Raw genomic sequence first — 210,652 nt, 5'->3', positions numbered from 1 at the left:
TCGGCTCACTGCAACCTCTGCCTCCCTGGTTCAAGTGATTCTTCTGCCTCGGCCTCCCAAGTAGCTGGGATTATAGGCGCCCTCCACCACAACCAGCTAATTTTCATCTTTTTTTAGTGGAGATGGGGTTTCATCATGTTGGCTAGGCTGGTCTTGAACTCCTGACCTCAAGTGATCCTCCCACCTCGAACTCCCTAAGTGCTGGGGATTACAGGTGTAAGCCACCGTGCCTGGCCAAGGTGCTGTCCTTTATAATGTGGTTGGGGCTGTTAAATTAATTAATTGAGTAATAATGCAGAAAGCCCATTCCCATCATCTTAAATGCAGCACTATCCACCGATATTTGCAAAATAAGTGGATATCGCAGTTATTTCCATGTTTCTTGTATGAGATCTAGTTGTTTAAAAATGCATGTCATGGCCAGTCACCATGGCTCACGCCTGTAATCCTAGCCCTTTGGGAGGCCAAGGCGGGTGGATCACTTGAGGTCAGGAGTTCCAGACCAGCCTGGCCAATATGGTGAAACCCCATCTCTACTAAAAATACAAAAATTAGCCGAGCGTGGTGTCGGGCACCTGTAATCCCAACTACTTGGGAGGCTCAGATAGGAGAATTGCTTGAACCGGGAGGTGGAGGTTACAGTGAGCCGAGATCACACCACTGCACTTCAGCCTGGGCGATAGAGCGAGACTCAGCCTCAAAAAAAAAAAAAAAATAAAAAGTATTATATTCTTCATACTAACTGATAAATAACATCTAAGAAGAACAAGATATTATTGCTACCACAATAAGTAATAATTATAGTAAGCCAAGGTAGAGAGAGAAAACACTTTCCTTCTTCCTGCAGTATTATATCAAAATCTAGATAGATTGCTCATGAATAGTTGCATTTTTATTATAGCAAAGGATATTCAAGTGTTTGCTTAAGTAAAGTCCTGAAAATTTTAAGAACATCTTGCTTTGTTTTGCCCTGTTTATAACCTTACTAGACACTTTTCTTTGTTGAGGTAGGGACAGGGGCTCTGTTGCATTTTTTTCAGTGGATAATTATTTTTAACATAATTAAAATAATAGAGAAGCTCTGAAGACAGTTCTTGAAAATCAGCAGCCTGAAGAAATTACATTTGGCTTACAAGATTTGTATTACTTCTGCCCATGTTTACTATTGCTGTATTCCATCTTCTGAGCCATTGGTGTCTCTGTTGTTCACCATATACAGGCCAAGAACACCTGCCTGAAATAAACACATTCCACATTCATCTGAGGTAGTAGGGTAGAGCTGATTATTCTGATGATTGTAGGGGGTGACAAGGAGATACATTCTCAGTAGCACCGTATTAGTTTGTTCTTGCATTGCTATAAAGGAATACATGAGATTGGGTAATTTACAATGATAAGAGGTTTAATTGGCTCATGGTTCTGCAGGCTGTACAGGAAGCATGGTGCTGGCATCTGTTCCTGGGGAGGACCTCAGCAAGCTTACACTCATGGTGGAAGGCGAAAGGGAAGCCAGGATGTTACATGGAAGAAGCGGGTAAAGGAGAAAGAGAGAGAGACAGAAGAAGTGCCATACTCTTCAATAATCAGCTCTTGTGTGAACTCAGAGCAGGAACTCACTCATCACCAATGGGATAGCATTCAGCTATTTATGAGGGATCCACCCCCATGATCCAAACACCTCCTACCAGGTTCCACCTCCCAACCTTGGGGGTTACATTTCAACATGAGATTTGGAGGGGACAAATACCAACCCATATCAAATACTATTCAGATATACAGGCAAGAATGCCTTTTCAGCCCAGGTTCAGTCTATGGTTTAATTCTTCAGTTGATTCTTTACTTCCCCTGAAACTCCATCTCACTTGATAAATGAAACAGAAAGTAAATTAGGAAAGTCCAAAATGCTTTGATGAATTTAGGTCATTGAAGGCCTAAGAATTTTTTTCTTCTCATTAGAAGACTGAATTCATTCATTTGCGTGTTCATTTGTTCCGTCGGTCAATCAGCAAGTATACCTAGAAAGAGCATATACTCCCAGACCCTCGGGAATGTGACAGTGATAAGGACACAGTCTCTGACTTTGAGGAATGTGGAGGAATCCCGACATCCCCTCCTGCCTTGCCCCATGTCCTTTTTCTCCCCATTTGCCCAGTACACACATACTCAGGAATGGGCCCATTTATCTATTTCCTTCCTCAAGCTCCACTCTGCATCATTTTAGTAAGATCATCTTATGGCATTAAGCAGCAATTGTTTAAGGGTCCTAAAAAGTGTTTTTGAGAAAGCAAATATTCCTTTGCTAATACATATTGCTGGATTTTATGTTACCTCACAGTCAATTGTAGTCAATTTGTAAATGAAGAACCAGTTTTCTTTGCATTCTCAGAGCAACATGAGATGTGCCAGTCCTGTTATCATGTAGTGATTAGTATGTAGGTAAATTACATCTCTGTTGACAGTGTGGGAGATAATAAATAGGCAGTTTCATGTAGAATTTGGGAGTATGAATTTGGGAGTCACAAAGACCTGGATTTGAAACCAGGCTTTATCACTTAGAAGCTGTGTGGCCTTGGACAAGTTATTTATCTTCTCTGAATCTTGATTTCCTACTCTACAAAAGAGTGATACTACCTGGCTTAAATATATATGGTGAGAGTTACAAATGGGGTTAGCCCAAGTTGCCCTCACCGTGCCTTCATGCCCAGGCCTCACCAGCCTCAGAGCATGAAACAGATCTTCTTAGGGATAGTATATTAGTTTGCTAGGGCTGCCATCACAAAAGATCACAGTCTGGGTGACTGAAACAACAAAAATTAACTTTCTCACAGTTCTGGAGGCTGGAAATCCAAGATCAAGGGTTTGGCAGTTTTGTTTTCTCCTGAGGCTTCTCTCCTTGACTTGCACAGGCTGTGTTCTCACTGTGTTTTTTCTATGTGTGCACACATTCCTGGTGTCTTGCTCTTTTCTTATAAGGACACCAGTCATATTAGATCACGGCTCCACCATAATGGCCTCATTTTACCTTAATCACCTTTGTTAAAGCCTTAGCTTCAAATTTCGAAGTATTGGGAGTTGGAACTTCAACCTATGTTCCGGACATATCACCCTGAACACGCCCAATCTTGTCTGATCCCAGAAGCTAAGTAAGGTCGGGCCTGCTTAGTACTTGGATGGCAACTTCAACATATGAATTGAAGGGGTGAACACAATTCAGCCCATGACAGATAGTAACCCAGATTTCACCATCTTGCATTCATCTGCATAACTCAGGGCTCAATATCAATCCCAGGAAGTATCTTTCAGGTGCTCAAGACTTTCAAGGTTTTCCACTCTTGATCTGCCAGGAAACCACTTTGGGATCGGTCTCCACCACCAGCCGTACCTGAGACCCCAGTGGGCACCTGAGTGTCTGAGCCCAGGGTGCTCTGCCTAGTGCCTAGGATGTCCCTTTTGCAGCCTGCACTGCAGCATAGCCAGGCCCCTCCAGTGGGGAGAACACCACTCATTCTACAACATGTCTCATCCAGTCACCGGGCCTCCAGCCAGGCTGCCTACACCTCTGTGCCTCCGCGGCCCTCGTGAAAACGGCTGCTTCATCATCTGTCTACAGCCCCTTTCCCTACAGGGTATGGACAGTGTAGAACCAAATGACATGCTCTGTTCCTTCCCCTTATCTCTCAGCATCAAGGACTAGGGCATGTTATTCCTCCCCACTCCGGGTTCAGCCAAAAACCTCATTGATTCTGACTTCTGGCCATGACCTTCTTTTAGGTCATTCACATGCTCAGACAAATCTGAATCCCAATTCCAGTTTGGGGTGGGTGGGATTCTTTTGCATATAAACCCTTGTACTCTCTTGACATATTTGTTCAATGTGCACCTTGAAGGGAACAATGACATTAGTTCCTGATACTACTCTTTAAAATTTCTTGGCATCCTGCGCTGGTTAAGGAAATAGGCTTTGAAGTCAGATTTCCTGGGTTTAAATCCTGTTCTGTGACCTTGGACTGCATACTTACCTACCTTATTTTTATTTTTTCAGACCGAGTCTTACCCTGTCACCCAGGCTTGAGTGCAATGGCACAATCTTGGCTCACCGCAACCTCTGCCTCCGGGGTTCAAGCAATTTCCCTGCCTCAGCCTCCCGAGTAGCTGGGATTACAGGCATGCACCACCACATCCAGCTAATTTTGTATTTTTAGTAGAGATGGGGTTTTGCTATGTTGGTCAGGCTGGTCTCGAACTCCTGATCTCAGGTGATCTGCCTGCCTTGGCCTCTCAAAGTGCTGGGATTACAGGCATGATTGGTTTTTCTATCTATAAAATAGGTATAATAATACTTTTTACCTTGTAGGAATGAGTTAAATCATTAATACAGTAGGCTCCCCACCCATTATCTGTGATTTCACTTTTCAGGGCTTCAGTTACTTGTGGTCCATGAGGTCTGAAAATATTGAATAGAAAATTCTAGAAATAAACAATTCATAAGTTTTAAATTGCTTGTGATTCCGAGTAGTGTGATGAAATCTCGCACCCCAAGACGAGAATCATCCCTTTGTCCAACAGGTCTACTCCGTGTATGCTCCACATCCGTGATCACTTAGTAGCCCTCTCAGTTATCAGATCGACTAATCTTTTGAGGTATCACCATGCTTGCATTCAAGTTACTTTGTTTTACTTACTAATGGACCTAAAGAACAAGAGTAGTGATGCTGGCAATTTGGATAAACCAAAGTGATAAAGTGCTTCCTTTAAGTGAAAAGGTGAAAGTTCTCAACTTAATAAAGACAGAAAAAAATTGCAGGCTGAAGCTGCTAAGTTCTACTGTAACAATAAATCTTCTGTCATTAAAATTGTGAAGGGAAAAGAAATTCATGCTAGTTTTGCTGCTGCACCTCAAACTGTAATCGAGTTTTTTACTGTCCATGATTTCAGGCATCCACTGGGGGTCTTGGAACATATGCCCTGCAGATAAGGAGGGACTGCTGTTCACGTAAAGGGTTTATCACCTTGCCTGGGATGTTATTATTAGAGTCATTGTCATCAAACATTCTCCAAATGCTAACTCTTCCAGGTATTTCTTTTAGGTATGATGTCATTTAGTTCTCAAACAATTCCATGAGGGAGATACCATTCTGATCTCTATTTTACAGATGAGCAAACAGTTAAGTCAGTAGCCTAAGACTGCATGGTTATCAAGTGGCACTGTCAGCATTAAGACCAGTTCCATTTGATCTTAACAGGCTGTGCTCTTAACCGCTGTACTCAGTAAGTGATATTTATCAGTCACGATCAATTAGTCAACAGATTTTATATAGATGGTAAATACACTTTAGTAGGTGGAGTGAGAAATACAAGGATGTGTGTGAAGTAGCGTTTTTTTTCCCCAAGGACCTTATAGCTTTATTGGGAAGATGTGTATACATGTGAAAACAGAACTAAAATTACAAGGCACTGAGTGCAAATAAATAGTGGAAATGAAACACCTTATGAGTTCCATAGAGGGAGTGGGAAAGCCCATGGTGAACTAGCATGGTCAAGGAAGGCATCGTGAAGAAGGTGGGCATGAGCCTGGAACACAGGAGCTTCATGTTTGATGATTGAATACATTAGGCAGGCATTGAAGGATAAGTAGAATCAGGAAAAACTGAGAGGAGGAGGGAGGAAACGCATTTTGGAAGATTGAGGTGAGCAAATAAACTGATAAATTGGAGGAAATATCAATATCATTTATATTACTAATTTAGAGTGGCCTTAAATATATGTATTAACAGATAAATGCAGAGCAAAATTATTTTTGCAAAGCTCGTTAACCTCTTTAACTTCACTGAACGTTTAGAAAACAGTAAGATTTTGTTGGTAATTGGGGTAAATGAAAGAGGCTTTTAGAAGATAGCAGCCACCAGCCACAGATCTGTAACCAACCCAGGCCTCACCAGCTGCCCAAGAGCTGAAAAGAATGAATATCTTGACACACAGCCCAAGGATCTCTATTCAAAACAATTTAAGAATACTTGGAGAGAATAGAAATGTGCCACTGTTTCTCAGTGTGCCTTTACATATTAACATCGGAAAGTGTCTAAAAACAATAGGCTACATGTTACCAGAGCAAACAGAAACTGCAGTTAATTTTACATTAACCCAATGATGAAGCTAGTTCAAAGGTTTAAAAATGAGACAAAAGAAAGAAGCCAGCCATGATGGCTGAAAACAAATTAAGATTGAATCATTCTTGACCTTAAACACTCTACCAGCAAAAGTCAAACAATAATAATGACAATAAAAAGCAGTTATACTAGGTGATGTCTGACCATGTAGAATGCCGGGAATTGGGTTTTCTCGATCAAATGCTGTTCCAGCACCATCCATCTGAAGCAGCAGAGCAGCACATGCATGGTAGCATATTTTGCATGGCAGCACATAAGCTCCTGCCTTCAGAGCTGTTTGAAACAGAACGTTCTATGCATTTTGTGTGATTTGAAAATCAAGTGGACACCAGGACATAGCAGTATCACTTTTAGAGCCAGGCAAGGAGAGTTCCTGTCCTGGGCACATAATTTAGAGAGTTCTGCTTTGGCTCTCCCCAAGCCACGTCTCTCCTAATGGAGCAAGAAATTCATGAGGCCAAATGGATGTGCCCACCTGGAATCCAGCAATCTCCCCTCCCACCCTTGGCTGAATGTCATAAGGCCTCTCCCAGGGCCTCTGAAGACCTCATCCTCACGTCTGTCCTTTGGAGAGGAGACTGAGCCACTGGTGCGAAAACTCCTAGCCATAGCATAACCAAGATGGTGCTGCCTGTGTGGTGTAGACAGAGCTCGAATGCGTGGTCCAGGGTGGTCCAGGGTATCCATGCCACTCACATATGGTCCTTCTCCTTCATGGTTGATTCAGGACAGAGGGTTCAAGAGTAGGGAGGTAAGCATTATACCTTAGTGAGGGCCAGGGCTAGCTCTCTCTATGTCACCATGTTGTAACGTAAAACTTTGACAATTCTGACAATTCTCAATTCAAACCTGACCTGCTAGCTCATTAAAAGGTGTATTTTTCAAGATATGCCATTTGTCAGTGTCCACTTGATTTATAAATTTTAAATATGTAGACATAACATATTTGGCCATATATGGTTCCCCTTTGTATTCTTGCCCTGGACCCATAAATGTTTGCTGTGGGCCCAGGAAACATAAGAGTCTGACAGAAGCAAAAAGGACAAGGATATAAAATTCTCAATCCCATCTCCTCTTAATCCAGGGCTAGGACATCCATAGCAGAGATGGGGAGCGGTGAGCGCTGAGTGCATGGCTAATCCTACGTCTTTCTGTTCTCTTTCTTCTTTCCTTTCTTTAATTTTCTTCCTCACTATCTGATTTCTTCCATGCACATCCAATGTCCACCTTGGGCATTGTTCAGGTGGTCACCAGTAAGTGCGTGAAGATCACTCACAGTCACTCAGAATTCCTTTTTTTTTTTTTTCTTTTTCATTCAACAAGGTCTCACCCTGTTGCCCAGGCTGGAGTGCCATGGCATGATCAGAGCTCACTGCAGTCTCGACTTCCCACGCTCAGGTGATCCTCCCACCTCAGTCGCCTGAGTAACTCTACAGGCATGCACCACCATGTCCAGCTAAAATTTTTTTTGTGTGTATTTTTTTGTAGAGATGGGGTTTCACCATGTTGCTCAGGCTGGTCTTGAACTCCTGGGCTCAAGCGATCCACCCTCCTCGGCCTCCCAAATTGCTGAGATAACAGGCATGATCCACCACGCCCAGCCAGTTACTCAGAATTTCAAAAATGTGAATTACCCAACGACACACTCCCCAAGGTCGGTAAATGCCCAGCTCTGCCTCACATTCTAAACCAGCTCAGTTGTTTTCCTATTTGTTTTTTTCCTAGTTTTCTGAGTCTTTTCCTAAAGTTGGCCATTCCTAGCCTTGGAGTACAGTTTGCTCGATATGTGATTTTAATGGATGATCAGTGCTCTTCCTCGCTCCTAGACCTCTATCTGTTGCCTCACTGACTATTAATATCTCTTACTTTAAATAATAAAATAAAAACCAGAGTCAGTTTTAAAAGTTCTTCCACTTAAACATAGCTTTCATACAGAGTACTTGGAAGAAATTCCCTTTCCTAATCTTCCCTTTCCTAATCTTACACTGATGCATTTTTGCAGTATGGGTTGGAGAGGAGGGTAAATAAGGAAGTAGACCTGGGGCATAGTTTATACCAGCAGTGTTAATTATTGATTCCATTAACCTTTAGACTCTCAGATTGAGGAACTCACTCAAACTTAAAGGAGGAAATATTTTAAAACTTGCTCATAACTTTTTTTTTTTTTTTTTTTGAGACAGAGTTTCGCTTCTGTTGCCCAGGCTGGAGCGCAATGGTGCAATATCCGCTCACCGCAACCTCCGCCTCCCGGGTTCAAGCGATTCTCCTGCCTCAGCCTCCTGAGTAGCTGGGATTACAGGCATGTGCCACCACACCCTAAACACAATACTAAAAATTTTATATTTTTAGTAGACACGGGGTTTCTTCATGTTGGTCAGGCTGGTCTCGAACTCCCAATCTCAGGTGACCTGCCCGCCTCAGCCTCCTAAAGTGCTGGGATTACAGGCGTGAGCCACCGCGCCCCACTTGCTCATAACTTTTTAATAACTATAACAAATTTCTTGACAATCTGACCTTAGGCATGCCTAAAAAGAAGCTGGAACACCAAAGACTCTGGTGATGTGTTTACTTTCTAAAGCAACAGGAAAGAGGTGGCCTTCGGAAAGGGTCTTGAGATCTGGATACAGAAAATGCATGTTGAATTTGAGCAATGCCTCTCATTAGCTATGCACCTTTGAGTAGGTTGCTTACTATCCCTGAACCTTTGTTTCTTCAACTGCAAGATGGAAATATTGTCTAGGAACAAGATTGTTGGACATCTCAAGTGAGATTATGAATGAAAAAAGTATTTTGTGAATTAAAAGCACTGTGCAAATTGTTTGTTTGTTTGTTTTTTGAGACAAAATTTCTCTCTGTTGCACAGGCTGGAGTATAGTTGCACAGTCATAGCCCACTGCAGCCTCGAACTCCTGGCTTCAAGTAATCCTCCTGTCTTAGCCTCCCAAAGTGCTGGGATTACAGGCATGTGCCGCTGCACCTGGTGTTAGTTATTATTAAATGCTTATTACGAGGTGATTTATTCTCAAGTCCTTGTAAGAAGGGGATAGAGAAGAACTTTCAGAAAAAAAGAGAAAAAATCTTGGAAAATGGTGAAGATGTAGATTAAACCAGAAGCTACTCTATTTAACATCCACCTTTTTAGACCCTCGGTAATGGATGCTGAATAACTAGCATTGAGCACAGATGAAACTGATTTCTTCATGAAACTTTGCCCAAGAGTGAGATGAATTTTTTAAAATCAATATTTGTATTTAAAGATTCGAAATGTCCTCATCATTTCTAAGTAAATATGTACATAGAGAAACTGCAAACTTCCCTAAACTAAAGGCTTTTAAATGAGCAAATAAGAAACCTCATAAACATTTAATTTTCATCTATTTTGTTCACTGAAGTATTCCCTGTGCCTAAACCCAGTGCCTGACACAGAACAAGTGCTCATGAATTACAATGTGTATATAAATACCGCTATAATTTTGGGGGACTAGTTTCTGACTCTTACACGGTTCACTAACAAGACCTGCACTTGCCATTCCAATGAGAAAAAGTCTTTGGTTAGCTGAGATCTTGTGCCTCAGTGATAAATGCTTTTTACATGAAAGTGTTGAGTGCAGCTGGCATCCCTCCAAGAAATGTAAGGCTATGCAATGCACTCTTACTTGTGGCCTTTGAGAATATGGTCTCCTACCAGCAAGAGGATGGTTGCGACATCAAGTGTTTCTTGTTTTAAAAACAACTTACATGTATGCAACTTACTTCTTTTAATAGCCTCTTTGATATGTGTTATTTCACTTGATTAGCTCAACAACCCAGTGAGGTCAGCAAATGACAAAATCTCCATTTTGTGCTTGAGAAAAATAAGACCCGGCAAAGGGAAGTAGTTAATAAGTAAGGAGAGGGAAGAGAAAAATCTAAGTTGAGTCCCTTAAATTCTTGTCTAATAATCTTACCCCACCATGATGTATACAAGTAGTCATAATGAATACACTGCTCATTATTTATCTATGGAAAGATATCTAAATGCAAAAAAAATCAAGCAATTACTGTATTTGGTCTAAGTCAAAGCAATCTTCACTTGAACATAAATGGTCCAAAAATGCTTTCAAAGGGCATTCTGTTTTCTGGGTTTTCTGAGTCATTGCCTTATCTCCACGTTACCCCTTCATGCCTGAACACAGCTTTTGTGGATGGTGTCTTACTGCTGAGCATTCATTACTACCTATTTTCATTCTGTTGGGGAACATGTTCTCTGATTTCTTGTCCTTTATGATTTAAGGAATAGCCTTCTTTTACATAATTTCTACTTCCTCCACCCTAAGCAAATTATGACAGTGATAAATACACAAAAATTGAAGTCCATGAAAAAGGACATGAAATCTTATTTATGAAGGAACTTCATGTAAAAAGTTTGCCCCCTGATGGAATAGTGGTGACATGACAAATAAAATTGGAAAGAACTATGTCGTTCTGTTAAAGACCAACCTGACACTCTTTATCATTACCTCTTTATTATTATTACTATTATTATTATCTTTATTATTATTACCCTTTATTATTATTAGCAACCTGACAGCTCTTTATTATCATTTAAAGAGCCTCCTCCTCCCCACCACCAATTAGGCTGAGCACAGTGGCTCACTCCTGTAATCCCAGCACTTTGGGAGGCCAAGGTAGGAGGATCACTTTAGTTCAGAAGTTCGAGACTAGCCTGGGCAATACAGTGATACCCCATCTTGAAAAAAAAGAAAATTATAAATTAAATGAAGGCCCCCCCAAATTATATGTCTTACTTCCTGATATAGTTTGGCTCTGTGTCGCCACCCAAATCTCATCTTGTAGCTCCCATAATTCCCACGTGTTGTAGGAGGGACCCAGTGGGAGATAACTGAATCATGGGGGCGGGTCTTTCCTGTGCTGTTCTCATGATAGTGAATGGGTCTCACAAGATCTGATGGATTTAAAGACGGGAGTTTCTCTGCACAAGCTCTCTCTTTTTGCCTGCTGCCGTCCACATAAGATGTGACTTGCTCCTCCTTGACTTTTGCCTTCCACCATGATTGTGAGGCCTCCCCAGCCACATGGAACTGTAAGTCCAATAAACCTCTTTCTTTTGTAAATTGCCCAGTCTTGGGTATGTCTTTGTCAGCAGCCTGAAAACAAACTAACACAGTAAATTGGTAACAGTAGAGCGGGGTGTTGCTGAAAAGATACCCGAAAATGTGGAAGTGACTTTGGAACTAGGTAACAAGCAGAGGTTGGAACAGTTTGTAGGGCTCAGAAGAAGACAGGAAAATGTGGGAAAGTTTGGAACTCCCTAGACACTTGTTGAATGGCTTTGACAAAAATGCTGATAGTGATATGAACAATAAGGTCTAGGCTGAGGTGGCCTCAGATGGAGATGAGGAACTTGTTGGGAGCTGGAGCAAAGGTGACTCTTGTTATGTTTTAGCAAAGAGACTGGTGGCATTTTGCCCCTGCCCTAGAGATTTGTGGAACTTTGAACTTGAGAGAGATGATTTAGGGTATCTGATGGAAGAAATTTCCAAGCAGCAAAGCATTCAAGAGGTTACTTGAGTGCTGTTAAAGGCATTCAGTTTTATAAGAGAAGCAGAGCATAAAAATTTGGAAAATTTGCAGCCTGATAATGCGATAGAAAAGAAAATCCTGGCCAGGCGCAGTGGCTCACGCCTGTAATCCCAGCACTTTGGGAGGGCGAGGCAGGTGGATCACGAGGTCAGGAGTTTGAGACCAGCCTGGCCAACATAGTGAGACCCAGCCTCTACTAAAAATACAAAAACCTAGCCAGGCATGGTGGCAGGTGCCTGTAATCCCAGCTACTCAGGAGGCTGAGGCAGGAGAATGACTTGAACCCGGGAGGCGGAGTTTGCAGTGAGATGAGATTGTGCTGTTGCAATCCAGCCTGGGTGACAGAGTGAGACTCCATCTCGAAAAAAAAAAAGAAAGAAAAAAAAGAAAAGAAAATCCCATTTTCTGGGGAGAAATTCAAGCCAGTTGCAGAAATTTGCATAAATAATAAGGAGCTGCATGTTAATCCCTAAGACAATGGGGGAAATGTCTCCAGAGCATGTCAGAGGTCTTCATGGCAACCCCTCCCATCACAGACCTGGAGGTTTAGGAGGAAAAAAATGGTTGCATGGGCTGGGCTCAGGGTCCCTCTGCTGTGTGCAGCCTAGGGACTTGGTGCCCGGTGTCCCAGCCACTCCAGCTATGACTAAAGGGGGCCAAGGTACAGCTTGGACTGTTGCTTCAGAGGGTGCAAGCCCAAAGCCTTGGCAGCTTCCACATGGTATTGAGCCTGCCAGTGCACAGAAATCAAATATTGGAGTTTGGGAATCTCTCCCTAAATTTCAGAGGATGTATGAAAATGCCTGGATGTCCAGGCAGAAGTTTGCTGCAAAAGTGGGGCGCTCATGAAGAACCTCTGCAAGGGAAGTATGAAAGGGAAATGTGGGGTTGGAGCCCCCACATGGAGTCCCTACTGGGACACTGCCTAGTGGAGCTGTGAGAAGAGGGCCACCATCCTCCAGACCCCAGAATGGTAGATCCACTGACAGCTTGCACAGTTCACCCAGAAAAGCTGTAGACACTCAACACCAGCCCATGAAAGCAGTTAAGAGGGAGGCTGTACCCTGCAGAGCCACAGGGCAGAGCTGCCCAGCATCATGGGAACCCACCTCTTGCATCAGCATTACTCAGATATAAGACATGGAGTCAAAGGAGATCATTTCAGAGCTTTAAGATTTGACTGCCTTGCTGGATTTTGGACTTGCATGGGGCCTGTTTGTTTGTTTTGGCCATTTTTTCCCATTGGGAATAGTTGTATTTACCCATTGCCTGTACCCCCATTGTATCTAGGAAGTAACTAGCTTGCTTTTGATTTTACAGGCTCATGGGTGGAAGGGACTTGCCTTGTCTCAGATGAGACGTTAGACTCTGGACTTTTGAGTTAATGTTGAAATGAGTTGAGCCTTTGGGGGATTGTTGGGAGGGCATGATCAGTTTTGAAATGTGAAGATAAGAGATTTGGGAGGGGCCAGGGGCGGAATGATATAGTTTGGTTCTGTGTTTCCACCCAAATCTCAGACTGTAGTTCCCATAATTCCCACAAGTTATGGGAGGGACCTGGTGGGAGGTAATTGAATCATGGGGGTGGGTCTTTCCTGTGCTGTTCTTGTGATAATGAATGGGTCTCATGAGATCTGATGGTTTTTAAAAACAGGACTTTCCCTGCACAAGTTCCCTCTTTGCCTACTGCCATCCATGTAGGACATGACTTGCACCTCCTTGCCTTCCACCATGATTGTGAGGCCTTCCCAGGCACGTGCAACTGTAAGTCCAATAAACCTCTTCCTTCTGTACATTGCCCAGTCTCAGGTATGTCTTTATCAGCAGTATGAAAGTGGACTTATATACTGCCTGTTCAAATTTACTTCCATCACATACCCAGTCCAGAAAATTCAGACTTCAGCAGCAAGATAAGAATACACTATTGAGTTCTCTGTAGATACAAAATTCCTTTCTAGACCAAGGGATTTTCTTTCACAAAGTATTTATAAAAACATTTCAGTAGCAAGTAAAATATTTACCTCTTAAAAATTTTAAAGTAAGAACTTAGGAGATGTAGTAGCAGAAACAGAAAAATATCATCTCTCTACTCCGCCTTCTCTAGCTGGCAAACTCCTATTCATGTCTCAGGACCCAACTCAAGTGCCATCTTTTCTTTAATTTTAATCATACTCCCTTAAAGAGGACTAGCCACTTTCTTTTCTGTGCTCCTATAAATAGACTTTACATTTTTATACTGTGTTAAAATCATTTATCATCTTTCTCCCCATAACTACTCCAGAGACATTAAATGAGAACTACAAAAACATATAAAATGTTCTCCTTAAAATTGAGTTTCACATGGCATTTTATTTTTATTTTACTTTTGGAAATGCATTGTAAGCTGTTTTCTCTTTTTATTATTATTAGTGTAAGTTTCAGGGGTACAAGTGCAGTTTTGTGACATGGATATATTGCATAGTGGTGAAGTCCAGGTTTTTAGTGTAACTGTCACCCAAAGAATGTACATTGTACCCACTAAATAATTTCTCATTCCGCTGGGCACGGTGGCTCACGCCTGTAATCCCAGCACTTTGGGAGGCTGAGGCGGGCGGATCGTGAGGTCAGGAGATAGAGACCATCCTGGCTAACACGGTGAAACCCCGTCTCTACTAAAAATACAAAAAATCAGCCAGGCGAAGTGGCGGTTACCTGTAGTCCCAGCTACTCGGGAGGCTGAGGCAGGAGAATGGTGTGAACCTGGGAGGTGGAGCTTGCAGTGAGCCGAGATTGTGCCACTGCACTCCAGCCTGGGCGACAGAGTGAGACTCAGTCTCAAAAAAAAAAAAACAAAATAAAATAAAATAATTTCTCATTCCTCATCCACCTCACCCTCCCACCATTCCGAGTCTCCAATGTCAATTATTCTGTACTCTATGTCCATGAGTGCACATTATTCAGCTCCCACTTGTCAATGAGAATGTGCAGTACTTGACTTCCTGTTTCTGAGTTATTTCACCTAAGGTAATGGCCTCCAGTGCCATCCATGTTGTGGCAAAAGACATGATTTCATTCATTCTTATGGCTGCATTGTATTTCATTATGTATATTTACCACATTTTCTTTAGCCAATCATCCATTGACACTTAGGTTGATTCCTTATCTTTGCTATTGTGAATAGTGCTATGATAAACATATGTGTACAGGTATCTTTTGATATAATATTTGTTTTCCTTTAGGGTAGATACCCTGTAGTGGGATTGCTGGATTGAATGGCAGTTTTATTTTCAGTTCTTTGAGAAATCTCTGTATAGTTTTCCACAGAGGTTATATTAATTTACGTTTCCACCAAAAGTGCACAAGTGTTCCCTTTTTTCCACATCCTCACCAACATCTGTTATTTTTCACATGGCATTTTAGATAATTATAAATTATTAGAGCTAGAAGGTATCTGCAAGATTATTAAATTAAATATAATTCTTTCCCAAGCTTACCCCCAACATGTCACCTCCATTTTACAGATGAAGAAACGGAGCCTGTTAAAATAAGTTAAATACATAAGATTTTTAGCTAGGAATTAGCAAAGTAAGGCTATCATCCCCATCTTTTGATTCTGATCACTGTTCTGTCTGCTTCAATGTAACTACCTCCTTTCCACATGGTGATTCTGCAATAATATATCTTGCTAAGCTCTTCAGGGCTACTTAATCTGATATCCTTGAATTTCCCAAAATGATGTGCATGTATTGTAGGTCTTGCCTATATGAGTAAGGCCTTCCCTCTCTAAACATTCATTCATTCATTCATTCATTCAACAAATATGTATCAAAGACTCCATGTCCAGTCCTCAACAAAACACTAGCAAACCCAAACCAAATCAGCAACATATACAAATATACACCATGACATGTGATTTTTTTCCATGAATGTTCAACATCTGAAAATCAGTCATGTAATAATCTATATTAATAGAATACAGGACAAAAATTACATGATCATCAGAGTAGATATGGAAAAAAATTTGATGAAATTCAACAGTATTTAATAATGAAAGCATTCAACAAACTAGAAATAGAAGGGAACTTCTTAAACCTGACAAAAGACATCTATGAAAAACTTCAATTAATATCATACCCAAAGGTGAAAGACTAGCTGCTCCATCCTAAGACCAGGAACACACAAGGATGTCTTCTCTCACCACTTCTGTTCAGCAATGTACTTTCAGTTCTAGCCAGAGCAATTATGCAAGAAAAAAAAAAGGCATCCAGATAGGAAAGGAAGAAATAAAACTGTCTCCATTTGCAGATGACATGATGTTGTATGTAAAAAATGATAAGGAATCCACACACACACACGCATACACACACACACACAAACTGTTAGAACTAATCAACAAGTTCAATAAGGTTGCAAGATGTACAATCATTGTACAAGATACACTTATATTTCTGTACATTAGCAATGAACAATATGCAAAAGAAATTTAAAGAATAATTCCATTTATAATAGCACCAAAAAGAATAAAATACATAGCCATAAATTTAACAAAAGAAGGGCAAGACTTGTACACTGAAAACTAGAAAGTACTATTGTCATGTGGTGTTGCTGATATAGTGGTGAGCATAGCTGCCTTTTAAAACCTTGCTAAAAGAAATGAAAGAAGATGGAAATAAATGAAAACACATCTCAAGTTCACAAATTAGAAGACTTAATATTGTTAAGATAAAAATATTTTCCAAATTGACATACAGATTCAATGCAATCCCTATCAAAATTCCAGCTGCCTTTTTTGCAGAAATCGACAAAGTGATCCTAAAATTCATACAGAAATTCAAAGAACTCACAATAGCCAAAACAATCTTGAAAAAGAACAAAGCCAGAGAACTCAGATGTCACAGTTTCAAAACCTACTAGAAAGCTGTAGTAATGTAGATAGTATGGTCCTGGCATAAAGGTAGACAGAAAAATGAATAGAATAGGATTAAGAGTTTAGAAATACTCTCACATTTGTAGTCAATTGATTGTCAACAGGGGTGCAAGGCCATTCAGTGGTACTGGGACAACAACTGGTACTGAGACCACTGGGTAGCCATATGCAGAAGAGTGAAGTTGGACTTCTACGCCATATAAAAAAATTAACTCATAATGTATCATAGACTGAAATGAAAGTGCTAAAACTATAAAAGCATAAAAAGAAAACAGAAGTAAATCCTTGTAACCTTGGATTAGGCAGTGGTTTCTTGGACACAAAACCAAAAGCACAAGTTATTAAATAAATAAATAAACAAAATGGACTTCATCAAAATTAATTTTTTTTTTTTTTGCTCTGTTACCCAGGTTGGAGTGCAGTGGCACAATCTCGGCTCACTGCAGTCTCTGCCTCCCGAGTAGGGAATCAAGGGATTCTCCTGCCTCAGCCTCCAGAGTGGCTGTGATTACAGGAACCTGCCACCACGCCCAGCTAATTTTTGTATTTTTAGTAGAGATGGGGTTTTGCCATATTTGCCAGGCTGGTCTCGACCTCCTAACCTTAGCCTCAGCCTCCCAAAGTGCTGGGATTACAGGCATGAGCCACCACGCCTGGCCAAAATTAAAATTTTTGTGCTTCGAAGGACACCATCAAAAATGTGAAAAGACAACCAACATGGTAAGAAAAAATATTTGCAAATAATATGTCTGATAAGAGATTTGTATAGAATATATACAGAATACTTACAATTCAACAATAGGACTGATAAATCACTAATTTTAAAATAGGCAAAGGCCAGATTTCCTCTAAACTCTGCACGTGGTGATTTGGGACCACACATTGGAAATTCACAGTTATATCTTGAGGAACTTCAACTTTAACCTCCTGTTACACACATAGGTCTGAAATACAATTGTGGAAAATGTCATATTCTTCCCATGGGACTGTTAGACGCCAGACAAGTCAGGGTATTTACCTTCTCAGGGTAAGATGGGCAAGAGAAGGAGTGAAAAAATAATGAATAGGAAAGGTCATCCTTGAATTAGGACTATATTTGAAGGAATAGTTGATAATTTCCTGAAAATTAAAAAGGTTTTGTCAACACAAGGTACACATAAACTGCTGGAGAGCTGGGAATGGGAATAGGGTACTGCCACCTTTTCTGAGATTCAGTTCTGAGTCTATAATCTTAGCACTTTGGGAGGCTGAGGTAGGAGGATCATTTGAGGCCAAGAGTTCAAGACCAACTTGGTCAACATAGTGAGACCCCATCTCCACAAAAAATAAAAAGTTAGTGTGGTGGTGCACACATTTAGTCCTAGCTACTCAGGAGGCTGAGATGGGAGGATCACTTGAGCCCAGGAGTTTAAGGCTGCAGTGAGCTATGATCATGCCACTGCACTCCAGCCTGGGTGACAGAGAGAGACTCTATCTCTAAAATAAAACAAAATAGGCAAAGGATTTCAACATAAATTTCTCTGAAAAAATGATAAGCAAATGGCCAATAAGTACATGAAAAGATGCTCAATATCATTGGTCATTAAAGAAATACAAATCAAAACCACCAAGAGATACCACTTCACATCCCTAGGATGACTATAATTAAAAAAAAAAAAAAGCCCAGTGGCTCATGTCTGTAATCCCAGCACTTTTGGGAGGCTGAGCCAGGCAGATCACCTGGCGTTAACAGTGACCTTGAGCAGCATTGGTAGTGGTTTTGGCAGCATCGCTGGGAGTGCAGCCTTCTGAATTTCTGCTCAGCAGAACCAGCAGGTCCCACAGCAGCAGCAGTCCCATCTCTAGCAGTTGAACACCAAGTGTGGGGTTATGAGCTCCAGCTCACAGCTTCATCATCACTTTCCTTCTTTTGCTCCTTCAGCCTTTTCCCTTTGGAGCCAATGTGCTGCATTAAGTCCCTCTCTCTTGACATCTCTACAGCAGTGTCTATTTTTCTGACCAGACACTCTACAATACACTTCCTTTTTAAACTATAAGTTTCAGCCTAAAGCAGGACCAGATGACATCTGGGGAAAAGCAAAGTTAAATCAAGTTCAACATTTTAATTTGTTTTGGAGTAGATATTCTAATTTATGAATTAACTATGTTTGCCTTGTAAAGTGACAGTAGGTCTCGATGTTGTGTAAGAGTGAGCTGTTAAGTCATGGGCCTACCAAGGGCTAGGAAAATCACCTTTATGGAATAATTTTACAGGAATAGTGGGAGGCTACTTTAAAATTGTGTTTTGATTGTGTCATGAGCCATGCTTTTGTAACATACTGTTTATATATGTAGACATGTGTGTTGAAGAAGTGGTCTGTCTTAATGATCAAAGTGAGAGAGCAGAGTCTAAGAGTGTGTAGTCACCAGGCTCTAAGATGGCCCCCAATGGCCTCTTTGTATTCATGAGCTTGTAAAATGCCCTCCCATATTGAATAGGGCTGACTTGTGTAATTGATAGGATATTCTGGGGGGAAAAATACACTGCAGCTTCTGCCTTGCTCTCTTGTGGATCCCTGGCTCTGAAGAAGGTCAGCTGCCTCATCATGAAGACTTTCAAGTAGGTTACGGAGATGTCCATTTGATAACAAAGTGAGGCCTCCTGCCAATCGTCATGTGAGTGAGATCCTCCAGCTTCTGTAGAGACAATGACAGCCCTGGCAAACATCTTAAAGAGATCTCGAACCAAAATCACCCAGCTAAGTTCCCCTTGGATTCCCGATCCACAGATAGTATGTGAGATAATAAATGATTATTGTTTTAGGTCTCTGAATTTTGAGCTAATTTGTTATGCAGCAGTAGCTAACTAATACAGGATAAGAGAAGAGAGGCATTGGCTCTAGGTATAGGAGACAGAGCAGAGCACACAAGGATTAGGTCCTGGCCCTGCCACATGGTGGCTATTGATCCGATTCACATCTATACAAACTGGTAAATTGAGTGTACCTGGTGAGCCCTATGGGATAGCCTGCTGTAAGTGATAATGTCAAGGGAGACCTTGATGCACTCTAGACAAGTAGAGAGGTGGATCAAGCTTATATCGGAGACTATCTTCAGAGTCCTTCTGCTACTTTGTAACTCCTCCCTGACTCCCAAGAGACATTTCGACTTACCCTCTCCTGGTGTACTGCTGCTCCTCCTTTCTTTATCTAGCTTGATAAACCACTTCACATCAACACACTCTGAGAGTTGGCTGTGAGCAAGGCCCTCAAAGATCAACAAACCACTATTCCTCTCCTGAAAGAGCCTTCCATTTATAGACTACTTTGTGTTGGGAATATATTGCATTTGCCTCTAAACTCAAAGTTAGAGGTTAATTGCAGTCTCTTTCAGCGGGACCTGAGATTCTGCATCTCCAGGAAGCTCCCAGGTGATGTTGCTCCTCCTGGTCCTGAGACCACACTATGAGTACAAGGAACTAAGGGACTCTGCAGGTGTAGGAATAAAAGATAGAACAGGGTACCCAACAAATGCATGCACTCTCAGGATGAAGGGAATTCAGTGACTCAAATCAAACTGCGTGTATAGATTCTGGTTCAACTTAGGTCCAAGATTTGTCACAGCCACCATGAATAAAACCTGCAGCATGACTTGGTCTTGTGTGTCCCTTGCCTGGGAGGCTTTCACAGAGAAATAGGTAGGATAACAAGGGGGCAAAAAAAGTTCCATTTTGTTCAGTGCATAGATCAAATATTCCAGGTTGGAAAGGACTTTCAAAGTCTTCTTCAGTCACCTAACCTGTGGTTGAATCACCCCCATGTCATCCCTACCAAGTCATTGTTCAAGCTGTGTTCAGATACTTGCAGTGATGATAAACTCACCCTTCCCAAGACAGTCCATTTCTTGTTTGGGCAGCTGTGATTGCAGAAAATTCTGTAGAACAAATAACATTGTTTTGTCTCCAAGTTACCAATGACTTTCTGAATGTTACCTTTAGAGTCATTTAAAACACATTTGTAGGCCTTTATATATTGAAAGATGGCTCCCTAATCTGTATCAAATTTTCCTTTCTACAGGTTAAATATCACCAGTTTCTTTACCTGATGCTGCTTTGTCATGCAGCTTGGTCTCAGATGATTCTTAGATGGTCCCAATGAACATATTCCAGTGTTTTCATTGGAAAGAAGAGACTCTAGATGAAGCGGGGATACAAGCAAAATTTAAAGGCAATTTTCTAGCCATAATGAGAGATATGTGTTTAAAATTCAGGATACTGAGTTCTAGAGGGTTCTAGCCACATTGGGTGAGGGCCATGCTTACTCTACACTCCCACGAAGTATACTTAGCTTTAGGCTCCTTTTACCTGAAATATGTAGGCCCAGGTGACCTCTTCTCTCAGGTAACTGTTTCTCAAAACCATGTCCTCAGAACACCTGGATTAGAATCACCTGGGGTCCTCTTAGAAATGCTGATTCATGAGTCTCACCTTAGTCCTATGAAATCAACAGCTTTTGTGGTAGGGACAGCGGAAGCTACTTTATTTTTTCTTGAGACAGAGGCTCGCTCTGTCCCCCAGGCTGGCGTGCAGTGGCGAGATCTCGGCTCATTGCAAGCTCCACTTCCCAGGTTCCGTCATTCTCCTGCCTCAGCCTCCCCAGTAGCTGGGACTACAGACGCCCGCCACCACGCCCGGCTAATTTTTTGTATTTTTAGTAGAGACGGGGTTTCACCGTGTTAGCCAGGATGGTCTGGATCTCCTGACCTTGTGATCTGCCCGCCTCGGCCTCCCAAAGTGCTGGGATTACAGGCAAGAGCCACGCGCCCGGCCAGAAGTTACATTTAAACAAACTGCCCAGGTGGTTCTGCTGAATATGAAGGGGGAGAACCATGGTTCTAGCCTGTACTCTCGGATCTCTGCTTGTCTTGCTCTTTATTGCACCAACTGAATGGGAATAATAGGAAAGCTCAACAAAGAAAAATGTCAACTGCTTCAGGAATTCTAAGAGGGAGAGCGAGGAACAGAAAAAGAAGGAGAACAAAAAGGAGGAGGAAAAGAAAAACTTTCATTCCTTTTCTTATAACCCAAGATCCCCCTTCCCTAATGTTGTAGCTCCTGCAGGTACTTAAAATTTGGCCTCAGCTGCAGCAGCCTGCGGGTGTTGGCGTAAAGGACCTCGCGCTCCCTCTAGAGGCCGACAGTAATAAGGGCAGGGAGAACTGAAGGGTAGTTGAAAGTGAGGTGAAAAGAGACGCTTGTTAACTAACTCCCTTGGCATCATTCACTCTACAGTCTTCTAGCACATCAGTTCTCAAAGTGTGGCCTGGGGAACCCAAAGAAGGGTCCACAAAGTCAAAACTATTTTCATGATAATATAAAAATTTGCCTTTTTTATTCTCATTATGAATATAGAGATTTCCAGAGGCCACATGACATGCTGCACTCCCAACAGATGGAATATAGAAGCAGATATGAGAATCCAAGCTTTTTTTTTATTAAACCAGGCATTAAAGTTATTTAAAAACAATGTAGCTGAGCGCGGTGGCTCATGCCTGTAATCCCAGCACTTTGGGAGGCCAAGGAGGGTGGATCATTTGAGGTCAGGAGTTCGAGACCAGCCTGACCACATGGTGAAACCCCGTCTCTACTAAAAACACACAAAAAATTAGCCGTGCATGGTAGTGCATGCCTGTAGTTCCAGCTACTCAGGAGGCTGAGGCAGGAGAATAGCTTGAACCTGGGAGGTGGAGGTTGCAGTGAGCCAAGATCACACCACTACACTCCAGCCTGGGTGACAGAGTAAGACTCTGTCACAAAAAATAAATAAATAAATAAAAAATAACAGAAAAAAAAGCTGCTGTTCTAGTTTTTTGAAAATATAGCTATTTCTCATTTTTAAAAAATGTTATTTATATTAACATATAATAGGTTTGTTATTACTTTTAAGTGAATGAATTAAACTTTTTGTTTTAACTTCTAATACAGTAAATATCTAAATATAATCGACATGAACAAAAACTCTGGGCTCCTCAATAATTTATTTTTTTGAGACGGAGTCTCTGTCGCCCAGGCTGGAGTGCAGTGGTGTGATCTTGGCTCACTGCAAGCTCCACCTCCCGGGTTCACGCCATTCTCCTGCCTCAGCCTCCCAAGTAGCTGGGACTATAGGCGCCTGCCACCACACCTGGCTAATTTCTTTGTATTTTTAGTAGAGATGGGGTTTCACCATGTTAGTCAGGATGGTCTCGATCTTCTGACCTTATGATTCACCCGCCTCAGCCTCCCAAAGTGCTGGGATTACAGGCGTGAGCCACCGCACCCGGCTCCTCAATAATTTTTAAGAGAGGTGAGGGGTTCTAAGTTTAAAAAGTCTGAGAATCACTGTCTTCAAACTTGGCTGCCCATTGGAATCAACATAGGAAGCTTGAAAAAAATACTGGTGCCTGGATTCCACGCCCAGAGATCCCTATATAATTGTTCTGGTGTTTAGCCAGGGTATTGAGAAGTTTTTAAGCTCTCAGGTGGTTCTAATGAGCAGCCAAGGCTAAGAACCACAGCGCTCGTCTAAGGATATTATGGATGTCAAAACAAACACGGCCATGGCTAAGGATGGAGAAAGCAAATATGGTCCATAACAGCAAATACAGACAGAAGAGCAGGAAAGAGTGGACTATCATGTTACCCCAAAAGTACAACAGGACAAAGGAGATATTTTGTAGCTCTAGTAATCAGACAAAAAGTTTTTCTCCTGCCAAGGATGTTGGATTTATTCATACACCACTGCTTCACCAGCTGGGGAAAAGGAAACTAGGTTAAAATGCCACCTAGGTGAGGATTTGAGCAGTTTGGGAGACATAAAGTAATAAAATCTGTCCACACAGCCAGACCTCAAACATAGGAATCAAACCAAAGAAATATGCAGAATGCTCTTCTGGTTCCAAAGAGTCCTGGTGAAAGCTAGGGGTGTGGGTTAGGGAGGGAGATTCAGACCCATCAGGAAACCCACCAGGGTGTGAGGGACACAGGTGAATTTTTATAGCCTCCAGCCTCTCTCAGAGGATCAATTCTTAGCATGACAAGCAGGTGCCAGGGGTGGAGGAAGTAGAGCTAAGTCCTTGGGCTTCAACTGGGTCCAGAGCTACGAAAGTGAAAGGGGTGATGATCAGACAACAGCTTTCAAACTGAAAGAGCTATCAAGCTTTCAGATAACCTGCTGCCCTTCAAAAACTTAAATGTTGCATTAGGATTTTCTACTCAGATGTTACGCCCAGATTAGGCTTTGAAACTAAACATTCAATTCAGTTAAACAATCAGCTGTACACTAATTTACAATCATGGCAGCTACTATGAAGATGGTCTGTCTCTGGGTGGAAAGAAGATAAAAGAAAAGAGAAGCTCATAACAATAGTGATAACTAATATTTATTGAGTATTTACTATACCAGGTAATGTATTAAGAACTTTATATGCAGTCTGGGCACAGTGGCTCATGCCTGTAATCCCAGCACTTTGGGAGGCCGAGGCGGGAGGATCATGAGCTCAGGAGATAGAGACTATACTGGTCAACATGGGGAAACCCCGTCTCTACTAAAAATACAAAAATTAGCTAGGCGTGGTGTTGCGTGCCTGTAATCCCAGCTGAGGCAGGAGAATCGCTTGAACCTGGGAGGCAGAGGTTGCAGTGAGCCGAGATTGCACTGCTGCACTCCAGCCTGGTGACAGAGCGAGACACCATCTCAAAAAAAAAAAAAAAAGAACTTTATATGCGTTATCTCATTTAATCCTCTCAAGAACTTGGTGGCTAGGAAATTGAGGCTAGGTGGCAGCTTGCCTACAAGATGACCACAAAGAATCTTGTTTCCCTGGAATTCACACCTTCACATAGCCTCTTCCACATTGAATCAGGTCTGGTCTGTGTGATCAATGGTATATGAAAGAAGTGACAGTGTGTGACTTCCAAGGCCACATCATAAAATGCATTGTGTATTCCATTTTTATCTCTTGGATCACTTGTTTTGGAGGAAGCTGGCCGCTGTATTGCTAGGACAATCAAACAGCCCTGTGGAGAGGCTCATGTGGAGAGGAGCTGAGGCCTAAGGCCAAAAGCCAACATTAACTTGCTAGCCACATTAGTGAGTCACCTTAGAGAGGGATCCCCCAGCCTCAGACAAGCCTTCAGATGATCACAGCCCCTGCAAACATCTAACAGCTACCTATGAAAAACCTAGAGCCATAACTGCCCAGACAAGCTGCTCCCAAATTCCTGACCCACAAGAACTTTTTTCTTTTTCAGCGTTCCTGAGAGAACTGAGCCCACACTGCCCATGGCAGTAACCCTGATAATGTACCCTTCCTTATATTGATTTTCTCCTTCCCTGCTCATTCTTCCAGTTCCCTTTCTCCTGTTTCCTGGGATCGCCTCCCATGTTCTACACCTGAGTTCTTTTCTCAGGCTCTGTTTTTGGGGAGAACCCAAACTAACACAAACATCATGAGAAGTGTGCCTTTTTAACAGATTCAGATGATCTCCTGCTAAAAGCGTATTAAACAAGGAGTTTAAATTTAGAGAACGAGTTCATCCCTATAAGGTTTTGTTGTTGTTGCTGTTTTTCCTGGCTACCAAGAAAATAGATTTAGAGATTCCTGAAAACTTCACCCAAATTGATACGCATGACTCAGTTTGATTTCATCGGTGTTTGTTACAATTTTCTTTTTTCTTTTTCTTTTTGTTTTTTAGAGACAGGGTGTCACTATGTTGCCCAGGTTGGTCATGAACTCTTAAACTCAAGCGATCCTCCAATCTCAGCCTCCTGAGTCACTGAGATTGCAGGCACAGACCACTGAACTTGTCTTTTATTGGCAATTTTCAACCATGAGTTTTTCCCACCTGCAGATTCTGACCTTGGAACTTTATTGTTAATAAAATTTCTCCCAACTTCAAGGGCAGCTGCCCTGACAATTGGGCTTTTGGCCAGCATGGCCTGTCTAGTCTTCCTGGAGTAAATTTTGACCAGAAACCAGAAATAATCAAGCTTTTAAAGAACAATTTCTAAAGAAAGACTGGCTATTTATTGACTCTTTTCTTGGGTCACCATAAAATCTTTCTTTGACTCTTAGCCAAGTCATGAATATTCTCTTGACGTCCTTGGTATCCCAGTTTTGGTCTGTGTAAAATATTACTGAACATAAAGATTTCCAGGGGAAGCTGTTGAAAATCATATTAAGATACACATAGCCGGCCCTACTTAAAAGCTGGATTGCATTGAGTAAAGTGAGCACAGATACTTTCCAACAGTCTGTCTCCAAAGGTTCTCACTAAGTTGACTTGAAATCAGTAATTGGGGGTGCAGTTATAAGAAACAGTTATTAGAAACAGTTATTCCTAGGGTGATCAATTCATTGTGGTTTGCCTGCGCCCCTTCCCAGTTCTAGTACTAAAATTTCCGTGTCCCCAAATACCCTCAGTCCTGGGAAACCAAGACAGTTGATGACACTACATATTTCTGATGGTTATGTTTCCAGAAGCCTAATTAATCCTTGATATAGCTGAAATTTAGTCCTGGATCATGGTTAAGATAAGATAGGTACTGTGGTAAGTTTGTAAATTTCAGGACTGATTAAGGAAAAGATGAGATGGCAATATTGCACAACAAGCTTATTTGATAGTGCTGTGACAAGGTTGCATAAGAAAGAAAGGGTGTTCTTCCTACCAAGAGCTGATCTAGAGAGAGCTGCAGGCATGGGGCCACCACCTGGAAGGGAAGAGGGAAAGAGAGCACTGAGTGGAGAGGGAAATGGGAGAGGAGGTACACGGGTCTAGGCAGTGTCACTCAGCAGCAAGGTGGGGAGCCTCTGGGTCAGAGTTCTGAAGAGCAGCAGGTCTGTTGGGGTTTTTAGTAGCTACAGAATGTATCTTATATATGGTTAACAGGTGTTGGGTGCAGTTTTGTGGGGTGTGCAAAGAAGTCAGGCTCTAATGGTCTAAAAATAGGCTTATTGGGGCTATATTTAAAGTAATATGTGTAAAAATTTGAATTGGTGCTGGCAGGCTTCGAGTTCATGGTCCTAGCCTGCTGCGAAGAAGTTCAACACATGAGGACCAAGAAACAGGGCCCATCTTTGACCCATTTACATCACATATGCATTCAGATTCCTTTTTGTTTGTTTATTTGTTTGTTTCCAGTTTCCAAAGGCTTTATTGGTAAATATTCTTTAGAAAAGAATGATCAATCCTGTTGCTTCCAAGTCAATGGAATGAAGAACCATGTCCAGGGACACTCCAAGCAGTGCTGAAGAAGACCGCTGCTGTGTCCACCTCTTGTTCATAGGCCCAGTCATAAGCACAAGACTTGTAATCAACCAGCTCTTCAGGTTAAGTTTTTCCCACCCACAGACTCTGACCTTGGAAATATGTAGTGCCATCAACTGTCTTGGTTTCCCAGGGCTGAGGGTATTTGGGGACATGGAGCCATAAACCATAGGCTGATTTATTTTTCAGCACTTTTTACTGAGTCACTGCCATGAATGATGTCCCTGCCAACCTGAATGCAGAAGTCCCCGCCACTGGTGCCTGGCTTAGAATCCGTTGGATTGGTCTCCCAAGCATCACTCGGCCTGTCTCCACTACACTCAGTCCCTCCTCCATGGCCATGAGTTCATGTACTTCACCAGCCCAGGGAGGAATGGACAGTCTTTCAGGTCAGGGTAGAGCTGCTTCAGGTGTTCCTCAGAGGCCCAAAGGTGGAATCCCTTCAGCTCAAAGTGCCTCATGACATTGCCCAGCAGGCCCCACCGCACACCGTGTGGCTTCATGGAGATAAAGGTGCGCTCGAGGTTGGACATGGTCTGGGAAGCTGATGGGGCAGGCAGTGGCTGCACTGCAGGAGCTGAGAGCTGCAGTGACCTGCACCCAGATTTCCTATCATGAGCATTAGAACACATATCTCTCCTGCTTCAGCCTTGCCAGTAAGAACAAGAACTCTCCTCTGCAGATAGCCCCTGCCTCACTCCTTCCCATTCTTGTGCTTCCTTCTTCATATACCAGTGATGAATTTCCCATGACTTGGGGAGAAAAATCCAACTGGAAGTGGAAGGAGATAGTAGTGGTGGTGGTGGAGGGGGTGGTGCGGGGTAGAGGAAGAGTTAGTGATGAATCATGAATACTTAGGTAATATAATGGGACAGGCTTGGGCAGGAAGAAACACTGGGGCAGGACAGTTCATGTGAAGAAAAAAAATGTTGTTCTGGGAGATGCAGGTCAGAGCAGGGCCGTTAAGTCAAAACCACCGGCACTGTAGAGATGAATATTGTAACCAGCTTTTATTTTAATTCAGGCTGTCCCCACATCCAACCCCCCTTTTTTAATTTGCAAGAATCCTCCACCTTGTGTGGTGTCCGTGGGATGTGGTACCTCAACTCTTACCAAAGAATATCAGGATGAAGTCTTCCTCCTTCACGCCCATCATGGAGGTGGGAGCACATGACCCAAGCTGGTTAATCCAATGCCCAGGGACCAGAGTTGAAGGGCAGTTAGCATCTTTCACCGTGTACCACATGGTTATGGTACCCAGCGATAGAAGAGGCATTCAGTACTGGCACGTCCTCTGGAAGTGGAGAGCTGATTTTGGATAGCCCTGGTCAGTTGCTGTTACTTGCATCAAACAGTCCTGATTACATCATGACCTCTCTTTGATCCAGAAGCTGTAAATTTCTACATGCCTTCAGGCAAACTCAGCTCTGTCTTCAAATAAAATAGAGGCAAATCAGATAGCTTTTTTCCCCTTAAAGACAAATTCCTTCCAAGGATTATCAATATATTTATTAATCTCTTCTCTTTATGGGCAGAAAAAAAGTCCCCATGAATTTAAAATGTGAAAATATATTTATTGACTTAAAGATATAATAATTTTAGGGAAGCAAAATAGTTGTGTTCAATTATTTTCACAGCAAGATGCCTGTAAAATGTATATAATTGGATTGATTGGCACTGTTAATGACTCTTCAGATATGTACAAATCTAGTCATACGCTCTAAAATTTGCAGAGACAAATCAATTTAATATGCTTTATTCACTTTCTAAGTTTAACATTGGGATATATTGTGATTGAATAAAACATTCAGATGTGCTCTAATTTACATTTTGCCCACAAAATAATTCCCAATTCTGCTTCATTCATACCATTGTTTAGTATTGTGGTTGTGTTCATCATTTCTTAGCAAGGAGAACATAAGTTTCATCTATTACCAGCTGAATGATTTGACTCAAAAGGCAATTAAAAATCACACTCTTGGGAGGCCAAGGCAGGTAGATCATGAGGTCAGGAGATCGAGACCATCCTGGCTAACACAGTGAAACCCCATCTCTACTACTGAAACTACACACACACACACACACACACACACACACACACACACACACACACACAGAGAATTAGCCGGGCATGGTGGCATGTGCCTGTATTCCCAGCTATTCGGGAGACTGAGGCAGGAAAATTGCTTGAACCCCGGAGGCGGAGGTTGCAGCAAGCCAAGATCACGCCACTGCACTCCAGCCTGGGCGACAGAGCGAGACTCCATCTCAAAAAAAAAAAAAAAATCACATTCAACCTAGACAGTGTTACCAGTTGAGCCACAGGTCAAGCCCAGGTTTAATGTAAAAGAGGACCACACTGGGAGTAGGCATGAAAACTGAGAGTCATGGTCCATTGGACACCATCTTTGAATGACTCACTTGGCCGCCTGCTTTTTATTTTCTCTATAAAATGGATTAACTATTGCCTGACTGTCAATCACTATCACTTTCAAGATATCTTCACTTAATAACAGGTTGTTATGAGGATTAAATAAAGCTTGGGAAAATTCTAGTGACTGCTCCCTATGGATGAACAGAGATAGACTTAAACTTGAAATGATACAAATCTAGTGAGCATAGAAAAATTCTGGATCCGAAGACTTCAGTGGGTTAAAAGGATGGACTTACTTTAGGAACATGCAATTCAATAGAGGTAGAAGAAAACTCCAACAGTTGGATCTATAAATACTAATGAAAAAATTGATGAGTAGATGAATGACTTAAGAGACCAATGTGGAAAAGAATGAAAGGTTTAAGTAGATAATAAAACAGTGAGATATGAAGAACTAAAAATACTTCATCCAGATTTTTTTAAATGCTTCAGTGGGACATAGTAGTTTTCTTCAAATATGTGAAGACTTTCATAAGCAGACATGGTAGACTTGCTCTTGAAAGGCGTATCAGCGGGTTAGAGGTGAAAGTCTGCAAGAACAATTCTGGCTACTCAAGAGATTTTCCAACTTGGCAAGAATGGAAAGAACCTTGGGACATAGTCTTGAGCTGCCCATCACTCTCAGGGCTTAAACGAGATTGAATATTCATTGCTGAAAATGTCAAAAAAGGGATTCAAAGATCAGTCAGCTGGCCAAGCAAGGTGATCTTTAGAGTGCCCTTCCAAACCTGAGATTCTAGATTTCCAAGCCTTGACTCTTAACATCTGTCATGGAACCATTATAGCACCATCTGCCCAATTTCCCCGCTGATGATTTCACCTGACTATGTAATCCTGGAAGAGGGGTGATGCCCATTAACTTGTAGTTGGTTTATATAAGCTAGAGCAAGCTGTGTGGTTTGAATCATGTATGTGTCCATAGGAATCTAAAATAATTGGCCAACTGTAAGCAGTGTTGTTGAATTTCATATTTGGTGAATATGTAAAATGCTTTGAATTACATTGAAACTTCCTAAGTTAACTTTAATATGTTCATGGACATTCATTATTTTCTCGTATTTCCACAAGTTAGAGATAGCTTTCCAATGGACAAATCTTTGCCTTTTATCTTAAGGAGCTGAGGTGATTCAAGCAAGCCATTTGGAAGTTCATAATTTTGTGGTTTTTTCCTTGTAAAATTGTCTTCACGAAGGAATTAAGTAAGCAATATTTGTTTTCATTGAGAATATAATTTTATTTACAACTGATCTATTGTAGAATTTGGGTTCAACCTAGGAAATTATTTTCCTCACATAAGAAAAAATACATCCAGTTTCTTGCTAGAAAAATAATCACTACTTGTTTTGTACATTTAAAATCATGAATTTCTATTCTACTGGTTGTCAAAATAAAGTTAATTTAACTTATTTTTTCCTCTGCCCTTGGCCCTTTTGGAGGGAGACTGGTCATTCCACAGTCGTTCATTCAAGCTTTGGCCACTAGGTGGAGTACTAGTTAAACATTGGCTGGCCTGCTTGCAATCTCACCTTGCACTTGAAAAACGCCAATTTTTTAGTCTTGTTATCAAAAGACCAATTTCATTCACTTTAAAATAATTGTATTTATTCTAGCATTTGTCTCACATGGAAGCATATATATTTTTTATCTGGTAAATAATTTTTTATGTTGTCCTGTAAGAAAATAAGCCACTTAATAAAATGAGTTCCTCATCAAGGGAGCTGTGCAAGCGGAGGCCAGACAACCACTTGGCAGACAAGTTAGAAACAGAATGACGTTTTCACTGTAAATATTTTCGTGTGTAGTATTTTCTGAAAACAAGGACATTCTCTTACATAACCAGAGTGCGATGACCAATACCGTTATCTTACCCAGGGGGTAGCAAGTTTTGGCCTGAAACTCAGTCAAATCCAGCCCACCATCTATTTTTGCAGGGCGCCCTAGGTAAGAATGCTTTTAGATAGTTAAGCTCTTTCTTTCCTTCCTTCTTTCCTTTCTTTCTTTCTTTCCTTTTTTTCTTTTCTTTTTCTTTCTCTCTTTCTCTTTCTTTTCTCTCTCCTTCCTTCCTTCTTTCTTTTCTTTCTTCTTGCTCTGTTGCCCAGACTGCAGTGCAGTGGCACGATGTCGGCTCACTGCAACCTCCGCCTCCTGGGTTCAAACGATTCTCATGCCTCAGCCTCCTGAGTAGCTGAGATTACAGGCGTGTGACACCATGCCCAGCTAATTTTTGTAGAGATGGGGTTTCATCACGTTGGCCAGGCTGGTCTCGAACTCCTGACCTCAAGTGATCCAGCGGCCTCGGCCTCCCAAAGTGCTGGAATGACAGGCATGAGCCACCGCACCCAGCCAGTTAAGCACTATTTAACACATGAAAGTTATATGATATTCACGTTTCAATGTTCATACACTAGATTTATCAGAACTCAGCATGCTCATTTGTTCACACGTCTGTGCCTGCTTTTGTGCTGCACATGCAGAATTTACTGCTTGTGACAGAGACCTGCCAAGGTTCTCTCACCGTTTGGTCTACAGAGCCTAAAATAGTTACTCTCTGGCCCTTTACAAAGAAAGCTTGCAGATCCCTGATCTAATCAACAAACATTATTCAAATCTTTCCAATTGTCCCACTAATGTCCTTTATTTGGCCTGGAATCCAACCTAATTATTTAACTTCTGTGGACCTTGGTTTCTCTCTTTGTGCGATTAAAATAGTAATAGATCTTTCCCATTTAATTTTTGTGAAAATTTTATGAGTTGATCCAATAAATCTCTTGGAACAATGTTTGGCCTATAGAATAACCACCACATTAAGTGTTGGCAATTGTTACTACTTCAATCTTAGTTTTACTTTTCATTTTTAAAAATTCATATATTTGGCCAGGCGCAGTGGCTCATGCCTGTAATCCAGCACTTTCAGAGACTGAGGCAGGAGGATCACTTGAGCCCAGGAATGTGAGACCAGCCTGGGCAACATAGCAAGACCCCATTTCTACAGAAAAAGCAAAAAATAATTATCTGGGCATGGTGACACATGTCTGCAATCCCAGCTACTCAGGAGGCTGAGGTGGGAGGATCGCTTGAGCATAGGAGGTTGAGGCCGCAGTGAGCCATGATTGCACCACTGCATTCTAGCCTGGGCAACAGAGTGAGACCCTGCCTCAAAAAATAAATAAAATAATATATGTATTTTTAAAATTAAGCAATACATACATTCAGTACAAAAGTTAAATGGTACACATACAAAAGAGAATGCTGCGAAATGTAAGTTTCCCTGCTACTCTCTCCAAAGGCTACTGCTTTGGGAAATTTTAAATAACTACGTAGTACTACATGGTATTTTTAAAAAACTTTTTATTTTTTTTTGAGACGGAGTTTCACTCTTCTTGCCCAGTCTGGAGTGCAATGGCAGGATCTTAGCTCACCGCAACCTCCGCCTCCTGGGTTCAAGTGATTCTCCTGCCTCAGCCTCCTGAGTAGCTGGGATTAAAGGCATGTGCCACCACACCTGGCTAATTTTGTATTTTTAGTAGAGTTTCTCCATGTTGGTCAGGCTGGTCTAGAACTCCCGATTTCTGGTAATCTGCCCACCTCGGCCTCCCAAAGTGCTGGGATTATAGGCGTGAGCCACTGCACCCTGCCAAAAATCTTTTTAAAATTAATTATTATTATTGTTATTTTTTTTCAAGATAGAGTCTCCCTCTGTTACCCAGGCTGGAGTGCAGTGGCATGATCTTGGCTGACTGAAAACTCCACCTCCTAGGTTCAAGCGATTCTCCTACCTCAGCTTCCCAAGTAGCTGGGATTATAGGCATGTGACACCACACCCAACTAATTTTTGTGTTTTTAGTCGAGACGGGGTTTCAGCATACTGGCCAGACTGGTCTTGAACTCCTGGCCTCAAGTGATCCGCCCACCTTGGCCTCCCAAAGTGCTGGGATTACAGGCATGAGCCACTGTGCCCAGCCACTGCATGGTATTTAACCAGTGCCTTGTTGGTGTACTTTTAGGTCACTCCCAATTTTTTGCTATTATAGTTACGAAAATATTCTTGTGTTTGTGTATAGACTAAATTCCTCAGTGTGATATGGAAGTACTGGGAAGGAAAGAGCATGATGCCTTTAAATGATATGAAAGCAAGGAAAGGAAGTGCTGGGTAGAGGAGGGCATGGTCCCTGTCTAGGACTCCACCCCCACAGACCTAGATGAGGACAGGCATTTCCTGCCCAAATGTTGCATTTCCCAAGACCACCCTGGCCTGCCACACCCCCATCCTGTGTCTATAAAAACCCGAGACCCTAGCAAGACAGACATACAAGCTGCTGGATGTTGAGCACATAGATGGAGGAACGCATGGGTGGCTGGATGTCAAGAGGAATGTACCAACAGTCACCAACAGAACAATGAGGAGTTTTGCTGGGGCAGTCAGAGGAGAGCCCAGGCTGCTGAGCAGTCCGACTCCAGGGGAAAACCTTCCCACTATATCCCCTTCTGACTTCCCCCAAGTTACCTCCACTCAGTAAAACCTTGCACTCATTCTCCAAGCCCAGGTGTGATCTGATTCCTCCAGTACACCAAGGCAAGAAACCAGGATACAGAAAGCTTTCTGTGCTTGTGACAAAGTAGAGTTTAACTAAGCTGGTTAACACAAGCCACCTACAGACGGTGAAATTAAAAGAGCAAAGCTAAAAGGGCACCCTGTAACACACGCCACTGGGGCTTCTTAGGAGTCGTAAACATTCACCCCTAGACACTGCAGTGGGGTTGCAGCCCCACAGCCTGCCATTCTGTATGCTCCTCTAGAGGTTTGAGCAGCAGGGCACTGAAGAAGCAAGCCACATCCCCATAACATGCCTTACGAGGGGGACAAGGGAACTTTTCCCATTTCTACTGGGGGCTTGTGAAGGACATGAATATCTTTATTTTTGAGAGTTGTTACCAAATTTCCCGTTTCAGAGATTGTTCCAATTTACAGTCTCACTGGCAGCATATGAGGGAATATGTTTCTTCCAATTATGAGATTATCATTTTAGGAGTTTAACAAACTGATGGCTGAAAATTGGTAGTTCCCTTTTTAATTTAAAAATCTCTTATTATTAGTGGAAATGAACATCATTATCTATTAAGAATCAGTTGTATTTCCTCTTCCGTGAACACTCTATTCATATTCTTTGACCAATTTTTAAAAACATTGGACATTTTCTTATGAGTTACAGATATTAGACATTTACAAAATTACGGCTGGGTGCGGTGGCTCACGCCTGTAATCCCAGCACTTTGGGAGGCCAAGGTGGGCGGATCACGAGGTCAGGAGTTCGAGATCAGCCTGACCAACATGGTGAAATCCCGTCTCTGCTAAAAATACAAAAATTAGCCAGGCGTGGTGGTGCTCTCCTGTAATCCCAGCTACTCAGGAGGCTGAGGCAGGAGAATCGCTTGAACCTGGGAGGCAGAGGTTGCAGTGAGACAAGATCATGCCACTGCACTCCAGCGTAAGTGAGAGCGAGACTCTGTCTCAAAAAAAAAAAAGAAAAAAAATTACTCTGTGATATGAACTGTATTTTTAGCCCAAATTGTCAATTGTTTTTCAATTTTGTTTATGGTGATTTTTAAATCATTTGAACTTTACTGTAAAGATACAGAATGATAATATGATACTTTATGGAAAGTTCCAAATTAGCATAAAAATCTCAGCTGGTGAAATGTCTTGACTTACTGGGGGGCAGTGGAGTGGCATGCAAAGAACCTGGGCTTTGGGCGTGGCTAAGCTTGGGTTGAATCTTCTGCTTACTAGTGGTGTAGCCTTTCTGAACCTGTTTCCTGATCTGTGCAACAGGGAACAAAGATGGCAGAATATGCCACTCTAAAACATGTCTCTCTGGCATAGGGATTAGTTTGAGCGGAAAGCACTTGAAAAGTAGCAAATGCAAGGAGAAGCTTTCTTTGAACTCCTCTTATTTGCCTAAAGATAGAAACTCCAAAAGGAACTCAGTTGTCATCAATCCCCTCCCCAGGAGTTTGATCAACCAGGGAAGATCAACTTTGATCACAAAATAGGAGACAAGAAGTCAGCACCGCACTCAGACAAACTTTGTCATGAACTATTAATGGGGTTCTGGACACAGTACCCCAAAATATGTTACCTTGGTGATATGGTTTGGCTGTGTCCCCACCCAAATCTCAACTTGAATTGTATCTCCCAGAATTCCCACATGTTGTGGGAGGGAACATGGGGGAGGTAATTCAATCATGGGGTCCAGTCTTTCCCATGATATTCTTGTGATAGTGAATAACTCTCCTGAGATCTGATGGGTTTATCAGGGGTTTCCACTTTTGCTTCTTCCTTATTTTTCTCTTGCCACTGTCATGTAAGAAATGCCTTTTGCCTCCTGCCATGATTCTGAGGCCTCCCCAGCCATGTGGAACTGTAAGTCCAGTTAAACCTCTTTTTCTTCCCAGTCTTGGGCATGTCTATCAGCAGACTGAAAACAAACTAATACAGTGAACTGGTACCAGTAGAGTGGGGTACTACTGAAAAATACCCAAAAATGTGGAAGTGACTTTGGAACTGGGTAGCAGGCAGAGGTTGTAACGGTTTGGAGGCCCCAGAAGAAGACAGGAAAATGTGGGGAAGTTTGGAACTCTCTAGAGACTTGTTGAACGGCTTTGCCCAAAATGCTGATAGCGATATGGACAATAAAGTCCAGGCTGAGGTGGTCTCGGATGGAGATGAGGAACTTATTGGGAACTGGAACAAAGGTGACTTTTGTTATGTTTTAGCAAAGAGACTGGCAGCATTTTGCCTATGCCTAGAGATTTGTGGAACTTTGAACTTGGGAGAGATGATTTAGGGTATCTGGTGGAAGAAATTTCTAAGCATCAAAGCATTCAAGAGGTGATTTGTGTGCTGTTAAAGGCATTCAGTTTTATAAGGGAAACAGAGCATAAAAGTTCAGAAAATTTGCAGCCTGACAATGTGATAGAGAAGAAAAGCCCATTTTCTGGGGAGAAATGTAAGCTGGCTGCAGAAATTTGCATAAGTAGCAAGGAGCCTAATGTTAATACCCAAGACCATGGGGAAAATGTCTCCAGGTCATGTCAGAGACCTTCACGGCAGCGACCCCCATCACAAGCCCAGAAGCCCAGGAGGAAAAAATGGTTTCCTGGGCCAGGACCAGGGTCCCCGTGCTGTGTGCAGCCTAGGGACTTGGTGCCCTATGTCCTAGCCCCCCCAGCCATGGCTGAAAGGGGCCAACATACAGCTTGGGCTGGTGCTTCAGAGGGTGGAAGCCCCAAGCCTTGGCAGCTTCCAAGTGGTGTTGAGCCTGTGGGTGCACAGAAGTTAAGAATTGAGGTTTGGGAACCTCTGCCTAGATTTCAGAAGATGCATGGCAACGACCAGATGCCCAGGCAAAAGTTTGCTGCAGGGGCGGGACCCTCATGGAGAACCTCTGCTAGGGCAGTGTGGAAGGGAAATGTGGGGTTGGAGCCCCCACACAGAGTCCCTACTGGGGCACTGCCTAGTGGAGCTGTGAGAAGAGGGCCACCGTCCTCCAGACCCCAGAATGGTAGATCCACTGACAGCTTCCACTGTGTGCCTAGAAAAGCCACAGACACTCAACACCAGCCTGTGAAAGCAGCCAGGAGGGAGGCTGTACCCTGCAGAGCCACAGGGGCAGAGCTGCCCAAGACCATGGGAACCCACCTTGTGCATCAGTGTGACCTGGATGTGAGACCTGGAGTCAAAGGGGATAATTTTGGAACTTTAAAATTTGACTGTCCCACAGGATTTTGGACTTGCATGGGCCCTGTAACCCCTTTGTTTTGGCCAGTGTCTTGCATTTGGAATGGCTGTATTTACCCCCATTGCATCTAGGAAGTAACTAGCTTGCTTTTGATTTTATAGGCTCATAGGCAGAAGGGACTTACCATATCTCAGATGAGACGTTGGGCAGTGACTTTTGGGTTAATGCTGAAATAAGACTTTGCGGGACTGTTGGGAAGGCATAATAGGTTTCAAAATGTGAGGACATGAGATTTGGAGGGGCCAAGGGTGGAATGATATGGTTTGGCTGTGTCCCCACCCAAATCTCACCTTGAATTGAATCTCCCAGAATTCCCACATGTTGTGGGAGGGAACCTGGGGGAGGTAATTCAATCATTGAGGCTGATCTTTCCCGTGCTATTCTCATGATAGTGAATAAGTCTCATGAGATGGGTTTATCAGGGGTTTCCACTTTTGCTTTTTCCTCATTTTCTCTTGATGCCACCATGTAAGAAGTGCCTTTCACCTCTCACTATGATTCTGAGGCCTTCCCAGCTATGTGAAACTGTTAAGTCCAATTAAACCTCTTTTTCTTCCCAGTCTCAGGTATGTCTTTATCAGCAGCCTGAAAACTGATTAATACGCTTGGCTTTTGAGAAAACAGCAGAAGCAGGAAGGTTACTCTCTGACCTTCTCCCACCCATCTCCCCTGAGGTAGGTCAAAAAAGAATCCTCTGACCTTCCTCTGAAGCAGGTCATAAGACCCTCATTCTAGGGGTGGCCTCCCTATACCTGGAGAAAAGGAAATGTCCTTATCTCTGAAGACACAGGGACACAGAGAAGAATCTGACCAGACAGGCCTTGCTAAGTTCCCCCCAGTTTATTACCACTAGATTATATTTCCTTTGCCCAATTATACTTCTTCTGCACAACTGTCCACTTCATCAAGTCAAGCATAAAATACACACAGGTTTACCTGTTTCTTTGGGTCTTCATTTCTGAAGGCCCCTATGTCACATAAACTTATATTAAATACATTTGTATATTTTTCTCTTGTTAATCTGCCTTTGTTATAGGGGCCTCAGCCATGAACCTAGCAAGGGATAAAAATAGACATCTTTTCTTCCCTGCATTATCATATCTCCCATTTATTCTTCCAAGAGCCATTCATCTTTCCTAAAAATCACTTAGTCTCCCTTAAGTGGCTGACATCTCTCCTCCCCATCTCCTATTAAAAGAGTATACACACTCTCTAATCTCGGCACATTTGGGGGTATTCACATGTTTCCTGTGAGGCCCCCACACACCTAATAATAAAAATTAATAATTGTGGCCAGGTGCAGTGGCTCACGCCTATAATCCCAGCACTTTAGAGGGCAGACGCAGACAGATAGCTTGAGCTCACAAGTTTGAGACCAGCCTGGGCAACATGGCGAAACCCCATCTCTACAAGAAAATACAAAAATGAGCCAGGCATGGTGGCATGTTCCTGTAGTCCCATCTACTTGGGAGGCTGAGGTGGGAGGATGGTTTGTGGAGGTTTCAGTGAGTCGAGATTATGCCACTGGGAGGCGGAGATTGCAGTGAGTCGAGATTGCGCCACTGTACTCCAGCCTGGGTGATAGAACCAGACCTTGTCTCAAAAAAAAAAAAAAAAAAATCATGTATACTTTTTCTCCCGTTGATCTGCTGGATGTAAGTCTATCTTATTGACCCAGCTATGGAACCTAGGAGGGTAGAGGAAAAAATCTTTCCTCCCCTATAGGATAAATGACCTACCTCATAGGGTGGTAGTGAGGATGAGAGAAAATGGTGCATGGCTAGGAGCAGTGCCTTATGGCACCCAGAATCCAACCACTTCCTTCCACCTCCACTGCCACTGCAGTGGGCTGAGCACCATCATCTCCTCACACACCCCATAGTCTATTCTGCACACTGCAGCCACAGATCCTGTTAACATTTAAGTCATATCACATCTGCTCAAAGCTTCCAACAACTCTCATCTCCTGGAGTAAGATCCAAGGTCATCAGAGTGGCCTCAAAGTTCACAAGATCATCCCCCACTCCAGCTACTGTCACTGTGTTGACTTTTGTCATGCAAAAATTTTTTTGTTTGTATAGCCAAATTTATCAACCTATCAAGTGTTTGGGTAGTCAACTATATCGATCTATCTTATATGGCATGTGAGTTTTGAGTCTTGCCTTCCCCATATGAGAGTAGAAAAAGGATTCTCCCATGTTTTCTTTTTAGTATCATTATTATTTCATATTTTATACCTGAAGCTTTGATTAAATCAGATTGAATTAGAATTAGTTTGAATTATATTTATTCTAGTGTGACGTATGAGAAAAGGAGTCCAAATTTTTCTTGCCAGAAGATTACCTGATTGTCCCAAATCTATTTATTAAGTAAATAGATGTTTTGCTTTTCAATGTTAAATGGGATTCTATTCTTTGACTATATCATAATGTATTTTCCAATCCCCTATTGCTGGGCACCAAGGTTATTTCTCTTTTTTGTTTTTTGCTATTTTAAATAGTGCTGAAGTACACAATAGTGAGTTTCTACTTACAATGTTGAAACTTGAACTAAATATTTAAGGATTTTTTTTTTTTTTTTTGAGATGGTGTCTCGCTGTGTCTCCCAGGCTGGAGTGCAGTGGAGCGATCTCGGCTCACTGCAAGCTCCGCCTCCTGGATTCACACCATTCTCCTGCCTCAGTCTCCCAAGTAGCTGGGACTACAGGCACCCGCCACCACACCCGGCTATTTTTTTTGTATTTTTAGTAGAGACGGGGTTTCACTGTGTTAGCCAGGATGGTCTCGATCTCCTGACCTCGTGATCCGCTCACCTCGGCCTCCCAAAGTGCTGGGATTACAGGCATGAGCCACCACGCCCGGCCGGATGATTCTCAACTGTATTTGTACTCTCAAATGCTATGAAAATAAAAATGAGAAAGGAAGAACAAGTAGTCATACCTTATTTTCTGCTTTAGAACTCATTAGAATTGAGCAGTTTCAGAAAGGCCACTGAAGTACTAGTTATAGAGACAGAAAAGTTGCAGATTAGTTTGAGGAAAGTTTAATAAGTTGGAAAGTCAGTGCTTTTTCTAAATCATACCTGAAATCCCATCATTCATTTCAAGTTGTGACTTTGCATCTCCGAGAATACTTTGTAAAAATGGAAATGTCTTTGTTTAGGCATGACACTGAGGATATGGCACTGGTACCTCATACAGGATTGGTTTCACATGTTAATACCAATGTGAAACCTGGCTGAGATTGAAGGGTTAAAAGAATTTTGGGAAGCCATTGAGGAAAAAAATGTGGAAAAAAAAATCTAGTCAATAGTTTGTCACTGTGGGCAGAATCTTATCCAATCAATTTGGCTTTGGATAATAGAACAAGCTTTAGTCCAGTCCAGAAAGGTAGGAGAGGAAAGCAGGAAATTCTGGTCCTTCCCAGTGTGGGGGCTGTACCTGGCTGAGATGTCATAACTCAGAGGAAGTGATACCATCCTATCACGGACTGCAGAGTCCAGTGGCATAAGTCACTCATCCTGTCCTCTCATAAACTGTAAAGGGACATTCAGCTACTATTAGTACGTAGCTGAGAGGCTGGCAGGAGGTGGCAGTTATTTAAAGGCAGATGGTTATTTCACAAGTGTTAAGTAGAAACATAAAAAATACTAATTGGATAGTCAGACCAACTGATTATAGTAACAGGGTTTTGTTTCACCTCTTCACTGAAGAATTATAACTCAAACTTGTCGTGTTGCATAGTGGCAAGAAGACCCCACCTTCATTCCCACCCAATTCAAGAAATCAGCTGCCTGTTTGCTATGGTCATAGGGAATAACAAAATTCCGTTTTAATGGCAAGTAGATCTTTAGTCAAGGGTTGTATGATTAGCAAAAAGAAGAAGGAGGAGGAGAAGGAAGAGGAGGAGGAGGAAGAAGGAGGAGGAGGGGGAGGGGGAGGGAAGGAAGGAGAAGTAGAAAGAAGAGGAAGAAGAAGAAAAGAAAGAGAAGGAGGAGAAGAAGGAAGAAGAAAAGAAGAAGAAGAGGAGGAAGAAGAAGAAGAAGAAGGGGAGGAAGAAGAAGAAGAGGAGGAGGAGGAAGAAGAAGAATTTTTATTCTTTTTTAAAATTATTTTTGAGATGGAGTCTCGCCCTGTCGCCAGGCTGAAGTGCAGTGGCGCAATCTCAGCTCACGGCAACCTCCGCCTCCCGGGTTCAAGCGATTCTCCTGCCTCAGCCTCCCAAGTAGCTAGAATTATTATTTAATAAAATAAATCTTATGAGACCCAGCCCTTTGAGAGCCTTAACTGAAGGCAAAAAAAATGTTATTAAGAGGCCAACCCAGCTTCTGTTTTTCTCTGGGGCCTTGAAGTCTCTTCCATTTCTCCTGCTTCTACCTGGAGTTTGAATCTGATTTCTCATCTGGCCCATTGGTGGCTCCAAACAGCCACAGGCAAATGGGAACCTTGGCCCCTGAATTCAAATGTCGTATGTGTCCAGTGACTCCAGCAAACTCTCTCAGCTTATTTGGGTCCTGAATCCAAATGCCAGTGTCTAGTTCATTAATAATCCTCTTGGAGCTAGTGTCATGCCAAAGGAGCATGGGGTCTGAACGAACCTTAGCTCTCTCATGTCCTAGTTTTGCAGTGGCTTAACCTCTCTGAGCCTCAGTTGACCCAATTGTAAAACTGGGGTAGTACAAATTCACAATTCTTATCTGAAACCCTTGGATCAGACATGTTTTAGAATTAAGAATTTCTCCCCCCAAAATACTGTGCTTCTACCTGCAGGTTGAATCTGCTTTCTCATCTGGCCCACTGATGGCTCCAAACAGCCACATGTAAATGAGGAATTCAAATGTTATATGTGCCCAGTGCCTCCAGCAAACCCTCTCAGCTTATTTGGGTCCTGAATCCAAATTCCAGGAAGAGAGAATTGCACTGGTCTAGCTCGGATCAGTACTTCTTATACTTGGCCAATCATCTGTGATGGTGAGGGATGGGATGTCAGAGTAAAACATACTGCCGTTTTCCAGTATGAGCATGAGGAAAAGGCAGGAAATCCAAAAGCAGAGTATGGCCAGTGTGGAGAAATGGCTATCACCCTTGTAAGGGACAGTTCAGCCAAGGCTGCCGACTGGCAATTTAGGTCATGCAAATTTTTTTCCATAAATTAAGACTTTTTTGATTGCATAAAAATTAGAAATGTCTAACAAAGAACCTCCTAAACAGAATAATTAAGCCTTGGAAAATTACCTATGTAACAAAACTGCACATTCTGCACATGTACCTCAGAACTTAAATAATAAAAAATTTAAAAATACATGATATTTGCACATGTATTTGTCCTTGTTTTTCTCCTTTAAGCCTTTATAAGTGAACAGCGTCAATGAGTTTCTTCAAATAGACTTCTGTCAGTCTAGGTGATCTCCATTTTTTTTTTTTTTTTTGGGTGGGGGGTCTAATTTCAAATCACCATCATCCATGTAATCTATTCTAAAGACAGAAGGAAAACTTATATTTAGTGCAGTTTTGGATATTTTAACAGGCTTTATCATTTACAAATTATTTCGTTCATGTGTTTGAGTTGTCAGGAATTTTTTTCCTGTACCTTCAGTTCCATGCTCTTTCCTTCCATCCAGAAGCTTCTTGGGAAAGCAACTTGTCTTTCCTAAAAATAAGTGTTTTCACCCAGACCATCCATGATTTCCTCCTGAAGTTGTTTTACTTTCTCTATGGCGTTTTTGGCATTGGTCACTTGGGAGTGACAGGATTTTGATACATCTTTGAGTGACTGTGTCTATCTTTGAGGTGAAGCCATCATAGCTCCATGAAATGAAAATCTGGGGCTCACTTTTCTGTTCTTTGTGGAGAATGTGTATGACAACCTCAAGTAAAAACTTGAACCTGTTCAAATATTTATTAAGTCCTGCCAAATTCTCTTTGTAACTTCAGAGGAGTGGCTGCTTGATCAACTAGTATAATCAGTCTAATCGATTACACTGACTTTAAGATATTCTTCAACCTGAGCAGAAAATCTTTTGACTAGCTTTTTTTTTCTCCTCCAAGTATGTTGGCTCTTTGCTATAATAATTGGGGCAGCATATATCAGAATCTCCCAGAGAGATTCAAAGAGACTTAGGCCGTGTCTCAAGCATTCACACACCATCTCCAGAGCCCTGCACAGCGGCTCCAGGAACAACTGGCTGGGAAGACATTTTGCTGGCAATCAGCAGGTCTTCCATGGCTTCAAAAGGCACCACTGCTCTGCCTCCAGCTGCCAGTATCCTGTGGGCCACAACTAACCACAAAAAAGCCTGCAGCTGTGGAGCAGTCCGCTTCCAACCCAAACAAGTGCCTGGCATCCAGGACAGGCCATCAGTGGGTTGGGAGCCACATCGTAGAAAGACAGCGCTCTCTGATTTTGATTTGCTCACTGCAAAAATAGAAAGTGGCCAGGCACGGTGGCTCACGCCTGTAATCCCAGCACTTTGGGAGGCCGAGGTGGGAGGATCACAAGGTCAGGAATTCAAGACCAGCCTGGCCAATATGGTGAAACCCCATCTCTACTAAAAATACAAAAAATAGCCAGGCGTGATGGTGCACGCCTGTAGTCCCAGCTACTTGGGAGGCTGAGGCAGAAGAATCGCTTAAACCTGGGAGGCAGAGGTTGCAGTGAGCCGAGATCGTACCACTGCACTCCAGCCTGGGTGACAGAGTGAGACTCTGTCTCAAAAAAAAAAAAAAAAGAGTTATTATTTGTACAGTACATTTGAGCCAGTGGAAAATGCTGATTGCAGCCAGAGGAGATCATTCATGAGCTCTGACCATCCCAATCCCTGGCTGGCCCTGCAAGAAGCCTAGAAGCTAAAGCAGTGCCATGTCATTACCCATTCTGTGCCCACAAGCATGTCAGGTAGTAATGGTGGGGCACACTGCAGCAGAAGACCTGTGTCCACACCCATGGGTGAGGCTCTTTCTTCCGAGTCCAAGCTTCCTTTGGCAGCAGGGAAAGTTTGATCCCACCTACAAAGGTCACAGGACCTCTGTCCACTGAAAGGTCCTCCACCCGTTTGTGTTTGGTCAGTCCAGGTGGGCAGGGACAGAGCCCTGAAAGACCTCAACAAGGGCATAAACTAACAGCCCTGGATTTCAATAACTGAATTAGCAATGTCTTAACATTTCACAGATTTTCTTTGGGGCCAGCTGCCCCATTCCAATCCATGTATTCCTGAATCAGGGGAAGACTCTCCCCCAGTGGTAACTTAAGTGGCCCAGACTCTTTATATCATGTTGCCCTGTCCCGTCCAGCTCATGGCTCCCAAGGGTGCCCTGCAATTGGTCTCCAGTCCACGAAGTCATCTTCAGAAGTGTGACTGCCTCTGCAGAGAAAACAGGTCATTTTTGACTGAATCTACCACCATTTATTTCTTTTCTTCTATTTTCTCTTTTTTTTTCTTTTTGAGGCAGGGTCTTGCTCTGTTGCCCAGGCTGGAGTGCAGTGGCATGATCACAGCTCACTGCAGCCACAACCTCTCAGGCCCAAGTGATCCTCACACCTCAGCCTCCCAAGCAGCTGAGACTACAAGTGTGCACCACCATGCCCAGCTACATTTTTTATTTTTTTGTAGAGATAAGGGTCTCATTATGTTGCCCAGGCTGGTCTCAAACTCCTGGCCTCAAGTGATTTTCCCACCTCAGCCTCCCAAGCTGCCAGGATTATAGGCATGAGTCACCGTACCTGGCCTCCATTTATTTCATTAAACAACATCTCCCTCTCTTAGTATGTCACTAGGATTCTGTCATGACTGACTCATCCTCAGTATCTTTTTTTTTTTTTTTTCGAGACTAGGTCTGGCTCTGTCACCCAGGCTGGAGTGCAGTGGTGTAATCTCGGCTCAATGCAACCTTCACCTCTCAGGCTCAAGCCATCCTCCCACCTCAGCCTCCTGAGTAGCTGGGACTACAGGTGCACACAACCACATCCAGCTTATTTTTGTATTATTTTGTATTTTTTGTAGAGACAGAGTTTTGCCATGTTGCCCAGGCTGGTCTTGAACTCATGAGCTCAAGTGATCCACCCGCCTCAGCCTCCCAAAGTGTTGGGATTACAGGCGTGAGCCACTACCTGTAATCCTATCCTCAGTATCTTTACAAGAGAACTGTCAGCAGAGGCTGATCTGGGGTCTTGGAAGATTCCAGGTTCAGGCTCCAGGTGCCCAGTGGAAGTGGAGGATGGCATCTCTGGCAAGGCTTGCGAGAGGGTAGAGAGTGGCCACATGCCTAATGAAGGAACAATGGTTTATCATTCATTTAAAAAGAAAATGGTCATTTCAAAGTTTATATCCTATCTCTAAAGAATGTACTCACCGTGGGGGAAATAAGAAGGCTACAGAGGATTTTAGGCTGGGCTCTTTGATTTGCAGTGACAGAAACAAAGCTGGAGGTAACTTAAGGCAACCTCGGCTATCAAGGTGCCCCACAATATGTGGAGCAGCAGGAGCCACGGCAGCCCTGGGGCCTCGTGGGAATCAGGGAGTCACCCATGCAGGGGCTACTCTGTCTGTCGCGGGTCCCAGAGTCAGGAAAAGGTCTCCAGGTGTTGATGGGTAGGGTTCACCCTCTCAGGTTTCTGCATGTGGTGGGAACTTGGCTGGCATTTCCTTCCCCACCTGCTGGGGCAAGGCCTCCAATTGGCTGGGTGCAGTAGCTCATGTCTGTAATCCTAGCACTTTAGAATGCTGAGGTGGGAGGATCACTTGAGACCAGGATATCAAGATCAGCCTGGGAAACAACAACAGTTATCTGCCAGTGAATAGGAAAACCACCAATGTACGTGAGACCCACAGTTTCTGCACTCAGTGAGCCTGGTGCCTTCTCTTCATTAGCTTACACACCTGATTATACCTGGTCCTTGTCATACCCAGGATGACTCTCCTCACTACACCCACTGCCTGACCATACCAAGGTATTTGTTGGTAATGCAAATTCTTGGGCCCCAGGACAAACCTACTGAATCAGAATGTATAGGGACAAGGGCCTGGAAACCTTCATTTTGAACCAACACCCATGGTGATTCTTACGAAGACTGGATTCATCCACTTCATTCTTATCTTACTTTTCCAGAAGTCAAGTCTTTATGATGAGCTGCTATTGCTCATGCTGAACGCTCTACTCGAAATACCTTTTTGAGTTTTCACATGGAAAATAAATTCCTACTCTTCTTCCAGGCTTAGATGTCACTTCTGTGAAAGATTCACCACCACACTTAGCCCTATGTATTCTCTGCGGACTATGTACCCAACAGAACCAGTTTCCCCCTTAAACACCCTTAGCTCTCTATACATCTGTCATAAACATAACATATTGTCTATGTGTTTCCTCTCACCTCCCATCCCAGACTGTGAGTTCTTCAAAGAGATGAATGTTATTTTTAATCCTCAGAACTGACCCATACCTGGTATTTATTATGAAATGTTGCTTAAATGAATGTTGATTAAAATTTACAACTTCATGATTAGTAAATTAAATATGACTTAATAGGCCATTATTTTGTTTTCTGCAGGTACAGATTTCTATCTTTCAAAAAACCAACTAATTAACCATTTTTAAATCTTTCAAAAAACCAACTAATTAACCTTTTTTAAGTATGAAATTTACAAAGACATAAAAAGCATAAGAGAACAGCCAAGTATATTTCAGAGCAAACTGACTGATTAATTATAATTTCTTTTGGATTAAATTATGCCATGTTAAATGGTCTACAGTACTACAAACAACATTAAATGAGTTTTTATATGCATTTATACTGACTTCTTATTTAGTCTGGGCAATAATTTTCTAGGGAATGTGAAAATTTTCTAGGGAATGTGAGTCTCATCATGAGTTTCCCCCATAAGTTACAATAAATAATACATCCATAAGAGATTGCAAAATTGTCCTGGATGACATAAAAAGCCTATTACCCAGCTTTAATAAATAAACAAACAACCTAAACTCCATAGCTTCTCTTTTACCCCCACGTTTCTGAGTCACTACCATGAGATTTTACGGGATGGATAGCATGCCATTGCATTATGCCAGGACACGTTTATGATGCTGGAGGGTTTGTTGTGGTTATATAAATTAGTCCAAAATACGTAAGTTGCCAATTCATCTTTCATAGTTCCACTAAGAAAGTTCATGAATTGAAAGAAGTGTGTGCACTTGTATTTCTGAGCCCCTTAATTTATCTTTTTGAGTAACCTTTTGAGGTAGGAGACAGGCACAACCTTGCTGACCAAAACAGGATCTGGTCTAAACCTTGTTTTCTGGTCACAACCTTGCTGACCAAAACAGGATCTGGTCTAAACAGGATAAAGTGAAGAAACTGGTAGGAACCAGCAGATGGCTACCAAAGCAATCCATAGATGCCCTCATTGCTCATTAGCATAAGACACTCCCACCAGCACCATGACAATTTACAAAAGCTATGAGGATGACCTGGAAGTTACTACCCCTTTGCTAGAAAATTCTAAACAAACTGCCCCTCAATTTGCATCCACCCACCCGTTAATTTGCATGTAATTGAAAGCAGGTTTAAGTGAGTATAAATACAGCTGCCAAGAACTCATATGTTGTCAACTTTAGCTGCACTGCCTATGAGTTAGCCCTGCTCTGTAGGGAGCAGTACTATTCAACAAAAGATGCTGTCTAACACTGAATTCTTTCCCGGATAACCTTCCTGGGCAAAGCTCCAATTTGAGGGCTCATCTGTTCTGCAATACTTTGATAAATTAAGCCTTTCTTGCCTTTATCTGTTGCTGTGCTTCAGTCAAGGTTTTCAAAGCGCTTTACAAACACAAAGCCATCCTTCACTTGTTCCTTAACTCAGGTGTGGATGAAACCAACTTTTGTGGAAGAAAAACAAAAACAAAAATCACCAAGGCCATTTGAAGTCTCTCAAGTGTTCCAGGGCACCAAATTTAGAAATCTGAAACACACACACAAACAGAATTCTCGCTTGGATTATCCACTTATGGGTTTTATTTGACAGCAGTTAACCAAAAGTCTGATCTGGAGACTGGCCCAGACTAAAAGGACAGAAGTTAATTTCACAGTGAAGCTACAAGTTCAGTTTTCAAGTGAGTGGATGTCATCTGACCAAATAACCATCTTCCAGGGCCGTTATTTCTGCAGTTTGATTTGACTGCTTATGACTTTGGGTTCTCCTTCTACAGACAGGGAACAAATGTTTGCTTCCTCTCTACAGAAGCCAGGCAATAGAGGAGGGCCCAAGTGGAGTATGAAATTCTGTGTGATCTGTTTTGTTTTTTTGTTTTTTTTTTAATTGCATTTTGTACTGGAGAGAAAACATTTATTTTTTACTTTTTTTAGTTACCATTGAAGAATTTCCCAACAAAGTTTTTGCTACAGAGAAAATGCTTTTATCTCTCTATCTATACTCCTGCTCCAAAATTTAGATTCAACTATTATAGACGCATGAACAATTTTTTAAGTATGATAAATGCAATGTAGTCTTACAATGATGTGGTAGTAGGTTAGGGCAGGGCTGGAGATAAAAGTGATAAGTCTGAATTAGTTTAAAAAATTAATTACACTTTAAAATACTGTCATATCAAAGACAGAGAACATCTCCCTTTTATCCTGTTTTAAAATAAGATGAAAACAAAACAAAACACCTGCTGCCATTGGTGAGCGTTACCTGTGAGTTCTGTTCCAGTAGTTCCAGTAACTAAGTGGCCTCTTCATGGAGTCTTAGAACACCATAACACAAGTCCTGTTTTGCTACTGGGAGGTATTTATCTTTTTTTTTATTATTACTATACTTTAAGTTTTAGGGTACATGTGCACAATGTGCAGGTTAGTTACATATGTATACATGTGACATGCTGGTGTGCTGCACCCACTAACTCTTATATCCAAATCTTTTTTTTAATTTAAATCCTGAATTTAGTACCATGCAATAATTTGCACGTTTATATATTATCTGTTGTAATACCCAGTGTCTACAATGTGCAAACTGGACATACATTATTGCTAAATTAAGCATGTGAAATTTCTTTTCTGGATATTTTATACTAAATTGATCTTTAGGAGAAAAATAAAGTGCTCAGTAATTTGTGGGAAGCAGTTTCATCATGCCCACTGCATCTTGGGACTGCAGTTTCTACCTCTCGCATGAGTCTGGTGAGACAGAACAATCACACAGCAAAGTAAGTGAAGCAACTTTATTCCTCACAGATAGGCAGCAAGGGACAATAAAAGCTTAAGATTCATGGCAGGTCTGTCAAAGCTCAGGATAGTTTCCCAGGGCAGTTAGAGTCAGCTACATGCAGTCTAGTCTGCATGTAGCTGAGGGACCTTCAAAGCATGCTCCACTCTGGGTTTCATACCTAGGGGATACTTGACGTCCTGGGCTAAAGCACCATAAGATCCTGTTTCAGGAGGGATGGGAACACAGCTTAGTTTGATCTGGCCAGTTCCTCCTTATCTGAGAATGTTCCATTTCCAGCACATTCTACAGTTATTCTGAGAACTACAAGAGAGAAAGAGGGGATGAGCTGGGTCACCAGTGCAATCCGAAGACTTGTTCTGTAAGCTGCTCAGACATTGGGATGAATTTATAGACCTAATCTACTACTGTCTTTATGTTTCATATTACAAATAAAAAAAGAATATATAATACTGTTGAAAAATCAGATGCAAAGTGTTTCTGTGTAAAGGAGGATCCGTAATATCACTTGATTTAGATTCTAAAATATATACTGATAAAAATATTTATAAAATTATTTCTATTTTTATTTGGTCTATATTAATTTTTAGGATAATAGCTACCAGATAGTGAGCACTCACTGTGTTCCAGCTGCTAGCTTAAGTGCTGTCTATGTATCCTTTTATTTAATCTTCATGACTGTAAGGCAGGCACTCATATTATCTCCATATCACAGAGTTAGAAATGGACACTTAAAGTAACATATCTGCCACCCAGCAAGGCAATGGCCAAACTTAGATTCAAACATAGATCAAAAGATACTGGAATATTGCTTCTGAATTGCAGGTGATTCCTTAGAAGCTCAAGAAACCAACTGGGGAATCATCAGCACCATAAAAAAGTAGAGAATAAAATAAAATGACATAGACTAAAATAGTATAGAAAATAGCCCAGGGCATCACAAATAGAGAAAGTATTTTTCTGTGAAACTTTTGTTTTAAATACACATGCACATATGTCTGTGTGAACTGATTCTTCATATAGAGTGCATTACTCACTCTGGGTAATGTCTTAAAATATATAAAATATACACTATGCTGAAATCAAAAGCAATAGCAATCTGCTTCTAAAAGGCTGAACATTCGAGCTTAATTTTTAAAAGCTATGTATAGTGACTATTATAGGATGTTAGATACATGTTGGCTCACAGCTGAGTATTCTATTCTATTTTTTTAAATTCATGCTAAAAGAAGAAAAACATTGTAAAATCAATTCCTCTTCCAGCAGATTGATAGAATTCACAACAAAACCAAACAGAGAGAACTCACAACAAAAAATAACGTAAACACAAAGTCTCATTTATTTTTGTCTGAAGCACACAGGAGCTCACTCAGCACAATAACAGTAAGCGAATCATACAAATATTGAGAAAAAATGTTCCTATGAATACATACATGTATATTCTTAAGAGTAGCGATCAGGAGTTTAACAACAAATGTAAAGTGGTTTTCTCTAAAGAATGCTTTCTGACAGGCTTTTGGGTTGGAAATGGACAGGTAAATCACTGTCACATAACAGGTAAGCTAAGAATAACTTCTGTTACCCAAGTCATTTGAACCCTGTGGACTGTGAAAGCCCTCTTGGAATTTACATTTAATTCCATCATTGGTCTGGTTGACTTCCACATTTCACTAAATTTGGACAAGATCCACAAAGTAACTCCTCAACTCTCAGTCTTTCACACTCAGGTCTGTGGGAAGGAAAGGCAGTGAGACCAGGTGTGAACACATGCACGGAGACCAATGTTAGGATTTTCTAACAGTATCCTTCTGTTTCTGCACTTCCAAAGTCATACCTAAACTGGCTAGTATATCTGAAATTGCTAACATCTCCTTGAAGCTGTCCAAAAAAAAAAAATTTTTTTTCAACAATTCTTAACAATCCATACAATTTAAAAACCATTTCAAGTCATTGCCTATAACACTTCTTAGTTTACCCATTAATAACTCACACCATTGCTTTTAAGCGTGTGAATGTTTCCAGCAATCATCAACTTTAAAAATGGACAACAATGAAAAGATGTCTAAGAGTCTCCAGAAGCATCCAAATTTTGGATCTCTCCTACGTATAGCACAAGGTAGAATTGATACAATGTGCCTTCCAGCTTGCCTTTAAAGCTCTCCATATGTCTAGTTCTGAGGTGAAGAGATTAAAAATAGGAAGAGCCTGGTAGGGAGTGAAGATTCAAAATGCATTGCTAGATCTCACACCGGTTATATTTCCTCTCTAAGATCTCAGCTGCAGTTGCCAATGGGGATATTGAAGGGTACACTTTAAAGTTGGCTAAGCATTACGGGGAGAGTTTCCCACCATTTCTTTCCCTTTAACCTGTAAAATTCTTTCTGAAGTAAAAAAGAGTTTTAATGGGGGCTCAATGCTCACAGTATTAACTTAGAAAGACCCTTGGCATGAAGGGAGCCTGTTCCAATATCTCCTCTTGGGGTCTGATAATTCAATGAGAGAACCAGCCAAGAGAATAAATTAGGGAACAGTCTCCTTGGTCTGTTTAGGACAACCTTTCACATCCTAATCTTTTACTTCCCATGTTTCCCTCTCGTTTGAAAATGAAATTTACCTTAGCTGACTAGCCTGCTTTTGTGTTCTGGTTGCAAAAATATTTTGTGAATTTATGATAATCGATACTTTTGAATTGTTTTTACCTTTCAAAGTGTATTCCGTTGAAAATACCATGGAACATTAAGGAAATGGTGGAGGATGGGGTGAGGAGGCTGGTAAGTGAATTGTTTCTTTCCTGTCAGAGAGCAAGATATTAAAACAAAAAGTGACAAATAAGATTGGCTTGGAAAAGTGCCTCTCCACAATTCAGAAAGTCAACCTACATTAGGCAAAGGCAACATTTCAAAGTGCAGAAAATCTGGCCCCAGGTATAGATAATGCCTGTGGTACAGAAAAAAAAGCATACATAACATTCAGGAACACCGCACTTGGAGAAATAAAACACATAAGTTATAAGTGATGTGGAGAGATCAAAGTACATATAAATATTTCAACACATCCTATTTTTACTAGGAAAGATATTCAGGTCTTAACACACTATCAGAGCTAAATTTAAATGTTTAACAGGATGGTTGTATACGGCCATTCCTACTGCTTCTGATGCTACACTTATTTATATTTACTGCACATGAGTCCTAAGTCTACATGAAAACTGATGTTCAACATCAAAATGTACACCCTTAAAGAAGGTAAAAGTGTAGGATCTTGCAAATGCTAGAAGCAGCTACTGCCTGTAAGTGAATCTTACACATCTCATCTAAATTCCTAAGCCTGCTCATTTGGTTAGACACCATGTAATCAAGTTCCTTTGGCAGGGGTTGAGTGATAAAGCTGAAGATTTTTGCTAGCCCCGTAGAGAAATGGGGAGAAATTTGGCAAGGCATCTTTGACGTGGCTCAGGAATTAGAAATATTGGAAATACAGACTAAGACTGGAAATTGGGTTTACTAAGATACTTATCTCACAAAACAAACTCTGTTGTTTATTAAAAAAATAAAACTAACTTTTGTTCCCTCTTTAGGTGTCATGTATACATAATCAAATCTAAAAGTATTTCTATTAGGGAAAAAACTGGGCCAATTACTGCTAAATTAGCTAAGTATGTGAAAATAAAATTTATACTACAGGAGGGGGAACTGTGTTTTTTTGTTCTGTAAATACGGAGTTAGCTATATTACATAAAGTTTCTACTATAAGGTAATATTAAAGAGTCACCCCTAAGCTCTAGGAATGAGTGTTATAATATATTAAGAAAGTCTATTCCTTTTCCTTGCTCATTTATAGTATTTGTAATTAAATAAGAAAAATATAGAATTTAAATAACATTCACACCAATACTTAAAGATTTATCATAAGGTCATAATTTGGTTTTAATTCTAGGTTATGGAAGCATAAAAATAGTCTTTGCTTTGTAATGTTCCTAGATGTCTAGTAAGAATTAAGTCCTATTAACATAAATATTAAGTAGGACATTATGTACTCTTCATTATCCTAAAATTTTAATATCCTAAACATTATAAGGAGTTAAACAGAAAACTGGATAAAATTAGAAAATAGAGTGCTTTCAATACACAGGGTTTAAAGATTTTTAACAATATTTCTTTAACAGGATTTGTCCTTCATTTTAAAGTTCTAGCAGACTGATATCTGAGTATGGAATTTCCAGAAACTACAACATATTGTTTGGGTGGAATAGGCCATGGCAATGGAACCTGTCCTGTTAGTATTGGCGGCTCCTGGATGCCAGCATTTGCCCCAGTTCACGAAGACTCCAGTCTACATAAATTCCATAAAGCATGGAATTTGTTTCTCTTCTAATAAAATGGAAGCAATAACATCTCACAGTTATAAGTTGATTTTAAAGTACACAAAAATACAACTATTTATGCCATGGAGTTACATGAATAATATTCCTAAGAGACTTTAAATCTTTAATACCCAACTTCTGTCAAACACTTTGAAGCACAAAACTATATTATGAAAGCATGTGGCATTCAATTTCTGACATTCATCGCCAAAGAAGGCAAAGCACAACACTAACACATCTCTGAAATGCAAATTCCATTAAGTGCAAATTTCTAAAACACAAGGTCAACCTAGAAACACGTTTTAAATTTCAACAAGTTCTCTTTTTAAATTAGTATGCTCAGTATATAATTTTCAAACACAATCTGAAGTGATTTTCTAACGTTTGTTCTCAGTCTAACTTTTGCTCCCTCATAAAAATATACTCTCATGGGTCCATTTTCAGTCTTCTAATTTTTGCAATTATTAGCTCAAAATATCTAACCTTTTAGGAACATCTTTTCTTTCCACATTTTCAAATATGAAAAAGGCTTTGCTTAAGTCTTACCGTAGGAACACCACCAGTAATAGCATTCCCTTCTGTTTGAGCTTAAAGTAAGTCTGAGCAGCTCCAAAGGGAGATATTTTCATGAAATTTATGAACCCTCTCAACCAGAGTTGAGAATTAGTGCAACTTCCTTCGAACTATTTGTCAAGTGAATACTGTAACTAGACACAGAAAGGGATAGTCATCCCAAGAACAAGGTACTATTTTTTGACTTTCTAACTCCACCTGGGCACAAGGGAGATGCAGAACCACGCTAATCCCAGGAGAACTTTGTAGACGCCCGAGGGTCTTACACTGAGCTGGAAAACGGAACCACCTGCTTTCCGCCCACATAAACCTCTTCAATATTTCGATCATCTCCTGAAAGAAAAATCAAGGAATCATGTATAAAATCCTTTTGTGTCAATAAGTATCTTCCTTGCCATTGGGAGAGATTTTTTTTAAAGATACTTCTAGGAGAGGAAATACTAAAAGCTGCTTTCCCCCAACCCTCAGATTGTTTATAATCTGAACAGGAAGATATGACTAGTAGAAAATGCCATAGCTAATTTGATGATTAGGGTCTGAATTCTGCACCAGAGGCAGAAATCACATAAAGTTGAATCAACCCCCTATAGCTGTCCTTTCTCAGCTGAAGTGGTTGGTTTACATTTTGCCCCCACTGAGAAAGAAATACTACTCTTTACGCTCCAGAATCAGCTCCACAAGAAGTAACACATGCATCTTTCCATCTTGAGTTCACTCAGTCCTGGGCTCACTGAACAGAATGGGAGGCAGTGTAGAATATTCTGCATTACTGTTTCTCTCTCTCTCAGTGAATGGAATTGAATGTGAGTACATCACCAGCACGTGTGGTGAGACTCTACTATACATTTGTCACAAAAACATGGCAGGGCAGTATGTCAGATACCGAATGAGTACAAGAGGGTTGAACATGAAGATCTCTTCACCTTTGGCCTTCCATTCCTCAGCTTAGAATTTATGACTAGAGGGAGTCATGTGCATTTCAAATAGAACCTTTAAATAATGTGCCACCAATGGGCTTGATGCTTCAGACTGTTAAAAAAATAATGAATCAAAGCAAATTATCATCCACAGAGTTTAATATATGGTAGGATAAATACATAGAGCCATACCCAAGAAAAAGACAGGGAAAGGTTCTATTTAATATTTAGCATAGAGACATGCATCTACCTACCTAGATAGAGGAACTTCTGGATAACAGCCTAAAATGGAAAATAAAAGTAATAAGAAAGACTCATTTGTGCATTTAGAAAAGTAAATTCACAGCTGATAGTGGTTGACAAAGCCCAGAAATACGAATTTGTTTCTCAATGGCAAAATCTACTTCTATTAATTAAAAAAGAAGTGGCTATGTGCTTTATAAAAACCTCCCAGAACAAAAAATAACCCACTGGCAATTAACAGAAGTTTACCTATTGTGTGAAAGTTCTGGGTATGTGAATTTTGAGTCATCAGAGAAAAGGTATTATATAAATTAAAGAAATTAATTTAGTAAAATAATTCAAATATTTCAAGACGGGTATGATGTAAGACAAGCTCATCCAACCTGCCTTATTTTGTTGTTGTTGTTCTGTTTTGTTATGTTTTGTTTTAGGCTTTTAGCAGCCTGAAGCCATGGTTTTTAGTTTCTGTCTCTACTGATAAGCAGAAAAGAGGGATGAGGGAGGGGGCTTTACTGGCACAACCTGAAACAGAAACTAAGAACTCCCTTGGACACCCCTGATATAAGAAAAATCACTAGGACTATTCCCTAGAGCCCTATTCTTAGAAATTTACTCTAATCAGAGAGTAAAAGAATAAGCAATATGAAAATAATGAGGGGGTCAGGACACGCTACCCTCAAATCAAACACAGGAAGGTCACTCTGACCCTCCCCTTACCCCTTACCCCAATGCAGGTCATAAGACCATCACGTAAGGGGTGCCCTCCCTATACCTGATCTCTGAAGCTAAAGGATCACAGAGAAGAATCTGAACAAGCAGGCCTTGCTAAGTTCTCTCTAGCTTATTACCACTGGACCACACTCTTTGTCCTATCATATTTCTCTACAACTTTCCACTCTTCATCAAACCTAGCATAAAAATATCCAAGTTTACCTGTTTCTTGGGTTCTTCACTTCCTTATGAAGGCACCTATGTCACATAAAATTTATATTAAATAGGCCGGGTACAGTGGCTCACGCCTATAATCCCAACACTTTGGGAGGCCAAGGCAGGTGGATTACCTGAGGTCAGGAGTTCAAGACCAGCTTGGCCAACATGGTGAAACCCTGTCTCTACCAAAAATACAAAAATTAGGTGGGTGTGGTGGTGGGCGCCTGTAATCCCAGCTACCTGGGAGGCTGAGACAGGAGAGCTGCTTGAACCCAGGAGGCAGTGGTTGCAGTGAGCTGAGATCATGCCATTGCACTCCAGCCTGGGCGACAAGAGCAAAACTCCGTCTCAAAAAAATTTATATTAAATAAATGTGTATGCCTTTCTCCTGTTAAATCTGTCTCTTGTTATAGTGACCTCAGCCTTGACCCTAAGATGGGTAGAGAAAAATATATTTTTCCTCTTTTATAATAACAAATGGTACAAACTTCATATAATACAGAATTTTTCTTTTAAAATCTTTAACATATTTATTATCGCAATTACTCTCACAAGTAGATCAATTTAGAAATGGCAATACTTAATTCTTTTTTTAGGAAGAACTCAATATCTTACAAGGAATTATTTTTCAGGTAAGATGAACTAGTTTATTTTATCCATAGAAAAACATTTTATAATAAGAGAAACAAAGTTCATTTTCTTATAAAATTAAAAACATTGACATAGCATAGTGCTCAAGAGCCTCGCCTCTCGTAGTCAGAAAGTCCCAGGTGTGAATCCAAACTCTACCTACTAATCACTGGCTATGAGTCTTTACGTAAATCACTTAGCCTTCCTTAAGCCTCACTGCCCCTATAAATTAACATGGCAATATTAATAGTACCTACTCTCTTAGAGTTGCTCTGATGATCGAACAAAATTAGGTATGGAAGTGCCTAATCCCATGCCTACCCAGCACATAGCAAGTGTTCAATGAGTGCTAGTTACATTATGGCTGTTTGTAGCCAAATACATTCAAATACACAAACACATTCAAAATATAAAAGTTTTGTTAACACCATTATTCTTAACATTGCTGTCATAAAATTATAATAATTATCAAAGGGCTCTAGCGTCCATTTTAAGATTTTCCTGCATTCCATTAAAAAGTTTCGGTTTCTATTTTCTTTTCTACAGGGAAGCTATTATGACGACTTTATGAAATAAATGCCTTTTGATTAACTTTCTTTTACTTACCTCAGAAATATCACCAAAAAAGTCCCCATAAAACAGGTCAATGGGAGAGTCGGATGCTTTGGGGTTGATCAGGATGGCATCAAATTCCTTGCCCACTTCAAAGTTTCCAATCTCACCATCCAGCCCCAGGGCTATTGAGAACAAGTGAATAAACAGTCAGGATTGCAAGCCATCAGACCACACTAATGTCTCAGTTTGTAAGGACAGATTTTGCCAACATGTCGCTAGGAGAAAAAAAAAAATTAGTATCTTAACAGTGAGACAGAAAATCACTCTCATTCTAACAGGTCACAAGACTTCTACTTACATAAAGTGGAGTAAGCACAGGAAAGCAAAATCTGAGAATGAAAACAATTCCCTTCATTACTGTATCATAACTCTGGTATGTCTCTATTTCAGCTCTATCAGTGCACTTCATAGCCCAGCTGGTCTATGCTTTTCATTTATCCCTCTAAGCAACATGATGATTAACATAATACCTTTATTCTTTTTCCCTTCTATTCTCCCCCAACACTCCAACTCCTTGCCTTGCTTTTTTTTGTTCTTTCTGTTCCATGAAATAGCTGACAAGATTTATTTTCATGGCAGTGAAATGAACCTTGAATAAATAAAAAATAATTATCCTTTTGCATATTTGTCAATGCAGGCATATCCATCAGAAATTCCTTAGTTTAAATCCTTTGAATGGAAAAAAAACCTCACTTCTCAAAATGAACAGATTCTCATAACTCAAAAGTCTCAATGCTTTTGAAAACAGACCAATCTCTTTGCAACCTCAAAGGTTTTCTGGTCACCAGAGAAGAATGGTCTTCTAAAATAGAGCACAGGCCAATAATATCTATTGACTTGGCTCATCTCATAGCTACAATTCATGTTCCAAGATTATTGGATATCAAGGAAGAACATCTCTCATTATTATGATTTAGTTTCAGAAAGATGGGGGTAGTTGGCTTTCTTCGCCAACAGAGGTATTGGCTCTAAAGTTCCTTAAAGCCTGTAATCTGAGGAAGGTGTAAACTGGGGTCACAAATGGAAGCATGGAAGGTTAACTGGAGTGCAGTATTATTTATTTCAATTTTCTTTCTTTCTTTTTTTTTTTTTTGAGACGGAGTCTTGCTCTGTCGCCTAGGCTGGAGTGCAGTGGCGCAATTTCAGCTCACTGCAAGCTGTGCCTCCTGGGTTCACACCATTCTCCTGCCTCAGCCTCCCGAGTAGCTAGGACTACAGGCACCCACCACCACGCCCGGCTAATTTTTTGTGTATTTTTAGTAGAGATGGGGTTTCACCGTGTTAGCCAGGATGGTCTCGATCTCCTAACCTCGCGAACTGCCCACCTCGGACTCCCAAAGTGCTGGGATTACAGGCGTGAGCCACTGTGCTCAGCCTTATTTCAATTTTCACATGTATTTGTTGCATTCTATCACCGCTAAGATAAAGTTTCATGTGAAAATATTGAATCGACTACCTTTGTTAGGCAATATCTAATACATTATATTTCTACCTATAGGTATCCAGAAGTTGTGGCATTTCTCTAAACACTGACTCAGAAATCTTACTTGTTCTTAAAAGATTCTTTAAAGGGCAACTCTTTTATTCTCAGAAAAGAAAAATGGCTTTTTAGCTAAAGTACTCTCTTTAGCAAGACAGGGGTATGAAAATAATCCAAAATGTTAAAAGGAGCCAGGTGACTTCTACTAATTGTATGGGAAAGGACTGAATGTAACAGAAAATCACTGGAAATTCTCTCCTCCTTCACTGATTACTTGACTTCTTTTTGCCCTTGACAAAGAAACATGTCAAGTATGAGTTTTTAATGACTGAATTCAACTGAATTAAACTGAATTACTGACTGTGCATTTAATAGGCCAGATAACCAGGTGCAGTGACTAGGGTTTAGGCAAGTTTGATGGTATATATAAACCAACTGGGTTATTCAGTAGAGCCTGGAGACTTCAGGAATGAACTAACCAAAAAAGACACAATTCTTTTCAGTGAATTTGTAAACTGATATAAATTCAAATTGTTGCACAGAGATCCCACTGGGCTGGTAAGTGACTCAAATGCATTTCAGGAAATAGAGTTTTGATGCCTTTGGAGTAAATGTTGGTTCTGTGAAGATCATTTCTGCTCATCTTGATCTTCTTGAGAATGAATGTAAAGGCCATGGCAGTTCTGGGAAAATGCCACACTTTAAATACAGATCCATTCATCTCATTTTACTCTGACTATAGTAGAGAAACAAACTAAGGAAAAGAAATTCCATGAGTAAGCCCAGTGACCCAGAAAATAGATTTAAAAGCTACACAGCAAAGTAGAAATGATTTGGTAGGCACCCATGCTGACTTGATCAAAGAAACAGGATCCTGATGAAGTAACTTACAGAGAGCCCTAGAATTCAAAAAGCACTCTTTAAATACAACTCGTTTGTACCACAAACATAGATGGTAGAATAACTACTCAAACTCAGATTCAGATGTGAAAAGACAATGGTGGTGTGGGTGAAAGGTTGTAACAATTATTAAAATAGTGGGTGATTTGAAACTTGGGATTTTGGAAAATGAACCATAATACTTTGGGAAATCACAAAACAAAACAAAACAAAAACAAAAAACAACATTGTATTTGCTTTTCTTGAAATGTGCTTATGGTGTTCATCATAGTCCCCAACACTCAGAGAACATCTGAGAAGTTTCTCTTCCCAGGATAATCTTGGCTTCGGTCATCCTTCATTTGTAAGACTCAGGGTATCTATCATAAATCTACACCCAATATGTTTCTAAATCTATATCTACATTTTAATTTCTCACTAGCTACCTATGGTTTCATGCTGTGTTTCACTATCATCCATTCTGATTACATGTATAATTCTAAAGTGACTTAAAGAAATACAGTGACCAATTTTTATTTTTTTCCGTAACAATACAGTTACACGTGAGAATTGGGAAAAGTTGATGAGCAATATTTGCATATCAACCAACTAAATTTTTACATCTTTATCCTTTTAAAGAGTAATTAGTGTACTTAAGTATATGAACCAAATGCATGGTCTTGGCAGGGATTTATACAGGAAGATACTGTAGTGGAAGGGCAGAAGGTAAGAAATCTGCATGCTGGCATCAGATTAGGTGGATTCAAATCATAGCACACTGTGGCTTGACAGCTGTGTAAGCCTCACTCAGGCTTCTTGTTTGTAAAACGAAATGAATAACAGTGGTGGTGAGGATTAAATAACAACACATATAAAGTATGTGGTATGATTCTTATCACAGGGGAAGAGCTTAAGTAAGCCTTGGCTACTATTTTACTATTATGATCATCACTTAGGCCACTGGAGAGCAAGTTACTTGACTTAGTGGAAAAATGGATTCTTTAATTTATTTATTTGGAGACAAGGTCTCACTCTGTTGCCCACGCTGAAGTGTAGTGGCACAATCACTGCTCACTGCAGCCTCTACCTCCCCGGGTTCAGATGATCCTCCCACCTCAGCCTCCCAAGTAGCCAGAACTACAGGGACACTTCACCAAGCCCAGCTAATTTTTGTATTTTTTTGTAGAGACGGGGTTTTGTCACATTGCCCAGGCTGGTCTCAAACTCCTGGGCTCAAGCAATCTGCCTGCCTCAGCTTCCCAAAGTGCTGGGATTACAGACGTAAGTTACTGTGATTCTTAGGTACCTGGCCTAAGAATGGATTATTTTAAAGCACTCATATCCATGTAACCAATGTAATACCCATTAAAACAATTAATATGATAACTGTGTCTCAGACATCTATTCTACCAAAGACAGTGAATTCACTAAGGAATGATTCCTCCTTCAGTGAACTTCACTTTACTGGCTGAGTTCTGGGTATGTTACATGAGATGTGATCATCACAAATATTGGATTTTCCTAATACCAATCATGCATCTTCATACTACATCCAAAGACACCGATCAGCATGGTTGTATATTGTGTGAGAGAAAAATGTAAGAGTCATTACCTTGGCTTCCTCCAAGAGTAGCTAGTCTGAAGACTTCTTTGAGGGTGAGGCTTTTCTCATTTACCTTATTAATTAAAAGGATATTGGAAACCATCACTGCTCTTCTGATTGCATCAAGCATGGAATATGAATAGCCACCAGCCACGTCTGCAGTAGGTAAAATAAAACCAAAACAGTAACCTTGTGAGGATAAATGGAATAATACATATATAACATTGTTTTTATGACAGATATTCAGTCCTTAATATACTTTTTTTAAAAAGCTCTTAACTATAAACACAAGATAGTCGTAGACTAAGATTTAAAGCAATTCAAAATCTGTAATTAGTGTCAAATGCATACTTGTATTAGTTTCCTACAGCTGCTGCAACTAATTATCACAAATTTTCTAGCTTAAAACAGCAGAAATTTATTCTCTCACAATGTGGAGGTCAGAAGTCTGAAATTAAAGTGTTGGCAGGGCCATGATCCCCACAAGAGCTCTAAGGGAGAATTCTCCTTTGCTTCTCCCAGCTTCTGGTGGCTCCTGGTGGCTCCTGGCATTCTTTGGCTTGTGGCAGCATCACTCCAATCTCTGCCTCCATCCTCAAATAGCCTTCTTCTCTTCTCCCTGTGTCTTCTATTTGTCTCTCTTTTCCTGTCTCTTCTAAGGGTATTGATCACTGGATTTAGGACCCACTCTATTTTAGAATAATCTCATCTTGAGATCTCTTCCTTAATTATATCTACAAAGACCTTTATTCCAAATGAGGTCACATTTACAGATTCTGATAGACATCTTTTAGGGACCCACAATTCAACCCACCACAATACTCAAATGGTTTAAAGAGCCAAAAGAAACTCTTATCTCTGAAGAGTCCATGAACTCTCACAGAAATTGTTGAAATATGCCTGCATAGTTATAAAGATAATTTAGATAATATGTGGTTTAAAATAAGCTCATGGTTCTATTCACTAAAAATTTATCCTAACCTTGTTCTAATCCAGATGAGAACTTTGGGAAATTAAAAAGCCACTTCTTTGTAATTTTTATGAAGAGCTTTTAGAATAAACTTGTATATTTTGGGAAATTAGTGTAATAAATGAGCAGTGCTAATGTAGACAGCTCTATATTTTGGTAGGCATCATTAAATGAAGAATGAAATTTTAGTGATTTAAATAAAGTCCCTAATCATAATCAAATGAAATACTACCTTTAACAAGAATGAACATGGAGTTAAGTGAGTTTGTATAAATAAATTTCAAGTAAGTTAGTATGTTTTATTAAAGAAAAACACACTTATAGCTAATAAAGTAAGCTTCATATTTCAAGTGTTCCTTCTGTCATTTCTAGGTAGACATATGTAATTGTTAGTGCCTCTATATATGTTGCCAAAACAAAATAATTGCCTATTTAGTAGTAATTCTAGATTGTAGCTCAATTTTATGTTCAACTATCCTACATGTCCTTAAACTTGTATTTAAATTAGAGAATCACCCAGCTCTCTAAAAAATTTCATTACATCTACTTAAGTTACTAGTCTGTGTTAATATGTAGTAACCATCCCTTAAATCTTCATTTTTATCATAGCTAGGAAAACAAATACTAAGAAAACAAATACAATTTGGGAACTACACACATTAAGCTTTGAAATAGTCTGTCTGCTGCTTCCTTCTTTATTGCTAAAACAACAAAAATGTTAAATATAAATAAAGGTGGAATAAAAATTATATCACTATGTGGTATAAAATATGTAAAGACTAACTATATTTTATAATATATGGGTAACGACTGGAAGTAAACATAGAGAAATGAAAGCAATGCAGTTGGGATGGTATGAATATGGAAGACTTAAATACCTGCAGTTTTAAAAATAAGGTATAAAATATAACAGAAAGTAGCATTTTCCTAAATACCTACTCAAAATTAACCTTACAGAAAGAATAAGTATAAATTAGGAAATAATGCTATGCAATTTACTGGAAAAAAATTGAGAGATGCCTTATGATGTTGATTTAATCATCCTATATTCTTCTGGTTGCCAATGTTATGTCAGTAAAATAACTGTAAACCAAAAAACAATTTTGTGCTCATCAAAGAAAGAACTCTGGGCTGCATAATTTCATGGTATTTAGTAAGAGTCAAGCCTTTTTTTCCAGGGATTTCCACTGTGACAGTAACTTGCCGATTCTTCCCGACTGGATTAGCTTTGTAGTTTTCCCCTTCCATCTACAACACATTTAATGTAGGTGGAATCCCTACTTTGTCATATGGCTAGAGGCACTGTGGTAGGATAGAAAGAGAAATCACGAATATCTACATTTTACAGACCTGGTTTTAAACTGTGCGCATGGAACTTTTTGCTTTGCGGACCTTTGATCAGTTACTTAGGACCTGTGAATCTCAATTTTCTCAGAAAATAGAAATAACATCACATATCTTAATAATTGCAGAGAAAATTCAGTTACATAACTGAAGTGCTGAAGAATGAGGACCAAAGGGTGGAAACTGTGTGGAGGAGGAAGGAAAATTGAAGCATTTTCTCAGAAGATCTGCCCCCTTACCCCACTACTCCCCCAGGACCATCACAATGAAGATGGTATCATTACTTGCTCGTCAGAGCCAACATTTGGACACTATTATTTACAAGAAGACTCTAACAAAATTATGCAAGAGCAAAAACTTAAGCCAGAGGACAATGGAAAGATTAAAAAATGATTTCATAGGTATGTGCTCATTTCCTATGCATTCATTCACTTATTCAGCAATCATTTACTACACTCCTTGCATGTGCTTGATTTACTTAAGCACTTGTAAATAAAACCTATGGGCTTCCCACATGAGCAAGTTAACTATCTTGTTGGGGAGAAAGAAAAGAATCATATAAACAGACATATATTAACAATAAGTTGTTTTCACTTTAGTGATAAAGAAAATGGAGATGAAGGGCCCATTTTGATAGGATGGTGAGGGAAGACCTCTTTAAGGCAATGACATTTAAACTACAACAAGGATGAGAAGAACTCAGCCATATAAACAGAGGCCAAAAGGGCATTCAGACAGAGAAACAATGCATACAGGACTTTTGAGAGAAGGGAGTATGATTTATAGAGAGGATAGTCAGGTTATTCATAAAAGCCATATCTATTCATAAAAGATAGCCAGGGTGAGGAGGAGAGAGTAGTGTGAGATGAGGCTGGGCAGTGGATGGGTGTCAAACCATTGCAGAGCTTTGTGGGCCTTGTAATGAGCCTTACACACTCAAAATCGCATTGAAGGGTGACGAGCACAAGGGGGTGACATGATCAGATTTTCATTGTGATTCTTTTGTAAATCACAATGGACTGGAAGGGCCTAGGATGGTATGAGACCCATTAGGAAGCTGGTGCAGCAGTTCAGCAGGAAACGATGGCAGCTTGCATCAGGTGGTAGTGACCAATGAGGGGAAAGGGGATGGTTCAAGGAGATACTAAGGAGTCATGAGGTTGGGCATTGTGCTGGGGAAGAAGTGAGGGAGAAGAAGGTCCCAAAGATAATGATCAAGTTTCCAGTTAGCAAAAATGAATTCTCTAAAAAGGAGAGCTATTTTAGAGAACTAGGTTTAAATGTGTTTTGGGATAGAATGAAGTTCGGGGGTTCCTTCAGGAGGGGTCTAAGAGAAGGGAGAATGTAGTCAGTTGAAAACATAGGTTTAGAATTCAGAGAAGTCTGGGCTGGATATAAGAACCTGTGTGTCATCTGAGTATATTAAATCACATGAAGCCATGGTTGTGGATGGCACCTCCTAAGAAGAATGTGTAAAGTCAAAGAGACTGCCAAAGACTGACCCTTGAAGCAAGCTTTCAAATGGCCCAGAGGAAGAGAATCAGCCTTCAGAGAAGAGAAAGAAGGGAAGAACGAAGGTGCTTCATAGGATTCAAGATAAGATTACTTGGACAATGGAGAGAACAGTCAATCATGGCAAATACTGCTGACAAGTCCCATTGGATGAGGACAGAATGGCATCCTTTGGAGTTGGCAGCAGAAATTCCAGTGGTAATACCCACAGGAGAAAAAAGCAAAAGCAGTTGTCACGGAGGGTGGGGCAAGAATCCAGACTGAAGTTGGTGGAGGAAGGGAAAAGGGCCTAGAAAGTGGTGCCAGTGTGGATCCCCACTCTTTGAAGAAGCTTTGCCATGAAGGGAGGCAGACAGGTGGAGCAGGAGCATGAGGGGGATGTCTGATTAAGAAGGGGTTTTGTGCCAGGCGTGGTGGCTTATGCCTGCAATCCCAGCACTGTGGGAGGCCAAGGCAGGTGGATTACCTGAGGTCAGGAGTTCAAGACCAGACTGACCAACATGTTGAAACCCTGTCTCTACTAAAAATACAAAAATTAGCTGGATGTGGTGGTGCACGCCTGTAATCTCAGCTACTCGGGAGGCTGAGGCAGGAGAATCACTTGAACCCTGGAGGCTGAGGTTGCAGAGGGCTGAGATCGTGCCACTGCACTCCAGCTTGGGAGACAGAATGATACTCCATCTCAAAAAAAAAAAAAAAAAAAAATAGGAGTGGTTTTGTTTCTTTGCTTAAAAGAAGATACTAGAGATGTTTGTGTACCAGCAGGAATGATCCAGCAGGAAGGAGACACTGATGATACAGGACGGTCTATGGCCAAAGGAATTAGTTTATTGAGATGCTGGGAGAGGGAAAGAATACAGAACACACGTCGGGGTATTTTGGTATTTTTGCCTTTGATTGGAAGAAGGGTTTTGTTGTTGTTGTTTTTGCTGCAACAGGGCAAAGAAGAGAAAATCCCAGCAGATGCAGAAAGGTGTGTGAATTTCGTGGTGGGAGATTGAGGGAAGGATTTCTGGTCGTTTCTATTTCTCAATAACTTATGATATGAGGGAGGCCTTAAACTAGAAGTTGGGGTAGAAAGTTTAAGAAGAAATGAGAAAACGCTGTCTTGGAAAAAGGAGATATACGCTTATTACAGACTAATAACTGTCTCTAATCCCCAAGCGGTGGGCCATTTGGGATTTGAGAACAAAATTTAAAATGAAAGCCCACTGGAGGATTTTCTCCAGCAACCTCCAGATGCTCCACTGCAGGCACTGAGAAGGGGACTTTTGAGATAATCAAGGGTGGAGCTTTTGCAATGTGAATACAAAGAAAATGAGGGGAATATGAAAAGCGAGAATGTTTCCAAGGAAATGATTATAGTGATGTACTCTGACATCTAAGAATTCGAATTAGAATAATGGATTTTGAGAAAGCATGGAGTCATTGGACTAGAGTCTACAAGAGATCAAAGAGCTGTTGTTTTTGGAATAATGGAAGAAGTAAGTTAGGATAGGGAATTGTCACTGAAAAGTGAGGCACTGGCTCCATGTATGTTGCTTGTTTTAATGAGTTTATAGGTCTTGTTTAGTAAACTTGTTCTATATGTTTAAATTTTTCCTTCAGATGAGTGTTTTTGGTTATTTGCTATGTTTTCTTTGTTTTTATGGTTTTTTTCATATTTCACATAGGAGGTATCCTATCTTTAAAATTCTTCAAGTAGTTATCTCTAATATTTTTATACTGAAAAGTCAAAAGTAAAATATGTGCAATTCTCTTTTTTCTGAGACAAGGAATTTTTTTTTTTTTGAGTCTCTCTCTGTCACCCAGGCTGGAGTGCAGTGGTGCAATCTCGGCTCACTGCAACCTTCACCTCCTGGGTTCAAGCAATTCTACTGCCTCAGCCTCCCATGTAGCTGGGACTACAGGCACATGCTACCACACCCAGCTAATTTTTGTATTTTTAGTAGAAATGTGTTTCACCATGTTGGCCACTTGCCAAATACATCCTCCTCTCAGCCTTACACATAAACTACAACTTCTTGGGTTTTGTTAATAAAATTATAAGACAGAATTATGTATTATACTTGGAAAATTCTTCCTTGGCAGAGCATATATTATTTTTTAAAATTTTGTGATAAAATACTGAAGACATTCAAATGACATAAGGAAAGCATAAAACCAAAACTCAAGGACCTAACACTCAGTTTTTAAAATAAGTGCCATGTATTTCGGTCCCAGGAACCTCTTTCCAGCCTGAGGGAAACATCTTCCTGATTTATGTTACCATTCTGATAGGTTTTTAACATTGTGCCTATTCTCTCTTGAGATATATTTTTGGCTTTTACTTTCATTTTTTAAACTCCTTTACAATTCTTTGATCTTCTTATTCTGATTGATGTTAGCTTTCCATGACATCATATTGTGCCATTATTTCCCCCCATGGCCCTTCATTTGCCTCATCTTTCATTGAATGATGTAGATTTTCAAGTAAGTTTTTCAAAGGGTTCCTAAGGAAAATATTTTCCAAGTTTTTGTATAGCTGAGAATTTTGTTGCCTTCCTACATAAAGGAGAATTTGGCCAGATATATTATTCTTGGCTAACACTGCTTTGTCTCCAAACTCTTTTCTTGCCTTTTGGTATTTTGTGTGCCAACAAAAACATCTGAAAGCAAACTGGTTTTTAATTGTTTTGTTGATAATTGACTTTTTTCCTTGTGTCAATATTGTAGAAATTTTTTTATTGTAATTAAAATATTTTGTCACAACATGTTCAGTTACGATTTAGCGTAAAACAGGGTAAGCACTTGCAAGGCAGTTCTTTCTTAAGCTCAGAAAAGATTTACCCTTCAAAGCTCTGACTATTGCATCTGTCCCATTTGTTCTGGGTGCTCCATCAGAAAAAAACCCCATGTGTTGGCTCTGTGGTTTCTGGGCTTCACATCGATCATCCTCAAACACCTTCTATCATCTTTGGTTGATTTTATTCTCACATCACTGATTTGATTTTCTGTAACAATAATTCTGCTTCTCATAGCTTCCTACAGGGTTGGTGGGTTTGTCATTTTTTTAACTGAGGTATAACTAAAATATCATAATACATATATAACTTAGATGTTCAGTTTGGAGAATGTTAACAATTATATAGCATTAACTATTTTGCAAAAAAACTAAGATATTAAACATTTCCATCACCCCAGCAAATTCCCTCATGGCCTTTTCCTGTCAATTCCCCAAATTCTTACCTACAACATTTGGCAACCACTTTCTGATTTCTACCAATATCAGTTAGTTCTGTTGGTCTGTGAGTTTCATACAGATGGAATCATGCAGTGTGTGCTCTTTAAGCCCACACACTGGCATATATTTACCCACATTTTGCATATATCTGTAGTGTGTTTTTTACTGCTAAATAATATTTCATTATATGAATATACCTCAACTTGCTTATCCATCCTCCTGCTGATAGATGTTTGGATTGTTTCTGGTTTGGGGCTATTATAAATAAAGCTGATATAAACATCCTCATACAATTCTTTCATTTATTTATTAATTTAGGGACAGGGTCTCACTCTGTCACCCAGACTGGAGTGCAGTGGCATGAACATGGCTCACTGCAGCCTTGACCTCCCAAGCTCAAGCGATCCTCCTGCCTCAGCCACCCAAGTAGCTGGGATTACAAGTGCATGTCACCATGCCCAGCTAAGTTTTGTATTTTTTGTAAAGACAGGGTTTTGCCATGTTGCCAAGGCTGATCTCAAACACCTGAGCTCAAGCAATCCTCCTGCCGTGGCCTTCCAGGGTGGTGGGATTACAGGTATGAGCCACTGCACCTGGGCCTCATACAACTATTTCTGCAAACATATATGTTTATTTCTCTAGGGTAAATACCCAAGAGTAAAATTGCTGGGTCATATGTAGACGTATATTTAACTTTAGAAGAAACTCCCAAAACATTCTCCAAAGTAGTTGTACCATCCACTCTCCTTCCATCAGTGTATGAGAGTCTATGTGCTTTTTAATCTGATTTTTTTCAGTTTTCTTCCTTGATTTCTAAAATTTCTACCACAATCTTTTCATAGAACCATGATTTCCTGTACTCCAGGGATGAAGGCAATTTTCTGAAATTTTCTTCTGGATCCTAAAGCAGATCATTTTCAGATATTTGTTCACATTCTTATTGTTTGTGATATCACTTTATCTTGTTTTGCTATATTTCTGTTAAATTTCATGTGGGTTTCTTCTACCTAATATTTGTGCAAGTCAAGATCTGCCTGCACTTGTTATAGACAGGGTGTGTGAATTGCTCTTGGACTTGCTCTCTATTCATAGTATGAGGTATAATAATCTTCTAAAGTTTACAAATTGAAGGGTAAATTGATACACAAAAGTCACGTTTAGGAAATAGTAGAGTAGAGGGTGACTAAATTGCAAAAAGGACTAGGTAAAAATGAAACACCATCCTCTGAGTAAATAAGCTAATAGGTCATATTTATTCAAACGTTTGGTCAATACACCAACTTCGCCCTTTCCTTTTTAAGCCAATCTTGATTGATTTGTGTCATGTGCCAGGCAGGCACTGTGCTAACCAATTTGCATGCATTTTAAAGTTTAATTCTCTAAACAGCTTGTAAGATAGACATAGTTGTAATTGCTAGTTACTATTGTTGTAGAAATCAGGAAATGAATCCTTGACTAAAAACTACTAGAAAATTAATTTTCTCAAGGTCTTACAGATAATAAGTGACAGCTAGAACTCAACTTGAACTTTATAGACCATCACTAAACAATCCAAAGTCAAGAAAAGGAAGTCATGTGATGAACTTAAATTATGGAGACCAAAATCCTAGAATATCTGAAAACAATATCTGACTGATTTTTATGTGTCTGCTAAATTTTTCATATTAACTGACTATAGTGTGTAACCAAAACTCTTGGCCATTTTTTTCTTATCCCTTGAAGCTTTTTTGTGAACATAAAATCACTGGTTTCCTCCTTTAACACCTGTGACTTTATGTAGAATTATCACAATCTTGATGATTTCAGGCTTAAATTAGAATTTTCAAAATCTTGATTACTTTGATTCCCATAAAATAGGGAAAAACTTCTAATCTAATATATACCTCTTTCAAAATATCAGTAAAATCATTATGCGTATTATTGTGTCTTACCAGTTAATTACTTTGTAAAATGTCTCACTATAACAAACTGAGACTTGAGTTCCTGCAGAAAGTGATGAAAACCACCAGTGTCAACATGCATACAGCCTGATGCTCTTAAATATGAGGAAGATAAAGGCATCAAGAACAGAAAACACGTCCTCCTGCCCCATACCCATTAAAAAAATTTTTAATTCAGTCATTCAGTCATAAAAGAAGCCTCACAGAGGACACCTAGAAATTTGGGCCTGACTCACACTTTCGAAGCAAGCAACGCTTGCACACTCTCAAGAAACACAATTAAAATGTACTGTGAAGAAAGGAAACATCACTAATCCGTCACTAATTCATATGCACTTAGAACATCCCTCAGCCTAGTAGACAAGCAGACTGCCTGTGGATATGGAGAGGTCTCATTTGGCTAAACGTTGCTTAAAAGCAAAACCAATTCTTAACATACATCCGAATTCTCAATTCTGTCATAGATTGAATCTGTGCTCACTATGGCAAGGACAAAAAAATTTCTTTTGAGACAGCATTTGTAATGACAGTTATTGAAAACTAAAAATATAGAAATCCAAACCATTAAAACCTAGCCAGAAGAACAAAACAAAACAAAAGTCAAGGACTTTTTAGAATACCTCTGAAACACGTCAGAAGGAATTAATCATCCTTTATAGCCTAATCTTTGAATAATAAACAGGGATAACAGCTTTCAGGAGGTCAGTATCATCAAAACTTCTCCCTTTGCATACAATTTCCTTTTTTTTTTTTTGAGACAGAGTCTCGCTCTGTCACCCACGCTGAAGTGCAGTGGCGCAGTCTCAGCTCACTACAAGCTCCGCCTCCCGGGTTCACACCATTCTCCTGCCTCAGCCTCCCGAGTAGCTGAGACTACAGGCGCACACTGCCACACCTGGCTATTTTTTTGTATTTTAGTAGAGACGAGGTTTCCCAGGCTGGTCTTGAACTCCTGACCTCATGATCCACCCGCCTCAGCCTCCCAAAGTGCTGGGATTACAGACGTGAGCTACCGTGCCCGGCCCAAAACTAATTTTTTTTTTTTTTAAACAGAACAGTCACCTGCAAATTAGTCACATTAGAAAATTACACAGTAATCAACCACTTTGCCATAGCTCCAAATGGTGAACTACTAACCTGTACCCAGCCCTATCTTGACTTCATGTTTCAGGACTTCTAGCACATTTAGAAATCCACTGCTGAGCCTGTAGAGAGAGGAGATGTCAGAACAAGGAGATCCATGTGGTTCCAATAAAAGATGAACACTAATAACAATGACGGTGATGCCACTGAAAATTGTGCTTCCCAATATATCGGCTCTAATGTTGACACAAACATATTAGTCAAATCAGACCATCCAAGTCCTGGAGTAAACAGGATCATAAAATAGCCTAATCCTTGGGCCAAGGTTAATCTCAGGTGGGCACAAAGCAGCAAGAGCCAGAAGGAAAAGCAGGGGATCGTTTGTATGGGAAAAAAATGAAGAAATCAAACTTTGCAATTAATACAAAAGTCTTTTATCTGTCTTTAATATTTTCTAACCAACACATCTTTTTATGTTAGGAAGCAGAAATTATAAAGCATTACCTATTCTCTCTGCCTGGAATAATTTGTTACCCTGAATGAGTAGTGACTTTAAGATCGAAAAAGGGGAGTACAACTAGAAAAAGGGGTGCAGCCTAAAAAGTCAGGACCTGACTGTTCAAACGCTGCCTCTGAAGACAGAGAAAGTAGGATAGATGGTTCCTGGGCTGAATTTGGGACCTTGTGACTCTGAGCTAAAGAGATGTGCCAGCCATATATATATATATATATATTTTTTTTTTTTGAGACAGAGTCTGTCTCTGTCATCCAGGCTGGAGTACAATGGCACAATCTCAGCTCACTGCAACCATCTCCTTCAAGGTAGGTTCAAGCGATTCTCCTACATCAGCCTCCCGAGTAGCTGGGATTACAGGTGCCCGCCAGCATGTCCAGTCTCTACTTTTAGTAGAAACAGGGTTTCGCCATGTTGGTCAGGCTGGTCTCGAACTCTTGACCTCAGGTGATCCTCCCACTTTGGCCTCCCAAAGTGCTGGGACTGCAGGCATGAGCCACCATGCCCACCATGTGCTGCCTTTCTAAAGAGACAAAGGAAAACTAAGGTGATCCTTAGAATTCTAAAAAGTTGCAAAGGTCAAAGTGGTTTGCTGGAAGATGCACATAACTCTAATTTTGAAAGCCCTGGTGCATACATAATAAATCTCTCAGTTGCTGGAGAAAGAACAGCAGTGACCATTTAAACAGAAATGTGTCCTAAAGAAATTTAACTTCAAAACTCAATTTGCAAAGCTAGATTATGCTTTAATTTAGAGGATATTAACACCCAATGGGTGTTAAATCCTTCCACTATCAAGTAACTAGACCCTAATTATAGTCACTAAGCTGTACATAGACAAGATTCCCTGTGTCACTCCTTTAAGTCTGAAAACTCAGAACCTCTGGGGTCCCTAAAGCACTCCAGAAATATGTCACTGTGGCTCTCAGCACCCTTCCCATAATGACACTGACATATATCTTTGTAATTTGCAAAGTCCCTAGATTTCCAACTGTGAATGCCTCCAGCTCTTTGCCTAGGAGCTTTCTCAGCTCTCTCCTGTGCTAGAGCCTGCTCTGCCCTTGTTTGGGGACGGCCAGAAGTTCCAGGGAATTAATACTCTTCTCCACTCTGCCCAGGAGCCCTCAACAACAACCCATAAGCATTTGGGTATTACTGTCACAGCCAGCTCCCTCACTTCTTGGGCAGGATAACTTTGAGTTCTGTTTTGGACACTGGTTACCTGAGTTTTCTATTAAATAGAAGGATTAAACTCCGGGAGCCCACAGTGGTAACTTCCGTGATGATACGATCTTCACTGACTTCTTTCCCTTCCCTGTTTTACTTCCCTGAAGGTTTTGTTTGTTTGTTTGTTTGTTTTGTTTTGTTTTTGAGATGGAGTCTTGCTCTGTCGCCCAGGTTGGAGTGCAGTGGCGCGATCTCGGCTCACTGCAAGCTCCGCCTCTCGGGTTCATGCCATTCTCCTGCCTCAGCCTCACGAGTAGCTGGGACTACAGGCGCCCGCCACCATGCCCGGCTAATATTTTTTTTTTTTTTTTTTTTTTTTTTTTAGTAGAGACTGGGTTTCACCGTGTTAGCCGGGATGGTCTCGATCTCCTGACCTCGTGATCCGCCCACCTTGGCCTCCCAAAGTGCTGGGATTAGAGGTGTGAGCCACCACGCCCGACCCCTGAAGTTGTTTTCTGAGATTACAGCCACAAGCATGGGTTTTTAACCTAGCATCCATGGACTGGCATCATGAGATCTATGAATTCCCTGAAATTAGATGCAACACTTGTAATATCCATGGGCTTTTTTCCCCTGAAATTACAGGCTATAACTTATTTATTTTTCTGAGACAGAGTCTCACTCTGTCACCCAGGCTGGAGTGCAGTGGTGCAATCTTGGCTCACTGCAACCTCCGCCTCCCGGGTTCAAACGATTCTCTTGCCTCAGCCTCCTGAGTGGTTGGGATTACAGGTGCCTGCCACCATGCCCAGCTAATTTTTATATGTTTAATACTGATGGGGTTTCACCATGTTGGTCAGGGTGGTCTTGAACTCCTGACCTCAAGTGATCTGCCTGCCTCTGCTTCCCAAAGTGCTAGGATTACAGATGTGAGCCACTGCGCCCAGGCAATAACTTTCATTTTATTCATTTACGGATCCATCACCTTTCAAAAGGTTAAGAACCAGTTAATAAATAACACCTCTGTATTCTGGGGAATTATAATAGGACAAGGTCCTCCTGGGCTTGCCTGTGTGGGCTGGCATTCCGTCAGGTCCAACAGGGTAACATACATCATAGTGCATTTGCTTTGGTATTGCTGTGTTTCCTTCTCACACTACAGCACAAACAGTAATGGGAGTGACTACCCTCTTCTGGATTTCCTGGCTGACATATGGGTTCTTTCAGTACTTTCACTGTAAATTTTTTATGTTGTATTCCCTATTGTCCTTTTTTTGTACAAACTCAGAGATTTCAGAAGATGCTGTGCTCTTCACGTGTCCTCTGAGATAAATGTCCTCTTACGTGTTCTCTTTTACTCCTCAACAGCACGAGTAAATGTCTATCTATCTGGGTCCTGCCAAACACAGAATAGAGGGGAGATCCTGGAGGAATGACAGAGGAAACAAAGGCATTTGGCTGCTAATCTGCAACCCAATCATTCGTAATCTACCAAACAATCATTGTCTACTTACGATAAATTAGAATTGGGACAGTGTGCGATGGATGCTCCTCGTTCATGGAATACGTTCAGTTCTTCTGCAGAGAGGTAGCAGCCGTGTGCCATCACTGTCTGGAGAGAAGAGTGCCCTACGTGGAGTTTACCGCTCACAAATGATTAAGTGGGTACTCACTCACAAGGTATTTTAGAGAGAGACCGAAGCTGTAGCTTGGCTGTTAGCATCTTCACAAGAACATTTATGATGATCTATATGTACAAAGTTGCTAGGTACAAGTTATACCTTAGAAAAGGCCTGTAAACACATTGTCTTACGAAAGTCTCAGGAAATTTGTGGAGTTTACTTAGATTCTTTTTGTTGATCTATAAAGTAATGAGGGTTTGGTCCAGGTGATCTACAGCACAGAATATCCATCCAGATGGAAGATAACATGATTTTCTCATCTCTACTTTAGAAGACTGTCAAGTTACTTTCTTTTCTAAGTTTATATGGGAAGCAACTGGTAGTGTTGTGCTTGCTCCAATTCTAAAAAAACTTTCTAGAACTAAAAGTCCCTTCTCAGTATGTGAAAGCTGTGAGAGTAATCCTGCAAAGCGCTGTTCTTTATTTCTGCTCCTAGCTTCAATGTAAGTGCCAATGGCCTTGATATTTTCAACTAAATAAACTTTTAACTCACCTACGTTTATATTTTCATAAAAACTAGGAAATTTAACATCTTATAATCATTAATTCAGAAAGTAAAATTGATCCAAGAAAGCAGGCACTGCACACACATGAGACCTCTCTAAATTTTTAATGTTGGTAGTATTTATTTGTAGATTTTCTTAAATAAGACTTTACTCTTTCAAAATTATTTTTCTCTCAGTACAAAACCTGTACCCAACTTGCTTTCCCCTTTGAGAGGCACGGTTCAGTGACTACAGAATTATTATTTTTCTGAGACAGAGTCTCACTCTGTCGCCCAGGCTGGAGTGCAGTGGCGCAATCTCGACTCTCTGCAAGCTCCGCCTCCTGGGTTCACGCCATTCTCCTATCTCAGCTTCCCGAGTAGCTGGGACTACAGGCGCCTGCCACCACGCCTGGCTAATTTTTTTGTATTTTTAGTAGAGACGGGGTTTCACCGTGTTAGCCAGGATGGTCTCGATCTCCTGACCTCGTGATCTGCCTGCCTCTGCCTCCCAAAGTGCTGGGATTACAGACATGAGCCACCAGGCCCGGCCCAGTGACTACAGAATTATTATTAAAATATAACTTTCCCAATCTCTGTTCAAATAAAATTAACATGCAAATGGAAGGTTAATTTATTAATCATATGGAAAATATATAAAGAATGAAAACTATGGTGTAGCTTTTACATGATTTATGCAAAGTATTAACCTTTTAAATCAGTTATATTCATATCTCCATTCACACAGTCACTAAGAAATTATTTGCTATGGTAAACTCTCCATGCGGTTTGTACATTTCATTGAAGGCCAAGGCCAAGTAGTACATTATTGTAATGAGGTCTCTTCACACATATTAATTTTAATTATAGGAGTAATGCATACTCATTTTTTAAAAGCACTCTCAGAGTATTTAAAAATAAAAAGCAGAAAGTCCTTCTGGTTTGTCCCTCAGGAAGAGTCATTTTTAATACTCAAGTTGTGTCTTTCAGACAGTTTTTTTCTAAGTAAGCATGCATCTATACATATGTACATACACATCAAATAATATTACACAAACATTCTTCCTTGTAAGCCTGCATACCTCTTTCTTTGTGAATGCTGGATAAAATCCTATGTATGCTCTGTAATTTAATCCCTCACCGATAACAATTTTTAAACTTTAATATAAAATTAGCATCCCTATTCATATTACTTAGAGTGAATTCTTAGAAATGCATCTGCTGACTCAAAGAAATGTAGGTTTACATTCTAATAGATACTGTTAAAATGTCCTTGGACCAAATGACATTCCCATCTTCAATGAAGCCTTTACATTTAATTCACTAAGATGAAACTTCGGGTCCATTTTTAACTACACACACACACACACACGCACACACACACACACACACACACACACTAGGCTTTACTCTAATTTAAGAAATGTATACACATGTACCCCATAGATATATAAACTTTCTGTGTACCCACAAAAATTAAAACTTTAAAAAAAATTTTTAAAGAAATGTATTCATATCAGAAATCTGAAGATTACTATTGAGATTTTAAAATTGAGATAAATATGCCCTCCTTTAAACAGATTATGTCATGATATAAAACTTACCTTATTTGTCAAAAGATTGTTTTTATCATACACAGATGTGTAGTTTTTATAACTGGGGTATAAGTTTTTCACAGCTTCAACTTCATCACGATTTTCACTTATATGGCTCTACAAGAAAAAAATAATATTTTCATTTTTCTTCTGTAAAATACCATTAGAAATTACACTTCCTACCTCAAAATGGTGTGAATGGTTTTCTACTTGCCTATTTAAGGGACCACATAGAAAGGCAATGAAGATTACACATGCATTTTGTTAGAAACAATTATATTCATCATAGATAATATAATGTATATGACAAAGAAACTGAATATTATGAACATGTAGTGTGTGTGTGTGGATGTGGGTGTGGGTGTGTATGTGTATGTATAATATCAAGACAAATTTTTCCAACAAAGTCTTTTCAAATTCTGACCTCCAGCTGGAACAAATATGAAGTCCTCCTTGAAGATAGTCAGGACCCTAGCAACCTGCCTCTTCTGGTGCTGGCCTTTCTTTTGTTTTGAGATAGGGTCTGGCTCTGTCGCCCAGGCTGGAGTGTAGTGGCACAATCTCCACTCACTGCAACCTCTGCCTCCCAGGTTCAAGTGAGTCTCCTGTCTTAGCCTCCTGAGTAGCTGGGATTACAGGCATGTGTCACCATGCCTGGCTAATTTTGTATATTTAGTAGAGATGGGGTTTCACCATGTTGGCCAGGCTGGTCTCAAACTCCTGACCTCAAGTAATCTGCCGGGCTCAGCCTCTCAAAGTGCTGGGATTACAGGCGTGAGCCACCGTGACTGGCCATACTGGCCGTTTAAGAAAAGAGCTCAGTGTTCATAAAAAAGCAGACAGTGGGGTTCACTTATATGAACACTGGAATTTGAGTAAAGAGAGCTGGGTTTGGCCCAAGTTCTGACAGCTATGTGTCCTAGAGAAAGTCATTCTTTTCTTTGGACAGCAATTTTCCCATCTTTCAAAAAAAAAAAAAAAAAAGGGTTGGGCTAGATGAGTGATTTTCCAAATTCTCTCGGCACTGAATATATTATTCATATAAAAATTCACAGAAACCCAATATATAGAAGGCATAAAAGCACTGCCCCTCCGGATGCAGCAGGATTGAGACTCTGGGACCCTGTCTCCATTCTGTGCCCTTTGTTAGTTTCCAGAATGAGTTCTCCAAAAAAGAGTTTGAAAATAGCTGAGCTAGAAAATTCCACGGTCATCAAGAAACAGCCCATAAGAATCCACATGCAAGCAAAACAATAAGTCCTATGCCCCCACACTGAAAAAGGCCCCTAAGACCTTTCTCTAGGGCACCACAAAATCTAAGAGGGCATAATTAATACTTCCAAGAATGGCAATGCCATTTAGAATATGCGTAGCTAAATTTTTAAAAGAAAAAAATAGCAATGTTCTGAAAACACGTGTTTTACTCAGACAATGAACTCCATCCCTGGCCTTGAGGAAGTCCCAGACCACCGATGAAATGCATGGACAGCAACAGAAGAAAGGACAATCTGATGATTCGAGTCATTTGGATAAATGTGAGTAAATGTGCATACATCCACATGCATCTCTCTAGCAAGGATAAACTTGATTTTGTTGTGTGTTCTTCTCATCTTATTTTTCATGTATTTTTAAATGTTCATGTGTATTTTATTTTGTCGGCGACAGAAGCATTTTGTTTGCAAAGCAGAAACATCAGGTAAGTTTTGAATTTTATCTCCAGCAGAGAAATGTGTGGGACTGAATTAAAAATTCAAAAATTATAGGCTGCAAATAATAATAACAATAATAGGGAAGGTGAGAGCGGTTAATGGTTCCTAAGAAAATAGATTTGGGAAACAAAAACCAAAAAAACACTGATTTACAAATGGTAAAGAATCAATGTGTTGTCTCTGCCCTGATCTGACCTTTCTTATAAGACCGTCAACTCCTAAGAGGAGAAATTTTAGTACAGTATGTAATTAAGCTTGGATGGGAGAAGGGGAACTCTCAATTTTAACCCAGATATAAGCTTTAAAAAAGTGTTTTATTCCTAAATTGCAACAATTTAATGACAAAGCAAGGTATACTTTTTTGTTCTGATTTTAAATTAAGAAACTCAGAACAAAAGGGATTTTAAATGCTATTTTGTAAGGTGGAAATTAGGCTCTTTTTGCTTTTCAAATAATAGCTGGTTTCTCTAAGAATGAAGGTACAGAACACACTGAGAAAGTATCAAGTGAAAGAGAAGTAGGAAATAAATGCATTAAATGTATCCTACAGAGAACAGATCACAGTCTGTTATTGATCTTGCCACTACTTAAAACGATTTTCTTGTCTTTAGAAGACTGATCAGAAAACATTGAGGGTATAAGGAACTTCAGGTTTCTTATCTGCAAAATGAAAGAATTGGATTAGGTGATATCTACAGGGGTCCTTTCTCTCCTGTTATGCTGTGACTCTAGGATATCTCAGTTGAAGAAACAGATTACTCAGTAAAACAACTACAGATTATTGGAAATGATGATTTAAGGGTGCTGAGAAATCTTGCAGGTCTGCATAGAGGCATAAAGAGAAGAAGAATACCCACCTGAATGTGCAAATCACGGGTTTTAGCAATGTTGCCCAGTTCACCCATCAAAGTCTCAGAGCAGGAGAGGGAAAAACGTGGTGTCACTATGGGCTTCACTCTAGAATACTGGAGATAATTAAAAACAATTGATACCTCTTCCTTACATCATATACAAAAATTAACTCAAGATGGATTAAAGACATAAATGTAAAACCGAAAACTATAAAAACCCTGGAAGGGCCAGGTGTGGTGGCTCACACCTGTAATCCCAGCACTTTGAGAGGCCAAGGCAGGTGGATCACCTGAGGGCCGGGAGTTCGAGACCAGCCTGACCAACATGGAGAAACCCTGTCTCTGCTAAAAAATACAAAATTAGCTGGGCGTGGTGGCGCATGCCTGTAATCCCAGCTACTCGGGAGGCTGAGGCAAGGGAACTGCTTGAACCTAGGAGGCGGAGGTTGTGGTGAGCCGAGATCTCACCATTGCACTCCAGTCTAGACAACAAAAGAGAAACTCAGTCTCAAAAAAAAACAAAAAACCAACCAAACAACAACAAAAAAACAACCTTGGAAGACAACCTAGGCAATACCATTCAGGACATAGGCATGGGAAAAGATTTCATGACAAAGACACCAGAAGCAATTGCAACAAAAGTAAAAATTGATAAATGGGATGTAATTAAACTAAAGAGCTTCTGCACAGCAAGTGAAACCACCAACAGAGTAAACAGACAACCAACAGAATGGGAGAAAGTTTCTGCAAACTATGCATCTGACAAAAGTCTAATATCCAGCATCTATAAGGAACTTAGACAAATTTATAAGAAAAAAACAACCCAATTAAAAAGTGGGCAAAGCACATGAACAGACACTTTTCACTGTTTTACATATGATTGATGCAGCCAACAATCACATGAAAAAAAAGCTCAACATCACTGATCATTAGAGAAATACAAATCAAAACTGTAATAAGATACCATCTCATACCAGTCAGAATGGATATTATTAAAAAGTCAGAAAAATAGCAGATACTGGTGAGGTTGTGGAGAAAAAGAAATGCTTATAGACTGTTGGTAAGAGTGTAAATTACTTCAACCATTGTGAAAGACAATGTGGTGATTCTGCAAATACCTAGAGACAGAAATACCATTTGACTCAACAATCCCATTACAGGGTATATACCAAAAGGAAATAAATCATTCTGTTATAAAGACACATGCACACATACACTCACTGTAGCACTATTCACAATAGCAAAGGCATGGAATCAACCTAAATGCCCATCAATGATAGACTGGATAAAGAAAATGTGGTACATATACACCATGGAATACTATGCAGCCATAAAAAGAGAATGAGATCATGCCATTTGCAGGGACATGGATGAAGCTGAAGGCCATTATTCTTAGCAAACTAACGCAGGAAGGGAAAGTCAAATATTGCATGTTCTCACTTATAAGTAGGAGCTAACTGATGAGAACACATGGACCCATAGAGGGGAACAACAAACACTGGGGCCTATCGGCAGGTAGAGGATGGAAGGAGGGAGAGCATCAGGAAAAATAACTAATGGGTAGTAGGCTTAATACCTGGGTGATGAAATAATCTGCACAACAAACCCCTATGACACACATTTACTTGTGTAAACAAACCTGCATATGTACCCCTGAACTTAAAAGTTTTTTCAAAAAAAGGAAACTATGGATATCATGAATGTGAAGGGTACCCCAAAATGCATATCATACAGCAAGATGATTTTGTGTCTTCATTTTGGGGAGCAGTCCTCCATTCTAACAGTCGGTGGAAGTACGGGGTTTCATGAAAACAGCTCAAAGTGGAGAATAAAGGAGGGTATCTTCTTCAGCACCCAAGTTCAACAAAAGATCCTATCCCAAATGACAGATGCTCCTCTGCCACCACATTAAGGCTCTGATGAAGGCTAGACTGGGTAGCCTTTATGAAGAAAAGTGGAGGCTGAAGTTTTAAAAGAGTGCTGGGGAGACTAAAAGTGAGGTGATAGCCGATTCCATTTTGGGAATACATCTTGTCCAGGTGTGCTGGTTACAGCCTTCCTGAGCACTATTCAGTTGTAGGATTGGCTCTGGTGGCACCTGAGGTGAGTGGCCAGGCAGGAGAGAAGGACTCATAGAGGGGTAGTGAGGATAAGGATCTACAAAGTTTCATCTAAATCTCCCAAAGTTAGATGGAAAGAAATTTTGAGATTTCTTATGATTTCCTATCAGGCCCCAAAAGATGATCAGGGAAGGGTCAGGCTTGCCAGTCTAAGAGATTGCTTGACAGAGCCACATGCCAGCCTGTTAGGGGTGGAGGCAGGAAACAGCATTGTCTCCACAGGCTCACCAACACCAGGGGACCACAATAGGGGGTGCCTGCTGCATGCCTGCAGGCCATGTGAGGTGTCACACACATAGGGACCAAGACAGCCAGTGGCAGGGGCATAGGACTAGACACTGCCTGTGTTACAGAGCAGACCAAGGGCACAAGTGGCCAGAGCCAATGTTGAGGTGGCCACCAAGCAGTCCCCAACTTCCAGGTGCCACCAGTCAGCCCACGCCCATCAAGCCCTGTCCCTGCTTGCCAGAAACCAATCCTGTGAAATCAGAAGATCCCAGAGGGGGGTAAGGAAAACCACTGAGGAAGAAAAACCTACCCTGAGACGGTAACTCTAACCTGAGCAGTGACTGAGATTGTCCTAATAAAAATTGGATCAACTAAAAGCTTAGTGAACTTAAGACGAAGTTTACCTGCCTGACGAAATTTAGTTTTTCTGTTGCATGTAGGCATGGGGTTTGGGAGCCAAGAAAAGTACACACAATTTTAAGAATAAAGCAAGTTTGATGTTTGTACATATGTGAACGATATCTAAACAAATCCACTAAAATCATTAATATTTCATTATTTCAAAATGTATTTAAAACAAAACACAGAGGGCTAGGTACAGAGCTGCCCCCAAGAAAGCAAAAAATGCCTGACCTCTGTTTCTATAAGTTTGACTTTTTTTAGATTTCACAAATAAGTGAGATCATGCAGTATTGTCTTTCTGGGGCTGGCTTATTTCACTTATTGTAATGGGCTGTAGGTTCATCCACATTGTCACAAATGGCATGATTTCCTTCCTTTTTATGGTTGAATAATATTCCATTGTGTTTGTATATAGACATATACACTGCATTTTCTTTATTTGTCTGTCTACAGACACTTAAGTTGTTTCCATATCTTGGCTATTCTGAATGATACTGCAATGAATATAGAAGTGCAGATATCTTTTCAAGATGCTTATTTTGCATCTTTTGGATATACACCCAAAAGTGGGATTGCTGGCTTATGTGGGGAGATGATGGTCAAAGGGTACAAATTTTCAGTTATAACATGAACAAGTTCTGAGGATCTAGTGTACAGCGTGTGTGGGAATAGATGTGTTAACAAATTTGATTCTAATAATCAATAAACAATGTATAAATATATCAAATCATCACATTGTACACCTTGAGTGGATTCAATTTTTGTCAATTAAATATTTTAAGATAATTTTTTAAAAATGTCTGACTTCACTGAGCTGACAGTGACAGTCCACAGTGACACATCAGGCTCTAGGTAAATACTTCTACATGCATGAGATAAGCCAGTCGTACACAGACTAATCACTATCAAGCAACTTTATGAATCCTACAGCTAATGCAAAGGCAATCTAAAAGCGAGCTCTGAACAAAGTTACTCACGTTCTTTTGGAGCATTTCTGACACAAATCTGAAATAAAGCAACAAATGGGTTAGAAAACTTGAGCATTTTCTTTTTTTCTTTTCTTTATTATTATTTTTTTCTTCAGACAGAGTCTGGCTCTGTCGCCCAGGCTGGAGTGAAGTGGTGCGATCTCGGCTCACTGCAAGCTCCGCCTCCCGGGTTCACGCCGTTCTCCTGCCTCAGCCTCCCGAGTAGCTGGGACTACAGGCACCCGCCACCACGTCCAGCTAATTTTTGTATTTTTAGTAGAGACGGGGTTTCAGCGTGTTAGCCAGGATGGTCTTGATCTCCTGACCTGGTGATCCGCCCTCCTCGGCTTCCCAAAGTGCTGGGATTACAGGCGTGAACCACCGCGACCGGCCGACCATTTTCAAATAAACATTTTAAAAAGATAAAAACATGATTCTTACATATCCTGATTTTCATGCAAACATTTCTAATGCTGCACATGTTCCACCACCACTAATTAAAGATTAACAAGTAGTAATTACTCTGCTTTTTTACTTGCAGCCAGAGATGGAGTGCAAAATCACAGGGAAACGTAATGTTATCATCTAGCATCGGTCGGGCTGTTCTCAAATATTCCCACAGCACTCAAGCTGTTCTACTAGCTCAAGCTCCGTTTGGAGAAATGTTGCAATATATTATGCTCTACGGTTGTTAGAGTCATGAAGTCCTATGCACTTGGAGGCTTTTAGAAGCCATGAAGCTCTTTACTTCGAATTCTCCTAAAGTGGAAGCTACTTGTTCCCACAACATCACCATTTATTTACAAGGGTAGAGTTCTCTTGGGGATGAACCTTGGAGTAAAGCAGAAGGAAAAGGCGAGAGTTGGTTGTGAGGTGCATGGGGAATGGGATGGTAGTGATCCCACCAGTTTATGCCTGCAGGGATGGTGGCAACTGTAAAGACTATGAAATGGCTCTTTCTGCCCTCCCTAGGCAGCTGTAGTTTTCTGCCTTCTGGCATTCCTTTGTTTCAGAACAAAATGAGAATTAAGGTTTACTATCACCACAAAAATGGATTAATAGATAAGCTGGGATAGGCTGATGCTAAAGGAAGGCGGGTACTTCCTCCTCTCTGTGAGCATGTAAGCAGCCCCTCTGCTCCCTTTTCAGAGGACACTTTTAAGGGGAAAGGGGTCTGGGGAACAGAAAAAAAGCTGAACTTCTAAAACCTGCATCAGAATATGTTTGGTCTTGGCAAAGATTTGTATCTAAAGCATTTTCTTCTGTATCTCTTAGATGTTGAACAGAATAAAATTACATTTTGGCCAGGTGCAGTGGCTCACGCCTGTAATCTCAGCACTTTGGGAGGCTGAAGCAGGCGGCTCACTTGAGGTCAGGAGTTCAAGATCAGCCTGGCCAATGTAGCAAAACCTCATCTCTACTAAAAACATAAAAATTAGCTGGGCATGGTGGCAGGGGCCTGTAATCCGAGCTACTAGGGAGGCTGAGATATGATAATTGTTTAAACCCGGGAGTGGGAGGCTGCAGTGAGCTGAGACCGTGCCACTGCACTCCAGCCTGGGCTACAGAAGAAGACTCCATCTAAAAAAAAAATAAAAAATAGAAAATAAAAATAAATAAATAAACCAATACAATTTCTTGTCAAATCCTTAAGGTACTATAGAAATGCCATTTTAAAATATAAGAAAAGTATTTATATGGTCAGTAGAATCTCCCAATGTTGTATGAAAAAGAACATAATGAAAATTCATAATCTCAAGCCATAGTATGACCCACAACCAAAAGTAATTTAATGAGCAGGCCATATGTACTTAAAAGCAAATCCAATCTACAGGAGAAGCCCTGGTCTATAATAAAGGGTAGGGAGAGGGTAAATGATTTACTTCATTTTACAAGAGGATTTACCCTAGGACTCCTATAGCAAGTTCCTGCAGGCTTTAAATATAATTTGTTACACAAAAATAATATTGACATTCAAGTTGGACAAACCCACACAGTGACCTTGGCAAATAGGAAGAATGCCTCAGTGCATTAATCATCTTTCAACTTTAATTCGACGCAGTGTGTTAATACATCTTGAGCTTCTCAGGCGTTTTTTGGTTTTGGCTTCAACAATGTGTGATTAAGGGAGAAAAGTGAGGGGAAGAATGCTAGAAGCATCAAGAGAAGCACTACTGTACCACAGGAGAAAATCACAGAGAGCTGGAGTCTCTGCAAATATGCTCACAGCTATTTATTCTGTACAAAATCTTCCTTTTAAAAAAATCTAATCACTTTCTACTCAACTCTTATCTAAAGTGGATGTGAACTAGAAAACACAAATGTACATGAACACAATCTCACCCACATACTGCTATTTTTAAAAACTATTTATATTGAAGTATAATTTACATACCATAAAATTCACCTGATTTAAGTGCACAAATCCATGATTTTTAGTAGATTTATTGCGTTTTACAACCACCATCATAACCTAGTTTTTGAACATTCTCATCACCCCAGTTAGATTCCTTGGGCCCATTTAGTTAATAGCTATTCCTGGGCCGGGCACGGTGGCTCACACCTGTAATCCCAGCACTTTGGGAGGCTGAGGTGGGTGGATCACGAGGTCAGGAGATCGAGAGCATCCTGGCTAACACAGTGAAACCCTGTCTCTACTAAAAATACAAAAAATTAGCTGGGCGTGGTGGCGGGCGCCTGTAGTCGCAGCTACTTGGGAGGCTGAGGCAGGAGAATGGCATGAACCTGTGAGGCAGAGCTTGCAGTGAGCCAAGAATGTGCCACTGCACTCCAGCCTGGGCAACAAAGCAAGATTCCGTCTCAAAAAAAAAAAAAATAGTTTTTCCTACTTCCAGCCCCAGGCAATCGCTGGTGTTCTGTCTCCATGAATTTGCATTTTCTATACATTTCATATCAATTAAATCATACAATGTGTGGCCTTTTGTGTTTGGTTTCTTTGTCTTAGCACAGTGTTTTTAAAAACCATCCATGTTGTAGTATGTATCAGTGCTTCATTCCTTTTTATGGCTGAATAATATTCCATTGTATACCACATTTTGTTTATCCATTCACCAGTTATGAACATTTTGGTTGTTTCCACTATTTGGTGCAGGACAAGTTCTCATATGGCCTTGGTGACCCAGTTTTTCCCCTTTTCTTACTTGTAGTTATCAGAATAACTGTAGAATGTGCTGGAAATGCAACCACCCTGAGATATGGAGAAACTGGTCAGAACAGCCTGGGTTCTGTTCCCATTTCTCCTAGAACAGGATGTTCTGCAATGTTTTAGCTCAGTGAGACCAGTTTCATCTGGGTATAAAACCACAGGTAGAGCATGCTCACAGGGTCCCTCAGCTATGATGTGATGTGGGGCATGCACATATGAGACTCTTGGGCAACTTTCCTGAGCCGTGGAGGATCAGTTCACCAAGGCTTCTATTGTCCCTTGCTACCTATCTGTGCATAATAAACTTGCTTTGCTTAACTTGTTGTATAAGTGTGCTGTCTCACCAGATTCATGCAAGTGGTGTGCAGTATTGGTGAGGTGTTTAGAGTCCTCCCCTGGGATTGATACCTATGTGCAGTGAACCTGCTCTGCATTTGTCTTCTATAAATGATGTCACTATGAACATTTACCTGCAAGTCTTTACGTGGAAACATGTTTTCATTTTCCTTGCACATCTTTACTTTTTATGATTCTATCTGCATATGGTATCCTATTCTTTGAGGTGGAAATCTTTCCAAAGTAGGCTGTCCACAATCTTTGGGAATCCAGCTCAATGTCCAGCAGCAGCAGAGTGGGCCTTGGTCCCTCCCATGGTCTCTCTCTAGCCTGTGTCACCACATAACATCCTCAGAGCTTTTATTACAGGTAGTAGAGTGAGGCCCTATTCCCTAGGAGCACAGATGTAGAACCAAAGCAGAAAAAGGAACCACATCTTCCCTCCTGTATGCCTGCATTTCAGCTTGCAGAGATGTTCTTTCAGGTCACCTTTGTGGAGAGGGGATATTCTAGATCCCTATATTAGCCTGTTATGGCCATTACAGCATACATCCAGAACAACTTTCCTGTTCCCAAGGTAGGACGAAATAGTAGTGAAGGATGCATATACCACCTTGAGAAAACAATAAAAGATACCCTATTATGGTAACTTTTGGTGGTTTCATTACAAAAAAAAATTCTTCTTTATACCTTTTTGTGTTTCTCTAAGTTCTGGACCATGGAAACACATATTACTTTGGTATCTTTTAAAAAAATCCTTTTGTAGTGAAAGTCTTTCATTAACCTGTAACTATAACTCATTTTTCCTAACTTCTTGTATACTATTTTATTTCACAAATAATTATTCACTTCCATCATCATTTTTAAATTAACACATGCCATAGCAAGTATTCTTGCATACCCTCTGTTTCTCTCTCTTTTATTCTCTTTACTTACATTGAATATGAGGTGTGATCTATATCATGAGAGAAAGAACTTTGAGCCGGGCACAGTGGCTCATGCCTGTAATCCCAGTGCTTTGGGTGGCCAAGGCAGGTGGATCACCTGAGGTCAGGAGTTCAAGACCAGCCTGGCCAACCTGGTGAAACCACGTCTCTACTAAAAATACAAAAATTAGCTGGGTGTGGTGGCACGTGCCTGTAATCCCAGCTACTCGGGAGGCTGAGGCAGGAGAATCTCTTGAACACAGGAGGTGGAGGTTTCAGTGAGCTGAGATCGCGCCATTGCACTCCAGCCTGGGTGACAGAGTGACAGTCTGTCTCAAAAAAAGAAAAGAAAAGAAAAAAAAAAAAGAACTTTGAATTTAGAGTCATAGACCCTGGTTTTGAATTCTGGCTCCACTACTTAAAAGCTGTATGACTGTGAGCAAGCCTCTTAGCCTATGTCAGACTCAGCTTCCTTATCATAAAAGACAGATGTGGGCTGGGCGTGGTGGCTCACGCCTGTAATCTCAGCACTTTGGGAGGCCGAGGCGGGCAGATCACGAGGTCAGGAGTTCGAGACCAGCCCAGCCAACATAGTGAAACCCCGTCTCTACTAAAAATACAAAAATTAGCTGAGTGTGGTGGCATGCACCTATAGTCCCAGCTACTCAGGAGGCTGAGGTGGAAGAATCGCTTGAACCCAGGAGGCAGAGGTTGCAGTGAGCTGAAGGTTGCAGTGAGCTGAGACCACGCCATTGCACTCCAGCCTGGATGACAGAGTGAGACTCCGTCTCAAAAAAAAAAAATAAAAATAAATAAAAAATAAATAAAAAGACAGATGCTTCATGGAGATTTCTATGAGGATCAAGTGTGGCACTACAAAGGAAAGCTCTTTGTAAATCATTAATGATTATCGAGTGTTTGATCAAATTCACTGTAGACTAACCGACCCATTGCATTAAACAGAACATTCTGAGTCACTATGTGCACATCCCAACTGGGTGATAACAGTATCCTGTTTCCTTTTTCCATCTCTAACTCCATCAGTGCAGCACAGGAATTCACCTGTAAGACAAATCAAGACAAATGGGCCTTTTACCTCTCAGTTTCCTTGATCGATTCCTCAGTGGTCTCCTTGTATTCTGGAAAAGTGTCATTCAAATCCATGCAAACTTTGCCCACAAATGCCCGCTGTCCAAATTTATCTGTAAAGTATACACAAAAAGAATATGAAGGCATGTTTGTTTCTGAAACAGTACTTTTTCTTTTTCTTTTTTTTTTTTTTTTTGAGACGGAGTCCCGCTGTTTAGCCCAGGCCAGATTGCAGTGGCGCAATCTCGGCTCACTGCAAGCTCCGCCTCCCAGGTTCATGCCATTCTCCTGCCTCAGCCTCCCGAGTAGCTGGGACTACAGGCGCCCGCCACCGCGCCCGGCTAATTTTTTGTATTTTTAGTAGAGACGGGGTTTCACCGTGTTAGCCAAGATGGTCTCGATCTCCTGACCTTGTGATCCGCCCGCCTCGGCCTCCCAAAGTGCTGGGATTACAGGCGTGAGCCACCGCGCCCGGCCAAAACAGTACTTTTTCTAAGCTTTCAACAGTAATTTTTAAATTAAAATCATATATGGAAAACATAAATGAAAATGTAAAAGATCATCCACCATCACACCACTTAAGAACAAGAACCACCACAAATTCCCTACTATATTCAGTAAACAGTAAAAGTTTTTCTATTCATCACTTTAACCCACTACCTCCCCCATCCCCATTCTCAGGCTGTCAGGTGGGTTTTTTGGTTTTTTTGTTTGTTTGTTTGTTTTGTTTTTGAGACGGAGTCTCACTCTGTCACCAGCCTGGAGTGCAGTGGCGTGATCTGGGCTCACTGCAACCTCCAACTCCCTGGTTCAAGTGATTCTCCTGCTTCAGCCTCCTGAGTAGCTTGGATTACAGGCACGCACCACTGTGCCCAGCTAATTTTTGTATTTTTAGTAGAGACAGTGTTTCACCATGTTGGCCAGGATGGTTCGATCTCCTGACCTTGTGATCTGCCTGCCTGGGCCTCCCAAAGTGCTGGGATTGCAGGCGTGAGCCACTGTGCTTGGCTGGGTGTTTTTAAGTTATTATTCAGTTTTTCCCTTTGCTTATCCAGTGTGTCTATATTTTCATTAAATATGTAACTATCTTTGCTCTCATTTTATCACATGGTAAAGGAGCAAACAGTCTCAGGTCCTAAAGAAAGACTCTCTTAGTCATTGGCATACCTACACTCAGCTTCTTCTACCCCAACTTACAATCTCCCTCCTGTCTCCTACTCTACCACCATCCCTTGGATCTCTCTCTCTCCCTCTCTCTATCATGGTCCTCTTCTAGACAAAACACAGAATGGCTGAGGGATAAGAACATGAGCACTGGAATTGGAAAGATTTGGACTGATTCCTTATTCCTCTGATTACTCCAGGTGGTGGATATTATTTGGTTAAGGTCTAAACCTATATATGTACAGTGTTCTCTGCTATGTGTAGGGTTGTGAGGAATACATGCAATAATATATATAAGGTGTCAGGCATGTGGTTATCTAGGCAACATACTGCTACTATTCTTTTTTTTTTTTAAGGTGGCGTCTCACTCTGTCGCCCAGGCTGGAGTGCAGTGGCACAATCTCAGCTCACTGAAAGCTCTGCCTCCTGGGTTCACGTCATTCTCCTGCCTCAGCCTCCTGAGTAGCTGGGACTACAGGCGCCCACCACTACGCTTGGTTAATTTTTTGTATTTTTAGTAGAGACAGGGTTTCACCATGTTAGCCAGGATGGTCTCAATCTCCCGACCTCATGATCCGCCCGCCTCGGCCTCCGAAAGTGCCAGGATTACAGGCATTAACCACCGCGCCTGGCCATACTATTCTTAACTGAAACAATGCCAATATTATCTGTGAGGAATTTTACGCAGTCTTACTAGCAGCTCTCAGCACTAGAACCTAGTCCTCATCAAAGGTGCTGGAAGAATTCTATTTCAGCAAGAAAGCTGAGGCTATATGGGACAATGGTAATTGTTTTTACAGTGTCTCCATCTCTGTCATAAGAGATTTTTAAAAACCTTTCTGCCTCTCTCCTTCCCCTGTAATTCATTTAGATAACTGGCCATTAGATTAATCTTCCTTAAAATACCACTTTCATCACATCACTCACACCTGGACTCAGAACCTTTTTTGAGTCTTTGGTGCATATTTGAGCTCTTCTACAATGTGAACCCTCCCATCTGCCTACCCTCTTCTCCCACTGCCCCCAGGCGATGAATCCACTCCTCTAGTTAAACTACTGTGGTCCCTGCATCCACTATTGACACTCCTGTTCCCATACCTGTGTCCTTCCCCTATCTAGAAGACAGTTTGTCCTCTCCTCATCTTGTCTTTACTTCAAAGCCCAGTTTAAAGGACCCTTTCATAAAGCCTTCCCAGATGTCGTAGTTCTGGGTTCTCTTTGCCTTCTCTGAAGACTGTAGTATCTATTTTCAGAGTCACCCATTAGGTCAGGTCTTTTGCATAAGCAAACAGTGGCATCAGTGTATCAGCCAACAGTATTTACTGAGCACCTGCTATGTGCCAGGTACTGTGCTGGGTACAAGTTTTGGAATCATCAACCCGAATCCAGAATCAGCTCTTCTTACTAGCTGTGCAACCCTGGGCATGTTACTTATCCTCTCTGAGCGTCAGTCTAACCATCTGTAACATGAGGACATCAGTAACCACTTCAGAAGGCTGTTTGCTGCTGAACTAATTCTTCCAGAGTGCTTTGCACAATGCTAGACGTCTAGTAACAGCACCATAGTTGTTACTAAGGTTAGTGATCAATGGTGTAGGTATTCTGTCTGGCTTCTCAAGGGCAGAGACTATTTTTTATCTCATTGCGTTTCCAGCATCTAGCACAGTGCCCTGACTCTAGCCAATAGCCACCATGTATCTGCTGATATAAGAAACTATTACCACAACTAGAATTAGTAAAGTTTCCCTAAAAAGCCCTAAATTAATACACAAAATTCAGACTCATATATATCATTCTGTAACCAAAAATTGTAAGTAAATAATCAGAGTACTTAGAAAATAGAAAACACTCTATGATACAGTTTTCTATTTTCTAAGTACTTTAGAAAATTTCCTAAGGGCCACAGTGACATATAGACACGTAATTACTTGCAAAAAATGTAATGCTCATGTTCTAGCAATTAAAAGGCAGGTCTGCCCAAAAGTACATATAAGTTGTTTGCCACGATGGTCTGGCTGTCTTTGCTTGAGGTGCCCATAAATCATGCTTCATTTGCTCACCTGTAATGTCGGCAAGGAGCAGAGATGAGTCAGTGTGAATTGTTGCAAAGTAACAAGCTGTGGTTGTTCCATTCTTTAGTGTTCTCCTCTAAAAATAAATCACAAAAACCGCGAATCACGTGTGCTCAGAAAAGTCACATGGTACATCCAGAGGAAAACAGAATTTTAGTTTTTAATTTTAAAATGTTTTTATTTAAAGGTATGCCATCTTGATGTAGAGTACAGTTAGGTAAATGGCAAAAGGTATTTATATTCCAAAAGTTAGCTGGAGGAGAAGCTGATACTTCTGATTTTTTCTCGATTCACACAGTTCTGTGCTTCAGAATTCATTAAAATGTGATACTAATGAATTCCTTCTTTCTTAGGATTGTTTAAGGATATCCAAATTTTATTGCATCTGGGAGTACATAAATAAGTTTTTCTTCTACTACAGAATAAAAATATTCAGCCAGACTTTAGCTCAACCTGGAAGGTTAATCACATATATCTATCTCCTTTCCTTCGCAAACTACAACAAACATGACAGTAAAGGAGTACAAACGTTATTAACCCACAAGAAGAACATGAGAGGAGAGACATGAGCAGAGAAAACATTTCAATATCTTCTTGGAAGACAAAAAACATGGACGAGAACCTGGAAGCAACTTGGAAAGAAGGAGAGAAGTGTGTGGGTTTTAGCAGGGGACTGGCTGGAAGTCTATGCAGGTATGATTAAACCCTGGCAGGAACCTTGTTGAAATCAGCCAACCACCCTTAACTTCTTCCTTATAAGAGAGATTTACTCTTTATAGAACCTGGATAGTATTTAGAGGGTACAAGCTCCAAAAGAGAAGGTAAAGCAGAGGTTTAAGTGAAAATCTGGCTGACCTCAAGGGCACTCAGTCATTTTCCCCAGAATACCACGTGTACTACTCCCACAACTCCTGGCAGGGGACTAAACGATTATTTTCTAGAGAAAATGAATGGCTCTAAAAGAAAGATGTCTTCACAGTGACGTTTGGGACCCAAATTCACTGCCTTCACTACTCATCCTATAATGAAGTTACCATCAACAAGTGATACCTCCACCCAGAAATTCCAGTCAGCACCTTATAGCATCACAGTATGAATGTATGTCCAGGGTTTGATAGGCATTGGAGGGAATCTATTATCAAAAAGATAAGGAGGGGGAGAAAGAATCTGGAAAAAATCTTAGAGGAAACATAATCTATAAGGTCAGAAAAAAGCTCAGTTAAAAAAAACAACTATGACTCACATCCTCAAAGAAATAAAACACACTATTGCACCCACAAAACAAGAACAGAATGCTATGAAAATCAGAATGCAGGAGCTCTCCAAAAGTAAAAATATTATAAATGAAATGTGGAAGCCAGTAGGAGGGTTGTAGGATAAATTACAAGAGAATTGCTCAGGAAAAGGAAAAGATGAAAATCAAAGGTGAGAACATAAGAAAATTAGGCTCAATCTAGGCAATCCAACATTTAGAATAAGAAATCTAAATTTTTTTAAATAAATGGAAGGGACAAAAATATGAAAAATAATATTCATCTCCAAAATTAAAATCCTCATAGAATTGTCAGCACAGGGAATAAAAAGAGAACCCAAAGTAAGGCATATAATTGTGAGATATTAAGTTCGTAAGTACAGAAAAGATGCTAAAAACTCCAGGAAAAAAAAAAAAACTGGTCACAGATAAATGACAGGACTCACAACGACATTGGATTTCTCACTAACAATGCTGGAAGCAGAACAATGCCTTCAAATTCAACTCATATATATCATTCTGTAACCAAAAATCCTAAGTAAATAATTAAAGTACTTAGAAAATAGAAAACGCTCTATTATATAGGTTTCTATTTTCTAAGTACTTTAGAAAATTTTCTAAGGGCCACAGTGATACACAGACAATTAAGTACTTGCAAAAAATGCAATGCTCATGTTCTAGCAATTAAAAAGGAGGTCTTCCCACAAGTACATATAAGTTGTTTGTCACAACAGGAGTTATTTTTAACATATAATTTTATACCTTGGTAAATTATCAATCAAGTGTGAAGGTAGCATAGAAATATGATTAAGTACCGAAGGACTTGAAAATTTTACTCTCCATGAACTCTTTCTTAGGAAGCTTTTAGAAACTGTCTTTTAGTAAAACACAAGAGTAATCCAAAGTAATTCCTGGATCCAGGGAGTGGGCATTAAACGCAGGAAAGAGGCAAAGAGAATGCCAAGATTACAGTAGTGCTACAGAGAATGCTGACCAGAAACAAGAGAATGGGAGGAGGTGAGAAGATCTTCAAGAAAGAAAATGGAACGGATATTGCCTGACCTGTCTGAGCACTTGGAAAAAGGACTAGTGGATTGAATACTTTGGGGCATATCTTTAGCAGAAGCTTTTAAATGCAGAGGAAAACCCTCCAGACAGTGGCTCTTGCTTACGTTTTGCCTGTTATTAGCTACGTGACCTTGAGAAGGTTGCTTACATTCCATGTTTCCTCCTTTGTGAAAAAACAGGGTTTTCTTGACTAGTACAGACATCAGAAGCTCAAGTGTCTGCAGGATTGAAATAGTTTGGAGTTAGGATAATAGAAATGAACATGCCGTACCTTAGACAGTAGCCTCTAATTAGATCCAGTGTGTTCCATTTTTTGTTGTTGTTGTTATTTTGGGTTTTGTTTTTTGAGACAGGGTCTTGCTCTGGAGTGCAGAGGTGCCATCACACATCACAGCTCACTGTAACCTTGAATTCTAGGGATCAAGAGAGCCTTCCACCTCAGCCTCCCAAGTAGCAGGGACTACAGATGCATGCCACCATGCCTAGCTATTTTTTTTTTAAGACAAGCCCTTGCTATGTTGCCCAGGCTGGTCTTGAACTCATGGCCCCAAGTGATCCTCTTGCCCTCAGACTCCCAAAGTTGTTGGGATTATAGGCATGAGCCACCACACCTGGCCCAGTCAATTGTTTCAAAAAAGCAAATGAGAACTCAGTAATATTGGTTAGCCCCAAAAGTCAAAAGAATTTGGAAACCTGTCAATTTTTCCAAATATTAAGATAATTTTCATGTAAAACAAAAAGATCTGGCCACCAGCAGAGGATGTTTAGAACCTGTCAATTACAGACAAGGATGAGCTCTCCATCACAAATCCAGGTGGAAAGCCAATACCATGACAAAGGTATCAAATTTAATCTCCAGCAACTAGAAAAGTGTATGGGTTCTAGGATGTGCTCAGTAAATATTTACTGAATGAACACCTGAGGAAGCAGAATTACTAAAACAACAAGAGACATAAAATGAATGAAAAATAGCATCCTTTGATGAATAGGACAGGATGTCATATCTTGAAAGAGGAACAGGTTATTATAAATAGTAAGAGTGAGTTAATGATTTACAAAACTGGCCCATACCATTTCCTAAGAATGTAGTGTGAAAGAAAAGTTTAGAGACATGAAAACAGAACAGAAGTTTCAATATTTTTCTAATAGTAATTATCAAAAGGAAGAATAGATTGAAGAGAGGAATATACTCAGAAAGAGAGAGAAAGAGAAAGAGAAATAACAGAATTCCTAGAAACAGAAGGAAGACAGAAGTTCTCTTATTGAAAGAACTATGTATTAAAGAGAATGAATTGAAGAATTAAACTGAGAATGAATTGGGATGATCAACAATTACAATTTCAGAATATCAGGAATGAAGAAAAAAATCTCAAAGGCCAGAAAATTAACTAGAAAGAAATGAGAATCACATTGATGTCAGCACATTGGATGCTGATAGATAAATAATTTCAAATAGAATTCTCTCTACAGCTAAGGCATTGTTCAAGAGTCAAAAAAAAAAAGTAAAGCCATTTTTGATAATTCTAGGTTTTAGAATGTTTATCACTCACCTGATTGGAAAGAATTGTCAGAGGATATATTCCAACAAAAATGAATGAAGACAGGGATCCAAGTAGCAAAATAAAAAGCAAAGCTCATTGTTAAATTATAATTATAATAATTATTATTATTGAGATGGAGTCTCACTCTGTCACCCAGACTAGAGTGCAATGGTGCACCTTGGCTCACTGCAACCTCCACCTCCTGGGTTCAAGAGATTCTCCCACCTCAGCCTCCTGAGTAGCTGGGATTACAGGCACCCGCCACCATGCCTGGCTAATTTTTGTATTTTTAGTAGAGGCGGGGTCTCACCATGTTGGCCAGGCTGGTCTTGAACTCCTGACCTCAGGTGATCCGTCCGCCTAGGCCTCTCAAAGTGCTGGGATTACAGGCATGAGCCACCGTGCCCGGCCCTCATTGTTAAATTAAGTGCAGATGTTAAAATAAAAAACTGGAATTAAATTGAGATAATTTTTTTAAATTAAACTTAAAAGTTAAATATTATCTTAAATATAGTATACACGGCAAAAAAAAATGGAACTAAAATCTCAGATGATATAACATAGGACGTAGCAAAAAAGGTAGGGATGAAGAAGGGAACAGAATGAAAATGTTCTTGTCTTACCATATGGGAGAATATGCAGCAAAAGAATAGAAGTGTTCAAGACTTTTAACAACTTCATCTCATAGAGATAGAAAAAAATGTCAAATCAACAGAGAAAATGCAGTCTTCTTTTAAAAAATCGCAGAATAATCATAAAAATTAACCTTTTATTAGGTCATAAATCTCAGCTATCCCCAAGAAAAATGACACATTACATTTACTAACCAAACTAAAATAAAACTCAAAATTAAAACGGATATGTAATCTAAATTTTTCTAAATTTTCAAAATTTTAAGCACCTTTCTACAATCTTGACTTAAAGATGAAATTGAAACGGAAAGCTGGGGTTATTTAGAAGCACTACACAAACACTGATAGTAAGCCCCTTCCTCAGTGTCAGGCCCAAACCAGGAGGTACAGGGCTTATATGGGAGAAGATTTTAGTGAATGAGAAATTGAAACTTCAAATTGGACTGTGTTAAAGCAAGCTAAATTTGGCCTGAGCATGCTTCTCAACTTTGAGTTTATAAGGAACTGCAACCTAACTTAGTTTATCAACTCACTGAAAGCCTGATTAGTAATATGCTTTTGTAACAAATAGCTGAGTCTCAGCCAATCACAGCAGCTGAGCTCTAGCCAGTCACAGGTGCCAAGTGATTAGAACAAGTTTGAATAAGGCAAACCCAGAGCTGTAACAATCAAGCTGTTGCTATACCTCACTTCCATTTTCTGTCTTAAATGCTGCCTGCCCACCTTGCTGGGCAGAGTCCTCTGAACCTTTCCTGGTTCTGAGAGCTGCCTGATTCTGGAATCGTTCTTTGCTCAATTTACTCTGTTAAATTTAATTTGTGTGAAGTTTTTCTTTCCACAACTAGAATGAACTGAAAACACTAGAAAGTTCAGGAAGTGCCCTAATTACAGTAAAGGGACAGGACAGGGAGACCCCTGAGAAAGGGAAGAAGGAAGGGAGGAAGGAAACCCAAAGCTACTACTGTTTATTCCCACTGAGCTCATCCCACTGAGTAGGCTACGTGGCTAGTTAACACATCTCCACACCCTTAAACAGATGTCAGCCATACCCTCAGTGCCTCCAACTTAAAAGTTTGTGGGCCCACACTCATTCATTATCAGACACATAAGAAAGAACATAGGATATGTGCTCCGCAATTTTTTTTTTTTTTTTTTTTTTGAGACAGAGTCTCACTCTGTCACCCAGGCTAGAGTGTAGTGGCCTGATCTTGGCTCACTACAACCTCCTCCTCCGGGTTCAGGCGATTCTCATGCCTCAGCCTCCTGAGTAGCTGAGATTACAGGCACATGCCACCACACCCAGCTAATTTTTGTATTTTTAGTAGAGACAGGGTTTTGCCATGTTGGCCAGGCTGGTCTCAAACTCCTGACTTCAGGTGATCCACCCACCTTGGTCTCCCAAAGTGCTAGGATTACAGGCCTGACATCAAATACTTAAACCACCATCACACTCGGCCTGACATCAAATACTTAAACAAATCTCTGATGTCAGAAATAATTTATATGGAGTACTGCCTGAAAAATATATAGTCTTTGATACTCTACCTCTCTAAACATAAAAGAATGATCTATCTGGACTTCTTGATAGTATAGAATCTTTACAATATATATTTTGGCAGCATAGTGTCTATCCACACTAAGGAATATTGAGATTAATTTTCTTAAGTTTCAGTATGAAGCATAGATATGCTTTACCTTAACAAATGTGTTTTTTAATCATAAAAGCAGTGTAAATTTCAGAACTGATTTCCCTCTTTGGGTCAGGTTCTAGAAATCTAAAGCCAAATTCATGACAAACTAACAAATGCATGGACCCCCACAGTAGACATTGTTTTCTTGGTTTTATTTTACTTTTCCTTCCCCCTTTTTTTTCTTTGCCTTGATATCATGACTCATTTTCTTTTGTTGTATACTACGCAATTTTCAGCTATCTCACATCTTTTTTAGAACAATGTGAGGCATAAATAAATTTTGAGAATAAAGATTTGGTGTGGTTAACACCATTCATTAACACAATGCACCAGCTACTTTATACATAGCTTTAGTCCTTCTCAGCTTTTCTAGTGTCATGTGGTGCATGCTAAATATGTAAGATCCACAATTGCACTGAATTTATAATTACGTGAGGCAAGTGTATAAATGTTAGCACTTGCTCGGCCGGGCGCGGTGGCTCATGCCTGTAATCCTGACACTTTGGGAGGCCGAGGTGGGTGGATCATGAGGTCAGGAGTTCAAGACCAGCCTGAGCAATATGGTGAAACCCCGTCTCTACTAAAAATAGAAAAATTAGCTGGGTGTGGTGGCAGGTGCCTGTAATCTCAGCTACTTGGGAGGCTGAGGCAGGAGAATCACTTGAATCTGGGCAGCAGAGGTTGCAGTGAGCCGAGATCATGCCACTGCACTCCAGCTTGGGTGACAAAGTGAGACTCTGTCTCCAAAAAAAAGAAGAAAAAAAAAAAGCACTTGCTTTTACTCTCTAAGACTGGAATGATGCAAGACCAAAAAAACTGGCAAGATGGTTAGGTCAGTTGATGTGGAAGGCTTATAATACTGCCACCACCACATGTAGTGAACACCTTAGGAGGAATCAATGGGTCCCACAAAAATCCATGAGTGTTCAGACCAAGTGCGCTGAACACCAGGACATAATGATCAGACAAGGCAGCATTTGCGCTTTAGCTCCTTTACTGCAGAAACTGTTTCTAATTCCTGAGTAGATTCTGGTTCTGGGCACAGGATTGGAGTAAGAAAGGAACTGATTTTCCTGAAAGAGGAGAAGGAAGGACACTTTCAGAGCCTTCAACATATGGCTGGTACACACTACTGCCACTGTTCAATGACTGTACTAGCCCCAGAGTTCCCTCTAGTGGTGTCAGTGCTCAAGTCACATTACCACGTGCCATGCAATATGGGACCATCCTATTTTCCTTCCTTGCAAAGCTCCCAGAATAACATGATATTCCTTCTAACAGTAATTTAAATATTTAATTTTAAATTTCCTTGGGCATTTTTAAAGCAAACAAATAGAGCTCCCACCATGTGCTAGGCACTATTCTAAGAACTTCACAAATATTAACTTGCTTAATTATCATGAGAATCCTGTGAAATAGGTACTATCATGATCTCTATTTTTTACAGATGGGAAAAGTGAGTCACATAACTTTGCAAAGGTCACATAATGAATCCATATGGTCCTCAGAACAGCATTATGGATTAGCAGGAGTAGGGAAATACACATATTCATTAAACCCAGATTTGGTAAAGTAAAACACAGAAAGTAAAAGAGTAACGTAAACCCACCAGATTGGGGTTTTGGAAACTTGGATTCAAATTCTCTCTTTGCCACTGACTAGCTGTGTAGGTGAGGTGGTCACAAACTCACTGGACTGTGAAAAAGAAACTTAAAAATTCTCTATGGCCCATCTTAGGCTTAACTGCTTATGCTTTATAATTTAAATCTGTCCTAGGAAACTGATATTTCTATAGATGACCAAACAGAATACCACACTCACACACAAGATACTTACGACAACTCTGGTATATACTTCTTCTGCAAAGTCGATGTTCTGGAATCTGTGTTCTGCAGGAAATGTGTACTTGGTCAGCCACTCCAAGAGTGGCAGGTCTATGCTACTTCCAGCAAAGGAATACTGAGAGGCATGGATGTGTGTATCAACCAGCCCAGGCATGAAGAACTCACTGGAAATTAAGATGAGAATAAAAGTATTTAATAATATCTTCAGTCATTTCCCATATTTTTAAATCACATTTTTTCCCAAGCATGATTTCACTGTTCACCCACACAGGTTTATAGGTAATGCAATCAGACAACTGTAAATTCTCCAATTATTTAGAGGTCAGGACATAAAAATGAAGCTCTGCTAGGAGAGATATAGCTTCTAGGTTGGAATGGCTGGTCGGGGTTAACCAGTGATGACGAAGGGAGGGAAAAACACAGCATTGAGCAGAAGCAAAGCAGTGGTGGCACAAGAAAGGACGGGAACTCTGATTTAATCCCATGACTTTGTTCTCACAACTGATAGTTGTAGGTCAGAGATCAAGAATGGAAGAGGAGGCCTTTAAAACTTCTAGAGCCGTGCTGAGCAATGTGCACACCAGTCACTAAGGGCAACTAAAGGTGAGAAACAGACTGGCTGCAATTTTAGACTCAGCAGTCATCTTGATCTTGTCTGACTACAAGAAACCTAGTCTTTTCCCACGTGTTACAGAAACTGAGTTCTGAAATAGAAGCAGCAAGAGCAAGCTGGTTAGGGACAGGCGATCTCAGGAGATGGACCACAAACGGGCAGTGGTGTAAGTAGTGAAGCGAAGAGGGAGTTACATATGATGCTGTGACAACCATGCTCAGGATGCTTGTGATCACTAATGCTACCACCATGATCCACCAATTAATATTCATATTTCTATTAATTCTTATAATTAGAAAGTCCTGGAAAGTGTTCAGAGGCACTACCCACAGAATTGAGGCAGTATGGTGCTAACAGACACTTCATGCTTTTCTAAAGAGCTAATGCAGTTCACCACAGTCACTATTAAGTATCCAACCTCATCCAAACAGATATTTGCCAAAAGATGGGACCCTCTACTGCCACCATTATCCTAGGTAAGTATTCAATCACATAAGCAACTTGAACTTGAAACCTAACATTACAAATAATTCCTCATGCTATCAAATCAAATGTATACATACCACCTAACTGTAAGCCAAATAAAGCCATGAGTAACTCTAAATGCTTTATTTTAAAACAAGAGCAAGGAATGGCAGACTCAGTGGTCATCTTGATCTTGTCTGACTACAAGAAAGCCTCTACATCGCATGGAAAAGACTAGCTTTTTTGTAGTCAGTTATTATAATAATGATGGTGACAGCAGCTAATGTTTCCTGAATATGTACATTCACTAGGCACTGGCACAGCGTTCTACATACATCATCTCATCTGTGGGCAGCAGTTGAGTTAAAGTGTATACATTCTGGTTTTGGCCTGCTAAGATCTGAAATCAGGTTTGACCATAAATCAGCAGTTAGATATTTGACATATTAAAAAAAAAAAAAAATTCTGTGTGACTCAGTTTCCCCTTATGTAAAATGGAGATAGTAGTAGCATCATAGGGCTGTCATGAGGATGTATTTAGTGTGTGTAAGAACAATGCCTAGATAATGGAAAGCATCAATAAATGTTATGGATGATGATGATGATGATGTAATGTTCACAAGAAACTTAGTAAGTATGAGAGTACTGTTACCCTCCTTTACATAAGGGTAAGCTAAAGCTCAGGGAATTTATGTAGCTTGAAAAAAAGTAACTGTTAACTAGTCAGCTTTGGCGCTGAGATTCAAACCCAGGCAGTTTGTCTGTAGGTTCAGTACTCTCGGTCACTACGTTCCACGTGATGGAATTGTTAATTCACTGACTATGGAAATAAAGAACTGTGACAAATTTTTAAGGACGTCAAGAAGGCAGCATTAAGTGGGCCTATAATGTGGGAAGCACTCTGAAAGGGAGGGTGGAATATGGATTTCTCTCAGGTATCAGTCACTGATCTCTCTACAATGTCAGTCCTTTGGGTCTTTGCTTTCTCTCCCGTCATAAAACGGAATAGCAGTGTAACTTCCTCATGCAGTTAAATTGTTTAACCAAATAATATTTCCCAATGTCTACTATATTTAGGAAACCGCCAAGCCCTGTGGAGAGTCCAGAGAAAAATAAGGCATATTGTCGTCAAAGACTTTATAATCTAGTTGAGGAGGTTACGGGTGAATGAGGGAGACAGAGAGGAGGAGGAAGAAAAATGAGGAGAAAGAAAAAGGAGAGGAGGAGAAGAGGAAAAGGACGAGAAAGGAGGAGGAGAAGGAGAAAAAGAGGAGGAGGAGGAAGAGGAGGAGGGAAGAAGAAGAGCAAGAAAAGGAAGAAGAAGGAGAAGGGAGAAGAGGCAGAAGAAAAGAAGGAGAGGAGGCTGGGCACGGTGGCTCACGCCTGTAATCCCAGCACTTTGGGAGGCCAAGGCGGGCAGATCACGAGGTCAGGAGATCGAGACCATCCTGGCTAACACGGTGAAACCCCATCTCTACTAAAAATACAAAAATTAGCCAGGCGTGGTGGCAGGCGCCTGTAGTCCCAGCTACTCGGGCGGCTGAGGCAGGAGAATGGCGTGAACACGGGAGGCGGAGCTTGAGGTGAGCAGAGATCATGCCACTGCACTCCAGCCTGGGTGACAGAGCGAGACTCCATCTCAAAAAAAAAAAAAAAAAAAAAGAAAGGATTCAGATTTGAGGGTCTTATATAGGTAACTCTAGAAGTTGGCGATGCCAGAGTTCTCTGTGGAAGGAAGAACAAACCAACATCTTAAGCAGCACCTTCGACTTCAGGAGTAAGACTGAGAAAGAAAAGATCAGGATCAATCTTGGCAGAGTTATTGTCAGGAGGGTAGAGGGAACCCAGGACAGAGAGGTGTCAGGGACAGTAAAGAAGAGACATTCAAGAAGGAGCAGGGCAGTGACTAGTGCCAAAAACTGCAAGGGTCAAAAATGCATGGCCTCAGGAATAATCCTAAGACCCCCAATTTTGGAAAGATTTAGCTCTTCCTTTAAAAAGTAGTCACTGAGTCTCTAGAATGTTTTTGTTACTGCACTAAGTGCTAAAAAGAGAGTGTTTGAGAAAGTCCTGTGCAGATGGAGAGCGCCCTTTTAAAATATTTGGTAGTGAAAGTTAGGATGAAGAAGAGTTCAAGTCACTTTATGTTTTTCATGTAGGAGAAATGAGCATGTTCATTGTAGCTGAGATGAGAGAGTGAAAGATGATTCAGAGTACAAAGTCTTCAGAGGCAACAGAAGCGCAAGGATTTATTGCATCTGAAGTGTGATTTTTTTACCCAGAAAAGTTACAATCCTTTTAAGGAAATAGTAAGCATCGTGAAATGATTATTAATAAAAAGATTCCCAGAATCAAGGTTACAGTCCAGGATTAATTACAGATAATATTGGTACACACAGAAGCATGGAATGTGAGAGTGCACATGAGATTAGAGGTCAGTGAGCCCACCTGCTCATTTTATAGAGAGAACAAAAGGAAGGTCTGGGATTGCAAGTTTATTTTTGACTTGCAATTTGTTGGTGGCTCAGCTAGGATTCAAACTCGGTTCTCCACTCACAACATCACTTATGGCTAAATTGTAGCTACTACAAGCCCAGCTGCAGGCAAAGCAGAGAAGAGATCTGAAGGCAGCAGCAGAAGGTAAAAAAGCTCTCCTTTCTCCCTTCTTTTCAGCTTTCCTCTTCTCACTTTACTTAATCAGCATCATAATTTCCTCAGAGAATCTCAACTTCCCCCAGGTATTCCAAATCTGCAGTGTTGGCCAAGCTGTATCATAACCTGAGCAAAAAAAATTTTATATATATATATATCCCCCTATATATGCTTATCAGAACATCCACCTATCTTTTCACCAAATGGAACACATTAATAAAGTTTTATAATCAGAAAACAATACAGGTATATATCAATACATGTGTGTATTACCCAAACCATCATCACCATCATCAGCCTGCCCTACCAGTAATGCAATGGCATCATGGGCCTGAGAATCCATGTTATTTGAAAGTGACTGTTCCATTGCACAAAAAAAATGCATGGCTGTAAAACAAACAACATCTTGTCTTTATTTAAAATGTTGGTATTTTGTTCATCATGAGTTTTTGCATTAATTTTTTTTTTTTTTTTGAGATGGAGTCTCACTCAGGCTGTAGTGCAGTGGTGCGATCTCGGCTCACTGCAACCTCTGCCTCCCAGGTTCAAGCCATTCTCCTGCATCAGCCTCCCGAGTAGCTGGGACTACAGGGGCCCACCACCATGCCCGGCTAATGTTTTGTATTTTTAGTAGAGATGGGGTTTCACCGTGTTAGCCAGGACAGTCTCGATCTCCTGACCTCGTGATGCGCCTGCCTCGGCCTCCCAAAGTGCTGGGATTACAGGTGTGAGCCACCGCACCCGGCCCACACCTGGCTAATTTTTGTATTTTTAGTAGAGACAGGTTTCACCATGTTGGCCAGGCTGGTCTTGAACTCCTGACCTCAAGTGATCCGCCTGCCTCGGCCTCCCAAAGTGCTGGGATTACAGGGTGAGCCACCGCGCCCAGCCATGCATTACTTTTTATATTTTAAAATATTGTCTTAAAAGTATTTATCTTGATTACTGAGTTTTTGCCCCTCCCCCGCTGCTTTTAAATTTTGTGCCTGAGGTGAATGCCTCACTCCCCTCACCCTAATCCTGGCCCTGCAAACCTGTCCAGGGTCCATGGCCACCATCTGATTCACTCCTACCACAGCACTGCCCATGGTACTCCAGTTGTGATTTCCCTTTTCTAAAAATCCAGACAGTACTGAGATAGACCTGTAGATACACTGTGTATTGGGCCAAGTCTATTAAAAACTGTCTGAGACATCCCTTTATGGTATTTTAATCATGACTTAAATTCAACCGCACATAACTTGTGTGCTTGATATAAGAATCTCTGCATTTTAAATATAATCTTTCTTCAAAGACTTCAGTCTTCTACTAAAATTTAAATTATTTCTTACCTTACTACTTCCTTGTGTGCAGTACTTACATACGACCCCCAGAATCTGCATTTCTGATGGATTTAATTTCAAAAGCAACCTCATAAAGAGGAAGAAAAGGAAGTGAAGACCCACAGTTATGTTTACCCTCCTCTCCATCCTCCAACCGTTTCCACCATTCTCTCATCCCATCTCAGCCTCTACTTCAACTGCTTCCAAGCCTTCTTCTAATCCTGCATCACAAAGACACGCAAGCAGGAGACTATAAATGTCAGTTGCTCCTCATCATAGATTCTTACATGAAAATCTAGCAAGAGGAAGTAGATGGTAACAGCAGAAGCTACTATATTCATTTCCATGCCCAGCGCCCACACACTTCCAAGCCCATAGAGAGGCAGCAGGGAGAGGGAAGGAGGCAAGGGATGTGAGTAAAACTGCAGGTGGAGTGAAACATTATAAATAGTCACTCTGTCTCTCTGGACTATGACCAGGGATGAGCTTCATAGTCTAGATGACCTCAAAGAGGGAAAGTGGCTTGCTTGACTTTTAACATCTGCAAAGCTACAGTACAGTCTGTGGATTCAAACCAGGTATTTTCATTCCTAGTTCAATGTTCCTCTATTACGTGAAACAGTGTTTCTCTATATTACGTGAAAGTCAATTCCCAAGTTATCAAAGTGTTTTCAGAATATAAATGGTACCAATTTTATTGGCCTTGGAACTTACTTGGCCTGAAACAAGATAAAATATTTTAGCTTTAAAAAAGTCTTCCCATTCATGTCCTTTGCAGGGACATAGATGATGCCAGAAGCCATGACTTTCAGCAAACTAACACAGGAACAGAAAACCAAACACCGCATGTTCTCATTCGTAAGTGGGAGTTGAACAATAATAACAAATGGACACAGGGAAGGGAACATCACACACCGGGGTCTGTTGGGGGGTGGGGGGCAAGGGGAGGGAGAGCATTAGGACAAATATCTAATGCATGTGGGGCTTAAAACCTAGATGACGGGTTGATAGGTGCAGCAAACCACCATGGCACATGTATACCTGTGTAACAAACCTGCACGTTCTGCACATGTATCCCAGAACTTAAAGTAAAATAAACAAAAAATAAAATAAAAATTATAATCAAAAAAAGTTTTCCCATTTCCATAAAGCATATCAACCAGGCTATGAGGAAACTGAGCTTTTTTTTTTTTTTTTTAACAGAGTCTTGCTCTTTCACCCAGGCTAGAGTGAAGTGGCATGATCTTGGCTCACTGCAACCTCTGCCCCCCGGGCTTCAAGAGATTCTCCTGCCTCAGCCACCCAGGTAGCTGGGATTACAGGCATCATATGCGCCACCATGCCAGGCTAATTTTTGTATTTTTAGTAGAGACGGGGTTTCACCACGTTGGCCAGGCTGGTCTTGAACTCCTGATCTCAGGTGATCCACCCGCCTCGGCCTCCCAAAGTGCTAGGATTACAGGTATGAGACACCATGCCTGGCTGGCCCAATCATTTCTTTAAGAACTGTATAACATATATTAAATATATATTATATATGAAATATAACGAATATTAAAAACCACTAAAAGTAGATGAAATATAATATCACAGCTCAAGTGTGCTTCTGAACTTCCCCAACCAATTGATTCTCAAATTTTCTTTCCTCCCTACTTCTTAATAGTTAACCTCTATCATACCCCTCCCCACCTTGTTTCCTTCCTTATAGAAGCTATCACAATCTACTATGGTCATGCGCAGGTATCTGTTTGCTTGTTTACTGTCTTTGTCCTCCATGGACTGTAAACCCTGTGAGGACAAGGACTTTGAAGATCTTTTTCACCTCCAGACCCTCCAGTACTGCACATAGCATGCTCAACAAATATATGCTAAAGAAATTGATGAATGATGGCAGCCTCTAGCTCTCTAAGTTTCCATCCTTCAGCTTCCTGTATACCTTCTCCTTCCCATCTCCTCCCTTAACAAATAATTAATACAAAATAATTATTGTTAAATTAATATTATTTTTTAAAGTCTCTCTGTCTCTCAAGGCAGGTTTTCTATAATTTAAGCTTATTAGTGGCACCCAGTAAAAGGGAAGAAGTAACAACTTACTGGTGGCTCAGTTCTCTTATTTCACACGGCTTGAAGCACCATTCTTTGGCCAGTTTTTCCTGTTGAGATGCTTCTTCTAAAAACACTATCTTTAAAAGAAAGAAAGAAAAGAAAAGAAACACATATTAGTGAGTCACAGTCATTTGTTTTTTATTAAATATGTAAATATTCTTAAAAGAGACTATAGCTGAGTTAAAAGGTATTTGATACCAAATGGAATTGAGTTTAGAGGCAAAAAAAAAAAAAAAAAAGACAGGTGTTTGCTTTTGGTCATCCAAAGACAAGCTGTGTGTGATTCCTCCTTTTCTGCCATAATATCAATCTGAGACTTCAAAAATTCTCAATTGAAGATACAAGGTATTAAAAATGGCTAATTGGAGAGGCGGAGCAAGATGGCAGAATAGAAGGCTTCACCAATCACCCCCTGCAAGGACACCAATTTGACAACTATATTAAAAAGCACCTTCATAAGAACTACAAATCAGGTGAGCAGTCATGGTACTTGGTTTTAACTTTATCTTGCTGAAAGAGGCACTGAAGAGATACAAAAACCAGTCTTGAATTGCATATGCTACCCCTTCCCTACCCCCCAGGGCGTGGTGATGTGGTGTGGAGAGCATTTCTGGGCACTGGTGGAAGGAGAGCATAGCAATTATGAGCCACCGAACTCAGTGCTGTTCTGTTATAGCAGAAAGAAAACTGGACCAAACTTAGCTGATGTCTGCCCACAGAGGGAACATTCAAACCAGCCTTGGCCAGAGGGGAATTGCTGATCCCAGCAGTTGGGACTTGAGTTTCCACAAGCCTAGCCACAGACTACAGTGGGCTAAAGTGCCCAGAGGCCCTAATAAACTTAAAAGCCAGTCTAGGTCCCAAGGACTACAACTTTTGTGTGAGTCCTAGTGCTGAACTGGGCCCAGAGACAATAGACTGGGCCGGGAAGGGGGGGAACACAACCTCCTGAGACACAAATTGGGGTGGCTGCAGGAGTGCTGGCATCACCCCTCCCCTAACTCCAGGCCACACAGCTCATGGCTCCAAAAGAGACTCCTTCCTTCCACTCGAGGAGAGGAGAGGGAAGGGTGGGGAGGACTTTTTCTTGCATCTTGGATACCGGGTCAGCCACAGCAGGATAGGGCACCTGTCAGGGGTGTGAGACTGTCTTTCCAGGCCCTAGCTCCTTGACAGCATTTCTAGACATATTTTGGGCCAAAAGGGAACCTGATGCCTTGAAGGAAAAGACTCAGTCCTGGTAGGATTCGTCACCTGCTAACTGAAGAGCCCTTGGGCCCTGAATAACCAGCAGCAATACCAGGTACTATGTTGAGGGCCTTGGGTGAAACTCAGCACATTCACCCAAGCTGTGGTGGCTATGGGGCAAGACTCCTTCTGCTTGAGGAAAGCAGAGGGTAAACGGTACTTTGTCTTACACTTTAGGTACCAGTTCGGCCACAGAAGAATAAAACATCAAGCAGGCTCCTGGAGTCCCCAGTTCCAGAACTTGGCTCTTACACAGCATTTATGGATCTGCCCTGGGCCAAAGGGAAGCCCACTGCTCTGAAGAGTTTATCCCAGGCCAGGCAGAATTCACAAGTTGACTAAGAATCCTTGGGCTTTAAGGGAACATAGGCAGTAGTCTGGCAGGACTTCCAGGGGACCTGTGGTGGCAGTGGACACAAGGTAAGGCTCCTCCACCTTCAAAAAGGGGAAGGAAGAGTGGGAAGGACTGTATCTTGTGGTTTGAGTTCAGCCCAGCCACAGTACAATAGAACACCAGGTGGCTTTCTAAGTCTTTCGACTCTAATCGCTAGCTCCCTGACGGCACCTCTAGAACTGCCAGGGAACTGCGGTGACTTACTATCCTGAAGGGAAGGATACAAGCCTGGCTGGCTTCACCACCTGCTGATTGTAGAGCCCCAGGGCCTTGAGTGAACATAGACAGTAGCCAGGGAGTGATTACAGAAAGCTGTGGACAACACCCAGTGCTGTGCTGGCTTCAAGTCTGACCCAGCACAGTCATAGTGATTGTGGCCATAAGGGTGATTGTGGCCACAAGGGTGCTTGTGTCACTCTACCCCGAGCTTCAGGTGGTTAAGAACAGAGAGAGAGACTGTTTGGGAGATAGTAAGGGAAGAGAACAAGAGTCTTTTTGCCTGGTAAACCAGAGAATTCTTCCAGATCTTGTTCAGGACCATCAAGGCACTACCTTTACGAGTCTGCAAGAACCACACTATTACTGGGCTTGGGGTGCCCCCTAAAGCAGATATAGCTTAGATCACAACACCAAAGTCCTTTCAAATACCTGGAAAGCCTTCCCAAGAAAGACAGGTACAAACAAGCCCAGATAGTGACAAGTATAATAAATACCTAACTCTTCAATGCCCAGGCACAAACATCTACAAGTATCAAGACATTCCAGGAAAAAAAAAATGACCTAACCAAATGAACTAAATAAAGTACCAGGGATTAATCCAGGAGAGAGAAAGATATGTAATCTTTCAGAAAGAGACTTTAAAATACTTGTTTTGAGGAAACTCAAAGAAACTCAAGATAACACAGAGAAATAATTCAGAATTCTATCAGACAAATTTAACAGAGATTGAAATAATTAAAAAGAATCAAGGAAAAATCCTGAAGCTGAAAAATACAATTGGCATAATGAAGAATGCATCAGACTGTTGTTTGTTGTTGTTGTTGTTGTTGTTGTTTTGAGAAGGAGTCTCACTCTGTCACCAGGCTACAGTGCAGTGGCACCATCTCGGCTCACTGCAACCTCCACCTCGTGGGTTCAAGTGATTCCTGTGCCTCAGCCTCCTGAGTAGCTGAGATAACAAGCCTGCACCACCACACCCAGCTAATTTTTGTATTTTTAGTAGAGACGGGGTTTCACAATGTTGGCCAGGATGGTCTCGATCTCCTGACCTAGTGATCTGCCTGCCTTGGCTTCCCAAAGTGCTGGGATTACAGGTGTGAGGCAATGTGCCCGGCCCAGAGTGTTTTAATAGTAGAATTGATCAAGCAGAAGAAAAAATTTGTGAGCTTGAAAATAGGCTATTTGAGGCCAGGCACAGTGGCTCATGCCTGTAATCCCAGCACTTTGGGAGGCCGAGGCAGGTGAATCACGAGGTCAGGAGTTCAAGACCAGCCTGGCCAACTTGGTGAAAACCCGTCTCTACTAAAACTACAAAAATTAGCTGGGCGTGGTGGTGGGCACCTGTAATCCCAGCTACTCAGGAGGCTGAGCAGAGAGTTGTTTGAACCCGGGAGGCAGAAGTTGCAGTGAGCCGAGATCGCGACACTGCACTCCAGCCTGGGCAACAGAGTGAGACTCGTTCTCAAAAAAAAAAAAAAAAAAAAAAAAAAAAGGCTATTTGAAAATACACAGTCAGAGGAGACAAAAATAAAAAGAATAAAAAACAATGAAGCAAGCCTATAGGATCTAAAAACCCACAAATTCAATAACTCATAGATTTGCTTCTAAAGAGGAGGTAGGAAAAGAGATAGGGATGGAAAGTTTATTCAAAGGGATAATAAAGAACATTCCAAACCTAGAGAAAGATACCAATATCCAAGTACAAGAAGGTAACAGAATACCAAGCACACTTAATCGAAAGAAGAGTACCTCAAGGCATTTAGTAATCAAACTCTCAAAGATCAAGGATAAAGAAAGAATCCTAAAAGCAGCAAGAGGAAAGAAACATGGCTAGGCATGGTGGCTCATGCCTGTCATCCCAGCACTTTGGGAGGCCGAGGTGGGTGGATCACCTGAGGTTAGGAGTTCAAGGCCAGCCTGGTCAACATGGTGAAACCCCATCTCTACTAAAAAATACAAAAAATCAGCTGGGTGTGGTGGTGGACACCTGTAATCCCAGCTATCTGGGAGGCTGAGGCAAAAGAATCACTTGAACCCAGGAGGTGGAGGTTGCAGTGAGCCGAGATTGCGCCATTGCACTCCAGCCTGGGCAACAAAAGCGAAAAGAATCAAGCTACTCCAGAGGCTGAGGCAGGAGAATGGCGTGAACCCGGGAGGCGGAGCTTGCAGTGAGCCAAGATAGCACCACTGCAGTCTGGCCTGGGCAAAAGAGCAAGACTCCGTCTCAAAAAAAAAAAAAAAAGAGCCTTCCCTTTACTTTCTCCCTGTACTTTTGCCCAGTCCACCAGCCATCTTCTTCCTCCATTTTCCTTGTCGAGGTTAGATTTCACTATCTATTATTTCATATTTCCATTGTCTTTTACTTAACATACAGCTGGTAAAAATAACTGAGTCCCACTTTCCCTTTTTCTGGGCTGCACCTGAGTAGCCATGCAGTACTGGAACAAGGCACGCAGCACAGTAGATGGAATAGCCATAGTCACCAAGCTCAAATGTGCCCCTACCAAGGCTTCTGCCTGGCACCCTACGATATTTCTCTAGCATTGTGGTCTTTAACTGTCAATAAAATGATAGAAGTCCTCATTGCTTATCAATTGACAGATCATTAAAGATATTTTTGATTGATTAATATGTAAATTTATCACATAACAAGTTCAAAGAATTGAATGATATTGCTACAATGAAACTTTTTCCATTCGCATCTACTCGATTTATGTTAAAATTATTCCTAAAACTCACATCTATAAAAATGGAAAATAAGAAAAAATTGATGCTGCCCCTTATTTTATTCTACCAACAACTAACAATCATTCATAGATATATTATCAAACTGGATGAAAAAAACTTTTTACACTTAACAAATTACTTTCAAAACGTGTAATACAATTTTTTTTTTTAATTTTCTTATATTCCCGGGCCACTGTAAATGCTTAAATCTATGTACAGATATTTTACTACAATGGTTGATCAACAGAAGGCTTTCAAGTATAAAAATATATTGCATTAGTAAAAAGTCTGTGAGGGAAGTAGAATAGAATTAGTAATTCAAGAAGAAAAGGGGATTACAGTTGCCCCTTGAATAATGCAGGGGTTAGGAGCACCGTAGTCTAAAATGAGCGATAACTTTTGACTTCCCAGAAACTTAACTACTAATAGCCTACTGTTGGCCAAAGACTTACCAATAACATAATCGACATAATCAACATAAAGTTAACTAACACATATTTTCTATATTATATGTATTATATACTGTATTCTTCACTAAAGTAAGCTAGAGAAAAGAAAACATGGCGGGGTGAAGTGGCTCATGCCTGTAATCCCAGCACTTTGGGAGGCCAAGGCGAGCAGATTGCTTGAGGTCAGGAATTCGAGACCAGCCTGGCCAACATGGTGAAACCCCATCTCTACTAAAAATACAAAAATTAGCCAGGCGTGGTGGCAGGTGCCTGTAGTCCCAGCTACTTGGGAGGCTGAGGCAGGAGAATTGCTTGACCTGGGAGGCGGAGGTTGCAGTGAGCCAAGATCATGCCACTGCACTCCAGCCTGCACAACACAGCAGAGACTTTGTCTCAAACAAAACAAAAACAAACAAACAAAAAAACAAGAAAAGGAAAGAAAACATTAACAACCTACTCTCACAATAACTAACCCACTCCCTTCATAATGGCATTAATCCACTGATTAGAGCTTCATCCCTATGACCCAGTCACTTTTTAAAGGCCCTACCTCTTAATACTGTTACAATGGCAATTAAATATTAACATGAGTTTCAGAGAAAACAAACATTCAAACCATAGCATTCTGCCCTGGTCCTACAAAACTCATGTCCTTTTCAAGTACAAAACATATTCATTTCTTTTTTTTGTTTTGTTTTCAGATGGGGTCTTACTCTGTCACCCAGGCTGGAGTGCAGTGGGCATGATTTTGGCTCAGTGCAACTTCCACCTCCCAGGCTCAAATGATCCTCCCATCTAAGTCTCCAGAGTAGCTGGGACCACAGGTATGTGCCACCACGCCTGGCTAACTTTTGTATTTTTGGTAGAGAAGGGGTTTCACCACGTTGCCCAGGCTGGTATCGAACTCCTGAGCTCAACTGATCTTCCTGCCTTGGCTTCCCAAAGTGCTAGAATTACAGGCATGAGCCACTGTATTTGGCCTAAAATAGATTCATCTCATTCCAGTAGTCCCAAAAGTCTTAAGTGGTTGTTCCAGCATCAATTCAAAAGTCCAGAGTCTCAGGTCAGGCGTGGTGGCTTACGCCTGTAATCCCAGCACTTTGGGAGGCTGAGGTGGGAGGATCAATTGCGCCCAGGAGTTTGAGACCAGTAGCATAGCAAGACCCCATCTCTACTAAAAAAATCAAAAAAATTAGCCAGGTATGGGGATGCATGCCTGTAACCCCAGCTATTCAGGAGGCTAAGGTGGGAGGATCACTTAAGCCTGGGAGGTCAAGGCTGCAGTAAGCTGTCATCACACCACTGTAGTTCCAGCCTGTGTGACAAAGTGAAACCCTGTCTCCAAAAAAAAAAAAAAAAAAAAAAAAAAAAAAGTCTAGAGTCTCCTCTGTATCAGATGTGGGTGAGACACCAGACAGGATTCATCCATAGGCATATTCCTACAGCTGTGAGCCTGTGAAATCAAATAAGTTATCTACTTCCAGAATACAATGGTGGGGCAAGCATAGGATTGACAGTCCTGGACCAAAAGGGAAAAATAGGCAAAAAGAGAAGAGTAACAGACTCCAATTAAGTCCAAAACCCAATGGGAAAAAACACTTTAAGCCCTCAATTTAGAGAATAATCTTTGACTCCATTTTCTGCATCCTGGGCACACAGGTCTTCGGCAGCCCCACTCCTATGGCTTTCCTAGACCCAGCCCATGCTTCATAGGTTGGAGTCTCCTGCCTGCTGCTCTCCCAGGCTGAGGTTGCATGCTAGTAGCTCCACGATCCTGGAGTCTCAGTGCCAGTCCTGCTCCCAGGGCTCCACTAGGCATTACCCCAGTGAGGACTCTCTGTGGCAGCTCTGGCACTAACCCCAACCCCACATTTTTGTGCAGTATTGCCATAGTTGGGGCTCTCTGCAGTGGCTCTGCTTCTGTGACAAGTCTCTGCCTGGGGCTCCAGGCTATTTGCAACATACTTTGAAATCTAGGTGGATGAAGCCATGCCCCCATAGATCTTGCATTCTGCATGCCTGCAAACTTAACACCACATGGATGCAACCAAGATTTGCCACTTGCATCTTCTGAAGTTGTGGCCTGAGCCACACATGGACCTGCTTGAGCCATGGTGGGAGCAGTGAAAGAGCTCTCTGCTGGAATGCAGGAAGCAGAGATGTGAGGTCGGTCTGGGCAGGGAGCCTGTGTAGGTTGCTCCTAGCCCAACCCCTCAAACTATTCTGCCCTCTTAGAACTCTGGGCCTGTGATGAGCAGGGCAGCCTCAAAGATCTCTGAAATGCTTTCAGGGTCTATCTCCCATTGTATTGATGGTGGCTCTCTTCTGTCTGTGTTAATCTCGTCAGTAAATGGTCTCTTGGTTCCACACTAGAATGCTTTTTTGTTGTTTACATGGCCAGGCTGCAAATTTTCCAAATCTTTTCACATAGCTTCCTTTTTCATTATAAATTCCATCTTTAAATCATTCCTTTCCTCTAGCATCTTACTATAAGCGGTTAAAAGTAACCATGCATCAGCCTGAATGCTTTGCTGCTTAAATATGTCTTCAGCTAGATATCCTATTTCATCACTTTTAAATTCCACCTTTCACAAAGCCCTCAGTTATAGACACATTTCAGCCAAGTTCTTTGCTACTTTATAACAAGGATGGCCTTTGCCCCAGTTTCCAATACCTTGTTTCTCAGTTCCATCTGAGATCTCATCAGAACAGCCTTTACTGTCCATATTTCTATCAACATTCTGGTCATGACCACTTAGGTAATCTTTAAGAAGTTCAAAACTTTCCCCAGTCTTCTCTTCTTCTGAGCCTTCACCAGAATCACTTTCAATGCTCCATTTACAGCAATCTAGGCTTTTTCTAGCCTGCTTCTCCAAATTCTTCCAGCCTTTACTCATTGCCCAGTTCCAAAGCCACTTGCATATTTTCAGGTATCTATTATTCCAACAACCCTGGTGTTGGTACCAATTTTCTGTCTTAGTACATTTTCTCCTGCTACAACAGAATACCACAGATTGGTAATGTATAAAGAGCAAAATGGGTTTGGCTCACCGTTTTGGAGGCTAGGAATTCCAAGAGCATGGCACCAGCATCTAGCCAGAGTCATCATACAGCAGAAAGGTGGAAGGGCAGGCAAGAGCATGTGAAAGAGGGAAGCACTCGAGGCCAGAGTCATTTTATAACAACTCACTGTCAAGATAACCACTACTATGGTAACAAGATTAATCCATTTATGAGAGCTCTGTCCTCACGGCCTAATCACTTCTGAAAGGCCCCACCTCTTAATAGTATTACAATGGCAATTGAGTTTCAACATGAGTTTCTGAGAGGACAAACATTCAAACCATAGCAGGTGTCTAAATAATGACAGTGCTTATCTCTTTAGGAAAGAAGTTGAGAGTGACTCCACTTTCATCTTTACTCCTTTTTAGATACAAAGTTGTTAATAATAAATGTCTTATTCTAGCCAATGTACTAAAAATATGCATTAAGTGTATATGAAAATGCAAAGTATGAAAAATAGGAATATATATGCATAGTCTCTACTCATAGAGCTTAAGGTTTAGGAGTTAAGACAGGCAGAGGTAGAAAATGAATTAGACATGAGAAGGGAGGATGAGGAAGTGCAATGGCCCTGTGGGTTCCAATGGAGAGATAATAAGTGTGATCAGCGAAGATTTCAAAGAAAAGGCAGAACTTGGACAGTGGTTGGTAGGACTTGGTACTTGGTAAGTATCCAGGGTTGTGGGAAAAGGGATGGAAGGGGTAACAACAGGAGCAGCAAAGAGGCAAAAAGCTACAAGATGTGAAATAGACAGGAGTATTCTGTAAATAACACGGAAGTGTTGGGTTGGGGAAAACCTTAATTCACAAATCAAGTATTTAATAGATTTTTGTCTTGCTTTTGTTCATGTTTTCACTCAGAAAGTACTTCCTGAGTGCTTCCTGTATGCTCAGGATTATTCCAGAGACTGGGAACAATAAATTGATGAAGATATACTTCATAGTGAGGGTTATGGTGAAAATAAAGAGAGGTAAATAGACTAAAATGTGGAGTGTGATGGTTTCTCTGAAGAATGAGGTTTAAGCAGAGACTTGCATAAAAGGAGAGAGTGAACCACTTAGACATTTGGGGAAGAGCATTCCAGGCAGAGGGAATATCTAGCAAGGACCCCAAAATGGGAGTGTGCTTGGCAGGTTCTGAAACACCAGAGAGGCTAGTGGGGATACAGTACAAGGACTACAAGAAAGACTGATAGAAGATCAGATCAGAGGTAGCCAGGGATCAGCCCTGAGATTTATTTTCAGGTAATCTCTAAAAAAAATTTGGAAAGCAAATGTGGCAAAATTACAAAGTATGATTGATGCTTTCTTCATGGGGCTACTGCTTTTTCATCCCAAGGTTTCCTGGATTTATGCAGGAAACCCGTTCACTCATTCACCATCTAGTGGGTACCCACCATGGCCAATTGGTCTTCCCCTTCACAGGCCACACTCTAGGTGGGCTGTTAAGCATATACACAAGTCATTAAAAACCAAGTTTCACAAATAATAAAGTCATGGTCCCAGCTGGCAGGTATCTTCTCAACTGGCCCCTTGTTTTCCAGATGAAATTGATTCCCTTCTGCTAAGCAAACAACTCCAAGTGCTTTCTTACTTGAAACTGGGACTATTTAGGATGAGCAATAATGAGAATGTCGGGAATACTAAAGCCAAAAGCAGATGAGTAATGGCTGTCAGCTAATGAAAAAAACTGCTGCAAGATACAGGCTTCAAACACCAGATGGCAAATTTGGGCAAGAGGCTTGTTGCTATGGAACAAAGTAAACTGCTCTTTGAGCCACTGTGAAATAGCTCAGCCATCCAACAAAATAAAAGAACATATTTCAATCTATTATACAAAATCCACTCTTACGTCACTGTGAGGGGAAATAAAACCAGATAAAAATATGAGGTCTCAAAATTTCTTGAAGTTTTTGAACAGAGACAAAAATTGCCGTATTAGCTCAGTTCATGTCAAACAGATTAATGGAAAAGAGAGATGAAGTGAGATTGCCTTAAAATAAAAACCAAAGTGGGGGAAAAAACCCCGTCGGACTAGTACAATGGGGCGAATAATGTTACAAAGGCATCAAAGAATAGCATGAGGCATGAGGGACTTAGATCTTCAGATCCAATATTCTCATTTCAGAAAGAAACAGGCCAGGTTATTTTAAATGCCTAAGGTGCAGGGGAAGCCATATCTCCTAAACTAGACATGTCTTCCGAGATTCTTCCAAAACTTTATGATTGCTTCTGTAATAGTATAAACCAAGGATCAGCACAGTTTCCCTAAAGGGTGAGACAGTAAATATTTTAGGCTTTGCGGGCCATATTGTGTCTATTGAACTACTTAAATCTGTCGCTGAATTGCAAAATCAACCATAGACAATATAGTAGCAAATGGCTATGGCTATATTCCAATATAAGTTTATTTACAGGAACTGAAACTTGCATTTTATGTAATTTTCATTTGTTATAAAATCTTCTTCTTCTTCCTCTTCTTCTTCACTTTTTTTCAATCATTTTAAAACCATACTTAGCTCACAGGCCATATAACTCAGTCAGGGAGCTGGATTTGGCCTGTGGCCTATAGTTGCCAAGCTCTGATATGAACTCCTAAAAAGATGCATGTAAATTAAAATTATATAACTTGAAAACCATCCCAGTGGCTTTCACTAGCATTTCTCTGAAACTTTATATTTATTTATGATTAGCTTCCAAATGGAAATAACATTTAACATTTTTCTTTAACGTCAGGGACTGATCAAATGCCCTTGGTATTTGATCAGAGTACAGACTCTGGTGGCTTACAAGTATCATTCTGTAGTAGAAAACAAACACTCCTTGATAGATGAAGGATGTACCTTTAGGAAGCAACCAAGATGTCCTTCAGTAGAAGAATGGATAAATAAACTGCGGTACATCCAGAAAACGGAATATTATTCAGTAATAAAAATAAATGAGCTATTAAGCCACGAAAATACATAGAGAATCTTACATGCATATTACTAAGTGAAAGACACAAATCTGAAAGAGCTTCATATTATATGATCCCAACTATATGACATTCTGGAAAAGGCAAACTATGGAGACAATAAAAAATCAGTAGTTGTCAAGGGTTGGAGGGGGAAGGATGAATAGGCAGAGCAGAAGAATTTTAGGACAGTGAAAACACTCTCTATGATACTATAATGGTCAATACATCATTATACAAGTGTCCAAAACCACATAATGTACAAATCCAAGAGTGAGCCCTAGTATAAACTGTGGACTTTGGTTGATAATGATGTGACAATGTAGGTTTATCAGTTGTTGCAAATGTAGCATTCTGGTGGGGGATATTGATAATGAGGGGGCTGTGCATGTGTCCCGGCAGGGGATACATGGGAAAGCTCTGAACCTTTCTCTCAACTTTGCTGTGAACCTAAAACTTCTCTAAAAATTAAATTTTTAAAAGATAAGTGCAAAGATTCAAGATTTGTAATAGTAATTTAATGTAATGCTTATGTTGCAAAGTGGTATAAGGTATAGACAGTCAAATCTGAATAAAGAAAATAATACTCATGGAAGGAAAAACGGTAACTTTAATAACTCTTCTGATCTCTGTAGAAGACACCACTAATAAATCATTGGTATTTAACACATTTTTATTAGAAATATAAAGCAACATATTCTAAAATGATGGGATGTCTGATAATAATAAAGAGATTAAAATATATTTCCTATGTGCCAAACACCATCCTACATACTTTACATGTGTTAACTTGTTTAAACCTCACAAGAACCCTATGAGGCACTATTACTAGCCCCATTTTGCAGAGGATAAAATTGAGGCACAGAGATGTTAAGTACCTTGCCCAAAATTACGCATCTGGCAGGTAATAAATCCTGAATTTGAACCCCAGTTGCCTACAGGCTAACGGCCATTAGACACTACGTTATGTATTTTTTCATGTAATATTTTAAAAACCAAACAGCCTTTTCCTTTTCTTTTTTTCTTTATAAACTATTTCTTTGTGCCTTTCCTTTCCTTTTCCTTCCATTCATATAGCCCCAGCAGGTGGGCCTGGTGGATCCAGGAATGCAGAGGTAGTTGGGGCTAAGGGAGCAGTCAAGGCTGAGAATGCTAATAGGGTCAGGGGAACTGGGGTTGGAGAAGTGCAGTGTCAAGGAGGCAGGTGGAATGGGCAAGGCTGTAGCCGAGGAGACAGTCCCCAGGGTCAGGAGATTGATTACATATAGGAGTAATATATATTTACATATATTTACATACATACATATACATTACATGCACACACATACTAGCTTTATCTGCTGAGAGGCCTAGAGACAATGAAACCCAGATGCAATCAGCACCCCTAGTTCTCAGATCTTGGTTTCTAAATACCATTCTCCACAAAACAGAACCAAGTGACTCCAGGGCTCATTCCAGGGCTCTGGTAAGGAAAATACAAGATGAATCTAGAACATAATTTTGTGCCAAAAGTAAGGAAGTGCTAGAATATAGTCAGAAAGTAGTCAAAAGGACAAAGAAGCCACTCTAAACAAACTCCCACTAGGTAAATCTGGGCCAATTTGAGCATCAAAATAAATAAAAATACTAACAAATTAAAATCCAAAGAATAATATGGGAATCCATGAGTCCACAATGATAAGTAAATGAATGAGTACATGAGTGAGAATGGAGAGTTCTTTCTTCCAGTGGAATACCAACTAATATATGTGGAAGAAATTACACAATTAGAAAATGAGCATTTGGCATCCATCATCATAAAAAAATGATTCATGCAAAAATCATCAATGAACACTAAAACTAGTGGGTGAAAATTTGTTGAGAAACAGGATATTTATATAATTATCAAAGTATCTCCCCACAAAGTTTATTTTACAAAGAGAAGTGCAGAAAGCTGGCCCACACCACCTCAGCCGAGTGACCAAAGTTAACATCACCAATAACGGGACAATTCCACATCCTGTGCCTCCTGATATGATGTACTGAGAGCACAGCATCATTTCTCCGATGTCCCTGCCAAAAATGCACGACCTGAATCTAATCATGAGGAAACATCAGACAAACCCAAATTAAGGGACAGTTTGAAAAAAGGAGAAACTCTTCTATATTCTTGAAAATTATCCAGAGCATGAAAGACAAAGAAACACTAAAGACCCATTACAGATGAAAGGCAACTAAAGGAATGTGATACATAAATGGAGCCTGTGGTTCTGGAGTGGATTCTGAATAAGAGGAGGGGAAATAGCCACCAAGGGCATTATTGGGCCAGTGGGCAAAGTTTGAATGGGTCTACAGATCATGTGGTAGAATTATACCTATGTTAATTTCCTGACCCAGATAATAATTCATGATTATGTAAGGCAGTGTCCTTATTTTTTAGGGAAAAAAAATAAAGTATTTAGACTCCAACAGCATGTCTATAACTTACTCTCAGTCCAGAAAAATGTGTGTGTGTGCGTGCATGTGTGTGTCTACCTATATATGTAGAGAGAGTAGAGAATAATGAAGCAAATTTTGTAAAATATTAGCACTGAGAATCCGGGTGAAGTCTATAGCAGCATTATTTTGTATATTCTTGTAACTTTTTGAATCATTTTTTAATGAATTAAAAATAAAAAATTTTAACTGAAAAACTAAACAGTATATTATTTGGAAACGCAAATATAAAAAGTGAAAGTATAGGCTGGGTGCAGTGGCTTACACCTGTAATCCCACACTTTGGGAGGCTGAAATGTGAGGATTGCTTGAGCCCGGGAGTTCAAGGTTGCAGTGAGCTACCATCACGCCACTGTGCTCCATCCCAGGTGACAGAGCAAGACTCTGACTAAAAGAAAAAAAAGAAAGTGAAAAAAGATAGTGAGGCCAGGCGCGGTGGCTCACGCCTGTAATCCCAGCACTTTGGGAGGCCAAGGCGGGTGGATCACCTGAGGTCAGAAGTTCAAGACAAGCCTGGCCAAGATGGTGAAACCCCGTCTCTACTAAAAATACAAAACTTAGCTGGGCATGGTGGCGGGCGCTTGTAATCCCAGTTACTCCGGAGGCTGAGGCAGAGAATTGCTTGAACCCAGGAGGTGGAGGTTTCAGTGAGCCAAGATCGCGCCACTGCACTCCAGCCTAAGCAACAAGTGACACACACAAAAAAAATTGTGAAAGTATAAGTAAAAGTAAGGACATGATAAGCATAAAATTTAGTATAATGGTGATAAGGGAAGGGAACGGATATTGAGAACACATAGAGCTTCAAAGATAACCACAGTTCATCACATCCTTATTCATTACACCTTACATAGACATTAGAACTGTACTTTCTTTACCCAATGAGTTAATTAAAAAGAAGAATCACTTCAAAAAAATAAGTAAAATGCACAAAGATCACCAGAAAAATGTATGAGTGAAACCAAATTTTCTACTCACAATAAATGCTATTTTTAAAAAATCAAAATCTATTTCATGTGAAATGCACACATTGGTAATCTGTGGAACACCCAAAGTGACCAAAAGGAAAAAACCACAGAAGAAGCGAAGGCAATGAGGAAACACAATAATACAGATCTCACATTTGTAGCACCTCAACACCAGCAATCTAAAACAAGGTCATAATCAGTCCCGTGTTTTGATAAGTAGTCGGTAATATGCTAAACAACCCTTGAATATACTTGAAAACTTGTGAATCACTTTGGGATGCAAATTGTTACTGCCTAATTTATTTTTTTTTCCTAAATTCAGAATCCTCTGATGCTTAACCAACTTGTGGAAGAAGGAAACTGCTTAGATGTGTGTAAAATTAACACCAAGCTCGGAGTGAAATTCACCATAAATCTCAGCTCTAAAGTTAAATGACACATTTGAATCCTGAAATCATCAAACAAGCAAATAATTTCAGCAGCTGCCTCACAAAAGACATCTTCAGAGACTACATTCAGCAAGTAGACAACTAAGAATTAATTTAGGAAAAGCACTCACTCTCTCTCTCTTTTGAAAAACTGAAAGGCAGTATCAATTGACCATAAAGTTGATCTCAATAGACTGTATCAGATACACAGACATTGATTTAAAAATGCAGGCACACACAAAAGTACTCCCTACACAAGCCTATTCCTTTGGGCCTTTGTTATTTTTATTTTTTTTGAGAGGGACTCTTGCTCTGTTGCCCAGGCTGGAGTGCAGTGGCGTAGTCTTGTCTCACTGCAACCTCTGCCTCCCGGGTTCAAGCGATTCTCTTGCCTCAGCCTCCTCAGTGGCTGGGATTACAGGCACCCACCACCATGCCTGGAAAATTTTTGTATTTTTAGTAGAGATGGGGTTTCACCATGTTGACCAGGCTGGTCTCAAACTCCTGACCTCATGATCCGCTCCTCTTGGCCTCCCAAAGTGCTGGGATTACAGGTGTGAGCCACCGCGCCCGGATGGCCATTTTTAAAAAAACTTGAAATCTGCCTTGAAGACCTGGTATGAGTTGAACCTCCCCTCCCACCCCAATTTAATATGTTACAGTCCTAACCCCCCCCGCCAGTAATTCAGAATGTGACCTTATTTAGAGATAACATCTTTACAGAGGTAATCAAGTTAAAATGAAATCATTAGGATAGGCCCTAATTCAGTATGACTGGTGTCCTTTTGGACACAGGAACACATATAGAAAGAAAATGAGTTGAAGAGACATAGAGGGAAGACAACCATCTATGAGCAAAGAAGACAGGCCTGGAACAGATCCTTCTCTCAAAGTCCTCAGAAGAAACCAACTCTGCTGATTCCTTGATCTTGGACTTCAAAATTCTAAGACAATAAATTACTGTTGTTTAAGCCTCCCTGTTTGTGGTACTTCATTACAGCAGCCCTGGGAAACCAGCACAGACCCTATAGGAGGAGGGTCATAAGACTGATCTGTCCTAATAAATCGACAGGAAAACACTGCAGAAACTCCCTTTTTCTTGCCTGTAGTCACTTCATCTGAGATAGTTTGAAATGGTCAAACACACTGGATTTACTGAAGGATCAAGATTCTGCTATTTACTAGCTCTGTGAACAAGAGCCAATCCCTTAACCTCTCTGATTTACCATTTTTGAAAATAAAGTAATGATATCTGCCATATCTCCCTTCAACTCTATATAGACAAAATATTTTAAAATAGAGATATGCCAAACACTCCAGTGAACTGTAAAAGTTCTCTGTAAACATAAGGTATTACCCATAGTGTTAATTTTTGGTAGGGTAACCAGAGTGGCATTTCAGGACACCACTACTGATACAATATGCTTTGATTTCAGAAAGGCATCTGATGGCACCAGACAGATAACTTTGTTGGACAAGCTCGAAAACGTCAGGCTGGATGACAGCAGAGTTGGAGAAATTCATAGCTGCTATATATTCCTACTTAAAAGGTTGATTAATAGGATGAGGGAAGTATGGCTGGAGAGCTCTTAGAGAACTCTGGAAACATATCATTGAGCTCGGCCCCAGCCATGTTCTTGCTAATGGCTTACTGTGAAAAGGATAACAATTTGGAGAAGACAGTTTGTTTACTAGATAGCACAATCCAGCTTTAAAAAGGCAGAGACCCCATATATATGTACAAATATTATGTATCAGAAAATTTTTAAAATGTCAAAAATACAGCCACAAGCTAAATGGAATGTATGTAAAATCCTACACTTACATTTTACACAATTCAAATGCATAGGTAAAGACATATGAGACTTGATTACAGCGAGGACCAGGAGCTTAAAATAAGCAGCACAGAACAGTCGCCCATAAAAATCGATTCCAGGCTGGGTACGGTGGCTCACGCCTGTAATCCCAGCACTTTGGGAGGCCAAGGCGGGCAGAACACCTGAGGTCAGGAGTTCGAGACCAGCCTGACCAACATGGTGAAACCCTGCCTCTACTAAAAATACAAAAATTAGCTAGGCGTGGTGATACATGCCTGTAATCCCAGCTACTCGGGAGGCTAGGGCAGGAGAATTGCTTGAACCCGGGAGGTGGAGGTTGCAGTGAGCCGAGATTGCACCATTGCACTCCAGCCTGGGCAACAAGAGTGAAACTCCATCTCAAAAAAAAAAAAAAAAAAAAATATCGATTCCAACTCCAGACCAATTCGTAAGCCTACAGGCAGACTTTGCTTTGCATGAATCTGATGTACATAAATTTCCAATACCATGATTTAGTTAAATAATACCAGTCCCCTAACAACATGGTTCAAATATCAATTACCATGGTATATTAACTGTGAGTAATTGAATAAAGTGCAAACTTAGTTTCTAGTTCTGTAGTCCACAAATCATTACATACATAACAGACGTGCATCATGATCAGTAACCAACCACACTCCTTATTCCAAAGTATGTGTGGCTAGTCACTGTGCATCTATTATTCAGGTCACACATTGACATCAAAGCATGTAGCTGTGTTGCTTCCTTGCTTCCCAGCAGTAAACCCATGTGGCATTTTATAAGAATGGATAATGAAGAGAGTGAATTGGTCAAGAAACATGAAAGTACAGCAAAGAAGTGAAAAGTGACAACAGAGTAGCGAGGTGGGAATCGGACCTAAATGTAATTATACAGCTAACCATAGCAATGTGGTCACTGCCACTGTCAGAGACTCTAAAGTCTACAGCCAGAGGAACTTAGCAAAGATGAACTTGTCAACATAAATGTGGATAGTGATTAAAGGTATCTCCAAGGAAATGATACCAGCAAAAACAACTTCACATTAAAGGAACTCTCAGAGATGTTTTATAATACTGAAAGCTCAAAGGATATAATGTTGAAAGCTGATACAAATTTTAAAAGCAGGATGACAATTTGCCGAAGCAAAAATACTCACTCTGTATTATTAGTTATACAAGAAGAAGGAGTTGGCAAGCACTGTTCAATCTACTATTGATGTTTTTGTTTTTTTTTCTTTTGCAAAAGTATTTTAATCCTCTGTATTTTAAATTCTCTATATCTTTAATGTAATATGTAATATTTTAATTACAGAATACTAATGAATACTAAATGAACACTAGTTTTACTAATTTTTGCATTTAAATTTGAAATAAAATTTTTAATTTTAACAAGTTTTAAAGTTTTAAAAACAGATGTTTTGTCCAGGCACGGTGGCTCACGCCTGTAATCCCAGCACTTTGGGAGGCCGAGGCGGGTGGATCACAAGGTCAGGAGTTTGAGACCAGTCTGGCCAACATAGTGAAACCCCATCTCTACTAAAAATACAAAAAGTTAGCCATGCGGTGGTATGTGCCTGTAATCCCAGCTACTTGGGAGGCTGAGGCAGAAGAATGAAGTGAACCCGGGAGGTGGAGGTTGCAGTGAGCAACAATCGTGCCACTGCACTCCAGCCCAGGCAACAGTGCAAGACTCCATCTCAAAAAAAAAAAAAAAAAAAAAAAAGCAGTTTATAAAGGTCTCAGAATGATCATCATTTTTCCCACTAGGATCACTTTGCATTATTTCAGGTTTCACAGTCATTTTTCAGTCCTCCACTATTACGCAAAGTGAGGAAACCCTTGCTGTGTCCCTTTATACTTAGCGCGGGCTACAGAATTAGTAGTGTGTTTTCAGTTCTGGAAGGATAAACTGAATCAGAATGTTTTCACAAGGAGGTGACCAGAATGTGGAAGAAGCCTGGAATTAAAACACGAGAGGAAGCTCTGAATGGAACAGACAAAATTTCATCTGGAGAAGAGAAAAGTTAAGATTACCACAGTTGCAAATATTGGAAAAGCCATCATGTAAAAGTGCCATTCTAGAGTAGCAGAACTAGCTTTAATAATGGAATATCCACAATAGAGCTTTCAATTTCATGAACAGAAAAAGCTTCTAACAATTAACACTGGATATAAGTGGAATTCACTGACTCACAGTGTAGTGAACTCCTCGTAGTTGGAAGTGGCAAGCAGAGGGCTGAATGACCATCTGTCAGGGATGCTGTACCCGAAATTAATTCCTACACAGGGTGAGAGGGGAGGCCCTATCCACAGCTCAGATTTCAAACACCCATGTGGTGTTCTAAAATACGCCCACAAAATCTTCGACACTCTTCCCTTCAGAAGGTGGAGCCGAGTTCCCTCCTTCACCCTTGAGGTGGGCCAAACATAGTGACTTGCTTGGAATGAAGCATTCACCACACCGTGTGACTTTTAAGACTCGCTCATAAAAAGGATGGCTTCCATCTGGCCCTCTCACTGTTAGGTTGTCTAGGGGGAGCTTTCTAGTCATAGGGTAAGAACACTCAAGTAGCTCTGAGAGAAGCTCTTGTGGCAAGAAACCAAGGATTCCTGCCAACAGCTAACACTAGCTTGCAGTCATGTGAATGACCTTTAACCTCAGAAGTGGATCCTACAACCTCAGTCAAGCTTTCCAATGACTGAAGAACTCACTGACATCTTGCCTGGGACCTCTTACCTCCTGAGCTCAAGCCACTCAGCTAAACTGCTCACAGATTCCTGGATGCACAGAAACTGTGAGGACAATACATTTTTATTGTTGTTTCAAGCCCCTAAGTTTTGGGGTAATTTGTTATACAGCAATAGCTAACAAATACACTCCCTTTTGCCTTGAACACTGAGGTTACATTGCAGTCTTAAGAAGCCTTCTCACACAGCTTTTTGGTTATTTGTTTTTTGTCTTGCCGGTTTCCTTATAGCAGACTCAAACCACAATTTCCAAAAACTAGTTCCTATTATTGAAGGATAAATGATTATCCAAAGGTATTCTGTTGTAAAAGTAGAAAGTGGGGAAGGACTCTAAAATTAATTCTTCCCACTCTGACTGATTTTCACCCCACATTCAAATCTACAACAAAAGATTAATGCAGTCTCACAAGTAGAATTTAAAATTCTCCTTAGCACCATAGAAGTCCTTCAAAAGGTTCATCTTTCAATTGCCAAAAGTCAGTGACACAAGGGCTGGACTTAAAGGCCCAGCCCAGACATCTTCTATGAACTCTGGATCCAAATATTTGAAAATTTCCTTCACATCTCATTTGTGTTTCTCAAAGTCAACAGGTCCAAAACAGAGTCCATGATCTTATTCCTGAACATGTTCTCTTTCCTGGGTTCCGTTCCAGAGAATGAGACCACATCAATTCAGGGCACAATCCAGAAACCTCTGACACATCTCTGTCGTACCCCCTGAATAGAACCTCAATGGGGCTGGGTGTGGTGGTTCACCCCTGTGATCCCAGCACTTTGGAAGGCTGATGCAGGAAGATCGCTTGAGCTCAGGAGTTCAAGGCTGCAGTGAGCTATGATCATACCACTGCACTCCAGCCTGGGTGACAGAGTGAGACCCTATCTCAGAAAAATGAAACAAAACAAAAACTCAATGGCAATGGTTTCCCATTGCATTTAGGATAAAGAAAATGGTTTATAATATGTCCTATAGGGTCCTGGGTGATTTGGCACCTACCTGCCTCCCCAGCCTAATCCCACTGCAGCCATCCTATACCTTGCTCCTCCCTCTGCCTTTGCTCTCTCGGCTCCACCTGGTCCCATTTCAGACCCCCTAAGCACTCTGCTCCTTGCCTCCATACGGCCTTGACACATGATCTTCCCTCTGGATGGAACACTTTTCCTTTCTTCCTGTCCAATTAATGCCAAGGTATATTTCCAACTTCAGTTTAGCTGTCCCTTCCTTAGGAAGCTTTTCCAATTCCCCATCCCCACTCTGTCTCTGTCTCTCTGTCTCTGTCTGTCTGTCTGTCTCTCTCTCTCTCTCTCTATATATATATATATATAACCTCAACAGTTCCCAATATATAACCTCAACAGTTCCCAACAGACCCGGCCTACCATCAAGCTGTGTACCTCCTCAACACATCATTCATGAAGCAGTTTTGCTTCTCTCTGTGCTTCTTTCTACCCTGGTCCCACTCCCAATTAACGATCCTCATAGCACCAGGCACTTCTCTTTTATCAAAATATGACAGTGGTTCCATACACAAAATCCAGAACCAAGCTACCTGGCTTAAATCCTTTCCAGCTGTGTGAATTTGAATCACTTAAACTTTCTGCACCTGTTATCTCATCCATAAAGTAGGAAGTAGCAGTTATGAACAAGCTGTGAAGATTACAAGAGACAGTATATGTAAAATTCTTAGGATGATGCTAGATGGATGGCAGGCATTACATAAGTCTGAGCTGCTGTTTTATTGTAGTTGCAATTTCACATTTCTTCATAATTATTATTTTATTCATATCTGTCTTTCCTATTAGACAGCAAAATCCCCAAGGGTGGACATGCCTACTTTTACCCACTATCATACTCTCAGTGCCTGGCACAGTCTTAACACATGAGAAATCCTAATGAGCACCTGCTGAATAAATAAATGAAGTTGATATAGGTCTTGAACTCCAGAGAACCTTGAAGTGTCATGCTAAGGAGTTCAGAATTTATTCTCTAGAAGTTTTTAAACAAGGGTCACATAGAACAATTAATGGAACAATGGTTGTAAGGTAAGTTGGGAGGAGAGCTTAGAGACAGGGAGAACCCTTAGCTGACCATTTGAATGTTTATCTGAATAAGGGCATCAACCAGTGTAGAGAGGAGCAGAGAGAGAGAAGAAAAAGAAATACCCCATGGGTGGTATTTTGAGGAAGAACCCACACAACTTGCTAGTACACCAGGTCTGGAGGAAACTGTTGAGGATACACACACACACACTCACAGAATGAGAAAATGAGGACAAAAGAACAGAACTATAAAAGTCAGGGATCTGTGAATGTTACCTTATATGGCAAAAGAGACTTTGCAGACATAGCTAAATTATGGATCTGGCTATGGGAAGATTATCTCAGATTAGCAGGGTGGACCCTAAATACAATCACAAGTGTCCTTAGAAGGGGAAGTCAGGGCTAGGCTTGGTGGCTCACGTCTGTAATCCTAGCACTTTGGGAGGCTGAGGCGGTTGGATCACTTGAGGTCAGGAGTTTGAGACCAGCCTAGCCAACATGGTGAAATCCTGCCCCTCCGAAAAATATAAAAATTAGCCGGGCGTGGTGGCACACGCCTGTATTCCCAGCTACTCAGGAGGCTGAAGCTGGAGAATCACTTGAACCCAGGAGGCAGAGGCTGCAGTGAGCTGAGATCGCACCATTGCACCCCAGGCTGGGCAACAGCGAGACTCCATCTAAAAAAAAAAAAAAAAGAAGGGGAAGTCAGAGCAGTATTTCACCAGAAGAAGGCAATGTGATCACTTACGCAAGATGCTGCATTCATGGCTTTGGAGATGGAGGGAAGTTCCTGGAACTCAGCATAAAAGGAATGTGGCTCTAGAAACTGGAAAAGCAAAGGAGAATCTAGAGATTCCCCTCTAGAGCTTCCAGGAGACTGTAGCCCTGTTGACACCTTGATTTTGGACCAGTGAAACAGATTTCAAATTTCTGATTTCTAGAAATGTGAGAGAATCTGCGTGTGTTGCTTAAGCCACCAAGTTTGTAATAATTTGTTATGGCAGCCATAGGAAAGTACAAACACTTAACTCACTGTGTTATAATTTGCAGTTAGGGTATTTGTCTCCCCACTAAAGTACAACCTTCTCAAAAGACAGTTATGTTCTTGTATCTTGGTATTTCCAGCACCAAACAGAATGCTAGACATATAAAGGCACTCAAATAAATGTTTACAGGAGGGTTGGAAGGAAGGAAGAAATTAGAAAAAGAAGAAAAGAGAAGAGGGAGTTTCAAAATAGAGTAATTGGTTAACAAAAGCCTATCCTTAAACATATGAAACTAACAAATATAGATGCAGAGAAGATGGGCAAGGTTGAGTTTTGTGTTCTCCATCTCATTCCCCAGGAAGCAGCAATCCTAAAACACACTTGCACAGGCCACATCCAGGTATGGTGTAGGGGTTAGAGAGGAGGTCCTAGCGCAAACCCTAAACCCCAGCCTTTACTCTAACTCTTGTCCTAATCCACTACAGAGGAGTTAAAGATGTCAACCCCTAGTCAGCTCCCTGTGAAAAGCCAAAGTGTGCAGGCCCAAGAACCACGAAGACCTAGGTTTGAATCCTAGCTCTGCTTCTTACTATCTGCAAATTCTTGGGCAAGTTACTTAACTTTTGTAATACTCAATTTCTCACTTACAAAGTAAAACTAATAATTCCTCAGAAGAACAAATGAGATAATGAATGAAAAGTAACAAGCATAGAGTAAGTATTCAAGAAATGTTACTTTTTGTTATTTCTATTTTTCTAGCAAAATCAGACACATAATGTATAATAAATATGATATACTATTATATATATATATATATTAGATTGTATGTTTTGTACACAACCCCTAGAAAAATACGTAAGAAACTGGTAATAATTGCCTCCTGGGAGGGGCAATGGCATGTCTAGGGCACAGGAACAGAAAAGGACTTACTATTCACTATATAGCCTTTTGTACACTTTGAATTTCCTATCATGTGCATAAATTTTTTAGGTGTTTCTTACAATCCCAGCTCTATTTGCCGTGTAACATTATCAACTCATGTAGCATGTATCAGCTGTGTAACATTGGCAACCTGTTACTTAATCGCATTGCACCTCAATTTCTTCACCTGTGAAATGAGAATAAAAAATGTTACTTTTCCTCATGAAGTTGTTGTGAGTGTTAAATGAGCTAACACAAGTAAAATGCTCAAAAGAATGCTTGGCACAGGGTAAGCATTCAATAACATCAGCAATTTCACTTTTAGAAATATGGTGGGCAAGATACCCTGAGGGGCCTTTAAGTTATAAAATAACATTATAATGTACAAGACCTTTTAGGTAGCACTTTGCAGGACCTAAGGGAGAATATGAAGGTTAAAGGGGAAAAAAGAGGAAGAAAAAAAGAGATTCTAAGCTGAAATGGGAGCCGTGAACAATAAACCCACACAAAATGCATGGTGGCCCCAATGGTCACTATCTCTGAACAGGAAAAAAAAAATGTTTTCTGGAGGATCACATCTTTAATTTCAGCCTCCAAATTTTCCCAGGTTAAGATTAACCAAAATTGAACCCATAAAAAATAGGTCACCAAAATCAAAAGGAACAAACCATCCCAGGTAAAGGCTAGCAGAAGCTACAAAGTCCAGATTTAGAATCTCAAGGAGTCTAGATGATCTGATACGAAGTATACACAAATATACATGGTATGCTTAAAGAAATAAAGAATGGAATCATAAAATGGAATAAGCAACAAGAGACAATCAAAAATGATCAGGCAAATTTGAAAAAGAACTAAGTGGAACTTAAGGAATTAAAATTATAGTTGTTGCTATAGCAAGGTCAACAGATGGAATATACAATAGATTTGACAAGATTAACAGATGGAATATACAATAGCCGGAGAAAGTATATATGAACTATAAGAGAGCTGAAAAAAATGACCCAGAGCACGGTGGATGGTGGCTCACGCCTGTAATCCCAGCACTTTGGGAGGCTGAAGCGGGAGGACTGCCAGAGCTCAGGTGTTTGAGACCAGCCTGGGCAATGTGGCAAAACCCAGTCACTAAAAAATATACAAAAATTAGCTAGGCATGGTGGTGCACGCCTGTAGTCCCAGGTACTTGGGAGGCTGAGGTGGGAGGATCACTTGTGCCCCAGGGGATTGAGGCTGCAGTGAACTATGATCGCGCCACTGCACTACAGCCAAGGTGACAGAGCGAGGGCCTATCTCAACAACAACAACAATAATAGTAATTCATTGGCCTCACTGGATCTCATGGGTAGAGAGAAAAGGCGCCTTCATCTTTGTGGCCCCTATCACCTATCATGGGCCGGTACACAGCAAGCACTCCTTAAAAGTTTGCTAACTTGTAGCTCTTGCTGATTTGCTCATGGGAAAACAAAAGAAGAGCTCTAAAATGCAAAGGTTATCAGGAGACATATATTTGAAATGGCTGGTAAGGAAATAGTAAGCCTCCCCATATCCATTTTACGAATGAGGGAGACAGGCCCACTGACAAAGGATACTGACTAGCCCATGATCACACAACTCTCTGAGTGATAGAATCCCTTTTATATAGCTCAGCGATCCCGGCTTGTGCCCAAATATATTTTTCACATTATTTAACTTGTAAAATCCACAAAAATCTAGTTATGTGCTAAGAAAGATCTATACTGGTATGAAGACAGCTATGAGCTTTATTTTTCTCTTTGTCTATATATACATTCACTGCTTCTTGCTGTATCTTTTATATAGAACTGGGAGAGCCATTTTTGCCAAGCAGGATTCTATCTTTAAAAGTAATATGCACAAGTGCCCCAGAAGCTACCGCACTTGGTTCATTCCAAGAGCTCAGGAATAATTATGTGTTTTCATAAGCACAGCATTCATTAATCAAATCTGCGGGTCTAATTCAACTTTACTGTTGTATTTTTACGGCAACCAGAAAATGATCTTCTTTGTCATATCCCGTAATATTAAAGGGGAAAAATCTTTATGCCCCATTGTGTTTGTTTAATTTACAAGTTGTCTCTCTTCATTGCATTTGGTCACTGGGACACAGATGTATGGAATAGAGAGAACACCTCCTCCTGGACGCTTAGATACAGAGGACCATTATCTGTCCTCAGAGCTGAAGGATGCATTTAATTTCATTTTTTGTCTGTCATATATGGTGCAATTGAAAACTTCTTTGCTTCAGTTTTCCTTCTGACACATTAATTACAAAACCATTCCCAGTTCCCCTGGAAAACCAAATGTTTTATAATTTCTAATTCTAGTGTGAGCTCATTAGCTTGTTTGTTATCAGATTGACTGCATATAGGAAGTTGGATGATAACAGAAACGCAAAATGTTGGTCCAGTTTGTTTCTGCCCAACAGAACTTCCAAGACTTTGTGCCTGCAATTTGAGAGAGCAATTTGAGAGTCGCACCAGGATATTTAGTCCACAGTTTGATTTACAAAGCCTACTTACAAAATTTATACGAACCTGCAAAGAAATTAGAGTGGACATGGAGAAAGCATGCATTCAGAGTAGCCACATTAAGTTAGATCATGGCTCTATTTCCAAAAGAATAGATTTAAAAAATAAAATCCAAGTCCAGTAAGAAATATTTTGTGTGACTTGACACTCCTCCCTCCTTGTTTATCTATGTCCTCTTCACAGTGGCTCAGAAATAGACTTGGCATTAGGTTTCACATGATCAGCACATTGTGAGCTTTATTTACTTAATTCAACAAGCCTAACTCCTGAAACTAACAAAAGAAACTCAGAACAAGCCCACCTACTTGCCTTGCAAATTCCTCTCCTGTATAAAGATGCTAGCCATTCATCAATTACTAGTCAGCTTTCCCCCACTTCCCAAAACCAATATCTATTTCACCTGCTTCTAAAGCCCTGACATGAAACAATGTAATAGTGTCAATGAAAACTGCTTAAGAATTAGCAATTTGGCAGTCTTGGAAGGGTTTAGAAAGTTTGCTAACAAATTACCAGAATCCCTTAGGAGTTTGCCGTGGCAAGACAAAAAGCCAAAAGCAAAAACAAACAACAAGCTTGTAACAGAGGCTGGTGACTATATCTTGAGGCTTTCATGTCTTCCCACATATCTGAATAGCAGTATAGCATTTAATTTATTCCATATGAGAGCTGTTAAATGTAAAGTCAGACCATGTGGATTATAAATCATAACTCTACCAGTAACCAGCTATGTGACCTTCAACAAGGCACTCAAACTGTTGGTGACACAGTTTCCTCATCTGAAAAATAGAGATAAAGAATAGTTAATTTATAGGGTTGTTGCAATGATTAAATGAGTTAATATATGTAAAAGATTTAGAGCAGTGCCTGGCACATAGTAAGTGCTATACATTCTTCATTTGTTTGTTTGAAGACAGGGTATCAGCACTTTGGGAGGCCAAGGTGGGCAGATCACTTAAAGCCAGGAGACTGAGACCAGCCTGGCCAACATGGCAAAACCAACTCTACTAAAAATACAAAAATTAGCTGGGCATGGTGGTGCATGCCTGTAATCCCAGCTACTTGGGTGGTTGAGACACAAGAATCATTTGAACCTGGAAGGAAGAGGTTGCAGTGAGCTGAGATCGTATCACTGCACTCCAGCCTCAGCAAGAGAGCGAGACTCTATCTCAAAAAAAAAAAAAAAAAAAAAAGACAAAGTCTCAGTGTGTTGCCCAGTTTGGAGTGCAGTGGTGCAATCACAATTCACTGCAGCTTCCTGGGCTCAAGCTGTACTCTACCTAAGCCTCCTGCGTAGCTGGGACCACAGGCACGCACCACTATGCCCAGCTCGTGTTTTTTTGTTTGTTTTGTACAGAGGGATCTCCCTGTGTTGCCCAGGCTGGTCTCAAACTCCTGGGCTCAAGTGATCCTCCTGCTTTGGCCTCCCAATCTGCTGGGATTACAGACACAAGCTACCTCACCCTGCCCAATCTTTTCCTTTTATTAGAAATAATCATTTCCTTATTTAGCCATTCCTCAAATATATGCTGAGCACATTCTATCTCCCAGGTGATGTACCCCAGCACTAGGGAATGATGTGAGTAAGACCTAATCCCTGCTCTCAGGGAGCTTATAGCCTATGGCAGCAGCAACACTAGTAAAAATTTACTACTTTGATAGGTGCACATCTTCCTTTGGTCAGCAATTTTCTCAAAACCACTGTAACATTTTACTAAAATGCTAAGCTTTGATTGTTTTTCAACTACTTCTTGAGAGTTTCTGCATGTATGATAAGGGCAAGACATTACACTGAGGTATTGATGCTGATGAGCAGCAAGGCTCACTGGCTGGTGAAGGGATACTGATTAGCACACCAATGTGCTGCTCTTGAACACACACCTCCACAAAATTACAAATTATCTTCCAGGTTCATTTGTGAAAGTTAGACCTGTACATTCTGAGGGCCTGTGAGAGGCTGTATGCCAATCACACATTGCAGGCAGAGGCTGGGCGCAGAAAAACCAGTGGTGGACAGAAAGTTGCTTAAGCTATGCTTCTTAGACCACTTTTTGCCATGTTCAGAAATGCAGCATTTCAACTGATAACAATTCAAGGAATCCTTTATTTCTTAAATGTATGCTCATCAAACTGCTAAGGGTTCAGGTAAATATATAAGAAGTTGTTACCGAAACACCACTGAGACAACGATTATTGGCAAGGAAGAAGGCTTTAATCAGGTGCTGCAGCTAAGGAGATGGGAGATCAGTCTCAAATCTATCTCCCTGATGGACTAAAATGAGGGGTTTATATAGCAGGGAAGAAAGGTATGAGAAAACAGGAACTCCAGAGGGGTTAAGGAAGCAATCATGATGAATGAGAGGCCTGGCATTTCATTGTCTGGATGCAATATCTGGTTAGTTTCAGTTCTTTGATACTTTTGAGAGGCCTGGGGGTCATTTCCTAAACAAGGAACTCAAATAAAACAAATGTAAGTTTCAGGCTTTAAGACCAAAAGCGTCAATTTCTATGTTTATCCAAAAACAAACAAACAAACAGAACAACAACAACAACAAAAACCTGTCTATGGAACTATTGGGTCAGTTTCAAAATCATCTTTGCCTGTCAAGAATTTAGTTTCTGGTAGAGAAAATAAAATTTACTGCCTATGAAAAATCGAGAACAATGCACAATGATATGTTTCTAAGCACCAAATTGGCATTATGGACTGATCTATGAAAACTCTGAGAAAAAGGAAATTGGTGAGGACAGAATAACCAAGGTGTTTCTAGAGGAAATGATGAGTATGGTAAATATAGGCGAGAAAAGAGAGTAAGGGCATTAAGAGTGTGAACAAAAAGGTGGAGAAGTCAAAAGACATGAACAAATATAAATTGATACATAAGTTTATATTGGCACAATTACATTTTTAAGTTTCTTTACTTATAAATAATATATTACATATTTATAGGGTACATGTGATATTTGTTACATGCATAGAATATGTAATGATCAAGTCAGGGTATTTGATCCCTCATCTTGAGTATTTATTATTTCTATGTGTTGGGAACATTTCAAGTTCTGTCTTCTAGCTACTTTGAAATGTAGAATACGTTGTTGATAACTTCTATCTAGCTGCCCTTCTACCCACTGACTAACCTCTCTTCATTCCCCCACCCCCACCCCACCCACACATCCTTCCCAGTCTCTGGTATCTATCATTCTGCTTTCTATCTCCATAAGATCAACTTTTTCAACTCCTGCATATGAGTGAGGACACTGGCGTAACTGTTAAATCATTTCCTTTCCAAATCTTGTTCCCTTATTGTCTTCTCACTTTCTCTATCTGCTCAATGATTTGGCACTTTTGAAACATCCAATCCTGTCTAGATCACAGGGATAGTTTTCCTTCTAATTGCAACTGAAATAAATCTAGCATAAATCTTATTTTTCTCATTCCCACTTGATTGTCAGGACAGTGAAAAACAAATGATTATACAAGCCTCCATTCATACATACAAAGGTTGTATGTGAGTCACCTATGTGTTGTTTTTCTCAACTAGATTAAATCTTCATTGTACAGTCATTCACCCAGAAGGGAAGAACAGAAGGAGGGGTAAGATTTTCTCTCTTCCCTTGGGGAAGGGGGAAATCTTAAAATGCTTAACTAGGAACAAGCCGCATTTTTTGTTGTTTTTTTTTTTTTTGAGACAGAGTCTTGCTCTGTCACCCAGGCTGGAGTGCAATGGCATGATCTCAGCTCACTGCAACCTCCACCTCCCGGATTCGAGCAGTTCTCCCCCCTCAGCCTCCCAAGTAGCTGGGATTACAGGCACCTGCCATCATGCCCGGCTAATTTTTGTATTTTTAGTAGAGACGGGGTTTCACCATGTTGGCCAGGCTGGTCTTGAACTCCTGATCTCCGATGATCCGCCCACCTCGGCCTCCCACAGTGCTGGGATTACAGGCATCAGACACCATGCCCAACCCAAATTGCATTTTAAATTTTATTTTTATTTTCTTTTTAGCCATTCCCTACACATACCTCACATACCAACCGCATTTTTAAACAGAGAAAACATCTGCTTCTATCGTCTTACCTGGTTTTGTTTGTTTTCATTTCAAACAACCTCACATTTATAGGAAAATAATGCCTTACTTGCTTGACGTTAATAAAATGAAGTGTTTCACTGCTGGTATCCTGTACTTCCAAACAAAAATACTGACTACCTACCAAGATTTCCAGTGACGCTGAAATGCTAGATTATATTTCTGAAATAAAATAGTAAAATGATTATTAAGAAGGCTGCAACTAACTCTAAGCTCTGACACATATATTTGCCAATGCTTTGGCATCCTTTGAAATTAAATATTTGTAAATGGGCAACAGCAGCATGCTTTCTTAACTTTTGAAACGTCCTTGGAAAGAAGTTATTCACCATACAATACAGGAAGGCTGGGAAAAATCATACAAATACAGGAATATGAGCACAAGTGAATTGTGATTCAGTAGATTGAATGTGCACTTAAGTCACCTGAAATTTAAAGATTCACAGAAACCTAAGCAAAGTATTTGAAGACCAGAGGACAGCCAGAGCATTTTTTTTTTTTTTTTGAGATGGAGTCTTGCTCTGTAGCCCAGGCTGGAGTGCAGTGGCTGGATCTTGGCTCACTGCAAGCTCCGCCTCCCGGTTTCACGCCATTCTCCTGCCTCAGCCTCCAAAGTAGCTGGGACTACAGGCGCCCGCCACCACGCCCAGCTAATTTTTTTTTTTTTGTATTTTTAGTAGAGACAGGGTTTCACCATGTTAGCCAGGATGGTCTCGATCTCCTGACCTCATGATCTGCCTGACTCAGCCTCCCAAAGTGCTGGGATTACAGGCGTGAGCCACTGTGCCCGGCCCAGCCAGAGCATTTTTTCCTCAGAATGCTACAAATGCAAATGTTTGTATAAAAGTCCTCTGATAACTTAAGCAGTGGGAATAACAGGTATGTAACTTATTTACATTTTATTGCTGTTGGAAGCAATTATTTTTCTCATATGATAAAACACTACACATTTTTTTAATCTCAAAAGAGTTGTCTGTGATTACTGTCTGCATGTCCTTATCTTCCAATCATTCCAAAACCTAACCCAAGCTGATTGCCACCCTCTCCCTGTGCTGAAATAAGCTTCCTAGGGTCAACAGTTGCCTGAGGTTTCTAAATCCACTGGACATTTTTCCAGTGTTGTTCTTATGTCTCAGTAACATGACACCTGCACTGCTCCCTCCATCTTGAAGTATCCCCATCTCTTGCCTTCTATGACAATACCCTCCCGTTGTCTTCCTCTGATATTTGGATTGTCCTCATCCTACTCATTCTCTTTAACTCTAAACTCAACAAGAGGAATTAGTCTAGTTCCTGTTGTCTTCTCAACCTTTACTCTACATTTTATATCGCCCGTTCAGATATCTCCTCTGAGCTCCAGACCAGCAAGTCAACATCTGCTTCAAATCTCCATGTAGATGTCACAAAAGCATCTCAACTCAGCATGACCAAAGCAGACCTCTGGATCCACCCTCCCTGGCTGGACCTCTTCTTCTCTTCCCTATGTGAAAGTTAATCAACAAATGTGTCATTCTTGTCATACCCAACTAAAACAGAGAGGTCAGGAGTAAAAGCACTCAGGGAACAAAACATTGCTCCAAGAACGTAATTCTATGCAAGCCTGGCTGCTGAAACTGCCTCCTGCACCTGAAACTGCCTCCTGCACCTGAAACAGTTTTATCTAACAGCTGCTGAAACAATCTCCTGTGACTTTAAGAATAGTTGGCCGGGCATGGTGGCTCACGCCTGTAATCCCAGCACTTTGGGAGGCCCACACAGGTGGATCACAAGGTCAGGAGATGGAGACCATCCTGGCTAATACGGTGAAACCCCATCTCTACCAAAAATACAAAAAATTAGCCAGGCATGGTGGCGGGCACCTGTAGTCCCAGCTACTGGGGAGGCTGAGGCAGGAGAATGGCGTGAACCCGGGAGGTGGAGCTTGCAGTGAGCCGAGATCGTGCCACTGCACTCCAGCCTGAGCAACAGAGCAAGACTCAGTCCAAAAAAAAAAAAAAGAATAATTTTACCTGTTACTGTCACTTACCAATCAAAACTTGCCAGCTCCCTCAAACCTTACTAATGCCAATGAACTTTCTCAAAGAGCAATATGTAACATTTCTCTTTTTTATAAAACTTCTTTCTCTTTGTTCATGGGACATACTGAAGGCCAGTCGGTCTGTGTGCATGCCCCCCAAATTGCAATTTTTCTTCCCAAATAAAATGTTTTCATTTCAGAGATTTGTCTCTATGTTTTATTTGACTTCAAAAACTCAGTGACAGCCACCATATCCATCCAGTTGTACAAGCCTAAAACCCAGGAAAGCTCTTCCCTTTCCTCTGTACCCATTTTTGTCATCAAATCCCATTGATTTACCTCCTTCTCATCTCACAGAGCTCCCTGTTTCTCTCCATGTCTATCACCATCTACCTGTCTCTTTTGTGGTCCACTGCAGTCATTTTCTAACTCATCTCTTCCAGCAAGTCTTGCTCTGCTCCATTCTGCTCCTTACTCTGAAATTATTTTTAATATATTCTTTAGAAGTAAATCTGACCTATGTCAGGGCGCATTGGCTCACGCCTGTAATCCCAGCACTTTGGGAGGCCGAGGCGGGCGGATCACGAGGTCAGGAGATCGAGACCATCCTGGCTAGCACGGTGAAACCCTGTCTCTACTAAAAATACAAAAAATTAGCTGGTTGTGGTGGCGGGCGCCTGTAGTCCCAGCTACTGGGGAGGCTGAGGCAGGAGAATGGCGTGAACCCGGGAGGCGGAGCTTGCAGTAAGCCGAGACCACGCCACCGCACTCCAGCCTGGGCAACAGAGCAAGATTCTGTCTCAAAAAAAAAAAAAAATTGTAAATCTGACCTATCTTCCTCTGACACCCTTCGTAGGCTTTCCATGGCTCTTGGGCTAACGGGAATGACTATGTTTCTCTCTGCCCTCATCTAGTTCCACCACCTCCTCCTCCTCCATTCTTTGCCACCTGGTTCCTGGTTCCTCCTCCCCTCTGGGTCTTTGCATAGGCCTTTCCCCTCCCTCTCTCTGCCTAGTTAATTCCCATTTAACCTTCAGACTCAGCTCCAACATGACTTCTTTGGGGTTACATTCTTGAAGCATCTCCTCAAAATAAGCCAAGTCCTCTGATTTGCATCTCCAGAGCACTCTGCATTTTTTCCTTTTAGAAACTGTATACTGATCCATACTAATTTGATTATTGACTCCGAGTGCAAATAAGGCAGGAACCGCATCTCTTTTGCTTACCATTTTATCCCTAAGACCTTGAGATCCTTGCTCTCCATCAGCTATTGTCAGCTCTCATGAGCTCCAAGCATAGTAGCACCACAGACCATTGAGTCCACGCTCTGCAGGAAGGTGAGGAGGCACAAGTGTCCCCACTCATCTAGGAACCAGGAATGGCTTCTGTGTTTTGCATTTCCAAAAAGGGTTAAAGGGTACCTGAGACCACTCTACACAGGCTGAAAGGAAACAATTTATAGGTTAAATAGCTCAGGAGAAAAACTCTGCATCAGTGTGTGGAAGTCACCAACGATGTTACTTCTTGTGTTGCATCTTCAAGCACATTGGCTACAACCATCTGAGAATGTTGATTAACTATTTCTTGTCTACTCTGTGAAGAGCATATACCCATTCTATTCATTCTTTCATTTAAAAGCATGCATTGAATGCTAATTTTGTGCAAAAGCTCTGTGTAAAGTACTATGATGGATAGGCGATGGATAACAAGAGCTATTGCTTATGGAGGGTCTACCATGTTCCAGGACTGTAAATTGTAAGTGGCATTTACAAGCAACATTTCAAGTAAATTACCATCTTATGAAAAAGCAAACACTTAATAAACCATAATACAAAACCAAAAGAAGCAAGCAGGCCTTTATAATCTACATTATTGCAAGTCCTTAACATAGTCAGAGTTAAAGGCCTTTGAGAACTTCATGAGGTCTCAGAATTCTAATTAAAATGTACTCTTCTAGGGTTCTTAATTACTCACCAGGACATAAAACTAATTACAGCTCCCAGTAACCACATACATTGGCATCTAGATTAGAAAAAACCAGAGTTCTTATTCAAACAACTGGTTATTTGGAAGATAACCTGGTTATCCTGTGGTGAAAAAAATCCAAGCACCAGTTATTGAAGAAATATTCATCAGAGTGCCCACCATGTGTTAAGTGCTGTCAACACAAAGGTGATAAAGTTGTGAACCTGCCTTCAAGCTCAGGTTTTGGGGAGACTCATGAGATCAAGTAAGAGTTGTAAGGAGGCACTGAGTAGAAAGTAGGACACAGGCCGGGGCGGTGGCTCACGCCTATAATCCCAGCACTTTGGGAGGCCGAGGTGGGCAGATCACCTGAGGTCAGGAGTTTGAGACTGGCCTGGCCAACATGGTGAAATCCTGTCTCTACTAAAAATACAAAAAAAAAAAAAAAATTAGTGGCAAACACCTGTAGTCCCAGCTACTTGAGAGGTGGCGGGTGGAGAATTGCTTGAACTTGGGAAGCGGAGATTGCAGTGAGCCAAGATTGTACCACTGCACTCTGCCTGTGGAAGGAAGGCAGGAAGCTATGTCAGCAATGACCTCATTGAGGAGGTAACACCTAAATTTAGTCTTGAAATGTGTATCCATCCAGCGAATGGAAGGTGAAAAAGGAGCATGGACAAAGACACAAAGGAATTTAACAACGTGGAAGGTTGGGCAAACAGTCAGCAAGGCCAGGCCTGGGTTTATCACACGGTTAGGCAATGGGAAACCATACAAAGATTTTTTTTAACCAGCTGCTTTTTTAAACATGTGCATGAAATATTTATAGCAGCACTGCTGACAAATAGCCAAAGGGCAGAAACAACTCAAATGTCCATCAACTGATGAAAGGATAAACAAAATGTGGTATATCTACACAATGGACTATTATTCAGCCATAAAAAGGAATGAATTGTGACACATGCCACAACATGGATGAGCTTTAAAAACATTATGCTAAGTCTAAAAAGCCAGACACAAAAGGTTATGTATTATATGTGTCCATCTATCCGAAATATCCAGAATAGGCAAGTGGATAGAGAAAGCAGATTAGTGATTGTTGCAGAGGTGAAGAGAGGAAATAAGGAGTGACTGCTTAATGGGCAATGAGTTTCCCTTTGGGGTGATGAATATATATATATATTTGTTTTGTTTTATTTTGTTTGAGACAGAGTCTCGTTCTGTTGCCCAGGCTGGAGTGCAGTAGCGCTATCTCGGCTCACTGCAAGCTCCGCCTCCCGGGTTTCGGCCATTCTCCTGCCTCAGCTTCCGAGTAGCTAGGACTACAGGCGCCCGCCACCATGCCCAGCTAATTTTTTTTCATATTTTCTTGTTTTTAGTAGAGACGGGGTTTTACCGTGTTGGCCAGGATGGTCTCGATCTCCTGACCTCATGATCCGCCCGCCTCGGCCTCCGAAAGTGCTGGGATTATAGGCATGAGCCACCGCGCCCGGCTGATGAATATATTCTTGAACTAGATCATGGTCAGTGTGGTGGTAGTTGTACAATATTCTGAATACAATAAATGCCACTGAATCATATACTTTAAAATGGTGAATTTTAAGTTATGCATTTTTTACTGCAATTAAGAAAAAGAATACAAATTTTAAAATAAAATAAATTGGTTTTAAATTATAAAAGCAAGACAAAAATTTTAAAAACTAGCAATACAAAAATAAAAATTATCCTCCATAGCTCCAAATCTCCATTCCCAATCTACAAAAGTAATTATTTAAGTTTTTATTTTAATATCTTCTTCCAGAACTGTGTTTTGTTGATGAGTGTATAAGGGTGTGCATGTGTGAGGGTGGGGAATGTATGATTATGATGCACTTTATTTTTCCATTTAAGCTTCTGGAGAATCTTGGAATTTTAAAATTCTTATATCATTATATGTAAGTTTAGAATAACTCACTTTAAATTATAATTACCTTGTGATTGCTTTGGCCTTCAATTTTTTTTTAATTCATGAATCAATGGGCTGTAAATAAACTCATATTGACACAGTTGGGTTTTAAGGTGGGGTTTGCTGAGAAAGGTTTGTTCTATCACTCATTTTTTTTTCTCTTTTTCTTTTTTTGAGACGGAGTCTCACTCTGTCACCCAGGCTGGAGTGCAGTGGCACAATTTCGGCTCACTGCAACCTCCACCTCCTGGTTTCAAGCAGTTCTTCCCCCTCAGCCTCCTGAGTAGCTGGGATTACAGGCACCTGCCATCATGCCTGGCTAATTTTTGTATTTTTAGTAGAGACGGGGTTTCACCATGTTGGCCAGGCTGGTCTTGAACTCCTGAGCTTGTGATCTGCCTGCCTCGTTTTTGTATTACACATCACATTCAACACACTTTACTGACCACCTACTTTGTGCTAAAACAACATGAAATGTTGAAGGGGCCTTAGGACAATAGAGTTTTGGCCCTCTCCATGACAGAAGACAGCAGAGACTCCTGGAGAGCACGGACCTTGGACATCAGACAGGCATGGCTCTGAGTCTTGCCTTTGCCACTTATTTGCTGTGACTGCAGCCAAGTAACTCTCCGAGCCTCCGTTTCCTCATTTGTAAAGTAGAGATGATGATGATGATGATGATGATGATGATGATGGTGTCCTTACCTTGTCTCAAGGTTGTTGATTTGTAAGGGATTTGGCAGACTGTCTGAAATACAGTATGACTTAGTAAGTGTTACCTTTTCTCCAGTTCATCTCTCTTTTTCCAAAAACTTTAAATCATTTCAGTGAGTGAGAACATTCTATAAAGCTAAGTATAATCAAAGGCAAATTGGAATAACTACTTCAGAGAAAGAAAAATAATAACAACACACTATCTCACTTGCCTCACAACTCTATCAAGGTGCTATTAATCCACATTTTTTTTTTTTTTGGAGACGGAGTTTCGCTCTTGTTGCCCAGGCTGGAGTGCAGTGGCATGATCTCAGCTCACTGCAAGCTCTGCCTCCCGGGTTCAAGGGATTCTCCTGCCTCAGCCTCCCGAGTAGCTGGGACTATAGGCGCCTGCCACCACACCCAGCTAATTTTTTGTATTTTTAGTAGAGATGGAGTTTCACCATGTTAGCCAGGATGGTCTCGATCTCCTGACCTCGTGATGAGCCCACCTCGGCCTCCCAAAGTGCTAGGATTACAGGTGCGGGCCACTGTACCCAGCCTTAATCCACATTTTTAAATGAGGATGCTGAGGTTCAGCTATGTCAGAAAATTTGTCCTAGTAAGTAGCAGAGTTTTGATTTGAATTCACATAATCTGACTCTAGAAACCATGTTCTTAACTACCTGTAAAATACTGATTTGAAATATATGAAAAATTTTATGGAAGAACAGAGGAAGGGGCAATTTATTTCAACTTGGGAATAAAGCCTTTGTGAAAGCCTTTGTGAAAAAGAGAAGATCAGAGCTGGGCCTTAAAGGAAGAGCAAGATTTCATTTTGATAGAAGTAAAATGGAAATGGGGATATAAAAAGGAGGACTATTCCAGGCAAAGAAATTGGTGCCAACAATGTGGAGGCATAAAAGGACATGATGTGCTGGAAAACAGGGAGAAATTTGCATGGATAGACATCCCTTGGCTCATGGATACAATATGGTGTAAATCAGTCATGGTAATCCTATTCCCACTTGCCAGACAGATAAATGAAGCAACAGAAAGAATTAGAGAACAGGTTGGGGCCAAATAATGTCATGCCTAGAACATCTTCCAGGACATTTGAAACTTAGAGGCAATAGTGAGCCATAGATGGTTATAGAAGAGTAGATACATGATACTACCCATGGTCCAAGAAAAGAGTTTTCAGTAATGTGGGGGAAATACTAGAATGAGAGAAAACAGTTAAGGGTCTCCTGTTATATTTTAGCTCAGAGACACTAAAGGGTAGATGGGGGCAATGGAAGTGAATATGCACACAGAAATCCCAGAGGAAAATTGGCTGGGCTTGACTATTGATATGGGTGCCTGGAAAGGCCAGTAAGGAGAAGAAGGAGAAGGTAGTTATTCTTGTAAAGTGTAAAATATTGTTCATTGAAAAGCAGTGTAGTAATGAGGGTGCATTGGGCTGCAATGAACAGTACCCAACTAACAGAGATTTAGACAATAAAGACATTTCATATCTCACAAAAGAAGTCTGGGCTGGCTACCGTGGCTCACGCCTGTAATCCCAACACTTTGGGAGGCCAAGGTGGGTGGATCACCTGAGGTCAGGAGTTCAAGACCAGCCTGCCCAACATGGCGAAACCCCATCTCTACTAAAAATACAAAAAATTAGCTGGCCATGGTGGTGAGTGCCCGTAATCCCACCTCCTCGGGAGGCTGAGGCAGGAGAATCGCTTGAACCCAGGAGGCGGATGTTGCAGTGAGCTAAGATCGCGCCACTGCACCCCAGCCTAGGCAACAAGAGTGAAACTCCATCTCAAAAAAAAAAAAAAAAAAAAAAAAAAGGAAGTCTAGAAGTCTGATAGTAGACAGTTCCAGGTAGGGGTAGTTCAACTGCTCAGTGATGTTAGAAAATGGGATGGTGTCTCTGAAATCCCCTTAACCTTTTCCTCACAGTCTCACATGGTGGCAGCAGCAGTTCCAAGTATCTTTTCTTCATATGAGAGTATCCAAAAAAGGCAGGGCTTCTCTTCCCACATCCTAGAAGCTTCTGAGCAAACTTCCTGTATGTCAGAATATTATCACTAGTCACCCTCAGCTACCAGGAAGCTGGAAGAATAAGTATCTGATAAATGGAGATAGGATTACCATGACTGGCTTACACCATGATGTATCCACAGGCTGAGTCTACCATGGACTGATCAAATTCAGGTGTTAATAAGGAAAAAGAGGTCATGACTGCTGAGTGGGTAACCAACAGTGTTTGCCATGAGCATTCTGAACAAGCAATCAGCCTTCTAGAAAATGGGAATTTGCAAGATGATCTTGTAATAATTGGGAGTGAAAGCATCTTTCTGATGAAAGCCAAGCTCCTATTCAGCAGCCTCAGAAGGAAGGGATTAGCCCAGTTTCCTTTCTCAGGACCAACAGCATATTTTGAGTTGCTGAGCTTGGCAGGAAGTGGAGGAAAGGATGATACACAATCACTAGGATTTGTGATTTAGACTGAGAGAACTTCTGGTAAAGTAGCCTCAGGTGAGAAAGAACTCTTCCTCCTCCCAGCAGTCTTCAGAACTGAAGAACATTGGGTCACTCTTTTCACCAGGGCTATATAATCCTCTTTTGCATGTTCCAGTCCTAAAAGGTCCAATTCAGCTACTACTTCCTTCAAGAAGCTTTTCCTATCACTGGTCAACTTGTGCCCCACTGTACTATTTACACACATTTACATACATTTTGCGATCACTCTTGATGCACTTACCTTCCAACCTTACATATGTAAGCTATCATCAAATCCAGTCAACTTGATCTAAATAGCTACTGATTCTATCCACCTCTCCATCTGCATTACTGACAATAACCGCTGAAGTCTAATGGACATGTACTACATGCCAGGCATTATTCTATATATTTTACACTTACTAATCCATTTTATCCTTTCAACAACCCTATTAGGTAGACCATAGTAATTATTTTATGCATAAAGAAATTTGGAGATACAAATGGTAAGGAACTTGATCAAATTCACATAGGTAATAAGTGATAGAGGTACTCTTAGGAGTTCATATCTCAGTTGATAACTACACTGCCTCTCTCATCTAAACCACATTCCATTTTACCTAAATACTGCAACAGGCTCCTATCTGACCTCCTTGCCTGCACTCAACTTCTCTTCAATGCATTTATCCTGAAGTTAGACCTTTATAACCACAAAATATAATCATGACACAATCCCACCATCCCCGATGCCCTCCATAACATAGCCCTGCCTACCTGTCCTGCCTTATCCTGTGTTAGCCTTCTCCTCAACCTTTGGACTCTGACTACCTTGACTGTTTCATTCCTTCCTACCCCAGGACCTTTGCACAGGCAGTCACAGGCAGTTCTCTCAACCTAGAAGGCTCTTCTTTACTTCCAATGCTGTCCACCTTACCTATTGGTATGGTTTGGATGTGCCTCCATCCAAATCTCATCTTGAATTGTACTCCCCTAATTCCCACATGTTGTGGGAGGAACCCAGTGGGCGATAACTTGAATCATGGGGGCAGTTTCCCCCATACTGTTCTCATGGTAGTGAATAAGTCTCACGAGATCTGATGGGTTTATCAGGAGTTTCCGCTTTTTCATCTTCCTCATTCTCTCTTGCTGCCGCCATGTAAGAAGTGTCTTTCACCTCCTGCCATGATTCTGAGGCTCCCCAGTCATGTGGAACTGTAAGTCCAATTAAACCTCTTTTTCTTCCCAGTCTCAGGTTGTTTTTGTCACCAATGTGAAAATTGACTAATATACCTACTTAACTTCTCATTGTTCACATCGCAAGTTTGATGTCACTTCACGCTAGGGAAAGCCTTCCCCTAACTAGTTCAAGTTCTGATAGGTCATGGCAGATTCTGTTAATTTATTACTAGATCATCAGTTTCAAGAGGGCAGGGCAGTATTTGCATACTTTGTTCATCAATTTATCTCCGGTGAAAACCCCAGTGTTTGGCTCAGGAATGAGTCACTTTTATTACAGCTACAAGTCTTAGCTCCCGTGCCAAAGTGCAGATTCTTTGAGGTCCAGGACTGTGCCCTAGAGAAGCAGTCAGCGACAGTAAAGAGAACATGGCCTTTGCCCCATACTAATTCAAAATCCAGCTACACCACCACCGTATCTGAATGCATGACTTCTCAAGTCTCAACTTCCTCATCTGTTAGTGGAAATAATGACATTGTCAAGTCTAAAAGAGATACTAAAGATAGCTTGCTAGTGAATCTAGCACCAAATGCTTCTTGATCTTTCTTCCAGGGTGCATCTTTGGGTCCCAGGGGATCAATGACATAAGCAGTGAGAATAAAAAGCTAAGGTTCTGTGACCACCCCATACAGTTCATCACAGGCCGTGGCTTCCTTCTCTACCACTTGGCATGTCACCATGTGAAAACATGCAAAATATCACAGTGAGCAAGAGGTTAAGGATTTGCTAGGAGGCAAAGGGAATAGAATGAACATGGTACATGTTAAGTATCCACTAAGTGCCAGGCATTTTCATACATTATCTCATTTAATAAATAGCAAAAGGAAATCTGACTCTACAAATGAGGAAACGGAGGCTCAGGCAGGTTAGGTCTCACCTGTGGTCTCAGCACAGGTAAGTGGTAGAGACTCTGACCTGAACCCAAGTCTCTATTCCTCCATTGGACTTGCTCCTGCCACCCCAGGACACAACCTCAAAATGAATCTCTTCCTCACTCTTGTTTCTGGGTAAGTGTGCATTAAAAGGCCCAAGGCATGTTTATGCATCTTTACTGTCAACCTGACCCTGATGTATGTGGGAAGAATCAGGCAACTTAGTAATATTTGAGCATGCATTACCTCAAGATTAAATATTTGCAAATGAATTAAACATGTTAGAGTCTATATTTTTTTTTTATTATACTTTAAGTTTTAGGGTACATGTGCACAATGTGCAGGTTAGTTACATATGTATACATGTGCCATGCTGGTGTGCTGCACCCATTAACTCGTCATTTAGCATTAGGTATATCTCCTAATGCTATCCCTCCCCCCTCCCCCCACCCCACAACAGTCCCCAGAGTATGATGTTCCCCTTCCTGTGTCCATGTGTTCTCATTGTTCAATTTCCATCTATGAGTGAGAACATGCAGTGTTTGGTTTTTTGTCCTTGCGACAGTTTCCAATTTCATCCATGTCCCTACAAAGGACATGAACTCATCATTTTTTATGGCTGCATAGTATTCCATGGTGTATATGTGCCACATTTTCTTAATCCAGTCTATCATTGATGGACATTTGGGTTGGTTCCAAGTCTTTGCTATTGTGAATAGTGCCACAATAAACATACGTGTGCATGTGTCTTTATAGCAGCATGATTTATAGTCCTTTGGGTATATACCCAGTAATGGGATGGCTGGGTCAAATGGTATTTCTAGTTCTAGATCCCTGAGGAATCGCCACACTGACTTCCACAATGGTTGAACTAGTTTACAGTCCCACCAACAGTGTAAAAGTATTCCTATTTCTCCCCATCAAGCTACCAATGACTTTCTTCACAGAATTGGAAAAAACTACTTTAAAGTTCATATGGAACCAAAAAAGAGCCCGCATCACCAAGTCAATCCTAAGCCAAAAGAACAAAGCTGGAGGCATCACGCTACCTGACTTCAAACTATACTACAAGGCTACAGTAACCAAAACAGCATGGTACTGGTACCAAAACAGAGATATACATCAATGGAACAGAACAGAGCCCTCAGAAATAATGCCGCCTATCTACAACTATCTGATCTTTGACAAACCTGAGAAAAACAAGCAATGGGGAAAGGATTCCCTATTTAATAAATGGTGCTAGGAAAACTGGCTAGCCATATGTAGAAAGCTGAAACTGGATCCCTTCCTTACACCTTATGCAAAAATTAATTCAAGATGGATTAAAGACTTAAACGTTAGACCTAAAACCATAAAAACCCTAGAAGAAAACCTAGGCATTACCATTCAGGACATAGGCATGGGCAAGGACTTCATGTCTAAAACACCAAAAGCCATGGCAACAAAAGCCAAAATTGACAAATGGGATCTAATTAAACTAAAGAGCTTCTGCACAGCAAAAGAAACTACCATCAGAGTGAACAGGCAACCTACAAAATGGGAGAAAATTTTCACAACCTACTCATCTGACAAAGGGCTAATATCAAGAATCCACAATGAACTCAAACAAATTTACAAGAAAAAAACAAACAACCCCATCAAAAAGTGGGCAAAGGATATGAACAGACACTTCTCAAAAGAAGACATTTATGTAGCCAAAAGACACATGAAAAAATGCTCATCATCACTGGCCATCAGAGAAATGCAAATCAAAACCACAATGAGATATCAGCTCACACCAGTTAGAATGGCAATCATTAGAGTCTATATTCTTAAAAGCTACATGCTACTTGAGCAGAAAGTATAACTCTGTATTTTGCTTTATACCAAAAAGTTGGCTAGATAATTTCTTTTAATTAACCTGCTTTTGAATGAGCTTTAATTTAATGTATTAAGAGCAGTTAGTCATTGGCATTCTCTGGGCCTAAACGAAGTTATACAAAATAAGGAATAAAGTTTAAAAGCGAGACCAGAAGGACAGAGTAAGCTTTGTGCCCTCTCGCTGAGATTCTACCCCAGATCTAAACTTGCAATGGAGAAATAAGCTCCTGATACTTCACACAGCTTGTCCCATCACAGAAACTATGTGTTACAGTTATTCAAAATGTAATCCACCCGCTGCTATAATCCACCCGCTACCTGCGTCTGAATCTCCTGGGATGCTTGTTGGAATGCCACTTTCTGGGGCCTACCCCAGGTCTATAGATTCAGAGTCTCTGAGGATGATGCCCAGAAATCAGCATATTATCAAGCACCCCTAGATATTTCTGATTCATTGCAAGGTTTGAGCTCCTAAAAATTTAGGAGTAAAAATTTACAGATCATTGGCCGGCGCGGTGGCTCACGCCTGTAATCCCAGCACTTTGGGAGGCCGAGGCAGGGGGATCACGAGGTCAGGAGATCAAGACCATCCTGTTAACACATTGAAACCCCAACTCTACTTAAAATACAAAAAAATCAGTGGGGCGTGGTGGCGCCTGTAGTCCCAGCTACTCGGGAGGCTGAGGCAGGAGAATGGCATGAACCCGGGAGGCAGAGCTTGCAGTGAGCCAAGATCAAGCCACTACACTCCAGCCTGGGTGACAGAGCGAGACTCCATCTCAAAAAAAAACAAACAAAAAAAAACCAAAAAAAAAATTACAGATCATAATAATTCAACATATTTCTGTATTCCAAAGGCGTATTATTTTCTTTTTTGAACCTTGAAATGTTTAAATAAATAATATATTTATCCCAGCAACTCTAAAAGTAAGATACTCTCCATTTTGAAATGGGGGATGTCAAGTTTTGAAATATGTATGGCATGCTCTCTCTTTAAACACAGCCAGGTATCAACTGCCTTGCACCTAGGAGGAGAGGAGAGCAACAGTTAGCAATCCACTGGTTCAGGAGCTCTGTACCATACATTCCAGCCACTGACTAACTCACCTTTGTATTCAATTCCTAAGTCATTTTGTCTTGTGGGGGAAGGGCATGTTTTCTAAATTTATAACTTCAGTATGATTTTTAGTGAGGAATAGACTCCCTGACTCAACTACTAATTGTGTGTTTGGGAAACTCTTTTATTCTTCTTCTGTACAAGCACCAGAAAAGGTATTTTTATTACTTCCTTTTCTTATTCCTCTCCACTGGTAAAACCAGTTGCCTGTTACCCTACCAATTACAATTCTGGATATGGGAAATTAATTTTTAAAAAAGAAACCCAAGAGTTGAACAGCTTCTTGTGATTAAAATAACACCTCTAATCTTACACCAGTTTAGCAATCTCCGTTCCTTTGCTTCCTGGGACTTGCCCCAAACCTGAGTTCCCTGAAACTTGAGGACCAAGTCCCCAAGCATGGGTTCATCAGTCTCAGGGTTTACCGGAATCTCCCTGGGAGAGCTCTGAGAGTTTTATCACCTTGGAAACACAACAGCAGGCTCCCTGAACGTGCATAGAAAGAGTATTTTTTAAAGCACCATGAGAAAACAGTGTTTAGTTACCCCCAAATGTAAGAGTCACGATTCAAAACTGTCACCGACTCGGTAGCATCTTAGTCAAGAATAGTATCTTCAACTTGACAAATCACAAGTATGTGTACTTTTGCTAACCAAACCAGTAGTTGGAAAACAGCTCAAAAAATCCCATCTCCATATTTATTTTATCATTTTTTTGTTCTAAAAAATGGAATGGCTTCACTTATCAAACTTGCCAGGCCATGGCTGATATAGTCACTATATGTGTGTATGGAACAGTAAATAGTAGACATCAAGTTACCTGTGTCATTTGTAGAAATCCTGATTTTGGAAAAGGAAGTGTAAAAGATACATTCAAAGAAGACATTTTGAACCTTAAAATGGAACTGCTTGCTTTGATGCAAATGGCTATGGTGTGTGTGTGTGTGTGCGTGCGTGTGTGTGTGTGTGTGTACGCGTGTGTGTATAAGAGAGAGAGAGGAAGGAAAAGAGATGGATGAATTATTTCTTTCGGACCATCCCTTCTAGTATTACAAGTTGTGGAACCTTCATCGTTAGTATATTATCTCTGTTGAATGATAGGGTGAATGTAATCAGTTCTATTTATTCTATGTTCTGGACACGCTAAACAACATCAATCAAATGACCCCCTCCTCTTATTTCTTTCACAATAAATTCAACCACATTTATGGAGAGCCTCCTGTGCCAGGCACAGTGCTAGGTGTTGGAAACAAAGATGATTTAAGCAAGATTGAAGATTATTGCCGGTATCTTAGGATTGGAACGGGGGGCGGGGGAGCGGGGGGTGACATCCTTGCTCCCGGCTCTACCGCAGCCCGGACTGCTGTCGAGCCAGTTGTGGCGTTAGCACGCCACTGCTCCCGACTTCTGGGAACTCCCCAGCCAGCCCACGAACCTAGCGCCAGGGTTCTCTCTGCGTTGCCCAAGAGCCAAAGACTCAAGTTCAACTCCGGAGCCGCGGCGCTCACTGCGCACCGAGCGAACCCCGGGCTACGCGAAGCACCGCGCCAGGTTCCTTGCACCTATCCTCCCGCCCGTCGGAGTGCGCTCGACCCCGCGCCTGCTTACTTTGCCGCTGTCGCTCACGCCGAGGAGGTGATCCCGCAGCACCTCCATGGGGCAGGTCCAGGTGGAGTGGACGAACGTCCCTCGGAAGATGTGCGCCAGGGGCGGCATCTGAGCGGCACACATGTCAGCGGCGGAGCGCAGCGCGGGTCTGCTGGTCGAGGAGGGCGCACGCGGCGGAGACGCAGCGGGACTCTCTGCAGCTGCGGGCGGCTGCCGGGCGGACACAGGCTCCGGCCTTGTCCTGCCCCCGCTTACCCGGGCGGTTGCCGGTACCCTGCAGGCCGCGCCCAGGGGCTGGCTCCCTACCTCCTCAATGCCAATAGGATTTTTCTCCCGCGAGTTGGCTCCGCGCTCCCGTGGGGTGTGGTCTTTCTCTCCACCCTTGCGTTAGTTTTGGTTGTGTTAACTCTTTGAGTTATCAAGATCAACCACAGCTGAGGCTCAGAAGATCAGCTTCCTCCACCTTCTATGAGTTGTGTCAGCCTGGCTCCTCTGACCCTTCAACTCCTAGGATCACTTACTTCTTCAACCTGTAGCACTCAGGTCCTGTACTTGCATTAGTTCAGGCACAGGTGAAAGGTCAGCTGGGGCTGCCTACCTTATGACCAGTTTCATTTTTAGTTTATGTAGACTGCAGAATTAGTATTGGTCCTCACCTGGAAGGTTCTGGAAGCATGTCTTACCGAACATCTCTGGGGACCCCTAAACTGGGTGTCATTGTGGACGCCAAGGTTCCTCTCTTCACCTTGAGGCTAATGTTTTTGGTTCTTGTGTTTGTCCGCAAACAATTCCAATACCAATTTTTCTCGTGTAAAATGAATGAATCTCTTTTATTTACTTCCAGTTGTACAAAGGGAGAAAATTAAGTTCTCAAGTCAAATAGGCAGCAATGGTACCATGGGTGCTGAATTGGGAATCAAGAGACTGTGGACAAGACACGTGGGCCTCAGTGTGCTTATCATCCCCACTTATGAAAATGGAGCTTGGACTGGGTCATAACTAGGGTCAGCGTTCCCACCCTACACAATGACCACAGGGTCCTTCACTAAGTTCCTCCATGAAACCCAGCTGGCTTCCATTCAGGGCCCTCTAACGTGCTGTTCCTTCTGCCCCTAATCCCTCTTGTGGCGCTTTACTTGGCAGCTCTTCTCACCACTGATTTGTCTCAAATGTCAGGCTCTTCGGAGTCACCTTTCCTGACCACCAAGTGGCACCGGACTCCCAGCAGTTTCTACTCCACTAATCCATCTTGTTTCTGCCATTGCATTTATTGTGTCCATTCTTCTTTATTTTGTGTTTTTTAGTTTACTCCTGTTTCCCTCTCACCAATACACACACACACACACACACACACACACACACACACACACACATACACACACCAATAACAGAAGCACCACAGGAGCAGGGAATGTGTCTTATGCCTAGAACAATGCCGGTGTTCCATACATGTTTATTGAATAAATGAATGGATGGTTTTTCTGTGAGCAGAGCCATAACCTGAGACAAATAACTATTTTGACAACTACATAAAGGGTGAGGGTTTCATTGCAGTGTGTGAGCAGTTTTTCTCTGAATTGCTGCTTTTAAGACACAGGGCTGGCTTATAGAAATGATTCGTTCCCTTCTCAGTTCCTTCAGCTCCCCCATAACCAATGTCTAAGGTGACCAACAAATCCTGGTTTACCAGGCACTTTCCTGGTTTTAGCACTGAAAGGCCGTTCAGGAAAACCGTCAGAACCATGCACACAGATGGTTGATCACCCTACCAGGGATCCAGAATTAGGAATCTCTGCAGCTGAGGTCATTACACTTGTCCCTGCTCCTTGTCACTTTCTCCTGATTCTGCCAACTGCACTCCCTCCTGGCAGTACCGACAGCCAGCACACTGAAAACATTCCCTTGTATACACAAAAACCTCAGACAGAAAGGTGAAGAAAATGGCTTTTGAGATAGGATTCAATCAGATGTTTCCAACAGATGTATTACTTTCCTAAAACAGATACGGTTAATAATTTTTTTGATGATTAGGTTTTAATGAAAACCTAAATGTCAAAAAAAAAAAATAGAGACTAGTTTTATGAACTAGAATATATCTACTTGATAGAACATTATACAGTTATTAAAAACAACAGGAGAAATATATAGCCACAATGTTAAGCTTTCAAAAATGGCTTCTGGCTGGGCACGATGGCTCACGCCTGTAATCCCAACACTTTGGGAGGCCGAGGCGGGTGGATCACGAGGTCGAGATTGAGACTATCCTGGCCAACATGGTGAAACCCCATCTCTACTAAAAATACAAAAATTAGCTGGGTGTGGTGATGCGTGCCTGTAGTCCCAGCTACTCAGGAGGGTGAGGCAGGAAAATTGCTTGAACCCCGGAGGCGGAGGTTGCAGTGAGCTGAGATCACGCCACTGCATTCCAGCCTGGTGACAGACCAAGACTCGGTCTCAAAAAAACAAAACAAAACAAACAAACAAAAAACAGCTTCTATGCTACGATGAAAACCATGAAAAGCTATAAGCATATTTGCTGGAATTGAAAAGGTACATCAAACAATGTGTGTTGTTCTGTTGAGATAATGGAATTGCTAGGTAGAGAATTTTGTTTTGATTTTTTTAATGTTGTTACTATGTGGTTTATAGGATGAATAATCATTATGATGCTTTTAAAGAAATTAATCGTCTTAAGCAGAAGGATTGGCCATGAACCTCCAGGTGACATGGCATTAGTGCTCCTCAGGTAAATTTTAGCTCTTTTGAGCAATGCATAGTTCCACTTCCATTCCCAGTCAAGTTGTAGGTACCTGGGCCCAGGATCCAGAAGCCCTGGGTGCTATACTGCCAGGCAGCATGGCTCAGCCACATGCCAGAAGTCTTGGCTTCCCAGCCAGGCATGGTGGCTCATGACTGTAATCCCAGCACTTTGGGAGGCTGAGGAGGGCGGATCACTTGAGGTGAGGAGTTCGAGACCAGCCTAGTCAACATGGTGAAACCCCGTCTCTACCAAAAATATAAAAAATTATCCAAGTGTGGTGGCGCACACCTGTAGTCCCAGCTACTAGGGAGGCTGAAGCAGGAGAATCGCTTGAACCCGGGAGGCAGAGATTGCAGTGAGCCAGGATTGAACCACTGCACTCCAGCGTGGGCAACAGGGTGAGACTCCACTCTCGGAGGTGGCAACTCCTTTAAATTGCTGGTCCTCCTGCAATTTTGACTCCCATTCTGGTATCCCCAGGGAAATATTCTCCTGGCTACAGAGGTTTGGAGGAAAGAGGGAGTACAGAGCTTTCATATTCACCCTCAAAATACAGCCCAAGCATCATTAGTGCTCCACCCCCACATATCACTTCCTTCAGAAAAAAAGAGCCCCGCCTTGGCATGGAATATTCCCTGGCTGCTTCTTCAGGCTTGGCTACCTCCACTCTCCCATATGCTATGAATCCGCTTTGCTCACACTCTTCTCTCTGCCTGTGGTGCCCTTTTACCACCTTACACCATGTCTGCCTCATTGTCCCACCCACTCCCCCAACCCCCAACCCCCCCTCACCTTTATCCAGGATATCTTTACATTTCTGCTCTAGAGTGTTAAGTGTTCCTCCCCTGAGTTTGTGGGTGTGCTGTAATTGTTCCATTACTCATCTATACCCCAAAGAAGATGTGTTTTTCTGAAGGACCATGTCCTCTTTCTTTCTGTGTATCCATCCCCTTAACACAGTCCCTGGTCACTAGGAGGTGCTCAATAGATTTATATGAATATTGAATTGCAGGAGATGGCTCTAGTGCCTATATTTTAGTCATAAAAATTAAGAGGCTATAGTGGGTGTCTGCTAATGGTGAACAATTCATTGGGACTAGAACTTAAGGATGAGTTTTATTTCATTTATTTAGTTTTCCAACATTTTATGAGAATGTTCAGACATAGAGAAAAATTTTAAAGCTTCATTTCTTACAATCTCAATTTTCTCTATTTCAGATGGAGCCAAGTAGCCCCCAAATTCCCCAACTACTGGGGTGGGATCATCGTGTTCTAAACCTCCAATTGCCTGAGGCCAAAACCTAGACCATAGCATGATTAGCTTTGACATTTTGCTCATCTCATGAATGTAATTATACCTGTAGCTTAGTCAGTCAGTCCTTTTTGCTAGATAGAACCTGACTGTTTGAAAAGGCTTTCTCCTCTATTATCTAATTTTGAGCCTCTCAACAACCCTATAAAATAGGAAGAGGATGTATTTTAAACATTCCACAGATGGGGAAACTGGGGTTCAGGGAGGTTGGCTTGCCTGTGCAGTTAATATAGGATGGACTTGGATCTTGAGTCCAGTTGTTCTCATACATTGTCTCATCACAGTAAACTCCCAGGAATTGTTCATTCAGTTTTGCCATGACTCACTTGGCCACTGCACTGTGGGCTGTCATCTACAACTTTCACATTGTACATGGTTTTCCAACAGTTGCTGGTGACACTCAGATCTAGCCTGCAGTAAAACTAAAGGGAATAATGGGCCTTGAGAAAAACAGGAATCCAATCAGCGTAGGTCAGTAGAATGGGCTATCGAAAATAACTCAGGTTTTCATGAGGTACAGAGAGTGCAGGGAAGCAGTTTAAATGAGAGGCCACTTTTCCTCTCTTATCTAGGAGAGAAGTTGTCATTGTACAGTGAAATAAATGCCTGCCTATTTTATTTATTCTTTTCATGTAGCTAAATCTATCAGTTTCCATGGTGCCCTGTGCTCACCATGGAAACTCTGACAAGCTTGTTATGCTTTAGAGAAAAAAAAAAAAAAGATACACCAAAAATTTGAGATGGGATAAATGCGTTCCTTTTAAAACTGTGTGTTCTTCTGAGTGGGAGGCCTTAATGGATAGCAAATCATAATGATCTCCATTTTCCAGTTCTTAGGTGAGAACCCAGGTTTGCCTATCCATAGAGGCAGCACCCTCGGCCCCCCAAAACTACTTTATCTGTATAGTGTAGTTATGCCAGTGAGTATCCCACCTCTGTATTTACTGACAATAGAGAGATGGCTCAATTCATATTTTGTCCATTTTTATGAGAATATAGTGCTAGTCCCTATAAATATTCTTTAACAGTTTGTTCACTTAACAAATATTTATTGGACATCTATATTATGATAGGCACCATGCTAAGCACTGTGGGTATGACTGTATGAAACAGATATTGTCTTACCTATATGGAACTAATATATTTTCTCTCTGCCACCTCTAGGAGTAGAAATTAATAGCTTTCATAGTATTACTGTAACATTTCCCTAGCATAATTAGTGAATGTCGTATTATTATATATACTACATGTCAAATCTTAAGTGATACGAATATAATACAAGGCACTTAACAATTGATGCTGAAGTGACACATTGATAACAATGCTCTAGTATGCTATTTGATATTACTTGTTTTAAAGAAGTCTATTGTTAATATTATTAGTATTTTGAGGTAGAGTCTCACTCTGTTGCCCAGGCTGGAGTGCATTGACACCATCTCAGCACACTGCAACCTCTGCCTCCCAGGCTCAAGGGATTCTTCTGCCTCAGCCTTCCCAGTAGCTGAGACTGCAGGCACCTGCTACCATACCCGGGTAATGTTTGTGTTTTTAGTAGAGATGGGGTTTCACCATGGTAACCAGGCTGGTCTCGAACTTCTGGCCTCAAGTGATCCATTCTCCTCAGCCTCCCAAAGTGCTGGGATTACAGACATGAGCCACTGCGTCTGGCCAGAAGTCTATTATTTTTAAATAGCTCCTATATTACTCTTGAAAAATCGGCATATGTTTATTTTATAAGATTTGAACATTTAAAAATACCGTATCTCACTATCCAGATATATTATCACCATTAGCACCCTTGTGGTTTGTTTAGAAAAGTTCAAATATAGAAAAGACAAAAGATAGTAGCCTAGAAGTTTGTAGATGAGAAAAGTAGGGAAGAGGAAAGCTACCTCTTCTTTTTAGAATAGCAATTAAGTTTGGAGAAATGCATACATTTTACCTGAATTTTATAGAAAAAGGGAAAACAGAACGAGAGGAATGAGTTGCAACTTGACTTAGGTTTTATGCCAGACAGGTGCAGGGAGATATTTTTCTGGCTGGAAGGTTTTAAGTAGTATGTAGGCAGCTGTTTCCATCACCTACTCATACTGCTGATCCCTCAAATCAGGTAGCACGTTAGTAAAATTTAGCTGATGCCGGCTTCCTACCATGACAGCAAGCTCAAAGCAAATATTCTTGGGCCGGGTGTGGTGGCTCATGCCTGTAATCACAGCACTTTGGGAGGCCTAGGCAGGTGTATCACCTGAGGTCAGGAGTTCGAGACCAGGCTGGCCAACATGGAGAAACCCTGTCTCTACTAAAAATACAAAATTAGCCGGGCATGGTGGTGCATGCCTGTAATCCCAGCTACTCGGGAGGCTGAGGCAGGAGAATCGCTTGAACCTGGGAGGCGGAGGTTGCAGTGAGCCGAGATCGCGCCATTGCACTCCAGCCTGGGCAACAAGAGGGAAAATCCACCTCAAAAAAAAAAAAAAAAAATTCTTGACCTGTGTTATTTTGTGTACATTTATGCTCCAACATGGATTATAAAGGTATTCTAGCCAGGTACAGTGGCTCATGCCTGTAATTCCAGCACTTTGGGAGGCCGAGGCAGGTGGATCATCTGAGGTCGGGAGTTCGAGACCAGCCTGACCAACATGGAGAAACCCTGTCTCTACTAAACATACAAAATTATGCAGGAGTGGTGGCACATGCCTGTAATCCCAGCTACTCAGGAAGGCTGAGGCAGGAGAATCGCTTGAACCCAGGAGGCAGAGGTTGCAGTGAGCCAAGATCGCGCCATTGCACTCCAGCCTGGGCAACAAGAGCAAAACTCCGTCTCAATAAATAAATAAATAAATAAAATAAAAGGTATTCCACTTTTACTATCAAGGGATAAGCAATACATACAATCAATATCTATAGGTTCCTATTCCAGCTCAGTCACAAGCCAATGATATCTTGGCAAAGTCATTCTACTTTGGGCCTTGGTTTCTTCATCTGCAAGATGAAAGGTCACCTGCTATCACTGGTTCCGTACTTCTTTTTTTTTTTTGAGATGGAGTCTTGCTCTGTTGCCCAGGCTGGAGTTCAGTGGCACGATCTCGGCTCACTGCAAGCTCTGCCTCCCGAGTTCACACCATTCTCCTGCCTCAGCCTCCCGAGTAGCTGGGACTACAGGTTCCCACCACCACACCTGGCTAACAGGATGGTCTCGATCTCCTGACCTCATGATCCGCCCACCTCAGCCTCCCAAAGTGCTAGGATTACAGGTATGAGCTACCGCACCCGGCCAGTTTCCATACTTCTTTATTCCCAAGGATTCATTTCCTTATTCCTGCTACTTACATACCTTAAGTTTTACATTGTATCAAGAAAACTAGTACAAGACAGAAACTCAATAAAAGCTGTTAAATGAAAGATTTCCCCACTTCTCATTCATCAAAGACCAAAATAACTACCAATCAGAACTTCTGATGAACATGAACTATCTAGCATGTCGAGTTCACATAATTCAAATCAAATGCAGGTCTAACATTTTACTTAGCCCATGCAACCTATCTCAAGTTGGACAAATTCTGTTAAACCTTTGTGAAAAGTTAGAGACTCAAGAAACAGCTTGAATTTGTTGAACAATCCTCCTAAGCATCCTGGGACTCCAAGTTGATCAATATTGAAGTAGAGTCGGGAAGCCACTGAAATGATTTCACACATTTTTGGGAGCTACTTTGCCACTTTTCTGCTTTGAGATAGAAGAATCTATACATCTCTAATGTGCCACATTGATAACTGAGACCTAGGGCATGAAATGAATCCTATTAGGCTCTCATTCTGGGGATCTCAGAGAAGGATTGGTTTTTCCCAAGGTTATTAATGTGCAGCTTAACTGGTTTGAGCTGACCGTGGATCTAAAGTGAAAAGACGCTTACCTCAGCTAACAATGCATGCTAGCCGAGGTGCTGAGAGTCATTGCATGCATGTTCCTAGACTCCATGTTCCTGGAAACCATAATGAGATTGGACTCCACTCTAGCAGAAAGCCAAACATTATCATCCCTACAGATGCTACACAATTAGTGCCTCTTTAGATAGGTGTAAATTTCATACAGAAAGTAAAAACCAACTGAAGCTCAAGTTAAATTGTCATAACAATGATTTTAAGGAAAAAAAAATTCTAAGGAATTCTCACAATATTATTTAAATAGGTAAAATTAAACTTATTTGAAAAACTATAAATGAGTGTCAAAACTTCCTTCCTTTGTGTATATTTCTAAAGGGATGATTTTTAATATTATATATAAATGAAATTTACCATTTATGTAACACTCTTCCATATAAAATGCAAAACCCACTAACTATAGTTGTGAGAAGAATCCAGCCCTAATAAGAAGGAAGAAACCATCTCTGAGAAGCAATTTTTGTTATTGCTTTTAGAAGTGTGGTTTGTGTTTTTGGAATTCTTTGTGGAATGGCATATAATAGGGAATCAGTAAATATTAATATTAGACAAATTAATGCTAAGTTATATATAATAAAACTCCAGTTCAGAATCACTCATTCTCCCCCATGGAGCATTAAAATTGCCATAGTGTCCATATTACCAAAATATGCTATGAAATGAAAAACATGTGATTGGGATTTGGAGCATGTGTAAGTTCAGACAAGGCTGAAAGTGACAGAAAACCTCAAGCGATCCTCCTGCCTCGACTTCCCAAAGCCCTGGGATTACAGGTGTAAGCTACTGTTTGGCCTGGAATGACTCTTCTCACTTTTATTTACAGACTTTGCTTCCCTTAGATCTCAGACTACAGACTACATGGATTCAGGTCAGAGGTGTGGTCACCATGACTTAGAAGAATGGCATTTAACATTTTGGTGCCGTGAGGTATGTACTTCCTTTTAGTTAATTACAGTCATTTCCAGATATGGGACATTTTGCTATACTTATTTCAATGGAGAAATATTTTAATGGCCCGGAACACATAATATGACAACATCAATTTTATCATTAATATGTATAATTTTTACCCATTCCTCATGTCATCCTAAGATTGATTACAAAATCAATCAAAAACCAGCTAAAACTCTGCAGTCTAAATGGGAATGGGAATATATTGTTTTGCATAACAACAACAACAATGAAAAATCTATGGTCACACTCTTTCTGGCAGCGCAGCTTTGTTGTAGGTTCAATCACTGTCTACAGCACCCAACTTCTCTCTCTGCCCTCTTTCCTCCTCTTTTCCCGCTCTTCCCTTCTCCTTCTCTCTTCCACACAGACTCCATTCTCTGACGTCTCCCTCCTCATGATCACAAGGTGATGACAACAGCTCTAGACTTTATACTCTCAAATTCAGGTGAAGAAAAAGCGAAGCGACCTTTCCCAAAAGTTTCAGAAAAATACAAAAACCAAACTCATCATCTTATTTGCCACAATAGGCTGATATGCCCAGCCCTAACAACAATAACAAAAGCATTATAGCCGGGGCAAGGTGACATGTGACACTCTGATCTGGGTCTCATGCCCCATCTGTTAGTTAAGGAGCAGGTAGGTGAGGAAGTACAGGCACTCAGGGTAGGGAACGCGGGGTTCCCTAGAGAACTTGGAATATAGTGTCCAGAAGAAGGTGAATGGGTGCTGGGCAGCAAAAACAGCAGGTTTTTATTAGGGTGTGGTAGGTACAGGCTTTTGATTAAAAGTTACCTACAACTAACTGATAGGCACAGATATAATTAGAAATATAACCCGCATAAATATTGATAAAATATAGTAGAATACATGATGTAAGTTAAATAGTTATTGCAAGATGCTTTCATTTTCCTCTCAAAACAAAACCTTATTTTGTGCCTCTTATGAGTAAGATGCTATGCATTGTGTAGGATATAAAACTGAGATTCCCTGCCCTCACACTAAGAATCACAGGAGGAAGGGTAAAAAGATGAAATGAATAATGGAGCATTTTTTTTTATTAGAGGCGAGGGTCTCCCTATACTGCATGCAATCTGGTCCCGAACTCTTGTCCTCAAGTGATCCTCCTGCCTCAACTTCCCAAAGCCCTGGGATTACAGGTGTAAGCTACTGCACTTGGCCTGGAATGACTCTTCCCATTTTTATTTAGAGACTTCTCTTCCCTTAGATCTCAGACTACAGACTACATGGATTCAGGTTAGAGGTGTGGTCACCATGACTTAGAAGAAAGGCATTTAACATTTTGGTGCCATAAGGAATGTACTTCCTTTTAGCTAATTACGGTCATTTCCCAGTATGGGACATTTTGATATATGTATTTCAATGGAGAAATATTTTAATGGCCCAGAACATATAATATAACAATGTCAATTTTATCATTAATGTGTATAATTTTTACCCATTCCTCATGTCATCCTAAAATTGATTACAAAATCCAGTAAAGCTGCATTTGACCAACTACACCAAAATGCTTGGTTCGAACAAGTCATATAAAAAAAGCCCTACTTTGATCATTTCTGTTCATCAAATTTTTACTTGCTAACCTTAAGGTAAAGTGCTTGAAAGAGGAATAGCAGCCCATGCCTTGTCCATATTTTTAGATATTCTTAGATGTGTTAGGATGATGGACTATGACCATAAAAACAATATAACACGAAATGCATGGAAAGATACAACGATACAGATGTTTCATAAATGCAATAAAAACTTAATTACATAAATTATTCTCTTTCCCTAGTCAATTAAATATGATTGATGTTGCTGTTGTCACTGTTGTTTAATGTGCTGTTACCAGTTCTCGCCTTTCCCCAATCTCTTACTTTCTCATTCATTTAGTCTATGAACATTTGTTGAGCGCCTTGTATATGCCAGGTATTCTGTTAAGCCCTAGAAATTGAAAGATTTTAAAAAGTCATGACTCTTATCCTTAAGAAGCTTATAAGATAATGGCAGAAACCGACAGGCACACATGTGGCTGTGATAAACTGTCTGCAGGTGTCTCTTCCCCCTTCAACTCCTGCATACTCCATCGACCCATCATGGGGCTCTGTGAGGAGCAGATCTGTCTCCTTTACTGCTATGGAAACAGCGTTTAATGCAGTACCTGGCATGCTGTAGACACTCAATAGATGATTGTTAGATGTGTTAAGTGCAACAGTAGAAGTATGCAAGAAATATTGATTCCTGCCTCATAAGAAGAGTAGATGCATACAGAGAAGTTGGTCTGGGGCAGTGATTTTCAACTAAGAGCGGTTCTGCTCCCTGAGAGAGCAGGAGCACCATCATCTTGGACAAACACCACCACTTTAAGTTCCAGCTCCCTTTCTAGCCTCATGCGTTTCAAGGCAATCACTTCTCTTCTAACTACAAGCCGCCAGAAAGAGCAGACAGTAAAACACAGATAAAACAGCTTGGGCACAGAGGGAGGTGGTGGGAAGTCTCTTGGGTAACTGCCAAACTTCACCCTCATACAATGGGCCCCAGTAAAACAGTGGTCCTTAATAAGCACATTCCTTCTCCTTCAGGTGCACTAAGATAGGGAAGCCAAAAGCAGACTCGGGGGTATGCCTGCAGCTGCAGACAGATGTATGGGAACAGATACACAACTCTCCCTCCCATATAAGCACAACAAAGAGACACAGAAGCAGTCTCAGCCTCTGATAAACTCTCCCACCCTGAATCCTTAAAAACTCAGTCTGTAAGAGAGTGTGGCGTTGACCTAACTCGGCCAGAAGCCTTTCTCAGGCTTGTTTAAAATAAACCTGTCTCTGTTGACTGTAGAGCCACCCTTCGTGTTTCTCTCCTCTTTATTTAATTCTTACACTCCCCAGGGAGCACTTGGCAATGTCTGAAAATAATTTTGGTTGTAACAGTTGAAGGTGGGGGGGTGGGTTATGACTGGCATCTAATAAGAAAAAAACAGGGATCTAAGATGTTTAGCAGCACAGCCTCCCACCACAAAGTTATTCAGTCCAAAATGTCAATAGTGCTGAGATTGAAAACCTTAGTGTGGGGTAAGATCCTCAGTTATAGGATCTTAAATGTTCAGTGATCTTTGAGCTTCTAGAAGCACCACAGAGTCTTAGAAAATTGTAGAGTTAAAAAGGATCTTAGGGCCAGGCACGGTGGCTCACGCTTGTAATCCCAGCACTTTGGAAGGCTGAGGCGGGCACATCACAAGGTCAGGAGATCGAGACCATCCTGGCTAACACAGTGAAACCCATCTCTACTAAAAATACAAAAAAATTAGCCGGGCGTGGTGGCAGGAGACTGTAGTCCCAGCTACTCGGGAGGCTGAGGCAGGAGAATGGTGTGAACCCGGGAGGTGGAGCTTGCAGTGAGCTGAGATGGCACCACTGCACTCCAGCCTGGGCAGACAGAGTGAGACTCCGTCTCAAAAAAAAAAAAAAAAAAAAAGAAAAAAAGAAAAGGATCCTAATTTTTTTTTTTTTTAATTTATTTATTTATTTTTTAATTTTTAAGGATCCTAAATTTTAAAGGATCTTAAATTTCACTCCAATTCCCCAATGAAATCATTTGTATTATTCTTGGAAGATGGTCTGCTATTAATTTTCAGAGGCAGAAAGTTTAGTTCTTTGAGTGATGATCATTTCCTTTGTTAGTTTTAATATTCATATGTATGTTTTTGTTGTTGTTGTTGTTGTTGTTTTCTTTTTGAGACGGAGTCTCACCCTGTCTGCCAAGGACCAAGGCTGGAGTGCAATGGCGCAATCTCCACTCACTGCAAGTTCCGCCTCCTGGGTTCACGCCATTCTCCTGCCTCAGCCTCCCGGGTAGCTGGGACTACAGGCACCTGCCACCATGCCCGGCTAATTTTTTGTATTTTTACTAGAGATGGGGTTTCACTGTGTTAGCCAGGATGGTGTCAATCTCCTGACCTCGTGATCCGCCCACCTCGGCCTACCAAAGTCCTGGGATTACAGGCATAAGCCACCGTGCCCAGCCTCATATGTATATTTTAATGAGCCAAAAGTTGCATTTGAAAATGTCACTGTTTGTGCTAGGTAGCACTTTCTGGGGCAAACAAGAATAAACCAGTATTCTCTCACATGTCAATCTTCCAGGATTTGAAAATGGTGGTGATTGCCCTAAGACTCTTTTTCCCCATCAGATTCATCATTCTACTATTTTTTAAGGCAATTTAGAAGAATAGTACAGTGTATACTAGAAAATATTCTATATGAACAACTGATAAAGTGTGAGATGACAGGTACTTCAGGACTGATCTCCCAGGCACTGCATTAAGCAATATTGAATTTCACATAATCACATAATGAGAACATTGTTTGCATTTGAATTTTTAATCCTTCTTAAATCTAGGACACAGGCTCAGTTTGGTATAAAAAATATTTAACATTTCTGTAGCCTTGTTAATTTATCTTTTTAAAAGAGACAAGAGACCTCAGAGTTAGAACTTTCTATAGGCCACAGTATCTAGCTAGAATTCAATAACATTATTTTGTTCATAATACATTTATGTTCATGGTTTTCTTCTATTTATAGTAAGAGTTGCTGGCCTTTTATAGATTTGGTATAGCTAGTTTCTTATTTATGGCTTTATGTAAAGTTTTCTACTTAAATAATTGAGTTTAAGTCTGAAAAATGGGATTTAAAGAAAAAAGTTAATTGCAATACAGATTTACAGATAGAACTAAATCAATGTAGGTGCCATTTGTAATACCCGAAGTTAGAGAAATAAATGTCAAACTATGGTCATAGAATCAAGCAGGCCCCGCGTGGTGGCTCATGCCTGTAATCCCAGCACTTTGGGAGGCCAAGGAGGGTCAATCACCTGACGTCAGGAGTTCAAGAGCAGCCCGGCCAACATGGTAAAACCCCGTCTCCACTGAAGACACGAAAATTAGCTAGGCATAGTGGGGGGTGCCTATAATCCCAGCTACCCAGGATGATCTTGATCTCCTGACCTCCTGATCTGCCCACCTCGGCCTCCCAAAGTGCTGGATTACAGGCGTGAGTCACCGCGCCAGGCCAACTATTCTTAAAGTCACAAGAGCTTGATCGAGGACAGAAATACTACTTTGTTCATACTTCTATCTCCAGTAAGCAGCACACCTTCCTCGTAATAGATGCCGTTAGGTGAAGATAGGAGAGGAAAGCGAATAAGAGCCTGGGATTTGGAATCAGACAAAGCTGAATTTGGGTCCTGGATCTGCTACTTATGACTATGTGATCTTGTCATGTGGCATCATCTTAAATCCCACTTTCTCAGCATGAGAATACAAATGGCTACTTTATTTCACTGTTAGAATTAAGTAAAATAGTACACATATAATTCTTGGCATAGTAGCTAGAATATAAAATGTGCTCAAAATATTATTGCTATTTTTTATTATTTGATCATGTGATTACTTTCGTTGACTGAAATTGAAAACGCACACACACACACACACACACACGTACGTAGGCCATGATGTTCAGAATCATACTTTAATTCATCTTTGGTTAAAAAAAAAAGTACTTATTTGTAAGAATGTAAAAATGAATTGATCTCGCCAATAAATAGCTAACTGTGGATATTGATGTAGAGAAAAAAATGAGTGGAGTAGGCTATATTTGGCTAACATTGTCTTCCCTGATCTATAGAACCTTGTGGTTCCACAGGAATATTGCACAACAGGGAAGTAACCAAGAAGAAACTGAAGAGTTAATTGCATATCATTGACCAATATGTCCAACCACTTCTTTTCCCAGTACCATGATTTGCCCAAAGGAGCTTGGTTGACTGGAGTCAGCTCTGTACTAACAGTTCCAGGACTGCCACCAGGCAAAATTGTCAAGTGGAAGCTCTTCTACTTCTTCATATGGCTCACAAGTATTAATTCAATTCTATGTACTCTTTTTTACCCAACTTCTTTCCCAATAAATTTTGAGGCAGAATCTGTGCAGGCTTACAACACCATAAAAAACAAGTGCCGGCCAGGTGCAGTGGCTCACGCCTGTAATCCCAGCACTTTGGGAGGCTGAGGCAGGTGGATCACCTGAGGTCAGGAGTTCCAGGCCAGCCTGACCAACATGGTGAAACCCCAATCTCTACTAAAAATAAAAAAAAATAGCTGGGCATGGTGGTGGGCGCCTGTAATCCCAGCTACTCATGTGGCTGGGGCAGGAGAATCTCTTGAACCCAGGAGGCAGAGGTTGCAGTGAGCCGAGATCACACCACTGCACTCCAGCCTGGGTGACAAGTGCAAAACTCTGTCTAAGAAAAAAAAAAAAAGTTGGCGGGGGAGGCCTTCCTGGAGCACAGTAGGTTTTATGGAGAGTTTTCAGAAATACAAATTTAGGTTTCACCCTCAGTCAGGGAGCTAGTTAGAGCAGGCATAGTACCTTGCATTTTACAGATGAAGGAATTGTGATAAACATTAAATGTCATGTTTAAGATGACACTAGCTCTCTAAGGTTCTTGGGCCTTTGACAAGTAGTTCAAGGCCCATTTCATGGCACTATTTGGTCTTTTATTTGATGAAACTACTTCAGCCCAAAACTGGCGTTCATCCCTATTTGCCAAGCCCCTTCCCTTTCCCTACTCCCTCCACTAATTCACTTATTCATGATCCTCCCGATGTTTGTCCCACCAATGATTTTCACTCTTTACACAAGAAGTAGAGAATCTGATAGGTTCTTACACACTACATGAGAAACACAGGGAGAGTTCAATGTGTAACCCAGATGATCAGATTGCTAAACCTTGGAACCTGATGATAGCACACTCCTGTGATAGCTCAAATTCCAATATAATAGGACTGGGGATAGGTTTCAGTCCGCACAGTGGGTTCTCCCAGCTCACATCTTGAACCTTGCACTAAAGCAGCACTGCATCATACAGAGGACCCCATTCATAGGGTCACAGCAGTATTCTATGACAGTGGAATTTCTAGCATTGTTTGGGAGAATATTTCTAAGAAGCCAGTTTATGTGAGAAGAAATAAGAGGGCTTTCCCAATTCTCCTTACATTGTAACCAGAGTGAACATCTACTCTGCCCAGGAGAAATCAGAATGATGGAAGGCTGTGGCATTTTGCAACAAATGATCAGGGAATAATTGCTATGTGGGCTAAGGTCACTCTGCTGATCTAAAATCGAGCCTTGCCAGCTCGACATTCCCAAAGAACAAAGTTCACATAGATCAAGGAAGTCCAAGTAGTGTCAAAACCATTCACATTGCTGATTTTTAAAATGGAAAAGAATTCATGTAATAAAATAGCTGACCTGCTAGAACCTGCAAATCAATAGATAATATAGATTAAGTACTGAAAAATAAAGCTCAGAGACTGCTTCCTAAGCTAAAATTATTATTATTATTATTATTATTTTTTTTTTTTTTTTTTTTTTTAGACAGAGTCTTGCTTTGTCACCTGGCTGGAGTGCAGTGGCGCTATCTCGGTTCACTACAACCTCCGCCTCCTGGATTCAAGCGATTCCCCTGCCTCAGCCTCCCAAGTAGCTGGGACTACAGGCATGCACTACCATGGCTGGCTAATTTTTTTGTATTTTAGTAGAGACAGAGTTTCACGATGTTGGCCGGGATGGTCTTGATCTCCTGACCTCGTGATCCACCCACCTCGGCCTCCCAAAGTGCTGGAATTATAGGTGTGAGCCACTGCACCTGGCCAACTAAAATTATTTCTTGTTACCAGAGAAGAATAATAGTTCACCTGAAATTGATTATTACACAGGGGATACCCAACTGCCTCTTTTTCTTCCCTGGTTTCACTTTGTCCTTGGCGGTAATGGAACCCATCTCATAGTCAAGTGCAAATATCCAAACTGCCCAGCATAAGGGGGTCTCATAAGCCAGAGTCACAAATCTTACAACTTAGTCGGGTACAGGGATATTGTTCTGATTAGTGTTGGAGTAGTGGGAGGTGAGGGAACTCCAGAAACTATAACTACTTAGGGTCCAGTAAAACCTCAATAGTCTGGGAGTCTCTCAGTGTTTCTGGACAACCATAGCAGTGCTTTATGGGGCATTTTTGGGGGTACAGGTCTTGACACCAACAGCATCCTCTTGACTGATTTGGAAATCTTCAGAGTGATGACATGATTTAAAAAATAGGCTAAGATATCTGCACTTGTCATTTACCATCAAATTGGGCAGGACAGAAGACATGCCAAACAAGTCTTCCCTCTCTTCACTGTGTACTACTGTCTGTCACAGCAATTTTGTCACTGGTATGAGGCATTGTTTTTTCCATGGTCCTAGGAGCCATCCTACAGTGTGCACTCACCCTCCCTCAGGTCCCTGCCAGGGTATTATTATATCCTGTGACATGGGAGAGTGTTCTCATATTGGTAAATTCTTTTGTATTCAAACTTTCTTGTACTCACCATGGTTGGGCACCCCACCGTGGTTGGGCACCCTCAGAATCCACTCTCAGGCATATTCTCCCAGTTAGTTAATCCTGAAATTGGACCTAGAAGGGTGAGACATGGTTTGGCTTTGTTCCCACCCAAATCTCATTTTGAATTGTAACTTGCACAATTCCCATGTGTCACAGGAGGAACCCAGTGGGAGGTGATTAAATTATAGGGGCAGGTATTTCCTGCACTGTTCTCATGATAGTGAATGAGTCTCATAAGATCTGATGGTTTTAAAAGGAGCAGTTCCCGTGCAGAAACTCTGTCTCTTTGCCTGCCACCATCCATGTAAGATATGACTTGCTCCTTCTTGCCTTCCGTCATGATTGTGAAGCCTTCTCAGCCATGTGGAAACGTAATTCCATTAAACATCTTTTTCTTTCCAGGCTTGGGTATGTCTTTATCAGCAGCATGAAAACAGACTAATATAAAGGGGTATAGTTCTTTTCCTCCCATAGCAGTCGAGCATTTTCTTGACACAGTTACTTTATGACTTAACCCTAGTTATTGACCTAGCAGTGAGGAGGGAAGATGGGTGACACCCTGAAGAGAGTACATGATGTCTTGTAGAGAGGCCTTGGAATTGATGTGTGTGTGTTTGTGTGTGTGTGTGTCTGTGCACGTGGTGTGTTTCTAGCCCTCCATAAAGAGAAGTGGGCCATTTGTGCAGGCTCAGAGGGTTCAGGGCTGATATAATTTGGGTAATTGTCCCTTCCAAATCTCATGTTGAAATGTAATTCCCAGTGTTGGAGATGGGGCCTGGTGGGAGGTGACTGGATCGTGGGGGTGGATGCTCATAAATGGCTCAGCACCATTCCCTTGGTGATAAGTTCTTGCTCATTCAGTTCGCTGCCTTTGGTATTTCTCTATAGCTACAAAAGAATGGTCTAATGCAAGGGCAATCTGGAGACTCAAGATTCTTGGCAGGGAGGGGCGTCAACACAGATGTGCCCTTCCCTGTGTCCGTGCCCATTTTTCCCAATGCTTTTGGCATAGCAGACCTACTTCAGCTACTCTTACAATTAAATTCTGGCCTGGATCTTCCTATTTGAACCCCTTTCCCCTTCCAAATTAAGAGATGAGAGTCTCTTGGTGTGTTTCCAGGGAGGCCCTCTGGCCTTCCCACTTAGAATTTATTTAATGGCTGATTAATCAATCTCAGCTCTTTGCTACCTTTTCCTAGGGCATCAGTGGAACTTAACCACAGCCAACCAATTGCACTGTCCTTGTGATGACTATTGCTCCCTTATTTCTCAAATGCCTGACACATGGCAGCTGCTAGTGCATCCTCTTCCATGGGTATACATCCCAGGGTGTACATCCAATGGAAGGAGGTTATGGGTTAAGGCAAAATTGTGAATAAGGATAGGAGGTGAAGATAGCAGATGAAAAAATTGGAAACCCCTGAGTGTTTGTCCAGGGACTCTTATCTGCCTGGATTATTTTCCCCATATCCTTTACCTAATTAAACTCTAAACTTACCCTTCACAACTCAGCTCACACAAGAATCAATTTCACTCTAAAGTCTTCATGGACCCTTTCCAAGCCTTAGACTGGATTGGTTGCCTGCCTTGTTATTCCTGTAACTCTTTAGCCACCTCAATCATATAACAACACACTAAGCATCTGCTCACATATGTCTATTTCAATACACCAGTGGTTTTCAACCTCAGACATACATGTGGAAGTGGAGTTTGGCCACTAATACATTATAAAAGTGTTAAGGAGAACAAGAATAGACTTTGCCTCTTCCACTAACCAGTGGTGTGGACTTCAGCAAGATGTTGAGACTCAGTAGGACTCAGCTGCTTCTTATGTAATGTTCTTAATGGTCACTTTTTTGTAAGCCAAGCATTAGATCTCACCAAAAACTTCTTCATTTACATGCACTAAGTTATGAGTATTAGGTGGGCTTACACCTCCTGGTAGTATCTGTTTTGTAAAACAGCTCTTAACTACATAAATAAGCCACTAAATGATATTGAAAGATATTTGGAACAGAGGCCCACTTTTTAGTTTTTATTTTTGGCTTACTTTCACCTGTATTCCTTCATGATGAATAAAGGAAAACCACATGGCATCTTATTTCAGAAAGGTGATGACCTCCTAATGTGAATGCAGGGTTAGAATAAGGGATTCTGTGTCTCCAGGCTATGAGTGTTTATTGTCTAACTTTCTCTCAGTGACTGCTCAGTGCATTGTGCTGGGGGCAGGTGACAGAGGCCAGGGGAAATATTTCCAATGCCCATCCAACAACGTCTGGCAAGCACAAGTCATCTCCAGGATGGGAAACTTCCAGGGGATGAAATTCTCTGGCTCAAAGGTTGGTCTTATCTCATCTTGTTGGCAAGATTGAGTGTCCTGGCCCGGGTCTGACCTAACCTGGGACTTTAAATACACAACTCATTCTGTTAACTCCCCTGCCCTTCCTTCATGCTTACCAAGCAACCCTCTGGTTAATGTTTAGCTTCTCATATAGATGGCACTAATAGAGAGTCATTGGGGCAGTTACATTTCTCGTGGTCAGCTAAATACCCTAGCAGTTTGGGCTTTCCATGGAATCTGTTGTGAGCAAAGTGAACATCATCGGTCTCCCTTTACCTGGGAAATCCTGGGACCCTGGCAATACTGCATCTGTGGAACTATAAGATTGAAGGCCAGAATATGGGATGTGAAAGTACTCTGCAATAGATACTATGAACCCTGTGTGGGTCCCAACAAGTAATTTTTCTTGAATGACTCCCCAGCCTTATCCTATGTGTGATTCAACACCCATTGAGTCCTAACTTGGACTGTAGAAACAGTTGGAGGATGTCCACGGGTCTGGAGGTGGAGTGAGGCGAGCAAACTCAGGATGCCATGGCCAACATGCCAAGAGGAGTGAAGCACAGCCCGTGGAGAACGCAGCCGTGCCTGGCTCATTCTCTGGTTTACTCATGGAGAGAGGCTGCTGGTCTATTCTGTTGAAAGTTTGAATATTTTTTTTAATCAAAAGAAAGAGACTGGGCACAGTGGCTCACGCCTGTAATCCTAGCACTTTGGGAGGCCAAGGCAGGTGGATAACCTGAGGTCAGGATTTCAAGACCAGCCTAGTCAACATGGCAAAACCCCATCTGTACTAAAAATACAAAAATTAGCGGGATGTGGTGGCGCATGCCTGTAATCTCAGCTATTCAGGAGGCTGAGGCAGGAGAATCACTTGAACCCAGGGGGCAGAGGTTGCAGTGAGCCCAGATCAGGCCACTTCACTTCAGCCTGGGCAAAACAGCGAAACTCTGTCAAAAAAAAAAAGAAAAGAAAGAAAAAATTGGAGTAATTTTATTCCATCTCTCATTGCCAGGCAAGGACATAACTTCAGACACCCTAAAAAAAAAACTCCAGTGAGACTCCACCCAATCTGAGAAGTGTATTTGTATATTTTTGATTGTATTGCTATTCACTATTTTATTTTTATTACCACGTATTGCATTCTAAAAATAAGCTAGGTGCTAGTCAGAAAAGTGAATCAGGCTCAAGCCCTGCTTATATAAAGATGCTGGCTGCCAGCCTGTCTCACAGGACTACTGTGATGGTTTCGTGCTGGCTTGAAGACTGGCAAAGAACTCCCTGAAGGAGCTGTCAAAATCTTAATACAAATAATTCACTCTAGTTACACAGACATTATATGTTTATTACATGATATTATATATATGTTACATATATATATCAACATTGGGAAGTGAATAATAGTATCTATCTTCCATTATTATTGCAAAGGTAATGGCTATAAAATGCCTAGCATGTGGCAAGTGCTCAAAAATGATAGTAGTTATTTTAAAATCATTATCATTATTACTATTATAACTAGCAAAGATATTGCCAATGTAAAGAAAATTTTTCAGAAGAATGATAAGAAAGCTGCCCAACACACTCCCACCCCACCACACTCTATCACTCCATTATTTGAATCACTTACTTGAAATATGAGGTGAGTATAGAAGAGAACACAGAATAACGAATAAACACACTTGCCACTTTCACTAAGATATGGAGGTAGCTTTATAAATATGATAGTAATAGGTCTGGAAGCAGCAACACAACCCTAATTTAATGTTTACTTTTTTGCCACTTGTATTAATCTCATCCTGATATGAAATAATTTGCCATTTATCATAAGCCCTTTCTCTGTGAGGACGTGGATAACTAACAACAAAATCCAGTAAACAGGAAAACCTGGAAGTCTGGTTCAAATGAAACCACTAAGCAAAATAGGTGATTAAGGTAGACTTCAAAGTCCTCTCTAATAAATGGTTTACAGCCTCCAACAGATAAGAAAAAGAACAAACTGGCCAAAAGTAAAAGATAAACAGATACATAAAAACTGAATGTGGAAAACAATCTAATCTCTTTTGGAGGAAACAACTTCCTAGGTCATCAGTTCATAGTGACAACACCTTATTTTTGCATAGAAGAGTAGAGCCAGTGCCCAGTCTCATGCATTATTTCATTTGATCCTCACGACAAGACAGATAACATCAGAGAATATCCAAGAACTAGCTTGAAAGGAAAGACCAACTAAACCCACAGACATACTGTTGATTCTCCCAGAAAAGATTTTCTGATTTTCTTTCTTTTTTTTTTTTTTTTGAGACAGAGTCTCTCTCTGTCGCCCAGGCTGGAGTGCAGTGGAGTGATCTTGGCTCACTGCAACCTCCACCTCCTGGGTTCAAGCGATTCTCCTGCCTCAGCCTCCTGAGTAGCTGGGACTACAGACGCACACCACCACACCTAACTAATTTTTGTCTTTTTAGTAGAGACAGGGTTTCACCATGTTGGCCAGGATTGTCTCAATCGCTTGACCTCATGATCCGCCCACCTCCGCCTTCCAAAGTGCTGGGATTACAGGTGTGAGCCACCGCGCCCAGCCCAGGAAGGATTTTCTTTCAGATCCTTTTGGTTCTGTTTTGGTTTGTTTATTTGTTTCTTCATGTCAGAAGAGATCTATTTTCCCATCAACCCATTTAATTTTTTTAAAACTGGTTTTGATTCAACCTAGTTCAAATACTTATTTTTAAAAACAGAATATAATTTCTACTCTACTCCGTTTAGTAGTCCATTACATATAGCAAGTGTCATGCTGTGTGAACAAGATCATGCCAACTCTGACATAAGTAATTACAAATCTAGGATGCAACAGGCTTCCCAATAATTTTGAGCCAGATAGATGGTAAGTTTGGAGCAAGAGGGTCATGGAGAATATTTTAATCTGGGAAGTAACCTAGGAATGGCTGTGTCTTCTCTCTCTGAGCTGATCTATCGCGGCTAGTAATTTGCTCAAGGATGGCACCAGATACTCTCAGAAAAGGTCAGGCAGTCAAAGGACAAATCTGAATAGGGAGAAAAAACTAACCAGGTTCTGCCGGGTGTGGTGGCTCACGCATGTAATCCCAACACTTTCGGAGACTGAGTCAGGTGGATCACCTGAGGTCAGGCGCTCAAGACCAGCCTGGCCAACATGATGAAACCCCGTCTCTACTAAAATTACAAAAATTAGCTGGGCCTGGTGGCAGGTGCCTGTAGTCCCAGCTACTTGGGAGGCTGAGGTAGGAGAATCACTTGACCCCGGGAGGCAGAGGTTGCAGTGAGCCGAGATCGCGCCGCTGCACTCCAGCCTAGGTGACAGAATGAGACCCTGTCTCAAAAAAAAAAAAAAAAAAGACTAACCAGGTTCTCAGTCTCCCTTTACAGTTCTTGTTGTCATCCTAGTTCCTATAATTCCTATCTTGTTCCAGTTGGCAAGCACATGTGAATCAGATTTAAAGCTGAGATGCCACGTGTCTATCACTACAGTTCATGGCTGCTACTCAACATCTGGCAAGTCTGTGAGTTGTTAACCTTTATTAGCTAAACCGGCACAGTCTCTGGTGTATAGCAGATGCTCAAAAAATGTCTGTTGGATGGGTGGATGAATACATGGACAGATAAACGAACAAACTAAGTACTTGGAACTATAATAAAGAAAATATCGTGTTTAGCCAGATCAGAATACTCCAAGGGGTCTGCCTTTATTTAAAAACATTCCTGGCCAGGTGCAGTGGCTCACGTCCGTAATCCCATCACTTTGGATTGCCTGAGGTCAGGAGTTCGAGACCAGCCTGGCCAACATGGTGAAACCCCGTCTGTACTAAAAATACAAAAAATTAGCCGGGTGTAGTGGCACATGCCTCTAGTCCTAGCTACTCAGGAGGCCGAGGCAGGAGAATCACTTGAACCCAGGAGGCAGAGGTTGCAGTGAGCCGAGATCATGGCACTGCACTCCAGCCTGGGCAACAGAGCGAGACTCTGTCTCAAACAAACAAACAAACAAACAAATTTCCTGAACCTGTCGTTTACCTTCCAAAATCATAGAAAAGCCATATCTACTATGTAATATTATATAATATATTTTCCTTATAAATAACTGGGAGGATCAGGACATTGGGGTGGATGGGGACAAAGTTAGAACTTTCCAGGGTCTAGAAAACATGGGGAAAAGACTCATTCAATTTTAGAAGCTAGAGAAACCAAAGTGCCCCACAATTCTGCCATTGACCTGCTGCTAAATCTTGTTGTTGAATGGGCTGGTAAATATTGATACCACTATATCATTAATTTATTGTTTTAATATTTTGATAACAATATATCATATAGTTGGCGTCATTTTTAATTCTAAGTACATGATTTTATTTTATGCCTATAAAATGTTATTTTTAAGAAAGAATCAGCCAAGCACAGTGGCTCATGCCTGTAATCCCAGCACTTTGGGAGTCTGAGGCGGGAGGATCACTTGAGCCTGGGGAGGTCAAGGTTGCAGTGTGTCGTGATCGTGCCACTGCACTCCAACCTGAGTGACAGAGCGAGATCCTGTCAAAGAAAAAGAAAGAGAGAGAGAGAGAGGAAGGAAGGGAGGGAGGGAGGGAGGGAGTAAAGGAAGGAAGGAAGGAAGAAAGGAAGGAATGAAGGAAGGAAGGATCCTTCTCTGGCCTCTCCAGGCTGCCAAAGAAGCCCACGGAACAGAAGCCACCAGAAACCAGTGCTTCAAAGGCAAGACTGCAGTTTGCACACTTCATTTCCACTCTCATCCATTTGGTCAGAACTTAGGCACATGGCCACACCTCACTGCAAAGGAGACTGGTAAATGTAGTCTTTATCTAGATCAATGCCATTAATAAAGAATCCTTTGAGTCCTCTCTCCCAAATCATCCAGGATTCAAACATAAAATATCGGCAGCCCTAAAAATAGTATTCATTTGTTTTAAAGAAGGTAATCACTGTTTTATGATTTTGGAGGTTAAAACCCTGCTCACCAGTGGTTTCCAAATAAGACTGATCACCAGGGCCAGGCGCGATGGCTCAAGCCTGTAATCTCAGCACTTTGGGAGGCCGAGGCGGGTGGATCACAAGGTCAGGAGTTCGAGACCAGCCTGACCACCATGGTGAAACCCCATCTCTACTAAAAATACAAAAATTAGCCAGGCTGATTATTCCCATAACCCATTAGCCACCTCCATCATATAACAACATACTAAGCAACACTGTCTTCATTTTAGAAATTAAAAAAAAAGAAAACTCCTTCAAGGAGCTTATTTAGTGGATGTCATACACCTTGTAACTAATGTAACTAGGAAGGCAGCCTGTTTGACAGGTGCCAACATCTAGGTGCTTTCCACCAAGACTTCTCAACACTCTTTTAAAAATTAAAGCCCTTTTTTCTACATATTATTGGTGATTTCTCCACAATCAAGACAAACAGAGCAGATACTAAATTCCACTGGTTCTCATTGGTTCTAAAGACATATGTCTCACATTTTAACATCACTGAAATCTGAGTGTAAATTATGATCAATGGCATATTATAGTTTGAGTAGCAGCATTTTTTGCTTTCTTGGTGACACATAAAATACTGAGGCGTTTGCAATTTATAAAGTGTCTTCTATGTTATAAAATGTGGTGCAACAGAAACTTCTCTGATATTTAACACTTTGCTTTCTTTGATACTGCTGTTAATAGCTCTTGTAGCTACAAGGAAGGTGCCATGGCTGATACAAATAAAGAGGTAAAGGGCATAGGTGGTTTCCACTATATAGCCTGGAAAAGTTCTTTTCTTTTCCATGTTTTCTCTTCTTTTTTCCTGTTGCTAGAGGTTGGCCTTTTTGGTATGTCCTAGTAGATCTTGGTCCTTGTTTTCCTCTCTGCAAAACTATGGTACAATACTCTCAAGTGTTCCACTCACCTAATGGCAGCACAGCCTTCAATTTTTAAATGTATCCTCACTGGCTTCTCACTGTCTTTGGACCTCTTCTACTTAATCAGAGTTTTTCACGCAAAACAATTGCTTGATGCAATTTTAACTAAATTAAATTTAATTAAATGAATTCTTTGTTTCATTATATTTATTTAGAAACTGCACAAGTTCTATTTCACAACAGCACAGGGAAAAGCAAGTAAAACAGCTCTGGGTTGGGTGCAGTGGCTCACACCTATAATCCCAGCACTTTGGAAAGCCAAGGCAGGTGGATCACTTGAGGTCGAGAGTTCGAGACCAGCCTGACCAACATGGAGAAATCCTGTCTCTACTAAAAATACAAAATTAGCTGGGCGTGGTGGTGCATGCCTGTATTCCCAACTACTCGGGAGGCTGAGGCAGGAGAATCGCTTGAACCCGGGAGATGGAGGCTGCAGTGAGCTGAGATCACGCCATTGCACTCCAGCCTGGGCAACAAGAGCGAAATTCTGTCTCAAAAAAAAAAAAAAAAAAAAAAGGCCGGGCATGGTGGCTTACGCCTGTCATCCCAGCACTTTGAGAGGCCAAGGCAGGCGGATCACAAGGTCAGGAGATCAAGACCCTCCTGGCTAACACGGTGAAACCATGTCTCTACTAAAAATACAAAAAATTAGCCAGGTGTGGTGGCGGGTGCCTGTAGTCCCAGCTATTTGGGAGGCTGAGGCAGGAGAATGGCGTGAACCTGGGAGGCGGAGCTTGCAGTGAGCCGAGATCGCGCCACTGCACTCCAGCCTGGGCAACAGAGCAAGACTCGGTCTCAAAAAAAAAAAAAAAAGGGAAGAAAAAAGAAAACAAACAGCTCTGAGAGTGGGAAGTATTCTCGATCATGGGGAGATAAGCAAGAAGAATAACTGCCTTGAAGAAAGATAAGTAATTAGGGAACAAAAGAGAACTTCTAAAAAATTTATAAATACTGCTTTGGTGAGATCGAGAAGGTGCCTTCTTAAAATATGAATACACAGTCAAAGAAAATAATGATTAGAAAACATAAATTCTAGAATTTAAAAGCTTTTCAAGAAGAGTTCTGAAAGGTCATGGACATCTCCCAAAATGTCAAAGTGGATTCTTCTCCCCACTCCCACCTGCTGGGCAGAGCTTATCCTTGGAGCAGGACAGTAAAGGTTCTGGAAGGTGGCCACTACAAAAAAGGGAAATGATAGAAAGGCTGGATAATCTTGAAGACATGGGGGAGGCACCTGATTCCATTGTCATCAGTGAAAAAGAAAGACTGTAAAGTTGGATGGAAAGGATTACTCTTGATCCCATTATAAACTCTTTTGTTTCTCTCAGGTGTCTGTGTGTGTGTGTGTGTGTGTGTGTGTGTGTAAATGTATACATTTTTTCCAAAAGCAATGAAAATAAGAGATAAAGAAGTGCAAGAGGAAGACAAAGAGTAATCTTGTGTACATAGTGTGTTCCATTACATACGTTAACTCTCCGTTCCATAAAGTTGCAGAGTTACAATATTAATAATAGGCTGCATTTAACAGAGAACTTTCTATGTGCAAGACATTCTGCCAAGTACTTTCCAAGTATTCTTTCATTTAATGCTTAGAATGCCCCTATCAAATAATAATGATTATTTTCCCCATCTTACAGTTGAGGAAAGGAAGGTTCAAAGAGATGAATGCCCAGAGCCCAGAGATGCATAGTTCTAGCTGCTCATGCCAAGAATTGAGCCCAGCAATCTGAGTCTAAATAAGATGCTCTCAACATTTCACTGCTCTGCCCCCATGCCTGTGAGAAACGTAAAATCAGATGTCAATTAGGCAGAAGATTCTCATGTCTGAAAGTCAGGATAGAGACCTGGGCTCCAGGTAGAATTGTGGGCTTGATCAGCAAATGGAAGTAAAGTTGTATGAGTGGATGAAATCCCAGGACAGTACTTGTAATCAGAAGAGGAGATCTAAGGCAGGTCTGATCTATCTCAACACATAAGGGGTAGACAGTGAAAAAGAAGCAAACTTCAACCCCAGAGATTTATAAAATAGGAGAAAAACTAGCAAAGTGGTATTTCATGAAAGTCCATGGAAGTCAATGTTTCAAGGAGAGGGCTGTCAACAGAGTCAGTGGCTGCTCTAAGTCAAGTTATTAAAGGGACTCAGATTCTTTGACGTTAGAAACAAGAAGGTAATTGGTGATGTTGCCAAGAGCAGTTTCAGTGATGTCACTGGGTGTATGCCAAGCTTCCATGCGTTGAGATGTGCAAAGTACAGTGGAGATAGCAAGTGTATACAAGTCTTTCAGGAAGTTTGTCTATGATGAGGCAGAGAGATAATGATTGGGTTAAAGAGGGAGCTTTTTGGAGACAAACAAGGGCAGAATAACACAATGATTAAGACAGAATCTTTTTTTCTTGTTTTGAGGCTGACTTTCGCTCTTGTCACCCAGGCTGGAGTGCAATGGCGCGATCTCAGCTCACTGCAACCTCCGCCTCCTGGGTTCAAGTGATTCTCCTGCCTCAGCCTCCCGAGTAGCTGGGATTACAGGCGCCTGCCACCACGCCCAGCTAATTTTTGTATTTTTAGTAGAGACGGGATTCACCATGTTGGCCAGGCTGGTCTTGAACTCCTGACCTCAGGTGATCCACCCGCTTTGGCTTCCCAAAGTGCTGGGACTACAGGTGTGAGCCACTGCGCCCAGCCAAGATAGAATCTTATGCTCAGACAGAGTTTGGTTTGAATCCCTGCTTTGCCACACGCATGTTGCATAATCTTGGTTGGTGCTTATCCTTTTGGAGTTTCATTTCCCTCATGTGCATAATGTAGAAAACAACATCAACCGTAAAAAGAGGTTGAGAAAAATAATATATTTAAGAGGCTTCAGTACCTACCATGTTTGGTACGAACTAAATGCTTAGTGAATGGGAGTTGCCATTTTATTAATGCTATTTATATGCTTCTCGAGAGGGTATTGAAACGCCTGTGGTTGAAGTAAGAACCTGAAGATAAAGGAGAGGGGACTCATTAATGGAGTAAAGTCCCCAAGAAGGCAGGGGAAGATGAGATCCAGAGCACAAGTAGAGAAATTAACCCTAGAAAGAAGAGTGGATTGGTGAGTGCTGAGGTTGGTAAGTTTGCAGGGTCGGTGGTGCAAAGTAGAGTCATTTTCTGCCTGCTGCCTTCTGTTTCCCGAATGATGCTGAAGTGTTGAAGTCATGTGTTAAAGGGTAGGTGGTGGAAGCATAGGCTTGATATGAGTAGAAAAATTTAAATATCTACCACGGAGAGCACATGGCCTTATAAAACATGTTAGAGAAGTTGGATCATGTGCATCAAATGTTAACATAGTAAGCATGTTAACAATGTCACATTTTATGCTTACTAAATCACTTGATTTATTTCTTACCTGCAGTGATATGGATTGACCAAAGAAAACAAGAAAAGACCCCACTGCTTCTAAACGACTCCTGATTTCATTGTCACATGACAAATGCCATTTTTCTTAGAGTTTTAAAAGAATGCTGTGGACAGGTGCAGTGGCTCATGCCTGTAATCCCAGCACTTTGGGAGGCTGAGGCGGGCGGATCAACTGAGGTCAAGAGTTTGAGAACAGCCTGGCCAACATGGTGAAAGCTTGTCTCTGCTAAAAATATTTTTTAAAAATTAGCTGGGCGTGGTAGTGCAAGCCTGTAGTCCCAGCTACTTGGGGAGGCCAAGGCAGGAGAATCGCTTGAACCCAGGAGGCAGAGGTTGCAGTGAGCCGAGATCGTGCCACCACACTCTAGCCTAGGTGACAGAGGGAGACTCTATCTCAAAAAAAAAAAAAAGAATGCTGCATCTCTTTGGGAAAATTATTGCTGTAGTTTGTAATTATTGATATGACTCATAAATCCTATTGATAAGTGCACTTACACTGATCTTTAAATAGCACTGGCAAGGAGAGAGAAGCAGGCAAGCAGCTTTGAAACACATTAAGTTCCTCTTCTTGCTTATGGGCTATACAAGGTTAAAGATTAACTTTAGATACAATAGATTATATTTTGAAGGTCAGCTCTAAGAGATGTGGTTCCACAATTTACACAGAAATGTGACTCTTTTTAATAATCTTTAAAATATTATTTCAAAACGTATATCTTTTCTGCAGAAGTCACAGAGGAAAAACATCCCATGGTCTCTCATAAAAAATATGACTAATTGGTTCTCTGTGCTTACTTTGTTTGATAAAGTGTATATCTTGCTCAAGCCATCATTATTTACCAAAATAAATAATGACATTTGATTAGGAGTAATCAAATGAAAAGAATTTTTTTCCAAATCACTCACTTAAAAGAAAATTTATTCTCTTTCTTATCCCCAAAACAACACGTTAAGAATAGAAAAACATCTTAAAAATCAGCTACCTTCTCATTATAGTGAAATAATGATTGTTCATATTTTGTTATATATTCTTTCAGCATTTTTTCCAAACATTTACACATATCCATGTATTTAGCAAAAGGGATAATTTTGAAATTTTTTTTGAGACAGGGTCTCACTCTGTCATCCAGGCTTAAGAGCAGTGGCCCGATCACAGCTCACTGTAGCCTCGACCTCCCTAAGTGATCCTCCCACTCAGACTCCTGACTAGCTAGGACTACAGGCGTGAGCCACCACATCCAGCTAATTTTTGTATTTTTAGTAGAGATGTGGTTTTGCCATGTTGGCCAGGCTGGTCTCAAACTCCTGAGCTCATGGAATCTGCCCCCCTCGGCCTCCTGAAGTGCTGGGATTGCAGGTGTGAGCCGCTGCGCCTGGCCCAAATATGCTAACATTTAGAAAGCTAATCCTTTATTCCTAAACATTATTTCCTCCACTGACATTTTTTTTCCTAGTTGATATTACAACTTACCATAGGATAACATCTTTATAGATAATTTTTGGCATATAACTCATATTTTTTATTTATATTCCTAGAAACCTTAATGCTGGGTTAAAGACTATGTTTTCTTTTTTAATCATTTGCTTATCAATTTCATTAATATTTAGTGACCATTCAATAAATATGTAAAACTTAATTATACATTTATTGAATTATCAGTGGTCTTGGCACTAGGAATACTCAAGTGGGACAAATACAGTCCCTGTACTAAATGATCCTGAGGCGTAGGAAAGCAGACAGAAAGTAAGCAATCCTTTGTCATGCAATGTTAAAATGAAAACCAGAAAGACCACAGGAAGTGCATTCTCACCATCAGTATATGAGCGTGCCTATTTCTTTACATGCTCATCAACTTTAATACTAAACATAAGAAAAAAAATTGCCAGTTTGATGGATGAAAATGTTTCTCAGGGTAATTTGCATTTCTGTGATTACTGATGAAACTGAACATTTTTTTCATGTATTTATACTGCTCTCACATATTTTGGGGAAAAATGCTGGTTAAAAATCTGTGCAATTGTTTGGCTTTTCTATGCATCTCCTAGAGCTTTATTTTTCTTTTCTATTAAATTTCCACAACTCTTTAGAGATAGAGTTGAAATAATCAATATCGTGATAAAAACATATTTATAGTGTGACTTTAGAGTTCGCTTGCCTTTATAGCACTGTAAGTATGAATGAGGAAGAAATTTTTATACAGTACATTTGAGTGGACATTACCATAAATTATCAAGGTATTTAGTGGTTCTAAAGAAAGACGTAAGGAATTAATTTTCTTTCTTTGAATGCCTGAATTTACATTCTTTTTTTTTTTTTTTTTTTTTTTTGAGGTGGAGTCTCTTGCTCTGTCGCCCAGGCTGGAGTGCAGTGGTGCGATCTCAGCTCACTGCAAGCTCCGCCTCCCGGGTTCACGCCATTCTCCTGCCTCAGCCTCCCGAGTAGCTGGGACTACAGGCGCCTGCCACCATGCCCGCCTAATTTTTTGTATTTTTAGTGGAGACGGGGTTTCACCATGTTAGCCAGGATGGTCTTGATCTCCTGACCTCATGATCCGCCCGCCTCAGCCTCCCAAAGTGCTGGGATTACAGGCGTGAGCCACCGCGCCTGGCCTGAATTTATATTCTTAATATCTTTCGCCTACATATATACTTCTATTTATTCATTCAACCAATATTTTGTCCAGTACAAAGACCCCTAGAATTATCCCGGAGTAGCTGACCTCAGTGACTGTTTATTGACAACCAAATCCTCCATTCTTTTGTGCTTGCAGAACCCACTTTTGTTCCATTAGCTATCCCTCAAAGAAAGTAACTATCACCCAACTCAGTGGTACCTCCTCGCCAATTGGGAGGTGGATGCCCCATTCATTTTGCCACAGTGATTGGGCTGGTTCTCAACATGTGACACATTTTAACCAGTGAGATGAGGGAGAAGTCCACTGGATGTCCTCTGGGAAAGATTTCCTCACTTTTACAAAAGGTGAACACAGAAAGAGAGCATCTCTTCTTATGTTGTTAAACACTGGCATGTCTCCTTGTGATATCTAGAACCATGACTACCACCTTGAAATCAAAGCCACCCTATTGCATATGGCTGACTGATGCACTTGAGTTTGAGCTTACCCTTGGCAACATTACTTCACCTCTCTGAATTCAGTCTCTTCATTGGGAGATGGGGAGAAAGAGAGAGATTGTTCTGTATTTCTCAAATTATCATTTTATAAAGGTCATTTTAACATTAAAAAAAGACATACACTCAGGAAAAAAATCAAAGGTTGAATTAATTAAACCTTTTTTAAAACCTTAATATTCTGTCTTATTTTCTTTATTTCTTTGTGAAGTGAAAAATTCCTACAGACTCTGGATAGAGTCCAGAGTCCATTTAATTAAACAAGTCATATACTCATAAAACAAATAATGATGTGAATGATAGACTAGATTAAGAAAATGTGGCACATATACACAATGGAATACTATGCAGCCATAAAAATGATGAGTTCATGTCCTTTGTAGGGACAAGGATGAAGCTGGAAACCATCATTCTGAGCAAACTATCTCAAGGACAGAAAACCAAACACTGCATGTTCTCACTCATAGGTGGGAAATTGAACAATGAGAACACTTGGACACAGGATGGGGAACATCACACACTGGGGCCTGTCGTGGGGTGGTGGGAGGGGGGAGGGATAGCATTAGGAGATATACCTAATGTAAATGATGAGTTAATGGGTGCAGCACACCAACATGGCACATGTATACATATGTAACAAACCTGCACGTTGTGCACATGTACCCTAGAACTTAAAGTATAATAAAAATAAATAAATAAATAAATAACGATATGAATATATTTTTAGTTCTATATAAGATAAGGGTTCTGAAAAATCAGAGATCATTGAGGATAGAAAACCTGGGGAGGCCGGGCGCGGTGGCTCACGCCTGTAATCCCAGCACTTTGGGAGGCCGAGGCAGGTGGATCACGAGGTCAAGAGATGGAGACCATCCTGGCCAACCAACGTAGTGAAACTCCGTCTCTACTAAAAATACAAAAATTAGCTGGGCATGGTGGCGCACACCTGTAGTCCTACCTACTCGGAAGGCTGAGGCAGGAGAATTGCTTGAACCCAGGAGGCGGAGGTTGCAGTGAGCCGAGATTGTGCCACTGCACTCCAGTGGGTAACAGAGCAAGACTCCATCTCAAAAAAAAAAAAAAAAGGCTGGGGAAACTTCATAGAGGTGTAGAGTCATTTAGCCATGTGGCATGTGGTCAGTAGGCATTGTAAGGTGCTTTGTAATCTACTTTGACTTGATGCTTATATAGGAAACACAGAACAAAATAAGGAACATATTTCATAAATTTTTTTTTTTTGAGACAGTTTCATTCTTGTTGCCCAGGCTGGAGTGCAATGGCATGATCTCGGCTCACCGCAACCTCCCCCTCCCAGGTTCAAGTGATTCTCCTGCCTCAGCCTCCCGAGTAGCTGGGATTACAGGCATGCACCATCACAGCCAGCTAATTTTTTGTACTTTTAGTAGAGACGGGTTTCTCCATGTTGGTCAGGCTGGTCTCGAACTCCCAACCTCAGGTGATCAGCTCACCTCGGCCTCCCAAAGTGCTGGGATTACAGGCGTGAGCCACCACACCCAGCCCAATAGTTATTGTCTCTTACTATTATGTTGTAGGTAAAACCTTGGCATATGAAAATAGTAACTATTGCTCTCATCTGTGGAAGATCTGCTCATTTGCATCTCCCCCTTTTTCAGCAGCTCAACCTTGTTGAGTTATGATTTACATTTGTACAAGTTTCTCATTTTGTTAAATTAATATTCAAGATCAGCAGTTTACTTAGGATCAATTTACTTAGGATAATTGTCTGTATTTTACGTTTTTGTGGTATTACTTTTTAAGTATAAGTTAGGGATCTTAACCAATAAGGCGTAGTTTCTACAAATAAAGCAGACTTAGATGAATCTTGACTTGGAAATACTTTAGACCAAATGAATTATGTTTCTTTGATGCAAATTTTAAATAACAAATATTCTATCTTGTACATCACAATACAATTCAGATTTTTTCTTAATTATAGCTGATCTCCTTCACACCTAGCCCAAGTTTTTAAGACATGTGGATTGAGAAGTCTACGTTCAAAAAGTTCTTTTCTTCCAGGAGGATGTCTGAGTAAGTGCCACAGAATTAACATTCTGTTAATACTCTATAATGGGTCAACTCATTCCCTTTTAGTCCAGGTTCATAATGTAACCTGTGCACCACAGAAAAGAAATCCGTATATCATTGGATTGAAACTAGTCAGAAACTTTTAGACACACCTGGTGATTTTAACTGGGTCAAGCAACACTGGACAATGGTTTTTTGAGAATGGCTTGAGCTGTTCCATAACCCTTGAGTGCACAAGAACAAACTTCTTAATTTTTCTAAATCAAATTAATTATGGCTTGTTTTTTCCACAGCCTGCCCCAACCAGCACTGGGAGGTCATAAAATGCCACTTAATTTTCTGGGCCTTTATCCCCTGCTCCTCCCGGTAGATCATACACAAACTCCTACTTGCTCAATCCACAGGGTGGGTTAAGGCCATAGTGGCAGTTCCTGTGATATACCAGGTCCATCAAAAATAAACTTACCTCTGTACCAGGCACACACTCTCTCTCTGTCCCATTAAGCCCCTGGGACAGGGCTGTGGTACTCAGTATGGATTCTCTAGGCATCCCTCTTTGGGGTGCTGTAGAGAGCAGAAAGCAAGTCCTCACCTCTGGTGGAACCACCACCCTCTCTCCTTATAGTGCTGGGGAGTCCAGTTCTTCTGAGTTGGGCTGCTGCCCTCTTCTTCAAACTTCGGAGTGCTTCCTGTCTCAGACAATATAGGTTTTTGTACCCCTAAGCCTGGATTTTGAAAGCAAAGAAGGAAGGGGAAATACAAAAAAAATTAGCCGGGCGTTGTAGCGGGTGCCTGTAGTCCCGGCTACTCAGGAGACTGAGGCGGGAGAATGGCGTGAACCCGGGAGGCGGAGCTTGCAGTCAGACTGAGGCGGGAGAATGGCGTGAACCCGGGAGGCGGAGCTTGCAGTCAGCCGAGATCGCGCCACTGCACTCCAGCCTGGGCGACAGAGCGAGACTCCGTCTCAAAAAAAAAAAAAAAAAAAAAAAAAGGAAGGGGAAGTTTAGCCCTGTAAGCTCAGGTCTGACTTTTTGAGCATTTTGTGACAAAAACATTACACAATTTAAATTTGCCTGTTAAGTTATAGCACAGCACTAGAATATCAATAAATCCTTATTCTACATTTGTTTACACAAAAGCCCCCCTGCCAAGACCTTACCTTTTTCACTGTGTAGCTCACATATTTAGAAGGGTATCTGGTGCTTAGTAGGTACCCAAAAATTGATCAATGAATTGGGCCTACATATAGTAGGTTTATTGGCCTACATATGCTAGCTCTCTGAAAAAGAAAGCTAATTGGCCTAAGTATGTTAGCTTTCTCAGAAAGAAGGAGTTGCGGGAATGCAAGGAAGAGAGGAAGAGTGGAGTAGAGGTTGGAGGAAAGGAAAGGGCAGGAGATAAAGAAATAAATAATTATTGAGTACCTACCGTGTTTTGGCTCCTTCTTGTTACTGCATTTAATCCCCAGAAAATAACCACATAAACATTCTCATCCACATTTCATGGGGGAGGAAAGAGTGATTCAATGATTTATTAAATAATTTATCCAAGGCTGGGCGCAGTGGCTCACACCTGTAATCCCAGCACTTTGGGAGGCCGAGGAGGGTGGATCACCTGAGGTTGGGAGTTCAAGACCAGCCTGACCAACATGGAGAAACCCCGTCTCTACTAAAAATACAAAATTAGCTGGGCATGGTGGCACATGCCTGTAATCCCAGCTACTTGGGACGCTGAGGCAGGAGAATTGCTTGAACCCAGTAGGCAGAAGTTGTGGTGAGCCAAGATCGTGCCATTGCACTTCAGCCTGGGCAACAAGAGTGAAACTCTGTCTCAAATAATAATAATAATAATAATTTATCCAAGATGACTGAGAGCTAAGATGTAAAAGGATATACCTCTGAATTCAATATCCTACTAATTTCTACAACTTTACCACTTCCTGACTGTCCAAATATTTCCAATTAATCTGGTGATAACTTGAGACTCTGTCTGAAGCTGCCTGCATTTGAAGATTTAAAATAACATAAAAATGCTCCTGTGTTTGTCCTGAGGTCACCAAGATGTGAAATGTAAGCAGCTGGAAGCCAGTTCTGAGAGATGGTTTCCATGGTGGCCAACAGTGATTGGAGCCCAGCATGACTGCCATTTTGTCTCTTCAGTGACAGTTAAAATGCCCTCAGTTAACTAGTTCTGGGCATTCTAATGGCTCTGAACACACTCTTCTAAAGGAAAGTGCTCCCCGGTTACTCTCTAATAACCTTTTACTGACAGGAGGCCTTTTATTAATACCAGTGATTTTTCAACCGCTGGTTCAGGGTTTCTGAACCCCTAAGAGGACTAGGCATCTGGATGTTCATGCTGTCTGGGGGAAATTATACATGACTATTCCTTAAGTTGAGAAAGAGTACTTTGTGTCCCTAGAATGTAAAGCTGCATGTTCTAGATGGACAAGAGCTCTTAGGGTACAGTTTATTTCTTCATTTTGCACCTGCTTTTTTTTTAATGCCTCCTTGATGTCTCTGTGTCTATGTCTACAGAAGCCCCTTCTTCGAAACATTGCATGACACAGCTAAAATCACCCACTGTGTCTAAAAGTCTAATTCATTTCAATTTAATGATGCAAGGATTTCTTTTCTAGGTACACAGGTTGCTTCATGAAGTTGGATTAAAGAAGGAATGAGCTGGCCCATTACTAGAGTACTAATAGAATGTCAGTTCAATGTTATCTATTCAAGCATCACACAGGGGGGAAAAAAAGAACTTTTGAATACAAACTTCTCAATCCATATGTCTTAAAAACTTGGGCTAGGTATGAGGGAGGTCAGCCAGAATTAACAAAAAATTTGAATTGTAGTGTAATGTTCAAGAAAGAACACTAGCAACTTGGAGGCTCTCAATATACTTTCTTTCTTTATTTATCTATTTATTTAGAGACAGGGTCTTGCTCCATCCCCCAGGCTGGAGTGCAATGGCATGATCTCCGCTCACTGCAACCTCTCGCCTCCCAGGTTCAAGAGATTCTCATGCCTCAGCCTCCCGAGTAGCTGGGAGTACAGGCGCTCGCCACCATACTGGCTAATTTTTGTAATTTTAGTAGACACAGGGTTTCACCATGTCGGCCAGGCTGGTCTCGAACTCCTGACCTCAGGTGATCCACCTGCCTGAGCCTCCCAAAGTACTGGGATTACAGGTGTGATCCACCACGCCCAGCCTAAATATACTTTAGTTTCAGAGATGATGATGTTCAGAACTGCTAAGCTTTCCCTTCATTTAAATAATATGCAGACCAGATATTCTGCTAACTTTTCTATGAAAGACTCTTTAAAAATGAGGACATGGCCAATTATTTTGTTCCAATGACCAAAGTGTGCTGCATGGGAGGACATGCAACAAATATGAAAACTGGGGCTGGGAATGTTGGAAAGGGTGTAGCAGGCACCTGTTGGTCCCCACCATTCTCTTCTTTCTTGCTAGCAGGGACCTGATTTGGTTTGGGCTGCAGAATAGTACCCAATCTCCTCAAATGAATCAAGACCAACTGAAGTCAATTGTGACAATCTCATATTCTTCATATGTTGAGTGGTCTAAGGGTGAGCTGATGTTCCATTTCTGGCCAATGAAAAGGAGAAGTCTGCTGATGTCTTCCCAGAAAAATTTTTGTCCCTGCTAACAAAGATATGTGTGGATAGAGTATTTTATCTTGAGCACCCTTTATTCTTGCTCTGGTCATTGCCTTATGATAACATAATAGAGCAGCTGCAGCCATGTCATGCTTGTGAGTGAAAAGTCAGGAGAGTGGAAAAGACATTCATTTGTCCATTCAGCAAGTATTTACTGGGCACTTACTATTGCCAGGTCTTCTAGACTTTGGGGGATACACTAATAAATAAAACAGACAAAGTCTTACATTGGGCATTTATCCAGAGCCCTAATATTTTGGAGCAGAAGGGACATTAATGCCTTTATTGCTTAAGACACTATAAATTAAATATTTTATTACTTTCAGCCCAAAGAATTCCAATTGACATAAAACATTTATTATTACTATTATTAAAAGTTTAATGAAGTGCCTAAGCTAAGCATAGGCACTTCATTAACCTTTTGGTAACTTCCCCAGATTTCCAACCTCAAAGATTTATCTGCATTCATTACTCTACATGCAGAATTTACCTACCCCTCCCCTGCAGAAAAGAAAGCAAGGTGGCCGGGCACGGTGGCTCATGCCTGTAATCCCAGCACTTTGGGAGGCCGAGGCAGGGGGATCACCTGAGGTCAGGAGTTCGAGACCAGCCTGGCCAACATGGGGAAACTCCGTCTCTACTAAAAGTACACACATTAACCGGGTGTAGTGGCAGGTGCCTGTAGTGCCAGCTACTAGGGAGGCTGAGGCAGGAGAATAGCTTGAACCATGAAGGTGGAGGTTACAGTGTGCCGAGATCGTGCCACTGCACTCCAACCTGGGTGAGAGAGCAAGACTCAGTCTCAAAAAAAAACAAAAAAACAAAAAAAAAAAAAAGGAAGGCAAGGTGGTTTTGCATAGTAATCTGAAACAGAGAAAAGAAAGATGTGGAAAAGAAGGATAGAAAAGTGTCCATTATCCAACCCTCAGGGACACCGTGTAGAGAAGCAGGGGTTATAAATAAAAGCAAAAGCATTATGACAAGAGGCTTACAAGACAAACTGCATAGGCCAGGCATGGTGGCTCACGCCTATATTCCCAGCACTTTGGGAGGCCGAGGCGGGTGGATCACGAGGTCAGGAGTTTGAGACCAGCCTGACCAACATGGTGAAACCCCATCTCTACTAAAAATACAAAACTTTGCTGGGTGTGGTGGCGCATACCTGTAATCCCAGCTACTCAGGAGGCTGAGGCAGGAGAATCGCTTGAACCCCGGAGATGGAGGTTGCAGTGAGCCGAGATCGCACCACTGCACTCCAGCCTGGGCAACAGAGTGAGATTCCGTCCCAAAAAACAAAAAATTAGCCAGGCATGGTGGCGGGTGCCTGTAATCCCAGCTACTCGGGAGGCTGAGGCAGGAGAATTGCTTGAACCCAGGAGATGGAGGTTGCAGTGAGCCGAGATCACACCATTGTACTTCAGCCTGGGTGACAGAATGAGACTCTGTCTCAAAAAAAAAAAAAAAAAAAAAAAGACAAACTGCATACACAATAGCACTATGGAGCTTAGGTGCCAAATTGCTGCTTAGAGAAGAGATGAGCATGTCCTCAATCTGCACAGCACAGGATGGCATCTGGCAGGAATCTCAGCACAGCAGTGGAGCAGAAATGCCAGGAAGTAGCATTCCCACTGGAGATCCTGGCCACAGTGGCTATATTGAAGAACCACAATACAATGGTTCCTAGTAACGGACTTCAGTAATGATACAAAATTAGAGCATGTATGGACTTGTTCCTGAGCACAAGTGAAACCTCCATGAAATTAGAGATGAGCTGGGGTCCTGAAATATGTCAGGAAGGGATAATAAGGATGCTAAATTCAGGTCTTACTAATGTTCCTGTGGCCTTGTTTACACCCACTGGCTGTGAAGGCCAAGGATATTTAGGTTACACTGCAGTATTAAAATTATGGAAAATGACTGCAACTTCTCTATCTTTCATGATTTTCTACTTTACAGATAGCTCTTCTCTGTTTCTTAATTAACAATCCCTCCAAAAAAAGTACATATATTCATTTGTTCAATTTTAGATTGTGAGTATCCCAACCAAATTTAATCTTTTCCTAGAGAAAAGAAATAAAAATTTTAACTAGAAAGCACAGGTCAAAAGATATTTAGATGAGGAGGATGCTATGGAAAATACTAGAAATTTCTTTATGGTTAGACGCTCGTAATGTCTGTTGGGTCACAGACCCCCTTTGAGACTCTGAGGACACTCTAAGCTTCTCTACAGGAAAAGCTCATTTGCAAGAGTATATCGGAAGCCCATTCACTACGCTCTATCTTGGAAGCAGAGGGACCCTAGGCTTAAAGCTCTTACATCAGTCTCTGGACTCTAGTATCCTTGGGAGGTAAGAATGTGATAAAAATGAAACAAAGTCCATGACTTTGACCTACCTCCTGGTCAGTTAGCATTGTGTGAATCCCTGACTACATCCCTAATCCTTATCAGAATCTAGCAAGTGTAGATGGATTCAGTGCTGAAAAATCACCTTTCCAATTAGGGTGCCTTGCTGACACAATTAATAGTTTCATGCTCCATTGAGTCCTACTGAAAGTATGCCCTTCCAACCCATCTGACCACCATGATATTGAAGAACCGTAAAGAGTGACTAACATTTTATACTCAGAGAAGTATCCTAATAATAGCTGTCTACACAAAAGGCATCATCAAACACTTTAGTAATGTTATCCCATTTTGGCTGGGTGTGGTGGCTCACGACTGTAATCCCAACACTTTGGGAGGCCAAGGAGGGCGGATCACTTGAGGTCAGGAATTGGAGACTAGCCTGGCCAACGTAGTGAAACTCCATCTCTACTAAAACAATACAAAAATTAGATAGGGGTGGTGGCACGCCCCTGTAATCCCAGCTACTTGGGAGGCTGAGGCAGGACAATTGCTTGTACCTCGGAGGTGGAGGTTGCAGTGAGCAAAGATCGTGCCACTGCACTCCAGCCTGGGCAACAAGAGCGAAACTCCGTCTCAAAAAAAAAAAAAAAAAAAAAAGGAAGAAAAGAAATGTTATCCCATTTCATCTTCACATGAGCTGTACGAGATTATAAAATATGACTCATTTTGGAGATGAGAAAACTAAGGTTAAGTGATACAACCATGGTCACACACATAATAAGCGGCAAAACACATATCCCTGTCTTATGGACTGGATGCTCATGTGCCCCCATCACTCATATGTTGAAGCCCTAAACCCATAGCATGTAGCATGATGGTACTAGAGAGTGAGCCTTTGGGAGGTCATTCTATTTAGATGAGGTCACGGATGTAGAGCCCCCATGACGGGATTAATGCCTTTTTAAGAAGAGGAAGGGCTGCCATTTTGCGTTCTAGCATGTGTGTGCTTCATCTCAGCTGGTCCACCGGAGACCCCCTGAGGACCAATCCTAGTCCCCCGCGCGACCCCTTATCTGCTCGGACAAGATGAAAGAAACGATCATGAACCAGGAAAAACTCGCCAAACTGCAGGCACGAATGCGCATTGGTGGGAAAGGAACTGCTCACAGAAAGAAGGTGGTGGTTCATAGAACAGCCACAGCAGATGTTCAAAAACTTCAGTTCTCCTTAAAGAAGTGAGGGGTAAACAATATCTCTGGTATTGAAGAGGTGACTATGTTTACAAACCAAGGAACAGTGATCCACTTTAACCACCCTAAGGTTCAGGCATCTCTGGCAGCGAACACTTCACCATTACAGGCCATGCTGGGACAAAGCAGCTGACAGAAATGCTAGCCAGCGTCTTAAACCAGCTTGGTGCAGACAGTCCGTCTAGTTTAAGGAGACTGGCTGAAGCTCTGCCCAAACAATCTGTGGATGGAAAAGCACCACTTGCTACTGGAGAGGATGATGGTGATGATGATGAAGTTCCAGAGCTTGTGGAGAATTTTGATGAGGCTTCCAAGAATGAGGCAAACTGAACTGAGTCAACTTCTGAAGATAAAACATGAAGAAGTTACTGGGAGCTGCCATTTTATATTATGACTGCTTTTTAAGAAATATTTGTTTATGGATCTGATAAAATCTAGATCTCTAATATCTTTAAGCCCAAGCCTCTTTGACACTGCAGCTCTTTTCAGTTTTTGCTTATACACAGTTCATTCTTTGCAGCTAATTAAACCGAAGAAGCCTGGGAATAAAGTTTGAAACAAAGGTTAATAAAGTTCTTTGCCTAGTTAAAAAAAAAAAAAAAAGAAAAGAAAGAAAAAAGAAAGAAAAAGAAGAAGAGGAAGAGATACAAAAGCTTCCTTTCTCTGCCATGTGAATATGTAATGAGAAGGCAGCTGTCAACAAGCAGGGCCAGGGTCCTCACCAGATGCTGAATCTGCTGGCATCTTGATGTTTGTTTGTTTGTTTGTTTGTTTATTTATTGAGACGGAGTTTCGCTCTGTAGCCAGGCTGGAGTGCAGTGCAACCTCACTGCAACCTCGGCCTCCCTCCACCTCCTGGGTTCTCCTGCCTCAGCCTCCCAAGTAGCTGGGACTGCAGGCATGTGCCACCATGCCCAGCTAATTTTTGTATTTTTAGTACAGACAGAGTTTCACCATGTTGGCCAAGATGATCTCGATCTCTTGACCTCGTGATCCGCCCACCTTGGCCTCCCAAAGTGCTGGGATTACAGGCGTGAGCCACCGTGCCTGGCCTGGCACCTTGATCATAATCCGCCTCCAGTACTGTGAGAAATAGATGTCTGTTGTTAAGCCACCCAGTCTACGGTATTTTGTTACGGCAGCCTAAACAGACTGAGGTGCCCAGGATGGACAAACTTGTGCTTTTTGCATGCCAACTAATACAAATGTTATACTTTGTAATCTAAGTCTCAAGTGTCAACCCTAAATTTGAAAGGTTAATAGAAGCTCAACATAAATACTCCTAAATCTCCTGAAATGATTTCAATTAAATAAAACTGGATTTTGAGGGACATTAAAATATATTGACATTGAATGAAAAAAATGTGTCTTTTCACTTAATTGTTAAAATCACCCCATCTATATCCTGCCCACATAATTCTCAACTAATAATAGCCTATTTCACTCAGCATCAGCAAAGAATACAGAATGCTGTAATCCACATGTATGTTATTTTGTTGCACATGCCTGCAAACTATAATTAGCAGATATTTTCTTCAAACATCAAGTCAAACATTTTTGAGAGTTTTTTCTTGCTTACAGAAAATTCAGGAGCAAACAGCTTGGAAAAATGCTTTTTATAAAAAGACAAGGAAAACAATCCCTGTTCTATCTTATATGATGATTTGACTTTGAATCTGTCACCATATTTACTAATTCTTTTAAAATTACATCTGAAAATGTGTGACTTGAAGCAAAGAATATACCATCACAATGCAAATGTCAAAGCAAACACATCAAAGAAGATGAAAGCAAGTGAAGGCCATAGAAGTCCCTAAAAATGACTGATTGGGTTTAAAGATATGAAAGTCACTCGTGACCTTAGCAAAACGCATTTGTTATTGATGAATGCGAAGGTACAATTGCAGCGGGTTAAAAAAAATTAGGGTACCTCCATATACAATGGATTACTCTGCAGTGGCTAAACAGATTGAGGTGCATCTAGAAGTGCAAAGCTAGAAATATATCTATGAGGAAAGCAAGTTTGCCAAACAACATGAATAGCATGATTTGCAAAAGTAAAATTATCAGTATATAAAAATATGTGTAGATATAGATAGAGCCTTATTTGTATATTTGTAAATGCATGAGAGAATTATCTAAAAGAATACATATTTGTACCAGAGGCCTTTTGAGGCCTCAGATTGCATACCCTCAGTCCATCTCTGATTTCAGCCACAGCTGTGTAGGTGGTTCCACACATGCTCTGAGTGTAGTGGTGATGTCCCACCAAAAGAGCATGCCTGTGGTCTTTTCATACTCTGCCTTGGGGGCTTCTCAAGGAAGCCCACTTAGCCTTGCAAACAAGAGCCACCTAGGAAAAGTGCGTGAGCAACACTCTACCAATGTAGAATGAGAGCTAATGCATAAATTCCCCAGCCCCACCACAACCCACAGCCTTCAAGTGGACAAGTGTGGGAGTCATCCTGTATACTTTTTTAAATTGCAGTAAAATATACACAATATAAATTTACCATTGTAATCTTTTTTTTTTTTTGAGATGGAGTCTTGCTCTGTCGCCCAGGCTGGAGTACAGTGGCACCATCTCAGCTTACTGTAGCCTCAGCCTCCCAGGTTCAAGCAATTCTCCTGCCTCAGCCTCCCCAGTAGCTGGGACTATAGGCATGCGCCAGCATGCCTGGCTAATTTTTGTATTTTTAGTAGTGACGGTGTTTCACCATGTTGGCCAGGATGGTCTTGATCTCCTGACTTCATGATCTGCCCACTTTGGCCTCCCAAAGTGCTGGGATTACAGGTGTGAGCCACCGTGCCCAGCCATTCCTTTTAAAGGCTGAATAATATTCCATTGTATGTATATATCAACTTTTGTTGATACATTCATCTGCTGAGGGGGCATTTGGTTGTTCCACATTTTGAATATTGTGAATAACGCCACTATGAACATTAGTGTACAAGTATCTGTTTGAGTCCCAACTTTAAATTTTTGGGGTATATACTAGGGAGTGAAAATGCTGGGTCATATGCTAATTCTAAGTTTATTGTGTTTGCTTGTATTTAACATGCTCCACGGAAAAACTATTTTATTTATTTTTTTGTTTTATTTATTTATTTATTTATTTTTATTTTTTTTGAGACGAAGTCTCGCTCTATCACCCAGGCTGGAGTACGGTGGTGGGATCTCCACTCACTGCAAGCTCCGCCTCCCAGGTTCATGCCATTCTCCTGCCTCAGCCTCCCGCATAGCTGGGACTGCAGTTGCCCGCCACCATGCTCAGCTAAGTTTTTGTATTTTTTAGTAGAGACAGGGTTTCACCGTGTTAGCCAGGATGGTCTTGATCTCCTGACCTCATGATCCACCTGCCTCAGCCCCCCAAAGTGCTGGGATTACAGGCGTGAGCCACCATGCCCAGTCCTATTTTATTTTATTTTATTTTTAGTAAGTTTAACTTTCACAGGTCCTGGTGGAATTGAACCTCAGAATTTTGATGATATGTCCCTATGTTGCCGCCTCCTGCTTCTCTCCCTCTTTCTCTTGCTCCCTGTGACTTTCACATGGCCTAACTGCACCTAAGTCCTCAAGTTCCTGTCTCAGGCTCTACTTTTTGGGGAACCCAAGCTAGGACAACACCCACCTGTAAGGGTGATTGCCTCTCATAATTAGGATTAGAGAGAAGGAAACATTTACTCTTAAAACTTTCGTACCTGTATCACTTTGTTGTCTTTTCAAGTTTTTATGATCATAAGAAGTCAAAGTCACAGCATTATTCTCTTCTGTGAAACATACATAAGTGATTTCTCCAAAACAAACCACAGACTGATCATTCTTATGAATTTGTGCCATTACAGTAAGTCATAGAGTTTTAGAGGTTAATTTTTTAAAGGTTCTTAAATTCTTGATCCAAGATGGTGCTTGTATTAGTCTGTTCTCACGTTGCTATAAAGAGACACCTGAAACTGGGTAATTTATAAAGAAAATAAGTTTAATTGGCTCACAGGTCTGCAGGCTGTACAGGAAGAATGAAGCTGACATCCACTCACTTCTGGGGAGGCCTCAGGAAACTTTCAATCATGGTGCAAGGCAAAGAGGGAGCAAGGTGTCTCACATGATGGGAGCAGAAGCAAGAGAGAGAGAGGAGGGAGGTGTTACACACTTTTAAACAAGATCTTGCAAGAACTCGCTTTCAGGAGAACAGAACACAAGGAGATGGGGCTAAACTATTCATAAAGGATCAACCTTGATGATCCAGTCACTTCCCACCAGGCTCCACCTCCAATGCTGAGGATTACAATTGAACAGGAGATTTGGGCAGGGACACAGATCCAAACCATATCAATGCTCTTGTCCTTTAGACTAGACTAGCAGACTCTGGACTAACACAACTGGAGATTTAGGTATCGATGTTCTCCCCTCCATACTTTCACCAAGTCTGCAGTCTTTCCCCTTGTCCATCTTGACCCCTCTTTCTCTAAGCATACCATGTGCTCCTGGCTTCACATCCTTCCTCATCTAGTCTAGGCCATATGGAACTTTGTTTTGACCATTATTTTGCCAATATATTTGATTCCATTGTCTCCCTATATGACACTCATCCTCCAATTTCCAACCTGGATTAATCCAAATGTTTGCCTCTAGCATGTAGAGGGCTGCTGGAGAAAAATGACTTAATTTTCTTAATGATATAGGAAGGAGCCACTACTAATTATGGTGTCTAATCTCAACAGGTCCTTACCACTACTTAACAACGTGATACTGCATAGACCTAAGCTTATTTCTCACTCCCCCATCGCTGTCTCCAATACCCTCACTCATACTCTTGCCAGATTTCTTCAATTCCTGTTTCACAAAGAAGACCCAGATTATCAGGGGTTAAATATATTTTTTCTTATTTAAAGTCATCTGTATCTGAATGTATCTTTGAAGACCTAATATCTACAATGTGCTTTCTAGGTGTCAGGTACTTTGCTAAATAATCTTAGGAGCTAAAATTTATTGAGTTGATTGTGACTAGTTATTACAGTACCTGGAATCTACTAAGTACTTATTAAATGTTGGGTGTCTTGCCAGGCACAGTGGCTCACACCTCAGAATCAGGGAGCAAAGCAAGAAAGAGGAAGGCACAGGACCTGGGGCAGAGGCACTCAGCAGAGAAGAAAGTCTTCTCATTTCTCTCTTTCCATCCTCTTTCCCACTGCTTTAATTCAACTCTTTATTATTTTTCTTTTGAGCAATGAACTAACATTCTTACCAGTATCCCTTCTTCTAGTCTCATATCATCTCACACATTGTCAACAAAGTCCCCTTGATAGATACAAATCTGATAATTTCCATGAACAAAATTCCTTAATGCTAATGTTTCAGTTATCTATTTCCACAGTGACTTCAAACAACCATGTATTTGATCACAATTTTGCAATCTGGGCTGGGCTCAGTGAAGTGGTTCTTCTGCTGTTCCCGCCTGGGGTCACTCTTGTGGCTGCAGTCCTCCCACTGTTAAACTGGGCCTAGAAATCCAAGATGACATTACTCATAGGTCTGACATCCCCACTGAGATGGCTGAAAATGCCGGGGACTGGCTGTGCATGTCTCTTTGTTCATATGGTCTCTCCAGCATATAATTGGACCTCTTTACATAATGGATCAGGATTTTAAGAAAAAGCATTTCAGGAGGATAAGCCCTAAAGTACCTATGCAGCTTCTGTTTGCATCACATTTGCCAATGTCCAATTAGTTAAAGCAAGTTACATGGCAACATCCAGAGTCAATGTGAGAGGAGATTACCCAAGGATATGAATACTATGAGCTGTGGTTCACTGGAAGCTACCAATGTAACAGTCTGCTGCAGATGCTCATCGCTTACCAAACTTTTTTTTTTTTTTTTTTTTTTTTTTGAGACAGAGTCTTGCTTGTTGCCCAGGCTGGAGTGCGGTGGCACAATCTTGGCTCACAGCAACCTCTGCCTCCTGGGCTCAGGTGATTCTTCTGCCTCAGCCTCCTGAGCAGCTGGGATTACAGGCATGTGCCACCACGCCTAGCTAATTTTTTGTATTTTTAGTAGACACGGGGTTTTGCCATGTTGCCCAGGCTGGTCTCTAACTCCTGAGCTCACATGATCAGCTCGCCTTGGGCCTCCCAAAGTGCTAGGATTACAAGCATGAGACACTGTGGCAGGCCCCATCACTTACTGAAATACTATATACACTCACAAGCCTTTCAAGATCTAGCCCTTACCTCTCCAACCCTACCTCTCCCCACTCCACCCTCTGACCTTACTCTGTATCCATCATAACAATAACTAACTCTTACATCTCACTTAGTATGGGCCAGGCATTGTTCTAACAAGTCTTAATGACCACCACAGCAATTCCTCTTGCAGATGAATAAACTGAAGCATACTTATTAGACCCAATTGCAGTGAAGAGACTGAGGCACCAAGAGTTAAGTGACTTGCCCCAAGTCCCTCTGATAATAAATGACAAACAGACTTCAGAATTGACATTCCTCAACACTATTTTATATGGTCTCTTGGAAACAATATTCAGTTCTGTGAACATCCTGGACTATCTCTGGCCTTCCTCTGAAATTCTCATTTTCTGCTATTCTGGCAGGAAAATGCCTTCCTTTCCTTCTTCACTGACAATATGTGAGATGAAGACTTCCTGGCTCCCTCCAGGTGGATCTAGGTGCTATCTAACCTATTTCCACTGCCCACCCACAGCCATTGAAGCAATTATCATCTCATATTGCTTCTATTTATTTTCATGATTGTCTCACTTAATGGGCATAAGAAAGGAGGGGAGGAGCCTATTCAAAATAGATTCCTAGGCTAACCTCAAGGATTCTGACACTTTGAGAATCATGCCCTAGATCAGAATCGGCAAATTTTTCAGGGCCAGATAGTAAATAATTTAGGCTCTGTGGGCCACATGGTTTCTGCTACAACTACTCAACTTTGCCTTTGTAGCAAGAACTCAGTCATAACTAATACATAAATGAGTGAGCATGGTTGTGGTCCAAAAAAAAAACTCATGGATACTGAAATTTGAATTTTATATAATTTTCTTGTGTCATGAAATATCATTTTTCTTTCAAAGTTTTTTCAAGCATTTAAGACTTAAAAAAATTTTATTCTGCCCGGGCACGGTGGCTCATGCCTGTAATCCCAGCACTTTGGGAGGCCGAGGCAGGCAGATCATGAGGTCAGGAGATTGAGGACATCCTGGCTAACACAATGAAACCCCATCTCTACTAAAAAAATACAAAAAATTAGCTGGGCGTGGTGGCGGTCACCTGTAGTCCCAGCCACTCGGGAGGCTGAGGCAGGAGAATGGTGTGAACCTGGGAGGCGGAGCTTCCAGTGAGCCAAGATCGTGCCACTGCACTCCAGCCTGGGCAACATAGTGAGACTCTGTCTCAAAAAAAAAAAAAAAGTTATTATTAGTTCATGGGTTATAGATATACAGCGAGTAGGATAAATTTTGGCCTGTGGGATATAGTTTGCTGACCCCTCCCCTAGACTATTAGCCTATAGTGTTATATTCTTTTATATATATATATACTTTAAGTTCTAGGGTACATGTGAACAACATGCAGGTGTGTTACATATGCATACATGTGTCATGTTGGTGTGCTGCACCCATTAACTCATCATTTACATTAGGTATATCTCCTAATGCTATCCCTCCCCCTTCCCCCCACCCCACAACAGGCCCCGGTGCGTGATGTTCCCCACCCTGTGTCCAACTATTCTCATTGTTCAATTCCCACCTATGAGTGAGAACATGCCATGTTTGGTTTTCTGTCCTTGTGATAGTTTGCTCAGAATGATGGTTTCCAGCTTCATCCATGTCCCTACAAAGGACATGAACTCATCATTTTTTATGGTTGCATAGTATTCCTTGGTGTATATGTGCCACATTTTCTTAATCCAGTCTATCATTGATGGACATTTTGGTTGGTTCCAAGTCTTTGCTATTGTGAATAGTGCCACAATAAACATACGTGTGCATGTGTCTTTATAGCAGCATGATTTATAATCCTTTGGGTACATACCCAGTAATGGGATGGCTGGGTCAAATGGTATTTCTAGTTCTAGGTCCTTGAGGAATTGCCACATTGTCTTCCACAATGGTCAAACTAGTTTACAGTCCCACCAACAGTGTAAAAGTGTTCCTATTTCTCCACATCCTCTCCAGCACCTGTTGTTTCCTGACTTTCTAATGATCGCCATTCTAACTGGTGTGAGATGGTATCTCTTTGTGGTTTTGATCTGCATTTCTCTGATGGCCAGTGACGATGAGCATTTTTTTCATGTGTCTGTTGGCTGCATAAATGTCTTCTTTTGAGAAGTGTCTGTTCATATCCTTTGCCCACTTTTTGATGGGGTTCTTTGATTTTTTCTTGTAAATTTGCTTAAGTTCTTTGCAGATTCTGGATATTAGCCCTTTGTCAGATGGGTAGATTGTAAAAATTTTCTCCCATTCTGTAGGTTGCCTGTTCATTCTGATGGTAGTTTCTTTTGCTGTGCAGAAGCTCTTTAGTTTAATTAGATCCCATTTGTCAATTTTGGCTTTTGTTGCCATTGCTTTTGGTATTTTAGCTATGAAGTCCTTGCCCATGCCTATGTCCTGAATGTTATTGCCTAGGTTTTCTTCTAGCGTTTTTATGGTTTTAGGTCTAATATTTAAGTCTTTAATCCACCTTGAATTAATTTTTGTATAAGGTGTAAGGAAGGGATCCAGTGTTTTCCCAGCACCATTTATTAAATAGGGAATCCTTTCCCCATTTCTTGTTTTTGTCAGCTTTGTCAAAGATCAGACGGTTGTAGATGTGTGGTATTATTAGTTAGGGCTCTGTTCTGTTCCATTGGTCCATATCTCTGTTTTGGTACCAGTACCATGCTGTTTTGGTTACTGTAGTCTTGTAGTATAGTTTGAAGTCAGGTAGTGTGATGCCTCCAGCTTTGTTCTTTTGGCTTAGGATTGTCTTGGCAATGCAGGCTCTTTTTTGGTTCCATATGAACTTTAAAGTAATTTTTTCCAATTCTGTGAAGAAAGTCATTGGTCATTGGTAGCTTGATGGGGATGGCATTGAATCTATAAATTACCTTGGGCAGTATGGCCATTTTCACGATATTGATTCTTCCTATCCATGGGCATGGAATGTTCTTCCATTTGTTTGTGTCCTCTTTTATTTCGTGGAGCAGTGGTTTGTAGTTCTCCTTGAAGAAGTCCTTCTCATCCCTTGTAAGTTGGATACCTAGGTATTTTATTCTCTTTGAAGCAATTGTGAATGGGGGTTCACTCATGATTTGGCTCTCTGTTTGTCTGTTATTGGTGTATAGGAACGCTTGTGGTTTTTGCACATTGGTTTTGTATTCTGAGACTTTGCTGAAGTTGCTTATCAGCTCAAGGAGTTTTTGGGCTGAGACGATTGGGTTTTCTAAATATACAATCATCATGTCATCTGCAGACAGGGACAATTTGACTTCCTCTTTTCCTAATTTAATACCCTTTATTTCTTTCTCTCGCCTGATTGCCCTGGCCAGAACTTCCAATACTACATTGAATAGGAGTGGTGAGAGAGGGCATCTCTGTCTTGTGCCAGTTTTCAAAGGGAATGCTTCCAGTTTTTGCCCAATCAGTATATTGGATGTGGGTTTTTCATAAATAGGTCTTATTATTTTGAGATATGTCCCATCAATACCTAGTTTGTTGAGAGTTTTTAGCAAGAAGGGCTGTTGAATTTTGTTGAAGGCCTTTTCTGCATCTATTGAGATAATCATGTGGTTTTTGTCTTTGATTCTGTTTATATGATGGATTATGTTTATTGATTTGCATATGTTGAACCAGCCTTGCATCCCAGGGATGAAGCCAACTTGATCATGATGGATAAGCTTTTTGATGTGCTGCTGGATTTGGTTTGCCAGTATTTTATTGAGGATTTTTGCATTGATGTTCATCAGGGATATTGATCTAAAATTCTCTTTTTTTGTTGTGTCTCTGCCAGGCTTTGATGTCAGGATGATACTGGCCTCATAAAATGAGTTAGGGAGGATTGCCTCTTTTTCTATTGATTGGAATAGTTTCAGAAGGAATGGTACCAGCTCCTCTTTGTAACTCTGGTAGATTTTGGCTGTGAATCCGTCTGGTCCTGGACTTCTTTTGGTTGGTAGGCTATTAATTATTGCCTCAATTTCAGAGCCTGTTATTGGTCTATGCAGGGATTCAACCTCTTCCTGTTTTAGTCTTGGGAGGGTGTATGTGTCCAAGAATTTATCCATTTCTTCATGATTTTCTAGTTTCTTTGCGTAGAGGTGTTTATAGTATTCCCTGATGGTAGTTTGTATTTCTGTGGGATCGGTGGTGATATCCCCTTTATCATTTTTATTGCATCTATTTAATTCTTCTCTCTTTTCTTCTTTATTAGTCTTGCTAGTGGTCTATCAATTTTGTTGATCTTTTCAAAAACCAGCTTCTGGATTCGTTGATTTTTTGAAGGGTTTTTTGTGTCTCTATCTCCTTCAGTTCTGCTCTGATCTTAGTTATTTCTTGTCTTCTGCTATCTTTTGAATGTGCTTGCTCTTGCTTCTCTAGTTCTTTTAATTGTGATGTTAGGGTGTCAATTTTAGATCTTTCCTGCTTTCTCTTATGGGCATTTAGTACTATAAATTTCCCTCTACACACTGCTTTAAATGTGTCCCAGAGATTCTGGTATGTTGTGTCTTTGTTCTCATTGGTTTCAAAGAACATCTTTATTTATGCCTTAATTTTATTATGTACCCAGTAGTCATTCAGGAGCAGGTTGTTCAGTTTCCATGTAGTTGAGCAGTTTTGAGTGAGTTTCTTAATCCTGAGTTCTAGTTTGATTGCGCTGTGGTCTGAGAGACAGTTTGTTATAATTTCTGTTCTTTTACATTTGCTGAGGAGTGCTTTGCTTCCAACTATGTCATCAATTTTGGAATAAGTGTGTGTGATGTGGTGCTGAGAAGAATATATATTCTGTTGATTTGGGGTGGAGAGTTCTGTAGATGTCTGTTAGGTCCGCTTGGTGCAGAGCTGAGTTCAATTCCTGAATATCCTTGTTAACTTTCTGTCTTGTTGATCTGTCTAATGTTGACAGTGGGGTGTTAAAGTCTCCCATTATTATTGTGTGGGAGTCTAAGTCTCTTCGCAGGTCTCTAAGGACTTGCTTTATGAATCTGGGTGCTCCTGTGTTGGGTGCATATATATTTAGGTTAGCTCTTCTTGTTGAATTGATCCCTTTACCATTATGTAATGGCCTTCTTTGTCTCTTTTGATCTTTGTTGGTTTAAAGTCTGTTTTATCAGAGACTAGGATTGCAATCCCTGCTTTTTTTTGTTTTCCATTTGCTTGATAGATCTTCCTCCATCCCTTTATTTTGAGCCTATGTGTGTCTCTGCACATGAGATGGGTCTCCTGAATACAGCACACTGGTGGGTCTGGACTCTTTATCCAATTTGCCAGTCTGTGTCTTTTAATTGGAGCATTTAGCCCATTTACATTTAAGGTTAATATTATTATGTGTGAATTTGATCCTGTCATTATGAGGTTAGCTGGTTATTTTGCTCGTTAGTTGATGCAGTTTCTTCATAGCATCGATGGTCTTTACAATTTGACATGTTTTTGCAGTGGCTGGTGCCAGTTGTTCCTTTCCATGTGTAGTGCTTCCTTCAGGAGCTCTTGTAAGGCAGACCTGGTAGTGACAAAATCTCTCAGCATTTACTTGTCTGTAAAGGATTTTATTTCTCCTTCACTTATGAAGTTTAGTTTGGCTGGATATGAAATTCTGGGTTGAAAATTCTTTTCTTTAAGAATGTTGAATGTTGGCCCCCACTCCCTTCTGGCTTGTAGAGTTTCTGCTCAGAGATCCGCTGTTAGTCTGATGGGCTTCCCTTTGTGGATAACCCAACCTTTCTCTCTGGCTGCCCTTAACATTTTATCCATAAATGTCAAAAGGACTTTTTTTCACAGTAAACAAGTAGATCCTAAATTTTACTGGAAAGATAAGCAAGCCAGAATAGCTAGAAAAATTCTGAAAGATTTTAAATAAGTAACTCTGATAAATTAAATGGAAATTTGGTGAATATTAAAGATAAACGACCCTGGCTGGGCACGGTGGCTCACGCCTGTAAACCCAGCACTTTGGAAGGCCAAGGCAGGCAGATCACCTGAGGTTAGGAGTTTGAGACCGGCCTGGCCAACATGGTGAATCCCTGTCTCTACTATAAGTACAAAAATTAGCCAGGCGTGGTGGCGGGCACCTGTAATCCCAGCTACTCAGGAGGCTGAGGCAGGAGAATAGCTTGAACCCAGGAGGCGGAGGTTGCAGTGAGCCAAGATCACACCACTGCACTCCAGCCTGGGTGACAAGAGTGACACTCTGTCTCAAAATAAATAAATAAATAAATAAATAAATAAATAAATATGAATGACTCATATATTGTCTATGAAAATACATTATAAATCTATAACTAATTAAAATATTTGGTAATGATGCCTGAATAGACAAATCAGTGGAACAGAATGAAGAGTCCAGAAATAGACTGAGAAATATGTAAGAATTTAGAATATGATAAAGACAGCATTTTAATTCAGGGTAGAAAAGATGGGTTGTTTAATAAATAATAATGGTACAACTGGTTAACCATCCAGTAGAAAGTAAAATTGTATCTGTTTCTCATTTTTTATAAGAAAATAAATTTCAGACAAATAAAAGAACTAAACCAAAAAAAGAAAACTATAAATGTACTAGAAGAAAATGTGGGAGAATGCTTTTATAACAGTGGAGTAGGGCAAGATCTTTCTAAGCAAGAAACAAAAGAATAAAATGAAAAAACCTAGGAGAGATTAAGCATATTTACAACATACAAATTATAATGAACATATTGAAAACACACAAATTATACATTTCAGCATGAAAAAAATTCCATAAATTAAAATTCAAGGGACTTGTTTTTTATTTTAAGGAATAGAATTTTTAAAAATAAAAATAAAGTTCAAGGGACAAACCAGGGGAAAACATTTGCAGTACATACGACAGAAGAGAATATCTTTTTTTTAATAATAGAGACATCAAATCAATAAAAGAAAAATCTACATTCCAATAAAAAAGATTAAATAACATAAACAGAGTTCATAAAACAAAAGATACAAACAGCTTTTAAAACAAATGAGATGATAATTACATGTAAGGTGAAATAAAGATACCATCTTTCAGTCAGGCGTGGTGGCTCACACCTGTAATCCCAGCACTTTGGGAGGCTGAGACAGGTGGATCACAAGGTCAAAAGATCGAGACCATTCTGGCTAACCTGGCGAAACCCCAGCTCTACTAAAAAGTACAAAAAAAATTAGCCAGGCATGGTGGTGGGTGCCTGTAGTCCCAGCTACTCAGGAGGCTGAGGCAGGGGAATGGCGTGAACCTAGGAGGCAGAGCTTGCAGTGAACTGAGATCACACCACTGCACTCCAGCCTGGGCAACAAAGCGAGACTCCACCTCAAAAAAAAAAAAAAAAAAAAAGATAGCATCTTTCACCTACTAGAGAAATAAAAAAATAAAATATTTATAGCACACTCTAAGTCTAGAATGTTAAAAAAATAGGTATCTATCACACTTTTTTGGAGGAAGTATAATATGGAACACACACTTTGGAGGCAATGTGATAATAGCTATCAAAATTTAGACCCAGCAATCCCTTCTAGGAATATACATATTCTACAGATTTGTTTACACATGTGAACAAACTTAGAATGATAGCCATGATAGCATATTTATAAGACCAAAAAGACAGTTAAATGCCATTAATAGGACTTTATAGTGTATCACTATAATGAGAAACCCTGCAGCCATTCAAAATGAATAAATCTATATTAGCGTTATGGAGTAGTATACTAAATATATTCTACGCAAGAAAAAAAACAATAAACAGTGAAGTGTAATTTATAGGCTTCTACTTATTTTTTTAAAAAAGAACCAGGGGTGTGTATATGCACGCATAGATGCAGTACAGGCTGAGCTTTCCTTAGCCAAAATGCTGGGGACCAGAAGTGTTTGAATTTTGTGTTTTTTCAGATTTTAAAATATTTGCATGTACATAATGAGATATTTTGGGGATGAAATCCAATTCTAAATATGAAATTCATTTGTTTCATATAAACCTTATGCACATAGCCTGAAGGTAATTTTATGCAATATTTTTAATAATTTTGTGCATGAAACAAAGTTTGTGTATACTGAATCATCAGAAAGCAAAGTTGTCACATGTAGAATTTTCCACCTGTGGTATCATGTTGGTGCTCAAGTTTTGGAGCATTTCAGATTTTGGATTTTTAGATTAGGGAAGTTCAATCTGTTCTTGTATAATTATATAGAATATCTCCTTTTATTTATTTATTTATTTTTGAGACAGAGTTCCACTCTTGTTGCCCAGTCTGGAGTGCAATGGCACGATCTCCACTCACCGCAACCTCCACCTCCCAGGTTCAAGCCATTCTCCTGCCTCAGCCTCCTGAATAGCTGGGATTACAGGTGCCCGCCACCACCGCCAGCTAATTTTTTGTATTTTTAGTAGAGAAGGGGTTTCACCATGTTGGTCAGGCTGGTCTGGAACTCCTGACCTCAGGTGACCCACCCACCTCGGCCTCCCAAAGTACTGGGATTACAGGTGCGAGCCACTGCCCATGGCCTATTATTATTATTATTATTATTATTTTGTGGGTTTTTTTTTTTTGAGATGAAGTTTTGCTCTTATTGCCCAGACTGGAGTGCAATGGTACAATCTCGGCTCACTGCAACCTCTGCCTCCTGGGTTCAAGTGATTCTCTTGCCTCAGCCTCCTGAGTAGCTGGGATTACAGGCACCTGCCACCACACCCAGCTAATTTTTGTATTTTTAGTAGAGACGGGGTTTTACCACGTCAGCCAGGCTGGTCTCAAACTCCTGACCTCAGGTGATCCGCCTGCCCCGGCCTCCCTAATTACAGGCATGAGCCCCCATGCCTGGCCCTGTCCTCTATTATCTAGTCACAAGTTATTTCTTAGCAATGGAACCCGGAATGCAAGCTAACCCCATGACCACCTGGAATAAACATTCCATTTCCCAGCTTTCTTGGCAATCAAGTGTGGCTCAGTTCCAGCTGATGATATGTCCTTAAAAGGGGAGTTGTGCTCTTTTCTCCTCGTTCTTCCTGCTGGCGAGATTGTGGACCTGATTCCTGAACTCAAGCAATCTATTTGGAGCATGAGAGAAAAACCACATTTTGACAATGGCAAAGAAACAGGATAGAAAGAGTTAGAGTCCCTAACAATGATGGGTGGCCTCATCATGCCAGCTTTGGACTACTTGCCTCTGGAATTTGTTTTTGTGGGAAAGAAATAAATGTCTATGTTGTTTAAATCATTAGTATGAGAGAGTTTATGTCATTCATAGCCAAAGCTAACCCAAACTGATTCAAGAGGGGAGCTAGGTGACTTTGTTTGGGTTAGACTCTTATTAATGAGTCCATTATATAGTTCAGAAACATGGCTGAGTATGAACAGTACCAAGAATCTCTATATAAAGGACTCCGTCTTCTTTTTTCTTGAGTTTCTCTTACCTTGCAAGGACTGTTGAGACATCTCCATCCTTGGAGATTATCACAGTTTCAGGATATTTTATTCATTCAAAAACTCTAAAAGCTCACATGATAGACCAGGTGATTTCTTTCTTTTTTTTTTTTTTTTCTTTCTTTTTTGAGACGGAGTCTCCCTCTGTTGCCCAGGCTGGAGTGCAGTGGCGCGATCTCAGCTCACTGCAAGCTCCGCCTCCCTGGTTCACGTCATTCTCCTGCCTCAGCCTCCCGAGTAGCTGGGTCTA

The 210,652-nt window shown here is 41.0% G+C and overlaps 1 protein-coding gene and 3 pseudogenes across 39 annotated transcripts, besides 5 other annotated features; 2 read left to right on the top strand and 2 right to left on the bottom strand.

The window, feature by feature from the left end:
* On the top strand, window positions 3,089-3,207 carry RNA5SP285 (RNA, 5S ribosomal pseudogene 285; annotated as a pseudogene).
* Window positions 27,099-27,541, bottom strand: LOC100289320 (NME/NM23 nucleoside diphosphate kinase 2 pseudogene; annotated as a pseudogene).
* GDA (guanine deaminase) lies at window positions 43,058-188,319 on the bottom strand. Of its 39 annotated transcripts, none has more exons than XR_001746423.3 (20): window positions 153,245-153,487; window positions 107,339-107,427; window positions 100,185-100,356; window positions 94,589-94,702; window positions 92,153-92,240; window positions 88,936-89,041; window positions 83,421-83,448; window positions 79,700-79,807; window positions 77,143-77,250; window positions 74,887-74,984; window positions 71,746-71,813; window positions 61,629-61,775; window positions 57,649-57,779; window positions 55,494-55,521; window positions 54,589-54,655; window positions 52,086-52,177; window positions 49,547-49,689; window positions 45,522-48,123; window positions 45,280-45,434; window positions 43,058-44,533 (listed from the first exon to the last, which is right to left on the bottom strand). XR_001746423.3 is itself a non-coding variant. In XM_047424102.1 (18 exons), the coding sequence occupies exons 3-18, from the start codon at window positions 140,676-140,678 to the stop codon at window positions 52,123-52,125; spliced, it is 1,410 nt and encodes a 469-aa protein (XP_047280058.1). In that variant the 5' UTR covers window positions 140,679-140,890; window positions 143,914-144,107; window positions 153,245-153,487; the 3' UTR covers window positions 50,703-52,122. The 39 variants fall into 39 exon arrangements, 29 of the variants coding, with proteins under 29 accessions (XP_047280055.1, NP_001338501.1, XP_047280063.1 ...); XR_007061376.1 differs by having other exon boundaries at window positions 45,522-45,935; XR_007061377.1 differs by lacking the exon at window positions 45,522-48,123.
* Window positions 99,438-99,597: a silencer, noted in NCBI's record as "silent region_19946". NCBI's record gives its function as "represses an Ori minimal core promoter by ATAC-STARR-seq in GM12878 lymphoblastoid cells {active_cell/tissue: GM12878}" and the evidence as "EXISTENCE:reporter gene assay evidence [ECO:0000049][PMID:35858748]".
* Window positions 152,787-153,286: an enhancer, noted in NCBI's record as "H3K4me1 hESC enhancer chr9:74764557-74765056 (GRCh37/hg19 assembly coordinates)". NCBI's record gives its function as "activates a minimal SCP1, AML or CMV promoter by ChIP-STARR-seq in naive H9 embryonic stem cells {active_cell/tissue: H9 hESC(naive)}" and the evidence as "EXISTENCE:reporter gene assay evidence [ECO:0000049][PMID:30033119]".
* Window positions 153,287-153,788: an enhancer, noted in NCBI's record as "H3K4me1 hESC enhancer chr9:74764055-74764556 (GRCh37/hg19 assembly coordinates)". NCBI's record gives its function as "activates a minimal SCP1, AML or CMV promoter by ChIP-STARR-seq in naive H9 embryonic stem cells {active_cell/tissue: H9 hESC(naive)}" and the evidence as "EXISTENCE:reporter gene assay evidence [ECO:0000049][PMID:30033119]".
* Window positions 155,497-156,696: an enhancer, noted in NCBI's record as "MED14-independent group 3 enhancer chr9:74761147-74762346 (GRCh37/hg19 assembly coordinates)". NCBI's record gives its function as "activates an origin of replication core promoter dependent on BRD2, BRD4, P300/CBP and CDK7 cofactors, and independent of MED14, by STARR-seq in HCT116 cells {active_cell/tissue: HCT116}" and the evidence as "EXISTENCE:reporter gene assay evidence [ECO:0000049][PMID:35650434]".
* Window positions 172,880-173,174: a silencer, noted in NCBI's record as "tiled region #10456; K562 Repressive non-DNase unmatched - State 15:Elon". NCBI's record gives its function as "represses a minimal TATA promoter and a strong SV40 promoter by Sharpr-MPRA in K562 cells {active_cell/tissue: K562}" and the evidence as "EXISTENCE:reporter gene assay evidence [ECO:0000049][PMID:27701403]".
* On the top strand, window positions 194,505-195,364 carry BTF3P4 (basic transcription factor 3 pseudogene 4; annotated as a pseudogene).

This window comes from Homo sapiens, chromosome 9, assembly GCF_000001405.40.
Source record: "Homo sapiens chromosome 9, GRCh38.p14 Primary Assembly".
Lineage (NCBI taxonomy): Eukaryota > Metazoa > Chordata > Mammalia > Primates > Hominidae > Homo > Homo sapiens.
Note: the sequence above shows the minus strand (reverse complement) of the source record. Positions and strands in the feature narration are given on the sequence as shown.

Coding starts and splice junctions, on each gene's coding strand:
- GDA (XM_011519222.3), bottom strand. CDS start 153,367: ATGTGTGCCGCTCAGATGCCGCCCCTGGCGCACATCTTCCGAGGGACG. Junction 100,357..107,338: donor ATAAGAGAACTGAGCCACCA/GTAAGTTGTTAC, acceptor CTTAATTTCCAG/TGAGTTCTTCATGCCTGGGC. Junction 89,042..92,152: donor GCTCCTTGCCGACATTACAG/GTGAGCAAATGA, acceptor TATACTTTACAG/ATAAATTTGGACAGCGGGCA.